The sequence below is a fragment of the Hemicordylus capensis genome, chromosome 2 (assembly GCF_027244095.1).
Source record: "Hemicordylus capensis ecotype Gifberg chromosome 2, rHemCap1.1.pri, whole genome shotgun sequence".
Lineage (NCBI taxonomy): Eukaryota > Metazoa > Chordata > Lepidosauria > Squamata > Cordylidae > Hemicordylus > Hemicordylus capensis.
Window position 1 is genome coordinate 313927473 of NC_069658.1, and position 288358 is coordinate 314215830.

Below are 288358 nucleotides of genomic sequence, written 5' to 3' on the forward strand. Positions count from 1 at the left end.
TAACAGAGAGAAGGCAGGGTCTATTTTCAGGGGCGTAGCAAGGTTGGAGTGGGCCCAGAGACAAGATTTTAAAATGGGGCCCCCCTCACTGAAGCTCAGCTCATGAAGTAAAGAAATCTTAAAGGAGGCTGAATAGTGGTAACAAAAAGCATAGTAAAATTTATTTATATATAAAAAACCTATGTGCCACAATAGAACATCATCCCAAATTATTTTTTTTAAGGTTTTGTAAATTGTGGATGATGCAAGTCATTTAATGGCACTAGAGAAAGACATGCTGTTCTGGTAGCTCCAGGTCTTAACACTCACATCAATTTCGGAGGATAAATACAACTGAAGGAAGCCCGGGGGTGTGTGCGGCTGGGGGAGTCAGTCATGTGACTTGCCTCTGGGGGACCACCAAGGCAGTGGGCCCCCAGACATCTGTCCCCCCTTGCCCGATTATAGTTACGCCCCTGTCTATTTTTCATCTGTTGTCTTCACAATGAGAATATGCAACAGATGCAATAACGAAGAAAGGAGGGAATTGTGCCCCAGTTAAGGTAAATAGATGGTAAGGAAACACCTAGTTACTTTAAATGAATTTAATTCCCTGGTCCAGATTAAATTCCTAGTTACTTTAAACAAATTTAAATTCCCTGGTCCAGATTAAATTCCCTGGATTCTGAAGGAAATTGAAAATACGAACTTGGAGCCACAGTCTTTAATGTTTGAAAAGGTGAGGTTTCAGAACACTGGAGTCAAGGAAATGTTGTCCTCTTTTATTTATTTATTCATTCATTCATTCATTCATTCGACTTATATACCACCCTATCAAGATTACAACAGAATAAAAACACTCAAAACCAGTTAACAATTAAAATCAAAACTATAAAAACAGAACAAAACTAATTAAACATTCAAACAGCTAAAAACCCTGGAAAACCAGGGCAAATATTTAAAACAATTTAAAACAGTTTACAGCAGTTTAAAAATCCTGGAAGGCCAGGCCAAACAGATAGGTTTTAAGGGTTCTCCTGACAGACAATAATGAACTCAAATTACGGATTTCTGCCAGGAGTGCATTCCATGGCCCAGGAGCAGCTACAGAGAAGGCCCGCCTCTGAGTCACGACCAGACGAACCAGTGGTAACTGGAGACGGACCTCCTCAGATGACCTTAATGTGCAATGGGGATCATGCAGGAGAAGGCGCTTTCTAAGATAATTCGGACCTAAGCTGTTCAGGGCTTTAAAGGTAATAACCAGCACTTTGTATTTTGCCCGGAAACATATTGGCAGCCAGTGTAACTGTTTCAAAACAGGCATAATATGGACTCTTCGGGTTGTCCCAGAGACCAATCTGGCTGCCGCATTTTGAACTAACTGAAGTTTCCGAACTATGCACAAAGGCAGCCCCACGTAGAGCGCATTGCAATGGTCAAGCCTTGAGGTTACCAGCTGATGCACCACTGTTTTGAGGTCGTCCTCTTCAAGGAATAGACACAGCTGTCGAATCAGCCAAAGCTGATAGAAAGCACTCCTGGCCATGGCCTCCCCCTGAGATACCAGGGTGAAGCCTGGGACCAGGAGTACTCCCAAGTGGCACACCTGCTCCTTCTGGGGGAGTATAACCCCATCCAGCACAGGAAGATCTAACTCACCCCTCAGATTCTGAGCCCCTACAATGAGCACCTTCATCTTGCTTGGATTCAGTTTCAATTTGTTATCCATCATCCAGCCCGTTACTGCCTGCAGGCAGGCATTTAGAGAATGAGTGCCATTATCTGATGATGAAGATGAAAAGGAGAAGTAGATTTGGGTGCCAGCATACTGATAACACCCAGCACCAAACCTCCTGATGACCTCACCCAGCAGTTTCATGTAGATATTAAAAAGCAAGAGCTGTTGAACAGTTTGCCTCAGCAGTGGTGGACTTTCCGACTCTGGAGGTTTTCAAACAGAGGCCAGACAGCAATCTTTCATGGATGGTGTAGCAGGGGGTTGGAGGAGGAAACCTCCAAGGTCCTTTCCTTTCTGAAATCCTATTATTCTAGGTATTGGGTGAAAATTGGAGTCACAGCATGCCAGAAACAAGATCAGAGGGCCATGGAGTGGTTGGCCTGTGGGTAAACAGGTAAGCCTAGGCAGAGGCGTATCTAGGGAAAATAGCGCCTAGGGCAAACACTGAACTTGTGCCCCCTGTCCAAGCATCTGACATCCATCTTTCAGATAACTTTACCATAATATCAGCTCAAAAATGCAAGTCAAGCTCGTTAATCTTTTAATATTTCAAAAACTATTTAGCAGTGGACTTAGACCAAAAAATGCTGGAAAACTACAAATTTCAGTATGCTGGGGCTCATGAAATACCCAAATACTATGTGGAGATGTACTTGGAAAACTAAACAGAAGTGCCTGTCTAACTCTCTACTATGCATTGTAGCATCACCATTACATAAGTTTTAAAAATCAATGGAGAATTTGACTTTTCCCAGATACTCTATAAATAATTAAAGGCTATGCAGAGTAAACTGTGTCACTGCTTGGAATATATTCTAGTCTTTCAGAAAGATAGTTAAAATGAGGGAAAGAGAGCAAGAAACTCCCAGTGGGCCTTAATATTAAGGATTTCACACTGATTCATAGACACACTCACCATTAATAGCCATATTAGCAAGACATCACATTTAACTCACTTATCACAAGAAGCAAAGTAAGAGCAAATGAATACAATCCTAGCTCTTAAGCCTCAGCTCAGTATTCAAAAGCCCTGATTCTCTGTACATAGTGTCAATCTGAATATGTGTACAGTGTTGTATATTATATTTATTATTATTATTATTATTATTATTATTATTATTATTATTATTATTACCCATAGCCCCTTTGGGGGGGCTTCCTAAAGGCTGGGGTTTTTTTTGCAAAGATTACCCCTCACCCTGCTGGCCTCTAGGGCCTCGCAGGGACCATTTGAGCATGTGCAGTGGCCGTTTTTAAAAATAATCTTTTTTTTTTTTTAAAGGCCACTGAAAACAAAATGGCCACCGTGCATGGTCAAATGGCCTCTGCAAAGCCTGGCATGACCTAGAGCCTCACAGAGGCCATTTGAGCATGCACGGTGGCCATTTTGTTTTTGGCAGCCATTTTTTAAAAAGTAATTTTACAAAATGGCGCCCCCTTCAAGTGGCACCCGTGCCATGTGCCCTGCCTGCCCTACCCCTAGATACGCCCCTGATCCTAGGTGGAGGCAGTAACCAATAGGCAGAAAATGCAGAAGCAAGAAAGTGGTGGTGAAGATTAGGGCTAGAAAAGCTCGTGTAGGGAACAGGTGAGTGGCATGGAAGAAAGCCTAGATATCCAAGTTAAAACTGGAAGTAGGGCAGGAGATGGGTTGATGATGCAGGAATAGAAGCTCACAGAAGCAGCTCTACTACTTATAGAGAAATAAGATCCTTATGGACATAGTCCTAATTATACAAGGAAGGAGCAATGGATGGTTCTTGGTTGCAAGCCATTTCTGTGCTGGAGACAGATGCAGAGTCTGAGGCAGCCAGGCTGTTTCATCTGAAGTTGACCATTAGGTAAGGCATTGAATTAAACAAACAAACTTAGGTGTCAGTCCCTTTGGTGTCAGTCCAGCAAACTTAGGTGTCAGTCCCTTTGGCCCCAGTACTATGCTGAGTTAGGTAACTACAAGCCCAATGGCAATGGCATCATGATGGGAAATCAATCCACCACAGATCCCAGGATGTATAATCTTTTGTTTTTCAGTTTAGTCTACTTTGTTTACACACATTATGACTACTGGTGTTTAAAATAGGCTCTCACCCATGCACAATGACTTTCCCACAACTAATACATATTCTGGGTCATGGTTAATATGCAGCTGTTTTATATTACATAAATGTATGAATGGTCACAAAGAGTATTAATGCTGTGGGTATGTTGCCTAATTCTTGTGCACTGGAGAACAGCATACTTGGTTTGTGGAATATTGTTCTATCAGTTACACTACTCAGTGTTTAAGCAAGTCATTTTTGGGCTATGCTAGTTTGCTTTCTCCTTTCTCTGAGAATTGTAAACTTTTGGTCAGCCTTTTTTTTTTTTAAAGAGTATTGGAGACATATGGTTTCTTTGCAATCATGTGCTTATAGACAAATACACAAGTTGAAAATGTATTGTCAGGATGCAACCTGACAATATGTGCAATCAAACATGCAAACACTGCTAGATTCACGGCAACATTAGATTCAAAATCCCAACCAGTTCTGAGCAAAATCTGCCCCATTTCTTCCCAAAATCTTCTAAGAATGCTTTATATAAGGCATTTGCCCAACCTGAGTATATTCAGATGGAAGACTGAATATACTCATGTATACTAAGACTGAATAGCCCACATGTGCACCATCTTGCCAGAAGATTGCATGCCTATGTCTATTGTACACATGTACATGCATTGGCAACTTGCTGCCTATTGTAGCTTTCCAATGCAGGTACACATTATTAATTATTATTATTATTATTGTTTACACACTCAGACAGGTGTTACTGACTGGTTTGTTTTATCCAGACATCGAGCCCTTCCCAAGGACCTGGGATGGCTGAATTTTATTGTCAGTTGTTATAGATATCGTCGCAGAATATAGGCTGTTCCCAGTAAAGCTGCTTTTTGTAATTGGCTGGTGGTGATTTCTGTGGCCCCTATTGTGTTGAGGTGCTCTTCAAGGTCTTTTGGAACTGCACCCAGGGTGCCAATTACCACTGGGATTATTTTGGTCTTTTTCTGCCACAGCCTTTCCATTTCAATTTGTAGATCTTTGTATTTGGTGATTTTTTTCTATTTCTTTTTCTTCTATTCTGCTATCCCCTGGTATTGCTATGTCAATTATTTTGACTTGTTTTTCTTTCTTCTCGACTACAGTTATATCTGGTGTATTATGTGGCAGATGTTTGTCTGTTTGTAGTCGGAAGTCCCATAATATTTTTACATCTTCATTTTCTACCACTTTTTCAATTTTATGGTCCCACCAACTTTTGGCTACAGGTAGCTTGTATTTTTTGCAGATGTTCCAGTGTATCATCCCTGCTACCTTGTCATTCCTTTGTTTGTAGTCAGTCTGTGTGATCTTTTTACAACAGCTGATTAGGTGGTCCACGGTTTCATCTGCTTCTTTACAAAGGCGGCACTTGCTGTTTGTTGTTGACTTTTCTACTTTTGCTCTTATTGCATTTGTTCTTAGTGCCTGTTCTTGAGCAGCCAGTTTTAAACCCTCTGTTTCTTTCTTCAAGTTGCCATTCTTAAGCCATTGCCAGGTCTTGGTGATGTCTGATTTTCCACTTATATTGTGCAAATATTGACCATGCAGGGGCTTATTTCTCCATTTTTCTGCTCGGTTCTTGACTTGTTCTTTCTTGTAGGCCTGCTTTCTTTCATTGGTGTTGAATAGTTTCGCGTTATTGACCATTTGAAGTGCATCTTCTTCACTGTCCTTGATATATTCTTCAAGGCCTCTTTTCTCCTCCTCTACTGTTTGATGGACTTGCAGCATTCCTCTTCCACCTGATCTGCGAGGGAGGTATAGCCTATCTACATCACTGCGGGGGTGCAGAGCATGATTGATGGTTATGATTTTCCTGGTCTTACGATACAGCGTCTCTAGCTCTGCCTGGCTCCAGTCTATTATTCCTGCAGTGTATCTGATAACAGGTATAGCCCAGGTGTTTATGGCTTGTATGGTGTTCCCGCCATTGAGTTTGGACTTGAGGATTTTTCTAACTCTCCTGATGTATTCACTTCCAATTTTTCTTTTAACTTCAGTGTGTGCGATGTTAACAGCCTGGAGAATGCCCAAGTATTTGTAAGGTTCTTTCTCTTCCAGGTTCTTGATCTTGCTTCCATTGGGCAGTTCTATTCCTTCTGTTTTTCTTATTTTCTCTCTGTTCATTATTAATGCAGCACACTTGTCTAGTCCAAACTCCATTGCTATATCACTACTGAATATACGGACAGTGTTTAGCAGTGATTCGATTTCTGACTGGGACTTTCCATACAACTTCAGATCGTCCATGTACAGCAGATGGTTGATTTGACTTGATGTTTTAGATGTTTGGTATCCAAGGCCTCTTTTGTTTAGTACTTGTTAAAGTGGGGTCATGGCGATTACAAACAACAGAGGGGATAGTGAGTCCCCTTGGAAAATGCCTCTTCTAATGCTAACCTGTCCAAGTGTCTCACCATTGATTGTTAATTGTGTACTCCACATGCTGATTGCTTTTTTAATAAATATCTGAATATACGGACAGTGTTTAGCAGTGATTCGATTTCTGACTGGGACTTTCCATACAACTTCAGATCGTCCATGTACAGCAGATGGTTGATTTGACTTGATGTTTTAGATGTTTGGTATCCAAGGCCTCTTTTGTTTAGTACTTGTTAAAGTGGGGTCATGGCGATTACAAACAACAGAGGGGATAGTGAGTCCCCTTGGAAAATGCCTCTTCTAATGCTAACCTGTCCAAGTGTCTCACCATTGATTGTTAATTGTGTACTCCACATGCTGATTGCTTTTTTAATAAATATCTGAATATACGGACAGTGTTTAGCAGTGATTCGATTTCTGACTGGGACTTTCCATACAACTTCAGATCGTCCATGTACAGCAGATGGTTGATTTGACTTGATGTTTTAGATGTTTGGTATCCAAGGCCTCTTTTGTTTAGTACTTGTTAAAGTGGGGTCATGGCGATTACAAACAACAGAGGGGATAGTGAGTCCCCTTGGAAAATGCCTCTTCTAATGCTAACCTGTCCAAGTGTCTCACCATTGATTGTTAATTGTGTACTCCACATGCTGATAGCTTTTTTAATAAATATCTGAATGTTTTTGCTGACACCAGTTGTTTCTAAACATTTTAGTATGCATGTGTGAGGCAATGAATTGAAGGCTTTCTTGTAGTCAATCCATGCAACACTTAGATTGGTTTTTCTTCTCTTGCAATTTTCTAAAATCATTTTGTCAATCAGCAGCTGGTCTTTTGTGCCTCTGGTGTTCGGGCAATTTCCTTTCTGTTCAACTGGAAGCTGTTTGTTAGTTAATAAGTGTTGCATCACTTCATCTGCTGTTATTCCAGTTAATAATTTGAACATGGTTGGCAGGCAGGTTATCGGTCTATAATTACTTGGAACTGCACCTTTTGTTGGGTCTTTCATTATGAGATGAGTTTTCCCAGTTGTTAGCCATTGTTCAATATCACCTCCTTGCAAAATGTGATTGAACTGTTATGATAGTTGTTTATGAAGGGTTGTTAGGTGTATAAGCCAAAAGCCATGCAGTTCATCGTCGCCTGGAGCAGTCCAATTTTTAATTTTCTTTGCTCTTTCACTTATTAATTCTGGTGTTATTATTAGATCTTGCATTTGTTGGTTACATTTTTGACCTCTTTCATCCAGCCTGCTTTTTTATTATAATCTATTGGATTGTCCCATAATTTTCCCCAGAGTTGCACTGTTTCTTGCAGTTTCTCCTTCTATGCTTTGGTAGAAACGTCTCTGATTCGACTGGAATTGGAGATTCTGCCTGTGTTGTGTAATTCTGGCTTCATACCTGCTAATCTTCTTTGACACTGCTGTTATTTGCTGCTTTATTATTTCCAGGACTTCTCTAATTTTCCTTGAATCTAGGTGGTATTTTTGGATCAGATACTGTTTGGTGTTTTCATTCTTCAGCTTCTTGTCTTTCATATCTTTCAATTTACTAGCATCTGATCTAAGCCTGGAGATTTTATTTTCTAATCTAATCTAATCTAATCTAATCTAATCTAATCTAATCTAATCTAATCTTCTATTTAAGTGAAGTACTGCTTTCTTTTTTTACAGGTCCACTGATCTTATATCCGAGCTCTTGTGTTGTTATTGTTGCTGCACTGAACATTAGTTGGTTTGTTTCTTGCAAATTCTTGGTTGTTATCTTTGCAAGCGCAGCATTGACATCTTTTAATGCCTGAGCGAGTTGTTTTTTGGCAACTGTTTTTAGAGCTGGAAGTCGAACCCTGGTGGTTGTTTGGTTCGTGTGCTCAGTTATTTTTTGCTTTAGTTCTTGTTGCTTTTCTGTTAAACGGCATTTGGGTTTTTGAGGTGAAGGCAAAGGGGCGGTTGCCTGGTTTTGATTTTGAAACAGTTCAGTAACAGTGGCACCCTCGATTTCCAACACCTCCTCCACCTGCGCCTGAGCAACTTCTTTAATTGGTGGTAATTCTTCTTCCATATCTTGAGCCTGTGTTGCTCTTTGCAGTTCTTCCAGCTCAACTCCTGTGAATACTTTATTTCTTATTATGTGTCTTCTCTGGTCTGCTAACCTTTGTTCTGTTATTTCTGTATCTGGATGCTTCTCTTTCCAAATTTGGTACATTCTTTTAAAATAACCTCTTCTAGTTGGACTAGACTTGTAATGGCAGATCATTATTTCCTTGTCGGCATTTTTCGTATATTTTTTTCGGTTAAGCAACGTTTCTTCCAGTAACTTTGCTGTCTTCAGCCCTGGTTGCTCAACTGAAGATCCTGAGTCCTGTAGCCCACTTGCCACCAGATGTCCAGGGACTCCAGCACCTGGCGTGGTCCTTGTTGACCCGGGTGATGACCGATCCGGTATAGATTTATTAGTTACGTCTAACCATATTGTTGATGGGAGAGGCACTCTTTGTCTGGCTCCTCTGGTGAGACCTGTCCAGTATGGTTGGACGTCTGGCATAGCTCTCACCTTCCTCAGAGCACATAAACCCCACAACCACGCCAAGGTAGTGCCTCACTGGGGGTTGTTGTTGTTATTATTATTACATTTATATCCCGCTCTTCCTCCAAGGAGCCCATAGCGGTGTACTACATACTTATGTTTCTCTTTCACAACAACCCTGTGAAGTAGGCTAGGCTGAGAGAGAAGTGACTGGCCCGGAGTCACCCAGCTAGTATTATGGCTGAATGAATGAGGATTTGAACTCGGGTCTCCCCGGTCCTAGTCCAGCACTCTAACCACTACACCACGCTGGCTCTCATGGTAATACACACTTGGCATTGTCTACAGGCTTTTCTTACAATCATGAGATAATGTTGCAGGGTAAATGCTGTGTGTGAAGCCATACTTGAGGTATGGTGTGTGTGTGCGTGCACACACACACACACACACACACACACACACACACACACACACACTTTTAGGCCCCATGCTTTGCAGTTGGACATGGATTCAAAGTGCATTCCAGGTAAAGCTGGGAGAAGGTTTAGATTTGAAATGTAATTACCCTGAATTGCTGCAGTTCACTGGAGAATGCTGTCTCAACTTGACGTCTAGGAGAAAGCTCCGGAGCTATGAGCAGAAGTTGCTGCTACTAAATCTTTCAAGCACTGTCACAGAAGAAAACTGTATAAACATCTCCAAGTATGGCTAAGATAAATGCCTGTTAAGTTGGATAATGCACCCAATTATTCTCTTGGGCTCAGAGGCAGATACATCAAAAGCAAAAGGAATAAAGTACCACAATGGGCTATACAATGTGTATGTGTAGCACACAGCCTGCTGACTGGGTCTAAGTGGAAGGGAAGAGGTCAGCTAGTGTTGTGCATTGTGCTCCAAGATATGCAGAAGACCTTGAACTGGAAAAGCATTGGGAAAAGCATTGAGAGGAATTGGGATTTCCCAGATAAGATGTGTGTGTGTCCTCAGTGAGACTTACCATACCTTGTACTTTGAGAACTATGGGTTTAAGAAATAGTATATTTCACTGAGGTAGCCATAGAGTATCATCATCATTTTATATCCCGCTCTTCCTCCAAGGAGCCCAAAGTGCTGTACGACATATTTAAGTTTCTCCTCATAACAACCCTGTGAAGTAGGTTAGGCTGAGAGAGAAGTGACTGGCCCAGAGTCACCCAGCAAGTATCATGGCTGAATGGGGATTTGAACCCGGGTCTCCCCGGTCCTAGTCCAGCACTCTAACCACTATACCATGCTGAGTAGATGGGGTCATAACTTTATTGGATCAGCTAGAGTGTAAAAATATGGGATACAAGCTTTAAAAGTACGTACTCTTTGTCATGAGGAAAAATGTTTTTAAAAACCCCTAAACATCAAATGTATTAAACAATACAATATCAACTCAAAGGTGACCCACCCGTTTCACGTGTTCTTTAGAAAAAATAAAACCACAATATAGATGCAGAGGGCATCAATTAATTTGATTACAAACAGTCTGGACTTGCTGGAGGAATCTGGTTTCACAAACATTCCTGAAAAAATGTGGTGGAAAACTTGAGCAAGAATAATATTTCTAAAGTAGACCATAAAGCATTCCTCCCCATCTCCAGTATCATTTCAGTTCAATGGCCATGTTACGTACAAAACGGATAATGCAAAAGAAACGAGTTGTTATGGTATGAGCAAAGCTTGTCCTAGATAGATTCTCAGGGAGCAAAGGAAAAGGCATGAACTACACTCTGTGGAGCGATGAACTTCATATTGAAATAGAAAAGTCAATACTGTGGACTGAAGATCTGTGAGAGTTGCAAACGAAGCACTAGGATGGCTGTGAGCCAGATGGAGAGAGGAGCTGATGTGGCAGGCTGGAGCTGCATTGAACAGTTTGGCACATGTCCATGGGAACTGTTGCACAACCTACGAGGCCTTCATCAGGCAAGGGCTGAAATAACAGTTTGACAGTGATAAACACTTGCAAGGAATTCATATTTTCTTTAATAGGCATTGTTTGCCACAACTGCTTCTGATTTGTTGCAATATTGGATGCCTAAACTTAAATCAGATCAGTTCTTGAGCTGGTGTTCTGATGTCTCTAGGACTATGCAGGTGTGCATTATGGTGAATATTGCAAAGGCAATTAAATTTTGCAATCTAAATGCTGTTTATGCTGATATCCCAGGGTAAAGTAAAGTAGTGCCATTGAGTCGGTCCAGTGTAAATCTGGTTTATTATCATGTCATGTTACACAAGCACCATATGTCAGTGCAAATAACATACTTTAATGGACATGTCACTCAGGAATAAGTCCCATTGGATTTAATGGATTAAATCCATTTAATTGTAGCTTAAGTGTCTGCTTTGAATTCCTTAGAGATTATGAAGTAAATATCTAACAATGCAGTTAAATATATATGATTATTTGTTGATGATAATCGTAGGAAGGTTGGAGTACCCCCCGACCACTTTTGCAGCCCTGCTGCCACCGCCACCACTGCCTACCTGTCCTGGCAGAGTGCCATGCTCAGCCCCTACTGCATGCCAGCCATGCCCCTTCCAGTGGCATCAGAAGCATGTCAATGTAGGGGGTGTGGCTGACATGCTGCCTGCTGCCCTCTTTCCAGCCAGTGAGCATGTTGTTCACTAGTTGGGGTGCTTACTTTCTCTCCCTCAGAGGAGATGCCTCCTCTGGGTGGCCCCCAGATACTGGCAGCTGGGGGGACATTTGTCCCCGCCCCCAGTACAATGATGACTACATCACTGATTATAATAGCAATTTATATAACAATATTACAATGTGGTTTGGAAGACTTGTTTCAGTCATCCTTAGAATAGCCCTATATTATAATCTCATCACTGTTATGCTTTCATCTCTTCAGCCAGCTACTTTATTTGTATCCCATCATTTTTCCAAGGATTGTCATAAATGAGGTTTTCCCATTTTACATTTATGAGTCAGGTTTCTATCCTAGTTTTAAATACTATCGAGAGACCATCCTGTTCAGGGCCATTGTCACAGGTCAGCATCCTGAGCAGCTGCTAAGGGTCCATGGCTGATCTCTGAGACCATCTCAGGGCTCATAGCCTTCCTGTGGTATGACGGATTGACTTTTATTAGAGAATGATTCGCATATGGTTTACAAAAGCAACAGTGAATAGAATTTCCCGATAAAACACAGCCGCGTACTAAAGAATGTGTGGTTGCAATGGTAGAGAGAATATAGCACTGTACGCGAGTTCCTACGGGTTTGAGTAGAGTCTGGTTAAAAGAGTTCAGTGAGAGGAAAGTACAAAAGGTCCAATGAAGGGTCAGATCCCAACCTCACCTTGTGTTTGGCCGGAAAGGCCATGCCAATCTTCTTCTGCCAATTGCAACCTCTGGGCGTGTGTCCTTGACGGCGGAGGGTCTTCTCCAGGTCCAGGGGGTCCTCCAGGGGTGTTGTCATCAGGAGTTCCTGGTGTGGTCAGCCACTGTGCTGGCATGGTTCATTTATATACTGCTATTCAACAAAGGTTCCCAAGGCATTTTAAACAGATATAAATAAATAAAATGGCTCCCTGTCCCCAAAGGGCTCACAATCTTAAAAAGAGAGGCACTAGCAACAGCCACTGATGTTGTGCTGGGGATGGATGGATGGATAGGGCCAGTTGCTCTCCCCCTGCTAAATAAAGAGAATCACCATTTTAAAAAGGTGCCTCTTTACTCAGTTAGCAGGGGACTAATGGCGATGGCGATGATGATGATGATGATGATGATGATCTTGGAATTGTCCAGACACTCCCTGATCTTTTGTTATGGCAATTACTTGCTAAGTGCCATGGATGACTGGCTGATATTTTGTCAATAGGAGCCAATGGTTAGGGGATGTTTTGCATGAAAGAACAATTTACCTGAACAGATGGAAGTTCTACAGGGATGTGTGGTGTGGGAAAAACAAGTGTTTACAGCTTTGAATTGCAGAGTCAGACAGAAAGCTGAGTATTTTTAGTTAAAAAACAATAGGCAGACAATGCCCAGAGAGCTGTAGAAGTTTCTTTCCTCTGTTGCTTTGGGGAGTCTGGTGCAGGATTAGACATTTGGCTGCATGCTATATGAGACTTTTTGTTTCCAGTATGCTCTGTATGTACATTTGTAAATATAACAGATGTTACTGTAAGTCTCTAGGGCTTTCTCATTCAGAGGAAAGGAAACCATGTGGCACTGCCCCTGGCCTTCTCAATATCCAGAGAAGTGGGAAGTGTCTGTCAATATCAAAGTAATTAGTTGGAAGCATAGTTATAGCTTGGAAGGAGTTCACAGGTGCACATGGGGGACAAACCTGTATCTCTTTGCTACGGTAAAATCCTGATTTCTACAAGCATAAAAGAATACCTTGGTTAAATGATAGCCACTCACTGTATATCCCATGTCAATACAATTTAGTCCAGCTGTTGGCTGGTATTTTCTACTAGATCGTACATTTTATTGCTGTAAAGAGTTGTTTTTTATTTAAATCCTAAAAGACAGAAGCTATCCACCAATTCAATGTCTTCATTAACCTAGCTGGCTGTGAAAGCTGTCGGGTTAGGATTGGGCTTTGCCTGGGAAATACTGTCGTTTGGCCTTCCTTGCTATTCCTTGTTTGTACTGGATTCTGTTCAGGCCCCATCCCCAATGATCCTGCCCTGCACAACCTGCAGCAGTTTTAGGATGCCTACAGGTCAACATAACACACAGGTATAACCACTGGGACACTATGAGGATCTGGTTGTCACTGCTCTCCTTCAACATGTGGTTGTCAGAGTACCAGAACCTGTTCCATGTAATTGTCTGGTGACTCTACCAGGGTGTTTATACTTGTGCATTTTCATCTCTTAAGCAATGTTGCCAATTTAAGCCCTCAAATGAAGAGCTGCTTGGTTGCTTCTCCACAATTTTGCCTGGGATTCATCCCCAGCATACCTAGTTAAGGAAAGAAAGTACTATGCAGCTCAGAGTTCCATACTGTGACATTCCAGCAAGCCATGATTAAAGATTAGATCTAAGCCAAGGCACACAAATGGTGTATACTTTAAGTGTCTAATGTTGTTATATAAGCCGAGATTGTGGTTGAAAAGTTCTGGTTTTACAGTTTGGAAACTGAAGCAGGCTACCTGTGAATGACAACCTTTACTTGTAAATAATGGAAATAAGGTAGAAACTCATTGAAAAATAAAATATATTTGAGAAGCTGGTGTTTCTTGCAATGTTCCAGAAATAATGAAATCTGATCAAATCAAAATTTTTTCCACATTTCCTGCTGGTTTTTAAACATTTAAACATTTAATAAATCTATAAATTATCAATATTAATTCACTGTTTTTCTGACTTTCACAAGTATATATTTGGGAAAGTTAGAAACACTGTGAATCAGTAAGGGTATTGACACACTCAGCCTGACCCAGGCTAGGGCAGCCCAGCCTGGGCCAGGCTGTGCATGTGAAGCACTGGGAGTGAACCCAATCCCGGTGCTGCCCCAGGGCCAAGCCCAAATTTCTAATCCGGCATTTTGCTGAGGTTAAATGAACCAATGGTTCACTTAACTCTGGCTGGTGATCATCTGGGCGGCCACCACTGAGTTAAGCGGCTCCCCCCACCCCCGGTCTGCCATTTCCAGCAGCAAGCCGAGGTGAAGAAGCAGATGCATGGAGCGTTGTCAGAACCTAAGGGGCATACTCATGGGTCAAATGGGCCTTCTGTAAAGGGACCCGCTGGGATTTGAGCAGTTTAACTCACTTACCCCTACTCTCCAGTGCAGTGTCCGGTAATGCTGCCCACTCTCTGCTTCCAGAAAGAAGTCAAGTTTGGGTCTGAACCAACCTTTGGAGGACCCCCTACCCGTGTCTGCAGAGCAGTAGCTGGGCTTAGTTCACCCCTTCAGTTAAGTTTCCCTTTAAGTAGCTCATCCAAGCAGTGAGCTCGTGAGGAGCCACAATTCCAGAGTATCTGAGCAACATATACAAGAGGCAAGGTTGTTCTAAAATATTACTTTATTAATCTATAGGAACCAAGGTGGGTAGGGGAGCAGGTAGGCATTGGGGAAATAAAGCAAAAATCATTTCTAGCTCCTAATACAATCTAAAGTCTAAAGCAAAGCACTTGTATATCTTGATGGAGAATGGTTCAGCCAGTAGATGGGAAAGTAGCTGATGGACCCCTAACAAAGGCAAAACACAACTTTTTAAAGAGCTTCTTAGGCAAAACACCTGGAAGGGTGGTGAGCCAGGAAATCAGAGGTATGCCATGAGGGCCCAGGTTGACAGTTCCTCGGCCAATGAGGAGGTGAGATGCCCTACACCTGTCTGTAGTTCAAAGAGTTTTCAGTTACTGTCTTTACAAGGTGAGTGAAGTGTGAAGTGTTGATTTCTCCAGAGTTGGACAGGAAGGATGAGGTAAGTGGTGACTGGCAGATCCTGTGGATGCTGTGGACATGAAGCTCTTGCTTTAAGATGATGGAGGTTAACTCCCATGTGCACATGGTTCCTTGACAGTAACCAATTTGTGTCAAGTTATTCTAAGAAGGCACTCTGTATTCATTTGGGAGTGAAGGAAACTTGGCTCTGGAAAGTTCAAGCCCTATTTCTGCTACAGGCTTATTGTAAATATGTCAGCTGGGGCAGGTGGGTCTCAATCTTTTCCTAATGGGGATAAGAGATCTTCACAGGCTTCATTTGTGGCCCAAAACAAGGGTAAGACTCTCTGCCACCTAAAAATGCCTATGTGTGTGCCAAGAAGTCCCACCAACTTAAAACACTCGCATTTTAGTTATAATGACCCTCAGATTTGGAAACTCGCGAATAGACATGGGATAATGCCCATAAGTATCAGTCCATGTATCGGAGCAGAGGCCAAGGCATGTTAAGAACATAGAAAGCTGCCATATACTGAGTCAGACCCTTGGTCCATCTAGCACGGTATTGTCTACACAGACGGGCAGCGGCTTCTCCAAGATTGCAGGCAGGAATCTCTCTCAGCCAGAATTAAATGCTGACAAAAGCATATTTGTTAAAATGGACCCCGGACACCAGCAACTCTTGTGCCTACCCATCTCTGAATGTAAAAGCGAAGGGGCCCCAGAGTCCAAACTGAAGTGGGTAGATACAGTAAACATTTTGGGGACTGAATATGGGATTAAGGAAAAAGCCTGGGGGGGAAATTGGACAGATTGGGAAGAAAAAGTAATGCTTAAAATCACCATGTGGAAAAAATGTAGCCTTGCCATGTACCAGAAAGCGGTTTACATCCGGACTTACCTGATACCCCTGGTGCATAACCTGGCGGTAGTCTATCCTCCCCCACTCGATCTCCTTCGGAGAGTTGAAAGCCAAATCTTCTGTCTAGTATGGCACACAGCGTCCTTCCCTTTGGCCCGTGCGGTAGCATTTAAGGAGGTTGAGCGGGGAGGCCTAGCCCTACCTGCCCTACAACTCTATTTTGTAACTGAATTCATGTCCTACAATTTTGGAAACTGGATTTTCATGAATGTCCATGATATGTCCAACCTCCTGCAAAAAACCTGGGTCTCGCTTTTCGCTCTGCGTTGGCGCAAGTCAGCATGGGGCATAGCATGGTGGGGGAAAGGATCTTTCAATGGCAATATCACACAAGTATTAAAAAGAGAACACCCAGACTACTTGAGAGATTTGTTATTCACACTTAAAAAAATGGAAGGTTGAACCGGATCTATTTAAAGGATCCTCCTCAATTAAGCAGCTAAGGAAAACAATTTATGGAGAGATTCTAGAAGTGGGTTTCTTAAAACCTGATTTAGAACGTAAACGCTACAAACACCGCACTTCACAGTACTTGTTGCAACCCGATCACCCTATCGCTCTCTTTAAGGAGAAAAAAGTCCCTTTCCATTTATGGGAAACAAGGTGGCGCTTATACCACCAAGTACTACCACTTAATGCGGCTAAGCCATGGCTCCCAGAGGACCAGCAAGAGTGTCCTAAAATCACCTGCAAACAGAAAGCTAGTGAGCTAGGCAAAACATTCAGGGAAACCCACTCACATTTCTTAAAAGAGTGTGTGGTAGCCAAAAGAGTGTGGCAGGGAGTAAGCAAGCTGTTAGAGTGGCCTGATTTGGAAAAACAGAACTTGGGAAGAACTAACCTTGGGTTTGAGCGATAGAACCTCCTTTCGAGGTCCCAGAAAGAAACCTTCAAGGAAACGGGACGGAACGGGTGCCCCCATACTAGGGAATTGGAACGTTCCCCTTCTCGTAATCAGGTTAGTAAACTTGTATGTCATTTATGCAATGCTCGTGCATAGGAATAGGGAGGGAAGACGCGACCAAGAGGTTCACGCAGATGAGACAGTAAATCTCTTCTGGAAAAGTTTGTATGGTTATGTGCAAAAAGACAAGAGTATCTCTTCTAAACAGCAATGGGACAAATTGTGGAAATGGATGTCGGACGTAACCCCCCCCCATTACCTGATGTGCCTTGTAATCCCCCACCCCCGAGTTACAGTACTACCTGCATATACTTCATAACTTGTGTGTTTCCAAATTCTTGTGTGTAAATCTTTGTAGATATATCATGTACAAACAACCACTTTGTATATAATTGTGCTTTGGCAACGTACTGTATGCTTTGGTAGTTTGTTGGTTCAATAAAAAAATCTTGTCCTATCAAAAAACAAACAAACTTGTCCTATCTTGGAGAAGTCAGGGAGGGAACTTGGAACCTTTTGCTCTTCCCAGAGTGTCTCCATCCCCTGAGGGGAATATCTCACAGTGCTCACATTTCTAGTCTCCCATTCATATGCAGCCAGGGTGGACCCTGCTTAGCTAAGGGCACAAGGCTTGCTTGCTTGCTTGCTTGCTACCACAAGACCAGCTTTCCTCTCACGTCCCCTCGCTCTATCAGCCAGAAATACAAGACTTTTTGAAAGCTTGAAGCTCCCCCGCTGCAGGGTGTGATGCTCTGACGATAAGGAAGCATCCTTGAAAACAGGGGACATCTGGCAACCTTAATCCTGCCAGTCTAGACAAGGCTTGGGAGGCCCCTCCACGGCTTACACGGTGGAAGCTGGAGGCAGGCAGACAAGGCAGTGCTTCTCTCCCGCGCCTTCTCAAGGGCTAGGGTGACTTGCTTGCCCCACAAGGGCAGCTGGGACTCTCCGTAACCTCCAAGACCCCACTTAGGTTCTCGAATCCCCCCGCCCCGCGCGCCAGCTGGCAAGGGTTTCCCAGCCATCTGGTTTCGAAGGGCTGCCTGCTGAGACGAGGGAGGGAGGAACGAACGAACGAGGAGCGCCTCCGAGGAGTCGAAAGGGCGGAGCAAAGGACGACTGGAGCCGCCGGAGTCTTGGCGCTTCAGGCGTGACGAATCGAGCGTCGATGTCTCCGCGTTAGAGCCGCCATTTTAGATGGCGAGCGGAGCAGGCGCCTCGGAGTAAGGGGCGCAGCGGCGGCAGCCGAGAGTTGGACAGGTACTGGGCGGCTTTGCGTGCGGGGCTGCTGAAGGGGGCGGCGGCGGCGGTGGTGTGTTGTCGCAATCGGGGTCTTGGAAACGGCATTGAGGAGACGGAGAAGGTGCCTCCGCGGTGTGGAGTTGTGTGGAGTTTGCATTGCAGTGGTGGGACCGGGACCGGAGGCGCTGCGCGTACGGGGGCTGCGCCAGGCGCCTCTCCCCTTGCATGGTCTGCCCCAGGGAGCCCCCCCCCCGCCGCGGTTGAGGGGGCTGTTGCGCCGTGGCCCGGGTTCAGTCCGGGGCTGCTCCCCATTCCAGGCGGCCTCCGCTGTCCTCCCCTCGTTTGAGCGAGAGTCCCCACTTTGCAGCCCCTTAGCTGCTGTTTGCAAGGAGGAGACGCCAACGCTGTGCTGCTCTCGGCCCTTCCTGCTGCTTCCTCCTCCCCCCCCCTTCCCTTTCTCTGGTTCCTTCCTCATTTGCTTTTCTTTTTCGGATGGGGGAGAAAGGGCACCCTCCTGCCCTTTAAGGAGTGAGGGTGAGAAGGGCTGCCGGTGTCTTGACTGGCGTCTTAACAATGCGATGCCGCCGCCGCGGGTCTTCCTGCTTTTATTGACAAGGGTGGGAATGGATGCTGCTGCGTCGCCGCTGACATCGGCGGCGAGTTGAGTTGGCGCTTTCTTCAGTGGAGTTGATGCTGGCAGACCGATGCCTGCCTCTTGTTGTGGCAAAACCCCCGCGGATCCAGAAGCGGCTCGCCATACGACAGTCGGTCTGATCTTTTCTTTTTGGCCACGAGTTGGCAAAGTATGTGATTATTATTTGGGTCTCTGGGTTTATTTGTGGCGGTGGTGGTGTGTGTGGAGCTCTTCTGCTCCTCCGAAGTGCCCGTGAGGATTCAAAAGCGCTACTACTGAGATGACAGCCGCGGCGCCGGCAGCAGCATCCTCTGGATGGATGAATCTTTTTGCCTTCTCGATAAGCCTGTGAAATGCACTTGTAATAATTTTAACCGGTGGCTATAAGCATTCATAAATGAGGTCATTGGTGTAGAGGGGAGAGTGAGGAGAAACGACAGGCACAGGGATTCCCATTCCCTGTGCGATCTAGTCGTATCAGAAGCAGGTTTGGGTTGCTTTTAAGGTAGGTAGGAGGGAATTATGTAGTTATTCCACAGTTTTCTTGCATAAGACTGTACCGAAGTAAAGGTGAATTCCTGCTATTTGTGATAGAAAATAAGCAGGGAGTTTTAACAACCATCTTCTGAGGAAGAGGAGCCTTATTTGAGTCTGCACAACTATTTTTAACTGGTCTTTATTTATTTAACTTATTTGTGTAAAATCAAACACGATTTAGATAATGCAAACCAAGCCAGTGATGATAATGCAAACAGACTTACCTTGAACTCTTTTTTGGATATATTTTGTTTGGGGAAATAAAGTTTATGTAAACTATTTTTTCTTTGTGTGATAGTGTAACATTAATGAGGCTTAACTCAGTTCTATCTGTGTTTACTTGGAAGTAAGTCTTGATTTAAATGGGACTTAAATACTTGTTTTAAATAAGATAAGCAGATGTTCTTGAATGTTTTGATCTACCTATTTTGGGAGAGACCATAGACCCAAAGTCCAATTTTTGGCATAAGTAAGGCCCAGGTCCAATTCCTGGCATCTCCAGTTAATGAAGATTGTGTAGTAGGGCTTAGCCTCCATCAGAGACCATGGCAGAAACACTGCCGGTCACATTATTTTATTTATTTATTAAATTTATACCCCACCCAAACTTATGTCTCTGGGTGACTAACAATTAAAACACGTATAAAAGATAAAACAATTCAACATATATCAACACATAAAAGTTAAGACAATATAATAATTAAAAACCATAAAAATTAAACAGCATTTTTAAATTAAAAACCTGAGAAAGCTTGGGTAAAAAAATGGGTTTTCAAATGTTTTTTTAAAATAGCCAGAGATGGGGAGGATCATAACTCAGCAGGGAGGGCATTCCACCATCTCGGGGCAGCAGCCGAGAAGGCCAGTCTCTGTGTGACCACCAAACAAGTTGGAGGTAACTAGAGACGGACCTTCTCTCGTAGCGAAGAAGACGCTCTCTTAAATACCCAGGGCCTAAGCCGTTTAGGGCTTTATAAGTTATAACTAGCACTATGTATTTTGCCCGGAAACCTATTGGCAGCCAGTGTAACTCCATCAGTAAAGGAGTAACGTGGTCTCTCCGAGATGACCCAGAGACCAACCTGGCTGCCGCATTCTGAACCAACTGAAGTTTCCGGACTACGTACAAAGGCAGCCCCACGTAGAGTGCATTACAGAAGTCCAGTCTGGAGGTTATCAACAAATGTACCACTGTTTTGAGGTCATTGATCACGAGAAACGGGCGCAGCTGGCATATCAGCTGAAGCTGATAGAAAGTACCCCTGGCCACTGCCTCAACCTGAGAAACCAAGGAGAGGTGTGGATCCAGGAGTACTCCCAGACTGCGGACCTGTTCCTTTTGGGGAAGTATGACCCTATCCAGAACAGGTAGATCAAAATTGTCTCTAGAGTTCTGACCCCGCACAATAAGTACCTCTGTCTTATCTGGATTCAGCTTCAGTTTATTCTCCCTCATCCAGCCCATTACTGCTTCCAGGCAGGCATTTAGGGAGGATATGCCAGCTCCTGAAAAAGCTGGCGCAAAGTAGATCTGGGTGTCATCAGCATACTGATAACACCCAGCTCCAAATCCCCTGATGATCTCTCCCAGCGGTTTCATGTAGATGTTGAAAAACATTGGAGAAAGTATGGAGCCTTGAGGAATACCACACTTAAGCTCAGATTTTGAAGAGCAACAGTCTCCAATCAACACCATCTGGAACCTGTCCGCGAGGTAGGAGCGGAACCACCGTAAAACAGTGCCTCCCACCCCAGTAGTTAGACAGTACTGGTCTATAAAGCCACTTTATTTGTTCATATTTAGCAATTCTGGCTTAAGCATAACTTTCAGGTGATCAGTTGAATGTACTGTATAACATACATTTAAAAAAGTAGACTCTGGGTGAGAACCTGGTAAGTTCAGTTGCTGCTCAAATATAATAATGGGCAGAGATCAGTTAGGCAAGTGCTGGCTCCTGCCTCATTTGTTATATGTGTTGTTATTGGCTTAGCTGCACTGGAGACTACTTAAAGCTAATACTTGCAGCATTGCTGATTATATGGCAGAACCTAATGTGTTTTAAATGGTCTGTTTTTTTCAGAATTTTCTGTGTAAATAGCAATTTTGTTTGAGAAGTTATTGCATGTGGTATTACAAAGTACTAGTGTATTATGCTGAATGTATTTTAGTGAGAAATATGTACAAACATTTCACATTAGTCTCATCTCTCCTTATGCATTAAAATGATAAGCTGTAGGAGGTAATGAATGATATATCAGTGAATAAGTCTTTCAGAATTTAAGAACTAGTTGTTTTGGTTTTCTGTGACAGTGGGTACACGTATTCATTGGAAAATATAGCTATTGTCAAGATAGTTTAGGAGATTATTGCTTAAAGATAGACCAAAGACCAGCCTTGGATTATAATAGAAATGCTTCTAAATATTTTTGTACCTTTTGACCAGTACAACAATTTAGGTTCCTATGTTCATTTGTAGTTGTAAAATGGAGCTGTGTTGTGCTGCTGTCATTTTGGAGAGCTAATTCAGAAGAAATCTACTTGCACAAAGGATATGCATATGATAAAATGATCAATTTTAACTTGTCAAAAGTTGTGGCTAGTTGGCTTTTTAGTTTAAAATTGTGTTTTATGTTAGTGTGCAGAATTATTTTGTTGGGTGATGCTGTGTTTGCATTTGTGGCATTTCAGTGCTGCCTAGATTCCCTTCTTCAAGTATATGACAAGAGCTCTTATTTACTTTCTGACTTGATGTTCCAGTACAGCTGAGGTGTAACCAAAATTGCTGGCATTCTGGCAAATCTTAATAAAGCTATCAATTAGCAATGCACTCAATTCACTGCACATAGTATAACTGAAGAACATTTGGGACATCTTGTATATTTTTACATTGTGAACTGAGGGAGGCTGGTTCACTGATTTGGTAGATGGGTGTGGCGTTAACAGTAATTAAATCTGTTTTGGGATTTTAGACCCAAGGGGCCTCGGTGTTGCATTTAATTTGTAATTTTTAGAGGTAGAGTGAGGCAAAATTCTGAAATCTAATTTATAAGGAACTTGGAGGAGAGAAAAATCTAAGCTATTAGTTGAGTAATATGTAAATACTAAGGATGGGGGTGAAAGGGAGCCAAACAGGAGACAGAGAGAATGTTTGTTGACTTGGGAAAGCAAGTTCTCTGTCTGTGCTGTTTAGAGTCGCGTTCATTCCTTAACTAGGTGTAGAGATGGTATCATAGTCCATGATAACATTATCATAGACTTAAGGTTTACATTCTGCTGTTGGCTTAACCACAGCATCGTGTAAACCATGGGACTTCTTGCTTAAATAGGGAGATATTTGTTTTTCACTGGCATGGTATGCATCTCCTAGTGAGTGGACTTAAGCAATTCCTGAATACTGCAGTTGTTATAGATGTACGGTGGTAAATCAAACTTGTCTGATTCTAACGTTTTGTTTAGCTTAGCTTGCACAATTCCTGGGTGTAAGTGAGTGAGTACTAAGTGTTTGTGGGTTTGGACTTCTGAAATAAAAAGGTTGAACCAGATCCTCTGTTGTTCAAACTACCCATATTTCCTCTCCCCCATCCTTGCTAACTATCTACCCCACCTGCCTTAACTGATTTTTCATCAGCTACCAAAAATATTTTAAGTCCCATAAGTGATTTGGTATGAACCAACTACCATTTATATTTCTCTTGGGTTTAAGGTGTGCATTTGGGAGATACTGAGATTCTGAAGAACGTCATATTCATATGAAATGCTCTTGGGAAATTTTTTGTGGGTGAGAAAGAAGATGATGTTGGACACACAGTTGGAGACTGTATGCTTCACTTGGTTTCTGTTTTTTTAATTGGTGTTTTGCAGAAGGAATAAATATTTGCTTCCCTCTGTCTATTTCAGATATCTGCAACTTGTAACCCACCAGAATAAATGCAGCCTACTAGTCATGTGTTATGGCCTGCCAGGAGATTGACAACTCCCCTGTTGTTGCAGTCCCAGTCATGCAGCAAACACAGAAGGTTCATTGTGTGGCTGTTGGGCTGCATTTGCTTTTGAGGGTAATAGTAAATTGTGCAGGACTGAACTATATTTTGGGAGGACTTGCTGTTTCTTTAGCTGAAGTGGATTTTACTGTGGTATACTTAAATCAAACAAGCGGGAGAGGACAAGGTCTCCCCTCCCCCTTTTTATTTTTTTATTTTTGGTTGCTTGAAGAACCAACCCATGACTCTAAAATGGGCTACAATCTAAGAAAACATAAAGGGCAAAGATGAATGCAAATGAGAGATTGAGTCTTCTTTCTCAACCTTTTAAATTCAACCAGTTCGCTGTAGTTCATACATATACTATGTAGCCAAGGGGTTATAAAAAGAAAACCAGCTGATGTTGCAGTCTAAGCAGTGGCCAGATAGTGGAAAGAGTCTCCTTTGGCATCTTGTAGTGCTATTTTTACCTATTCCATTAGATCTGTCCTTGTGATTTTAAGTTAAAGGACAGTAACTGAATTTTAGTTCTAGTGTAAAAAAAAAAAAGTTAATGAGTGAAAATTGCAAGTAATGACAGGTAATACACCTACATGTCTCTGAATAGGAAAGAGTAAAATGATATATGGATTTTAAAAAATTCTGTATTTGAGTTCACATGTTCGATCTTGTAATCTTCAGTCCTAAGGAAAATTAGGAACATAGGAATTTGCCATATACTGAGTCAGACCATAGGTCCATCTTGCTCAGCATTGCCTACACAGACTGGCAGCAGGTTCCCCAAGGTTGCAGGCAGGACTCTCTCTCAGCCCTATCTTGGAGATGTCAGGGAGGGAACTGGGAACCTTCTGCTCTTCCCAGTGGCCTCATCTCCTAAAAGGAATATCTTACAGTGCTCACACATCGTCCCTTTCATATGCAACCAGGGTGGACCCTGCTTAGCTAAGGGGATGTCATGCTTGCTACCACAAGACCAGCTCTCTTCCTCTTGAAATCTGCTCTCTTGCTTTCTTGAAATCCGTTTTACATTTGTCTGAATGTTTTAGAGATGTTTTAGATTAAAACACTTTCAGAACTTTGCCCTAATTACAAATGTGTCCACTGATATAGCACTTTCAAGTGAATGAAATTCTTCAATCACATTAGTTCAGCACCCCTGTAAGGTAGGTGAGTATTATTATCCTAATCACTTTGTAGATGAGGGTGGGTGGACAGGCTGAAAGATAGTGGTTTATATAAGGCAACAACTGAATTGGGTTTCCTGCGACATATTTTTTAGCTAGTGTACCAACTCTGTATATTGTGGCAATAGAGTAATTTAGATAGACCTTCAGGGAGGTGTATGTCGGCTTCTCTGTTGGATGAAAAGACTGGATTAATTAGAGACTTTGGAAGCAATATTTCATCTGGGAATATGTTTGCATGTGCATTTATTTCTGGACTGACTTGTCTTTAATCTAGTCTCTTTCTGTTTTAGCACTAGCTAGTTCCTTTCTGTGCCAGCTAGTTCCTTGTAGAAATTATTGGTCTTCCCTATTTGTTTTTACATAGTTCAGTGTGGTTACAAAAGTCATCCCTTATCCCCGTGCAAGTAGTTTTCCTGTATACTAGCTAGAAGACATTGTTGATAATATCACAGGAGATGCCTCTTGAGTGCCTTGGAGTACATCTCCACTAGGGATATGCACAAACCGGTCCGGAGGCAATTCTAGAGGCCTTTGAACCAGTTTGAATGCAGCGCCAGCTCAAAGGTTTGATGCCGGGTGGGGGGGGGGTGGTTCTTTAATGGCGGGGGGGCGCATATTCCTCCTGTCTCCTTTCCCCCGCCAGCGCTCAATTTTTAGGGTAGTCCGTGGGGCGGTAGCGTACCTCCCTGCCGCCCCTTCTCCTGTTCTTGACCGGAAGTGGCTAGAAGTAGTGTGTGCGCCCATTGCACGTGTATGCGAGGTGCGCGGTCGGTGCACACGCTACTTCTGGCCAAGAACGGGGGAAGGGACGGCAGGGAGGTATGCTGCCGCCCCATGGATTACCCTAAAAATGGAGTGCTGGATGGGGGACAGCAGCAGGAGGACTAAGTGCACTCTCCCCCGCCCTTAAAGAACACCCCCCCGGCCAGCGTTGAACCGCACATCCACGGTTCCGTGCACACCACTAATCTCCACAACTAGTATTGGATGTTCTAGAACTAGCATAGAATGTGTTCAGTGCAGATTAAGGTTAATTTGCAGACCTTTTCCCCCTGTGATGGTTCCATTTCTCCCATTGATTCACATGGAGAAATGTACCAGGTGATCATAGTTGTGACTGGCAGCGATTCCTGTGATTACAGCTGTTTAGAAGAAGGACTTTCACAATTATGGGAATTTCAGAAGTCTGATTTCCTGGTTCACAGATTCCTGTGAATTCCTGTGGGGAGCGAGAGGTATTGTATGAATTTGCCTTTATCAAGAGCCAGGTATATATAAAGCTTTTAGAAGTAGGAACATCTTTGGCCTATCATAGTAGAGTCAGAGGCTAATTTAGAACCTGTTTTGTGGTAGTATGAATCATTCACTTATTGTGGAAAGGCTTCCTATTTAGCTTTTGGCAAGTTCTGTAGGATTATTTTGATTTCATAGTACCTTTAAGGTTGCTGGCTTTATTGAGCAGGTTTCTACGGGAGTGTGGTATCTTTGACATTGGAACAGAACAGCTGTACGAAATTTGTGTAAGATTTACTTTGAATGCACATTTACATACATGTATGCTGTATTTAGTGCCATAATTCTGAGTGCACAGCATGCTGCTTCAGCAGTGATGGGCTTAGTTCAGTGAAGCACTACAGAGTGTTTAATAAAACACTTCTCATTTTAAAAACTTGGTATGACTCAAGTGCTTTGAGGTTCCATTCAGCAAATCCTATACTTTGCCTGGTTTCAATTTGACATTAAAATCAGGTGCCAAAATCGGATATACCAGGAAACTGGAGGTCTGTTTCCCTCTGGTTTCCCAAGCCACACATCCGAATGGATGAAACTGGAATTAAGGTTGAGAAGGGATTTGCGGTTTCCCTTCCCAAACTCCACTCTGAATGTTCAGTCAGAGTGGACTTTTGCTGCCCTTACCTCCAGTTCTGTGGTGCCAGTGTTACACCCAAATGCTGGCACTGCAGTTTCAGCTCCATGGAACTGGAGTTGCAGGAAGAAGCTCCTCCTTCAGTCCAGCCTGATTGGCTGTGCGGTGTGACCTTCTGTCAAGAAGGAAGCCCACACAGCCAGCTCCCCCACCTCTCTGTGGTCTCACTGACTGCAGAGAGGCAGCTCTCCTAAACATCCAAAAGCAGACAGGAGAATGGGGACAGGTCCATTGGACCCCAGTTCCGCGTTATGTCTAAAGGTGGCCAGAGTGAAAGTTCTTGGTTATTGCCCTTATGGTCTTCTGTTCTTTTTTGTTTTCTTATACAAGCACAGTGGTGCCCATATAGTTAAGGTGAGGAGCAAAAACTGAACCCTGCCATTATAAGCCCTGAACATACTAGCAACCATCTATTTAATCCACCGAATCTGCTGTGGAACAATTAGGTGACAACTATCACCACCTTTTTGAATTTGATGCAAGTTTGTTGAGAAAAGACTGAGATACATCAGTCTGAAAATTGACCTCTAAAAAGCTGGTTTCATTTATTGAGGTGCTTCGCACGGCATGTGTGAAGTGCCTGATGGGGTTCTAAGGGGAGAGTGGACTTAGCCCTCTCTCCCCACATATGAGCAGCTGCTCGTAGCTGGGCAGCTGGATCGGCTGCCCACATGGCTGCTGGCTCCGTCACAGAGCCGGAGGGGTTTGGGGGCTGCGTGGCCCCCAGAAGATCTAGGATGCTCGACGCGAGTGCTGGCTGCAGCTGATTCAAAGACAAACTCACCATTAATAGCCATATTACTAAGACATCGCATTTAACTCACTTATCACAAGAAGCAAAGTAAGAGCAAATGAATACAATCCTAGCTCATAAGCTTCAGCTCAGTATTCACCAGCCCTGATTCTCTGTATATAGTGCCAAACTGAATATATGAACAGTGACCTATACTATATTAATCTTTTTAATTTTTTAAAATCTGTAGCCCCTTCAGGGGGCTTCCTAAAGGCTGTGGGGGGCGGTCTGCAAAGGTTCCCTTCCCCGATGGCCTCTAGGGCCTCGCAGGGACCACTTGAGCATGTGTGGTGGCCATTTAATTTTTTTTTTTTAATGGCCACTGAAAAACAAAATGGCCACTGCACATGCTCAGATGGCCTCTGCAAGGCCTGGCCTGGCCTAGAGCCTCACAGAGGCCATTTGAGCATGCACGGTGGCCATTTTGTTTTCGGTGGCCATTTAAAATTTTTAAAAAAAAAATTTTTAAAATGGCATCCTCTTTCAAGTGGCACCCGGGGCACGTGCCCTGCCTGCCCTCCCTAGATATGCCCCTGTCTGATTGCCTCTTCCCATAGCAATCTTTTCCTTCAATAAAGATGGTTGCCACCTGCCCTTTTCCTTAGCTGTAACTACCAACTGAGCTACCACAGCAAGTTGACCGGTGTGCAACTTGATGTTCATTTAGAGCATAGATGGCTGGTTTAATTAGGCTTTTTTTGTCTGCAGCATCTGCCTAACAGTGCTGTTCTTTTCATGTTTACTCCAGATCTTTTACTGTGTTTAATCTAGTATGAGCTATGCATTTCCTTGAATCAATCACACCTGTTTTTCAGTCTCTTGTGGAAGCTCTGAGACTGAAACAACTTCTAATATAATCTTTCTTGGCTTCAAAGGCAATTGAACAGTTCACTCACTCCACTGTTTCCCATATTATTATTATTATTATTATTATTATTATTATTATTATTATTATTTTCGATTTCTATACCGCCCTTCCAAAAATGGCTCAGGGCGGTTTACACAGAGAAATAATATATAAATAAGATGGATTCCTGTCCCCAAAGGAATCTAAAAAGAAACATAAGATAGACACCAGCAACAGTCACTGGAGGTACTGTGCTGGGGTGGATAGGGCCAGTCACTCTATCCCTGCTAAATAAAGAGAATCACCACATTAAAAGGTGCCTCTTTGCCAAGTTAGCTTGAGGATATGTCCATATAGGCTGTCTCCATATGACTAAGATATTCAGTAGTCTACAAAGTAAATGTATTTTGAATGCTTTTGGTCACTATTTTGTTAGATTGTATGCCCTTTGGGGACAGGGATCCATCTTATTTATTAATTATTTCTCTGTATAAACCACCCTGAACCATTTTTGTAAGGGCGGTATAGAAATCAAATCAAATCAATAAATATGTTCTTCTCGAAGTGAAGATTATGGGAGCTTTTCCATCTTTTGCTAGAGACAATCTTGTCTGGGTAGCAACAATTGATTAATAACTACTTACCTAAAGTCTTTTTTCCTACTTGGAGGACTTTGCTGCACATCTTTATGTGTTTTAAAGTTGTAATAAATGGCCATTGAACAGTATGCTCCTCATTAGTAATAAGAAGAAATAAATTGTTGCAGGAATGAGTTGGCCAGGGGACTTCATATTTGAAGCTGGACTGTATTGGCCTAGATATTGCTTTGCCTGTCCTATTGACGTTGATTTTTGAATGTTGGTGTTTCTTAGTAGCTCCACCTACGTTCCACAGGATTCTCCACTCTGCTGTGCAACAAAATGTCATAGCACTGTAGAAGGAGCTAGGCTTATGCTTGTGTAGTGTTATAAGGGTATGGGGATATAGCTTAGTGGTAGAGCACCTGATTTGCATGCAGAAGGTTTCAGGTCTAATCCCTGGGCATCTCCAGGTAGGACTGGGAAAGACTCCAACCTGGAACCTTGGAGAGCTGCTTCTAGTCAGTGTAGACAATACTGAGCTAGATGGACCAAGGCTCTGACTCGGTATAAGATGGCTGCCTGTTCTTATTAAATAATAAATTATCTGGCAACTACCACGTTATTTTGTCATTATAAATGAATAATTTGCCATGTTTACTACTATTCTGATGGTGTTTGTGTACAATGCAGCCTAGATTAACTTTTAATCCTACCTGTTTACCTTGGTGTTTGCCTGCCCAGGGAAGATTGAAGCTGCAAGCTGGAAGTTCTCAGCAGAATTGGTCTTCTCTGGCTGCATGCGTTTCAGATGAATGGGAATTCATTATAGAATTCTCTTAGTGTTTGTAGATAGGGAAGTGCATAAAAACAGTTTGCCCGATTCGGTTCGAATTCGAACCGGGTTTGAACCAGGAGGGGGTGGTTTGGTTTTGGTTTTGCTCGAACCCCCCTCTGGTTCGGTTCAAATTTGAACTGGTTTGCACCTCCAAAAGTGGGTGGGGTGGTAGCTGGCACCCATGGGTACCTGCCACCCAAACCCCAAAGCAATCAGACACTCGCACGATTTTTTAAAATGAATTTTTGAAATTTATTTTTATTTTTTTCTCATAGGGTATAATGGGACTCCAACCAGCCCATATCCCCTATTGTGGAGCACCTAGGGGCACAAAAGTGGGGTGGGTGGTAGGCACCCAGGGGTGCCTACCACCCACAAAACCCCAAGGCAGTCTGACACTCCCCTGATTATTGGTGAATTTTAAAATTATTTTTGAATTCCTCATAGGGAATAATGAGGATTGCGCAAATGTATAGCTTCATGTCGGGGACAAAGGGGTGGCCTAGAGCAGAGTGTGGTGGGTGGTAGTGCCCAAGGAGGGCAAGGAAGCTATCAGAATTATTTGAAAGGAATTGGGCAAAAGGCTGATTTTTAAGTGATTTTTGAAGTTTGTGTGTCACACCAGTGAACTGGTAGAAGTCACCAGTCATTCAGATTCGGCGTCCACTGAAGTGGTAATCCAGCTTCTAACAGCACTAGCTCTTCTGCAGGTATAAAGAAAGTGCTTTCTTCTTTTGGACTAATTCTAAATTGAGAAGTAATTTAGGAACTGAAAAAGCAGGGAAAGCTTGTCCCTTTTCCGGACTATGAGTAAACAGGAAGACAAAGGTGAAGGAGGAGCTAGAGTTGGCTGTACCACCCAATATTTTAACTTATTTGTATTGACTTGGCTGAAATTGCCTATTTTAGTTCTATTTTTAAAAAAACTTTACGTTTATAACTAAAATGGTTAACAATTTAAAAAATACATGTGCTTGTATTATTATTATTTCTTGTTTACACAGTCAGACAGGTGTTATTGACTGGTCTGTTTTATCCAGACATTGAGTCCTACCCAAGGACCTGTGATGGCTGAATTTTATTATCAATATTGTTGTTATAGATATCGTCACAAAATTTATTATTATTATTATTATTATTATTATTATTATTATTCTGTTGGTTCATGGGGGGCAGGAACTAAGCAGAATAAACAAACTTATTAATATATTTTTTAAAAGCCTGTTTGGTGGTGGTACTCCATCATGACAAGAATATTCTCCAAACATCCATGATTAGTTTAACTCGAGCTGGTTCACTTCCTAATGTCTTCAAAAGTCTGTATCAGCTTTGTTACTAAATAAAAAGCTGAAATCTTCATCCCATTTCTTGATGAACATCAGCCTGAAAATTCAGAACAAATAATTGATTCCTAATATATTATGTGAATGTACCTTCTAAAAATGAAACCTACAACTATCTTTTTGTAGGGATTTGTGAACCAGATCGAGGTCGCCCTTTAGCTGAGCAAGGCCGCAGCTGGTTTGGGGTTGTAAAAGAATTATTTAAAATTCTTACCAACGCATTTGGCGGCCTCCGAGGGGTGCTGCTATAGCTGTGAGGTGTTCTCCTGCAGTTCCCTTTCTGGCCTCCCCTGGGTCTTCTATGGGCCAATTCGGCCCTTTCTTCAGTGGCAGTGGTAATTTGGGAGGCCGCCCTTCATGCACCCTGGCCATTTGCATGGCCTGGCTCATGACCTGGCCACACAAATTGGCAGGGTGCATGCATGGTGGCCTCCAAAATGGCTGCCACCACCCCAAAAAGGGCCGAACTGGCCCATAGAAGACGGGGGGAGGGGGGACCTCTAGAGAACCCTACCATGGCAGCACTCCCGGAGGCCACGGAACTTGGTGGCAAGTATGTTTGTTTGTTTGTTTATTTATTTTTGGCTTTTAGAACCCCGAGCCGAGCTGGGGTTCTAGATCAGGGGCACAAAACCAAACATGCCAAGTCCAGCTTGGATTCGAACCAAACTGGGCAAACTGGTTTTGTGAACACCACTATCTCTGAGTAGTGGTGAATGTGTATTATATCAGACAGCAAGATTGCACTTTTATTAGAATATGTTGATTAAATAGAACCATCCTGACTTGTGATTTAAATCATTAAATTGAGTCTTCCTGAAAAGTGATTTAAATAAATTTTATCAAATCTGCCCTGATTAAGTCTTGAACAGCAAGCGCTTTGCTGGAAAGATGAAGTATCTTAATAGTCTGAATTAAGAATTTTATGACTTAAGTCAGTATCTAATGTTGTATGAAGAAAGTACAAATGCTGTCTTTCTCCCCTTTACCCTCATGGCTTTGGACTGCTAGAATTGTACAGGAATGCAGAATGTTTCAAATAATAAAATGCTTTTTAGTAGAATTAGAGGGAACACTATAGCCACCAGCCCTCTCTCTTTCCTCAGATTATTTTCTGGGCAAACAAGCAGAGATCTTAGGAGAGAAACTCATCTTCTGTCATCTGCACTAGAATATGGAGGTGGTGAGAAACAATTGGAGCCCTCTGACTGCTCAGAAAGGATTCCTGCTGTTTCAGATATTTCAAAAAATGGAAATGAGATCTTTGGGAAGATCTGTGTGATTCTGGGTGTCCAGCTTGCCAGAGGGTTGGGGGTGCTCGCCATTGGTGAGCTGGCAAGTAGATTTGTAGATTTCTGTTTACAGCATTTCTCTATGACAAATGCTGCTGTAACCGTGAGCAGTGAGGTCAAGTGTGGTGAGTGACTGCCTGGATCAGGACTTCCGATCCACTTTGGTGCTCGTAACTGTGTAAAGGATTATTTCTTCCTCATATCTGAATAAAGCTTTTCTCTCTAGAGGAATTGCATCTTGCTTGGTCTTCAGAGAAATGTAGGTTCATTTCCAATCAGCAAAGGGAAAAAAGATCATTCCATGTAGTATTTACAATGCTATTGTGTCACATGTCTTATTTCTACTACTAATGATGGTTCTGAATGCTCCATATAAACAAATCTTGTGTGTGTTTATAAATTGCTAGAATATTACTGGTAGTTTACCACAACTGATATAAAAATAGTTTATATAGAGTTGGCATTTTCTTCTTATTCCACGTAGCTGAAAATGTCCTGGATTTTGCATTCTGATTCAGAAAGGTCTGAACAGCTAAAGTATTGCAGCCAATTAAGTGGTATCTAAAATCTATCAGCCCACACAATAAAGGCTGCAACCCCTACCTGGGAGTAAGTCATATTGGGTACGGTGGAACCTTTAGAGTCTTACTACATAGGTACTGGTAATATGAACTGTAAGTCTGTTTATTGCAGAAATAGAAAATTTTGGGTAGTTCAGCCCAACTTTTAAATTAGATTACAGTAATGTGTTGTAGGCAGAATAACTGTTCAGGATAGTATTAGATGGTAAAATAGCAGTTGATGTGTTTAAAAGTCTCTGTAGTTCAACTGAGTCCCTGCTAATTGAACAAAGAGGCAACTTTTAAAAGTGGTGATTATCTTTATTGAGCAGGGGGAGAGCAACTGGCCCAATCCAACCCCAGCACAGCATCCTTCCATTGGCTGTTGCTGGTGTCTTTCTTTCTTTTTTTAAAATGTGAGCCCTTTGGGGACAGGGAGCCATCTTTATTTATTCTTATTTCTCTATGTAAACTACTTTGAGAACTTTTGTTGAAAAGCAGTATAGACATATCCGTAGTAGTAACAGAGCATGCCCCTGAGTTACATTTAAGTATATCAAAGACAAAAATTGTGTAGGGGGGAATGCATTATTAAATACAGGGCTTCTCTTCTGAGTAGTTGGTATGATTTTAAAATGAAATTTCTACCTCCAGATTTTTCCTTTTGGTGGACAAAGCTTATCAGCTTAGTATGGGTTTATCACATGGCTCAAGACAGGATAGGGTTAAATTTTGTATGCAGGCTAGCTTCCTGTTAGACAGTAGGTGGTGCCAGAAACCTAGTTGCTGCCCTGTCTGGCTCGAAAGACAGTGATTTTGAAGAGCTCCTTAATCAACTTCTTTAAAAATCCGGCTAGTTTGTTCCTCCCCGCCCCCTTTACCTGCTTTATTTCTTCTCCTGTGGCGGGGTGGGAAAGGAGACACTTCATTTTGTTCTAATTTGGTCTGTTTGTTAAAACTGCTCAGTTACTTTGGGTTTTGCCTTGGTTAACTTTTTTTATGCCTTTTACTCCTGGGTTAGCTTTTTCGTACTCCCTTCCCGCCCATTTCAAGCTTATGGAGGCAGCTCAGTTGGGAGAGATGTTAGTGGACTCCCTCTCGGAAGGTCCCCCCTCAGACCCAAAGGAGGAAAAAGCTCTTGAAAACCAAAAAACCAAAAATCCTTTCAGAAGCTAAATGATTCCTCGCTCGTTCCCCCAAGCTGATTGAACCCCTGCTGAGCCCTAAGCAACATAGAAGGGCTGCAAAGAAAAGCAAACACTTAAGCAAGGAATGCTCTGTTTAAAACAAACACACACACAGCCGTTCAAAAAACAGCCCCTCTCCGCAGTTCTGTGCCTTAGTGAGTGTATCCTGCTACAAGAGCTCTGCCAGCAGAAGCAGCCCAGACGCCTACCTCTCATATTGCCCCAAGACAACACGGGCAAAGGTGCATAGCACAAGGATGCTATTTCAGTCTAAGATATTTCTGCTGTACCTGTGGAAGTGGGGCAGTGGGTGCAGCTGTGCTGTTTTCGCTCCCCATATCGCAGAATGCCAGGCTTCCTTCTGCATTGCATTGAGTCTCTAGCTTGCTAGCCCTTGACACTGCACAACCCTGTATCCCAAAATGCCAGGCTTTCTCTGCTAGATCTGTGCCCTAGCTTGCTGGTCCCTGACACTGCACACCCTTGTATTCCAAAATGCCAGGCTTCCTTCTGCACTAGATCAGGGCTCTAGCTTGCTGGTCCCTGACACAGCACAGTCCCAGATAACACAGCCCGTGCAAGCTGCATCTGCTCCTATACTAACTTCACAGAGCTCCACTCTGATGAACAAGACCTTCCCGGGGTGGGGGTGGGGGCAGTAAAAATAAATAAATAAAAATCCGTTCCCAGAAGATGTGTCCCAATGTCTAAAGGAATTTATTTCAACAGAATGCAGCACTCTGGTTTTCTGTGCCACTTAAGTGCTCTTTACCCCAACCAGTTCCAGCTCCTAGGGCTAGACCCACGGGGTGACGGAACCTGAGAGACTCCTCCTACTTTCCAGATTCCAGTCAAGGAAGGTTGGCCATTCCCCCCGACCCACAGAGAGAGGGTGCTTCAGGCCTCAGGCAAGGGCACCATGGGGCAAAAGAAAAGTCTATTTGGACCACCACCCCCAATCGAAAGATGAGAAACTGTCTGAGAAGAGCTCCACACCACAAGTACTGAGCTGCTCACACTTCTTCGCACCAGCTGACTTGAAGTCTTACTGGTGAAGCTAAGAGAGTCATCAGTGTCGTCTCCACTCCAGATGCTCAGCCTCCTCCTGGCCTAGACCTACAAGTCTTCCCATCAGAACTGGTCCCGTCAACCATGGTACCATTCCCACCACTGCTCAGAAACATTATGGTGGTGGAATGGAATGCCCCTGTCTCTTCCAGACCTTCCACATCATGCTCTTAAAAATTATTTAACCTCTCCCCGATATAATGGACTTGCTTTCGGTCCTCAAGGTGATGCACCAATGGCCTAGTTAGTCTCAGGGGCAATCATGCACAAAGAAGGGGTGTAACAGTTAAACTCCAGAGGACAAAAAGTGTGTTTCTCTCCCAAGAAAGGCTCATGAGGCATCAGCTACAGTAATTAGAGCATTTGCTACCACTTCAATCTTTGCACGTGCCTCCATTCCATGGGGGATGGGGGGATTAGTACAATACACTCCTTCAGAAAATAGGTTACACTAGGGCATTAATAAACTAGCCAAGGTCATGGCACTCATGGCTGACTCCAGCTGAGATTCAACATGCATCCAACATGCATCCAGGTCTATGGCTTTGGGATGGCAGTGTGTCAGAGCCTTTGGCTAAAATATTGGAATGCAGATGCTAAATACAAACTCCCTAGCAGTCCCCCCTTCATAGGGACTAAGCTGTTTGGTGACTCTCTAGAGCCCATTGTAGTCAAGAGTAGGGATAAGAAAAAAAGCTATTCTCCTAGGGTGCTGAGATTCATGGAAGCCCTTTCGTTTCAATAATAGCTCCTTTCATCCCAACAAAACATTTCCTAGAAATACAGGATCCTCCTTCAGAAATCAGAGACCCACAACCAACTAACCTGGTTGGCGTCCCCAGTGGCAGCAATGCGCAAGGGGATCTTCTGCACCACAACAGTCCAGATGATGCCCCTCTGCCCTCAATTACCAAATGCATAAACAATGACTCTGTTCCGGTCGGGAGCAAACTCGCCCTACACTTGCGAGCCTGATGGGCCTCCACTACCGAGCAGTGAGTGTTGGACACAATCCGAAATGGCTACGCATTAGAGTTTGAGACACCTCCCCCGACCACTTTCTTAACCACACTCGTTCCCCCAAACCAATCCAAATAACTACAGATGTATCTGGCTGTTCTTCATCTTCTGGAGATCAAGGCAATAGAATCAGTAGCATCAACAGAATTATGGCAAGTCATAGTTTCCATGTTGTTTTTGGTACCCAAGAAAGACGGGTCCTGGAGGGCGGTCCTAGACCTCAAGCGCCTGAACTGGTTCATAAAAAAGAAGCCATTCCACATAGAATCTCTGCGATCCGTCAAGGAAGCTGTGCGATCCCAGGAATTCCTCATCTCCATAGACCTCTCAGAGGCCTACCTACATGTCCAGATAAACACTCACTACCACAGATTTTCTTACAACAACCCCCAGTTTCAATAAAGAGCAATGCCCTTCGGCCTCTCATTGGCCCTGTGGGTGTTTTTTAAAGCTGATGGCAGCCCTCGTGGCACACTATTGTCTGCAAGCCATTCATATCCACCCTTACTGGGTTGTTATGCTCATCAGATCCCAGACCCATCAACAGGCCTACAAGGACATTCAACAGACCACACAAACACTCCTGAACCACGTATTCATCACCAGTGATCAGAAAAGTCATCTGTCGCCCTCCTAGTCCCTGCAATACTTAGGAGGCCTCATCAGCACTCAAAATGCAACGGTGTCCCTACCTTATGAATGTAAAGACAAGTCGAGATCACTGATTCATCCTCTCCTGTGAACAGTTGGCAAACCTGATGCTCCTGGCGAAAATCCTAGGCTTAATGATTTCTTGCATGGAATGTATCACTTGGACAAGATGGCATTTATGAACACTCCTGTGGCACATCCTACCACATCAGGAGGCCATCATAGAACGCAGGCAGGTGCAGCTCCCTGTGATGAACAAACTTCTCAGATCACTCAAATGGTGGCTGAATCCAGCACTCAACAAGGAGCTTTCACTCACAATCTCCTCACAGACAGCCATCACCACAGATGCAAGCCTCTCGGGCTGGGGAACTCATTGCCAGAGCCATTATGCACAGGGCAGATGGTCGTTAGACCATTAGGCCCTACCTTCCTCTCAAAGGTTAATTGTACCCTCCATCAGACACAGGAGGTCGTCTTCCTGCGCTTCTCTGATGCACTCTAGATGTGTATAGGGCATTCAGAATTTACCTAAGACGTACTGCCATGTTACGGCAAACAAACTCCCTTTTCATCTCATTTCTTCCTACATCCCTGGGTAACAGGGTATCCAAAGTCAACGTATCCCAATGGGTACAGGCAACTATCATGTTAGCATACGAATCTCTGGAGCTTGCCCGCTCCAACGGGCATTACAGCTCATTCCACGCATAGTGCTTCTACTTCAGCCACCTTTTCCACAAATGTTCCTCTCACTGAGACTTGTAGAGCAGCCACCTAGATTTCTGTTTCTCCAGTCATTAAACGCTATAAGATATTTTCATTCCATGCAGCCAAGGTGGTGTTAGGCTGCACGGTACTGCAAAATGTGGTTGGCTTGGATATGTCCCATACGAAGCTGATGACCTTTGTCCACTGTAAGGAAAAAGAAATGCTGGTCTTACCGTGAAGGATTATTTTTCCTAGGTGGACGTAGGCTATCGGATCCACTTGCGGATATAAACTTGATGGTTGTGGTGCCAGTTTTGGGTGTAGGGTAGCAACCCTCAGGGACAATTGAGTTGTCTATCCATTATTCTGTCTTCATAGTATTTTCTTTCTCATCTTGTATGGATAATTGCTTTGCCTCTGTTTCTTCTGTCTTACACCTTTCTATGCTACAGGCCCGGAACTGGGTTTCTGGCACCATCTACTAACTAACAGGAATCTAGCCTGCATAAAAAATTTAACCCTATCCTGTCTCGAGCCATGCGATGATTGATAAACCCATACTAAGCTGATGACCTTCATCCACCTAAGGGGGAAAAAAACCCTTCGCGGTAAGACCAATGTCTCTTTCTTCTGAACTAGCATCTTTCAAAGTTTGGATTGAAAGTTTACAAACACTGTCATACTTAAGTAAAGCATCTGTTGTCATTTTGGCAATGAGAATGTTTTTTAAGGCTGAATGCCCAAGTTTGAGTGGTTAAATAATAATGGTGACCTTTATTCATTAGGCTAGTGCTTGCTGTTCAGTGGATATTGGCAAGTTACAATTATGGCTAGAGTTGTAAAGAAGCAATATTCTGAATCACAAGGCTGCCTTTTGCCACTGGCTTATTTAGCACTGGATAGAAAATTCATCCACTCTTAGCTACTCTCAGAGAGTGTGTGGTGTTCCATCTACCAGTTCCCTGAAAAAGTTCAAGGCACTTTGTATTGTTATCTTTATCTTTGTTCAAGGCTCTCATGAAATCATACACAGCTATCTCACTTCTCTCTCTATAATTAGTGAGGTAGATTAGCAATGGAATGTGTCCCAAGGTTACCTACTGAGTTTCATGGCTGAGTAGGGGTTTGAACCAAGGCCTTGCTAGTTCAAGTCCTACACTAGCTACTACATCAAACTAACTGTGAATTTTCCAAAGAGTGTCTGCTCAGAATGGAGACAACAAATGCTAATTTCACTAGTTTTCAGCTTCAGGTAAGTTCCTTCTGCAGCTGTGGGGATATGTACTACTTGCAGCCAGAGAACTGAATAGCTTTATCTCAAGTGTCCTAAAATTTTTAAACAGGAGTAGTCAAATCACTTGTCAAATATGCCTCGACAAGGGTTTATTTCTCCTCTTGTGGCAAATTTCCACACATCCCCTGAGGTGTGCACTTCCTCCTTTCCCAACACTACCCAGTGTTGAGCATGGGAGCCTCTTCCTTTGCCCTTGGCTCAGTGGTCACCATTGACCTCTCTTAATGCATCTCTGTACTTTTTAGCCCAGTTTGATGAAAGGGAAGGAGTGTTTTGTATATTCCATGATGGACAGTCGTAACCATTCATGCACTAAGTATGTCCTAGAGCTGAGAGCTGCATACTAGAGAGGGGCTTACTTCTCACATTTAAGCAGAGAGAAGAAAAAGGTGATTGCAGTGGCAACCACGGCAATGGGTAGACAGCAGGAAAGACAAAGAAGCAGCATGGCCCGCTTCATGCCCAGAAGGAGGTAGGGATGTCCATGAAACGGATTTTGTGTTCTGTTTCAAGCTTGAAACAAAACGCAAATGGCCAAAACATTTAGTCAAAACAGCAGTCAATCCTGCTGTTTTGTCGAAACATACTCAAAACGTTTTAAGTGTTTCATCTATAGGGAACAATGGGGGAACTCAGAATACCCATTGTTCCCGATGAGTAGCTCCTGGAGACACCAAAGTGAGTTGGGTGGTGGGCATGATGGGTGCTACCTACCACCAGTGTTCTCCCTAATTTTTTCATCGGTGTGCAGAATGAGTCTTGTCCTGGGCGGCAGTATCAAGGCAGTGTGTGCACATGTATATTCAGAGTAGGACCTTCCTGATTCAATGTGAGTGGGATCTAAAATTAAGTGAGCGGGTATAAAAAACCCAAAACTTGTGTGCGTGTGCACGCCTTAGAGGGAACACTGCTTACCATCCAGCCAACCCCAAAAATAAACGGGCAATGGGTGATTTTTAACCTTTCCACCCATAGGATCCATAGCAAAGGTTAAAAATTGCTCATTTCTTTGTGAGTTGGGTAGTAGACAGTACCCATCATGCCCACCACACAACCCACTTTGGGGTCCCTAGGAACTGCTCATGGGGAACAATGGGTATTTCTAGTTTCCCCATTGTTCCCTATGGCTGGAACAAGCTGCACTCACAAAGTGCATGCACACAAGTTTTGCATTGCAGTTTGGAATGCATTTTGCAATCCTGCCTTGAAAAACACTGCAGAAGCACAGTAAAAGAAAATCTGTCCCTCCCAATCCGTGTTCCCTGTTACAGAGATTCCAAGATGATGTTGATTACAATTCCCAGCATCCCTAGCTGCAGTGGCCTTTGACTGGGAATTATGGGTGTTGTAGACAACATTTGGGAGTCCCTGTTACAGGGAACACTGCTCCCAATGCAGGACACACTTTTCTAAAAACAGTCCAAAAATGTCCAAAAAAAGAATCAATGACCCAGAATCCACTGCCAGCCACAGTGCCTGTGCTGCAGTAACATCATTGGCACAAGTTGCTCTCTCATACACAATTATGACGCCTTACTTCCTAGCATTGCAATAGCTGAGCTGCTACAGTACCACCCTTACTTAAACAGCAAGCATAGCCATAAGCTCAACTAGAGCAACTTCAGCCACATTTGACTGAGTACACTTTGCAATGCAGATTGCAGAGCAGACCAGAGCACTAAGTGAAGCACAAGCTAGTCTCAAGGCCAGTCATGGAGCTAATCACAACAATCACCAAGAATCTCTCTCTCACATGCACACGCACACGCACACACACACATCTGCCACTGTCCATTTCTCACCACAACACTATCTCACAAACCACAGCTCAAAGCAGGCAGGCGGGCACCCAAGTTCTGCCTCTGTCAATCTGAGATCCAGCAAAAGCAGATAGTTATAGCAGCAATAGCACCACATATTATACTCAGTGCTGAGAAAAAACCCCACCACAAAATCAAACCTTTGAGGGAGAAACTATGCTGCCTAGAATCGTGAACATCTTGCATAAATGTGTGTCTTCCTCATAGTGTTCTTTATGAAGCTTCAGGTACTAAATATATAGCAAAATAAATTTGAATTTCATGAGGTGCTGATTAGTCACACACTTGGTGCTTTAGCAGTACATGAGCCCACAGATAGAAACGTAAGTGACTCTGTATGTACCAAGAGCAATGGAAGTTTATAAGCTAAAGAGCATAGGTAACTTTGAATATTTTATGCGGATTATATTTGGGTATATTATATTAATATGCCTGGAGCCTAGTAACAGCTGATGGACATATTGCATTTGGCATTCTTAGGGCCAGAACATATCATAATGACCATGGTAGAGATGCTGCCAAAAACAGGAGCATGGGAGTTTATAACATGATGGTGGAGCTCCACTCAGTAAGTACTTCTACATATTATGACCAGTATCATGGTTTCAGCAGCATACCTGATATGAGAAAGTAATGTCTAGTTGTGTGAGTGCGCGCACGCTGTGCTCCGTTTTCCCTGTATAACAAGCCTGCTCAATTTAGGCCCGCCTGCTGTTTTTGGACTACAACTCCCATAATCTTCAGCCACAATGGCCAGTAACCAGGGATTATGGGAGTTGTAGGCCAACATCTGCAGGAGTGCCGAACAGCCCTGCTGTATAGCCATCCTCCATCCATCCATCCATCCATCCATCCATCCATTTATTTATTTATTTATTTATTTATTTAAACACATTTGTATACCGCTCAAAACACAAGTCTCTGGGCAGTTTACAACAAAACAATAAAAACAGATAAAAAGATTAAAGATTAATTTTAAATTTAAAACATTAAAACTATTAAAAACACAAGTAAAACAATATCTAGTTTAAATGCCTGTGTGTTAATCTTTCACAGAGAGACATTTAAAAATCTTTATTTTTTAACTGAATTTTCTTTTTTAGAATAGAAGTATCTTCCAGCAGTGGGGTAATCTAGTGGAGAAGCAGCGGTGGGAAGGGAAGTGTAGCAATTCTCAGCTCCAGGTCTTCCCTCCAATAGTTTTTCTCACCATGGTCTTTCCAGAATGTTACAACAGAACACAAGAACAGCCCTGCTGAATCATGCCCAAGGCCTGTCTAGTCCAGCATTCTGTTTCATACAGTGGCCCACCAGATGCCTCTGAGAAGCTGTAGTGATAGTCAGAAGGGTGGGCTTCTCCAAACTAGAGAGTTCAGGAGAAGCAAATCCCTGTGGCCCAATCCAGGGTGAGGGGCAGGGTTTACTGGACAAAAGCCTGTAGAGGAGGGATTTTCTAGGGTTCAGTTCTTCCCTGGAAGCCTCTGAAGGAGGTCTGATCAGCAACTCCTGTAGGACAAAGGGAGTCTAACAGCCTTGGGCTGGGAATCAACTGGGAGTTTCTTACCTGGAAGAGAGTAGGAAGGATAGGGACCAGTTTATTTTATTTTATTTATATACCACCTGACTCCAAGGCTCTAGATGTTTCACAAAAAGAAACACAAAAACAAAATAAAACTGTTAAAATAATTTAAAACACTTAAAGACTACTAAAAGCATGGCTAAAAAAATGTGTCTTCCGGGGTCTTTTAAAGGTGGGTAAATATGTTAAACTACAAATGTCTATAGGGAGAAGATTCCACAGCCCAGGAGCAAATACAGAGAAGGCCCATCCCTGAGTCATCGCCAGACAAGCTATGGAGATGGACCTCTCTTCATGACCTTAATGTGTGGTGGGGATCATGACACTAGGCGCATCATCAGGGAATTTATTTTTGTTTAAGTGCTTGGATCTGTCTGATGGTTCTTGTGCTTCCTGTGGAAGGATTTTACTTGAATGGAAGCAGCTATTGTAGATGCCTCTAGTTTTCCTTATCCAATTATTAATACATTGGTGGTGTTGGAGTGTCATTCCTTATTGGATCTTGCCCTAGTCCTGAAGGCCTAAGACTGCCTAAAGGCCTTTTCTGAAGGAAAGGTTTTCCCACTTTATTATCCCAGAATATTCCTTTGGAAGTATGAATGTGTTCATATTAAAAAGTGGGTGATGGCAGCCTACCCAGGACTTACACAGGAAGAGGAGGGATACCCACTTTGCGTCCCCCACTCCTTTTGACAGAAGCCCACAGGCAAGAAGTGAAGGCCACTGTTATCTCTAAGGGGTAGAGTTGTGTGTGTGTGTGTGCTCATGTACATGCACACAACCGCCCCCCCCCGGGCAGTTTCTGGTAGGCACACAGTCTCTGCTGCTCCCTCCACTGCTGTTCAACTGCTTGGCACCCCATTTCCCCTCTCCATGGCCAGGAAGCATTTCCCCATTCCCCCTTCTCTCCGGCCTGGCCGCTGCCACCCCCGCCCCTCCCTGGGCTGGGCACAGTGGGCTTTGCCTCCTTTTTTTAACCTCTGAAAGTCCTCTGTGAGGTGCGGTGGGATTGTGGGGGCAGCGAGCTCCTTCCACCTCCCCTCCTCTCAAGTGACTGCATGGGTTCTGTTGTCCACAGCCCGTTTCTGCACCGCACAGCGCACTGCAATCCCGCCGCACTGCACAGCGAGCTTTCAGTGGTTAGAAAAAAGGGCAAAGCCCGCTCTGCTTGGCCAGGAGGTAGGGAGGGAGGGAGGAGGAGGCCTCGCTGGGGAGAGTGGGAAACAGGGTGCCGGCAGAATGTCGAGGTGGGGGCCTGGGGGCGGGGGAAGATTAAAACAAATTGTGTGTTAATTATTTCCGTGTGTGTGTGTGTGTAGGAGAGAGAGAGAGTTATGTTCGTATACTGCATTGATACTGCCATCCAGAACAAAACTCTTTCCTCTCACTGATGATAAAAATTAAACACTGGTAAGGGCATGTCCTCTCTCTTGCTGTTGCTCCCCTGCAACTGGATTTAGAGGCACCTTGCCTCTGAAGTTGCAGAAGAGGGCAACCAAAATTATCAGGGGCCTGGAGCGCCTTCGTTGCCCTCTTCTGCATCTTTTCCAGTTCTACAATGTTCTCCTTAAGATACGGTGACCAGAACTGTACTCAATACTCCAAATGTGGCCACACCATAGATTTGACATTTTCATTTTCATTCCCCTTCTTAATTTCTAGCATGGAATTTGCTGTTTTCACAGCTGCCTCACATTGAGTTGACGCCACGACCCCAAGATTTCTCTCATGGTTAGTCACTGACAGCTCAGACCGCATCGGTATATATGTGAAGTTGATGTGTTTTGCCCCAATATGCATCACTTTACACTTGCTTACACTGAACCACATTTGCCATTTTGTTGCTCACTAGGGACAATGAGGGCTTTTCTTTTGCTAAGAGTATATCAGACTACCATTATACACATTTGTTTGTAACTTGTTATGCCAAGCCTAGGCTTTTTAAAATGTTAGTCCTTTGTTTACAGGGTTTTATGTGTTTGAATCTTGCGTTCAGCAGGATAAGCCCCATTCCTGTCACCAAAACTAATGAGTACGCTTCAGGTATGTCACCCATTGCTTTATGTGGGCTTGTTTCAGGACTGGGCTAGTGTTTGAAAGCTTTCTCCCTAGTATGAGAGAGACAGAGCTGAAAATCGATTTAAAAATTCCACAATGCCAGCATCACATTGTTGGCAACACCTGTGTGAGCCTGTTGCTTCAGTTTTTCCTGCCTGGTCAGAGATATTTGTCCTTCATTTATTCATTGCCCTTGGAAACGGTCAAACTTTTTTGGTGCATTTTTATTAATTTATTTTTCACTTTTAAAACCTACTATAAATTATATACAGAAAAAATTCAAAAGTTGAGTTTCACTTAGTTTAAATTGACAAAATTCAAATGTTAGCCTCGGGAAAATGCTACAAAACATATCACTCTCATTTTATGCGCAGAAGGGAGAGACGTCTGGCAGATTTGTTGAATTAATGCTTGTTTGTTTCATATTTTTATACTGCCTGATATGTACATCTCTGTTCTGTGAAACAGAAATTAATGATCCTAAAACAGATACTTTCTCTCTCAGTCCAGTTTTTTTCACCCTATATCTCCTCTCTAGCTACTGTTATGGAACAGTGCTTAAAGTTTTCATCTTATCCTATTCGTGTTTGCTTGGAAGTACAACTTAATCTGTGAAATTTCAAAGCAAGTATTTCCTTTCTACTGCATACTGTCATAGAGGAGTAACAGTCAGAGGAAAAATATGGTCTTCAGAAACTGATACAATAAAACTGTGGCAAAACATGAAAGATCTATAAAAGTGTATTATATAAAAAAATAATTTCAATCAAATTAGTAAGGTATTGAAGTCCTAAACTTTGACAGTGGCTGAGGTTTTAATGTGTTAGATTGTGCTTTTGTGTTTGGAACAAATGCAAGTTTGATACGGCTTGAAACCTGTAGTTGTGGATTTCAAGCATCTGTTTTAACCTCTGTTTCTGAAATGAGAAGATTAGATTTTGTCTCTTTTCTTGGCCAGATAAACTGCTTATGTCTTTGTTGCTGATAAGTTGGAACTGGCTTGTCTTTCTCAAGGAGAAAAGGCCTAAGTAACACTTGTCCTGGAAATTGTAACAGTTACCAAGGAATGATTAATTTAGTTTGTTCATGCATTAGAGTAGTTAAATAATCTGGAATGAAAGTTTTATCTTTACTACAGCTATGGAGAAATTGAAGTTTCTTATCTGACACATAAAGAATATAATAATCATAATGCATTTGAAATAGATTATGGTGCAGAACACATTAACTTCTGTTGGTGGTTGTGTCTGCTGGTTAATGCTTACACTGCTTTGTGTAAGGTGTCCATTTCTGGAATAATAAGAGTTGGGCCTCCTAAAAAAGCAAAAAGTCATATTTTCCCTCTAGACCCCTTATTATGTAAACAGAGGGATTTGCAAAACTTTCTGAAAATCATTTGTTTCTTATATTTTTTTCTTATGTGAAAATTTTGTTTTTCAAAGCCTGTATGACAGCTTTTATAGACTATACCATGGCTCCACTGTGCTCAGTTAGTTAGCTCATATTTATTTGTAAGGCTCAAATTCATCTTCTCCATCTCTTTAAAATGCAGCATTTACAACAATTATTGTTACATGTGATACATGTCTTTGTATGCATAGTTGGAAGTTTTTTGCCAAGAACAATTTGTATTGTCCCTAATACTGGCTGAACTCTGGTTTTCGAGTATATATTGGCAGTAGCCTGTTTGGGCTGACAGAAACAGGCCCTGGAATAATAAGTTAGAACCCTTGCTCTGTAAGTAGTTAGCCACTTGGAGAAGGGGATAAGGATGAAGGTCCACATTTCATACCCTTCCTCTCACAGTAGCTGCTGCTGTTGCTCCTCCTTCTTGGCATATATTTAAACTCCCCTTTTTCTTCTGTATTGCTTCTTTTGAGGGGAATTGAGGGCTGGGGTGGGGTGGGAAAAGATTTTGGGCACATGGAGTCATTACTTAGCAATAGCCCTAATAGACTGTATTAGTATCCACCCTCTATTTGGCAGAAGGTTGAAGAAAAGAGGGTGTGTGAATGAGAGATTTTGAAGTGATTCCAGGCAGGGTGGATTTGATTTAAATCACGATTTAAATCACTGGCAGGGTGGATAGAAATCAATGATTTTTTTAAAAAAATTAAAAAATTGGATTTTTTTGATTTAAATCGGATTTTTTTGATTTTTTTAAAAAAATCATTGATTTTTATCCACCCTGCTAGTGATTTAAATCAAATCCACCCTGACCATGGCTTTATAGCTGTTATAGTCCAGTCCCTGGTCATAGAACCTGTAGGAATTTCAGAGTGGACAAGGTTTCTCACTGGATCCTGTAAGGAGATGCTTAAATGAAGGAAAAAGTTTGGGTAGACATCTGGCAATTGGTGCTAAAGTTTGCTATGATGCCATATTGGTTTTGACCAACGCATATTGAACCGTACTACAGTTTTAATTTTTTATATTTTTCCTATTATTGCAATACTAAATATAATGTATTCATTGAATTCCTCATAAAATCTTCTATCAATAGGAACTAGTTTCATTCTTTTATATGAATCTTTGGCCAAGTAATGCGATTTTCTTTTGTAAAACTGAGAGTTTTGAGTAATAAAGTATGTACTGTGTATGATACAAGCTGTACGTGGTTTGAGTGAACAAAATTCTTTAAATTCTGACCCAAATTCTGGTCAGCAACACATGCCATTGTCTCGAAAGCTGATGTTCCTCTCCAACAGGTTGGTTTTCTTCCAGTATTGCCATATCCAGTTACCTCCTATGATAGTGTCTACTTAGCTGTGGAAAAACTTCCAAAGCCTGCTAAGCAGTCATCGGCAACCAGCACTACCTGTTACCTGTGATACAGTGTACCACATTGCAGTAGAAATACAGATATCCACTGGTGAATTTACCAACTTCATGTACTTAATGGGTTCCTTCCACCTAACAAAGATACTTCTAGCATACACAGGGAAGTATATTGAAGGTGGCAGACTAAAAAGCATTTTTATTGATAATTCTATGTTTGGACCAAAAGTGGTTGAAAGTGTCCTAAGAGGAAGTAATTACGCACCATCAGTTAAGGGCATGTTTATGCTGGCTGAGGTTATAGAAAGGCTCATGTGGAAGGCATTCATTACTGAAGTTGAAAATATCTCTAGTGTGACTGATCAAGTACATCATTTGGTTGGTAATATGCACTGCAGACAGAGAGCAGGCTCACAGTTACAGTTTGAAGAACTCTCCAAAAAATCCAAAAACATGATTGAAGAACTTGACAAATTCACCAAAAAAAATATGTTGAGCGGTAAGAGTAGTGAAGATATCTGAAGGGTTTCCTTTATCTAGTTTATTTCCTGAAGTGTCTTATCAGAGCTGACAGAGAGGGAAACTGGGTCCTTGAGCTAAACACTGTGCAGCACCTCCTACCACTTTTTCAGGTGTTGGACAGGGTTAACCAATTGAGGTGCTGCTCTTTGTATCTTGAACAAAATGCAGCGTCTAGAAAGGCTGTTAGGCAGTGCTGGGGAGGAGACAGCTGTTGTGCATGTCGGCACCACCGATATGGGGAAGCGTGAGATGAGAGCCAGCGTGGTGTATGAGAGCCAGCGTGGTGTAGTGATTAGACTGCTGGACTAGGACCGGGGAGACCCGAGTTCAAATCCAAGTTCAAACTAGCTGGGTGACTGTGGGCCAGTCACTTCTCTCTCAGCCTAACCTACTTCACAGGGTTGTTAAAGAGAAACTCAAGTATGTAGTACACCGCTCTGGGCTCCTTGGAGGAAGAGTGGGATAGAAATGTAATAACAACAACAACTTGAATAAATCTATACCGGATCGGTCGTCGCCCGGGTCAACAAGGACTGCACCAGGTGCTGGAGTCCCTGGACATCTGGTGGCAAGTGGGCTACAGGACTCAGGATCTTCAGTTGAGCAACCAGGGCTGGGGACTGCAAAGTTACTGGAAGAAACGTCGCTTAACCGGAAAAAATATACGGAAAACGCCAACAAGGAAATAATGATCTGCTATTACAAGTCTAGTCCAACTAGAAGAAGTTATTTAAAAAGAATGTACCAAATTTGGAAAGAGAAGCATCCAAATACAGAAATAACAGAACAAAGGCTAGCAGACCAGAGAAGATTCATAATAAGAAATAAAGTATTCACAGGAGTTGAGCTGGAGTTGAACTGCAGAAGTTGAACTGCAAAGAGCAACACAGGCTCAAGATATTGAAGAAGAATTACCACCAACTGAAGAAGTTGCTTAGGTGGAGGAGGTGTTGGAAATCGAGGATGCCACTGTTGCTGAACTGTTTCAAAATCAAAACCAGGCAACCTCCTCTTTGCCTTCAGCTCAAAAACCCGAATGCCGCTTCCGCCGCCGGGCCGAGTCCCCCCCCCTCCGCCGCCGCCGCCGCCGGGCCGAGTCCCCCCCCCCTCCGCCGCCGCCGCCGCCGGGCCGAGTCCCCCCCCCCTCCGCCGCCGCCGCCGCCGGGCCGAGTCCCCCCCCCTCCGCCGCCGCCGCCGCCGGGCCGAGTCCCCCCCCCCTCCGCCGCCGCCGCCGCCGGGCCGAGTCCCCCCCCCTCCGCCGCCGCCGCCGCCGGGCCGAGTCCCCCCCCCTCCGCCGCCGCCGCCGCCGGGCCGAGTCCCCCCCCCTCCGCCGCCGCCGCCGCCGGGCCGAGTCCCCCCCCCTCCGCCGCCGCCGCCGCCGGGCCGAGTCCCCCCCCCTCCGCCGCCGCCGCCGCCGGGCCGAGTCCCCCCCCCTCCGCCGCCGCCGCCGCCGGGCCGAGTCCCCCCCCCTCCGCCGCCGCCGCCGCCGGGCCGAGTCCCCCCCCCTCCGCCGCCGCCGCCGCCGGGCCGAGTCCCCCCCCCTCCGCCGCCGCCGCCGCCGGGCCGAGTCCCCCCCCCTCCGCCGCCGCCGCCGCCGGGCCGAGTCCCCCCCCCGCCGCCGCCGCCGCCGCCGGGCCGAGTCCCCCCCCCGCCGCCGCCGCCGCCGCCGGGCCGAGTCCCCCCCCCGCCGCCGCCGCCGCCGCCGGGCCGAGTCCCCCCCCCCGCCGCCGCCGCCGCCGGGCCGAGTCCCCCCCCCCCCGCCGCCGCCGCCGCCGCCGGGCCGAGTCCCCCCCTCCGCCGCCGCCGCCGCCGCCGGGCCGAGTCCCCCCCTCCGCCGCCGCCGCCGCCCCCCCCCCCCGCTCTGTACTGGAGGACTAGAAAGTAGAAAATTTAACACCGATTTTCAAGAAAGTATCCAAGTATGATCCAGGAAATTACAGGACAGTTAGCTTAACATCTTTCTCGGGCAAATTGATGCAAAGCTTTAAGAGGGGTTTGGATAACTTCATGGAGGAGAGGTCTATTAATGGCTATTAGTTGGAGGGCGATAGGCCATCTAAGAGCCTCATAGGCGAGATGCCTCTGAATTCTGTTTTCAGGGGAGTAACAGCAGGAGAGAGGGCATGCCTTCAACTCCTGCCTGTAGGCTTCTAGTGGCATCTGGTGGGCTGCTGTATGAAACAGGATGCTGGATTAGATGGGTCTTGGGCCTTATACAGCAGGGCTGTTTTTGTGTTCTCATATGAGAGGTCTGGAGACAAGGCAACCTCAAATTTACAAAAAAATTATTGCTGGCCATTTTGTGGTTCGGATAACATTAGTAAAGTTTAACCGAGAAGGAGTAAACTTGGCTCTACTAATAGTCATTGATAGACCTCTCCTCCATGAAGTTATCCAAACCCCTCTTAAAGCCATCCAAACTAGTAGCCAACAACACATATTGTGGCAGATAATTCCACAAGTTGATTATGTGTTGTGTGAAAAAGTACTTCTTACAATAAATAGATCTAAGAAGGCACCTGGTGGCACTATAGGCCAAACAAACAGGAAAGAGTTCATTGCTGAGTGGGAACTGGTATATCATGAAGTTCTTGCCATTCGTAATGTTTTCCAAACTTTGCTGAACATCACACAAGTAGATTATGATCTTAGAATTCACCATGAGCTGAATGGATCATTCAGAAATGAAATGGAGATGAATTTCAAACAGATGTTTGAGTATGTACAAGCCAGAGAGAACCCTTATTCCAGTGGAGGTGAAGTAAGGCTTCACAACCTATTTACTAATGAATCTGTTCCACTGTCTGTTTCCCAAAGACTCCTTGGATTTTGTATAGAAGGGGAAGAAGAGTACAGAAAATTTAGAGAGGAAAAGTATCTGATGTGATCAAAACCACTATCAGCTCCAATTAAGAAGCAGAAGCTCCCCAATTTCAAAACTTTTGGATCTTTCAACAAACATCCATATGAATCATCCCATGCTGGCTTATCAAATCAGATCAAAGAACTAGCCCACGCTCAAAGGATCCTCAACATAGCTAGAGAAAGAGAAGTGATGATGTCAGAAATATTATGCTATGATCTAACTTTACTGCCTTTCCTTGCTGGACCATTGTGCTACTATCAAACCTGTCAAGTAAGAACTTAGTTTAGAATTAAAGCTTGAAAGCACTGACTTCAACTTTGATAAAGACAGTTTCACATTTAGAGTTTTTTTCACGCAATACTTATTCATGCAAACAGTGTCTGCACATTCAGCCATGTTGACTTCGTGTTTGATAGTTACCTGACCATATCAGTAAAAAATGCAGAGTGAGAGAGAAGAACCACAGTGAAACCTCTGCCAGTGACATCAGTAACTCCAAGCACAAAACTTCCTGTACAGATGGATCAGTTTGGGGCATCCGTTGAGAATAAAAGATTGCTTCAGGATGCTCTAAAACACTTTGTCCAGGAGCAGTCTGTAAACACGGCCAGTGAAACGCATTGAGTGGCCTTCTCCACGAAAATGGACCTTCTCCAGCTCTGAAATTCTGTGGTGGACAGGCAAGCAATGTTGAAAATGACTTACAAGTGCCTGTTGAAGAGGCAGACCTATGCTTGCTTCCACACATCCTTCACTCACTGAAGCATGGAATAAGGCATGTACAGGTGAAACTCGGAAAATTAGAATATCGTGCAAAAGTCCATTAATTTCAGTAATGCAAATTAAAAGGTGAAACTGATATATGAGACAGACGCATTACATGCAAAGCGAGATAAGCCTTAATTTGTTATAATTGTGATGATCATGGCGTACAGCTCATGAAAACCCCAAATCCACAATCTCAGAAAATTAGAATATTACATGGAACCAAGAAGACAAGGATTGAAGAATAGAACAATATCTGACCTCTGAAAAATAGACAGTGTACTGTGCTTGATTGGCCAGCAAACTCGCCTGACCTGACCCCATAGAGAATCTATGGGGCATTGCCAAGAGAAGGATGAGAGACATGAGACCAAACAATGCAGAATTGCTGAAGGCCGCTAATGAAGCATCCTGGTCTTCCACAATACCTCATCAGTGCCACAGGCTGATAGCATCCATGCCACGCCGCATTGAGGCAGTAATTGCTGCAAAAGGGGCCCAAACCAAGTACTGAATACATATGCATGCTTATACTTTTCAGAGGTCCGATATTGTTCTATTCTTCAATCCTTGTCTTCTTGGTAATTTTCTGAGATTGTGGATTTGGGGTTTTCATGAGGTGTACGCCATGATCATCACAATTATAACAAATTAAGGCTTGACTTATCTCGCTTTGCATGTAATGCGTCTTTCTCATATATCAGTTTCACCTTTTAATTTGCATTACTGAAATTAATGGACTTTTGCATGATATTCTAATTTTCCGAGTTTCACCTGTAGTTGTCCTATCTAATGTCATTAATGTTCTAATACTGTTGATGCACTTCTTCAAATTCTTTCATGAAAATGGACTTGTTGAGCTGTGGTTAAGAAAGTCCGCTTCAGTTGTTATCCCTATTCATACACTATCAAGACACATTAACTGATTATGTTCACACATGTAATAATACCAACGTCAGCATTTGTTTTCAGATAATGTTCTACCTCTCTAGCTTTCTCTGGTAAGTAAAGTGGTGAGAACTGACAGTTCAAAGTATTGTGTTTGTCACCCCTGTTGACTTGTAGAATTATTGATACTGGCAAGGGCTACAAGCACACAGGTGACATTTTCTAATCTAGTTAGCACACTTCACAAACTAATGTAGGATACACATGACTTTGGTAAGTCAAAATGCTTTTGAGAACTACTTTGTCCCGTTACAAATTTTCAGAGTTTCTTAATGAAAGGCAGGGTATAAATTTAACAACAATAATAATAAAAAATTTAAGATGGTATGATTTTCTTCTTGTATAAAGATAATGAAGGGAAATTTTTGATAACTTATTCAGTCTTGAATATATTCTTATAGTGTACTTGCTTCATTTTAATCTGCAAAATTATACTCTTAAAGAACTGTGCCAATAGACTACTCAATGCACGTAAAAAGATGAACATATGAGTCTTGTTCTCAATGCGGCGAACCTTTTGTCTGTACTATATTTATTATTATGAATATTTATATACTACTTTTCAGCAATTTTCTCAAAGTGGTTTACTTAGAAAAAAGAAAAAAAGTTCATAGTCTTCAAAGGGCTCTGAATCTGAAAAGAAACACAAGATAGACATCAGCAATGACCACTGGAGGGGTGCTGTGTTTGGATAGGGACTATTGCCCTTTCCCCTGCTACATATGAGAGTAACCACTTAAAAGGTGACTCTGCTCAGTATATCACTTCATGCTGCAGGTAAAGGCTCATATTACTGAATTTACCTCCAAACAAAAACAAAACCTTGCCTATAGAAAAGTGGGATGTTGAAGAAAAGCTAGATTAGAACCTTTCTTCCTGTCTTTTCCCTCCAATTTTTCCTCTATTCTTTATTTTTATTTTTCTGTGTTCAGGGTGTTCTTGATTTGTTTGGAGAGAAGAGCTGGTCTTGTGGTAGCAAGCATGACTTGTCCCCTTAGCTAAACAGGGTCTGCCCTGGCTGCATATGAATCGGAGACTTGATGTGTGAGCACTGTGAGATATTCCCCTCAGGTGATAGAGCCGCTCTGGGGACAGCAGGAGGTTTCAAGTTCCCTCCCTGGCATCTCCAAGATAGAGCTGAGAGAGATTTCTGCCTGCAACCTTGGAGAAGCTGCTGCCAGTCTTGGTAGACAATACTGAGCTAGATAGATTAATGGTCTGACTCAGTATATGGCGGCTTCCTATGTTTTGGACCAACATTCAAATATGAGTCCCCACCAGAGGAGGTACAATATGAATGAACTTACTGCTGTGTGAGAATTAGGCTTCAGTGGTATGCCTTCACAGTGCTGGTGTAGCTTTAGGGAAATCACTAGCCTAACTATATCCCCCTTTTCTCATCTGTTTTCTAATGGAGTTAGGCCTGGATGTTATGGATTACAGAGAATATAATGAAGCACTTTGAGCATTTGAAATGTGACCTGTACATCCTAAATCGAGTTTTCCAACAGCCCTGCCCTGTACTTCGGACCACATTTGCAGGCTGCTTTTTCCTCCACCTTCCTCCGTTACTGTCTCAGAGCTCTGTAGTGGTCCCTTTCCCGTTTATTCTAACTTTAGCTCACCTTTCCAGTCCTTATTGTGTTTTTCCTAAAAGTCTTAAAAATGTGGAGATCCATAAGGTGATCTTTTTAATAATCTAAAATGTTTGCCCAGTCTGCTTCTTTGGTAGGCTAGAGAAAATATATTGGGTTTGGGCTTGGCATGTCATTTGCTATTAAGAGTGAATGCTTCTGCTTTGACTGTTCTATGCATTGTGGTGTTATTTCCAAAATATACACTTCTCCTTACCGTACTGCATGGCTGCACCATGCAGAAATGTAGGTACCTCTGTGTATATGAAGATCCACAAAAACAAAATAAGCACACAGCTGTTTCAGTGTTCTTGTCTTCTGTAAGAAGAATTAAAATTCATTGGCACATTTCTTGGTGTTACAAATGTTGCCTTTATATTAAAATAATCAAAAACTGTTTGGATTCTGCCCTTAAGAGACTTGTCCTCAGAATGTTTTGTATATTTTTGTTTTTAAGGGCTTATTGCTTAAACCGCTTCAATGGAGCAAATTCAGGGTGCTTGGAAGGCTTTTAGTGATGGAATTGGATTAAAGGATTCTGTCTTCAATGGATCCAGCTGTATTTCACCTACTATTGTCCAGCAGTTTGGCTATCAACGTAGAGCATCTGATGATGGGAAACTTTCGGATTCCTCCAAAACAAGCAATACCATTCGTGTTTTCTTGCCTAACAAGCAACGCACAGTGGTGAGTCTCTTCCTTGTTTTGTGCAAGATGAAAGATTGGCTGTGGTTCTCCCCCCTCCCAGCGCATAAACGTCCCAGTGCTCCGGTAAACTAAAAAGGTTTCAGTGTAGAGGCTTCAAGATGGATAAGTGATGTTTTATTCAACATGTTGACCCAATACATACATAATTTGCAAAGAGCAGTAAGACTAGTGTCACTTCACTGAATGTGTGATCCTGTGTCTGATGAATGGGCCTCTGCTGGTGAATGCTTTTTGAATGATAAGTTAGAATAAGCCAGAAAATACATTTTTTTAAATTTTGACTTGCTAGTGACAGTATACATGGTTGATGTATGCTTTTAAAGGTTTGCAAAGTTGTATTGGCATAATGAAATTAAGATAACCTGGTTAGACTTAGTAGCACACATATTGGCTCATGGATTCTGTTTTGACAAGCATTTGACAAGCCAGTTTTACAACCTTCTGTCTTCATTAGCAGATACCACTTACACATAAGTTTAGTTGGACCTGCTGCATATGCACAAGGCAGATATAACAGTGCTTTCACTTAATAATGATAAAGAGATTAGAAGCGGACTCATTTACCAATCTGCTTCTCTCTCCCACTCAAATTCCTTCATCAGGTTCCTTGTTTGCCTTAACAATGGTTTGCCTTAACCATGGTTGGTAGCTGTGTAGATGTAAAACTAAAAAACCTAACTAAGGCGAACAAGGGTAGTGAGGGGAGGAATTTGCATAGAAAATAGTCCAGTCTTGTTCTTTCCATCATGGTTAAGAGACTTGCAGCACTTATGTGCAGCAGTCCATAATGGAAATGGAAATTTTATAATGGAAATTTTTATGATGGAAATTTTAAGTTGTCAGCCTAAATACTGAGCCCTTTCTCATGATCAGAGAAAGGGCTAAAAGGGGTGAGGGGAGGAAGCCTTCAAAAGCTTACCTCACCCACAGGTGATACTCTTGAAAAGTCTGGATGTGGGGATTGCATGCCCAGACATGGAGCTGCCTCCTCAGGCAGCATGGAGGGTCGGGGGGCTGGGAGCATCTCCCTGCCCACCAGAACTGCCATAATGCCCAGTGCTAGTGCATGGAGCATTATGGGCACCCCCTGATGTTGGCCGGAAGCCCCACAGTCTCCCAAGCAGCTGAGGCTGGCAAATGATTTTTAAAAAGGGGTTAAAAGAGCACTTGCTCTCTTAACCTCATTTAAGAGGCTGGCCTCTGTGGGGTTGTTGCTGGGAGCCGTGCGGCTCCTGGCAGTTCTTACGATCAGTAAAGACCAGGCTTGGCTTGCCTAGCCTGGTTTCGGCTGATGGTAAGAACAGCCTCTTTGTGTAGATCTTGCAGTCATCTGAAAAACATGCTTGTGTGGATCCACCTGAGTCTGATTTACAGAAACTATAATTGTATAGCTGAACGATGTTTCAAAACTACTTTTCTCATGTCTTTTAACTATAATAATTATTTTTAATTAACAGGTGAATGTGCGTGATGGAATGAGTCTTAATGATTGTCTCATGAAAGCCCTCAAAGTCCGAGGTCTGCAGCCAGAGTGCTGTGCTGTTTTTAGATTGCTTAATGAAAACAAAGGGTAAGACTTGGAATATCAAGTTGAACAAAACCATTCATACAACTCCTTCCCATTTTCTGCTTTCTTTCAAACATTCAGTGCCAAATTAGAAACATTACACATTTGTTGTAATGTTATTAAAGAGTGTAAAATCATAAAGGGCATAATACAGAAAAATTAGACACTTCAGGATCCCATACATTCTAGTGGAAGAAAGTTCAGCATATGCTAATTGTCCTATAGGAAGCTGCCTGGTGGAGAGTCAGACCTTTGGTTTATATTGTCTGGCACTGGCTCTCCAAGGTTTCAGATGGGTTTTTTTCTCAGCCCATCTGGAGATGGCAGGGAACGAACCTGGGACCTTCTGGATGCAAAACATGTTCTCTGTCACTGACCTATAGTTGTGGGAATGCAAAGTGGTTAACTTGGTTGCATGCCACAGGTGAATTGTGTTGCTGATTCTAATATTTGTAATGTGAAGGAAATGAACCTAAACATTTGTCATTTCAGAAATATCAGCCTTGTACTTTGAGAGCCAGCGTGGTGTATTGGTTAGAGTGCTGGACTAGGACCGGGGAGACCCGAGTTCAAATCCCCATTCAGCCTTGAAACTAGCTGGGTGACTCTGGGCCAGTCACTTCTCTCTCAGCCTAACCTACTTCACAGGGTTGTTGTGAAAGAGAAACTCAAGTATGTAGTACACCGCTCTGGGCTCCTTGAAGGAAGAGCAGGATATAAATGTAAAATAATAATAATATGTGGAAGCTGTGGACTCTTCTGTGTTCAGGTTGCATGTGTGAAACCTTTTGACAGTTAGGCCATGACCCTCACTTTGGTTATGCCTTTGCTTTTTAAATAGGACCAGGTATGCCATTTTTTAAATACCAAATGATTCTTTAACAAACTGAGGGAGTGAAGGTAACTTATTGACTTCACACTTCTGAAGGCTTGTGCTGAATGCTGCTGCGTTAAGACACTATCATGGAACAATCATTTGTGGATTTTCACACTTGGATCTGTGTTAATGCCAAATAACTTCAGGACTCAAATCCATTATACAGCTCCCATATCATGAAGCATTCCACTAGTATTTTGGTTTCTACAGAGCTTGGCGCTTTTTGAATGCTCTGATTTATTTTTTAAAATGTATGTGATTATACACCTTATAATAGTTTTGCCACTCAAGATTCTAAATGAGAACGAAAATATTACTGATTCTTAAGAGAACTTCTTTGGAGAGTGAACACATACAGCATAGTAAGAGTTTTTGTGTGTTTTCTCCTTTTGCAGTAAAAAAGCACGATTGGATTGGGGTACAGATGCTGCATCCTTGATTGGAGAGGAACTTCAAGTGGACTTCCTTGATCATGTTCCACTCACAACACACAACTTTGTATGTTTATCTTCTGAATTGGACTTTTGCTTTTGTAGAAGACTGTGAAATGCCACTTGGGGTCCCTGCAGACAGACTTCTTATTAGGAATGATAGTGCACCTTGGGCGTCCCTGATGCTCTTTCCTCCAAAAAAAGCATGTAAAACAGATCATTGTAGTATTTCTTTTCTTAGCTTTCTAATCTGGTCAAGAAATCAACAGCTTGGTTGCGAGCACATCATATTTTTAGGGACTGTTAAAATGTTAACTTTTTTGGTGAGCCCCTTTGTCAATAGGCGTTTGGGTGTTACTCATGGGATTGAATATAAAAAATTTTTTAGGTTGATGTCATGTGTCTACTTTTTAAATTTTTCAAATGAGCTATGATTATAATCCCACCTTCAATTATATTTTTGTACATCAAATATAATTATGTAATCTGAACCTGTTCTAACCTATTGCATTCCTCTCTTGACTAGGACTAGTTCATAAATGAGTTTACATTACTTGATTACTTTTTGAATACAAAATATTTTTGTTTTGTTGATATTTAACATTACTCCAGAAATCTTACTCAATAATCCCTTTTACAGTTAACCCCTCACCCCTACCTCTCTACATCACTTGATGTCTTACAGTTTTGAACAGTCTTCATTCATTCATTCATTCATTCATTCAATTTCTATATTTAACAAGAATGTGAATAAGATGTGAAAGCTGTTTCTGTGGAAGTCGACTGTGATGCATTCATGCAGTCACCATACACCTTGCTGGAGTCATCAAGTGATTAGGATGCATATTTGACCTAGCCCTTTGTCTGCTTTTGGCATCACATCTTTAAAATGTTATCTTTGCTTAAATATGCATAGTCTGTATAAGTCAAAGGAGGCAAACATGGTTTTGAAGATTATAATAAAAAAGCAGTTTAGGGCATAATCCATCCTAGCTGGATGCAGCATTTACTTATGACAGTGGAGCTTGGTAGAGTCTTGTTGACTTCCATTCCGCTCCCCCTCCACCGCACACACATGCACAATCACCAGGCCATTGCAGTGACTGGGAACTCTGCGGGCACTTGCCATATATTCTCATCCAGTCCGCCTTCTCTGTCCTGGTGCAATATAGTCAAGCTCTCTATTGGCATCAGGCACACTAAAGCCCATTTCAAAAATCACATTTGTGATGCAACAAACCATGGAATAGGAACGATACTCTCTGCTTCATAGAAGACTTCTTGGTTTGTCAAACCAGTCTGTCATGATGCCCAAACTAGGACTGCAAACCACACACATGGAATCTTGCTTTAGAGATCACCTTGGTTACTTACCCTGTATGAAGCAGTTATTGCAAGCATGCATGGGAAGGATTAAGTTGCTTAATATGATGCCATCACTATACATGTTGCCTTTTTGTTTAACAAGCCAAAGAAAAAAACCTGTCCCAAATCTAAATTTCAACTGTGTGGAACATAAAAAGACAGAGAAGGGAGAAGCAAGGATAACAAAGTGATCAAATGTACTTAATTTCAGGGGTGGGTTAAGGTTTACAGGTGAAAATGAGTTTGGAGAAGGAATTTGAAATCACTCTCTTATCCCAGTGAACTGAGGTCTAAATGTAGTTATCTGATTGGCTTAAGCAGGGGTTTCCAACCACGGGTACTTGGAAGCCTGATTGATTGATTGATTGATTGAGTGCTGTCAAGTCGGTGTCGACTCTTAGCAACCACATAGATAGATTCTCTCCAGGATGATCTGTCTTCAACTTGGCCTTTAAGATCTCTCAGTGGTGCAGTCATTGCTGTTGTAATCAAGTCCATCCACCTTGCTGCTGGTCGTCCTCTTCTTTACTTGTCCTGTGTCACAATTTTTGGCTGCTCATATGGGATACTTGAGCTGAAGCTTTGAGATAGAAGGGGTATACTTGGTGGTTTGTTTGGGGTTTTTTTTTTTTTGTTTTTTTTTAAAGGTTGATGACCCCTGGGCTAGAGGACTATTTGATCTAGAGTATGTCTCTGAACTGCACTTGCTGCTTCCAAAACTGCTCGTTTACCTCACCCAAAATGTCAGGGCTTGCTGTGTCAATGTCAATGCAACTGAAAATAAAAACTCTGTTGTAGGTAGCGTTCTGATGTTGTTCCATTAGGAAAAAATCAAACAAACTCAAAGTATGTGGCATCTTTATTGGGACCAAGTAAAATGCCATAAAGTAGTGAGCAACCTTTCTAGTTCTCCAGAAGTCTCTTAAGGTCAGATGTTAAACAAAAGACAGGTGGGGGGTGGGTGGCAAAGAGACAAAGTGAGGCACTAAAGAAATGCCCAAAAGGCTGCAGTTAGTAACAGACTTGAGATCAAGGGCAGGTGATTGTATGCAGATGTAATTAGAATAGCCTCCATTAGGTGCAGGAATTAAATCTTTAATGTTTGCTGTTTGTAAGATTGGATGTTCTGACAAACACGTGGTTTTGTTTGTTTGTTTGTTTGTTTATTTATTTGATTTATATACTGCCCTTCCGAAATGGCTCAGGGCGGTTTACAATTAAAACAGAAAACATTAAAAACAATTAAAACAGAGATACAAATATAAATACCAATTTAAAACAACTTAAAAAACAATTAAACTATCAAAACAATTAAAACCTTGAAAACCAGGTATTAAAACAATTAAAACTGATTAAAAACCCTGAAAGGCCAGACCAAACAGATAGGTTTTAAGGGCTCTCTTGAAGGACAGTAAAGAATCAAGATTATGAATTTCCGCTGGGAGTGCATTCCACAGTCCAGGAGCAGCTACAGAGAAGGCCCGCCTCTGAGTCGTCACCAAACGAACCGGTGACAACTGGAGACGGACCTCCCCAGATGACCTTAACGTGTGGTGGGGATCATGTAAAAGAAGGCGCTCTCTAAGATATCTTGGACCCAAGCCGTTCAGGGCTTTAAAGGTAATAACCAGCACTTTGTATTTTGCCCGGAAACATATTGGCAGCCAGTGTAACTGTTTTAAAACAGGCATCATATGGTCTCTCCGGGTTGCCCCAGAGACCAATCTGGCTGCCGCATTCTGAACTAACTGAAGTTTCCAGACTACGTACAAAGGCAGCCCCACGTAGAGCGCATTGCAATAGTCAAGCCAGGAGGTTACCAGCTGATGCACCACTGTTTTGAGGTCATCCTCTTTGAGGAATGGGCGCAGCTGTCGAATCAGCCGGAGCTGATAGAAAGCACTCCTGGCCATGGCCTCCACCTGAGATACCAGGGTGAGGCCTGGGTCCAGGAGTACTCCCAAGCTACGCACCTGCTCCTTCTGGGGGAGTGTAACCCCATCCAGCACAGGGAGATCTAACTCACTCCTCAGATTCTGAGCCCTCACAATGAGCACCTCCGTCTTGCTTGGATTCAGCTTCAATTTTTTCTCCCTCATCCAGCCCATTACTGCTTGTAGGCAGGCATTTAGAGAATGAATGCCATTTCCTGGAGATGAAAAGGAGAAGTAGATTTGGGTGCCATCAGCATACTGATAACACCCAGCACCAAACCTCCTGATGACCTCACCCAGCGGTTTCATGTAGATGTTAAAAAGCATTGGTGACAGAATGGAGCCCTGAGGGACTCCATATAACAGCTCCCGTTTTGAGGAGCAACTGTCACCAAGCTCCACCATCTAGAATCTGCCCAAGAGATAGGAACGGAACCACTGCAAAGCAGTGCCCCCTATCCCCAACTCCCCCAGACGATCCAGAAGGATACCATGGTCGATGGTATCGAACGCCGCCGAGAGATCCAGAAGAACCAGCACAGTCACACTCCCTCTGTCGATTCCCCGGTAAAGGTCATCCATCAGGCCGACCAAGGCTGTCTCAACTCCATAGCCCGTTCTAAAGCCAGTTTGAAATGGGTCTAGATAATCAGTTTCTTCCAGGGCTGCCTGGAGCTGGTCAGCCACCACCCTCTCAATCACCTTGCCCAACCAAGGGAGAGTGGAGATTGACCTGTAGCTGTCCATCGCTAAGGGGTCCAGGGAAGGCATTGCAGCATTGTAAACCTCCTTATTTGTAATAAGAGGCATAAGCAGCAGATCATGAAGCTCTAGCCCTTGTTGGCTGGGGTGCACACGTACGCAGCTAAGAAGATAGAGAAACAGTAAGCTTCTATAAGTATTATAGTCTTCAAGGTGTCTCAAGACTTTTTTGCTGCAAAATATTGATATGATTACCACCCCCACCCCGAAGTTGCAAGAGGTAGGTATTTAAAATGCTTAAAATGTGAATGTTTTGTGTTAATGTGAAATATATTTTTTAAATTATTTTGATTTTGCCTCATGCAAATTTACATAAAAAATCAGGGGCACCTCTGCACAATTAGCAACATACATGGTAATAAAACTATGCAATTGTTGTTTTCTAGGCACGGAAGACATTTCTAAAACTTGCATACTGTGACATCTGCCAGAAGTTCTTACTAAATGGATTCCGGTGTCAAACCTGTGGTTATAAATTCCATGAACACTGCAGCACTAAAGTTCCAACCATGTGTGTGGACTGGAGCAATATCCGGCAACTCTTGTAAGGACTTCTTAACCAAAGGAAGTAACTAATTACCTGGGATACATGCAATTCTTTCAGTGTAAAGTGAGGCTGATCCTGTAACATGCAAATGCTTAAATTTTAATAATTTTCTTTAAAGAAGAAGAAGAAGAGCCAGTTGGAACAGCTTTTGTTCCTATCCAATTTACATAGCAATACTGTTGTTTCGAGGTGTTTGTCAGGCTTATAATAAGCAATAGGGATGACTGTCCAGCCGATAACTGATTTCCTCAGAAGTTCTTTGTGAATAGTGCAGAATCCTCCTTGGAGGTTCAAGGCATTTTCCTTAACTAAGCTTACAACTTGATTCTCTCTCTTTTTTAGTTAAGATGGCCACTGTTGCACCTTTTCTTGCTCTGGTACAAGTCTGATATCTGTGTCTAAGGGAACATTAAATATAGGAACTATGATATATCTACTACTGAGTTGGTGGCAGTTGTGCAATGCCTTCATTGTACCTATAGCTGCGTCTGCTTCCTGTTTGTTTCTCATGCACCTGGAGGGTGCTTCTAAAGGGAATGTATTGTGAAGGAGTGAATGTGTGTGTGTGTGTGTGTGTGTTTTGTTTTTAACCTGCACAGATATCCTATCATGCTTAGTGGTTCCTTGCCATGTGTCTTGTGACAGTGATAATTTCCTGAAATTACTTGCTGAGTGGGGACTAGGGGATGAATCCCTCCCCTGCTCCCCCCAGATATGTATGGAATATTTTGCCCTTGTACCCATTGTTGCGGTCGCAAAATTGAAATTTCTGGTATGTTTCTGCCTAGAAGCATGAGGTGGTCCTATAGGAAATCGCAGTCATTGGCACCTGCGGTTGCCCTGTGTGTGTTCACTGAAGTAGTGTTTAAGTTAATGTCCTTGTTAAAGCATAACCTTGTGTGGGGCACATAAGGCAATCTAACTGGTATTGTATGAAGGATAACTAGCATACTCCCAAGTACAATCCCATTTCCCTTTTGCATTCCTGGAAAAAGATCAGGATTTGGTAACACACAACACAATATTTGTTGTGTTGTGTGACCACTCATTTTTATTTCTATTTTTTAAAAGATTTAACCATTGCGATATTTAAATAAATACAGTAGTTCAAACATTACCTTGAACTTAGTAGGGATATGCAGGACGTTCTGAACTCGGAACAGAATGCCCTTCCAATAAAGGGCCTGTTTCGAGCTCAGAACAGAACAACCCCGTTCCAAGTTGGAGCGTTCTGAGTGCCATTTTGGCGGGCTGTTTTCCCTATTCTGACTGGTTTGGGCACTGGCTTCCAATTTGGCTTGCAATCTCCTTGCTTCTTGTCAAGTTGATTTGTATGATAATAAGCCAACCAAGAAGGAAGGAGATTGCAAGCCAATTGCAGGCCAGTGCCAAAACCAGTCAGAACGGGAAAAACAGCCTGCCAAAATGGCACTTGGAACACTCAAAACTTTGGAACAACTGGCTCGCCCAGTTGTTCTGATGGAATGTGCCAGGCATTTACATTCTGTTCCAAGCTCAGAATGGAATACAAATACTGTTCTGTGCACATCCCTAGAACTTAGTAAAAACTTTGCTCAGATGCATGCTTTTGATTCCAGATTGTTCCCACATTCAAATGTTGGCGATAGTGGTGTCCCTGCACTACCTCCCTTGACAACCCGAAGAAATCGAGAGTCTGTGTCTCGGATACCTGTTAAGTAAGTTGTACTTCAAACTTTTTGTAAGTAATCCTACAACAGTGGCCTAGATTAGAGAAGTAAAAGCTACACAGTGTTAATTCTGGGCAAAACTCTCACCTTTTTGCACAAATGATATGGTAGGAAACAGTTCCCTGGGCAAGCACAAATGAAATCATTACTTTCCTGAGCCAGAAAGTAAGGGAAGGGATTGGATTACACGAGGTGAGGAAGGAGCATTTAAGTCCAAAGCTTGGACCTGACTTCTAGACTGTGATATAGCTGTTGTATTCAAACCACCACACATTTTGAGAGTATTTGGCCAGCGAATTCATTAAATGGCCACTTGCCTTTATAGTATAGCAGTGTGAATGATTATAGGGAAGATTTAGATGTCTGCTTTTGAGCTAGATATAGTTATGCAGAAAATTTGAAAAGTGTGTGCTATACTCATGTCAGGCTCAACTAATGTAGGATAGATTTGCAAATGCCTACAGCTGAATTCTTATAAGTCGTAAGAGCACGTTATGAGTCAAAATTGAAAAGGAGTTCTCTCTCGAGGTCAGTATAGAACAAACAAAATCCTTTCCCAGATTCCTCAGTAGTGATGCATGGCAACTTTTTCATATTCTTTGAAGAGATTTCGTTGCAGATTTCCTGTTCTTGTAATATTCCAGTTTTCCTACTAGCAGTGAATAGGAGGAGACTAGACTGTTTACTGTATGATAATTAACTCTAAATGGATTAATTCCCAGATAACAATATCACAGTAATAAAAATAGGCTAGCATTGGATTAATAGAAGTAAATGTCGAGATACTGCTGGTCCTTCAGGCTGTGTGCTCTGAGTATTACCCAAGTACTTCTACATGTGCCACCTTGAGCACAAGAAAGGTAGTTTATTGGTTAGTTTAATAAATAAATCTTAACTTAAAGTACTGAGGCTTTTAGCAGTAGACAAGTTATTAGATGTTCAGATCTGCACCTGACATGATAATTCTACTGTGACTTAAGGATGTGGCTTTATTTCTTACAGTAGTTTCAGATGTCACTCGACCAACATAATCATTTAATATTGGAGAAGAGTTACCTTTATTTAAAAATGGATATCTTTTATAATTAAAGAAAAAGACTTTGTGTTGCCAGGTCATTGCTGTTAGCTGTTCTCTGTGTAGCACAATGAGATTTTCACATTCTTCTCCTTAGCAAATGCTCACAGTAAGCAACTTAGCCTCAAGTTTTAAAATTAATTTTAAATGTAACCTACTTGAATGAAGTCATTCCCTAGTTGGGATATTGATGTATTAAGAAAAGATTACAATAATGCTGAAAACAATGTAAACTGTTTATGTAGCAGTCGTGTTTGAGTTTGTTAATGTAAGGAGTGTAAAATGAAACATTAAAGTAGCTTAATTATTAACCTAATACTGGCTTATCTACTAGAGACTGAAATAATGTTTCAAAAGTGTAACAATAATTGGCAATTTCCTGATAAAGAAGCAGAAATGAACAGGAATCTTTGTCTTTGCACCCTCTAGCTCTCAGCACAGATACTCTACACCTCATGCCTTCACATTCAGCACATCAGCTCCTTCTCCTGAGGGCTCCCTTTCTCAAAGACAGAGATCAACGTCAACCCCAAATGTCCATATTGTCAGCACTACCATGCCTGTGGACACCCGGATAATTGAGGTAATAATCTTTATATCTGGGCATATGCCTAGGATTTTTGTCTTCTAGCTGCATATCTGGTCTAATAACTCTTCTCTTACAAGTGTAATGTGTGCCCAACCTAATGGCATCTCATGTTGTCCATTGTTGTCATCTCTGCTAACCTTAGTAGGGTTTTGGCAGAAATGGATCTGTGCAGAGTTGAATGAATTATGTGTTTGTTTGCTTTTTGAATGAGACCACTTCTGTGCTACAGTTGTTAATAACTCTTTGAACAGGACCAGAGAGCCATCCTCATGTTTACCTGTAAGGGACTAATATCTAATGCAACATTCCTTTGTATAGAGTGTACAATTGTGCGTAGTTGCTTTTTTTAGCTGACGTTGCTGCTTTCCTGCCATTGCAGAGACTGCATTGCACTATATTTAGGTGAACAATGTTAACCTTTGAAGCTGCTATTGATATTGGGAGCTTTGCTTAGGTTCTGGTTAAAGTCAGACTTTAATTATTAGGATGTTAAGGGTTGCAAGGAGTTGTTAAGTCTTGCATAATTTCATCAGAGATAATTAGGCTTGCAGATAGATAGATGGATTTATTAAAGGTAAGGTGGTTATTTTTCCAGGAATTTTTAGAGAGTAGCTCTACTTTCCCAGGAGTTCTTCATCTATCTAACTGACCTTCTTCTGGGTGCCAAAAAGCCCGTTGCAGCTGAACCTTTACAGTCAGATGGACACTTACGACATCAGGGCACTGTAACCCATGACTTCACAGTTGCACTATGATAGTGCAGAAATTGGTTTGGGACATAGAATTCAGCATGTTTCTCCTTTTTTAAGGGTTGCATATATGGGCTTGAAAGTCAGAACAACATGGTGGACTGAGGACGATCGCTAGTACACATGGAAAAGACTTCAGTGCTCTCTTAGCTCTTCCTGTTGACAAAAAAAGAAATTGTGCAAAATTAGCCAAAATGCTAAACAACCTTATTTCTATAGTTAATGTTTTCTTGGCAGAAGTTAACCTTGTTGCAATATTCTGATTTTGATGTGTATTAAGCACGAAATTAGACTGTCTCGTCCATAAAGTCAAGACTGATAAGAATCATGATCCCTGTAGAATAGTCAATAGCATCTGGCTATATATCCTGTTCCCTCAAGTTTTGGTTTCCTGGATCTTCTGATACGATGCATATTTTGGCCTCTCAAGCACCCTATGGACATGGCTGTCTTTGGGGTTCATTCAGGGCATTGTATTCTGTGACCTTTTCTCTAACCAGGCTGGAAAATCTTCCCTGGAATTATAAACCTGAATTTGGGGAAAGAGGAATAGAAAGAATTGTTTTCATTGATGCTCAGGCTTGTGAGTGCTTTTAGAGTTCTGGTCAGCTTTCACCCCAGAATAGTGAGCCAACATTGCTTACTGTCTTTGGTTCTGCATCGGGTATCACCAGATGTTTTGCCTTTCTGGATCCCTCAAAGATCTTGAAGGATTCTTTTCTTATGAGTCTGTATTAGATGAAAGCAAGATTTGAAAGAATTTGAATTATCTCCAGACTCATAGGGGAGAGAAGAAATCATTTAGAAAATTTTTCTTGGAGGGTGTTTCTTGGCTGGTGGTTTTTGTTCAGTAGAAACGTCTGCCTGCCTAACCTTAAGTGCGGTTACTGAACATTCTTGCATCACTTCTTAAACTCCAGTTCTAGATAAAATAACATGCACATAGCTAATGTGTTAACTCATTTTTCTTTCAAGTTGTCTTCTGTATGTCTTTCATTTTAGCAGCTGGAAACTCTTTTTTTATTACTCCCTCTGTTCTTTTCTTATTTCTCATTGCTTTGAACTAGAATAACAGCCTGAATGCTTCTCCCAGGTCCTGGTGCAGACGATTCTGTTTAAGGGGAAGAGTAGGTATTGTCTGGATGCCTTTGCTTTCTTGCAGTTAACAGGATTGCAAAAACAGTTAGTCGAACAGCGTGAGTTAACACAACTGTAGCTTTAACAGTTGCATTTAGAAATATCAGTGTGGCATGTTTGTTTGGTTCCAATACTAAAACTAGAGTTGATGAATTGATATTATCAGAGCAGCAGCTATATATTTAATTATTCAAAAGTATAGGCAGAAATGTTGCTACATAGACTGTGTCCTCTGTTATTGGTGAATTATAGTGTGTGATTGCCAGGAAACCATAGAGAAACCCAGAATCACAGTTGAGTTTTGAATAAAGTAAGACTTGAGTCAACAACAGCTTGTAATTACAGAAGAGAGCTCAAAAGCAATGCTGCAAAACCTTTGTCCAGTGGAACTTAGTACTTTTTGTTTAAGTTGGTAAATTCTGAAATCAGTAATTTTTTTAAAATGTGGAGTTTGGATTATGTATCGATATAATATTAATTTGGCTTACTGTTAAGCAATGGTAGGCAATCTGTATTTTATTGGCTACATGTAGGCCATAGCACATGTAGAAATTGCTCCAAAGTCCAGATTTATCTTTGTTGGCAGGGTTCAAAAGGTGTCGAACACCCCACATGCAGCACTTTCCTAGCCCTCTCCCTTTATTCTTGAAGGTTAGAGGACCTTCTGGAGCAGGGTTTTGTGGTGCATTGAGAAGCAAAATTGCCACAACATCAGTACAAAGATTCAGCCTGGAAGTATTGAAGCGGAATGATTTGCACCTTCCCTCTGGCCCTGTGTAGAGACAGGAACTCCTAACATGTATCTCTGTGCACAGCGGTCCTCTGTATAGTGCCAGGGAGGGCCATCAAGTGATCTGCAGATGCAGAAAGTCCCAGTGATGGCACACACATCACTCTGGCTTTCCTTTTGAGTGCTTTCTGCATAGAGCTGTAGAGAGGACAGCTGTGTGGGGCAGGAAGCACTGGCCTCCATGTGGGCCAGGAACAAGGTGCAAATGGTTGTGTTGTGAGGCCAAGTCCTTCCACAGGCCTAATGGCATGCATCCCACCCCCACTCATGCAGAAGCAGCTGCTTGTATTCAGAGTATTTTGGATCTCTGAAACGGTTTCCAATTGTCCTCTTCTAAATAAATCCCTTCTGAACGATAGATGATGGAATGTATAATTTTCACATTGCTATACTTTTAGGGTTTTGTCCTGTGTTGGATCCTGCCATATGTGTTTCCTAGCTTTGATTTGAACCCACATTAATTTTGTCTTATTGATCACACTTATACCCCACTTCTTCCTCAGAGCAGCTTACATGTAGTTTCAAACAGTTTTCAGGGCTATTTAGTTTCATCGGAAGTGCTGCATTGTGTGCCGTTAGGCCATTCTCTGGGCCTCGTTTGACCTTGGTTTTTGCTTTGTGAAGTAACTGGGCACGTGGCTTTCTGTCAGTTGTCTAAATTGTTCTTTGGATCATATTTAACAGCTGTGGAACGGAACAAAAATGTCTTTGGTCAGAACTGTGCATGTTTGTACAGGAGAGCATGTGTGGCATGAAGTGAGAGGAGAAACCAGCTCAGTTGCAGCAGTGGTATAGTGGGTACTAGGCAAGTTTCCACTGATCTAAAATATTTACAGATCCAATTCCTTGTTAAGTTTAAACAGAGTAATCTATGTAAATCAAAATATGCTTGCTACATAAGATGTGTGTTCCTCACAGATGGATTTCAAACTTTAATACTCTCACAAGTGCAGAAGCTAATGGTGCCCTTGTATGGTAATGTAACAATACTCTTATTAGAAACTGCAAGAATTAATTTGGACAAGCTCATGTAGAAAACTTTTTAAATGATACATACAGTATTTCCTGCCAATAAACATTACTTCTTGTCAAACAATATTTAAAATGGCCAATATTTTCCTATCAAAAATGCTGTCTAGAATCAAAGCTACTGAGTCAGTTTCTCATTACTGGGATTTTTTCAGGGCCCATTCTGTTTGCCACAGAAATTATGCTGAAATATTGATTGTTCGTCTTTTTCTGTTTCAGGATGCCATTCGCTGTCATAGTGAATCTGGTGAGTGTTTCATTAGTTAATAACTGGGATACTCTGAGGGCCACTTGACACATCACAAAAATGTCTGTGCAGAAGGAATTAGTCAGCAACCTGAGTGTAAATAATCATGCATTTGCAGCAAAACAAACACAGTTCAGTCCTCGCATAACCATGAAGATTTCATGCCAGTTCCTATAATGAATTGCTTCTTGAGAAGATGTTTTATAATACTACTAAACTTCTTTCCTTTTTAAAAATATGTGAAGCATCACCCTCAGCTATATCCGGAAGTCCCAACAATACAAGTCCAACAGGATGGTCTCAGCCTAAAACACCAGTTCCAGCCCAAAGAGAGAGAGCTGCAGGGTCTAATGCACAAGAAAAAAAAATTGTAGGTATCGATATGTATTGTCCAGTTATATTTGGGGTGGCGGAGGGTGGGTGGGCTTCAAATATCAATTTTAAAAGTTTCTAACTAGATATGTGACTGTTCATTACTCTGAGGAGATTTCTGTGCTCTTCCATCCATTGGATAGCATCTCTGCTCGCAGATGGACTTCTTATGGCAATTTCCCCCCATAAAATTGCACTACTGCTAGCAGAAGAGAAATTGGCTAAATGCATGTTGTGCAAGGAATTGCCTGTTTGCATGTATACAGGTGGCCTTTATTTGTGGTCCCAGGACCCACGATTTCATGTATCTGCAGTTGGGTCATAGGGAATCGGTTTCTTCTGTGGTTTTAAAAATAGTCAAAATTCACCTATCCACGGTTTCTGGGTGGCTGGAAATGACTTCTGATGTCATTTCTGGCCACCATTTTGTGGCTCCCTCCCCCCACCAAAATTTTCCCAAGAATTTTTGAAAACATTCACAAAAATTTGGATTATTTGTGGGTGGGGGGGGCGGCTTTCTGGAGGCCTGGAGATCAAGGTACTATGCATTATTCCCTTTATTTCTGATTTTTGTGGGCCTTTTTAAAGCTCAAGGAACCTAAATCCCCAATTGCCATTGACTCAAGGTTTCATTATTCACATTTTCCATATCCGTGCCTATAGGTGAGAATGGAACCCCCGCAAATAATGAGGGCTACCTGTTCAGTTTTGTGCAAGAGGTTATACAACAATTGCACCATGAGCCAGTGCAAGAACTAGTCTGAAGCAACACTTGTGTAAGAGCAATCCGAATGCTGCCCTTGTCTTGTACTGTTGCCCTAGCTAAACTGTGTTAATTGCAACCTGGCACCCCAGTCCTTACATGAGACTCTTCAGTCAATAGAAAGTCTTTTCCCCGCCTCCTGATGACATGCTGATATAACACCCTATGCTAAGCATTTGTCTGTTGCAGCGGGCTGTTAAGATGGAGATGATAAAGAATATCTTGAGAATGTTCTCTGAAAGGGAAATCTGACCACCATTAAGGATGCATACGTTCTTTTGGATGCACCATTAAGGATGCAAAAGAACTACAGCCTGGATTATTTTCTAGCTCTGTGACAGACTTCTGAACATGAACAATTATACACATGATAGCTTAATCGTTGTTTTTCATATTCATTTTTCCTATTAACATGTTAAGTCTATATGTATTGCACAGTCAGATCCAGATTGTGTATTTCTAAATAACATGAATCATGTGTGATGCAAGCTTTAATCTGAACCCTTAAAACTTGGTTTCCAGACCATTTCATCTGTACTTGCTTTTCAGAGACCTCGTGGACAGAGAGATTCAAGTTATTATTGGGAAATAGAAGCAAGTGAAGTCATGCTATCTACCAGAGTTGGGTCAGGCTCTTTTGGGACTGTTTACAAGGGCAAGTGGCATGGTAAGTTTTGAGCATTTCTAGTTCTACATAAATGCTCCAAAAATCAATATTATAATTGTTTCATCTAGTGAAAAATAAGTTTTGACTCTTGTCTGCATATGTCGTATTTCTGATTCACAAATATGTGCAAAAAGTTGACTTTTTGATGAATGATACAGTATAGGATTTAAGGTTGCCTGACAGGAATAAAAGTATCAGAAACAAGACCATCAGAGTTCAATAAAGTGGGCTACATTTTGAATTAATTGTAAATTTGGTAGATGTTGGTCTCCTAAGATGCAGCAATAGCTTCGTGCCCAACAGCTACTCTATATGGTACTTCCCCCTACTAATTTCTAAAGATGAGAGATAGGAGGAGAGAGGGCTAGATGTATAGACAAATATTTATATACCGCTTTTCAACAAAAAGTCCCCAAAGTAGGGATGTGCACAGAACCGCGGAGATGTGGTCTGGTGCCGGCGAGGGTCTGCCTTGAAGTGGGGGGTGGGAATTGCACTTACCCCTCCCGCCGCTGTTCCCCCGCTGGCACTCCGTTTTTGTGAACAGTTTTTCGGGTGGCAGCGTTCCTCCCTGCCGCCCCTGCCCCTGTTATTGTCCAGAAATACTGGAAGTAACGATTGCATGTGTGCCTGCTGCACACATCACATGCTGCGTGTGCATGTAGCGTGCAACGTGTGTGGTGAGTGCACAGCGGCAAGTGCAACGTGTGTGGTGAGTGCGCAGCGGCAAGTGCAACGTGTGTGGTGAGTGCGCAGCGGCAAACACACACACAATCGTTACTTCTGGTGGTGTCAGACTTACCACTGGTCCCCTGTGAGCCAAGACATTGTAGCTCTCTTCTTACTCCCAGCCCTCCTGCTGAAGATTTCTCATTCATTGTGTAATATCTATTTTATTTTCACCCATTTACGTGCAGTTATGAGATTAAGTTATCCATTAATCTTCATTCCTTTGTTTGCTGGATTATAAATTTGTCATAATCTATCACCGATATGTATTGTACTTAGGGATGTGTAAAATATTTCAGCATCAAAATGTTACGACTCAAAACAAAACACCCTCTAAATAAAGGGCCTGTTTTGAGCTCGTGGCCAATAATGCCTCGTTTTGAAAGAAATGTTTCAACATTTGTTGAAATGTTTCAACATTTCAAGCGCCATTTTGGCGGCCTGTTTTTCCCTTGCTGATTTGTTTTGTGGAACTGGATTATGATTGGCTTGTGATCTCCTTGCTGTTTGGTTATGCACTCAAAGAGCTAGGACCATAGGCATTCACTATGTTGGGTGAGATGCCAGCCTGGGATAAAGGATACCTTCTTAGCAGACACACACCTCTCTCCCTCAGGGATGTCATAGGGATGACAGCTTATTACCATACAAATCCAGAGTTATCCTCGGCCCTTTGGCTGGGGGAAGTGAGGGGGGAACAGAGAGGCATGCCCTCTCTCTTGCTGTTACTCCCCTGCAACTGGTACTCGGAGGCATCCTGCCTTGAGGCTGAAGGTGGCCTATAGTCCTCCAACTAGTAGCCCTTGATAGACCTCTCCTCCAGGAAGTTATCTAAACCCCTCTTAAAGCCATCCAGGTTGTTGGCTGTCTCCACATCTTGTGGCAGGGAATTCCACAAGTTGATTATGCATGGTGTGAAAAAGTACTTCTGTTTGTTTGTCCTAGAATTCCTGGCAATCAATTTGATGGGATGACCCCTGTTTCCAGTGTTATGTGAGAGGGAGAAGATTTTCTCTCTATCCACTTTCTCCACACCATGCCTGATTTTATAGACTTCTATCAAATCTCCCCGCAGTTGTCTTTTTTCTAAACTAAAAAGCACCAGGTGTTGTAGCCTTGCCTCATAAGGAAGGTGTTCTATGCCCCTGATCATCTTGGTTGCCCTCTTCTGCACCTTTTCCAGTTCTACAATGTCCTTTTTTAGATGTGGTGACCAGAATTGTACTCAGTACGCCAGCTGTGGCTGCACTTGGGTGCAGAACTTGGGTACCTGCCTTCCTTGGGTTGTGGTTTGTTTTGTTTGTGAGATAGTGTTGTGGCGAGAAGTGGACAGTGGCAGCTGTGTCACAAATATGTGATATTTTTTGGTGATTGCTCTGATGAGCTCCATGTCTGGCTTTGAGACTAGCTCTGCAATTGGCATTGCAAGGTGTACTCAGTCAAAATCTGATAGCATATGGCTGTGCTTGCTGCTGTCCTGCTGTGGCAGCTGTTGCAATACTAGGAATGTAACTAGTCATAATTACTTGTGAGAGAGCAACTTGTGCCAATGACATTACTGCAATGCAGGCACTGTGGCTGGCAGTGGATTCTTGGTCAGTGATTCTTTTTTGGCCATTTTTGGACTATGTTTAAAACGTGTGTTCTGCATACTGCGTGGCAGGAGGCAATGGTAACCCCCTCCTGTATTCTACCAAAAACAACCACAAGGCTCTGTAGTTGCCAGGAGTCGACACAGACTCGATTACCTTTTCGGCATTGTTCTGCTAGCTAAAATCCCTGCTTCTGCAAGGCCAGATGCTTCTGAATGATTTACTTGATCTAAACACTAGGTCTGACATTGTGGAAGGGGTTGGTTTCATCTACCCTGACTCAAGAGCACAAAATTATGCAGTACCTTGGGCTATTTTTCAGTCATGATCATCTTTCAAGGTCAATTGAGCTTGCAAGGAAAAGCAAAACTGAGGTTTCCAAATGGAAATGGTGTGTTCTCTCCTATCCCAACTGACTTAACATGTGGATGGGATAGAAACCATCCCACCATAAGGACACTATTCATTTTGGGGTGGTTTTCTACCTTATGTCATATTTTTATTAATAACATAAAATATCATAACTGGTGAGGGGCCATACTTGTGGATATATTGTGTACCAAAGTGCAGGTAAGAGTATGACCTCAAGGGCATAGCTGGGAGTGCAGTGATTTGCTTGTTTATGCACATTTTTGCAGCCGGGGGTAGGCCTATCCCACAATTCTGGATGAGGGTTAAACAGGCCCTTATGCTATATTGCAAATTGTCTTGTAACATTCCTTCTGTTTCTGTATTACATGGTGAAAGCTGCACTTTTTTCAAGGTCTTCTTGGCTAGTTGGATTAGTTGAGCAGATCTTTGAATGCTGGCCTGTGTTGAGAACAGTGTCAGTCCATTAAATGTTTCTAAAACCAATGTTGTATAAACAGTGTACACACCTTCATTTCTTGCTTAGTCTTATGGTTCATTGACTCAAGAACTGTAAACCATTAGTCAGCAAAAAAGTAGTGCTTTCCTTTTCCTAATTTTATGAGGAATATGTGTTTTTCAAACCAGAAGTTGTATGGGCCTGTAGTGATGTACAAAACATCTTTGATTTTTATTAAAATATTTTGAGGTCACTTTTCTACATGCATATTCAAAGGGGCATGCAAATTAAAAACAATTTATAGAAATACAGTAAAACAGATTAAATCTATCATAAATAACATCACAAAAAGAATTGACCGGCAGCAAAATCCTTGTTTCAAAAGGAAAAGTTTTTCACTGGATGGCGAATGACCACCACAGTAGAGCCTGTTGAACCTCTGGGGCAGGGAATTCCACAATCTGGGTGCTACCACTGAGTTTTTGTCCTAGTCACTGCAAAACATGTGTCTAACGCAGGAAGGACCCAGAGCAAAGGCACCTACAAGATCTTGGTGTTTGGGCAGATTCATATGAAGCTGCTCTGTACTGAGTCAGGCCATTGTCCACTAGTTTAGTATCACTTTGCTTTGACCGATAGTGGCTTTCCAAGCCTCTGGCTTAGGTCCTGCTATTTAAGATCTTCTTTGAATGAAGATGCCAGGGATCAGTGGCAGAGCGAGAATGCCGGTGGCCCCTGTTTTTGAAAGGCTTCAGCCAGCACAGGGTTCCCAGCCTGGCCAGGAACACACCTCTCTGTTTTTTGCAAGCAGGGAGAGGTGCTCCCAGCTGTGCTGCAAACGCAACGCCAGCCAGAGTTTACTTGCAAATGCGGCACGCAGCCCCATTTGCTATGTGGCCACACCCCCTGCATCTGAAGTCAGGTGCAGGGGGCGTGGCTGGGGCACAAGGCACAGCCCCTGAGCGTGGTAGCCAGGGTTCTTTAAACCTCCACCCCGCACAGTGGTGGCTCCACCCCTGCCAGAGATTGAGCATTGTGTAGCTTCTGCATGCCAAATATTTGGCCCTTAGGAACATAAGAAGCTGCCTTCTAATAAGTCAACTCAGTATTGTGTATCCAGACTGGCAGCAGCTCCTCTGAGATTACAGGTAGGAGTCTCTTTTGGCCTTATCTTGGAGGTGCCTGGGAGGGAACTTGAAACCTTCTGCATGCAAGTATGCTGATACTCTTCCCAGAGTGACCCCATCACCTAAGGGGAATATCTTATAGTGCTCACACATGTAGGCTCTCATTCAAATACAATCCAGGGTGGACCCTGCTTAGCAAAGAGGACAATGCATGCTTGCTACCGCAAGAACAGCTCTCCTCCCCAGCATATAATTTGGAAACAGATTTCAGTGCTGTGTATGAGTGTATTGAAGGTGTGTTTCATTGTTTGATAATGCTTGCATTATTGATTTTTTGCAGGAGATGTAGCAGTAAAGATATTAAAGGTTGTAGATCCAACTCCTGAACAATTTCAGGCCTTCAGAAATGAAGTGGCTGTGCTAAGGTAAGCCAACACTGTGGCTTTAAATACTCGCCGAGTCATTTATTAAAATGGCTAAACTTAAATTTTTAATAAAATGACTGCAGTGACTGCACAGGCTGATTGTATTGGGGAGAACTCTCTTTATGTGATGTCATAAAGACAGTTAGTAAACCCAAACAGAATTGGAAGAATGAGGCTGTCTTGCCATATTTGGTATGTCAGGTCTGTGGTGCTTAGCTTATGTTCTTTCCTGTAATTAAAGAAATACATTTCAGTGTCACTACTCTTAGCCTATCTTAATTTTTTCCTAATCATTATTAGAGTATTAGAAAGGAGTATTTCTAAAGATATGCAACACAAAATATCAACTATTATTATATAAATGACTTTATTTTGGGTCTTGGCATTCTTGACAATCTCCTAGTAGAGACTGTATAATATTTTACTTTGTAATAGTAAATAGTAAAGTAGTAATATTTTACTACTTTGTTGTACTAGGAAAACGCGGCATGTTAATATTTTGCTGTTCATGGGCTACATGACTAAAGATAATTTGGCTATTGTCACACAATGGTGTGAAGGAAGCAGTCTGTATAAACACCTTCATGTCCAGGAAACCAAGTTTCAGATGTTGCAGCGTATTGATATTGCAAGACAGACGGCACAAGGAATGGAGTAAGTATGTTCAATAGCTGTCATGGCAGAATTTGCTGTGTAAAGAACAGGTGGGATTGTGACAGTTTTGGAAGTGGTGTTGACTGTCTTAGATATTGTTTAAATTCATCAGAACTAGTGCAAAGAACTTCATTGTTCTTTATAAACAGTTATCCATGATGATGGAATATTTTCTAAAAGGGCAGCTTCATTTCAGATACAATCAAGCCCATTTCTTAAATCTCTGCAATCTTCTGTGCTTCCTGTTAAAACAGCACAATATAGCAGTTTCCAAAATGATCTTGTAGATATACAAAATTGGCAGTCTCTAGTTCTGGACAAAAACAAGCACTCTAGGTTTAATAGATGTTAATAATCAAAAATTAAATTTAAGTTCTGAATAACTGAGGAAATAGTGATTAGTTTGCTTTTGGCTAAGGATGCAGATTGTTGCTTTGTAACTTCTTTTGACTTGTAAATGTGTCCATACCTCTATTTATCAAATTCTCTTTACAGCTACTTGCATGCAAAGAATATTATACACAGAGACATGAAATCAAATAGTATCCTTTCTGTACTTGGCAGAATTCTGTTGGTCTATTTTCATTTGATCAATATAGTAAGTAAGCAAGCCAGCCTGGTATCCCTAGTCTGTGGTAATTGAATGAAGATGACTTTCCAGTAATACGTAAAAGTGATAGATAGCTCTATGTCTGTTTTGCTGTCATTCATATATAAGTATGGGTTTGGAATTACTGCTTTCACAAACTCTAACATTTGACTCCTTGAAATAGGTCTCATTCACAAGACAACCAGTATCTGTAATGTTGGTGGTATGATTATAATGGATGAACGACATGCCCATTTCTGTGCTGAAGAATCCCCTTTCTGCCTGACAGACAGATCAGTGGTGATTGTGCTGTTAATCTGTGGGAAGTGACAGAGTGGCACTTGAACCTTATTGGGCTTCTTCATACCGATAACACCTTCAAAACGTATGCATTTTTGTACACAATAAGATGTGTCTACATAGTCTTTGGACACGTTGATATGCAAGGAGGACAGTGATTTGTATACCAAATGTCTTGTCTCCATGCGCTCCTTAACAGTCATGTAGATATATTTCTTCATGAAGACCGCACAGTAAAGATCGGAGACTTTGGGCTGGCAACAGTCAAATCCAGATGGAGTGGTTCTCAGCAGGTAGAACAACCTACTGGGTCTGTTCTCTGGATGGTAAGTGTGTTATATATAAAACTAGTTGGTGCCTTAGCTGACAAAGGTTATATGTCCTGTGATCTAACCTTAATGATGATCTTTAATTTGTGCAGTATAAGCCACCGTGTTTTTCTTTCTTATTCTGAAGTGATCTCTGGCCCATCAAAGCTTATGTATAATAATTAGTTAGTCTTTAAGGTGCCACAAGGCACTCTTGTTCCATTACAAGGGAAGGATGGTTCATGTGCTATGGAAGACGTAGCTACATATATGTGTGTTTTAACTGCAGCAAGAGGGCAACTGTGTGAGTAGCTCCAAGTCTACTTATTAGTACATGCCTCAGGCATTCAGGGCCAGTTGCAGTTCCCTAGGGTTGGGTTCATATGGTTAAGGTTTTGCCTTGTCCTTTGAGTATACAATATACAGATACGTACTTTCTAACTCCCATAATGTGTGAAGCAGTTCTAAGAATGATTTAGCAAGATCACACAATGAGTTTGGTTAAGCAGAGCCTTTCTGTATTGGAATTTATAGGCGGCACTGGCCATGGTTAGTCATTTGATGCTGTGAAGTAAAGCATTTGCCGTGAGGGGTAGCAGGATGCCCCCTGTCTCCTTCTGCCACCCACCACCATTGGAGCAGCTCTTTGCTGAGTAGTGGCACATATGTAAGGGAGACTAGAAGTGTGAGGACTGTAAGATATTCCCCTTAGGGGATGGAGCCACTCTGGGAAGAGCATCTAGGCTCCAAGTTCCTTCCCTGGCAGCATCTCCAAGGTAGGCCTGAGAGAAATTCCTGCCTGCAACCTTGGAGAAGCCACTGCCAGTCTGTGTAGACAATACTGAGTGAGAGGGACCTATGTTCTGAATCAGTGTATGGCAGCTTCCTATGTAACGAGCCATTCCCCAACAGTCTTCCACCATCTCATTTTTTACAGCATGGTGCCTGATAACTCTCTTAAAATTTCCTCTTTCACTTCCTCAGAAGGGAGGTGGGTTCATGCTGAGCATGGTGGCAGATATCGTTACTTTGGAAGAGACAGAGATGAGTGTACGGAAGCTTCCAAGGATCAAATGGGGAGCTCCCAAATCCAGCCCTTGCAAGGTGCAGGAGAGGGAAGGCAGCCTTCTCTCTTCTCCCAGCATTCCTTTCAAAGCTTAAAAGGGTCAGATCGGAGCTAGGGGTGTGTCCGAACCGGTCTGGAAGCCATTGTAAAGGCCTCCGGACTTTCCAGACCGGTTCGGATCTGGCTGGTCCGGGTCCGGGTGGGGGGGTTCCTTTAAGGGCGGGGAGGATTTACTTACCCCCCCGCCACTTGCCCCCGTCCAGCGCGCGTATTTAATGTAATAATTGGGGCAGCAGGATACTTCCCTGCTGCCCCTTGTCCCTCTGCAATGCCGCCAGCTTTGACTCACAGTTTTGAAAATAAATTACTGCTGCCCAGTGCCAATAATGAAGTTGAAGAAGAAGCCGGCCTCCACTTCGGCGCCTCTCCGCCCGGCGGCTCCCCCAGGAGCCGCCGCCGCCTCCCAGCAGCCACTGAGAGCGGCTCTGCCATGGAGGACGTGCCGCGGCAACCCTCACTTCCGGCTACCATGCGACTTTCCCCCACATACAGAGTGGCTGCATTCTGCCACTCTGTATGCGGGGGAAGTCGCATGGAAGCCGGAAGTGATGCAACCCTCACTTCCGGCTTCCATGCGACTTCCCCCGCATACAGAGTGGCAGAATGCAGCCACTCTGTATGTGGGGGAAAGTCGCATGGTAGCCGGAAGTGAGGGTTGCCGCGGCGCCGCGGCACGTCCTCCATGGCAGAGCCGCTCTCAGTGGCTGCTGGGAGGCGGCGGCGGCTCCTGGGGGAGCCGCCGGGTGGAGAGGCGCCGAAGTGCACCAGCCACCAACGCCACTTTCAAAGCTTGCAAGGGTTGGCTTCAACCCTTGCTAGCTTTGGAATGGGATTAGCCCCACCAGAGGCCTGGGACAAGGTGGCATTTGGTAGCTCTTCTCAGGCACCGCAATATCCTGACACTGACTTCCAAAACAAATAAGTTTTGTTTCCATCTAAGTGCTTACTACTACATTCCTATGCCACCTTAAGCGGTGCAGCAGGGGAAATGCTTGACTAACAAGCAGAAGGTTGCCGGTTTGAATCCTTGCTACCTATAATGGGCAGCAGTGATAAAGGAACATGCCAAAAGGCATAATCTCATACTGCACAGGAGGAGGCAATGGTAAACCCCTCCTGTATTCTACCAAAGAAAAACCACAGGGCTCTGTGGGTGCCAGGAGTCGACACTGACTTGACAGCACACTTTACCTTTACTACATTTCTATTTTGTTTTTTTTCTACCAAGTTTAGTATTTTCATAATGCACTCCTTTTGTGTGTTGTCTATGTATTGTTTTCAGAAGTGCTTTTGCTGCTCTTCTAATGCTTTAGCAGTTTCTGCTCCTGTAAGATCTTGTAGTTAAATGAATTATGAGATCCTTCTGCATACAAAAGTATGTGCTGGTATTGATAATTAAGAACTTGACTACTAGTAAATAATAATTTCATCCTCTTGAAACAAACAGCATTACCAGTTTCAGCCCATCCTGAATAGTTTAGGGAGCTATTCTCAGATCAATGTGTTTGTCTTGAAATGTGGCCATTATTTTGATAATGTGGTGGTTTACCACCCTCCTCCATGAAGTACAAATTTGTAATCTGCTTTTTGTTTTTATTAAAGGCACCAGAAGTGATACGGATGCAGGATAGCAACCCATTCAGCTTCCAATCTGATGTCTATTCTTATGGAATAGTACTGTATGAATTAATGACAGGAGAGCTACCATATTCCCATATTAACAATAGAGATCAGGTGAGAAAAGGACACTTTTGATGTGTGTTGTATTTCTAGAAGAAACATATCAAAGTATCTGGATTTTCCCTAGAATGAAACGGAACAAAACAATCGTGATGTTTACTGTTAAGACAGCAAATGTAATAGCACAGCATCATAGTTTGTGGAAACCTTAGACAACACAACAGACATAAAAGCTCTTGCTCGGGGGCCATTGAAATGTCAGTACATCAGCATGTTTTTAGTATACTGTGTCCTTGTATTACATTGACTCTTTTATTTGCTAGCATAGTAAGTCTTAGCATCAAGCTGCTAGGAATGGTGAGTCAGAGTTGTACAATGGTGAATTAACTTTATAGTTCACATTGAACATGGGTCTCTACACATTAAAAAGGCCCCACCCTGGAAATCCAGGCAGAGTGGCTGGGGTGTTCCAAGAGTTCTGTTGGTCCACAAGAACCTGTGTCTTCTGCAGAGAGGGTGTTATTTGATGCCACCCCCTGCTCCTAGGTTAGCAAGGAGCTTGGGAACTTAGTCATTCTGCCCTTATTCAGTCCTAAACCCAGCTACGTGAGTGGGGAAGAGAATGGTATATGCTAGATAGAAGCTCTAAACTGCTTCAAACAGGACATACTAGAAGCACACGGTCTGTAACTAGCCTGATGGCAGAAGGAATTCTTTGGTGCCATTGAATAGGATATGTGACCTTTTTCACTAGGAGGATGTCTGCCTTGCTTAGAAAATACCTATGAGATCTGAACTGGTTGTGAGCTCTCCTAGGAGGAATGCTGATATTGTGGTAGAAAACATACTGGCTTGTACTCAGATACTGCCACCTGTTTGCACAAGGTGTTTGTGTGTGAGCAGACATTTCCACTGATTCCTCCATACCTCTGCAGCCCCCTGCTCAGGAACCAATTTGGGCGAGTTCAGAGGTATGGTGGGAGCTATTTTTTAAAAAGCCACCACCACCTTCCTGTTCACATGAGTGGAAGGCATGCAAAGCAGGATTTGGATACAACCCACTGCGGTTCTGGTTAGCACTATGGGTTACCTACATGAATGTGTAACAAAAGCTCAAGGGGGCGGGGGGAACACTTCAGAAGAAGAATAAACTTGAGCGAAGCAACTTCATGGGGAGAGAGGTACTTAATTTCCCTCCTCCAGATTGAACTCGCCCCCACTCCCCATCTCCCTATGATGTTTGAAATGGGTTTTTCTCTTTTGTATGCACCCCAAATTGTTCCAAAAACCCCTTGTGTTTCCACTGGAAAAGCTGTCGGCAAGCTTTTGTTACATGTATATCTACAGAATACATAGTTAGGCAATTAGTGTTGAGAATTATTAGGAAATACATTTAAAACACAATTGGTATCATACCACCATTAGACCCAGTGGCCCGTGCTTCACCATGTAGAATCCAGATCACATGTTCATGACAATATTCCCAATCTGGCAATGTGCTGCTTCCATGTGTATATCTCTCTTCCTGCATCTGAATGAATCAATTGTGCTACTTGGCAGTGATTTCTGATCCTGTCTCTCTTGGATCTTAAAAAAATAAATAAAGCTGTTCTTGAACATCACCTCTCCATATTCCCATGAGAATGGTTATATTGAAACCATTTATACAGTTGACACTTCATCTGTTCATTTTTATTTATTTATTTATTTGATTTATATACCGCCCTTCCAAAATGGCTCAGGGCGGTTTACAATTAAAACAAACCACTAAATCAATAAAAAGCTAAAACAAATTAAAAACAATATAACAATTAACAATTTAAAAACATTTTAAAACAACAATTAAACAATTTACAGTAATTAAAAGCCCCAAAATCGGGTTAGAATTTAAAAACCCTGGAAAGCCAGGCCAAACAAATACGTTTTAAGGGCTCTCCTGAAGGCTAATAGAGAATTCAAATTACAGATTTCCGCAGGGAGCGCATTCTGCAGCCCCAGAGCAGCAATAGAGAAGGCCCGCCTCTGAGTCGCCACCAGACGAGCTGGTGGTAACTGGAGACGAACCTCCTCAGATGACCTTAATGTGCGGTGGGGATCACGCAGAAGAAGGCGCTCTTTAAGGTAACTCAGGCCTAAGCTGTTCAGGGATTTAAAGGTAATCACCAGCACTTTGTATTTTGCCCGGAAACATATCGGCAGCCAGTGCAATTGTTTCAAAATAGGCGTAATATGGTCTCTGCGGGTTACCCCAGAGACCAATCTGGCTGCCACATTCTGAACTAATTGAAGTTTCCGAACTACATACAAAGGCAGCCCAACATAGAGTGCATTGCAATATTCAAGCTGGGAAGGTACCAGCTGGTGCACCACTGTTTTGAGGTCATCCTCCTCAAGGAATGGACGCAGCTGTCGAATCAGCCAAAGCTGATAGAAAGCACTCCTGGCCATGACCTCCACCTGAGAAACCAGGGTGAGGCCTGGGTCCAGGAGTACTCCCAAGCTGCGCACCTGCTCCTTCTGGGGGAGTGTAACCCCATCCAGCACAGGGAGATCTAACTCACTCCTCCGATTCTGAGCCCGCACAATGAGCACCTCCGTCTTGCTTGGATTCAGCTTCAATTTGTTCTCCCTCATCATTACTGCCTGTAGGCAGGCATTTAAAGAGTGAGTGCCATTTCCTGAAGATGAAAAGGAGAAGTAGATTTGGGTGCCATCAGCATACTGATAACACCCAGCACCAAATCTCCTGATGACCTCACCCAGCGGTTTCATGTAGATATTGAAAAGCATTGGTGACAGAATGGAGCCCTGAGGGACTCCATATAATAGCTCCTGCTTTGAGGAGCGACTGTCACCAAGCTCCACCATCTGGGATCTACCTGAGATATAGGAACGGAACCACTGCAAAGCAGTGCCCCCAATTCCCAACTCCTCCAGGCGACCCAGAAGGATACCATGGTCGGTGGTATCTAACGCCACCGAGAGATCCAAGAGGACCAACAGAGTCACACTCCCTCTGTCGATTCCCCGGTAAAGTTCATCCATCAGGCTGACCAAGGCTGTCTCAACCCCATAGCCCGCTCTAAAGCCAGTTTGAAAAGGGTCTAGATAATCAGTTTCCTCCAAAACCGCCTGGAGCTGGTTAGCCACCACCCTCTCGATTACCTTGCCCAGCCAGGGAAGATTGGAGATTGGCCTATAACTATCCATTGCTGAGGGATCCAGGGTAAGCTTCTTAAGAAGAGGTCTAACAATTGCCTCCTTCAAACAAGGAGGCACCCTACCTTCTGCCAGCGATGCATTTATGATATTAACCAGGCCATCTCCAATAATCTCTTCGCTAGATCGAAGCAGCCAGGTCGGGTAAGGATCCAGAGAACAAGTGGTAGGCTGTACCGCTCCAAGCAGCTTGTCCACATCATCAGGAGTCACAGATTGAAACTGATCCAACCTAACACTGCAAGAGGGATTGCTGGATACCTCCCTCACAGACCCTGCAGAAATAGTGGAGTCCAAGTCGGCCTGAATACAGGAGATTTTATTCACAAAGAACCCACTGAAGGCGTCACAGCAGAGTATCTCTGGGGGCTGATTTGAGGCAGAAGGAGCAGAGATTATACTCCTCACCACCCGGGATAACTCTGCCGTACGTGAACCTGCAGACACAATGCGCGCCGACCAAAAACGCTTTTTTGCTGCGCGCACTGCCATTGCATAGGTCTTCAAATGGGTTCTATGCTGCATTCTGTCGGATTCGAGCCGAGTTCTCCTCCACTTGCATTCCAGTCACCTACCAAGCCGCTTCATCCCCCGCAACTCCTCCGTGTACCAGGGGGCCATCTTAGAAGCAGGCCTGGAGGGACGCTTAGGAGCAATAATATCTACTGCCCTGGTGAGTTCTCTATTCCATGTTCCCACCAGGGCATCGACAGAATCACCGGCCGCACCAACATCGAAACCCTCCAAGACCTTTTGGAAACCTGCTGGGTCCAGCAGCCTTTTTGGGCGGACCATCCTAATAGGTCCATCACCCCTGCAGGGGTGGATTGTGACCGTGATACCAACCTTAACCAGGTAGTGATCTGTCCATGACAATGGGGTAACCACCGGATTCCCCACCCACGGAACACCCCCCTGATCCGAACAGAAGACCAAATCCAGTGTGTAGCCGGCAACATGAGTTGGTTCAAAAATTAATTGGGATAGGCCCATAGTTGTCATGGCCGCTATGAACTCCTGAGCCACACCAGACAAGCCAGTCCCAAAGTGGATATTGAAGTCCCCCAGCACCAAGAGCCTGGGGGACTCCAACACCAACTCTGTGACCAGCTCCATCAGCTCAGTTAGGGAGTCAGTTGGGCAGCGGGGTGAGCAGTACACCAACAGAATCCCCAATCTATCCCTAGTTCCCAGCCTCAAAAATACACACCCAATATAGGTCAACTGTCTCACAGGGGCCCTGGTAAGGGAGATCGTATTTTTATGGACCGCAGCCACTCCATCCCCCCACCCACTACCCCATACCTGCTTCAAAACAGAGTAACCTGGAGGGAGAAGCTGAGCCCACACTGGGCCACTCGCCTCCACAAACCAGGTCTCAGTTACACATGCCAGGTCAGCTCCCTCATCCATGATCAGATCATGGACAATTTCGGTCTTATTTTGAACCGACCTGGCATTACAAAGGAGCAAGGTCAGGCTCTGTGTGTAGTTGGTGCTGCTCCCCAAGGCCTGAGAGTTGTCAGAACAGTTGGAAGTAGAAATAGTTACTAAATTACTAATTTCTCTTCCCCTGTAACAGCCAGCTGTTCTGCCAGCGCCAATTCTTCTATTCCCCACCACTACAGCAATAGCTGGCCCAAGGCTGCCAGGCGCACCCCCTGCATCATCCCCTTCAGGAGAGCCCAAACACATCTCATCAGCTTAGGCCTGGCACAACTCAGGGCAATAAAAACAGTACTTGACCCAAAAAAATCCACCCACCCACAAAACAACCATCCCCCAGCCCTCAGTCCCACCCCTGAAGGCCCGGCCCCAAAGGCCGGCCGCCTACAGGCAGGCCGCCGGCCACGCTGCCAGCGTGTCTTCAGCAGTATTTATGAGTCTCTAAAGCTTCCCAGCAGCCCCTTCTGCCACAAAGGACTGCTGGCCGACACAGGTGTTAGTTGTCAGGCTTTCTGAAGGCAGCAGGCTGGCAGGCAGCTCCTTGTCAGGGCAAGATGGAAAAGCAAACCCAGAGGGGCCAGATGTAAAGTCCAAGTGGGGGTGGGGGGAGGGAGGGAGGAAACAACAGCCAGACCCTCAAACCTTCTCCTCCTCCTCTGTCATTTTACCAATGTTTGCCCCTTTTTTGTAGATCATTTTTATGGTTGGTCGAGGTTATGCATCGCCAGATCTCAGTAAACTATATAAAAACTGTCCCAAAGCTATGAAGAGACTTGTAGCAGACTGTGTGAAGAAAGTTAGGGAAGAAAGACCTCTCTTTCCACAGGTAAGTGTTTTGTTTTGTTTTATAGCTTTTATAAAATTGATATTCTCTTGCATACATTTGAACACAACAAGATAGATCTTTTTATCTGTTCCCCGAAAGAACTGAAATTCTGAACTTATGTTCCTTTCTGAATCGTGTACACTGCCTAGAGATGTACATATCAGGTGGTATAGAAATGTGATAAATAAATAAATGAATACAAACTACATTGAGAACCACTTTTGACTTGACTTAATGTCTGGTAGTGAAATAATCATGCTTGTTTCCAAGGGATGTTGCTTTCTTCAGGCTACAGAGTCATGTTTCATTGTAAGGGAACAATGACAAAGTTGACTAGTGATGCAGTTAACTGTCTGATTTTTTCTAAGCTTTGATGAATGCTTCAGCAATGCAGCTGATTAAACAAATGTTAAATTACATGGCTGACATGAGGAAAATTACTCAAAAAAAAAAGTTCCAATGAAATTAAAAGGACATGATAGGCAGTGCCTTGCCCTTTTGATTTGCATTGAACTATTTGAATAACCTTCATTTTTTCAGCTGATATTACTGTTGGAGGAACCCACATCCTAATGTTGTAACTTCCAGCCTAGTACTAGGAACTGGTGGGTATCTGTACATTCATGGGTAATTTCTGCTTTCATTTTGTGCAATATGAGCTGTGGACACAAATTGCAAGGCAGGAAACCAATTCTATTCAGTTACCGACTACTTCTGCTTAAAGAATTGATGTTTTACAAGCAGGAAATGGTCATAGGGAAAGTGGGTGGAGCTATTTGCAGCAGTAGCCTTGCCCAGGCTTGCACTCAAAGTGGATGAGGCCATGGGGAGACCTCAGCTAAACCTCGCAGTAGCATCAGTCCCACATTCCTTACTTGTTTGTGGCTTTTGGAAATATTATGGAGGAGCAAATTTTATTTTTTAAATACCAGATAATATCGGAAGGCATAGTGGGTAAACGAACTCAACATATTCTTCCTGCAACGTGCTCTTTCACAATTCCAATTGGGTTTAATGAATTTTTGTGATATTCTGGATTTGTATTGATCTGTACCACTACTACTCCTTTTTAAATGTTTAATAGAAGAACATTACCAGTTATCAAGCATATTCTTTATCAGCAACTGAAACAAATCCTGCATTTGCTAACATTCATCCCTTGTTACCATTACTTTCTCCTTTTCCTTTTCTTTTATTGAAGTTTTCCTTGCAGGGACCTTGATTATTTTGCTCATGTTCTGTAAAGTGCTCCAAATTTTAATGCTGCGATAGAAATAAGATTATGAGCATATGAAGTTGCCTTACACGGCATCAGACTGTTGCTTCATCTCGCTTCGTATTGTCTAGGCTGACTGGAAGCAGCACCCCAACACTTCAGATCAGGGCCTTCAGTCCAACCTGGAGATGCCAGGGATTCCGCATACAAAATATGTGCTCTACCACTGAGTTGTGGTCCCTTTCATGAAAACTACATGAAAGTTAGAACTATAGTCCATCTTTATCTGGAGTTACTCGAGAAGTCAATTTATAACTATCTCTTCTTTCTCCTAACCCCTCCCTTAGATATTGTCTTCCATTGAACTGCTGCAACATTCTTTACCCAAAATCAACCGAAGTGCTTCAGAACCTTCTCTACATCGTGCAACCCATACACAGGACATAAATTCATGCACATTGACGTCAACAAAGCTACCTGTATTTTAGGAGATCTGTGTGCACTGCCCACTGCTCTCTCCAGTAAGAGTTATAGCAGTTGTGCTTTTAATGCCTCAGTCTACAGGATTGCAGTGCCAGCATGGGATTCATCTGGATGCCAGTTTTAAGAATGAGCTGCTATGAATTTTTACCATTCTGATCCTACAGGGACAAAACTTGGTTGCCTTTTTCTACAGTTTATCATATTGAGATAGTTAACAGACTGTATAAAAGACATTCTATTACTATTTTTTATAGATGCACTTGAGCCTTATTTTTTCCCATGTGCAAAAAAACAAAAGAAATCCACCACAAAACCTACTTTGGCAAGTTTTGACTTTCATTTTGCTGAATAAACTGGTATTTTTCTAAAGATACAATAATGGTTTAGCATTTGAGAAAAGTCAATGCAGATGGTGCTGTTCTTCTAATATCCTAAGTCCTTATGCCATTCAAGCTGGAGGGATTTTAACTCAAATGGCCATCCACCAAGAAGACGCAAGGGAAGAGGAAAATGCAAGAAGATTTAAGGGAAAAGGGAAATGTTTCTCCTACTAAGTATTTCCCAAGATAATTAAATTTTAAACACCATTATTAAGTCAACACAAAATTTGCACATAGGAGAAAACACTCTTATAAAGGCGAGACTATTATTCTAATTAGTTCTGCTCAGAGAAAGAAGCTAGCACAATCCTGCTACAATCATCTTACAGCAACATAAGACGCTTATTGGGTACTTCGGACTTGTTTCTTGCAACGCCTTGAGGTGTCCAGTGAGAAATGATAGTTGGGGTGGGGCGGGGGGAGAAGAGGCAAATAAGTAATACTGTCAGTATATTTCTGCAAAAATGTTTGTTTTTTTAAAGCCTTTTGCCTGTTTTTGAAACTGTTTTCCAAGATGCACTATAAAACTTGATGTATACAGGTTTTTCCCATGCTGATTTGGGTTTTAATTTTTTGTTTTTATTGCTCCTGAGAGATAAGCATTTATTGTAAGCGCAGGTTCTTCTGACTTATTTTAATAAAATAAATTAAATTTAGGTTTGTCATTCAATTGGCTATTTTCTGATGGATCAAAGTGAACATTTGTGCTTGACATTGTAAGAGGTGTGTGTGTGTGTGTGTGTGTGTAATATAACTAGTCTAAAATTTACTGATACACTACCGAAGGAAAAGAGCATGAACAAGTTACTTAAGGTATACTGTGTGTGCACGTGTGTGCGCACACACACACTCTCTCTCTCTCTGAAACGAATGCAATTCACAGACCTTACATGATGCAGTTCTCAAAAGTTGATATGTAAATGTCAGACAGCAAAGTGCACTTTAATTTCAGAGTTTAGGTGTGCAGACAGCACTACTGCTTTTTTTGATCAATAGAAAATCGACAGTCAATAAATCTGAGTGGTGCTTGGGCTGTTCTGCATGTAGAAGCCATTTCCTCTCTTTCTCCTTGATGCAGCTTCCAGAGTCACCGGAAAAATCATTCCTGAGTATCAAGGGGCCTTGACAGTAACGAGAGATGTAGCAGGATGAGGGGGCAATTCAAAGGAAATGGGTGGAGACAGAAAAGAGCTTTGCAGAATGCTAGCCTGCATACTGCCCATTGTTCCAGATCTGGGATCGGGCCTTATCAGTTATCGCCCCTGGTTTATGGAACACACTCGCTGTGGATATAAGAGGATTATCTTCCTTGGAAGCCCTCAGGAGAGCCTTAAAGACCCATCTTTTAATTATATCTAATTTTAGGAACATAGGAAACTGCCTTCTACAGAGATCATTGGTCCATCTAGATCAGAATTGTCTACACAGACTGGCAGTGGCTTCTCCAAGAGTGCAAACAGGAGTCTCTCCCAGCTCTGTCTGGAGATGCCAGGGAGGAAATGTGGAACCTTTACATGCAAGCCTGTAAATGCTCTTTCCAGAGTAGTCCCATCCTCTAAAGGATGCTCATCTTACATGCTCACACATGTAGTCCTACTTGGAGAAGTCGGACCTGGCCTCAGTCACTCTTGCGTGGGAACATCCAGATTGGACTACTGCAATGCGCTCTACGTGGGGCTGCCCTTGAAGACTATTCAGAAGCTTCAGCTGGTCCAAAAAGCTGCGGCAAGGATGCTCGTGGGTGCAAGTCACTTCATGAGTGTAGTGACCAGCCTCCCCTCCCCCAAAAGAGTTGAAACTTGTCTTAACTGACATGCTGGTGAACGCCAGGGCAGCCAATGAGTACACCAGGTGGGTGGGACCTAGAGAGTGGTTGCTGGGAATTCTGGGAACAAGGACAATCTTTGTTAGAGGGAAGGCATGCGGAAAGGCTTACTGTGGGGCAATGGAATTCTGTTCCCTCATGGTTGAAGCCAGCATGGAGGTTTCTCTCATGGGATAACTGTAGATCCTTGAAAGAAAGGATTGCAGGAAGCTTGGTTCTCATCAGGAATTGGGTGACTTCAAGGAAAAGGGAATTCAGCATAGGGAAGTTTTTTTAGACTGTGCATTAGGAATTTATATTTCTTTGTATGTGTGTGCTTTTGCATATTCCTGATACTGTTCTATTATTGTTTATCTGCAACATAATTAAAAGAAACAACACTAGCCTACGCTCATCCTACCTAGGGCGTTGCAAAATATTCTATAAACACTCATTAACACAACCTATTTTTGTAACCCTACTAAGTATTCTTAACTATATCAAAAAGCTGAAAAAGCCTCAAATGGAAGCAGTATGCAGTAATTGAAGAAAACTTGTTTTTTAAAAGTATTTTCTTTTTACAAGCCACTCCAAGTTGATTTTTAACTCAGGAAGTGGGGCGGGGGCATGAAGGCAGATTTATCTGGTGCAAACACATCCTCAAACGTTCATCAGCTATCAGTTTTCTCACCACGTGTAGGCTTGCACGTGGAAGATTTTTGTACTTGTCCAAGAGCCAAATTGAGAGTTTTTTGGGGGGTCATCCCACCCCAACCCCAAAAGGGGGGGAAGCGGCAGCATTTTGAACCTGAATCAGCAGGCATGATTCAGTATTTCCTTCCCTCACGTGAGCTTGCTCTGAGACAAAGGCTCTAATCTTCAACAATGAGTATCACACCCATCCTGCAGCAGCTTCATTGGTTACTGGTCAGCTTCTGAGCTAGATTCAAGTTGCTGGTCTTGACCTTTTAAAGCTCTACACAGCTTGGGGCCGGGGTACCTGTTCACCCACATGAACCTGCCAGGGCCCTCCACTCATCATCTCAGGCCCTGCTCATGGCTCTGCCACTAACGGAGATCCGGTTGGTGGGGATTAGGGACAGAACCTTTTTGGTTGTGGCCCCGGCTTTGGAACGCCCTTTCTGAAGAGCTTGCCATGCTCCCTCCGTGTTTTAAAAAAACAACTAAAAACACATCCTTTTAAAAAGGCTTGTTAATGCTCCATCTTTGGTTATATCTGGTAGGGTCTTTAGTTTTTAATGTTTAGAATTCTCAATTTTTAGCTTTTAAAATAACTTTTAATTTGAAAATTAATACTGATTGTGGTTTTTAACTTGACTTTTAACTTGTTTACTTAATTTGGTTAATGTTATTACTTTTATTGTATCTATTTTATTGTTGTGAACCGCTCCAAGCAATAGTGTACTGGAGGCGCAAATAAACAAACAAACAGTCCCATCCAAATGCAAACCAGGGTAGACCCTGCTTAGCAAAGGGGACAATTCATGCTTGCTACTACAAGATTAGCTCTCCTCCCTTATAAGCCATTTTAATCTGGTTTAATTTTTTAAAATTTTAATTTATTGTGTGTGTGTGTGTGTGTGTGTGTTGTGTTGATGTAGCCCCAAGCCACTGTAGGAAGGCTTATGTAAATTACATAAATAATAAATGCAGTCAGCAAATCAGTATCATGTACTGGCCCAACATCTAATGTAAGGGTATACAGGTTATATAATGTTTTATTAGTCACTGAAGTTACATACCATAGATCACTGCAAACTATTACTGTGGCAATTTGACATGTTTCCACAAATATTTTTAACTTATGGTTCTCTCAGTAAAAGCGGCCCTGTGAAATCAAGGTGATACGAATTTTTCATGACTTTGCACACACCCAAGGTGGCTTTTTCATTGGCCCAGGATGTGTCAATTATGGGTTTACCACTTTATCTTGTAAGGGTTACTCGCTTAATAGAAAATTCCCAATGTTCCAAAGACCTTTTGGTCCCTGCAGTTTTGAATACTTCAACATTTGTGAAGTTCAAATCTGTATCATCCTGTTTCTCACTATTTTGGTAAATTAACATTTTTCCCCTCTTTGGTGTAACTTGCCTTTCCCCCTTCCTTAAATGGATAATATGAATGCTGCCTATTCAAATGGTAGTGTCTGAACTGAAATTGTTAGATTTTGCTGACCATAATCCAGCAAAAATTAGTTACACATATCCCGTTAATGTAAAATACTAATTTTGGATGGATTGTGGCCAATATTTGTTTACATTATGGATGTCAGTAGTAATTGCAAAGTGTAAGAGTCTTTTCAAAATGTCCAAGTCCATATTAATGTTATAGGATATTGTATAGCTTAATACGGAATCCTAAGAATCATGATGTGACTCTGATTTATAGTCACATTAGATTAAGGAGTGCCTCCATTTTGTTTTGCACGTGAAAGACCTCATTTGGAATCTGTTTATCCAAATCTCTGTCCCTCTCATCTGTTCACAAACATAAATTGCATAAAGTTAATTGGGATGGGTGGGCTTCCCTAATTACTGTATAGAAGTGCATTAAAAATTATGCAGCCAGTCTTATCAAATGGATTTTGCTGCAAAGGTTTGAGAATTGTTAAATTGAAATATTCAGTAAATCTTGGATGGCCTTAATGTTAATGAGGAAGCAGCAGAGCACAACACACAATTAAACTTAAAGCAGTTGAAATATGAACTGTTCCACTTATGACTTTTGTCCTTGCTAGGATACTATGGGAAGTTATGGCAGAAGACTAATTTCCATTTTGTAGTTCTCCTTCGGCCTGTTTTCTTTTACCTCCCATACACCCTGCATTTGCCTTATATGCTCTGTAACAAAAATCTGCCATTTGCATTGCAGTGAGCTGCTCAGGTCTACAAATCCGCTGCTGCTAAAAGGTCTGCCTGCACTTGTCAAACTTCCATCTGTTCTGTTACTCATACACTTTTCTTGTGCATGTTCATGCTGGCTTTGACAATCTTACCAAAGCCCTCTGTTGCCCAGGGTCTTTGGGTAGATTTTCGTCCTGGCACAAGAGGACAGAGGCCAGTGCTTGGCACTACTGCCTCACTATCATGCTTGGAGGACCAGGCTGTGTGTCTAAATGTTGACCAAGCTGTATTGGCTAATTAATCCTGTATGCTAGTCATGCTTAGTACCACTAGTTTCAGAAATAAGAAAGCAGCAGTAGATAGGCTAGGTATGGGCCTTGAGGCCCAGCCTTGTTGATTTCCTCTACCTAACTCTAGAATTGAGCTGTTGGTTTCTGCTGCTTTTGGTTTAGGGACAAATTTGTTTTTGTGCAGAACAATTATACAGCTGCGCAAGCTGTGGTAGTAAGGTGTCGGACTTGTCTCTTATTTTTATCCTGCCTCCTTTGGTATTCTATTATAAAAGCAAGGTTATTTGTCTTACGGTCTGAAAGCTGGCATGGAGAAGCTACCTACCTGATTAGTATAATCTGACCAAATGCAATGTACAGCTAAATTACAGTGCGATGGAGGACAAGCTTTTTCTGTGTCTGTGTTCTCCTCTCCGCCCAACCAGCATACCTTCACCTTTTTTTTTTGGCATACACTAGCAAAATGTAATCCTTTATTTCAGGATTGTCATAAATCCCTCTCTCAGCTTTAGTCCCCTCCTCCCTGGTTTGGAGGAAATTAATGAAGTACTTTTGAACCACTTGACAAACTATAATAAAAAACAGCTAACTTACAAAGATGAGACAGAGTACGTGAAGTTCTTTCAGCACTTGTGAAATACTATAGGGTTGCTATAAAGCTAAGCTTTGCACCAGCCAGCCCTAAGCAAGCTCATCTAACGTTTAAAATACATTCTTTTGAAGAATGTCTTTCAAAAGACATTCTAGGGTTTTTAAAAAAGCTCTTTGGTTTAAGCCAAGAATTAGCTTAAAATGTACTGTATGTACCAAAAGTTGTAGACTGACAGAGTAGTCAAGTCTGAATAGTTGCCCTGCGCCAGATGCAGCGTCACCATCTCAATTTGACTGCTCTGGATATTGGCCATAAGCATTCTCAGACTTGCTCTGCTTGTAAATGCTAAACAGTACATTTTTAAGGGGGCCAACCTGTTGGAAAGGCCAGTTCTTTGCATGTCAACTCAAATGCATGCCTTGCTGTCTTGAATAATAGCCACATGATGATAGACACTTGCCAAAATGCCTATATTATTGTCTTTTATCTATATGGTCCATTTATCAACTTTGTTCCATATACTCCTGTCTCTCATTAGTACTGCCTGCCATGCCTTGTAACTCAATGAAGATACTGGAGTTGCATACTGGAAAAAGTGAGGATCAGTGTACAGTAAGCTGGTCCCTGCATTTGTAGTTGCCTGAGCTTCAGCTTTCCAGTCAACCTGCTGAAGAAGTGAGTTGAAAGACCAAGGGAACGTGTGGGTGTATGGAGGCTACACTTGTAAGCAAACACAATGTAGGAGACTGTAAAACAGGTTTCCTGATTACATGACACAGAAGTTGGCAAGTGCCTTCATTTGAATTTGCCATGCATTCTGGTACATGAGTGAGCTTGTAAGCATCTTAAATTGAAGTGTCCAGTTTAATTCTAGAAAAATTTAGAAATCACCTTTAGTATTTAGCAACTTTCTCTGAGTGGGGGAAGTAATAGGTAGCAGATCATGATCAGCTGTAAAATACTGACTTAGTTTCATTTTAAATCTAACAGAAGCCAAGAATGAAATTATTTCCAGCAGCAGGAAGAGTGGGTGCATGGGTCTGTAGTTGCAGCAGCATTTCTTCAGATTGTGGAAACTAGAGGGTAATTTAAGAAGTTAAGTTAGCAGCAGCAGACTGGGACACGCCTGCTTCATTTCCCCTGAAACTCTGGCTCCTGCCCAGGCTAAAATTACTGTCTGCTTAAGCTCCCTAGTACAAGTCATAGGCACATCAGTCAAAAAGGATAAAGTAATGTGGCCTGCCTCCAAGGTTAGAAATATAATCTGAAATGTAAACCACCCATGCTCTGCTGAAATTGAAGTGGAGGGCAGTTAGTCTGCAAATGCACTGAACCTTAAGATCTTGCAAGGCACCCCTGCTTCAGTAGCAAGGGAGGCTATTTAGAGAAGGGATGGGATTCACCGTGCCTCCTGCTGGTAAAGTAAAATGCTCATGAAGGTGTCTTACATTTTTTCCCCTGTTCTACTTGGCAACCAATGCCAAGCGTTACCACCCTCTATATTTTCCATAACAAGTAAGCCTGTTCCTACTGACCAAGTGTTTGGGAGTCCCTGCTTTGTAGCTCTTGTGTGGCTTTTATTTGACCAAACCTCCCGCACCTTACAAGAATAAATTGAGAATATGATAGCCTCTTAATGCAGAAATTATAGTTCAGCTGGTATTTGGAAGGTTTAAATCAAGATGTTTATCCTTTTAGCATAGCAGTACTTAACAATGAGCTGTGTGACAAATCGAAAATACTGCAGACACTATCTGACCCCCAGAGGTGGAAGGGGGGAGACTCACACTGACAGATCCTTAAGCAGTTCTGCTGATACAGGCAAGTCATTGCACGTGGATATCTTCAGAAACTATATTTTCTTACCTCCCCCCCAAAACAGATTTCATTAAATGCCAGCTATATATAAAATTCCATTAGTTCCTTAAGCCAGTATTTAATCCAATCTCAGTGCAAGATAAATGCATTTACTTGAAGTGGGGCACAAAGAGAACTGAGTGCAGAAAAGAAAACTCCTTACTTCTGTATCAAGCAATGCAAGCTGTCTGGCTTTGTTCAGACTGACTACTTATGTTTGGACTCCTAGTCTTTAATCTATATTTTAAAAGTGTACATATTTACCAGTGAAGGACTGTGATTATTTTAGCTGGTGGTGAAGTATTCATATTTAGTAATCTAAATACAACCAATAAACATTTAAAGAAATACAAGCTACAATATCTTTAAAAATTGGTCATGTACACTGCAACCAAGTTTAACTACAAATAGGTAATTCATTCTTCATTTTGCAGTTTACTGAAGGAAGGCAGGACAAATATCTGCAAAAACTTGTTTGATGCCATTAGTTTTTTCTGGTATTGCCAAAACTAATTCTAAAATGGGTCATTTAGTTGCCTCTTCCTGGAGTCTGAAAGCAGCAAGGTTTGTTTTTTAAAAACCTGAAGAACAGCTCTCCCTTTCAGACTGGGAAGTATCTCCTACCCTGAGATTGAAAAACCAAGGGAAGTTCCTCTGTTGACCACTTTTATTTAGAGTCCTATTCTACTTCAATGGTTTTGCTCGACAGTGATGGTCTCTTACTGAATTTTCACCAGGACCTCAGTTGCCATGGCACAGTAATTCTATTATGGTAAACAGTACCAAGAGATTTAGGGAACAGGAGGATTGAGATACGGAGATTTTGTATTAATGAGTAGCAGATTCTGCATCAGCTCCTGAGAGGTGCATGAAAAGTTCTCCAAGCTCAGTCACTTCTTCTTCTTCATGGGCAACTGGTGGTGTCCTACTTTCTCGGTCCTCAATAAAATCCCAGAGTCGAACAGAATTTAGAAACTAGAAAAGAAATACAATGGTGAGGGACACTGAAGTCTAAACTGCTGTAAGTTCTGCATATGCTTAAACAACAGATCAGCCTAGTTGTGGGAAGGGAAGTAGTTGTGGCAAAGAACTCTTAATTTCCTATATGTGGGAAGCATGGCATGCTCTGATTTGCTTGTTACAGAGAGAAACCGTCTTCTAAACAGTCCACTGCCAACTGTGCTTGGATAATTGTTAGCTCAGGCTTCTGCAAAGAGCTGTGGTTGCATTCATACTTGTATCCCTGCAGCCAGCAGTCCATTAGGTGGACTGTGGGTCTTTGTATTCACATTTTACCCATGCCAACATCTGGTCGGGAGGCAGATCATGTGAAACTCCAAGCCAGTGGTTATAACAGCCAATATAAATACATGCCTACACCTACCAATAGTGTAAAGAGCAAATAGTTGGGATAAGGTACAGAGACTTCCAAGGGCAGTCACGAGGGCTGCTGCCACTGCCTCAAGAACAGCACTATGTCACAGTACTGCCCCTAACCCAGAGAGTGAGTGGAAGGGCAATGACTGCCTGCAAAAATGCTAAGTGCAATCTTCCCCCTTCCACAAACGAGGCTGCAATCAAAGCTCAAGGAGATAAGCACTAAGGCTGAGAACACCCAGGCAGATCGCAGGAGGCCTGCCTGCTTGTGCTACCTAACAAGGGCTGCAGCAGCACCCGAGAGCAGGTACTTGTAAGACCAAACTACCTAGAGCGACACCTATCAGGCAAGATATCAATATAAATAAATAATAAGCCAGGTACTGGGAGTTACGCAACTGTTGGCTTGCAACTATCCAAATACAAGTGTCCTCCCTGGAAGGGAATATTCTGCTATGCTTGTGTGTTCCAAAGCCAAATATGCAGTTTTCAGAACTATTTAACACTACAGTTACTAGGCAAGACTGAGTTTGGAACGTGCAGCTGAAGAATGACGGTTCCCAGAGAAATACTGCCATTTAGTGGAGAGACGGCTCCTGGCCGAGAAGCATACATCCTCGTTTCCATTAAGGCACAATGCACTCTTACCCGGACTGTCCCCTCGGAGCTAAGCTGTTTCCGTGGTTTCTCTGGTTCAGCTCTTCTCCCATCTGGGTAGGCATGGAGGTACAGACACTTTCCCCCAAATGGACATGTCCCCTTACCCTGCTCAAAATACTTGCAGGGCTTTCTCCTGAAACGAGAGAGAGAGAGAAAGATCTTGTTAGTACAGCTTACCTTAGAGGCAAAAGGAAAGCAACTGAGTAGAGCAAATTTGGTTAAGTTCCCACATCTCTCTCATACAGAATTTGCAGCAGCCTCAATGTCCAAACATTAGATTCATAATTTCATTAACTGAAGAATTATTAAACTCGACTACCTCTGCCCAAAGAGAGATGTACAGTTTCCGTGCTACATGTGCCGCTCACATACAACACCTTTGCAACTACAGTTTCTCTGCACGATCCTTCCAGATGAAGGAACCGGGACACTACAGCTGAGTAGTTGTGCACATGTAATTTCCCCAGTATTAATTCCAGGGAGCTAGCCCTGGGTATTCATGCTACAGACAGGATGCTTCAGGGTAGTGCTTACGAGTTAGCAATTCTTATTTTTCTCCCCAGTCAGTGACAATTGACATTTGTCAAAACAAAACCAGGCAAGAAATTCCACTACCCTTGCTATGATGAGCTGAAGTCAGGTTTACACCTCCAAAGTTATTAGCATTTTTTTTAAAAGTTACCCAGCTACAACGCTCCATTAGGCTCAAGGGATACATCTTTGCAGATATGAAACAGAGTAGTTTATGTAATGTTTATATTTTTAATATATGTATTTAAAAGTCCAATGACCCAATACAAGCTGACCTCATCATTTGTGGACTCAACTTTGTATCTGCGGTCAGGTAGTTGACATCTGACCTCGGCATACAGAGGCTAAAGTGTGCCATCAAGTCGATTTCGACTCTTGGCACCCATAGAGCCCTGTGGGTTTGTTTGGTTTTTGGTGGAATAGAGGAGGGGTTTACTATTGTCTCCTCCTGCCCAGTATGAGATGATGCCTTTCAGCATCTTCCTATATTGCTGCTGCCCAATATAGTACCAGCAGGGATTTGAACCAGTAACCTTCTGCTTGTTAGTCAAACATTTCCATGTATCCATGGTATCGCGGTTCTGGAAAAAGGAGCCATTTTGTGGCTCATTTCTTTGCCACTTTACTGAACTTATTTCTGACATTTTTGTCAGAGGGTTGCGTTTTGGGCGGTATAAAATGTGTTAAATAAATAAAATAAATTATTGGCAGGCTTTTGTCTTTTTTTGCCCTGCTGGAACCTAATCACCCAATCACCATAGACTCAATGCCCCATTATCCGCGGTTTCATTTTCTGTGGAAATCTGCAGGAACAGAACCCCCATGGATAACAGGGTCCACCTGTATTACAATATGAAGTTATATTTAATTCTTATCCTGCTTGTCTTCCAAGGAATACAAAGTAGTGTATATGCCCCCGCCCCCCGTAAAGAGGCTGGGTTGAGAACAACTGGCCAAAGGCCCTGCAGCAAGTTTCATGGCAGCAGGGATTGGAACTCGAGTTCCTGAAGTTCTGAACAGACACATTAGTTGCATTATTGCAATGCACCAGGACTTGTCTTATGTTAAACACTACTGGAACTTTTTTTTTTTTTTTGTACTAGTGATTAAGTTCAACCTGTAAATATGAAGCAAGGCCAATGGAAAAGAACAAGAAACAGTACAGAATTTTCATATACAGTGAAATCTTATGATCTGACCAAACAAACATTCATAGTCATTTAGCTGTGACACCTCTCCAAGACCATGATGCAACACGAGACTCTTGTTTGTACTTCCCATTATCAGGCACTGAAGCAGCACATTATTCTGAGAAATGAAGGCCGCAACTTTAATCAAAGCAGAGCTAGGAAAAATCTCTCAAGAACGCTAAGAAGTTCAAAGACGTTTCGAGTAAACACCAGGTTTTCACAAACACGCTAGGAAAGCTGAAGTTATAAACCCACTTACTATCATGATGCAAGTTAACCTTTTCCAGCAACTTTGCTAAGAAGGAAATTCAAAGTGAATTTGAGGAGATTTGTCCGCACCCCACCCCACCCCCAGTGAAAATATCCTGCTGATGAACAGTTATAGGTCAAGAGGATTACTGACAATGTCTATTTTTGGAGTCCTCCCCCTTTGATTCTCCACAGAAATATGATTTATTGCCTTTAGACAAGCTGCACACAAAGTGCAGTCCCAGGTTGCTTGTTCTAATCAGAGCTGCAGATTTCAGCCCTAGATATATTATTGGCACAGCCCTTGATGCGACTAATACACATAAACACAGAGCAACACAATGTAAACAACAAAAGCTTAGCCTCCTCAGAAACAAACAGCACATTTTAGAGACCAACAGTGAAGGTCACAGAATTTACACAGCTGACATTTTGCTAGATTTAACCAAGTGCAAGATAAACCTGCAAAAAACTGGGGTGGGTGAGGAGTGGGACTTTGGTTAGTTTGGTTTCTAAACCTCCTACTCATACGTTTTCTATACATAAGGACAGACATAAAACTTGCAAACTTCTAGTCTGACACTTTGGTCAAGATACCTTTCCAAGGCCATGGAAACATTTCCCATTCTAGTCCGACTCCCGTGTTAATTCGAACACTGAATAAACTTTATCCTGGCAAAGGTAACCATTTTTAAGAGGTCAAGTCAAGGACACATTGCAGTTCTAGAGAAAGTTATTCTTGGCATGATTTATGAGCTGATTTTGTATTGACCATTTTGTAAGGGGTCAAAACCCAAATATTTCCAGATGTTGCACCTCATTCGTCTCAGGATTAAGGTTGTAAGCTTCTACACTATATACGAGCAGTTATCCAAAAAGCACATTGCATTCTTGGGGGGTGGGGGGCAGACACAGTAGTGGAGGCATTGCCAGGCTCTTTGCTGCTTCCAAACCCATAGAGACTGTATGCCTTGACTATGTTCTTAAACTGTTCCGTAGCCCCCTAACTCCAAGACATCTCAGCCTTCTTCAATGCAATACCATATTTGGGGGTGTGGGGAGAGACTGACTTTTCCTGCTACTAACATTCGTTTTTATCTTGAGCCTGAATATGAGCACAACACTTTAGCCCAATAAAGGTATGCTAAAGAGATAAAAGCATGAGAAGGTTGAAGATCCCCAGCAATCACCAGATCGTAGGATGGAACACCCAGCTTTGTGAAGCAACATGTTTGAACACAAGGTCCTTCGTTTGGAGGACTGAGAACCTATCACAGTGTCTTATGCTGCTGTGTCTCCTCACATCCTTCCAAAGACAATTTGCCATTGCATCTGAGCTGAGCTAAATGCGATCTGTACAAATACAGTGTGCCTGCAGAGCAAAACTGAGGAAAGAGAGGCGGGGAGGGAGTGAATGATCCCAAGGCTTTCTCGTGGAATGCCAGGTCACAATTTAGTGCTTCTCCTAATTTAGAAACCACTGCATATGTAATGCCCCTAAGCAACTCCTCCTATATGAAGGTAGTCTTTCATTCTAATGACTGCCACCTCTCACAAAATTAGATAGACTACTGGTAGATTTACTCACAAATCTACTTGACTATAAATACATTCTGCACAAGGCACTGCATAATGACCTAAATCAGTGGTTCCCAACCTGGAGTCCTCCAGATGTTGCTGAACTACAACTCGCAGCATCCCCGGCCACAACTGAAGCTAGGGATGTTGGGAGTTGTAGGTCAGCAACATCTAGAGGACTCCAGGTTGGGAAACCCTAATCTAGGTTAAGCCCATGACAGAATCAGCTTCAAAACGACCTCTTAAATGTGCAAAAACAGGATGTTAAAATAAACTTGCAGACATGTAATGAGAAATATACTGGTCAATGAAAGAGTTAAATGGTTTGCCCATTTTCTTCTCTCCCGTCTCATTTATTCCTTCTTTTGGTTTGGCTATTGTATTGTATTTAAGGTTTAAAGTGCTACCTGCTTGTATGCCAAAAAGAGCACTGAAGGTGGTATTTTACACTGAAACGTTTGCTTTGCTTACATGTCTGCAAGTTTAAGTTTATTTTAACATCCTGTTTTAGTGCAGGGATTCTCAACGTTTGATCCTCAGATGTTATTGGACTTCAACTCCCATAATTCCCAACCAAAGCCCACTGGGGCTGAGGATTGTGGGAGTTGAAGTCCTATAATACCTGGAGACCCAACATTGAGAACCCCTGTTTTAGTGCATTAAAGAGGTCATTTTGAAGCTTTTGTGAAGTGTCATGAAGCACATTTCACTGCCGTTATGTTGTTTTATCCATAACAGAATAATCCAAATGCCTGCCAAGCTGTCAAACATTTCTGGTCTCAAGTTATTATATACTTACTTACCCCACTCCCTCCTTAAATGCTTCGATCAGTTCATTCTTTTTGGTCTGGTCTTCTACCCAATACACACTTGGAATTACGAACTCTGATATCACACGACACTCTGGACAGGACCTTAGTGGATAAAGAAAAATAAATTGTACATATATCTGGTCAAGATGCTACATCACCCAAGTCTGCACCAGGCAAGAGCAACTATGAAATGCCAACTCCTCAAAAGCCTCGAACTGAAGTTCCTGTTTTATTTTACATTATTTTTACATTTATATCCCACTCTTCCTCCAAAGAGTATTCATAATTATGTTTATCCTCACAACAGTTCTGTGAGGCAAGTTACTTGTCAAGATCCAAACATCCAGTTAAGAATATCCTGCAGATAAGCTACTCTGTACCAACAAATAAGTGGTCTTTTCCCAACTATGTAACCTGAATTTACCTTTTCTGGATCTTAACCTCCTTGGAAGGAATAACCATCTTTTCTCTCATTTTGTTGCTCTCTTAGAGCAACTAATTAGCTGAAGACAAGTTACCAGACACTTAGTACCTTAAATATCTTATCCTTCTTGTTTTTCTTCTCTGAAGACTTGAAAAATCCTAATTCCAAAGCATTTTATGTAGTATAAATGATTCTATCCCAAAGCATTTTAAGGAAGTTAACATGTTTCAGACTATCCTACTATTGAATTGGATGATTACAGTAAGGGAAATGTGCACACTTAAAAGAATGGTGACCAAAAGTGAACTTGGCCTTTCAGGCCAGGCAAAATACAATGTTGAGTAACAACAGCTTATATGCCTTTCCATTTCCACACACATTAAGGATCAAGCATTTTGCCTGCTTCACCAAAGCAATCTGAAACTCCTCAACAGCAAAGACTTAGCACTTCAGGACAAGGAACGAAATAGCCAACAGTCTCCATTTAGCACTACCTAATACAGGTAGGTTCCTAATACCTAATTATAGCACTGGGCGAGAACAGGAATATAATTCTTAAGAACTGATACCTGAATTGACTTGGTAATATTATTTCTTCAGTGCCTAAGAATCCAGGCACTGTAGGTACATCAAAATGGCAAGTTTCTCCCACAAGCTTAAAATCCAAACAGGCACATAAGGAAGAGGGCAGGGACGAGTCAGGGAAAAGGTTCTGAGCTGAAATTACAGCAAATTAGGGAAGGCCTGGAAGAGAGGGGAAAGGTGTCTTGAGGAGCTGCTTAGAGAGTGGGAGGGACTGAATCACACTAAAGGCTGGAGACCATGAGTTCCAAAGAGAAGGTACTGCCCAAGACAGCGAAAGAAGGCAAGAGACAGGAAATGTAATCAATCCTTGGTCGAGCGTTGTCTGAAGAACACAGAACTGGAAGGGTTGAAAAGAAAAACTAGCACTAGAATACAAGTAATTTCAAGATTTGGAACAGTAAGAGGAAGGGATCTACTGCAAAGAAAGGACAAAGGCCTTGAATCTACAGCTTCACTACAGTTAAGCCATCACAAAGCAAGAGAGAGAAATGCAGGTGGTGGTGGTCACATCCATCACCCTGTCCCCACTCTCTCCATAAGTGATGTGCATATTTAGGTGAACTTCTTTTCTACTATCTTATTCTCCCTCTCATTTGTTAGTTATTCAATGTTGCCATTTATTTTTATTTATTTATTTTATTGTTGCATTTCTATACCGCCTTTCGTTAAAAGACAACCCCAAGGCGGTTTACAAAAGTTAAAAACATACAATAAAAAGACAATAAAAACATCAAGCTAAAAAATATAAAAACATATTAAAAACAGGCATAAAAACAATACAAGTAAAAACACACAGAAGCCCAAACACCAATGAAATCCTGTTGAAAAAATTGTAACTGCACAGTTGTGCTGCACGTTATGAATATATAAAGGGCTAATCTAGAATTATGAAAGAAACAAGAATCTGTCTGTGTTTTCTAAGAGAATCCAGTTATGATGACGACATAGTGCAATGGCTGTAGGACCAATGAGAGAGGAAAAGATGCACTCTGGATTACATGAGGAGGGGCAGGGAAGGAAACCACTTAAAAAGAGTATGCATTATAAGCAACATTTCATAGGATTTTTAGGCCTTAGCCACAAGAGGTTGTTTCTGTAGTTAAACATGTACTACTCTAGTTGAGAGTGCGTTATTTAAAGGTTTTAAAAGCAGCACACTGGATGAAGAAAAGTATCACACACTGGGTGTATTGTAGAAGAGTAGGTTCTCAGAACTTACTTTATGATAGGATTCTCAAACTGCTTTACACCCCTCCACTGGCGGATACAAGACAAACAGTATGTGTGATTGCAGTTGGAAAGGATTCCGAATCTTCTCTCAGATGCCGACGGTTTATCATAGACCACCTCCATGCAGATACTGCATATCTTGTCCTGACTTGCCTGAAAGGCAAATGCCTTCTCCATCTCATGTTCAAATGTAGCCATGCACATCTATGTTTGCAAAGAACACACAAATCAAACCAATTAATCAAAGGGAGAAAGGAGAAGGAACTGTTACTGTAGGTTTGTGCCACTGCAATGCTGCTAAATTGTACCATAAAAATGATTGAAAAGAAGGCAAATCCTTGCATGCTGTTTAGATTTTCAGGAAAATTTATCACCCATTATTAGGGATGTGCACGAACCTGTTTGGAGGCCTTTTTATGGGCCTCCGAACCAGTTGAACACTGTGGAGGTTCGAAGGGGTGTGTGTCTCACTTTAAGGGTGGGAAAGGGCCCACCTACCCCTTCCTCTGCTTTCCCCCTGCCAGCGCCCAGTATTTTGCAGGTCCTACAGGGCGGCAGCGTACTTCCCTGTCATCCATTTGCTCTTTGGCTGGAAGTAGCTGCCGCACGTCTGCCTGCCGGGCGCGTGCACATTGCACTCGAGCCATGCAGGTGCACGCACGCCAGCTACTTCCGGCCAAAGAGCAAACGGGGCAGCAGGAAAGTACACTGCCACCCCGTAGGACCTGTAAAATACCGGGCGCCAGCAGGGGGAAAGCAGAGGGAGGGGTAAGTGCTCCCTCCCCCGTCCTTAAAGTGAGACACCAAACACCATCGAGCCACCCACGCCTGGTTCCCTGCACATCCCTACCCATTATATACAAACTGTGTTATATTTCACAATTAAATCCCACACTAAACTTGGAGAATTTCTGTGAAATATAGCTTTTGCACAGGCACTAAAATGTGTGCCGCATAGTATTTACCAGTGTGAGAACAAAGGGATCTATTCCAGTGGCATAATGAGGTGTGGCACAGAAGCCATACGGCGAGTAGATCAGTGAGCGAGGGAGGGGGCCGATTCTCTGTGGGGGACGGTTGAGATTCAGCCAGCTAGTTAGCCCTGAGAGGAAGTGTGGAGTCAGGCAGGCCGGAAAAAGCACCAAAACTATATCCTGGAGTGCTCAAAAAATGAACTCCCCCCCCCGCCCCCCATTTGTTTTTGCAGTGCTGTTAGGCACAGCAAACGTTTTGTTTTGGGATGGTGGCAGCGGCCACCAACACAGAGGCACCCCCCCCCACTCCCAGCAGCGCCCAACACCTCCTCTTCTGTGCCCTTGCTACCTGCTTCCCATCTGGCTCGCAGGGCCAGAGCCTTCCAATCCTGCAAGCTGCCCACTTCGCCCATCAGCTCTTGCACAGGCTGCTTGGGTTTGCATTTGGAGGAGAGACGACATGTGAGCGCTGCAAGCTATCCTCCTTAGGGGAGGGGGCCATAGCTCCGGAGAAGACCAGCAGCATCCTGACACGGAGAAGATCCCAGATTCAGTCCGGGCATCTCCAGACAGAGCTGGGAAAGGCTCCTGCTTGAAACCTTGGAGAGCTGCTACCAGTCAAGTAGACAATTCTGCACTAGATGGACCAATGTTCTGACTTGGGACAGAGCAGCTTCCTCTGGGGGTGGAACCATAGCTCAGTGGTACAGCATCTGTTTGAAACTTTCTCCAAGTAGAGCTGGGAAAGACCCTTGCCTGAAACCTTGGAGAGCTGCTGCTGTTCATAAAAACTAATGGGCTACTTTTGGGTGGGGTGTGTGGCAACCCGAAAGAGAAATGTTGATCAGTGGCTAAGGACTCAGCAACACAAGAACTAGAGTGGCTGCTAGCCAGAATTTTGAAGTTAATCCAACTGGCGGCAGGGAGGGGAGATAGACTATAACAATTAAAACGTGTCATTAGGGTGTCCCCCTTTTGTTCTCTCCCTCTTCAGTCAGGGTTGTTTCGGAAAAGAATTTTCTAACAACCACCAAACTTTCTTTCACATTGTTCATGAGAACTTTGTATTGCAGGAGAGAGATTCAGAAAAAGAGGAGCCAGAGAGAAGTTGAGTTGAGAAGAACAAGAAGTTGAGAAGAACAGGAAGTCAGAGCAGCAAAGAGATCATCATCTGTCCATCTAAAGAGGCAGAGCTATGCCTCCTTATCTACTTGGGTTTTGTTAAAAACCATGTGTTAGAGATTTCCTCTCTTCCTGTCCCATCCCCCTCCTCCCCCGCCCTGTGCAGCTTGCTCAATTGTCCTTAACTTGTGGGGCGGGAAGGATGATGGCTTGGAATATGTTGGCATCAGGCATGGCCCTCCCCATCCTCTTCACTTCTTCCCCTCAGTGCAATCCTAGCAGGCATGTTTACTTGGAAGAACGCTCTATAGCCATTCATTTCGATCCCGCTCTTCCTCCAAGGAGCCCAAAGCAGATACATGGTTATCTTTATTCTCACAACAACCCTGTGAGGTGGGTAACACTGAGAGATGTGGCTGGCCCAGAGTCACCCAGTGAGTTTCATATCTGAGTGAGGACTTGAACTTGGGTCTCTCCAGCCCTACTCCAGTACTCTAACCACTACACCACACTGGCTCTCAACGTTACAAATTTAATACTGCCCACACTCTTTGACATCTTCAGTTCCAGAGCTTTTTGTAATGTTCTGCCTATTTATTTCATTCCAGGGGAAATCACCAAACTTAAGGGGAAAATGTTAAAAGGTAGCATGGCATTACTGTTCCTACCTACTAGGGGATGTGCAAAAACTGGTTCGTGCACTCCCGGGAGGCAGGGGAGGTCCTTTAAGGGGCAGGGAGGGTGCCCTTACCTGCCCCACCATTTTCCTCCCTCTGGAGCTCTCCCAAAAAGCGTTGGTGCTGGGCTGTAGCATACCTCCCTTCAGCCCCAGTCAGCGCCGTACCAGAAATGGCCATGCGCACGCACCTCAGCCATTTCCGGTCGATGATCCATGTTGATCTGGGGTCGCTTTCCTCATGCCACACTTCGCCACTAAATCAGGAACAGCCCATCTGCTAGCAGAAAGGCACATTTGCATCCAAGCCACTTATATCTCTAACACATTTTTTAAGACCATACAGAATAATGTTCAAACTGCATATTTTCTAGTCACATTCACCTTTTCATGAGCCTTCCTCTGCTCTGGGTCAAAAGGATGAAGTACTTGCAACCCACAGATTTCACACATTTGTCCATGGAGATAGAGGCATCGGTCACCAAACTGGCATGCGCCAGCAGCCGCATAGGGACACAGCTGTTCGCCATCAGTGTATGAACTGCCAGGTTCAGCATCTTCTTCTTCAAGCCCACTGCAGATTGCTTCCAAGTATGAATGAGGCTTTGTTTCTGGAGTATAACTTGGGATACTGCAACATGCTGAATCACTCACAGTGTTGGATCTCGTCCTTTCCTCATTTGATCCACATAGATCTTGGAAAAGAGGAAATAATGATTCAGTCACATACAAAAGGATAAGAATAGCTTCTGTTAGCTAGCTGAGGTAGTAAGCAAGCAGCTAGCATTTCTAACGCAGAATTACAATACAATTGTCCCTCGCCAACCGTGGGTTTGAGTCTCCGCGACTGGCAAACTGTCACCCCCCTTGCCATTTCAGTATTCGCAGTTGGCACCATTAAAAAAAAAAAAAAATTCCAGCTGTTTTTCTTGCCGATTTCCAGGGTCAATCCGAGGGTCATGGCGGATTTTTATTTTTTTAAAAAAAACTTTTTGTGGATTGTAGGCACTTCGGCACTCACAATTCCCCTAACCCCGTTTATAATGTAACTCTATACCTCACCAACTGCAAATTCGCCAACCGCAAGGGCTTCCAGGAACAGAACACTGGCAGTTGGCGAGGGACAACTGTATAGCCCATCTGGCTTCTATTAACACACAGAAAGCCTACCTTTATCTTCAAGTTACAGAAAGCTTTGTCACCACCAAATATGCAATAAATCCAATTAGGTAAAGGTCATGTAAAACTCACCCACCAGCAAGGAGTGCATCTTCACTTAAAAGGTTGTGGTGGGGGAAGAATTCAAACTAGCAAAATGCCAGTCATGATGACAGCCGGAGAGTACATGAAGGGAGGATTTTTAATTTCCAGAGACCCTAGAGGTGAGGTCCAAGGCATGTTGACTTTCCCCCACAGAAGTAAGTGGCAACAATGCACTTCAGAAAAGAATGCAAAGGGAGATATCAGGAAGAACTGGGGTCTGGGACTAAATCTTCTTTGGTGATCCCCAGTCATTAAGAATCAAACCAGCTCTTACTTGAACAACCCAATGTCATTTTAGAGACAAACAAACAATGCTGGGGATGGAGTGCTGGAAATTGCCATATACAGGACTTCCTTGGACAGCCCACCAGAGAGCTGGGGGGAAAATAGTTCAAGTATCTAGGTTAGCATCACACTATTAGATACTTAGGCAAAAAGAGCACCCATGACATATAGATCTTTGGCATAGATGACTACAAGGGATGTGCACAAATCGTGATTCAATCAGAAATTCACAGCACAGCCTGGGCACCTTTAAAAGGGAGGCCAGCAGGTCCATACATGCTCCTCTGCAGCAGCTTCCTGTTTTGGAGTCACTCCCCACAGCTGCCCTCGTGCGCCAATGACACACATGACAGCCATGCATGCGTGGAGGCTATGTGCATGCAGCCATCATGTGAGGGCAACTGGGGAGAGTGCTGCCCAAATCGGAAGCAGCGGTAGAGCAGGTATGGATGTGATCTCCTCCCTTTTAAAAAGGTGCCTGGACTGCGCTGCATCACGATTCGTGCACATCCCTAATAACTACATTTCCTTTCTACAGGTGATAAACTAGCAGATCAAGTAGGCAGCAAAAGCGATTATTGCTCTTCAACTGAAGAAATTACTTGCATTTGGAAAACATAATAGGAAAATAAGTAGTAAATGGGTAAAGCACTAAACTCCATTAGAAAATGAAAAGCTATCCATTTCTACCCACCTCTGTCCTTGAGCACTAATGTTTTCTTTTCCCGTTTTCCAGGCTCGTGTACTTTACTTTTGATTACAGGTGCGCTTTGCTCTGGTTGAGAGTTAAGGCTGTGGAACGGTGGTGCAGGAGAGTAAAGTGTCTTTGTGCCCACCACACTACCCGATGGAGAAGGTCTGATGTGGTCGTATCTTAAAGTAAATTTTTTTAAAGATATGAGAGGCATTTATTTCAGTGTTAGCACCAATAAACAGAGGAGAAGTACACATTTCTACTGTGCAATCCCCAATTTCTTTCAACACACCAAAATTTGCACAACATTCTTGCACACAGAAAGGATATCACCAGGCAGACTTTTAAAAAGCAGCATAGACCTGTTTTCTTACTGAGGATTTCATTCAAACCTTGACTCTAGCAAGAATAAAGGTTATCAAGCGTTAAACATACTTAACTATCTTTTTCTCTGTATTTATCTCATAACTGAAATCCACATCAAGTCCTGATCCTGCAAACGCCAGAGTTTACTCAAACTTAACCATAAGGCTAACCTCTCTCTCATGTACGCACATGCACACACAGACACAGATTTCTAAAACCAACTTACTTCTGTGTAAGCATGCTTAGGATGTCAGCTAGCAAGTCATCCTATACATATTTGTTTGGAAGCAAGTCCCACTGAGTTCAGTGGAACATACTGTACTCCCAAGTCAGCAGCATGTATTGAGTTGTAGCCTTGATTTAACAGGGGAGCACAGGATGGTGGGAAGGGGGAGGGGTCAGTAAATTGAGCTCTACACAGTGTATACTGTTAAGTACTTGTCATCTTGTGAACTCCTAGAAATAAGTAGCCCCACTGATGCCAAGACCTATCCATGGACTATATCTGTCGAGATACAGTCAGGATAAGACTGCTGGAACATTAAGCTCTTTCTAGAGTTAAGAAAGAAAGCTATCTAGATGTAACAAATAAGTCCACTGCAACAAGTTACTCTGCAGGATGACAGACAGCTTTTTAAGTTACTATGACCAAAAAGCAAGACAAAGAACATCTGACACTTTTGTTATGAAAACTAGCAGTTCATACCTGCAGCGAGAGCCATAGGCACACTGTCCTTTCTGATAGAATTTGCAGATAGTCGATGGTTTGCTTGTAGACAAATCATGTGAGAATAGGCACCTACTTCCTTCACGGCATATTCCTTGCATAAAATACCTACAAAGATATGTTTTTATTCACAAATACCAATAGAACACATCATTTTACTTGTCCTGATCAAGCATAACAGACAAATGTGCCAAGGTTCCCTCATCATGTTTACATAAGCCAGCATGTGAAACTAGCTGAGGACAGGTACCTTGTTATGCTCCTTTCAGAACCTAGTTATTGGAAAGAGGTTCCAGGGCTTAGCCTGGCTCTTCTGTATGTGGTGTTATTTTGCTAGTGGGTTTAAGAAAAGTAGGAAAACAGCCTTTAAGGCAAAGGGTTGTGAAAATATACTTGAAGAGATTTGCTTATCTGCCTTGGATGCTTCCATCTGGAACTGGAAGGGTGGAATAAAATAAACTGAGCACACAGTTTTGCATTTGGTCAGTCCAGAATCTGACAAGACCTACTGGCTACACACCAAGTGATGCTCGATCAACTATCTTCAGTTTCTGTCCTGCTCTCTTGCGGTATGGAGCTTTTGTTGCTTAGGGGAACAAGAAAGCTCCGGTTAGCGGAGCTGCGGAGGCGAGCTGGTGGTTGAGAGTAATGGGCTGGGGTTGGGAGGGCTGCACAAAGTCACATCGCCAAGTGACCACAAGTGAGAAACCCCAACCACTCCTTGCAGCAGCGCTCTAACCATTAGGCAAGGGGAGGCGGCTGCCTGGGGGCCCCCACGCCTCGAGGGGCCCCCCAGAGGCAAGTCACATGTGAAGTGAGTGTGTGTGTATCAGCGAGGGGCCCATTTTAAAATTTTGTCTCTGGGCCCACTCCAGCCTCGTTACGCCCCTGGCTCTAACCCTTGAGAGTCCAAGGACAGGTATCAAAACCACCATTACCCTCACCCCGGATGGTCAGGTCCCAAGCCCTAATCCCCCGATCTGGAAACCGCCCAGAGACGTGGGTTTGGGGCAGTATACAAGTGTGAATGAATGAATGAATGGCATCCCCTTTTTACAGTGGTTTTTTTTTTAATTTCAGGTTTGTAAGGAGTCCACGCAGGGCTTGGTAAATAAGAAGAGCCGGCCAAGCTCTTCAGCAGGTGTTGCCAGGGCAATGGAGAAAAAGTCTCTCCTACCACCCCCAAGTCCTGCTATGCTGCCTCATCATGGCGGCGGGGGGTGGTATTCCTGGGAGGGATGAGCAAAGTACGCCGGGAGGTATACTCCCAGTTGGGTCACCCAAAGCGCGAAGTTCATCCCAGATGCCCAGCTAAAGCAAGCAGGCACCTATATTGGGCAGCAGCAATATGGGAAAGTGCTGGAGGCAGACGATCACTTCAGTGACAACGACAAAGGCATCATTTCATACTGTGCGGGAGAAGGCAGCGCTAAACCACTCCTGTATTTTACCAAGAAAACCACATGGATAGATAAAATTGAATGATTGTGGATGTAGTGCTGGATGATGGGCTCCTCAGGTCGGATGGTACTCAACATGCTACTAAGGAAGAGCTGAGGATCTCTCAGAGTGTTTATGACCTGGTTAGACTAAAGCCTTTTGGACGTCTAGTGGCTGATGTTGCTGTGCGAGAAAAGAAAATCTGAAGCTGCAAAGACAGAATTACAATGGGAATGTGGAACGTAAGAAGCATGAGTATGGGAAAGCTCGACACAGTGAAAGATTAAATGAATCAACTACAGATTGACATCTTGGGCATCAGTGAATTAAAATGGACTGGAATGGGACACTTTCAGTCAGAAAATCATACCATTTACTACTCAGGACACGAAAATCAAAGGAGGAATGGTGTTGCTTCCACAGTCAGGAAGGATATAGCAATGACAGTACTCGGGAACAATGTGATCAGTGACTGAATAATATCAATTAGATATCGTGGACAACCCTTTAACATGACAGTTCTTCAAGTCAATGCCCCAACGACTGATACAGAAGAAGAGGAAGTTTATGAGTTCTATGCTCAAGTTCAGTCTGAAATTGAAAGAAGATGCAAGCAAGATGTGATGCTGGTGGTTGGAGACTGGAATGCCAAAGTTGGAAAAGGTAAAGAAGAAAACACAGTCAGCCTATATGGCCTAGGAAACAGAATCGAAGAACGACTTATTAGTTTCTGCTAAGCCAATGATCTCTTCATTGCTAACACATTCTTCAAACAACCAAAGCGGCGCCTATACACTTGGACATCACCAGATGGAGTACACAGAAATCAAATTGATTACATTACTGGTGCAACAAGGTAGAGGAGCTCAGTTATAACAGCAAAGACATGGCCGGGGGTCAACTGTGGAACCGATCATGAACTTCTCATGTGCAAGTTCCAAGTCAAGCTAAAGCAGAAAAACAAAGCTATCCAGCTTCCATGATATGATCTTGAGAATATTCCCACCATTTTCAAGGCGAACATCCCGAACTGCTTTGAAGTTCTGAACCTCATTAATAGGGAACCAGAGGAACTGTGGAATGAAATCAAAGAAGAAATCAAATCAAAGAAAGAAATCAAATCATGGGAAAAGATACTGCCAAAGACCAAGAAACAGAAGAAAGCAAAATGGATGTCAGAACAGACGGTGCGAATTGCCCAGAAGAGGAGAGAAGCCAAAGTCAAGAAAGATAAAGACCTCAGGAAGGCACGTAATAGGGAATTTCAGAAAGCAGTTAGAAGAGACAAGGAGCAATACTACAATGACATCTTTAAAGACCTTGAGGATAGAAATAGACACGGAAAAACAAGGCAACTTTTCCAAAAGATCTCTGAACTCAGAGGGAGGTTCCAACCTCGAACTGGTATGTTATGGGACGCTAAAGGACAGATAGGAACTGATTCAGAGAAGATCAAACAGAGATGGAACTGAAAATCTGTACAGCAGGGACGTCAACATCTAAAATACTCTAGAAGATATTCCCTACTTGCAAGAACCTCTAGTACAGGAAGATGAAGTTAGATCAGCACTCCAGTCATTACCAAGTCGGAAGGCTACAGGAATTGATGGAATAGTTACAGAAATGGCAGGCAACAGAAGAAGAATCAGTCAAGGCTCTAACCAAACTATGCCAGCATATTTGGAGAACGACACAGTGGCCAACAGATTGGAAGAGGTCAGTCTACATACCCATATCAAAGAAAGGAAACTCAACAGATTATGCAAAACATCGCACAATATCCTTAAAATGCTCAGGATCATCCAACACAGATTAGAGCCCTAGGTGGAAAGGGAAATGCCGGATGTTCAAGTTGCTTTCAGAAAAGGAAGAAGAACAAGAGACATCATTGCTGATGCACGCTGGATAATCGAGAAAGCCAAAGTACACCAGAAAGAAGTCAATATGTGCTTTATTGACTACAGAAAAGTCTTTGATTGCATCGACCATATCAAGTTGTGGAATATCATTAAGAAAATGGTCGTCTCAGAACATCTCATTGTTCTCACGAGAAACCTATACACAGGACAGGAATCCACAATCCAGACAGAACATGGTGAAACAGACTGGTTCCAGATCGGCAAAGGAGTAATACAAGGCTGTATACTTTCTCCTTCTTTATTCAATTTATATGCTGAACATCTACTGAGAGAAGCTGGAGTGGAAGAAGATGAGTGTGGTTTTAAAGTTGGAGGAAGAAACATCAATAATCTGCGCTATGCTGATGACACAACTCTGATAGCTGAGAATGCAGATGATCTGCAAGCTCTAGTAATGAAAGTCAACGAGCAGAGTGAAAAAATGGGACTACAACTAAATGTCAAGAAGACTAAACTCATGACAACGGGTACAGAAATCAGTCTCAGAATTGACAATGAAGACACTGAAGTGGTGGATAGCTTCTGCCTTTTAGGATTGTCTGTAAACAATAAAGGATCCAGCAGTCAAGAAATAGGCCACAAACTAACACTTGGTAGGGTTGCCATGAAAGCCTTGGAAAGGATATTTAGATGCCGTGACGTGTTTATAGCTACGAAGATTAGAATCGTTCGGACAATGGTTTTCCCCATGACACTCTATGGATGCGAAAGCTGGACTTTGAAGAAGCAAGATAGAAAAAGTATTGACGCTTTTGAACTTTGGTGCTAGAGAAGACTTTTGAGGATACCTTGGACAGCCAGGAAAACAAACAAATGGATCACAGAACAAATCAATCCAGAATTTTCACTTGAGGCACAAATGACCAGGCTGAAACTAGCATACTTTGGACACATTATGGGCTGCTCAACTCCAGCCCTCCTGCAGATGTTGGCCTACAACTCCCATAATCCCTGGTTATTGGCCACTGTGGCTGGGGATTATGGGAGTTGCAGTCCAAAAACAGCTGGGGGGGGCTAAATTGAGCAGACCTGCAACCCAGCTCCCTTGAAACGTTTATAATGCTGGGGAAAGTTGAAGGAAAGAGGAGGATTACCAGCAGCAAGGTGTATGGACTTGATTAAGACAGCAATGAATGCACCACTGAGAGACTTTAAAGGCCAAGTTGAAGACAGTCTATCCTGGAGAGAATCTATCTATGTGGTCGCTAAACACCGACTTGGCGGCACTTAATCAATCAATCACCTTTGCTTTCCATCCTATGGGTTGGGTTGGGAAAGGAAAGCGGGCGGGGGTAGCGGGGAACGCGCGCGCTAGCGGCTTTCGGCCGCTCCCGCGCGGGGGGCGGAGCGTGCCTGTCCGGCGCCCGTCTGCGCCGCAGGGGGTGCGGATGGGGGTAATCGCGGGGCTCTCAGGCCGGGCGAAGGGTGCTTTGCTCTCACCTGCAGGTCACGTCCTTGGTGGTGCTCATGTCTCCGGCTCCTTTCCTGCTTCGGCGTTCCCTCCCCGCGTGGCCCCTCGCATTTTGGTTCCGCCGAGCGCCGTGGAGCTTAAGGCGGGGGGAGGAAGGGAGGAGTCGCTTGGTAGCCCTGCCAGGACTACCCGGTCCCTTCCTACTGGTTCTGGTTTCCGGTCGGAAACTATTAGGCAACGTACTCAACGCAAAGATCATAGAGAGACACAGAGACTTCTGAGGCAGGCCATAGAGACCGGGGACTAGAAGAAGTGTGACTGCGATCGCAGATGGTCACTTGAAGCGAAAACAGAGTGCATCCGAGTGTATCCTTAGCCCAGTTCTGTGTCACATTTGTGCATGGTCGTGTGGGGATGTCTCCTAAAAAACAACAAAACATTTTTTCAGTTCTCACCAGAAAGTGGTTACTAGTCGCTGTATTCTCCAGCGCCCCCGTGGAAGTTCCTATTCGGTCGGCCACACACACACACACACACACACCCAACAGGCAACAAACGTGTTTTTGGCTGTGCTATGATATCACCCCTGCTGTCTTTTTGCTTTTTGTGACCTTAGTAAGAATGAAGTTTGCTGTAATAATTCAACTGGTGAAGTTCCAATCTCCAAATGCTGGGGAAATGGCACCTACTGAGTTTATGCCTGTCATTCATTCAGCTGTTAGACACAGAATAATAGGCAGAAACTCAATAGGTCGTATTTGTTTCCCCAGAATTTGGAGATTGGAAGGTTACCAGTTGAAGTTCTGGGTGTTGTGCGACTGAAGTACAGGAAGAATATCAATAGGGAATGCTTCCATCTTTCCAAGCTAGGTGAAGATGCGTCTGCCTGCTGCCTGTAACACATCTGTTAAAATTCCTGGGCCCTCTGACCCTTAAACTTAGCAGCGTCTCCTCCTTATGAGACACAAGGTTGGGGGGGGGGGTAAAAGCTGGCTGCAAGCACTGAGGCCTAGCAGTTCTAAGGTAAAATGAAGAAAAAATCAGGAGGAGCTACTGAAGCAGCCGCACTGCAAGGCCTATGTGATAGGGAACAGGTTCAATCTACCTTAGAGACACCAGTTAAACCAATCAAGTGTAATAGTTGCTCTTTATTTTCAAGTCGCTTCTCCTTCCCTGCATGGGAGTGGGGCAGAGGTGGAGATTTAATCAGCCCAGAAACAAGCCCTTCTTAGGTGTTTCCAGTGCTATAGACAAAAAGAGCAGGGGACACTGACCAGCCAATATTTGCTCCCCCTTCCTTCTTACAGTCTCTCCCTTGGGGAAAAAAAGGGGGGGCAAAGATCAAATGAAAGTATCCCCCACATATGGGCATGCTATATAAGAGGGGGGATTTTTGAGTTATAATACTAACTCTAATACTTGTGGTCTTCACTCCCCTCATCTCTTCTCCTATGTAATCTTAATTGCCAGCAAACAAACATGCTACCATGCAGGAATCTACACATGGCAGATTTCCTGAATTTCCTTTCACAAACCCCTTTTCCATTATTTTAAGGAATTAGTGCAAAACAAGTCACAGACAGGATTGACTGAAGCTTCTGGCCTGGCCTGAACAAGAGGGTTGCGCAGTACTGATGTCATAACAACTTCAACCAATGGGAGAGCTTTCTTGCCCAGCCAAGGAAATGTGAATTTTTAAACAGGTTTTTAGAACACTACTTCACATCGGATGGGGGGGGGGGGCGAAATGCAATGCTAATGGTGAGCTGCTTGATGCAGTAATACTACTAAAAAAATTATATGATATTTAGGAGACATCCCCATTACTCAGGCTGCTCAGATCATCCCAGTTATCTGTCTGGCAGGAATTGCTGCAAGGGCATGATGATCCATCCAGGAGACACCCAACTTTTCCCTTCTCTCCTTTCCTCTAATTACTTCATGCCTTTTGAAGCATACACACTGTGTGCAAACCTAAGCATGTTTATTCAAATTTCAAATGGAAGCCAATCTAAGTTGAATGAGATTTGCTGCCTAATAAGTATGTTTAGGATTGCAGCCTTACTTAAGTTCTGTTCCAGTCATTAGGGTAGTTCAGATGTCACACAGAACCTCGGTTACAGCCAGATACCGTGCAACGTCTGTGATAATGTGTGTTCCCCCCCTCATCTCCACATGAGCATCTACTTCCTATCTAAATTAAAATAAGCCAAAATTGGGCATGTTATCTGAACCTACCTAATTCAGCTTATTCTAACATACTTGCTTCAGATAACCTGAGCTCTGTATCCAAGGTCTGAAGTGAGTTACAGATTTTGGGTTATTTGAAGCAAGTTGGTTAAAATAAGCCAAGATTGGTGGGTTCATATGATGTAACCAGTCTTATTTTAATCTAGATAGGAAGTAGACATTCCCATGGTGTGGGGAGTGCATGTTCCCAAGGCTCAGGGACCTCAGGCAGAGCCCAGCTCCAACCAAGGTTCTGCATGAAGTCTGAAGCAGTCCAGTGGGTCTTATTTCCAATTATATGTATAGCAAACCCTACTTAAAGTAGCTTACAATATGAATCCAAAACATTTAAATTGTCATTTAAAATATCAATAGTTACAATACATTCCAAAATTGAGCAGGATACCAAGAATGACAGCAATTAAAAACAGGAAAGCACCATTCCACAGAATATATGCCAAACATATTTTCTGTGGAATCTGGCAAATAATGTTTTAATTTGCCATCAAAAGCTATTAAGAGTGGGTACCTGGCAGGTCTTCTTAAATAGGAAGGGCCAACACTGGGGTGTCAGCACCCTGAGGCCCTGCTCCTCACACTTGAGGAACTGGCTTCCCATATGGGCCTCATTCACCAATCTTAGTGTGTGGGAGGCATACATACTCATTTGGGGCCAGGGAGATTTGATTGTAAGCATTCTAGGAAGGGATGATATCAGTTCTATAGTATGTACAGTACTGCTACCGTTACTAAACATATACACTGTACATGTTAAGTAACAGTTGTAATTTGAATTTCTTATGTCCATAGCTCAGCCATTTCTGCTTGGAGAGACAGTGGAGATTCTGCAGAAATAGAACCTGTTACCTATGCCATAAATAAAGAGTTTCCATTCCCCCCCCCCCCGCCACAGTGATGACCTCTCTCAGAAACATTTAATTTAAATTAAATCTATGCAAATATAAGATTGCCTACAGTCAAAGTGAAAAGTAGTGGTGATGGGGCAGCACACAGAAGCAACTGCAGTGGTAACCCTCTTGTCACTGCCACCAGACATAGTGCAGCTCCTCCTGTTTTCTAAGGCACTCTTCTGCTTAGGATTCAAAATGATGGGCCAGCCATGTGTGGCCTAAGTTGCACTGGATACAACACTACGTTGGTGCTGTTTCAACAAGAATGCAGCCTTTGGAACCAAAAGACTGCCTCCCAGAGGAAATATAATATATCTCCCTTCCCAGATGTTATGGACTATCTGGCTGTCTTTAAACGAACTGCTTTTTAATTATTCATCTGATTAGAAATAGGCAGAATGGAGACAGTCACCGTCAAAATACTCATGACAGAGAGAGCAATAGATACATGAGCCAACAAAGTGAAATTATGTAACAAGTTAGTGAGGTTGAGAGGATATGGACTTCTCCTCCCATAGAACCTTCAACTATGAAATAACAGCATAACCAATCTGTCTTTGTCACTAACTTCTGTCCTCATGCCACCTGATAGGAGAGTTCAGACCATGTTTTGGAGTGAAGGATGGTGCAGATAAACTTTGGGTGCTCTTCAGTCTTAAAAGATAAAGTTGTGCCATCAAGTCGTCAACTCCTGGCGACCACAGGGCTCTGTGGTTTTCTTTGGTAGAATACAGGAGGGATTTACCATTGCCTCCTCCAGCACAGTGTGAGATGATGCCTTCCTATATTGCTGCTGCCCAATATAGGTGTTTCCCATATTCTGGGAAACATACCAGTGGGGATTTGAACCAGCAACCTCTTGGCAAGTCATTTCCCCGCTGCACTATTAGGTGGCTTTCTTTAGTCTTACTCTTATTAATTTTGCAGTTTCAGAGTTAAAAAAAATTATTTGCATTAATTCTAATGGTTCACAAGTTAACAATAACAGTACAGAAGAAACATGTTAGTGTTAATACTGAAGGATAATCTTTTTTTCAAAGGAAAGGGCAGCAGCAACAGCAGGTAATACCGCACCCACAATTGAAATTCCTGTTACTTTGACTGCTGCATCACATGCAGAATAGCCCCAGCTTTTCTTGGCATGGAATTATGGGAAAGTTTTAAATACTACATGTTTGCCTGTGATGCAGATATTCAAGTCACAGGGACCCTGACAGGAACAATAGGGTGGTAACCCCAAATGTGCTTCTGAATGTTTCCCATCTCATTCAAAGCAGGTAATACAGAAGCAGTTTAACATCACTTCCGGGTGTGTTTCCCCCCTGCTGGTATGCAGAGAGTCAAAGCAACAAGCTATTAGGAATTGAACCAATGCACACACATTGTATTTGTCATGAGTATAGATGCACATCAACATAATATCAATGCAAGTGAGATTAATATATGAAGAGAACACTAGCTCTTTAAGAGGGTGCCAGGTGGAAATCACCCACCCCCTCTTGCTTTCACTTGTCTGTCAGCCTTTTTCAGTTTCACTAATGATTGGCTGTGTGAGCTGTCATTCTCAACTTAACTGCTAATAAATTCCCTTTCCTTTTTCTGTGTGCATTCTAGTGGCTAGCCTTGGCTTTAGGAGGTTGTGACAGGGAAAAACCAAGCGGTATTTACACAAGGAGGTGCCTGAAGTCATGCAGCCCTTGGATTCGGAGAGAGGCTTAATCAAAATCAGCCACTGTAAGAAAGACATATTTTGTTCCTTTGTGCCCAAGCACTGTCCTTTGTGTGGGCAGAATCTGATCTTCAGGAGACTGGAAGAAGCCCCTGTCAGTATTCCCACCCCTTTTATCAATGGGCACCGAGAAAAGTGTTCTTTTTTACTGAAACCTACTACAGGGACTTTTCTAAGGTATGGCTGTGCTTGGTTTTCTTTTTGACAATGCTCAATCAGGTGTGTTACAATGCTTCCTTAGTGAGGGGTTGGAATATAAAGATAATATGAAGCTGCTTTATAGTGAATTGGGCCCATGGTCTTTCTGGTCCAGTAATGCAGCGGGGAAGTAAGTTCCCTAAGGAGCAAGTGGTTGCTGGTTTGAATCTCTGCTTGTATGTTTCCCAGACCATCGGAAACACCTATATCAGGCAGCAGCAATATAGGAAAGATGCTGAAAGGCATCATCTTGTACTGTGCAGGAGATGGCAATGGTAACCCCCTCCTACCAAAGACAACCACATGGGGCTCTGTGGTTGGCAGGAGTCAACACCAATTCAATGGCACTTTACTTTACTGTCTATTATAACTAGCTGTAGTCCCTCAAGGTTTCAGGCAGAAGTAAATGAGCCTAGTCCTGCTACTTGAGATTTGGTAGCAGGACTGGAGATGCTAAGAGTTCAAGCTGGCACCTTCTGCATGCAAAACAAGAGCTTTAATATTGGGTTCTGGGCATTACTCAGTACAGTCATGGGGAGAATATTTACAACTCATGCTCTAGTACAGGGTTTCTTAACCTTGGGCCCCAGATGTTGAAGGACTACAACTCCCATCATCCCCAGCCACAATGAACATGGCTGGGGTGATGGGAGTTGTAGTCCATCAACATCTGGGGGCCCAAGGTTAAGAAACCCTGCTCTAGTACATCTGAATTCTGTGCAATTTATTAATAACAAGTTATGAGTCAAAAGTTGTTTCAAAGCCAAACTGACTGCTCAGAAGTCAATTGGAATAATGTTATAGTCACACATTCCCCAAATCCACTTTGTGGGTATTATAGGGGAATGGTTTCATTTATTTTATCTGAAAGATTCTTATACCACTATTCATAAGATGTTATAGCAGCTTATAAACTAAAACAAAAACAGAACCCAATAAAACAGTCAATACAAACCAATGAATGAATGTATCTTAGAGTGAGTTCCAGAGCACTGGGGCTGCTGCAAAGAAGGCCCTATTCTTATTGTAATATAGAGCTTTATAAAATATAACACATCTTAACAGTGATTGACTGAATCCTAGTCTCTTTTAGGAAAGGACACTTCTATAGACCTGTGTCTAACCTGCCCTTTTTGGGCAAGGTGATGGAGCGTGTGGTGGCGTCCCAGCTGCAGAGGGTCTTGGATGATACGGATTATCTGGACCCTTTTCAATCTGGCTTCCGCCCCGGGTATGGGACTGAGACTGCCTTGGTCGCTCTAGTGGATGACCTACGCCGGGAACTAGACAGGGGGAGTGCGTCCCTGTTGGTTCTGCTGGACCTCTCGGCGGCGTTCGATACCATCGACCATGGTATCCTTCTGGGCCGCCTCTCGAGTATGGGAATCGGAGGCACTGCGTTGCAGTGGTTCCGGTCCTTTCTTGAGGGGAGGGTCCAGAAGGTGGTGCTGGGGGACTACTGCTCGGCCCCGTGGCCGTTGGCCTGTGGGGTCCCGCAGGGTTCGGTCTTGTCCCCCATGCTGTTTAACATCTACATGAAGCCGCTGGGAGAGGTCATCCGGGGATTTGGACTGAGTTGTCAGCAATATGCGGATGACACTCAGCTCTATCTCTCCTTGTCATCTGATCCTAGGGAGGCGGTGGATGTCCTGAACCGGGGACTGGAGGCCGTGATGGGTTGGATGTGGGCTAACAAACTGAAATTGAATCCGGATAAGACGGAGGTGCTGTTGGTCAGTAGGAGAGCCAATCGGGATGTGGAGATTTTACCAGTTCTGGATGGGGTTGCACTCCCCTTGAAGGAACAAGTACGCAGCTTGGGGGTACTACTGGACCCGGCTCTGCTTTTGGAAGCTCAGGTGGAGGCCAGGGGTGCCTTTGCACGGCTTCGGCTGGTGCGCCAGCTGCGTCCCTTTCTCGAGAAGGCAGATCTGGCCACAGTTACCCACGCCTTAGTCACGTCGCGGCTGGATTACTGTAACGCGCTCTACGTGGGGCTGCCCTTGAAGAATATCCGGAAACTGCAGCTAGTGCAAAACGCGGCAGCGAGGGTGTTATCCAGAGCTGCCCGTTGGGAACATATCACCCCCATTTTGAAAGAACTGCACTGGCTACCGGTTCGTTTCCGGGTCCAATTCAAGGTGCTGGTTTTGACCTTTAAAGCCCTAAACGGTTTGGGCCCAGGGTATTTGAGGGACCGCCTGCTCCCAAGGGTTGCTGCCCGCTTGACGAGGACATCTGAGGGGGCCCTGCTCCGGGTGCCGACAATGAGAGAGGCCCGGCTGTCGTGCACTCGGGACAGGGCCTTCTCTGTTGCTGCCCCCAGACTCTGGAATGCTCTCCCAGTGGTCATTCGCTCCTCGGACTCCATCATGGCTTTTAGAAAGCTTGTAAAGACTTGGCTTTTTACCCAGGCTTTTACATAATCGTTTTTACTGCTGCTTCTGGGTGTTTTTATTTCTTGTATTGTTTTATGCCTGTTTTTATATGTTTTTATACTCTTAGCATGTTGTTTTTATTGTGTTTTTATTGTATGTTTTTAACTTTTGTAAACCGCCTTGGGGCTATATTTTAACGAAAGGCGGTATAAAAATGCAAAAATAAATAAATAAATAAATAAATAAATAAACAATGCAAGTATAATCCCCCCCAACCAATATTAACATGAACATTTAATGTTTCAGAGGCTATGATGGAAGATCTGATCTTCATGTTGGAATAACCAATTCTAATGGTAAGACAAGTTTGTAATTAGCTTTCTAAACATTGTCTCTGAGCAGTGTGTATATATATATATATATATATATATATATATATATATATATATATATATATATTTGACATTTAACTTTGTGGTTACTGTCCTGTTTAGTTGATTGGTCACAAAGAATGCTGATTAGTGTACATTCAAGGTTGGCCATGAATACAGGTCTCATCTATTTGACACCAATGTTTTCCCAGTTGGGTGGGTGGGAAGAGACAGAAGAAGGGGGCGGCGGGCCCAGTTCCAGCATTTATGGATACTTGCCCCAACAACTTTCCTCCTAATAGTTGTTGAACTTTCCATGACATCCCAGTAGTTCAGCCTTGAGTTGGGTGGCAGAATGTGAGGTGGGCTTGCAGGAACAGTCAGCTTTTAGTCTAAGTCAGGCTTCCCCAAACTGTGGCCCTCCAGATGTTGCTGAACTACAACTCCCAGCATCCCTAGACACAATTTTATGTGGCTGGGTATGCTGGGAGTTGTAGTTCAGCAACATCTGGAGGACCGCAGTTTGAGGAAGCCTGGTCTAAGTAAACACTTGGGCTGCAAATCTGAAAGATCTTTGTAAAGATCTGTTTTATGAATTTTAACTGTTTTATATTGTGTTATGTTTTAATTTGTATACCGCCTGAAGATTCTATCAGGTGATACAGAAATAAAATAAATATTACTACTACTACTACTACAAGTACTTTCATTCAAAATGGGAAGATCAACTGATTCAGAAAGAAAGTTAAACTTTGGAAAGTTATTTCCTAAACCTGAAATGTTGCCTACTTTTTTTTAGTGTGATACTTCACATGCTTTGGTTTTGGTTTGAGCTTGTAGATTCCATTATCAGGGAATGCTGGAAACATTATCTTGGTATCTTCAGGTGCTAGAAGAATGTCATTGGATGCTTGGCTAGCTGTAAACATTTCATTTCAATACATCCACATATTAGGGATTCAGAACTATTGTTATTGTTCAGATAACAGATGTATATCAGAATTAGGTTGAAGATAGTAGTAAATGAAGGTGATGTACTGGTAACGCTAACATTATTCAATTTATCTTCATTAACAAGCTATCATAAAATAAATTGCTTTTCACACTGTGCTCTCCTGATTCAGCCTTGTTTTGTGTTTTAGGTTTGGTGTTTAATTACAATGAAACAGGAGTTAACATAGCTGAACATGGATGGGAACAATGTGTAAGTGTCCCTCTAATACAGCCCGACATGTATAGTCTGCTTAAACAATGGGATATATACCTTGAGCAATTCTCAGCAAGAGAGATCTGGCTTCCACACAGGTATTATTATTATTATTATTATTAATTCGATTTCTATACCGCCCTTCCAAAAATGGCTCAGGGCGGTTTACACAGAGAAATAATAAATAAATAAGATGGATCCCTGTCCCCAAAGGGCTCACATCTATATATATATAATTCTCCTGGGTGTGCCCAGGAGAAATGCGTCCCGGCAGCCCAGCTGATTGGCTGGGCTGCAGGGGGCGCCCGATTGGTTGGCAGCACACCCAGGAGAATTTGCTTGCTGGGCGGCCGCGGAGGCAAGGCGGCGGGCCCAGGGCCGCGGCGGCGGAGCCCAGCAAGGTGGCGGCGGCGGCCCCGGCCGTGAGGCGGGGCGAGGCGGCGGGCCCAGAGCGATGGCGGCGGGCCAGGCTGTGGCGGCGGGGCCCAGCGAGGCGGGGCAAGGCGGCGGGGCCCAGCGAGGCGGCGGGACTGGCCGGGCCGTGGAGGCGAGGCGGCGGGACTGGCCGGGCCGGGCCCGGCCGCGGAGGCAAGGCGGCGGGCCTGATGGCAGCACTCTGGGGCCGGCCGCGGCATCAGCGGCGGCACTCTGGGGCCGGCCAGGCCCGCTGGCAGCGGCGGCTGCACTCTGCCCCGCCGGAGACGGGGGGCGGGAGGAGAGAGAGAGGTAGCCTGGCCTGGCCGGGCCCGGCCGTGGAAGCGAGGCGGCAGGACTGGCCGGGCCACGGAGGCGAGACTGGCCGGGCCCGGCCGCGGAGGCGAGGTGGCGGCGGCCGCACGGGTCAGCTAGTTCTAAAAAAAACCACAAGATAGACACCAGCAACAGTCACTGGAGGTACTGTGCTGGGGGTGGATAGGGCCAGTTACTCTCCCCCTGCTAAATATTATTATTATTTTAATTCAATTTCTATACTGCCCTTCCAAAAATGGCTCAGGGCGGTTTACACAGAGAAATAATAAATAAATAAGATGGATCCCTGTCCCCAAAGGGCTCACATTCTTAAAAAAACCCCACAAGATAGACACCAGCAACAGTCACTAGAGGTACTGTGCTGGGGGTGGATAGGGCCAGTTACTCTCCCCCTGCTAAATAAAAGAGAATCACCACGGTAAAAGGTGCCTCTTTGCCCAGTTAGCAAGGGATAGCAGAGGTATGAAGTTCAACAGCCATATATTTCTAAAGGCAGAAGAACTGGCATGTTAAATTTTGCACTCTGATTTGCTTGTGACAAACAAATGGACCTTGTATTCTTGATACATGGTTTTACCATTTCAAAGTCCATGTTCTTATTAGCCTACTTCAAAAACATTTCTTCCAGTTAACAGAAGGGGGCACAAAACAAGGGCTCGACTAAACTACAACTTTACTGCTTAAGATCTGGTTCTTCGGTACATATAGCTTGCACATTGATGATAAATATCTGGTCATTAAGTCAAATTAATAATTTCACAATGGAAAATGTTGCTGGATTCAGCCCCTTCCATACAACTTTTGTTTATTTATTGATCATATTTCTATACTGCCTGATATAGAAATCTCCAGGTGGTGTACAAGTTAAGACATAATATAAAAATATAAGACCGTTAAATTCATAAAACAGATACAAGCTGTCTCAGTAAGTTAAAAACATATTAAAATTAAATTTTCAGTTAAAAGCCTTGGAAAACAGGTCTTGGGATTCTTCCTAAAAGCAAACGGAGAAGGAGATGCTCTTATTTCAGCAGGGAGCATATTCCAGAACCCCGAGGCAGCCACAGAGAAGGCCCGGTCCCCAGTCACCAACAAACAAGCTGGCAGCAACTATAACTGGACTTCTCCAGATGATCTTAATAGGAGACAGGGTTAATGACAGAGAAAGCGCTCTCTTAAGTACCCTGGACCCAAGCTGTTAAGGGCTTTATAGGAAATAACCGGCACTTTATATTTCATTTGGAAACCTATCAACAGCCAGTGCAATTCTTTCAAAATTGATGTTATATGGTCCCTTCAAGCTGATCCAGAGACCAATCTGGTTGCCACATTCTATACCAATTGTAATTTCCAGACTACATACAAAGGCAGTCCCATGTAGAGTACATTGCAGTAGTCAAGCCTAGAGGTTACTAGCATATTCACCACTGTTTTAAGGTCATTTACCTCCAGAAATTTATACTAGATCCTCCATCCTGTGCAATTTATACAACAGTAGCTTATCTACCTTCCCACCTTAAGGCATTTGTTCAAGATCATGTGACGTCTCATAGACATTGCCAAGGCCTACAAGGGTTGCAAACAGACACTACTTCCGGTATACAAAAAACCCACTAATTTTTCTAAACTAATTGGGGAGTAGGTCAGTCTGGATTAGGCAGTTGTCCGGGAAACTGAGGCAAAAAGCACATTGTCACAAAAATTGCTAAAATAAGCAATCACAAAACAAGCTTTTGGGACATGGAAGGTGATGGACAACAAAAGTTTGTACATTATCACACAAAACACTCTTTGGGACACAAAGTGATCTTTTTGCATAAGGTTGCACATATTATGCTTGGAACAGCAGTTGAAAGCAGAGTGAAGAGGTAAAATAGCTGAACTTCTAGTTCTGTGAATGCTGTCCAGAAAAATCTGAAATAGCAGGTTCTGGAAAATTCAATGCAGATTATTAGAACTTCCACCATGGGACACTTGTGAATGTATTGCAGTTCAGCAAGGAAACAAATTTATAAATCTTGAGGACACTTCTAAAAACAGTCATTTTCTTCTGAATCCTTAAAAGAAGCCATAAGAGCTTGTGGTTGGTTTGCTCATCTGTTTTGTTTTAAGAAAAGGCCACCCAGTAGTTTATAGCCTGAGAGCATAAGAGCAAGCTGCAAAAGCATTCACACCCACTTTGCACTTTAAAAACAGCTGAATCCATACAAGTAAACTAAATTTACACTTTGCTTGCTCTTTGTTTAGTGATAAAGAATCTTTAAAAAGTTACACAAGGTAACATTCCCTTGCTATTCCATTTTTGGGGCTATTTTTGTTTAATCACTGAGCTTCAGTGAACTGAAAATACATCTCTTCAGACAAGCTTTTTAGCTATTTAGTGGTTTTTAGCTATTTTAAATTTGAATGGAGTTTTAAATTGTTTTAATGTTATAAACCGCCTAGAGACTTCAGTAGTGGGAGGTATAAAAGTTTGCTTTAATAAAGAGTTGCAAAGTAATAAGATTTCCCATCTACACCACAGATAGTGTAACCTAGTCATATCCTTCCATATGCTCTTTTTTTTTTTTTGCTAGCTAGAGGTTCATAAAATAAGCAGAATACTGCTGCATACACTTTTGTGCCAATCTCTACATAAGAGATTAAATGTCATTGCTAAACTAAATTTAGCAACATGTGAAAATGCATGTGTTTCAGTGAACAGATATCTAACTGTCCTTCCTCTTCAGTTCTTGATGGATGGGGTATGTTTCTGCAAAGTGCTCTTTTGGTGAAATGGTCCCTAGCAGAAATGACTACTTGTGCTTCTGGATGCTTGCAGTACTATAGGCAAGGGGACAGAGTATATAGCCCAAGCTGTGTTCCTTTGCTGTTCATATGTTTCTGGTATTGGGCTAGTTGGGTAGTCAGAATTCAACATGTCTAGGCTTGAAGAGGGTTGTGGTTTATTGCAGCCTTGTTCAAGCCCATAAACTCCCCCTGCCCCCAAACACAAATATTTGTTTGCTGTCAAGCTAGCTTCTCTCTCTGTCTTCTTAAACCTTTCTCACTGTGACTCCGAGCAGTAGCTGCTTCAGCAACATTTGAATCAGGAATAGTGACCCTGGCAGCTGTTATCTCTTGTTCACTCTGCAACAAAGAAGAAAAGTGTAGTTTCCTGCCTCATTCTGAATGAAAAGAAGAAGATGGTAACGAACAGCTGCTGGGAACACTCTTCCCACTTCAGACACTGTTGAATCAGTCACTGCCTACAGAGGAATGGCAAGGAGAGGTTTTTAAAATAGGGAGAGAGAAACCCTACCACGATGTAAATACCAGATTGCCAATGGTGACTGGGCAGGGTCTTTAACTCTCCATTAATGCCAACATGTGTGATTCCCTTACAACAGCTATTTCTTGTGTGTAACCTTGTGCTGGCAGAGCAAACAAGAATACCAATTAATCTGATATCTCCTCCTCTACTACATTTCCATATTTACCCAATTGTTTTACCCTTACACCCACAATGTTCTATTAATTATTCCACCAGCCAAGGGGTTGCTTCAATGTAAAGGCTTTGCTATTCCATAGCACTGCAATGTGAGTTAACAAAAATGTTTAGTTATACAGAATATTGATTTCTTAAGCTAACTTCCGGTTACCTATTTCACAGGTATGAAGAACATTTCCACAACTGCTATACATATGCATTGACATTTATTAACTGTGTGTTAAGTGCCCAAGGGAAGCAGCAAATAAATAAAAGTGAGTTTACTGAAAGATTTGTGATTCCACGGACAAGGAAAGCTTCCAAATATATTACAATCTACAAGGAAATATGCAGCAATGGCTTGTATGTTGTTGACCACCTTGATCAGAAAGAGGGCACTTCCACCAGAGGCCAGTTGTTAAAGAAAGTGAAATCCGCAGATTGAGAAACTTATACTCTTACTTTCTTCCAAAGAAAACTGGAACTTTAACATTTGTAACACTATCTGATACATGATTTTTAAAGTCCTATGAAGTTCAGAAAAGTTTGCACTAGGAGTGCAAAAGACTTATAACCTGTAACTTTATAAATTGAATATGAGCTTTTTTCCTACCTTTCCAAGCTACAGTACATTTAGTAATAGTTTGGATAAATGTTATTTAGAAAATACATTGTTTGCATCATTTTTGCACAGGATGCAAGTGTTAAGTTTCTGCATTATTAACCATATGGTAAAGCTTATTCACATTCATGTATAATCTACTGCAGTAAAATGCTGATTGACAGAAGCCGATAGTTGGAAGATTGCATATTTTTGATTCTGGAACATTATCTTTGCATTTTCCCAAGCATTTTTCCTTCCAAAGCAGAAAGAACCAGTTTCATCCTCTGTAGTTCGTGAAGACACTTCCAGTGTACAGTAAAGCAACCACAAGAATGTTCTATAGTTAGTTAGCAAGTTGCTCCAGAACCATGCTCAAACGTAACATTCTAGATTTGAGAAGACAAATGTAATAGTTTCTCACATGGATAGAACTATTAGACAAATGACTACATCAGTATTCATCTTCAAAACAACATCTCTTGTTCAGTCTTATTTGTGTATAATACAAAGTATTTATTTTTGTACATACAATTTTCTTTAAAAGGCACCATGCAATGATAGTTATCAGTTTTAGCTAGTTTACTGATTATTCCCATAATACTAGACTTTCTGATCCATTTTATAATTCCTCTTGTTCACTGCGCTCACGAGATGAGACCCAACGATTTAGAATTAATTCCTTTAAAAAAGAAATTCATTGATTATTATAGAACAAGAATGTATAAATAAAAATATGTTCACTGATCTTATCCCTACTTAACATGATATGGTTTTCCTGTAATGAAAGTATGCTTTTTGGCTCATCTCTGGGATAGGGCAGCAATTCAGCACTGCAGCTGCCTGCAAACAGGAGTGTTCCTAATAGCCCCTGACTGAGCTCCCAACTCTTTAATTCCTCCCTGCTTTGACACACACAATCCCATCTCACATTAGAGTACAAGGTTAGTGTGGGATTTATTTATCTGGTGTATCCGATTCCTTTCAACGAATGGCTTGAATCAATGAGGAACCTTAAGAACTATTTTTCAACGTCAACCAGTGAGAACTGATGTTCATAAACTGCTTTTGAAAGGTCCTCAAAGTTTCACAACAGGTTTGCGGTGTAGTATGTTGTTCCAGATGTAAAAGCCCAAAGCCCCCCATGAAAGCAGCTGCACAGTTCTTTGGACCGCAGCCATTATCATTGCTTTATCAGTACCATTTCAACTACTACTAGAGTGATGTAGGAGTCACTTTAATGCACTGAATACCACACCATTCCTGTTCTGGAACTGCAGAGGAACTATTTGGGTCAAGAAAATTGTGCATGGTTGTATCCCTTTTTGTTCTGAGAAACAGATGTAATAAGTATGTCAGTACATTTATATCCTGCCTTTCTTCCATGGTGGAACTCAAAGCACTGTGCATGGGCTTCCCAGGCAGCCTTCCACCCAGGCACTGACAAGAACCAGCCCTGGACCATAGGAACAGATCCTTAGCAAACTGGTTGCTCAGATAATGATTCGGATTCAGTAAAACAAATAAGGGTACCATGCTAAATCCCCACCACAACCACCCAAACATTGTGCACATGTTCGCAATCCAGATAGCTATCCAGTACCTAAAACTACTTAGTTAGGGAGATCCAAGTGTTAAATATGGTATTATCTGTAACTACCCAATAAGCCGAATGTCTCTAGGCAGTCACTAGTTTCAGAAAACAAGTTGAATCAGAGAATAATTTCCATACCTGAACTTTAATTCTTTTTAGACATTCTGGTGATGACATTTCTTTTGTAGTCATATTAGACGGTTTAATTAAATAGCAGAACATAAGCTCCTGTTGGCAAATCAGTTATACACAAAACAGAACAATTAAAACCATTTAACTATACCAAAGCATATTCCTGAAACCTGCATTTGGTTGAAAGTAAAAGTTTGGATAAAATAGTAATACCACCAAATTAAGGGGTATACATTTACTCTTCACCTGAATAATGGTAATGAGGCAGAGAGGGCTGGTGTGGGTCAATGAATATGCTGTAGTGTTCAGCTTGGATTAAGCAGACTCAAGTCCAAATCTCTATCCAACCACAGACCCACTGGATGCCGTCACTCTCTCTCACACAGCTTGATCCTAACTAATGCCAGGATTCTTATCGGTTGGATTCAAAGGTGTGTTGCACAAACAGAAAGGTATTTCCATTTGTATAAGGTGGCTCCCATAATTTCCTCATCCTACACCCCATCCCATGCTATCTGAAGTTTCTCAAGGAGCATGGTTTTGGAACAGGGGGTTGCAATGGAGAGGAGGAACCCCCCACTGTACAAATAAAGCTCTGCTTACACTTCTCTGTATTTGGCCCAACAGTCTTGTGCACACTGAAATTGTTCCTCTTTGTAACTCCAGAGGGTCTTCTCCAAGACCACAAGAAACAAGTGAGAAGTTAGGTAGGTGTGTGTATTTATGAGTATAAAATTAGCGGTCCTGGTCTACAGCAGCACCTTCACCGGCAATTCTTAAGATACAGCCACATGTTGTAGACAAACATCCTTCTAGTGTGTAAAATGGAAATTATAAGTGTCTATCTCAAAAAAAGGATGCTGTTTTATTACCAACAGGAAAAACAAAATGTTTGAAAAGTGCTATATAAATTATTTTTCTTCCTCATTTTACAGCAAATAAAAACATTTACTGTCTTTCTTCACCAGCTAGAACATGACAATCAATACATGTGGATGTCATTATCTCAATTATTAGAAAAGTGTGAAAATGCTTAAATACATGTCCCTTAAATGTTTCAAGTACTTCCATAGGAGTTAGAAAGCTGAAATTTGCTACACATGTGGTCTAATACATTTTGATTACTTGAAGCATGGAATTGGACCTTTTCTCCTTTGTCCTTGAAACATGAAGTTTGACTCACTGGCCACGGCACAGCAAACCAAGGCACAGATGGTCCGGACTATAGGAGAGTTCCCTCTTCAGATACTTGAAGCAGCCCTAGCTTGGGGAAGAAGAGCTTCAGTGCACCCAGAAGCATCCATCTGAAAATGGGACAAGCTACTGATGTGTGGGACTCCTCCAATCCAAGTGTTACACTAAGCTTAAGAGACGTCTTGCTGTTTCCTATTTGCTATGGACTCTGTCTATCATTCTTCTCAACCAATGGAAACGATAGTTGTTCCACACCACCGTGAGAAAAATTTTAACTACCAGTGATTAGATACAGAACCCACGCTACAGAATTGTTTACATTTGAGAAAAGCACAGGCTTTTACTTTCTGTTTTGAGATCAAGGACAAACTTTGCTCTGCAAGTACTTTTCTTCTCTTAACCCCTCCATATCACTATGAGAGGCAAAGATCATCAAAGTCAGACATATACAGTTCTACTTCCTGCCTTTGCTCCAGAAGGCTCGCATTACAGCTCGCTGGCTCTGGCCTTGTTTACTAGGCCCCTTCTTCTCTTCTGCTTATATTCCTATTATTTTTGACTATTTCCAATCTCTTCTTCACCTGGTATTCTACTACTATTAGTTTTCTCTAGTTACTAAAGGAAAAAGAAAAGAAAAAGAAAAAAAAATAAATTAGTTATTTCATATCTGTTCATCCTACTGTCCATTCTGTTATTCGTTACCTCTCCGACATTTGGTCGGAAGGTCCTGCAACGGGTCCTTCCGGGTCAGTAGCTCCAGCTTGGGTATTTTCCCTCCCATGGTTGTTGCTGTGGTATGTTCCAAGCTTGGGTGACCTCCTACACCAGCCAAGAAAGGTACACTGGTACTCACCGTGAAGATATTTTCTGGCTGGTGTAGAAGAGGTCACCCAAGGCCCGCCCGGGTTGTGTTAGGCTGGAGCTGATGATCTGGTTGTAGGGGGACAGTTTTTGTCTTTCTCTGCATTATTGTTGGTATATTGTTGTATTTTCTCTGTTATGTTCTGTGGTTTTCATTCTGTAACTTGAGCTGTTTTATGCACTGAGGAGATCTGCCCACATGTACTGGGTTAAGGATCTTCAAGTATGACTACTTCCTGCCTTTTGAAGCATGTGGGGGGATGTAATCTCAAGTTGGCTGACCTCTTCTACACCAGCCAGAAGACACCTTCACGGTGAGTACCAATGTACCTTTCTCTTATTTGTTACCTTGGAAACATTTGCTGTAGTTCTGTTCAAGCCAGACAACGTCTTCCAGCTGAAAGGTCTGCGGGATGACCCTTCAAAATTATCATCATCAACTAATTCAACAATGACCGAATAACTGGAAAACATAACCAGAGTGAAACTTGTCAGTGTTGAGGACAGAAATATGTATTTTCTAGGGGTGTGTGTGTGTGTGTTTAAGCTAGTTTAAGGATTATGTTCTGGTCTATATTCTGGTCACATCTCAAAAGGGACATTGTAGAACTGAAAAAGGTACAGAAGACAACCAAGATGATCAGGGGCCTGGAGCACTTTCCTTATGAGGCAAGGCAACAGCATCTGGCCCTTTTTAGAAAAAACATGACTAAGGGGTGACATGATAGAGGTCTATAAAATTATGCATGGTGTAGAAAAAGGGGATAGAAATTTTTCTCCGTCTCTCACAACACTAGAACCAGGGGTCATCCCATGAAACTGATGGCCAGGAAATTTAGGACTGAAAAGGAAGCACTTTTTTCACACAGTGCATAATCTGTGAAATTCTCTGCCACTGGAAGTGGTGATGGCCACTAGCTTGGATGGCTTTAAAAGAGGCTTAGACAAATTCATGGAGGACAGGTCTACCAATGGCTACTAGTCTTGATGGCTATAGGCTGCCTCCTGGCTCAGAAGCAGGATGCCTCTAAATACCAGTTGCAGGAGAACAAGAGCAGGAGAAAGGGCACACCTTCATCTCTTGTCTCTGGGCTTCCCAGAGGCATCTGGTGGGCCACTATGTGAAACAGGATGCTGACCTGGATAGACCTTGGGCCTGATTCAGCAGGGTTGTTCTTACATTCTTATGACCAAGTCAAAAAAAATGTAAAGACAGAAGACCTTTTGTAACTGATGTGTCATACTACTGAATGGTTCAACAGTGATTGACACTTTTATTCTCTTTAAAGGTGAGCATTCCATACAAAAGATGGCAGCAGATATGTTCTGCAACATAATGTGGGCAGTTTTGAACCACCCACGTTGCTGCAGGCTCCTAAGGAATTGCTGGCCATTTGGGGCAAGAGCACAAATACTTAGAGTAGCACACCCACACTTGCATTCAGGAGGGCTGCTTAAATTATTTCTAATCTAAGGAGCATCCTGAAGTGCAGGCATGCTTCTGTATTTCTGCTCTTGTGCAAAACCACTGGTGGTTCCTCCTCCTCCTTCTTACTTATTATTAATTAATTCGATTTCTATACCGCCCTTCCAAAAATGGCTCAGGGCAGTTTACACAGAGAAATATAAATAAATAAGATGGCGCCTGCAGCAGTGTGGGCGACTCAGAACTGCCCATGTTATGCTGTGGAACATGTCAGCAACTATAATTTACCCAAAATATAAATCAAGTTTATATAATAGCTAATCTGCAGTCCAAGACAACATATAAAGACTGCTTATCAAAGCAGTTATGAGCATTGGACTGATTTCATGATGTTTGCAGGAATTGCTCAATGAAATGCATATTGATAATGGCAACATAGTAAGGTCAATAAAAATAATGAATTATCTGTGTCTAAGTAGTTTCCTGTATATCTGAAATTCCAGTTATTTAAGTGTTTTGCTTGCCTTGAGCAAGCTGTACTACTACCATAATACTTCGCCCTTGCATAGTCTCTTTCAAGTGTTCAAAATGCTTCACATGTATTAGCTTATTCACAAGTCATGGTGTCTCTCTGTTAGGAAATGGCCCCAATGAGGTCCTTTGGAAAAAATATTCAGTCAAACTTGTTTTGCACCCCAGTGAGCTTATTAAAAACATCCACCTGCTGCATACTTTCCCAGTGTGATGTTACCTTTGCTTTCAAAGATTCAAATTTTTTTCTTTTTTAAATTAAGAGTACTATGTCAAAACAGAAGTAAAAACAAAATTTAACATTGCTTTTTTTGTTTAATAGTGGAAATTAAATATAAAAACAAAGAAGTTACTGTAGCCAAATCTAAACTATACCTGGCATGGTAAAAAGGAGGTCCCTTTCGATACAACACTGCAATGAAAACAGACACACACTTATTCCATGACTCAATCTTGAAAATGCAAACAATGATTCTAGCCACCATTGAAGTTTTGTTCACAATAAAACAATATTGTGGCTGACTTCTTAATGGTGTGCTTCCACTAAAAACCAAGTTGTGCGCATACAAGAAGGTTGTAAGTGGTGTGTAGATGTAGTGCTCTCCTCTGTAATGTTGCACAACCGTCTCTGGAAGCCCTTCTCTGGGACCTATACAAAGTTGCAAAGCAATCTTGAGGAACAGCCACTGTGCACCTTGTTAATATCTCCTGCTAGCACAGAGACTAGTCCCAAACAGAAGTTTCTTCCTTTGCACAATATCTTTGCACTGTGTCCTTAATCTGGCACAACAGCATTATGCTAGGACAACACTAATCTGGGACGCAAGCTCCCAACATAGCAGAACTTGGCTGTGCAACATCCTTGTGCAAGCATAACGTCCTTTCTCAAGCACACTGTTAAGTCAGGATGTTCGCCACTATCAGGAAGCTGGGAGGCAGTAAATATAGTTTAATATAGCTTTTTATAGCCATCTTCAGAAGAAAAACATGGAACTATTATATACCCCAAACCAGCTAGGCCCACATGACACACCAAGATCTGAAAATAGCACAGCTGTTCAAAAGAGGACAGACTGAATCCAGCCTCCTTGTCCCTTCCTTTCCAACAGCTGATCACTTCTCTTACCAACCATCTTGCTGAGATTGTGTGTGGGCACAGAGGCTCTGCTCATAAATAGGGATCTCTGCACAGGGAAACCACATGCAAAACCACTCATGCTCCCCGGAAGCCCACTGTACTAACTACTTAAGACTAATGCTACTGGAATAGCTAAAGCTATTAGAAACACAACTGCAAAAACAATTTCACTCTCAAATAATGATTGCAGTCAGGGAGGATTCCAGAACAGGATCCACCAATTCTCATATAGGAATGTGCACGGAACCACAGAAGCATGGTCCAGCACTGGGGGGGGGGAGTGTGTCTTGGGGGGGTAGTACTTATCCCTCCCCCCACGCTGCTCTTTCCCCTCCAGCGCTGGTGTTTCTAAAAACGTTCTTGGGGCAGCAGAGTTCCTCCCTGCCGCCCCTGCCCCCGTCGTTGTCTGAAAAGCGTCAAACTAGAAACAGCTGGTGGCGCGCACGCGCCTTGCCGCACGCGCCAGCAGCGGAGACAAGCGCGCGCCATGAAGGGTGCATGCGCGCTGCCAGCTCTTTCTAGTTTTACGCTTTTCAGACGACGACGGGGGCAGGGGCGGCAGGGAGGAACTCTGCCGCCCCAAGAACGTTTTTAGAAACACCAGCGCAGGAGGGGGAAGAGCGGCGGGGGGGAAGTACTACCACCCCCCCCTTAAAGACACACTCCCCCGCCCTGCCGAACCGCCGGAATTCTGGACCGGTCCGGAGGCCTTTTCTATGGCCCCGGACCGGTTCCGTGCACACCACTACTCTCATATGCTAGGATGTGTATAACAGCACACTACAATTGATGTTTATCCACCAAGTAACTGGATAGTGTCCCTAGCAAGTGAAATGGTCTCTTATTTGACCAACTTTAAATTCACAAGTTTAAATGTTGCCTGCTTTAAAATTCACATGCTCTTGATCAGTCTTTTGTGTTCAGTGGAAGAAAAAGGGATATACCTTGCTAACTTGGCAAAGAGGCACTTTTTAACATGATGATTCTTTTTATTTAGCAGGGGGAGAGTATCTAACCCTATCCACACCCAGAACAGTACCTCCAGTGACTGTTGCTGTTGTCTGTCTTATGTTTCTTTTGAGATTATGAGCCCTTTGGGGTTCTCTGTGTAAACCACCCTGAGCATTTTTGGAAGGGCGGTATAGAAATCGAATAAATAAAATAAAATAACTGATGATCTTGTTTCATGTTCAGGAGAACCACTACCTTGCTGGGTCTGCAACTTCTAAAAAGGATATGCTAAGAGTGAGCCATACTGATTAAATTACAATTAGGCCTTACTCCAAGAAATGGCTGGGGAACCACTCACCATGATCAAAGGCTTTATGGGAATTGGGAGAAATGAATAAGTCAAGGTTTATAAAGAGCTTTCTATAGCACCTGTGTCATGCATTATAAATAATAAACATCTTTCAGAAGAATTTGAGGGTCTTTTTGCCTGTGCTAAAAGTATCTCAGCATTGCTGATGACAGCAGGCCATTAATTAAACATTTTGCATTTACTGCAATATACACATCTATTATTTAAATAAGTCAACAAAGAATGAGGGGACTGAGAAAGGATCACAGTACTCAACACTCAAGAAAATTGCAGCCATCTGAATGTGCAACACATTTTAGGAACGGGTGGAAAAAACCCTACACTGCTTTATAAAGAGTATGGGCATAGATAATTTAAGTTGGGGACCAATCTGACAGAATAGGGGTTCAAATTATTTTTAACATCTCTTCTGTTCATTGTGAGAAGGTTAAGCTAAGCCAAACTGCACTCAAAATAGTGTCATCATTAAAATCTACATTTGTATCTCTCCGACTTTCTGCCATCTGCCCCAACCATATTTGATCCAGATGAATCTGCATCTTTTGTGTTGTGGAAGTTGTGTTGTGTTGTGGAAGTTTCCTTATCAAGTTTGCTGCAAACGAAAATCATCTGATGTAAACCATAAAAAGGAAAATACTCACAGAGATCAGTCCCATATTTCAATCCAACTTTAGGGACCCATCCTTTACAACGGAAGTAGTGATATGCCATGTATGTACTCCTAAAATTGGGTTGTGCTTCATTAAACACTTCCCATAGCTTCAGAATAGATAAAGGTGCCTAAAAAAACAACATTCATTCATGTAATTACAACGTAAGAATGACCAGCAAAGATAACATTCTCAGTCACTGCTCAAGCTCTGTTTTGCAGTAGTGACTCAATTTAAGTTGCAAGAAGAGGTAGAAGCCAAATGTGAAGTTTGTTATGCAAGACAGAACGCAAATACCAACTAGCTTTCAAATGGTATTTAACTATCACTTTCAACAATTTCAGAGTTAGAAAAGTTCTATGGGCTCTAGTTTAGGGAGATCATAAGTCAGTAACGAAGATTGTCCATTAAGACTTCTCTCTTAGCCTAACCTACTTCACAGGGTTGTTGTGAGGAGAAACTCAAGTATGTAGCACACTGCTCTGGGCTCCTTGGAGGAAGAGCGGGATATAAATGTATAAATAAATAAATAGATAAATAGATAAATAAGAACACAGGCAAAGCTACAGTGCGATATGCAGCTTTAAAATTCAAACTTAACAAAATTTATTTAAGCAATTAAGTATCCCTTTTTACATACCTACCTCACATGGTGGGACATACTCTGGATCCGGTTTTTGCCAACCAGGAACTGAATGATCTACGGGTGGGGGAGTTTGAGACAACTCTGTCATTGCCAGATCATCATCTATCTGGTGGGGTTTAGTTTGACTGCTTTGACCAAGCTCTGCAGAGTCCACCCCACAATGGCTTATGGATCCGCTCGGTTTCCAGACACCCCTTGGGGACCTTCCGGTGTGCAAAACTGGTGACTCTGTTGAGGCCCTGGGGACTCTCTGAAATGTGGAGACACCCCGGGCTACTGACATAGTCACTCCTAAATGCCCTCTCTGGCTGGGTGGAGCCCGTTCCACTCCTTGGAGCTTAGGGCAATGAAACAACTGAGACGGCTTAAGTGACACTGGAAGAAGACACGTAATGAATCTGACCCAACATGACCTAGAGCCCATTTTAGGGACTACTCTGTGGTGGTAGGGGCAGCAAAGAAATGTTTTTTCTCTGCCTCCATTGCTTCTGCCCAGTGGAGCCATTTCATGTGGCCAAGGCACTGCTCACGCAGGCCCGTGTGTGATGGGGGAAGAATCATCAGCAACCCATTGTGACCAGTTTGTGTATCACGTCTCAGATAAAGTTGCTCACATCTGTGCCGATTTGGACTCCAGGATTTTCACAGTTCCAAGAGAAGTGTCTTGGCAACCATCTGGTCCAATTGTGATGGATTATTTTCAGTTAGCACAGCCTGAGGAGGTGGACAAGATCCTAGGCAGTGTTCAGGGAACATCATGTGCTCTGTACTCTTGCCCTTTATGGCTAGTAAAGTTTGCCAGGGAAGGAACAGGTAGGTGATTGGAACCAATTATTAATTCTTTGCTAAGGGAAGGCAAAATTTATTTATTTAGCCTTTACTAACGACGACGGGGGCAGGGGCGGCAGCGAGGAACGCTGCCACCCCAAAAACTTCACTTTATGCTACAGCACCGGAGGGAGAAGAGCGGCGGGAGGGGTAAGTTCTACCCCCCCGCCCTTAAAGGGAGACCCCCCCTCGGTGCCGGACCGTCAGACCGGTCCGGCTCCAGACCGGTCCGGAGGCCTCTTACATGGCCTCCGGACCGGTTCGTGCACACCCCTACAAAGCAGTGTACTACATACTTAAGTTTCTCCTCACAACAACCCTGTGAAGTAGGTTAGGCTGAGAGAGAAGTGACTGGCCCAGAGTGACCTAGCAAGTATCATGGCTGAATGAGGATTTTAACTCGGGTCTCCCTAGTCCTAGTCCAGCACTCTAACCACTACACCATGCTGGCTCTCCAATGAGCCTCAAAAAGCCCTCCCTTGATTCCACCAATCTTAATAATTATCAGCCTGTTTCAAATCTTCCCTTTTTAAGCAAGGTGATAGCGCGTGTGGTGTCTGTGCAGCTGCAAAAGGTCTCAGATGATATGGATTATCTAGACTTTTTCAATCTGGCTTTCACCCTGGGTTTGGGACAGAAAATGCCTTGGTTGCCCTGGTGGATGACCTATGCCTGGAACTAGACAGGGGGAAGAGTGTCCCTGTTGATTCTGCTGGACCTCTTGGTGGCATTCAATACCATTGACCATGATATCCTTCTGGACTGCTTCTCAAGTATAGGGGTTGGGAGGTGGTGCATTGGAGTGGTTCTGACCCTTTCTTGGGGAGGTTCCAGAAGGTGGTGCCAGGGCATTTTTGTTCAACTCCTTAGCCTCTGGGGTCCCACAAGGCTCAGTATTGTCCCCCATGCTGTTGAACGTCTACATGAAACTGCTAGGAACTGTCATCAGGAGGTTTGGACTGAAACACAGATGACACTCAGCTCTACCTTGCTCTGACATCATATCCTAGGAAAGCAGTGGATGTACTGAACCAGGGGCTGGAGTCGATAATGAGCTGGATGTGGGCTAGCAAACTGTGGTTAAATCCAGACAAAATTGAGGTGCTGCTGGTGAGTAGAAAAGCCAATCAGGACAGGGTGATTCAACCTGGATTCTGGATGGTGTTGTACTCCCCTTGCAACTGCAAGTGTGCAGCTTGGGGGTGTTGCTGGACCTGGCTCTGCTTTTGGATGCTCAGATGGAGGTAGTGGTGCCAGGGGTGCCTTTGCAGAGGTTTGGCTGTTGCACCAGCTGCATCCCTTTCTTGAAAAGGCAGATCCAGCCACGGTTACCCATGCCTTAGTCACATCATGGCTGGATTACTGCAATGTGCTTAACAAGGGGCTGCCCTTAAAGAATATTTGGACACTTCAGCTGGTACAAAATGCAGCTGCCAGGGTTCTCTCTGGAACTTCTCGCATGGGACAAATTACACCTATTCTGACAGAGCTGCATTGGCTGCCAATTTGTTTTGGGAACCAATTCAAGGTGCTGGTTGTTACCTTTAAAACCTTTAACAGTTTGGGCCCTGGATACCTGAAGAGCCGCCTGCTCCCAAGGGATTCTGCCCACCCAAAAAAGTGGGAGCCTTTGCTTTGTGTGCCAACATTGAGAGAGGCTAAATTGTTGTGCACATGGGACAGGGCTTTCTGTGTTGTTGGCCCCAGGCTCTGGAATGCTCTCCCAGTGAATGTCCACTCTTTGACATCTTTGGCTGCTTTAAAAAACCAGCTAAGGACCTTTTTATTTGTTCAGGCTTTTACCCTTTAGTGGCTGCCAGGCCTCTCAGCTCGCTTGCTTCTGTTTGTCTTCTTAATGGATTGTTTTCTAGGGGTGGAGGGGTTATGCTTTTTACTGTTTAACTGATTTTAAGGTTTTAAATGTGATTTTTATGGAGTTTTATTGTATTTTAACTTTTGTAAATTGCCTTATGAAAGGCGGTAGAAAAATTGAACACTAAATAATAATAAACCTCACTCAAATGTTGCTACTGCTCACCCTCACAAAATATGATTAGAGATCAATTGTATTTTCATAATATTATATGGAAAAGACAGACAAGTCCATGCTGCAATTCTAAATACCCAAAGAGACTCAATTCTCAGCAAACATGCACAGGATTATGCTATAAATCTCACTGAGCTCAATGGGATTTGAATTACATATATCCAAGCCATACATAAATGAAACAGGACTGCAACCAAAGAGTATCCATTTGAGCAACAATGTAAGATTACCAGAGAAGAAAAAACTACACATCGTTTCAAAGTTGGCACAAGTTACTCTGGAAACTATTCACTGTTATATGCTGAGAAGAAATACTGAAAGTAACAGGTCACTCAAACCATTGACTAGAAGTATCCTCTTACCTCATTGTAACAAATACTTAAGCATCCCAGAGCATAGACCAAGAAAAAGGCCTATAAAAAAATTAATATAATTATTTTGTGTATATTATATGGATTATATAGTAGTGGCATAGACATGTACTCTACAATAAAGAAAAACATATGGGGACGAAGATGGACAAAATATTTGCTAAGATGACCATATTTAAAGACATAACTATACTTTTTATAGTATAACATTGGCAATTTGTTCAACAATAAACATGATTGCTCAATCTCAACACAACACTCACAGCCTTTAGATTTAATTCAAATCTCTAATACCTCTTAATACTTCTAAGGTGCAATCTAGATGAATTTCTACTAAGCATGTCACTGAAATGAAGGGAATTGCACAAGAGCAGTAAAATGATTTAAGAACCTTGGAGAGGAAGGTTTACATCCCAGAATGTTGCTTTTACTAGTTTGTGCTTTACTCATGCTAGCCAATGGCAGCAATATCTGTCTTGGGATGAGTTTTATGAAAGGTGGCATAGAAACAGAATAAATAAAGAAATAATCTCCATCCCGACAGAACAGAAGGAAGCACAGCATAGCTTTTGAGTGGGAGCAGTCTCTCTCTCTTTTTAAATACTGGCTTCTCTACACGTGTACTAGGGCAGTGGTGGACAGGCTTAAGGCTTCTGGGAGTTACTTTTTTTGGTCAGAGTCTTGGGAGCTGATGGAACAAAACAGCAGCTTGTGCAGTCAGTCACAAAAGGGCAGTTTGTACAAAAAAATTTACATCAACAGAATAAGGGATTTTAACATCATCCATCCCCTTGAGTTCCAGGAAAATATTGCTGCAGGACAGAAGGGAACAAGAAAGTGCTTTGTGGAGGAAGAAATCAAAAATAAACTGATGGGAGAGAAGACGAAAGCAACCCTGGTCACCTGAAGAGAGAGAGAGATTAAGATGACACGGACAGGCCACTCACCTAGCCAATCAGATTTGCAGTATTGCTGGAAGGGATGGGTACAAACCTTCTCAGATCTGGGCAGCAAATTGGAGAGATACTTTAGGTAAGCTCCTAAGCTGCCTAATGCCCTCTCTTGTACTTGTGTTAAGCAAAAGGAGTACTCAGCTGCAGAGGAGGGCAACTTTAAAAAAAATGCAACCAGAGTACAAAATCAGTGAGGTGGAAGGGACTTGTGCAATGGTGGCCTGGGCACTACCCAATAGGCACCTGCAATACAAATGGAGCCAACTTTTCCATTTCAAAAGGCTTTGAAGAGCCTTTTGAGATGGAAAAGTTGACTCCAAGCCACAGCTGTTGGTTTCATCATCAACGCCAGTGACTATGGATGGTATGGATGATGTTAAATAGCAGTTCTCCCACAACAGAAGGGTTTGCTGGGCTAACGTCACTGGTTTGCTCTAGTGTTACTACTCTGCCTGCAGTTCTCCCAAAACAAACACAACTGGCAAGCTGAACTCTGCAAGACTGTTATAAGGCTTTTTGCATAGTTCATACATACCACTTTTTTAAAAAAAGCACAGTACTAATTACTAAAACATTACACAGTACTAATTAAATAATTCATAATGTTTTATACTGGCAAATTACCAACCACTATAATATGCAAAACTTACCTCCTCTAGACTGAGCTGCAAATATTCAAAAATTGTGAATGGATTTCTTTTGCATACCAACTTTTCATCTTTGATCAACTACAACAAAGCAGCAAAACAAAGTTACAAATAAGCAACCAATACATTTGTGTCATTTACTTAGGACTAGTTTAGGGCCCGTCAACATGTGGGGCTGTATTTCCTTTCACCCATAGGATCTCTTTCTCCACTCTTTTCTCCTGGCATGCCTCTCGTGATGACAATGGCTAATCAGCTCTGATGTCGATGTTGAGAGGGACCTCTCTGGATCCCAGTGGCATAGTTGTGCCATCATCACAAAGTAACTTGGACACTATCTAGGGACAAGCAACTATGTATTCAGTAGATTTTGAGAATCCATAGAATTGAATTGCCAAGACATCTGAGCAACATCTTGTCATTAGTGCCTAAATACCATAGGTTTTTGAATGACACGTGGCTGGCAAGGGTCAGCTGAGTGGTTTCAGAGATTTTCAGTTTAAAATGAATTAAATAAATGGCTTATGTATCAAATTACAAAAAGGCAAATATGCCCATTTTAAATAATTAAGAAGTTGTTTAACAAAATACTCTCAAAAACTAGACTAACTTACAGCCTTACATGCAATTTCTCACTTGTTTCTTCTTCCAGACATACATTTGATTCTTCTTCCACCAACACATACTCATGACTATTTTCTTTATTCATTAAAATATGAGACTCTTGTTTCATACAGTCCTCTTGCTTGCAGCTGTAATGCAAACTGAACAGACATGGTTTTGTGGAGTGAGTTTTAGCTACAGCTTGAAAGCCTGTTGAATCCAGTTCACTAGAAGCACTCCTGGCTAATGGGTCATGAAGGGGATTGACATCTAGGCTGGCTGCTTTAGTCCCGTTTGTGTCAGCAGAAATAGTGAAAACCTTGGGTTCATCTTCAGCTGTCTCGATGGCTGGGGTTCTTTCATCCCAAGACTCACTATTTTGTTTGGCTGCTTCTTTCAGATTAAGTGGAGTTGTGTATTTCAGAATGGTTGCCTCAACTGTGCCGTCATCAAGTCCCTGGTCTTGCAGAAGGCTTTTAGCCCATTCTACATGACAATTGTACCTGGGATAAAGGACAGCAGAAAAAGGATTGCAGCATCCAGAACCATTTACCCAATGTATAACAATCCAACAACTTACACAACACAGATAGGTTCAGTTTCTGCAGGTTCTCTATGATATTTTCAAAATTATTTCTTTTATTTAAGAATTTATTATTATTTTAATAATTCATAAAATAATGAATTTATTATTTTATTAAGAATTTATGCTTTTTTGTAAGATGTCCTACCATGATTGCTCCTAAGGAAACTACAGGCACTCTGTGCTAGAATACTTCTATACAGCAGAGAACATACAGGTTACAATCAACATGATCCACTTGATCTAATGCAAGCTGCACTGAGGGTATATAGCTAAGCTATATCCCGACAACATTTGGGTTCCTCAACTGGGCCCCTAGCAGTTAGGAAGAGGACATGTCAAGAAGAGCCTGCTCATTAGGATGTCCTCTGAAGATGTCCTGGTGTCCTCCCAGCACCTCATTTTATAGTGTGTGTATGGACAGTTGTGTGTGTGTGTGTGTGTGTTCAGTATTTGGCATGCATGTAGCAGGGCAATTCGGATAAATAGCACCCTCCATACAAAAAAGTGTATGCCAGGAAGGCACTGGGACATCCATGGATGCCATGATGGGCATGTTCACAATGCATGCCCTTCCTAATTGTGTGGGCTGGTAAGGTATCATCCAAAGAAGCCCACAGTATAGCCATACTATTCCCAGAAAAACAACTGAAATAGTCAGGACTAGTTACTGCAGCTATCAGGACTTTCCCGACCACAGCTGCAACTCTCTGGCAGTGATTTGCAGGAACTATAGTGGATTGCAAAAGGGCTGCATAATCACAGAAATCACCACCAGGCACCTTCCACTTTCTCTGGGAATGTACCAGCATCATGTCACCATCTTCTAATCCCAGACACATATAGAGCTGGAGAAGATTCAGACCACATTCTGCAAGATTTTTAGCTTATGAACTGGCCATCTTTCTTAGTGTGTTTCTGACCTGTGGCAGATATGCTGCAGTAGATGGCTTTTGAATGTAAGGTTCAAGGTCAAATAAAGGTGTGGACTGTTTGCAGGTCTATGGCCTTGTCTGGGGCTTTTATGGGTTTCAGTTATGGCACTGAAAAGCCTCTACAGCTTGATTTTTTTAGTCTACTTTCCTTAAGGAAAGCAAGCTTATAAGATCACCCAGCAAAGAGAAAGAGAGAGTGTTTCACAATGCCTGGACCAATATGAACCAAACTGGGTACAGTTGTAGGGATACCTCAAGGGTATAGTTTGCAGTGATGTCACCCACTCAGTTAAAGATGGTGGATGCATAAACATTTCAGGCACGAGTGGGCTAACTTGTGATATGCCTAACCAATTAGGACCAAATTTAGTCCAGTTGTAGGGATCGTGAAAGGTAAGTAGGCAGATTAGTTCTTACCAGAACTTGTTATACTATCTTTTAGACTTTGCTTTAGGCTTGTATAGCTTTGCAATTGGTTTTTACCTGATATTTATATTTTAATTTTTTATTTTGATGTACTCTGCTGTGAGTGCTTCTTTGCAGAAAAACATATGTAATTTGTAGAATAGGTAAATTATCTATTCCAGAATTAGAACCTAGATTAAGTTGGGATTTAGAACCTAGATCTTACTGAGCCTTAGTATCTGAGAAATGCAACAGTATATTTTCTCTCTTGATATATTGACCAAACTGCTGGAAAGATAATTATGAAAGGAATTTCTCAGCCAGCCGTTGTGAAATCTAAAGATATTAGATAAATAACAGGAACTGTATATTGTGCTTGTTTATCTGAAGAATCCAACTACAAGAAAATGTTACACTTTAAGTGCAATCCTATGTGTGTTTAATCAGACATAAGTTGCATTGCAGTGAATAGGATTATGATTGAGAATAAGTGTCAATAGGATTGCAGTCTTTGCTTTTTTCTTAAGACAAGATACTGAAATATTGACTCACATTTCCTACTTTCAGAACATCAGTGCTGCAGAATTTGTAATTTCACTATTGATTAATAAACTAGTGGCATTCCAAGCCCTAGGCAAGGCAAAGCTGCACTTACTTTTTTGATGAAACAATAGGCATGTTTAATCGGACATCTACAATAAAAAGAAAGTAGTATTATTTTGCATTCTACATAGATATTCAAAACATCATAAGAAGGGACCATAGTGCACTCTTTAGGCCTTGAATTCAATGTTAATCTAGTTTACCTTGCCACTTAGCAACTAATACAGGATCTGAAATACTGTATTCTGGCTGACTTCTGGAAATAATTCCTTTCCCAAAAAATCCCTAGAAAAAGAAGAGATCAGTGTTACAACGAACCATTAGTTCAACCAGCAGCAGCCAGAGACTGAACCTTCCAATGGAGCTTATCTATCTATATAATTAATTCTCTTAGCCAGCATGCGTGTCCTGAATTTGGCGGCAGAACTCTCGCGACACATTGCAAGAGTTCCGCTGCCAAAGGGCGAGAGTTGCGGGCAAGAAAAAATGGCACCATGCGGTAGCAGCAGGCCGCAAAACGGCCTGAGGAAGCCGGCTCGGCTGGCCGCTGGGAGGTGGCGGGATGGTCTAGCAGCTAGCTAAGTCAGGCCGTCCCAGGTAAGGACAAGGAGGCGGTGGCCCAGCCTGGCCTGGCCGCCGGGAGTGGGAGCGGGAGCGGGAGGCGGCGGCAGCAGGACGGCCAGAGTAGGCGCCGGTGAGAGGGGTGAGTGGGAAACGGGAGGCGGCACGAAGCCCGCGACACGAACCCCATTGGAGGCCGGGGTGGGAGGGAACGGGTGGCAGGACTTCGCTGCCCAGGCGACTTCGCCGCCCCTGTTCGCCACCCACTGAAGTAAGAGGCACAGTGTGGGTGTGGGGGGAGGAGGAGAGGAACGGAAGGGGATGGAGGACAAGAGAGAGGGGAGCAGGAGGGAGGGGGCAGGGGGAGTGAGGGCAAAAGAGTGTGGGGTGGGGGGGAGGGGGCAAGAGAGAGGGGAGCAGGAGGGAGGGGAGGGGGCAGGAGGGAGGGCAAGAGAGTGTGGGGCAGGAGGGGAGGGGGCAAGAGAGAGTGGGGCAGGAGGGAAGGGGAGGGAGGGCAAGAGAGGGGGCAGGAGGGAGGGCAAGAGAGAGTGGGGCAGGAGGGAGGGGGAGCAAGAGAATGTGGGGCAGAGAGAGTGGGGCAGGAGGGAGGGGAAAGGAGGGCAAGAGAGAGTGGGGCAGGACGGAGCAGCCGGCCCCAAAGAGCACACAGATGCTCTGTGCGGGTAGGCTAGTAAGTAAAATTCTTCACATTAGCACCTTATCCTAAGGAAGCACTGGTGTAGCACCAGTGCTTCTGAAGAGTTCCAGACTAATGCTGCACTTGTGCTAGTGTATGGGAATTTCAATGAACTCCCTTCCCCTGAAAGCCCTCGGTGTCACTGAAAATATGCCCCCAAGGGCTGCGCAGCCCTCAGGGACACATTTTCAGGTGACACAGCACTTCCTGGGAAAGGGTGGAGTGTTGAAATCTGCACCCACTGCTGAGCCAGTAGTGGGGTTGAGTTAGCTGAACTTTCCAGAAGCACCAGAACTTCATTATTCAGGAGATCAGCAAGTGATTTTAACCATTTTGGGATATTTTGAAACTGCAAGCTTCCCAACATGCATGTAAACCAGCCTACAAACACAGGTTCTTTCAGCAAGGAGTTGTGCCTGTGTTAAACATGTTTACCTCCACAATATCTTCTCTAAGAAAGGATGTAGAAAATGACTGAAGGCATAGTCCTTAATTCCAGAACCTCATCTGCACCCAATTCGGACAGGCCTATATGAGCTGTCCAGTCAGTGTGCATAAGCATAAATCTTACAGCTCCTTATTGACCATTATAGATTAAATTGTTTTGTTTTTTATTGCTACAAAAATATCTCACCTCCCCAAATATTTTAACTAGGTTGAAATTAAATTGATTTCAGTTCTGTCAGAATTCAAAGCGGATATTTTCAATATTGAAGATTTCATGCATTAAGCAGACAAAGAAGTACCTTGCTATACAGTTGTTCTATATCATCAGGTTTATTAACAATTACATTGTTGTTAATAATTTCAGCCTCACATATTTTGTAACCTCTCCCATAACCGTCTTCCCCGAAAGAAGAAATAGGAAATGGGGAATCATATGATCTGTAGGCTTTTCTTTTCCTCTTTGGGGGATGGAAAACTGCTTCTGCCATTTTGTGTTATCCTTCTCCTTCAGCAACAGTTACCTAAGAACGAAAAGCAGAAAAGAAAAACATGAAATGTTTTGAAGGCAGGCACTAGTAAAGTGCACTATTCCAAAGCCAACTACGCCAAAACATTTTTCCTTGAATGGGTTGGATCCAATGGCTTCAGCTTATGTCATCTGTAGAAAGAAGACACACATGACCCGGTTTGCAAACACTATAAATGTAAGTTATGCCTACAGAGTGAACTGAGTATATAAATACTGACAGAATCTGGGATTTTAGGCCTGCAAACAATGGACATCTTTCCTGAGCTATGGACCTTTTCCAAAACATAAAAGGAGGACAAAAGACTCAAGAGATTCTTTACAGAAAACTCTTCCCTTCCAGGGCTTCTGTACATTGCCTGAAGAAGCACCTTCTCACATACAGTATTCCCAACTGCATGACTGAAGATCAAGTGGAGAAACATTGCTTTGGATGCCAAAACCATCAATGGTAAAGTTTTCCTCAATTGGAAAGACCTTTTCTGTGGTGACACCTGTATTATAAAACTCCTTCCAAGAGAGATCTATTGTTTGCACTCATTGCTATTTTTAGGTGGTTAGAGAAGACCAATCTGTTTTGCCAGGTCTTATATCTGCACATTCTGGATTTTTTTCTTGATTAGGCTGCTATTTTAATTTTAAAATTATGTATTAAAGTATTTTATAAGGTCCATCGGTAATTTTTATTATCTTGCTATAAGAAATTCCAATGACTTTTTTGGTAGGGATGTGCACAAATCAATTTTTTTGATTCGATTTGTGCCCAAAATAAATCACCCTTGATTTGTTTTCTATCCAAATCTACCCCCTCCAAATCACCCCAGATTCTATTTGTATTTGCTTTGATTCAATTCAGATTCAGACCACTTAACAAGGTCCTAGGGGCACCAAATTTGGGTGGTGGGTAGGTCTCCATGGGTGCCACCTACCTCCCAAATTTCATGGCAGTGGGGCACTTGGTTGATTTTTAATTCTTTTCTTAGTTTTTACTGATTTTGAACATTTCCGCCATAGGAAACAAAGGAGATTCGAAGTTGTCATATCCTAACCCTAAAATGGATCCCCAGCTTTCATTAATTAAAAAAAAAAAAGCCAAGCTCTAGCCCTTGTAGAAGTTGAATTATGGAGCAAAAAGTGCAACCATTATTTTTCAAGTGTTTAGATTCTTTGGTGTAGAATAACTTTTTTTCATAATGAATCCCTATGAGGTTTCATTGCACACCTTCATTTCTTCTGTTCATTTTGACTATCACTGGGGAGTGCCAGCTATCAACTGCCATGTGCCAGCTATACCCCCCGCCCCTGCAAGGCTGTGTATAATTTTAATTTTAATTTTTAGGAATATTGAAATGTTTAGCTTCTTTTGTGTCTAATAACTTTTACTCATAATGAATCCCTATGAGGATTCATTATAGACCTTTGTTTCTTCTGTTCATTTTGACTATCATGGGACAGTGCCAACTGTCAACTGCCCTGTGTCAACTACACCCGCCCACACACACACACTGGGGTACTCAAGTTTATTTATTTTAGGTATTTTTGAAGTGTTTAGATTCTTTGGTATCTTCATTACACAACACACCTTCATTTCTTCTGTTCATTTTGACCCCACTGCTTTGCAGGTGGGGGTGGGGAATTAGTGGCATCCCATGTTCCAGCTACCCCACAGCCCACAAGCCACTGGGTACTCAGTTTATATTTTAGGAATTTTTGAGGTGTGTAGACTCTTTGGTGTGTAATGAATCCTCATAGGGATTAATTATGAAGAAAGGTTATTAGACATCAAATAGTCCAAACACTTGAAAAAAAAACCCTAGAACATAAACTGAGTAGTACCCCACTGCCTTGTGGGTGGTAGTGTAGTTGGCACATGGCAGTTGACAGTTGGCACTGTCGAAAAGACAGTCAAAATGAATAGAAGAAATGAAGGTGTGTAATGCATCCTCATAGGGATTCATTGAGGGAAAGTTATTATACACCAAAGAATCCAAACACTTGAAAAATAGTGACCACACATTTTGCTCCATAACTCCACTTCTACAAGGATTAGTGCTTAGTTTTTTTTTTTTTTTAAATGAACGGTGGGAATTTGGGGGAATTAATAGGAGGGATCTGAATCTCAAATCGATTCGAATCAAATCAGTCACGGTTTGATTTGTACCCGAATCTAGCCAATGGACCACAGGGGTGATGTTTTGTCTCCAAGTCACCTGAATCAGCTAGATTTGGGTACAAATTGATTTGTACCCAAATCAGTTTGCACATCCCTACTTTTTGGTGGAAAAACAGCAAATACATTTAATTATATAACACAAAATCTCTCTCTCTCTCTCTCTGAGAATGTACCAAGCACTCCTGAGCTAGTTCACAATCTCTCTCTCTCTCTCTCTCTCTCAAGTTAAAAAATAAGAGCCCACAAACAGAAAATGCAGGATTTGGGATTGGATTTGGGGAAAAGAGGGCACAGACGGATACATGGATGATGGACATTGCACTTTCATTACCCCACTCCCAGCTCTCTCTTCCAAGGGGTGTGGGGAAGCAAAGAAATTCTTGTACACAATAACACGTTCCTCAACACACATGCAAAAGAACTTGGAGCAGGCTGAAAATATCTTTTTGCAGTCTTTCCCTCTGAGCATGTCCAGCATGTCTTCCTCAGGTAGAACAAAGAAAAGGCAAGCAGTACTGCCTGGTATCTTTGTTGCATTTTGGAGACACACAGAGAGAGAAATGGGAAGAAAAGTGGTTTCATCCCAAATGCTTAGGTTAGATTTTCCTTCCAAAGATCTTGACAACCTTCCTTCCAAAAAAACGAAATAGATGCACAAAGATGCACACACAAGCTACTCTCCACGCGACCAACAAGAAAGAGAGAAGGGGTTTTGCAGAGGGCTGGGCTCGCTCTCTTTCTCTTTTTAAAGACAAGCTCTCACCAAACACAGATGTTACTGACTTCTACTCCCCTGCAAAGAATGTAAACATAGCACCTTCTGGTTACTGACAAAACACTTAATCCAAGCAGCAGCAGTAGGCAGTTTTCTGCAAGTTTCTTCCTCTCACATGGTGGACAGGAAAAAGGGCAAGGGAAGCTGTTTTACGGCAACGGAAAAGGGAAGTACTGCTTGCTCTCAAAGAGATTTTTTTAAAAAACCCGTTCCACATTTACTTCCGGTTCCGATTAGCATTTCCATGTACGGGGCAGAGTAGCGGAAGTACATGGGAGTGTGTTTGTTTGGGCAGTATCTTAGGATAGGAAGAAGACCGAGAAGTTAAGAGTGGATGTTCAATTGCACGAGTTTGTAATTGAACATTACAAATTAGAGTATTATAAAAAATAAACGTTTTTTGGAAGCTCACTGTTTCTATCTCATTAATGCAATCTTGTGCGCCCTTGAGAGTAAATCTCATTGAACAAAGTGGGACTTGTTTCCATTGATGTCGATTTTTATTATTATATTAATAATTATATATTTATCCCCACCACACCCCACAAAAAGCGGTTTGCATAGCAAAAGGCATGAGATGCCCCCGTCAGCAGCGAAGCGAATGTTTTATGTGAGAGCACAAGACACAATAGAGGCTGGATGGCTGCCCCATACACCTCTCGCTCCATTTGCTTCTGTGGTCTTTTGGCTGGCTTTTGGAAACCAGAATCTCCATAAAGAACTATTCAGACACTGGCCCTTTGCACTCTTTCTGTGCTTTCTTAGGCTCCTGGAATTAAAAAATAATTGGCAGCCAGAGTTTAAATAACATGCATTAAAATGAAAAAAATGAGACCATGATATTTCCTCTGCCACAAACGTCACACACACACACACGGAAATCCTGTTCAAATACATAGCAGGATGTGCTCCAAAACAGCCTTTTCCACTAGGGCAAGAGAGACTTGAGTGTCCATTAGTTTCAATGGGGAAACCCATCCAAATGAGATCTTTGGGGTCAAAAATAAGCCCCCCACTTCACTCCACATTATGACAGATGACAGTTTGCTAAAACTGGGGCAGAATTTCAACCTTTGACAAGTCTCCGTGCGTGGACTGCTGCATTCTGCACACAAGCTTCCACCCCCCATCCCCATCTCCAATAGCTGTGGCAGCCTTCCCAAGATCTCTGTGCCTCAGACCGGGCGCCAAATACTGGCCCCTTCTCACGCACACCCACTTTCCAGCGCAGCAGTGGCGTGTGTGCGCGCGCACACACACACCTGCACTCAACGCCTCCTCCTCCTTTGTAGCAGTGATAGCTGCCCTGTGTGACACACTCACTCCTCCACCTCCCTCAACTCAGTGCGTAATCACCTAACAGCATGCAAGGAAGGAGATGGAAGAGGGTGTGCATGCCCGTGCCCAAGCAAGTGATTGTGAAAGTGGAGGGGAAGGTGAAAAATTGCTCCCATGAGCTGGAGCCAGGGTTTGGGGGGCGGGGAGCAGAGGAAGGCAGGAGAGGCAGCAGGGGACATCTTGCTGCTCCACTGGTGCCCAGTAATCCACGACCTGACTGAGGCAACTCCTCATCTTACCTCATGGAAGGCCTGGTTGCCCCCTCCACCCGCTGCCCAGTAGGTATGTGCTGCAAAGCAACTCCCAGTTACTACACTCAATAAAGAGTATTTAAACTGTCTGTGTCTCTATGCACATCCATTATCTCTGTGCAAAGGGCCTTTCCAATAAAAAGCTGGTTTGTTTTTTGTATTTATATATTTATTTATCTGACAGATTTGTATACGTTCCCCTCCTTCTCTGCCCTCCCATGTGATCGGATCCAGAGTAAAATCCAGGCAATCTGGGCAACGCATTTGAAATCCATGTAAATCCGCGTGAAATTTATCAGCCGGGTGGAGGAGCCAAAATCTGGGGGCTACCCTAAATTCTGGGGGACATAGCAAGGCCACACAGACTGAGTGGTATAGAGGGAAGAGTAAAGTAGATTCAGGGAGACTTGAGTTTAAATTGTCACTAAGCTAGTCACTATCTCTTAGCCTATGCTATCTCACAGGGTTGTTGTTGTGAGGATAATTTTTTTTGTGATCGAAACTGAGGGTTTTGTTCCATTAATCTTGCAGCTTTAATATAACACATATGCAAATAATGCTTCTTTTAACAATGCAGTCACTTTATGACACTTAATATTTGTGAACCACTGAGTGCCATCTGGGTGAGGCAGTATAAACATCTAAATAAATAATAATAAATGACAGACTGATGTTCATAAGGGTTTCAGTTTTTTGTTTATTCATTTAATACATTTTTATTCCACTTTTCTCCAAAGATCTCAGGATGGCATGCATGGCATATCAACATATTTTATCCTCACACCAACCCTAGACATTTTACTTAGTGAGTTCATTTTTAATTTTTTAAATTTATTTTGTGAATGTGTGTGTCATCAGATTTCTGGACATTGCAAATGAATATTGCAAATGTTTTTTAAAATTATTATTTTGATTTATTCTGTTTCATCTTCATCTTCAGAATATTCATTGTATGTGCATATTTATCATATATATATATATATATATATATATATATATATATATATATATATGTAGTCCACTGATGAAGAACCACAACTCGACATGCATTGGGATCCTTCAGTAAATATATTTCTGATTCCAGCAGTCACTCTTCTGCACTATTTTTTTTAGCCTACTCTCCTTAAGGAAACTAAGCTTATGAGATCGCCCAGCATTGTGTGTGTGTCTGTGTGTCCAGTTGTAGGGATTGTGAAAGGAAAGTAGTCAGATTAGTTCTTACCAGAACAACCTGTCTGAAGGGTGCTGTTTCCAGCTCTTAGCACACGAAACAAATACGACAAATATTTATATACTACTTTTCAACAAAGAGTTCCGAAAGTGGTGTGTGTGTGTGTGTGTGTGTGTGTGTGTGTGTGTTTGTATACTTTGAAAAGGTGGTGCTTTTTGCTCAGTTAGTTGGGAAACAGCCCATTTTGAGTAAAAACGTTTCACCAGTTCAACATTCTGCACACCCCTACTTTCTTTCTGGCTTTGTAACACACAGCCCTAAGACCAGCAAAGACCAGAAGAGCTGCCCTAAGCCATGCCCCACCCTGGTCTTGTTATTTGAGGGCCCCACAAAGAGGCTCTGTGATCTGTGCTATGACTTTATCGACTGGTGTACATATTTTAGCCTTGGAATGCTATCTTATCTTGGAATGTGCAACAGCTACTTGGCTACAGCCTTGTTCAGCCCTAGACTAGATATTGTGCTTCTTTCTCTGAGAAGAAGAGATAGATGTAGAAAACATTTGTGATTACCTACTAACCACAATGCACATTAGTCCTAGAGTTTCTATGCCTAAATAAAAGCACCTCTTCTTCCCACGCATCCACACAGCCCCCTGCTCCTGGCCTCCTTTCTCTGCAACTGGCAAGATAAACTGGGGATTTAGTACAGCAATAGGATAATATGAATGATGTAGCAGGGATCTGAGGGCTTTCTTTATACCTCACCAACACAGGCCTTGATCTGTTAACAAATTAGAACAATTGAACATCTTAAAAATGTTTTTTTTTAAAATAATAATTAAAAAACCCAAACCATTTCTACTGATTTCATGAAATCTGATATCAACTTTCCCCCAAAATTATATTTTGTTTTAAAAAACCATTATGGTTATATCCATTTTTAAACTTCAGGGTTTATTTAAAAAACTGTACTTTGATTAAAGGGGAACATATGATTGTGCCTTTATACTCCATCATAGCCCCTCTAATACCTTCAACACATACTCCTGATCGTCAATTCCCCCCCCATGAACAATTGCGAAGAAGATATGCAATGAATACAGTTGGGACTGGATATGACGCACCTAGTTTCAAATTTCTGTTCAGCAATATTCTTCTCAGACTATCCATTTTACCTCCGTATGTGCAGTTGTCACATACAGCCTATACATTTTTTAGGGTTGTGTTTCTTTGGTTAGATTTTCCCATTACAGTATATGCTATATTTTTATTTCTGAAAAATATGTACTTCTTTCCTCAAATAGGTCATCAATCGCTATTTCAGTTGTCATGTGGAATGCTGCTAAGTTGGATGCTTCTTGTGATGTCCATGGTGACACTCAAAACAATGTTCCCATCCTCATGCCTGCAGCAATGGAGTACCCAATCATTAAATGCTCTAGTGGCTGCGTTCAATGTACTGCTCCCATGTGGGAGCCAGAATGCTAGACACCTACTAGATTAGCTTTGGTGGCTGTGTGCTTCTATTTTGAAGAGCTGGGGTGGATTTCTTTTTTCTTAAAGGAGATTGAAAGGAAGTCAGGAGAAGGGCTAAACTTTTCCCCTGTCTCATGTATGTTGGATGGATATTGACTCTTTGTGTCTTGGAGTAAGCTACATGGAACACAGTGAGACTTCTGATTAAAGATGCATTGAGATAAATGTTGGCACCAGGTTGCAGGGGCACCAGGAAAAAGCTGATAGTCTGCTGAGCCCCTGATAATGTGCTGAGCCCCTGCTCTCCCAAAGCTGAGCTTCTGCTAGTGCCACACCACCCAAAGCCCCTCCCCCCATAAGGATTTGGTGGGAAAGGGTTAAATGGGTGGCACACCAGCATTGTTGTAGATATGTGTAGCTATAGGTGTACTGGTTGCCACCATTTTTTAAAACAACAATACAATATGTCCACCCCAATGAATATACTGTAATGCACCACTCAGAAGTTTGTGGAATATAGGCCTGGAATATAGGCCTGTGCCTGATTTCATTTTATATTAAGAAATGAAATCACACCTGAACTCTGGGTGAACTGCCTGCTCTGCGAAGGGAGAGGCACATTCCAGCATTGCATTGTGAACTGGATACTTAAGAAAACACAAAGGGCTGGGCCTGAGCTAATCAATATGCTAAAATGTAACTCACTATCAGATAATGTCTGTGGAAGAAATCTATGTTGATTGTTGTCAATGATTGGCCCTGCTATGCCCAAGGGGGAATTACTCAGTTGCTGTCTATAGAAATTCCACCCTAGGAGAACACCTGTAGATTTAGTCTTTCCACTAACACTTGCATCCCCCCCGCTTCCTGAGTGCACAGTTTGCAGAAGATGAGATTCAGATTTCTCTGAACTGGCCAATATCCTGAATAATTAAAAGACATTGTCCAGAAAGTAACAGCTTTGTCACCCCTTCTGGGGAACCCAGGAAAAGATGAGATTTGAATAGATCTCTGAACAGATCAAAGGAAAATACACTATAAGAATGAGGCGACTAGACAAGAGAGTGAGCAGTCTTGTGCCTACGGGCATACACGCTACATGTCTGTGACTTCTACTGCGCAGTGAGAAGTCAAGACTCCCCAGCCATGGTGCTCCGGCTCTCAGCCATGATCTGAAGCAACTGCAACAACTCCTGTCTCCAGCCAAGCGCCTCACTCCTTCAGCTGACGAGATTCACCATTCTCAAGTCTCTGGTCCTGGGTAAATATGCTGCCTTTGCAAGCCTGGAATCCCTTCATCCCTTCCCCTTCTTCTGCTCCCTTACCCTCGTCCCTATACTAATCCCTGCTCTCCCCCAAACCATGCCAGCCCTCAGCCTTCCCCCCCACTCTTTTCCGTCTGTATCTGAATTGTATTAGGCTTTAGGAAGATTTAATGCACACACATATGTTAGTTAGGCACATTACACTACACCTTGAATCGGAAACATGTTTTTAATGTGGATTATTTTATCCTAATGAGCAACTCTTTATAATAAAGCCCATTGAACTTTCTGAGTGTGTCTCTCTCTATCTCTGTTTGTGCGCCCAGATCCTACATGGTCATCATCTCCAAGAACCAACTCTGTTTGTGTAAGATGTGACTTTGCCTCTTTCCCTCTGAGCATGTACAGAGTGCGAAACCAGGTATAGTCCACAACAATACAGTATTGCAATGTTGTTAAAAGAAAGATTCAGTGAGCATGGGGATTTGCGCATGGCTCTTCAACATCCAATCCCAGCCACAACACCAGTACGGACACTGTAAAATAAGTATACAGGGTTCCCCCTCACATGTTGATAAGAATGTACTGTGGCCTATGATAGATTTCTTGATAAAGGGGCAGAAAATCTAAATAAATAGTGATTTTTTTGAAGGGAGAAAATGAAACCAATTTTGGTTCAGTAAAGACAATCTATTTCATTTCCAGTCCAATTCGATGATGTACATATTTCTAAGTTCCGCTGAAAAATATTCCCTATAGAACTACAGAAGAATTTCACCTCAGGTAATGTTAGTGCAGCCATTTCCAAGTTATTCCATCAGATCTGTCCTGGAAAAGGAAGTTCATATGTTATAAGCTCAGTCATTGAACTTTCTGCTGTGGAACTGTTAAAATATTCACCTTGAAGTTGGCTTTTATTAATGTGAAAGGAAGCAAGTTCATATCACAGAAGCTACTGAACTGCTGTCAACTAAACTCACTTTGTTGACACATGTCTATTTCCAGCAACAAGTGAGTATATTTTATGTATTTAAGGACAATGAAGGGCGATCTCCAATACTTACAAAATCAGTTTTAAACTGCTGAACACATTTGCAGTAACCAAAATATTTCCGGGACATAATTTTCTGGAGCCTTTCCAGTTAATGGAAAACCCCTAAATTTTATCAGCAGACAATATTTGTGATAGCTTCTTTAGCATGGTATTTATTATCCTGTGGTGGCTCGAAGGTACTCTTATTACAGGTGGACAATCTTCAGGCTAGGGAGAGGCTCCGGGAGTCTTGTTGCTATTTCTTTTCTCTCCCTTTCTGGGTAAACAAACAGGGTAAGACTCTTTCCTAGAAGACTTTGTTTTGTCAATTTCACTTAGATTCATGAAACTGCAAGATGAAAGGGATAGGTTTGCTGCCTTTAAGGGGTTTTCTGGTACCACTAGCACCATTTAAAAAAACATGTTTTTTACAACAGTAATGTGATGTGACCCCCAACAGACAAACAAGTTGTTCTGGTGAGAATTAATCTGCCTACTTTCCTTTCACTATCCCTACAGCTGGACTAAGTTTGGTCCAAATCAGTTAGGCAGGTCACAAGTTAGCCCATTTGCACCTCAAACATTCATGCGTCCACCATCTTGAATTGGGGTGGATGAAATCATCACAAACTATTGGGTCTAGGCATTGCAAAGTTGATGGGGACACACACACAATGACAGATGAACTCATAAGCTTACTTTTGTTAAGGAAAGTAGGCTAATAAAGGGCCTGTTTTGAGCTCAGAGCAGAACAACCCCCATTTCAATCAAAACATCCCAAACATGTTCTGATCTCCATTTTGGAGGCCTGTTTTTTCCTTGCTTCTTGGTTGGCTTGTTATACAAATCATGTGTGGTCATGGGCAACTGGACCCCCATTTGCTGGGAAAGGGGGGAGGGAAAAACACAAAATGAGGGAATTTCAAATTCAAAGGGACTGGGAGGCAGCAAGAGAGAGCCCTTATACTGTGCCTCTCATTAAGAAGAGGATACATCAGAGGAGGAAGAAAGGTTTGATTCTGTGGTTTTCTTTTCTCAGCATTGAGTATAATATGCTGTGCTATTGCTGCTATAACTGTCTGGTTTGCTGGATCTCATATTGACAAAGGCAAAACTTGGATGCCTTCCTTCCTTGAGGTGTGGTTTGTTTTGTCTGTGAGATAGTGTTGTGGTGAAAAATGGACAATGGCAGCTCTCTCTCTCTCTCTCTCTCTCTCTCTCTCTCTCTCTTAATATTTCTTGGGGATTGCTGTGATGAGCTCCATGTCTGGCCTTGAGACTAACTTGTGCTTCACTCACTGCTCTGGTTTGCTCTGCAATCTGCATTGCAAGGTGTACTCAGTCAAGATTTGGCTGAAATTGCTCTCTAGTTGAGTGTATAGCTATGCTTGCTGCTAAGTAAGGGTGATATTCTGGCAGCTATTGCAATGCTAGGAAGTAATGCAAAGAGTCATTATGAGAGAGAGAGAGCGCTGCCATTGTCCATTTTTCACTACAACACTATCTCACAGACAAAACAAACCACACCTCAAGGAAGGAAGGCATCAAGCACCTCAAGGAAGGAGAGAGAGAGAGAGAGAGCAACTTGTGCCAATGATGTTACTGCAGTGCAGGCACTGTGGCTGGCAGTAGATTCTGGGTCATTGATTCTCTTTTGGCCATTTTTGGACTGTGTTTGAAAATTGAAATGTGTGTTCTATGTTGGGAGGGATAGATTCCCTTTTACTGTGCTTCTGCAGTGTTTTTAAAGGCAGGGTTGCAAAATGAATAGCAAATTACAATGAAAAACTTGTGTGCATACACTCTGTGAGTACAGCTTGTTCTGGCCATAAGGAAAAACGGGGAAAATCAAAACACGCCATTGTTCCCCATGGGTAGCTCTTAGAGACACCAATGTGCTAGGGAATGATGGGTGCTATCTACCACCCAACCCACAAAAGAAATGGTCAAGTGGGCAAATTTAAATAATGTGCTGTGGGGCAACCTGGCTACCAAGTGAGTGGTTGTGATCTTGCTGTCCACCAGCCACTGAGACCGGTAAAGGGGCAGATGGTATATCCTTTCCCGGGGCTTGCAGGGCCATAGTATTCCGACAGGGTGTCTGCAACCCTCTGGTCCACATGTGTGCCTCAATGGCCTGTTACTCTCATGAGAAAGCACTCCTGGTCTGTAATGGCAGGTTGATATCCAGAAGGAACACAGAATTCTGATTGCTTCCCAGGATAGTTCTTCTCATGAGTAAGAGTTAGGGAGCAAAAATCCCCACCCCATCAGGAAAGGGCTGGGGCCGCCTTCCCCATCCTTTCTTTGTGAACAGTAGAACTTGGCTGCTCTAACTTCTCTGTTTGGGTCTGCCTTTGGGCTTCTCCTGCCAGGCACCATGAGGGGGTGCCCTGCTTGTGCTTCCACTTGGGGTGTTTGTGGGCACCCGTGCCTGTTGCCCCCTGGCCGGCTGAGCAGCTTGACAGGCTGGCCAATCTGGGATGGGGCATGCTGGTGTCCCTGTAGCCTAGCAACTCCATAGCTGCGTGGCTGACAGGAGGGGCGGGGTTTTCCGAGCAGCTGCCAGAGAGAAGTGCCGAAAGCCTGGAGCAGCTGTGTCCTCGGGCGGGTCTGCACTGCCATGTCTATGACTGGAGTTAGGAACTGGGTGCTTAACTGCAGTTGGAGACGGGTCTGGGTTCAGGCGTAACACTTCGCTGGCATAACCGCAGTTATTGATGGTGAACCATAGAAGAAATCTTGGGTGTAAAGTGGAGTTAGTCTGGGCAGATTGAAGTTAACGTTGGAGGCTTAACTGGGGTTTTCCTTGTTTGGGCTGTTACAAACACAGTTAGCTTTAAGGACAGTTAAACTGTAAGTGTGAACCGGCCCCCTGATTGGTGCTGAGGCACTAAATACGCAATTTGAGTAGTGACTAAGTATGGTACCGTATTTACTTCATTTGGAGGCAATGAAGCACCCTAAGAGCGAGGAAATGGCTTTACAAAGGAATTAAGAAAAAAAGAACAAGAGCTAGTGCCATCTACTGGCAAGCAGTGAAAATGCAAAAGCAGCATTCAAGCAAGAGAGACAGACAGACAGAGGGAAAGACAGAGAAGAAGAGATGGAGGCGATTCTCACGATTGCCAAAAAGCGGGCTAAGGGAGCCTAGTCCACTTTCTGGTGAGCATGAGAACCACCAGGTGAGCCCAGTGTCCTCAAAGCAGGTAACCCACTTATGGAGCCCTCCCCTTAGACAAGGTTAGCGGAGTGAGCGCTCCGCTAACCCCGTCTATGTGATCGTGTATTGCCGTGGTGCAGCTCCACACCGCAGCAACACATGAAGAGACCCCCACTGGTAGGCTGAAACTGGGAAGCTTCCTGGCCCGGGGGGTCTCTCCAGGATGCCCTGCGCACCCCTGATCCCCACAGCCGCCCAGGTCTTCCTGCCTGATCATCTGGAGGGAGAGCGAGCTAAACCCGCTCTGCCCGCTAACCTGTTCTCAGCAAGTCTCACTGATCCTGAGATTCGCCTCATGGTATGTTTGATGGTAGAATGTGGTGGGGGGTGGGGTGGGGGGATGGCAAGAATGTGAGACTGGCAAGGTGGGGCAGCACCCCCTCTGCCGAAATAAGGAGCCTCCTCTGACTACCAGAAAGACCAGAAACTACATAATTCCACCTGTGGCCTCTACACATAAGCTAACATTGAGTCCACTCTCACCTCACCTGTATAGTCTGTTACAGCAATCAATAGAACTAACTCATTGCACGTAGCAACAGCAGCAAGTTATGTTCAGCAAATGCTACATTTATTTCACTTAGTTCTGTTAGATCAGAGAGTTGCTTGTTCTTTAGTTCTGGGCAACTCTGAGGCAACATAAATTTTTATTAAAATGCTGGTTAACAAGAACAAGGTTTTGCACATTTAACAAAATGTCGCATGGGTAGCTTTTTATTTTTATTAGTACACAGGAATGCACTGTTTATTGGGGAAAATAATTAAATTGCGTTCTTTGCTTCAAATAGAGAGAGTATGCAGAGCTGATTATACTGTTAGGCTGTTAGGTGAGGCAGCCTATTTCATGCAGCAAATTTTGGTGTGCTCTTAAAGAACAGCTAAATATGAACACGAATATGAATTTGAATGAATGTCAGTTATTTAGTTCCTTATCATTTGTATTATTTTTATTATCATGGGGGGGTGGCTTGGATTTTTCTAGTTGTGACACCAACGTTTCTTATTTATGCATGTCTTTGGGGATTTCCTATCCTGCACAGAGCTCTCAGGGAAGCTTCCATCATAGCACAAGATGGCAATAATAGCCCAAATAAAACAAACTGTTTTTTAAAAGTGAAAACAAACACCCAATATATTAGAAACAGCATTTCCACAGTGGCCTCAAGAGTATTAAAATGCAATGTTGTGCTCCCAACATCTGTTGGACTTAAAAGTTCCCGTTTCCTAAAAACATGCAAAGAGCTGGTAAGTCAAGCATCTTTGGGAAGAGAGTTCAAAATAATAGCACAACTGCTGAAAAAACCCTGCACCTCATCCATCAATCTAAATTTGGATACAGGTGGCGTCCCAAGGTGACCTGCTGACAGCTTTAAAGGTAAAGACCAACATGTTGAATTGTGTATAGAACAAATTGAGAGCCAAAGTAGTTATTTTACCAGAGGAGTTATATCTTCCTATTGCCTTATTCCTGCTCAAGTAGTCTGCAAAGAAGTGTTCTTGGACCATCTATGAGAGAGTGTGCATAAATAAGATGTGTGCAGCATTGGTCTCATGGATACAGCTTCTAAAAGGCACAAAGGTTTCTGCTACTGAAAATATGCTCTGATGGTCACATCCTACTTATCCTTTAGGTCAGCAGGGAAACACTGTAAGAACAAACAATCAAATCCCATCTCCCATGAACTAAACCAATCAAATCCTTCGCTCGCCAATAGATTCCTGATGTTACCCTTTTTAAAAAAGCCAATGTGATAACAGGGAAAGCCACTAGGTGTCCACCTTTAGCAAGTTTCATCCATGGCTTCTCAATGAACACTGCAATTTCCTGCAGAGAAGTTCCAAGGGAGTGCTTGATGGCTTGTTGAAAATGTCAACACAAGGTGAGGCACGCCTTGTGTTATTTATTAATGAATGGCATTAAGTATCACACAGAAGTGTAGGAATAACTTCAATCTGATTATATTTGTAAAACTAGCAACATCAAAAGCATGTTTGACTCATGGGACAAACCCACACCAGACTTTTAGTGCAGGCTAGGTCAATTACAGCCATGTATATCTAACTTCCTGTATCTCTTCAGTGAAAGTTTTGGGCAAGTATATTGGACAAGAATTGGTTTAGGACATGTGTAGTCTATTATTCTGACACTGCAATTCAAAAGTGAAATGAAGCAGAAGAAATTATTAGTTCCATCCTCCCTTGCAAAAAGGTAGAAACAAAGTTTGTAAATGTGACAAGTAACATATTCCAACTCTGGTTCTTATCTTCTCTCCCTTTTCTTCAAAAGCAAAGGAAGTCAGAATTGATCTCAGATCTGAATTAATAGCCCTCAAACAACTATGTTGCATGCAGGTTAAAGTAATGACCAACTTCACCTGGAGACAGTGTTTGAAAACTTACAGACTCCATTAGCAGACTGTGAGAAAGCCATCACTCAGACCAACATTAGACTCGGAGAGAAATGTTTAAACATGTTACTATCTGCATTCCCACTGTGTGCATGGTATATTATTGTTATTTTTATTAATAATTAAATTTATTATAATAAATATTTATATACTACTTTTCAACAAAACAATTTCAACAGTTTCAAAGCAATTTTCAACAATTGCTTCTAAAAGCAATTTGCATAGCAAAATGAATGAGAAGATGGTTCCTTCCCTGCTCCCAAAGCAGTCACACTATAAAAAGCAAACAAGATTTCAGTGACAGTCACTAGGTGGGATACTATGCTGGCTTGAGAATTTCTTTGGTAAAGAGCAGTATATAAATATGCTTAATAATAATAATACTGGCAGGGAGTGATTTAGTACTATATGTGCCCAGGATTCAGATCCTAGTAGAGGAGAAAGGTTATTCCTAATGTTTGCTGCTGCTGCTGCTGCTGCTGCTGATTTTATTATTAATTATCCCACCCCTTCAGTGCACTATGGCTTGGGGAAGCTTACAATATTAATAACATAGAGACAATATAGGATAAAAAATTAATAAGGTTTAAAAAGTTAAAAGACCAGGCTAAAAACTTTATTTTATTTTATTTTATTTATATACCACCTCATACAAATATCTCATGGCGGTTTACAAATGAAATAAGTTTTAAAATTTAAAAATATCAATAAAGAGTTAAACTCTAAAACACCTACTAGATAAAAGCAAAGGATAAGATATTTTAAAAGCCTCTCTAAAAAAAGATGTGTCTTCAGTTGTTTCTTTAAAAGACTGGGGAGGGAGTATGGCGAAGCTCTTCCAGGAGGGTGTTCCAAAGTTGAGGTGCCACAACTGAAAAGGTCCTGTCTCTAGTCCCCGCCAGCCAGATCTCCATTAGTGGTGGGGGCTGAAATGATGAATTCTCAGCTTCATTAACAGACAGGTACAAAATGACCACTGGATTGGGTAATCCAGGTATAAATATCAGCAGTTTGGCCTTTTGTCATTGCCTTGCTAACAGCAGATTGTTCTGTTGCTCCAGCTTCAGAATTTACCTTCTCTGATCAGAGCCTTCGAACCTCCTCTGCGCCTGTTCTGTAATCCTTTGCTCTAAGATAGGGGTTGTCAACTTGGGCCCCTCCCCAGATGTTGTTGGACTGCAGCTCCAATCATCCCCAGACCTTTAAGGCTGGCTGGGGATGATGGAAGTTGCAACGCAACAACATCTGAGGACCCAAGGCTGAAAACCACTGCTCTAAGAAAACTTAACCCAAAAATGTCCCCATCCCTGGAGTGACTTCTCAGGTTAGACCAGTGTTCTTACTGCTTCCGATTTCTCCCTGTCTAAGTAAAGCAAGCCTAACTCTTCCTCTTCTCAGCGCTAACTTTGACCCTCTGCCCATCTTTCTTTTCCTTCCTTCCTTCCTTCCTTCCTTCCTTCCTTCCTTCCTTCCTTCCTTCCTTTCTTTCATTAATTAATTTATATACTGCCTAGTATAAAAATCTCTAGGCGGTGTACAGAATTAAAACACAAAATATACTAACGACTACCTTATGCATTGTGCCGCTGTCCCTGCAGCTGAGGGGACATAGTGACAACTGCCAACATAATCCTCTACTGTCAATTTTATAGGGACAGTAATTTTAATTTCATTTTACCCCTTTTAAAGAATTGTCCTGGGCACACCAATCATTTTTATTTAGAGTACCTGCTGTCCAATTTCAAACCTGTAATTTCTAGTAATGTGCCCAAGTTTTGCTTTATTGTTTGCAAATTTCATAACGTTTGTATTGCTAATTCGCAAAGCTTGTAAAATGTAAATGTGATATATAAATTGTAACTGGCTGCTCTATGACCGTAATAAACTTTATCTATCTATCTATAACACATTTAAAACTCATAAAAGATGAAATTCATAGATAAAAACACATTAAAACACATTAAGATTTAAAAATCCAATCTCAGTTGAAGGCCTGGGAATACAGGTACATCTTCAGGGTCCTCCTAAAAGCAAAAAGAGAAGAAGCTCTTATTTCAGCAGGGAGTGCGTTCCAAAGCCCTAGGGCAGCCACAGAAAAGGTCCAGTCCCAAGTTGCCACCAAACAAGTTGGTGGCAACCATAATCGGACCTCTCCAGATGATCTTAATAGACAACAAAGTTCACAACAGAAAAAGTGCTCTCTTAAGTACCCTGGAACCTAGCCATTAAAGGCCTTATAGGTAATAACTAGTGCTTTGTATTTCATTCGGAAACCTATCAGCAGCTAGTGCAGTTCTTTTAGAATCAGTGTTATATGGTCCCTTCGGGTAAACCCAGAGACCAGTCTGGCAGCCACATTCTGTACTAATTGTAGTTTCCGAACTACGTACAAAGGTAGCCCCACGTAGAGTGCATTACAGTAGTCAAGCCTAGAGGTTAGCAGCATATGGACCACCAGTCACTAGTCTCCAAGAATGGATGTATCTGGCGTATCAGCTGAAGTTGATAAAAAGCTCTTCTGGCCACAGCCTCAATCTGAGAAACCAGGGAGAGTTTGGGATCCAGGAGCACTCCCAGACTACAAACATCATGGTGTGGCTCAGGACTACTTTCTACAAGTGTAGCTCCCATGTAGATGTGCTCTGACCTCAAGGATTCTTTATGACAGAACACCTCTGTGATATATTGTGGGAAATGTTAAAGACCATGTTGCTTAAAGACAGAGGCTCAGTTCAGACATTACAGGAAACTGGAGGTCCCTTCACCTCCAGTTTCCTAACTTGAATGTCTGAATTCAGGGAAATGGAGTTTGCGGGGGAAAGCGACCCACAGTTTCCCTCTCCAAACTCCACTCTGAAACTTCGGTCAGACTGGAGTTTCGCCGCCACAAACTCCATTTCTGCAGTGGCAGTGCTATGTTGAAATTGTGACATCGCAGTTTGGGCCCCATGGAGCCAGAGTTGAGGGAGTAAGCTCCTCCCTCACTCTGGCCCAACTGGCTGTGTGAGCTGTCCTTCTGTCAAGAAGGAAGCTCGCACAGCCAGCTCCCCCGGCCCTCTGCAGTCTTGCTGATTGTAGAGAGGCAGCTCTTCCCAACGTCCAAATGCAGAAGGGGGAGCAGGGGGAGGGTGTGTGGAACCACAGGTCTATTGGACCCACGGCTCCATGTTATGTCAGAACCGGGCCAGGACCTCAGCCTGCTTAGTAGTTGTTACTGGAGGGTGGAGATAAGGTTTGTTGCCAGACAGCAGAGGGATCTGCTGCTAGATTAAGGCTGATGATTCTTCAAAGACCTGCCTCAGATAAGTGTAATTATTCTACATGCTTGTCCAAGGATTGTTATTAATAAATATTTGTTCACTAATCCTGCCATATCCTGCTATAGTGTGCTGGCAATACCATAACCTCATTTATTGTAGGCCTATAGAGAGTTTGAGTTTAGAATAACCCATCATGCAAATAGTGGAATTCTTCTTCAGCCCTAATCATTCACAAAAACAACAACTGAGAATTAAGAAAGAAGGTGCAATTCTATCAATGCTTAATAAAGGGAAGAGACAGCTCAGAATATGACAGAAACCAGATATTACAACCAAGGGGACAGTTCAGTTGCTTCAGAATAAGCTAGATGCACATAAACACACCATGGGGCATTGTTCTCATTAATTCTAACACTCTAGTTAGGGAGAAGATAAGACTCCTGATACTTTAGCACTGAACTGAGCATGGGGAATTATCTAAAACACTGCATTTCTGTTTTTAGTACGATGAGGCTTCTTTCCCTGTCTGGAAATAACATACTTATAAACATACTTATAGGGAAGAATGGATCAGAAAAATATAGTACACAACTGATTTTTAAAAACACAAGACTGAATTCCTGGCACCAGCTCTCCTATGGCAGAAAACATTTTCAAGATGCATTCCTTTTACATCGGAAAAAAATTGGCCCTTAGTCTTCTCTTTTCTGAAGCAGTTTTAAAAACAATGCATGGACCTGATTCAGCAAGGTACAGCAATCAAATACATGGTTTAATGGACCTCTCTATTAATAGGTCCATTGTTTACAGTGTTATGAATCTGGCACAGGCTTAAGAATCTTGTTGATCCAGTGCCTGTTAATTGTCTGAAATGTCTAGAAATTCAGAGTCCTCCTAAATAATTCCGATCATGAACCTTCACTGTCCAAAAGATGGGATACTACCCTAAATCATCACATTCTTAAATGGTACGAAACTAAAAAAACCCCTAATTTTCTGCCAAAAAAATGTCTGTTCTTAAAATAAAATTAAACTTAAAAACATCCTCTTGAGAAATGTCCCACTTTTTAATATTTTCTTTCCTTTTTTTTTCCATAACAGGAAAAGGTTTGCTGTTTCTTTGTTGAGTTTTGCATACCAGCAGCTTAATATCCCTCCTTTTATTATTTTAACCATAAAATGCTGCACGCCAAGGCCTATACTAGGAAGTGATCTGTTTATTTAAGATATATTTATGAGCAAGTAAATGCAAACAACTGCTTCTCATAAACCAACCAGCATGAACCACCCTTTCGATGGATGTTGAGCATTCTACTCCAACCCATTCTTATTGTTTCATATACTTCTCTGACTCAGCTAACATTTTCTCCACTACACCTCTTTCTTCTCTCTAGTGGATCTTCCCCACCTTAGTTTTCAAACACCACATGATAAGATCTACCTGGAGGACTCTGCTTAGTATGCCAACACCTGCTGAAGCTCATTTGTTGTGCACACAGGACAGGGCCTTCTCAGCAATTTCCCTTAGACTGTGTAACTCCCTCACTCCCAGACTTTTGAAGATGTCTGAAGACTGTCCTTTTTATCAGGCCTTTGGTCGGTAGAGTGTGTGGCGACTTGTTAACTGCCCTAAAGATTGCTTTTGATGGCTGCTATTATTTGATTTCATATTGTTTTTATTATGTTATATTGATATTGTGTTTGTTTTTCAATTTTTTGGTAGGCTGCTCATGATGAAAGGTGGAATAAAAATGTGAATACATTAAAACTAAAATCTCTCTCAATTTTTATTTTACTTATGGACTTTTTCTACAATTAAAGTGCTTTGAAGCCACCTATGGTGACCTGACTCCACCCTTCTGAATTGTCGTCAGCTCTTCAGACTTTGAGCTAATATTTTCCTTTTTAATTGTGTCAAAACAAAACTGTTGCTGAGACTAAGATGAGTGTGGTTTCTCTGAATGTCATCTTGTAGTGGCAGAAAAAATGTGTTGAATTTGCCTTCAGATTTGTTCAGCAGTAGGCCCATATCTGTTGAGATGCAGGGGATTAATAATGGAAGACCCCAACTTACAAACAGGTTGTGTTCCAAAGTTGAATGTTCATAATTTGGAATGCATATAGTTCCCAAGGGTGGTGACTTGTTTGTATATGCGGGTTGGTGTTTGTAAGTTGGGGACTTCCTTAATGGAATATGTTATGGAATTTTGTTTAAGTACAGGTGTTTGTAAGTCAGATGTTTGTAACTTGGGGAGTGCCAGTATATCTCACCCTTCTTCCATCATCGAACTTTAGTATGAACTCTTTACTGAAACATTAATGGCTTGAACTGAAACCAAACCAGAACAATTTTCAATACACCTGAACCCAAACTGGAATTAAAGCTAAAATACCTAGCAGTCTGAATCCTTGTTGCTAACCTTCATGATTTTATTGCTCATCACCTCTTGTAGATATTTCCTAAAACTGGGATGAGGGACCATCAAGCCTGCGTCTGGGTGCCGCCTAACATCTCTGTAGAACACACAATGGACCATTTGTTTCATAGGTGAACTTGTCCTAAAATTGTTTGTTTGTTTGTTTATCATATTATATGATATTATAGACATCTCTAGGTGGTGTACAAAGTTAAACAAACATAAAAACAATATAAAACAGTTGAAATTCATAAAACAGATAAAACAATCTCAGTGAATAAATACATTAAGAAATATTAAAATTTAAATTTCAGTCAAAAGCCTGAGAAAACAAGTACGGGTCTTCCTAAAAGCAAACAGAGAAGGAGATGCTCTTATTTCAACAGGGAGTGTATTCCAGAATGTATTTTTATTTCAACAGGGAGTGTATTCCAAAATTAGAGAGACAATCTCTTTTTAATGTCTTAAATTTTCACCCAGCACATTTTTTTTCAAGTGAGGAGATACTTTCCAGGGCCTTTGTGGGATTTCTGCAACAATATTCTGAGAAATGTTAGAAACACAGGAACTTTATGCCAGCATTCATCAGAAGGAAACTGATTTTGAAGAATGTACGTTCCAGGAAAGATTGGTAAAAAGTTTGCATAATTGCAATTGTGTACTGCTTGGCTTCAAAAAGAGCCAAGCCCGGAACGCCTCAAAATGAGGAAAGCCATATGAGAGAACTGGAGGAAACTTTGGCTGCATTTGCATGTAACACAAAACCAGAGGTGAAAGGACCTCCGGTTTCAATTTAGGTATGTCTGAATGTTGACAACCGCAGTTTCGCTGCAAAATGGACCCGTGGTTTCCCTCCTCATAATCTGATTTGTACCTTTAGTTAGGAGTAAGTTTTGTAGCCTGGAACTCTGATTCTGTGCTGTGGTGCCATTGTTACGTCCCAACACAGCACCACAGTCTTGCTTCCTGGCAACTGGAGTTAAGGGAGGAAGCTCCTCCCTCACTCTTGCTACTATTGGTTGACAGGGCTGTCTTTCAGTAAAGAAGGAAGCCCAGGCAGCCAGTTCCCCCTGCTCTCTGCAGGCAGTGGAACTGAAGAGAGGGAGCTTGCCTGAACGTCCAAATTCGGACAGGACTGCAGGAGGAGGGGAGGTCTGTGTTACAGGTCTGAAGGCAGCTGTAATATATACATACATACACACACTATGTATTTTATATATATATATATATATAAATATATAAATAAATCATTTGAGGAATCTTAGGGGGGGGGGAACCCTGTGATTGGCCTGGAATCTCCAGGAATCAACACATCAATTTCCAAGTGACTATTGGAACCAATCCTGGAGATTTTAATGACTTTATATAATGAAAAATATTGGGGGGGGGGGGAGATTGGAACCCCTTGCCCCCTGTTAATAGCTTCAGTCAGAACTGATAACCTTAGTATGGGAATCATCTATGTTACTAATTTGTCAGTGACTGTATGAGCAAACTTTAAAGTTGATATACAGATGGCCCTCGCTATTTGTGGAGGTTCCATTCTCTCCTATAGGCATGAATACAGAAACTGCAAATAAATAAATTGCCTAGGGGAATCTTGGGATTAAGTTCCTAACAACAAAACTAAAAAACCACAAAAGGGACAAAAATCCAAGGGGGGCAGAAATAAGAGTAGAAAAGCACAGTATCTTATTCTCCAGGCCTCCAGCTCTCCAGCAATGCCCCCCAAACCCTGAAAATGGTCAAATTTTGGTCGAATATTCACCATTTTTTAAGAGCCACAAAATGATTGCTCACTGTAAAATAGTGGCTGGAGATGTCATCGGAAGTCATTTCTAGGTTATTTCTGGCCACTCAAAACCTCAGATAGGTAAATTTCACCTATTTTTCTACCCACGGATATGTGAATCTGCAATCCACAAGTCCACATATATACCAAGGGCCTCCTGCATACCTATCAGCAAGAGAACTGCTCCTACCATAAGGCGATTTTAAAAAAACCTTCTTAAATACTATGGTGTCTGAAACATTCAGATACTTAAGATCATCACTTTGGGGTATCACTTTCTGCATTTAGTCCAATTATATGCAAATACAACCCATGCACAGTTTTGGATATGTGACCCCCCCCCACCTATAAATTACTTTCAGTGTTCCAAGTTTTGTACTTATTAGTTTTTCTTTGTATGTTTAAATTTAATCTGAATAAAAGCAACCATACAGACAACCTTGTGCAGTAACAAAATCAGTTTTGTAGTGTTGCTAGCTTGCTAAACATTAATAGAAACAAAACCAGGTAAATCTTGAAGCATTTACATCTATTTTTAATATTAATTCAACATTTGACATTAATATAATTAATAATGTTTGAAATACTGGCTGACATCCTGACTAAATTACTCAATAGTACTCCTCAGGAGTTACTCTAAAGGACTACTATATTTCGATGGGACTTCCTGTAATAATTTTAGTCAGGATGTCAGCCAGTGCGTTTGGAAAATTGGTGTTTTGCAATTCAGTTCACAGAGCTTGCATGATGGGTCACAAAATGTCAACAGTTCCTGAAATTGATGGTGAGATCTGATTATTTCTGAAGCACTTGCTGTTCTTCCAGTAGGGGGAAGGAAAATACCATCCTCCTTATTTTGTGCTTCTGAAGCAAGAAAAACTTCCATGACCGGCTTAGAATTGAAAACAACTTGGACAGTGTCAAGCAACTGGGCTAATCACCCATCATTCTGCGAAAATATTGCAATCTCTTGCAGCTCTCATAAGTTGTTACATTTTTCCTACTAGGGCTACTTAATATTTCTGCTAACCTTATGCAGAACGATTCACTCATTTGATTACATTCATGTCTTCCTACTAGACAATAACGGTTTTTACATATGCATAACATCCCATTAACATACACATATTCATACTCCCAGGAAAGTTGCTTCTTTCCCTTGACTCCAAGACAATGCTGGGCTGGGCAGCGACTTAGTTGCATCTGACTGCCAGTGAGGTAGGAAAGATCACATTGCGTGGTGTAGCATCAGGACATTCAGGCAAGATCCAGGCAATGCCATTGGATGGGAGTTATATAAGCTAGCCCTGTCCTCACACTGGCCCTCTTTTGATTTAGCATGACACCCACCTGTCCTCCCATTTGTCAGTGTGGGGAAAATGTTCACTGTCAGGGTAGAGTAGGAATGTTTGGTCTTGACTGATCTTGGCTGGGAATGTGTTTTTGTCTATACCACACTCAGGAGCGTAATGTCCATTGTGCAAATGGATTCAAAAAACCTGGGCCACTACGCCCCAGGGTCCGCCCTTGACGCCCCAGCCATGCCCCGGGGTCTGATGTCAGCCGCAGAGGGCATGGCCATGTTAGCAAATGGAGGCACGCCCCCTGTTTTGAAGTAAAGTTTGGCAGTGCCATGTTTGCAGCCTGGCTGGGATGGCTTCTCCCTGCTTGCAAAAGTAGGAGGAGGAGTTCCTGGCCAGGCTGGGAGCCCAGCGCTGGTTGAAGCTTCTCAAAAAATGGAGCAGCACAGTGGGGGGCATGGCTGGGGTGGCAGGGGCAGCCGGCAGCCAGCGACAGGCTGGGTGGAGGCTTCCAGCATTCTCACTATTCCACTGACAACGCTGATGTTTTTCATGGGCATTATGATCTTAGTTGTTGGTGCTTTAATTAGAGTAATGACTGATCACAGCAGCAGGTGGATGCAGGTTCAGGGAGATTCACCACAGCACCATTATTGTTGAGCAGCCGGAGACAATATTATAGTGAAAGAGGAGTCTTCATGGAAGAGCCTTTCATGGCTCTGTGGCCTGGAGGTTTCTGGGAATGGACCCCTTGAGGGGATTTGCTTGCCTCATGCTCTCAGAGTTATGAGGCTGGTGGGGTGATGATGCAGACAAGCCTCCTGTAACCAGACAACTATGTGGCTTGAGGACTGGGCAGAAGACAACTGCTGCTGTTTTTCGGCCCGGTTTGCTCAACCAAGGACTTGGGAGATGATGAGGCTATTCTCACAATCGGCCAAGAGCGGGCAAAGGGAGTCTAGCCTGCTTTTGGGCAATCGTGTGCTGCAACGGGAGCCGTGTGGCTCCTGGCAGCAAACCTCCCAAAGTACCCCTCCCCTTAGACGAGGTTAACGGAGCTAGCTCTCCGTTAACCTTATCTTTTTGATCGTATGTCACTGCATGCTGTGCATAGTAGACACGAGTAGTCTGCAAGCAGCCTCCCAGGCTCGGGGGGTCTCTCCAGGATGCTCCGCACATTCACGCAGGGCATCCTGGAAATTTCGGGGGCCATGTGGCCCCTGATCCCCACCTTCCCTGCTGGCTCTGTGATAGAGCTGGCAATCGTGTGGGCGGCCAATCCAGCTGTCCAGAGAGGAGGCAGTGATCATCTGCGGGGAGGTAAATGCTTTCAGGCTTCTTCCCTGCAGATGGTGGGAGCCTCCTGCAGCGATTGTGAGGATCGCTTCAATAACTGCAAGGCTGCTCCTGACTCAGCCCTATATTTGTATCCACACCCTGGGTTAATTGATATTGCAGAAATATGTTTAAAATTAATTAATAAAATTGTGGCCAGTATTTTGATCCATGTCTCATCTCTTATTTGGGGGTCTAGGTGCAACTGTTTGGATACGCAAAGGTATTATGATGCATAAATACTTACCAGCAGGCCTACTGTTGTTCAGTACAGAATACTGGCAATGGACTTGTGATTCGTGGTCATATATACAAGGCTGCCCACTTTTTGTTGAACTGTACATAGAACAAGCTCAAGCTAACTAAATAGCTGATTCCAATGCCAGTTCTGTTGCTGTGAAAAATGATTCCATTATCATGTATTTTGAAGAGGTCTTTAAAAATGTAACGAATTGTGATTTGGATTTTTTTTTGCATTGGTTACTCTTAACCCTCTTCTGGATTTTGGGGTGGATTTCCACTCACAGCTACATAAAGATGTGTAAACAAGCAAACACTGCACTCCCAGCTATGCTATTGTTGTCACACTGTTACCTGTGCTTTGGTACACAATATATCCACAAGGATGGTCCTTCATCATTTATTAGATTTATATTGTTAATAAAAATATGTCACAGGGTGGTGTTGTGGTTTGTGATTATTTAGCAATGCACCAAGCAATCTACCACTCCAGTTACAGAGTGAAGAGTTTAGTTGTTGCATTTATTTAAGTAACACACATGGAGATCATTGTAGGTTCCAAACCAAATAGATTTAGTAGTGAAATACATTTGAGATAGGAAAGACCTATCCTATCTATCAGCTACATAATGAAAAGGTAGGGAGAGATATATAAGTTTCCATCTTCTCTCTAGGAGGAAAGGAAGAGGACTGACTCAGTACAGGAAGTACCTGAGGAGTCAAGGCAGGGGTCATACAGCAGAGGCAATCAGGGACAGGTAACAAGACCCTCATTAACTACCTCTACTCCCAGTACCTCTACTCCCAGTGGTCATTAGGATAGTTGGTGCAAAAGCTTGATGCACTGGAACTCCATCTCCAACAGGTAGAAAACGAGCCCAAAATAAATGGGCTTTCTATGGTGCGGTGGTTTCTTTCCCATTCCCATGTTAAGTCAATTGGAAGAAAAACCACCCCAGAAATGAATGGGATCCCTATGGTGGGGGTAGCTATTCCATGCCCATCCCTTTGGGATGGGGGAGGACACTCCGCATTCTTGCCACAGAGCTGACATTCTCACATGTGCAGGGCAATGTTCATCTAAACGTGCCCCCAGAGAATTGTGGTGAGGGACAATGTTTTCCCCAGTGTATAGCTGGAAGAGGCTTTCCTGAGCAAAAGATTGGCCTGTATAGGCACTATGAGACACAACAAGCCAGACACACCGCACAGATATGCAACCACATTCACAAAGGGAAGGACAGCTGACAAACCCCCCCGCCCCCAGCAAAATACAGTATGTGTTGACTGTGGCTGGACGGCCTGTAGAACGCACTTGATCCAAGGGTGTAGCTAAAATTGAGCAAATGGGTTCAAAGAACCTGGACCCCCCAGCTCCACCCCTCCCTGTTTTCTTCATTATTTCCCTCATTCCGAGGGGCTGCCGCGGAGGGGGGCGAACACAAGCCCCCTTTCCCCTAGCTACTCCCCTAGCCCCTGACTTGATCAGCTCCCAAATTGCATTTAGGTCAGCCATAGTGTGTCCTTTCATCTGAAATGCTGAGAACTGAGAGACTGAAGCATGGATCCTCATTAATGTGGGATTTGAAATGTTCATTTTTCTTTGCTGACACTCTCAATGCATTTTTCATGCATGGAAAAATGTGCCATGCAGGGATCACCACTGCACTACCCTGGAGTGAAATGTTCAATTATTGTGGGTTATGTGGCCTGAAAAAATTGAGGAGCACCAAAGTAACCAATGAGACTACTCGGGAGTAGGAAGTCCTACTTGTGTGTAAAAAATCATGACTCCAGATGAGGGTTAAAAAACTTTAGGCATCTTTTATAGCAATAGCACTTACATTTATATACCGCTCTATAGCCGGAGCTCTCTAAGCGGTTTACAATGATTTAGCATATTGCCCCAACATTCTGGGTACTCATTTTACCGACCTCGGAAGGATGGAAGGCTGAGTCAACCTTGAGTCAACCTTTTATGGCAATGGAATCACTATTAATTATTTACGGTATACATACCCTCAATATTTTTTTAAAAAAACATTCTAATTAGACAAAAATAAAGCCTTTGGTGTCCTCTTTGGAATACATTGAACACATTTTGTGTGATATTTCTTTTCACTACCCTTATTTTAATAAGTTGTGTCTTTGTTGTCAGTGAACACTGTATTCTTGTTAAGAAATTTCAGAATTTCCAGACAAGACTGGCTGATAAAAATTTTGGAATATGCGGAGATGGCAAAACTTACAGCAAGAGATCAAAACTTGGAATGTTTTAAAGAAGATTGGAAACCATTTTTGTTGTATTTAAAAAATTACTTCCCTACTATGGACTTGACAGCAGGGTTTGAAATTTAGTATAAATCGCAGGTTGGTTAGTTTAATTATGTTCGTAAGGGCTTGAACTTATATTTTGAATTATTATTATAGCAAGGGTCAATCTTATAGTTGATGATTCACGAAGAAATGTGAGCGAGAAGTCCATCTTTTATGTGTGTATTTGTAATGAATGACAATATTGCTATTGTTAAAATTAATAAAAAATGAATTTGGAAAAAAAAAAAATTTCAGACTTTCTGGCTGATACTATGGCCGAAACATTGGTCGAACATGCATGAATTTTTGATATTCAGACATTTCTCTACAAAATGACATCACTTTGGTTCAGTTTATACCATTCTTTATTTTTCACTTCTATAGCCTTGTTTTTGTAGAATTGCCCTTGAATGAGAGATAAATACTTTTTCACTGATCCTCAAGCACTGCTTCTGTGGTCAAGGAGATCCCCTATGTGAGAATTCCTGTACCATTCAGATTTATTTTCTAGACCTAAAGAACCCCAAACCTTTCAGCTAGAGCATAATGTATGAACAAATGAAACACTGAAAAAATACTAACATGTTACATAAAACATTTTCCAACATTTTAAAAAGACAAAATTCAACTTTATAAAATGGTTTCGTTCCCTGCTGTTCTGTGGCAGCAAGATCAAGGCAAAGGAAAATGTAATAGCTTCCTTAATAACAAGCATGCAGCGGCTGTAGAAAAACTGACTTCTTGCATAATCTGCTGTGACTCAAATGCTAAATGTGTATATGCATTATGGAATAGCTCTGACACATAAAGTTTATCTTGCTTGGAAGAAATGGCTGGTTGCACATTAAAATGGTTTTTCAGAGGCATGATATGCAACATTTAACATCAATATGTCCTAACATCTATTTCTGTTTTAGGATTATTGTTCCTAAGAAGGATGCAGTTTACAATATTGGAGAATGCAAATTCTCAAGGCAAGTAAGCTCCTCAAGTTAGTCATCAAGACTAAAAATATCTGGAGATCTGCAGTTAATAGAACACCTATATCACTTTGCAATCCCCACCCCCATCCCCAGAGCCAACCATGACTCTCGTATTACAAAGTTATATACTGTGCACTGCAGGGACCAGGAAAAGCACCAGTGCAGAAGTACCAATTGATGTGTTTCAGCATGCTGCCACAAACCTTTCATTTTGGAGGACTCTGTGCTGTGTGATGGTAATTGCCTGACTACGCGATGAGTTGCCGCTGCCACTGATGGCTGTAACATCCAGCCAAGTGGCACCATGTAAAATGGCTTCCACCTGGCAGCTCAAACATGTAAAGTGGCCTTGAGTACTGGCCAAAGGGGATAACTGCAAGAAGTCGATTAGCACAGGCATGTATCTTCTGGACACCAACAGGCAAGAAATGGTCAAAGGAACATAGGAAGCTGCTTTCTACTGAGTCAGACCATCTAGCTCAGTATTGTCTACCCAGACTGGCAGCAGCCAGGGGCAGATTCACCTCTTTGCTGCCCATAGGCAAACAGGCTTTTGCAGCTGCAGGGAGGAGGGGTGCGAGGGGAAATCCCCCCCCTTGCCTCTAAATATCGCCGCTGCAGACACGGTGTTGGAGGTGCAACAAGGGGTGAGGCGCAAGAGGGGTGAGGAGGGAAGAATGCCTCCTTTTTGAACCCTTTAAAGTGCCAGGAGCGGCGGTGAAATGAGAGGGAGAGCTCACCTGGGCTCTCCAGAGCCCGGGCCACACCCCCTTTGTGTGTGACGCCCCCCTGCACGGGATGTTACTGGAGGGGGTGTTGGCGGGGCTGGAGGCAGGCCACCACTGCTCCTGGTGCCTTAAAAGGTTAAAAGGGGGGAGGGGACAGGGCAGGGAGGGAACTTGGAATCTCCTGCATGCAAGCATGCAGATGCTCTTCCCAGAATGGCCCCATTCCCTAAGCCGAATATCTTACAGTGCTCACATGTGGTCTCCCATTCAAATGCAAATAGGGTGGACCCTGCTTAGCAAAGGGGACAAGTCATGCTTGCTACCACAAGACCAGTCACGGGCTGTACCATCTTTAGTCTTGCTCAGCTTATGCTTTGATTATGTCCTTGGTTTTTTGTCACCCGACATAATGGCATAAGAAGAGTCTTCTGGATCAGGCCAAATCCTAGCTAGTCCAGTACTGTGTTTCCAACACTGGCTAACCAGATGCCTCCGGGAAACCTCAGGAGATAAAGGCATGCCCCATCTCCCACCATTACTCACCTGAGAGAAAGACTGCTCCTAAACCTGGTGCTTGATATTACAGTTCCATGAAAGCTGTAAGATATACTTTTAAGTGGATTTCTGAATATAGGTTGCATAACTTATCAGAAATGAGAACTAAAACAAACTGAAACACAGCACTCTTAGACTCTAGATGGAAAATATGTGTAATAACCATGACAGTATTAAGAGTTTACTCTTAATACTGTCATGATTATTACACATATTTTCCATCTATTTCGCTCTATTGACCTAAGTTTATTTCGGTCATTGACCTAAAGTATTAAGAGGTAATGGGAATCCCTCTCCTGTTTTACACATCTAGTGAATACATTTTAATATATCAAGTTTTTAAGTCGATTGGTTGAATTCCTTGTTCTCCCCCCCCATAGAAATTCCTCAGGCATCTGTTTTTTGTTTTGATTTTTACATTTTTGTTGGCCACTGTTTTTAGATTTTTTTTAATGGTTTTTATTGTCAAGTAGTACATTGGTGATCTTAGTACTATAAGCCACCACCCTGAAACTACATAAAGGTGCAGGGTATAATTTTTTCTAATTAATTAATCAATTAATTAATTAAACAAGCAAACACATAAATATTGCAGGGTTTCCTGCAATCATTTGACCAAGTTTTGCTCTGAGACCTGAAGTCTGAATAATCTGATATTCACCTCTTTAGCTATCAGCAACACAGGGGGAATGATCTGATATTGACCAAGTAGGAACAATTCTATTTTTCAGAAGACGACAAAGTTCCCTCTTGTTAATATTTGAATAGGTCGGACGACCTTAAATACTCTCTTACCTAATCATGAGACTGTAGGGTTTGTGAAATGCACTGTTGCAACACGTGTGAATGGCATGGCTATCACATGATAACCTGATGTCAACAACACATATTAGTGGGCAGAAAAGGGACTCCCAGCTAATAAAACCTCCCACTGCAAGTTTTCAGCCAGATTGAATCAGCTTTGCAATGAGCGCATGATTCGCTCGAGTCAACATTATGTAGTGAATCAATGACTGCACTAAGTGAGTTGTGGTTGGATATCTCTGACTAGCCAGAGTAAGCATTTGGGTGTTATGCAAGATCACTACCCTTTCTCTGATATGGTTTTATAAGGACATTATATGTCCAGCACCCACCTGGTGTGCTATTTATAGACAGCTGAGCAGAGCAGCAGACAGAGAACTGGGGTAAGATTAAAGACAGTTGCAGCACAGCCTATTAGCAAATTATTTCATCTCAACATGAATCTGCTGTTGATGAGCTGCCCTTCCTGTCAGTGGAGCTTGTGCAGAGGACGTTCCCAGTGGATTCTGCCCTTGGATACTTTGCTCTGCCACAGATTCACTTTCTGACCTTTGCCAAAGTCACTACTCTCAGGGCTGACCGTCACTTTGCATGCATATTTCTGTAACAAAACATAGGAGCATAGGAAACTGCCATATACTGAGTCAGACCATTGGTCTATCTAGCTCAGTATTGTCTTCACAGACTGGCAGCGGCTTCTCCAAGGTTGCAGGCAGAAATCTTTCTCAGCCCTATCTTGGAGAAGCCAGAGAGGGAACTGAAACATTCTGCTCTTCCCAGAGCGGCTTCATTCCCTGAGGGGAAGATCTTGCAGTGCTCACACTTCTAGTCTCCCATTCATTTGCAACCAGGGCAGACCCTGCTTAGCTATGGGGACAAGTCATGCTTGCTACCACAAGAGCAGCTCTCCTCTCCTGACCAAATAGCTCCCTCATCTATGGTAAAGCGGCTTTGATTTGGAGTGCACAAGCAGCAGGGGAGGCAAGGAAACACAGCTGCTACTTTCCAGTGCAACTTTCCCTTCCCTGCTTTGCCCTTGCAACACCCATTTGGAAGTAAGTGTGTGTGTATGTGTGTAAGAGAGAGAGGGAACAGCTTGGAGAGCAAGAATTGTGGAGAAGGGCCAAAGCTTAGTGGTAAAGGGTGAGTTTTACATGTTCCAGATCCCAAACACAATGGTTGGTGTCTTCAATTAAAAATGATCTTAGGTAGCACAATTGAGAAATATTTCTGTCTGAGATATAGAGCCACTGTCAGTCAAAGCAGGCAGTAGTAGATGGACCAATGAGTCCGATTCTGTAAAATACAGCTTCAAATGTTCAACAGCATGTTCCACAGCTTAAACTGTGGATTGCGGGAGGCATCCTTTTACTGCAACAGAGGCTAATGAAAAACTACTGCTTATTCAACCTGTTGCCACAAAGCATGATGGTGTTATGGCGTAGCAGCTGCTGAATTGACTGAGAAGCTGTGTGTCGTCAATCAGCTGCATCAGTCAATCAGTTGCACTTCCACCAGTCAGGATTTAGGTCTTCACTAGTCCACCAGTAAGTTGAAGCAAAGGTGATGTTGGCCGACATACCACTCAAGGGTACATCAGCCAGTAATGTTGCGTGCATGTAAGTTACACAACTACCAAAATTCCACAGATGGCATTACCCAAGAGTAAACCATTGAAAATAATGTGCTTACTCTTGTGTGATGTCATTTGCACGGTTTTTGCATTTGTACAATTTGCACAACATGTGTGCAAGCAGTGTTACTGGGCTGACTTACTGTGAAGTATGTCAGCCATTGCCTCTAGGGAGAACTAGGAGGCAAGAAGGAAAATCTTGGGATAGTTTGTAAGGAGCAGCAAGCAAGACAGAATGACCTCTCCCAGAGGATGTCTACTTGAGCTGGCACATGACATGCAGTTTTTAAAATGTGCACCAAAGGTGGTTTAAGTGTACACCTAAAAATGTAACGTGTGGATGGAAGAAACACATTTGCAAACAAATATGCACATTTTCTGCAGGTATGCTCATCAGGATCCATTACTGGCTGCCGTTTGCTTTGGAAAGTGCTCTCAGTACAAAGCCAGGTTTGTCTCTGCATAATGTGTGAAATGGCCCTGAGACTCCGGGGTTTTATTCTGATTCCAACAGAATTATGAGAATGTTTGAACAAACACCTTTCTGCAGAGAAAAGGTCTGAGGACACCTGAAGAGAAAGCAGTTAGGGTCACTTATTCATATTTCTTTATTATACATAATGTCCCCAGTGTTCTACCATCAGAACTTAGTTGTCCTTGTGTTATGGTCACCAGTTGGCACAGAGGGTTAATGACAAATACAAATAGGCTTATGACTTTTAAACCTCATTTTGCCCCAGGGCAATCTTTGCATTTCACTGGAATTTGGAAAAATTTCATAATCATGTGGTGTCTTGGAAAAATAACATGCCTGCATTTCTTGGTAAATGACGAGCATTATAGGAATGTTCTTGGAAGAACCCACCGCCTCGCTGTCTTTTTACTTTAAATACCCACTCACGAGGAAACAAAATGATCATTAGTCCAGACAGTGGAATGTAGAGGGTGCAACACATTGAGAACATGCCCTAGGGAGCTTGGGGAGTTTTTAGGATCTTAGGGAATTTAACAATTGAGCCATCTTTCTCAAATCCCCTACTAATGATCATTAGGAATACCTCACACATACGTCACTCTGCAACAGATGGTATCCTTTGATTTGTTAAATGGAAATAAGTGCATCTACTAATATCAGCCATAGATGGCAACTGACCTGTACTTGTTTACACATCTGACTAATCTTCATAGCAACCAAAGCATGACAGATGCCCATTTAAAAAGTTCCATACAAATACACTCTAATTGCCAGTGTGCTTGATCTTTTGAGGCAGGCTGGCATGGAAACATGTCAGAAACCATGAAAAAGGATTTGCTAAACCTATGGTGTTAATTGTCATGTAGACTTTTAAAATATAACTATCCCACATTGTTGAAGATGGCCCATCCAGTTCAGTAGGGCCCCCCCTTAACAAAGGCATGGCATGTTTTCCCATAAGTGCCTGGTGTTTTACAGAAAATAGCCCCTTTCAGGACTGTTTTTCTTGGTGGCTTTCTCTAGATGTAGGCAGATGTGCACATGTGTTGATGACAATCCAACACAGAAGTTTTAAAAAAACATGTTATTGTAATCTTTAATACAAAAGACAAATTTAGATTAAAAAATAGACAAAAAGAGCGATAAAACAATTTTATTTTCAAAGTATATGCCTCATTAAATCTTGTTCTAATATATAAGTGAAGACCCTGCAAAAGGAGAACAGAACATGGAATAATGTTCAATGTAGGCCACTGCCCTGAGCCATTTTTGGAATGGTGGTATATAAATCAAATCAATCAATCAATCAATAAGGAGAATTAGATAGCAAGATGTATCACTGCTTACGTATAGAAAGATACTCCTCAAAGACCCATGCAAAATTCTGCATAACCAACAATTATGTAAGACTATTTCAGGTTGCTAAGAGTTGACACCGACTTGACAGCACTCACTCACTCACTCAGTCAATTTCACAAAATAAATATTGCTTTGAGTCTTTCAGTTCATGGATAAGATAACTTTGTGGAACCAATATAGTTAAGAAACAGGAACCACCTTACCAAAAAGAAGTAAACAAAGTTGTTGATGAGACTAATCAGACTGAGAGCATTTTTGTGATTAGTATTATTGCCTGAATCTTGTCAAACAACTGAATGAATGAACTGCTCTTAAGCCCATTAAAATCAGTGGAGGAACATTTTCCTATGTCATGTGGATGAGGTTTCAGGGACAGAGGTGCACTGGTAATTTTGGAGCCTGGACCTAAAGGCCTTTGGAGGCTGCCCCCCACACCGTGCTGGAGGCCCCTGCTCACAATGCAAGTTAAGCATTATCCCCCTACACACACACAGATATTCAGTAGCAGAAACATTTCAACACATCCCCCCTCTGTCTCTAAAGCACCCGGCACAGGTCATAATCACATTCAGCCACCCAGCTCAGTGCAGGCCAACAGTGACCACACCAGCCAGGACAGTCTACAAAGGATTTGAGGGCTCCCAGAGTGTGTGGAGGCCCTGGCCTTTGGCCCCGAAGTCCAGGGGTAAGAGCACCACCATTCAGAGATTCAGACAACATTGGAGCAGAGTCCAGCAACAGTTTCTTCCACACTATAAGAAAACTCTACTGGAACCAATCTATTCTAAGATCTGTGGGTTTGGGGATGGGTACGACATGCTATGAAACAATTTATGACAAATGTCATAAATAGGCAGACAAACCTCAATGAACGGATGATCTCATGTTGGACTAAACCCTTCCCACAATTCATGTCCAGTGTTGATCTCCATTGTAAGTTTATTGTAAACACTGTGCAATCCAATTATTTGACTTCCTTCCATTGCCTGGAACTGCTTGCATTTGTTGAAAAAGTCATAAAGCGGAGGAAAGCATCCTGTGGATAGGTTGCCACATCATAACAAAAGACGTATCCTGTGAAAACAACAACATGGTCCTATTAATTCACCCTGGCAGTTAGGGATCTACCAGCCCAGGGAACAGGGGTATTTACCTCCCATGTTTGGTGACCTATTCTGTAATCAACCACTGTGGCTGTGGCTGAAGTGAAAGTAGAAATGACAACATGCTCAGTCTGAACAGGCTCATTTCAGTTTCACTGCTAGCTTCCCCTCATCTTTAACAGGATATCCTACATAACCCCTCAGTGCTGTACAAAGCATCATTAGGTTGTCAGTTTCACAAGCCTAAGAAAAATACCGCTGTTCATATTCTGCTAATATGACTTTTTAAAGGGGAGTGTCATGACCAGGGAGAATCCAGTGATGTTCAAAGTAATTTAGACTCCAGCCCCAAATATCCATGTAGCTAATCTCAAGATTGTTTATTCTGCTTAGCAGAAATTCAAGGAAAATCCAGATTGTTTAGTCTTTGCCACCTTATGTAAATATTAAATAATACAACAATAATAATCAAGGTTGGAAAATAACTAGAAAATTAAATATGTCAAATGTGTTTTGTAGAGAATTTTTAATTTAATATGACTATGATATTTAATATGTCTATGATGAAATATAGAACCTATGAAATAGTATTTGCAGGTGTGGGCAGATCAAGAGGAGGCAGCTGATCTGCCCAGAAGGCAGCGTGCTGTGCTGTGGCTTATAACTCATTGACAAAGCAAAGACGAGATGCTTATATTTGGCCAGCTGAGTTGCTTTCTGAGCCAGTTCAATTGATACTTTGCTTGGCTGGCGTGCCCCGCATGATGAAAACTTGAGTCTGCTGTGAGTTTTCATGTCTCTCCTGCAGCACATTTTCCCTTAACTGTGTGGGGTGTGGGATTCATCTAAATTGGTGTGCTGGAGGAAGATTTCTGTGCTCATGCCATGCTCACATCTTTATCGCATGGAGTAGGCCAGGCAGGCCAAGTATCATCTGAATCAGACCTCTAACTCATGATACTGAGAAAAATACCCTCCTATAACATAGTTTATTTTTATGCTTCTTTCTTATTTATTTATTTATTTATTTATTTATTTGAGATATTTCTATACCGCCCAAAACTTGCATCTTGCTTGTTTGTTTGTTTGTTTGTTTGCCTATTGTCGTTGGACAATTTCTATCCACACCCATATACAGCCTGGTAAAGTCAAGGTGATAGTCCAATCTGAATGACGATAATTCTGGAAGAAGCATTCAAGTGATCTATTGGCAGCAGTACATGCTAGAGGGTGCAATGGTTTAAAGCCAGTGCTGGTCGACGAAGGTTTCAAGCAATATAATGTGCTGAAGAAGTCCTGCAGTATTTCAAAGGCCTGCTGAATAGATGGCCTGTTTTATTGTATTCCAACAAAACAAATAGACAGCAAGAGTTGTAGTTTTTAATGATCATTCTAATAATTCACCTTGTATAAAAAGTACCGTCAGATAGAAAATAACATTTACAAAAGAAACAGGTTAAAAATTCACAATATGAATATATTATTAGCACTGAGATTTTAAAAAACAAACACCTTCTAGCTCATTTCAATTTTTCTAAGGAAATAATTAGAACTAAAATGGTAAGCGAGTATGTAAACAATATCATGGCCATGACTTTTTACTTGTAAAAAGGTTGTATCCAAAATTTATTCCAAGTGCCCTGTGACCAACAGTAATGCTCTGAAGTAAGTACAATGGGTAAACATTTAGGATTTCCTGCCCATGTCATCAAAGGTTGCTTATTCAGTACTTATGGAGACAATCTTGGCTAGAAGTAATAATTAAGATCCTTGTCGCATTTTTCCCAAGTAGTGAAAGTACTGCATCTAAATCACCACAGGAATTCTTAAGGTATCACTATCCCCTGTTAGAGATGCCTGTTTCACTACAGCTAAGATCTAGAGACAATGATTTACCGGAGTTGAGGTTTTATAGTGGGATTTCAATTTGCATCAGGAACTTCTAGCTTGTGGCTCATGCTTTCAACTCATTTACTGCCCACTTTGTGCATAATTAAATAACCCCTCATCTTGTAAACCAACCTTTGGTCCTCCAGATGTTGCTGAACTACAACTCCCATCACCCCCCAGCGACTTTTAATTTATTCTTTTATTATTTATTGTGACTAGAGATGATGGGAGTTTTCGTTCAGCAACATCTGGAGGACCACAGGTTGGAAACCACGTATGTAAATTATTCCATAGAATTATTCTTCAATCGAGAATAGTACTGTATTATATCAACTCCAAAAGAACACCACTTCCTACTACTAATCATTGTTTGAAAAAGGCTTCGTTTATCTCCTATCACATCATATGGGCTGTTTTGTAGAAGTATCCTTCATTCAGGTTGAAAGAACTCTTATTTTTAGTTTAGCATGCCACAGTCCAAAGAGTATTCTTCCTCTTCCAGTTCTGTTAAGCGACATAGAAGCTAAACAGGGCAGTGCTTTGTTGATTGTCCCCTCAGTCTTTACCATGGTAAGCACTTAAGAAGGGCATGTAGCTAGTATTCCTGTCACAAGCAGGAAGGCATGTTTCCTCCTTGTTTGTAACTGAGCAAAGAGGCACCTTTTAAAAGTAGTGATTATCTTTATTTAGTAGCGGGGAGAGCCACTGGCCATATGCATCCCCAGCACAGCATTCCTCCAGTGGCTGTTGCTGGTGTCTATCTTATGTTTCTTTTTTAGACTGTGAGCACTTTGAGGACAGGGAGCCATATAGAGAGAGAGAGTGAGAGGACAGGGAGCCATATATATATTGGGGACAGGGAGCCATTTTATTTTTATATGTCTCTCTGTCTATTTATCTGTTTCCAGCTGCGGTGGCACAGCGGGGAAGCAGCTTGCCTAGGGAGCAAGAGGCTGCTAGTTCGAATCCCTATCGGTGTGCTTCCCAGACTGTGCCTAGTAAATATATATTTGTGGTTGCCTATATTGGGCATCAGCGATATAGGAAGGTGCTGGAGGCGGGTGTTCACTTCAGTGGCACGGCAAAAGCATGATCTCATACTGTGTGGGAGGAAGGCAATGGTAAACCACTCCTACCTAAAGAGCCCCTGGTGGCGCAGTGGTAAAACTGCTGCCCTGTAACCAGAAGGTTACAAGTTTGATCCTGACCAGGGGCTCAAGGTTGACTCAGCCTTCCATCCTTCCGAGGTCGGTAAAATGAGTACCCAGAATGTTGGGGGCAATATGCTAAAATCATTGTAAACCGCTTAGAGAGCTCCGGCTATAGAGCGGTATATAAATGTAAGTGCTATTGCTATTGCTATTGCTACCAAGAAAACCATATGGCTCTGTGATCGCAGGAGTCGACACCGATTCGATAGCACAATCTTTCCTTTCATCTATCTATCTATCTATCTATCTATCTCCCTTTGGGAACTTTTGTTGAAAAGCAGTATATAAATATTAGTCATATTTGCATGCTTCATCATTATTTCTTTCAAATCTGTCTGGATTGGCACTGAAATGGTGAAGTATTTTTACAGCGCCTTTCACTTAAACAAACTCAGCCATGTAATACATTGTGAAGTGTGATATTGCTTCAACTTTAAGTTTCAAAACAGAGAAATATTGTCTTGGCAGCTGGAGAAATCACTGCTGTTGAACTGCTTAGTGTGTTTAAGGGGGCACGAGCACTGTTAGCAACAAAAGAGACTGAAACATCTGTCCCAGGAAAGCCATTCATTATCTGATTTGTCTTAATTGTCATATGGGATTGCTAGCTGCAGAGGGACAGAAATGTTGAGAAAAGTCAGGAGACTTATGACATGTATATATGGAATTAAATTCTGGGGCTTGTCCAGTTGACAAGCTGGAGGTTATCAGACCACAGTTAAGTAAGTTCAGATATCTCAAGGAATTTCTCTAGGGATATCATGGTCTGTAAAACATTAAGAGTGAGCACACAGAAGTGTTGCAGATTTCAGGCTTCCCTGTCAGATGTTGGCCTTTTCAGACTGCATTTTTCTTTCTCAGACATATGACAAATTATTGAGTATTTACTCACCAAAACAGTTCTGTTGTAATTTAAAAAACAAACAAATGAACAAACATGTGGCATTTAATTACTCTGCTTAACTTTAGTAAAAGTGTTCACTACTCGCCAATTTAAAGACATTTTGGAACAATTATTAATTCAGGATACAGGTCACAGACCAAACTAATTATATAAAATTGTATGGAAGCCACTCCTCACTTTATTAAGAACATGTTCAAATTATAGGCCTATCTCACTGCTAAGTGTAGTCAGCAAGCTGTATGCTAGGCACCTTTTAGCCAAACTTAATGCCTGGATGGAGGATGAGAGTGTTTTGAGGGATGAGCAGGCCGGGTTTAGAACTGGTCAATCTATTATTGATCAGGCGTTTATCCTCCGACATCTGATTGGAAAATATGGAGATAAGCCTGGGTCGGTTCTGTATGTGGCTTCCATCATTTTAAATTGGTGTTCGACTCTATATCTAGAGGACTGCTCTGGGAAAAGCTAGCTAAAACGAACATCGATAAGCGGCTTCTTTTCTTAATGCAACAGCTCCATGCAGGCACGAATATCAGGGTTAGATGTCATCCTAAAGGGGAGCTTTCACAACCTATATCTACGTATAAAGGAGTGAGGCAGGGATGTATCCTTGCCCCCTTGCTTTTAAATTTATATCTCAATGACTTGGCCCCTTGTCTAACTGACCCCAGCCTACATTCGCCATCTGCAGCAGGTGTGTGTATTCCTCTTCTTCATTGAGCAGATGCTGCTGCTATTTTAGTTAGGACTCCGGTGGGCCTGAGGCAAGCCTTGAAAAGATTGGCGCTCTACTATAGAGCAAATTATCTTTTGATCAATTACTCAAAATCTAAAGTAATGATTTTTGCAAGGAGACCTAGGCAGTTAAGCTGGTCAATTGAAGATCAACAGTTAGAACAGGTCTATACATATAGATATTTAGGTGTGACCCTGCAAGCAAGGGGTTCATGGAAGGCGCATATAGATCAAGTTATTCTTACGGCACGGATAAGTTCTCTGGCTATCCAGAGATTTTTCTGTTCTAAAGGAGGTGAGATCATTTTGGCTGCCTTGAAATTATTTGTAGCCAAAGTTAGGAGCCAGCTATTATATGGGGCGCAACTTGGTCCTTTTCCATCATACAAGTCTATGGATGTGGTTCAAAATGACTTCCTTAGGGCTCTACGTAAAGTACCTAGATGCGTCTCCAATGTATTGTTAAGGTTTGAGTTGGGTGTTCTGAAGATCGAGGTCTGGGCCTGGTTGTCTAATTTGACCTATTGGCTTAAAGTCAGATTTTTTTCCTCAAGGATGGATCTCTCTTATCTTGGTTGATGTATTCCAGCCCACTTGGGCCCGGGCTGTTCAGGACAAAATTGTGTCCTTAGGTCTGTCTATGGACTACCTGGTCTTGTAAAGTTATGACCAGGCTAGGCAGATCCTGAAGCAAAGACTCTTGGACTCTGAAATTCAACAAGAACTCTCCAGAATCCCTGATTGTACTAAAAGGAGGTTGGGTTTGAGCAGCTCTAGCTGAGGCCCTGCTGCCTATTTGAATGCTCTGAGCATGAGGTGCCACCAGAGGGCCTTTTTTAGGGCAAGACATGACATGCTACCTTCAGCGGTGCTCTCGGGGAGTTTTCTGGGGATCCCAAGGGAGGATAGATTATGGCCATGTGGTATGGGGGAAGTCGAATCCATCCAACATGTTCTGTTGCACTGTCCATTATATAGAGATTTAAGATGCTCCTTACTAACCCCTCTTCTGACACTCTTCTCAGGCTGTTCAGGAGACTTCTATGTTTCTTATCTTCTCGTGGATAGAATTTTAGATGTCACCTTTAAGGTGGCCAGATTTTGTTCTATTGCAGTATTGTTACAGCAGCGAGTTTTTCTCGATTAATTTTATAATTTTTATTTATTATTATCCGTGGATACTTATGCACATATTTACAATATTTCCTTCTTCCAATTGTATTTTCCTATGTTATGAGATGTTTTGTTTATGTCATGTTATGCTGACCTTGGGTCATAAATAAAGAATTCATTCAACATGTTCAGTAGGACATAATATATCACTTCTTTCCCTATATCACTTCTGGAACTCGCCATGTCTGTTCTAGACCATACCCCTCTCCTCTTTCTAGCTCACTGGTCTTTCAGCCAGTTTCCTAAGGTTCAGGAACCTGACAGCCTGGACCTGACTCTTGCTTAGGCCTAGTCAAATTTGGCTTTTAAAAAACCACACAAATATGAACAAAATCAGAGCCCATGTACATAAAAACATAAGAACAGCCTTGCTGGATCAGGCTGAAGGTCTTTCTAGTCCAGCATCCTGTTTCACACAGCAGACCAACAGATGCTTCCAAGAAGCCCACAAGTAAGGGGTGAAGGATTGCCCTCTCTCTTGCTGTTGCTCCCCTGCAACTGGTATTTAGAGGCATCGTGCCTCTGAGGATGGAGGTGGCCTATAGACACCATACTATTGATAGACCTGTCCTCCATGACTTTGTCTAAGCCCCTTTTAAAGCCATCCAAACTAGTGGCCATCACCACATCCCATGGCAAAGGATTCCATAGACTGATGATTGATTGATTGATTTTATTTGATTTCTATACCGCCCTTCCAAAAATGGCTCAGAGTGGTTTACACAGAGAAATAAATAAATAAGATGGATCCCTGTCCCCAAAGGTCTCACAGTTTAAAAAGAAACATAAGATAGACACCAGCAACAGTCACTGGAGGTACTATGTTGGGGGTGGATAGGGCTAGTTACGCTCCCGCTGCTAAATAAAGAGAATCACCACTTTACAAGGTGCCTCTTTGCCAAGTTAGCAGGGATGCACTGTGTGAAAAAGTACTTCCTTTTATTGGGCCTACATTTCCCGGCCTAAAGTTTCATGGGATGACCCCTGGTTCTAGTGTTGTGGGAGAGGGTGAAATTTCTGTCTCTCTCTGCTCTCTTTACCCCATGCATAATTTTATACACCTTTATCATGTCTCCCCATAGTCGCCTCTTTTCAAAACTAAAGAGACCCAAATGCTGTAGCCTTGCCTCATAAGAAAGGTGCTCTAGGCCACTGATCATCTAAGTTGCCCTCTTCTTCATCTTTTCCAGCTCTACAATATCCCTCTTAAGATACAGTGACCAGAACTGTACGCAGTACTCCAAATGCGGCCACACCATAGATTTGTACAGTATATGGGCACTATAATATTAGCATTTCTATTTTCAATCCCCTTCCTAATGATCCCTAGCATGACATTTGCCTTTTTGTTTTTTTAACCACTGCCACACACTGAATTGACGCTTTCAATTACTTGTCCACCATGACCCCAAGATCTCTCTCCTGGTCAGTCACTCACAGCACAGATCCCATCAGTGTATATGTGAAGTTGGGTGTTGCGTTTTTTTTGGGGGGGGGTGCACCAATATGCATCACTTCACACTTGTTGACATATACTTTGCCATTTTGTTGCCCACTCCCTCAGTTTGGAGAGATCTTTTTGGAGCTCCTCACAATCTGTTGTGGATTTCACTACCCTACATAGTTTAGTGTCATATGCAAATTTGGCCATTTGGCTGCTTATCCCAACTTCTAGATTATTTATGAACAAGTTAAAGAGCACTAGTCCCAGTACAGATCCTTGTGGTACCTCACTTCTTACTTCCCTCCATTGTGAAAACAGTCCATTTACAGGAGAACCTCATTATTCACGAAACCGCTATTTGCAGTTCTGCGTGTCCATGCGATGTCTCATTGACACCCTTTTTCAGTATCCATGGGTACAAAGGGGTTAAAATCTACACTTCCTAGAGATCCTTGGAGGTCATTTCCACCACCATTTTGTCTCTCAGAGCCCAGGAGGAGCCATTTTGTGGCTCAATAAAAGAAACACAGACTCCTCATCCCCTCATGATTTGCGGTGGGGATTTTGCCCTTTGGAAGGCATTCCTGTGCTCATTGGGGACCCGCAGGGCATGCCACAGTACGTCCTGGGCCATTTTTTAGTTGCTTTGGAGCCGTTTTGGCATTTAACATTTCCCCCCCTTCACCCTGAAACCTACCCCCCTTTCCCCATTGCCCTAATCCTTATTATCTGCAGTTCCATTACTTGCAGCAGTAGGCGAGGAAGGGAACCCCCGTGAGTAATGAGGCTCACCTGTATACCTGCCCTCTGTTTCTTGTCTTACAACTAGTTACCAATCCACATATGAACCTGTCTCCTCTCAAAGAACTCAAAATGTTTAGTGAGGCAAGACCTGCCCTTGCAGAAGCCATGCTGGTTCTTATTCAGCAAGGCCCATTTTTCGATGTGTTTAACAATTTTGTCCTTAAGAAGTATGTTTTCCATCAATTTTCCCAGCACAGAAGTTAAGCCAACTGGCCTGTTATCCGCTGGATCCCTTCTTGAAAATCGGAGTTACATTAGCTACTTTCCAGTCCTCTGATACAGAGCCTGGTCATGGGGACATATTTTTGCTAGGAGATCAGCAATTTCACATTTGAGTTCCTTCAGAACTCTTGGGTGGATGCCATCTGGCCCTGGTGATTTGTTACTTTTTAGTTTTTCAAGACAGTTTAGAACATCTTCCCTTGTCACCTCAGATTGGCCCAGTTCTTCAGCCCCCAAGCCTAAGAAGCTCAGTTCCATGGAGGGTATATGATCAGTATTCTCTGCCATGAAGACAGATGCAAAAACTCGTTCAGCTTCTCTGCAATCTCCAAATTTGTTTGTTTGTTTGTTTATATAAACACACACACACCTGCATCCAAATGGCTCCAGGCAGTACACAGCAGCAAAAATAAAACCCATGAATCAGTCATTTAAAAACAGTCAATACAAAACCATTTTAAAACAGTTTAAAACCATTAACAATTAAAACATTTAAAACAGTTTAAAAACCCTGGAAGGCTGGACTAAACAGGTAGGTTTTAAGGGCTTTCTTGATGGCCAACAATGAACTCAAACTACAGATTTCTGCTGGGAGTACATTCCACAGCCCAAAAGCAGCTACATAGAAGGCCTGCCTCTGAGTCGCCACCAAATGTACCAGTGATAACTGAAGATGGACCTCGTCAGATGACCTTATTGTGCGGTGGGGATCGTGCAGAAGAAGGCACTTTCTAAGGTAACCCGGTCCTAAGCCATTCAGGGCTTTAATAACCAGCCCTTTGTGTTTTGCCCGGAAACATATCAGCAGCCAGTGCAACTGTTTTAAAACAGGCATAATACATTCTCTCCAGGTTACCCCAGAGACTGGCCTGGCTGCTGCATTTTGAACTAACTGAAGTTTCTGAACTACATACAGAGGTAGCCCCACGTAGAGAGCATTGCAATAGCCTTATCTTCCTATAGTCTTATCTTCCTTAAAAATCCCTTTCACTCCCACATCATCTAAGGGACCAACCTGCCTCCCTGGCAGGTTTTCTGCTTCTGATATATTTAAAGAAGTTTTTGTTATTCCCTTTGACCCTTCTAGATGTATTCTAGCTATATATGTTGTAAACTGCCCAAAAGCGTGCTCTAGCTAAAACTATCTTTTTGCATCCCTTATTGTCTCCTTGCATTTCTTTTGCCAGAGTTTATATTCCTTTCTGTCCTCTTCATTTGGGCATGCCTTAAACTTTCTGAAGGAAGTCTTCCTCCCTTTTATCCTTTCCCTGACTCTGCTTGTTAGCCATGCTGGAATCCTCCTGAACTTGGTGGTAACTTTCCTCCTTTTTGGTATACATTCCAACTGAGCTTCTGTTATTATGGTTTTAAATAAGTTCCATGCTTTTTGGAGTGATTTGACCCTCCTGAATTTCTCATTCAGATTCCTTTTTACCAGTCCCCTCATTTTGGAGGTTTCCTCTTCTGAAGTTCAACATATCTGTGTTGGACTTCCTTGGCGATACTCTTCTTGCATATAAGCTGAATTGGGTCACATTATGGTCACTGTTCCCCAATGGTTCTACAACTTTGATATCTCACACCAGGTCTTGGGCACCACTCAGGATTAAGTCCAAGATTGCCTTCTCTTCTGGTTGGTGGTTTGACCAACTGTTCTAAGGCACAGTCATTTAGCATGTCTAGAAATTTGGCCTCTCTGTCATTATCTATATGTGAATTTGCCCAGTCTATGTGTCGGTGATTGAAGTCACCCATTATTACAGCTCTCTCTCTGATGCTTCTTCTCTTATTTGCTTCTCCAGCTCCAGGTCACTCTCAGCACTTTGATCTGAAGGGCGATAGCACATCTCTACTAACACATTTCCTTTCATTCCTGTCACCCATAATGATTCTATGGAGGACTGCAGTCCTCCTAGCTTTTCTAGCTTGTTGGATTCTATCCCTTCTGTAATTGACAGTGCTACTCCACCCCCAATACTCCCTTCCCTGTCCTTTCTGTAGTGTTTATATCCAGGAATAACAGTCCCCCAATGGTTCTCACTGTTCCACCAGGTTTTCATTACACCCACTATATCTGTTTTTATTAGCAACCAAGCACTCCTTGCCCATCTTGACTTGGAAGCTTCTGGCATTGGAATAAAACTGCCCTGACCAGTTTTGGAAGGGCGGTATACAAATCTAATTATTATTATTATTATTAATAATAATAATAATATAAACACCTATACACAAATCTCTTAGTGCCCCCCAGTGTGGCACTACCTTGGCATGATTGTGGGGCTTGTGTGCTCTGAGGAAGGTGAGAGCTATGCCAGAAGTCCAACCATACTGGACAGGTCTCACCAGAGGAGCCAGACAAAGAGTACCTCTCCCATCAACAATATGGTGAGATGTAACTTTAATAAATCTATACCGGATCAGTCGTCACCCGGGTCAACAAGGACCATACCAGGTGCTGGAGTCCCTGGACATCTGGTGGCAAGTGGGCAACAGGACTCAGGATCTTCAGTTGAGCAACCAGGGCTGGAGACTGCAGGGTTACTGGAAGAAAAGTCACTTAACCGAAAAAAATATACAAAAAATGCCAACAAGGAAATAATGATCTGCTATTACAAGTCTAGTCCAACTAGAAGAGGTTATTTTAAAAGAATGTACCAAATTTGGAAAGAGAAGCATCCAGATACAGAAATAAGAGAACAAAGGCTAGCAGACCAGAGAAGATTCATAATAAGAAATAAAGTATTTACAGAAGTTGAGCTGGAAGAACTGCAAAGAGCAACACAGGCTCAAGATATGGAAGAAGAATTACCACCAACTGAAGAAGTTGCTCAGGCGCAGGTGGAGGAGGTGTTGGAAATAGAGGATGCCACTGTTGCTGAACTGTTTCAAAATCAAAACCAGGCAACCTCCCCTTTGCCTTCACCTGAAAAACCTGAATGCCACTTAACAGAAAAGCAACAAGAACTAAAGCAAAAAATAACTGAGCACATGAACCAAACAACCACCAGGGTTCGACTTCCAGCTCTAAAAACAGTTGTCAAAAAACAACTTGCTCAGGCATTAAAAGATGTCAATGCTGTTCTTGCAGAAATAACAACCAATAATTTGCAAGAAACAAACCAACTAATGTACAGTGCAGCAACAATAACAACACAAGAGCTCGGATATAAGATCAGTGGACCTGTAAAAAAAGAAAGTAGTACATCACCTAAATGGAAGATTAGATTAGAAAATAAAATCACCAGGCTTAGATCAGATGCTAATAAATTGAAAGATATGAAAGACAAGAAGTTGAAGAATGAAAATACCAAACAGCATCTGATCCAAAAATACCACCTAGATTCAAGGAAAATTAGAGAAGTCCTGGAAATAATAAAGCAGCAAATAACAGCAGTGTTAAAGAAGATTAGCAGATACAAAGCCAGAATTACACAACACAAGCAGAATCTCCAATTCCAGTCGAATCAGAGACATTTCTACCAAAGCATAGAAGGAGAAACTGCAAGAAACCTAAAAAAACCAAATAAAGAAGAAACAGTGCAATTCTGGGGGAAACTATGGGACAATCCAATAGATTATAATAAAAAAGCAGGCTGGATGAAAGAGGTCAAAAAATGTAACCAACAAATGCAAGATCTAATAATAACACCAGAATTAATAAGTGAAAGAGCAAAGAAAATTAAAAATTGGACTGCACCAGGTGACGATGAACTGCATGGCTTTTGGCTTAAACACCTAACAAGACTCCATAAACAACTATCAAAACAGTTCAATCACATTTTGCAAGGAGGTGATATTGAACAATGGCTAACAACTGGGAAAACTCATCTCATCATGAAAGACCCAGCAAAAGGTGCAGTTCCAAGTAATTATAGACCGATAACCTGCCTGCCAACCATGTTCAAATTATTAACTGGAATAATAGCAGATGAAGTGATGCAACACTTATTAACTAACAAACAGCTTCCAGTTGAACAGAAAGGAAATTGCCCAAACACCAGAGGCACAAAAGAACAGCTGCTGATTGACAAAATGATTTTAGAAAATGGCAAGAGAAGAAAATAACCAATCTAAGTGTTGCATGGATTGACTACAAGAAAGCTTTCGATTCATTGCCTCACACATGGATACTAAAATGTTTAGAAACAACTGCTGTCAGCAAAATATTCAGATATTTATTAAAAAAGCAATGAGCATGTGGAGTACACAGTTAACACTCAATGGCGAGACACTTGGACAGGTTAGCATTAGAAGAGGCATTTTCCAAGGGGACTCACTATGTCCTCTGTTGTTTGTAATCGCCATGACTCCACTTTCACAAATACTAAACAAAACAGCCCTCAGATACCAAACATCTAAAACATCAAGTCAAATCAACCATCTGCTGAACATGGACGATCTGAAGTTGTATGGAAAGTCCCAGTCAGAAATTGAATCACTGCTAAACACTGTCCGTATATTAAGTAGTGATATAGCAATGGAGTTTGGACTAGACAAGTGTGCTGCATTAATAATGAACAGAGGAAAAATAAGAAAAACAGAAGGAATAGAACTGCCCAATGGAAGCAACATCAAGAACCTGGAAGAGAAAGAACATTACAAATACTTGGGCATTCTCCAGGCTGATAACATCGCACACACTGAAGTTAAAAGAAAAATTGGAAGTGAATACATAAGGAGAGTTAGAAAATTCCTAAAGTCCAAACTCAGTGGTGGGAACACCATACAAACCATAAACACCTGGGCTATACCTGTGGTCAGATACCCTGCAGGAATAATAGACTGGACCCAGGCAGAGCTAGAGACGCTAGATCGTAAGAGCAGGAAAATCATGACCATCAATCATGCTCTGCACCCCCGCAGTGATGTAGATAGGCTATACCTCCCTTGGTGCTCAGGTGGAAGAGGAATGCTGCAAGTCCATCAAACAGTAGAGGAGGAGAAAAGAGGCCTTGAAGAATATATCAAGGACAGTGAAGAAGATGCACTTAAAATCGTCAATATCGAGAAACTATTCAACACCAATGAAACAAAGCAGGCCTACAAGGACAATTCAAGAACCAAGCAGAAAAATGGAAAAAATAAGCCACTGCATGGTCAATATTTGCACAATGTAAGTGGAAAATCAAACATCACCAAGACCTGGCAATGGCTTAAGAATGGCAACTTGAAGAAAGAAACAGAGGGTTTAATATTGGCTGCACAAGAACAGGCACTTAGAACAAATGCAATAAGAGCAAAAGTAGAAAAATCAACAACAAACAGCAAGTGCCACCTTTGTAAAGAAGCAGATGAAACAGTGGACCAACTAATCAGCTGTTGTAAAAAGATCGCACAGACTGACTACAAACAAAGGCATGACAAGGTAGCAGGGATGATACACTGGAACATCTGCAAAAAATACAAGCTACCTGTAGCCAAAAATTGGTGGGACCATCAAATTGAAAAAGTTGAAGAAAATGAAGATGCAAAAATATTATGGGACTTCCGACTACAAACAGACAAACATCTGCCACACAGTACACCAGATATAACTGTAGTTGAGAAAAAAGAAAAACAAGTCAAAATAATCGACATAGCAATACCAGGGGATAGCAGAACAGAAGAAAAAGAAACAGAAAAAAATCACAAAATACAAAGATCTCCAAATTGAAATTAAAAGGCTGTGGCAGAAGAAGACCAAAATAATCCCAGTAGTAATTGGTGCCCTAGGTGCAATTCCAAAACACCTTGAAGAGCACCTCAACACCATAGGGGCCACAGAAATCACCATCAGCCAGTTACAAAAAGCAGCTTTACTGGGAACAGCCTATATTTTACAACAATATCTATAATAATAAAAACAATGATATTGATTGTAAAATCCAGCCATTCCAGGTCCTTGGGAAGGACTCGATGTCTGGATAAAACAAACCAGTCAATAACACCTGTCTGACTGTGTAAACAAGAAATAATAATAATGATACATGATGATGTAACAAACCATAATTTCTCGATTTTCTGCGACCATATACTTCCAACATTGAGTTTTTTCTTCCAGTAGCTCTACAGTCTCCAGCCCTGGTTGCTCAGCTGAAGATCTTGTAACCCATTTTTCTACAAGTGCTCAGGGACTCTAGCATTCGACATGGCCCTTGTTGACCTCGGCGATGACCAATCTGGTATAGAATTTGTTTTTCTTGTTCTCACCGTGGTGATGAGATCAGGCACTTTTAGTCTGGCTTCTCAGCATAGGCCTCTCTGGTTTGGGTGACCTTCCAGCCTAGCCCTCTGCATCCCTGAAGCTTGCAAGCCACTCTACATCAAGGTAGTGCCATCGGAGACACACCAAAGTTGCTGGAATGATCCACTGGAACTTTTGCAAGAACTACAAATTGCCAGAAAGCAAGAACTGGTGGAATCATCCTATTGAGAAGGTCACAGAAAAGGAAGAGACAAAAATCCTTCGGGATTTTCAAAAACATACTGATGGGCATTTAGCACACAATACGCCTGATCTGACAGTTATTGAGAAGAATTGGGTTCTGATCATTGATATTGCAATCCCAGGGGATAGACGAGTCAACAAAAAACATTTGGACAAAATAACTAAATACAAGGACCTTCAGATTTAAATTGAGCAGCTCTGGAAAAAGAAAACAATAGTGGTGTCAATAGTTGTTGGTGCCCTTGGTGCAGTACCAAAAGAACTTGAACACCATCTTGACACCTTGGGCAATGAAATTAAAATACATCAACTACAGAAGGCCACACTACTTGGGACAGCACAAATATGATGATTATATCTTTATTTTTTCTTTAGTTATCCTAGACCCTTGGAAAGGGCCCGATAATTAAAGTACTAAATCCAGTCAATAACATCTGGTAGACTGTGTGTAAATAGCATAATACTTAATAAATAAACAACTGTATTTATTATAACAAATTATCCCAAAACAAATTGTTTCTGGGTGGCTCACAACACAGCATTAAAATATCAAGTAAAAACACATAACACATGAAATCACCACACAATAAGGCTATTCTAAGAGAGCACAGCCTAGTTTCAGCCCCAGCGTGAGAACCACCGGGCTCGCAGGTGAGCATGATGGTTTGACGGTGGCTACCCACCAAAGTAGCCCTCCCTTAAAATGAAGTTAGCGGGGTGAGCATTCCACTAACCCCATTTTCTTGATCATGAGACACTGCGGCACGGCTCCATGGCATGGCAAATCACAAGAAGACCCTGATTGGGAGGTTACAACAAGCCTCTCAGCATCGGAGGTCTCCCCAGAATGCCCTGAACACTCACGTGGGGCATTCTGGGACTTCCGGTGGCCAGGCAGCCCCTGATCCCTGCCGCTCCTACTGGCTGTGTGAAAGAGCCAGTAATCATGTGGGCAGCCAATCCGGCTGTCTAGGGAGGGCAGAATGCTTGTGTGCAGGGAGAGCATGTCAAGCCTGCTCTCCCTGCACAAGTCCTGCAGGCTCTCCACACTGCTTCTCTCTCTCCCTCCCTCCCTCCCTCCCTCCCTCTCTCTCTCCCCATCTATCTACACACACACACACACGCATATTTTGCATACATACAAACTGCCACTGCATTGTCACATGAGAAGGGAAGCAGGAGAAGGAATCTTCCTTCTCTTCTGGAGCCCACTGTGGATCACTAAAATCTGTCCCTCAGAATCATGCAATAGTGCATCGCTAATCTGAACCTCAGCATTGCTGCACTCATGCAGTGGAAGTTCGAATGGCTGGCTTGGCTAGTTTTGGAACTTGTGATTATGCCGTGTCAGAAAGTTTTCTCTAGTTATACTTTCTGCTCGTAATATCTCATGACAGTCTCCAGTGGGGATGCTTATATTACATTTATTACATTAATTGTGATGTTATCAGTAACAAGTGAGCTTTGCAAATACATTGCTTGTTCTAGTTACATCATATGGGTGAGATGTGGAAAAAGACATCAATTGAGTACTCTGTTTTTGCATCCAATTGGAGCATCCTATTAACTTATGACAAATTTATTTATTTATTTATTTATTTATTTCATTTAATTCATTCATTTATTTAATTCATTTTCTATACTTCCCTTCCAAAGTGGCTCAGGGCAGTTTACAAATAAAACAAAAACTGTTAAAATCAATCAACAATTAAAACAGAGATTTTAAAATACTGTAAAAAAAACAACACACAGTTAAACCATTTAAAAAAGTTTTAAAATCCTGAAAAACCAGGTACATTAAATCCCTTTACAAATTTAACAACCTTGGAAGGCTAGGCCAAACAGATAAGTTTTAAGGACTCTCCTAAAAGCCAATAAATTAGTGAAATTATGGATTTCTGCAGGAAGTGTGTTCCACAGTCCAGGAGCGGCTACAGAGAAGGCCCGCCTCTGAGTCGCCACAAGACATACTGGTAGTAACTGGAGACGGACCGCCTCAGATGACCTTAATGTGCGGCAGGGATCATACAGAAGAAGGCGCTCTCTGAGGTAACCTGGACCTAAGCCGTTCAGAGCTTTAAAGGTAATAACCAGCACTTTGTATTTTGCCCGGAAACATATCGGCAGCCAGTGCAACTGTTTCAAAAAAGGCATAATATGGTCTCTTCGAGTTGCCCCAGAGACCAATCTGGCTGCCGCATTCTGAACTAACTGAAGTTTCTGGACTACGTACAAAGGCAGCCCCACGTAGAGCGCATTGCAGTAGTCAAGCCGGGAGGTTACCAGCGGATGCACCACTGTTTTGAGGCCATCTTCTTCAAGGAATGGGTGCAGCTGTCAAATCAGCTGAAGCTGCTAGAAAGCACTCCTGGCCATGGCCTCCACCTGAGATACCAGGTTGAGGCCTGGGTCCAGTAGTACTCCCAAGCTGCATACCTGCTCCTTCTGGGGGAGTGTAACCCCATCCAGAACAGGAAGATCTAACTCATCCCTCAAATTCTGAGCCCCCACAATGAGCACCTCCGTCTTGCTTGGATTCAGCTTCAATTTGTTATCCCTCAACCAGCCCATTACTGCCTATAGGCAGGTATTTATGGAATGAGTGCCATTTCCTGAAGATGAAAAGGTGAAGTAGATTTGGGTGTCATCAGCATACTGATAACACCCAGCACCAAATCTCCTAATAACCTCACCCAGCGGTTTCATGTAGATATTGAAAAGCGTTTTTGACAGAATGGAGCCCTGGGGGACTCCATATAACAGCTCCCATTTTGAGGAGCAACTGTCACCAAGCTCCACCATCTGGAATCTACCAAGAGATAGGAGCGGAACCACTGCAAAGCAATGCCTCCTATCCTCAACTCACCCAGGCGACCCAGATGGATACCATGGTCGATGGTATCAAACGCCGCCAAGAGATCCAAGAGAACCAACAGAGTCACACTCCTTCTGTCGATTCCCCAGTAAAGGTTCAAGGCTGTCTCTACCCCATAGCTCATTCTAAAGCCAGTTTGAAATAGGTCTAGATAATCAGTTTCCTCCAAAACCGCCTGCAGCTGGTTGGCCACCACCCTTTTGATCACCTTTTGATCACAATCAAGGGAGATTGGAGATTGGCCTGTAACTATCCATTGCTGAGGGATCCAGGGAAGACTTCTTAAGAAGAGGTCTAACTATTGCCTCCTTCAAACATGGAGGCACCCCACCCTCCCCCAGCGATGCATTTATGATATTAACTAGTCCACCTCCAACAGTCTCCCTGCTAGATCGAAGCAGCCAAGTCAGGCAAGGGTCCAGAGCAGAGGCGTATCTAGAGAAAATAGCACCTAGGGCAAGCACTGAAAATGCACCCCCTGTCCAAACATCTGACACCCATCTTTCAGATAACTTTACCATAATATCAGCTGAAAAATACAAGTCAAGCTCAATCTTTTAATATTTCAAAAACTATTTAGCAGCAAATTTCAGTATGCTGGGGCTCAAAAATATCCAAATACGATGTTGAGGTATACTTGGAAAACTAAACAGAAATGCCTGTCTAATTCTCTACTATGCATTGTAGCATCACTATTACATAAGTTTTAAAAATCAATGGAGAATTTGACTTTTCCCAGATACTCTGGAAAAAATTAAAGGATATGCAGAGTAAACTATTTCACTACTTGGAATATATTCTAGTATTTCAGAAAGACAGTTAAAATGAGAGAAAGAGAGCAAGAAACTCCCAGTGGGCCTTAATACTAAGGATTTCACACTGATTCAAAGACAAACTCACCATTAATAGCCATATTATTAAGACATCGCATTTAACTCACTTATCACAAGAAGCAAAGTAAGAGCAAATGAATACAATCCTAGCTCATAAGCTTCAGCTCAGTATTCACAAGCCCTGATTCTGTGTACTTAGTGCCAAACTAAATATGTGTACAGTGACTTATATAACATATATATATATATTTTTTAAAAATTACCTGTAGCCCCTTTGGGGGGGCTTCCTAAAGGCCATGTGTGGGGGGGTCTGCAAAGGTTTCCCCTCCTCCCGCTGGCCTCTAGGGCCTCGCAGGGACCATTTGAGCATGTGCAGTGGCCATTTTAAAAAAATATATATATTTTTTAAATGGCAGCTGAAAACAAAATGGCAACTGCACATGCTCAGATGGCCTCTGCAAGGCCTGGCATGGCCTATGGCCTCACAGAGGCCATTTGAGCATGCACGGTGGCCATTTTGGTTTTGGCAGCCATTTAATTTTTTAAAAAAGAATGGCGCCCCTGTGGCGCCCGGGGCACATGCCCTGCCTACCCCACCTTTGATACACCCCTGGTCCAGAGAAGAAGTAGTAGGCTGCACTGCCCCAAGCAGCTTGTTCACTTCCTCAGGATTCACAGATTGAAACTGATCCAACCTAACTCTGCAAGAGGGAATGCTGGACACCTCCTTCATAGACCCTGCAGAAATAGTGGAGTCCAAGTCAGCCCAAATACAGGAGATTTTGTCTGCAAAGAACCCACTAAAAGCGTCACAGCTGAGAGCCTCCAGGAACTGATTTGAAACAGAAGGAGCAGAAATTATTCTCCTCACAACCCGGGATAGCTCTGCCGGATGTGAACCTGCGGGCGCAATGCACTCTGACCAAATTCCCTTTTATGCCGCATGCACCGCCACTGCATAAGCCTTCAAATGCGTCCCATGCTGCATCCTGTCAGATTTGAGCCAAATTCTCTTCCACTTGCGTTCCAGTCGCCCACCCAGCCGCTTCAGCCCTCACAGCTCCTCGGTATACCAGGGGGCCATCTTTGAGGCAGGTCTGGAGGGATGCTTAGGAGTAATCATGTCTACTGCCCTGGTGAGTTCCTTATACCAGGTTCCCACCAGGGCATCAACAGAGTCACTGGCCGCACCAACTCCAAAACTTCCCCAAGGCCTTTTGGAAACCTACTGGATCCAGCAGCCTTTTTGGGCAAACTATCCTAATAAGTCCATCAACCCTGCAGGGGTGGGTTGTGGTCGTGATACCAACCTTAACCAGGTAGTGGTCAGTAGTGGTCCTACTTAGCCATGGGATGAAATATAGCTGGCACTGGGCATGCCATCTTCTTCTCTCACTTGGTTTGATATGAATACATCTTCTGCCATGTCATATCGCTAGATTTGGAATTATATGACTATATGTGGCTACAACATAGTTCCAAAAACAGTTGCATTCAATGGGCATTGTTTTCTCAAACAGTAAATTATTCATTTTCTCCTATTGTGAAAGGTTTTTTTTAAGATGGCAGAAAAAAAGACCTACTCAGTATAATGCTGCCATTAATCAAGCACAATGTGATGTCTAGCTATTGTTTCTACTTATATCTCCTTTGTATTACCACAAGGGAACTAATTTGGCCATGACATAAACTGGCACAGTTCCCATTGGCTTCAGTGTAATGTAGACTTTATCTCTTGAGCCAGTTTCAATTTTTCTTCTAAAATGGTTTCAGCTCTTACTGGGCCATGTGGTAAGGTGATTTTACGCACTGAGACTACACAAGATGTTGGATTCACAACACTGTAACATTCAGATACACATGGCTTCCTGACCCAGATATGAATGACACTTGCACTACCTATGTTTTTGTCCTGTACGGAGACTGTCACTGTACAGGAGAGATGTCATGTGGGAAGCAGGTCTCAGGAGCCCAGTCTGTACACTATCATTTTGAATACTGTCCTCATACCTTCGCTAATGCATTACTGAAATCTCCCATCCGGTGCCAAATGATCTACTAAGAGTTGACTGGACAGTTTACACATTTACTGAATTCTGTCTTTCTCTTCCCTTCCCCCAACTGGAGTAATAATCAAATGGGCATAACATTCTCTCACGGATACTTTTTGTCAATGCATTATTGTCTTGGCATTGTCATTATGGCAGGGACTAAAATATGGCTGTTCTGCTTTCTATTTGTCACTCTGGTATTTTGCCTAGATGACCAATCCTGCACAAGGAAGCCAAAGAATGTTTCTAACTCAGCTGCTGCTGTTAGGTTTTGCCATGTACTGGAAATGAGTTCCCACAGAATATTTGAGAACTGCTGGTAGTAAGTGGGGAATACATTGTAAACACATTTATGAGATTTATTTAAACAACTCATCCATCCACAATGGAATAAAGTCAATTAATGTATTTGTACTTTGGGTACAAAATCTATGGCAGAAAATTCAACTAAAATTTGCTTTTCTACTTGCGTGCATTTGTTATCTTCTGGGACAAATGCCACATCAACTGTCTATTCCAAATATGGAACGGATAGATGCTTTAGGGGAAGGCAAGGCAGAATAGCAAAATAATCAACAAATTCCAGTGGTCGAGCTGACCGAACAGTTACATAGCAAAGAGCACGTGAAAGAAGTGAATTCCGACAACTGGAGTCTTACAGAAAGACTACACATATTTAGAAATGCTCAGATTGTGTTTGGATTGTGAGTTCAATAAAGTAGTCAACTATAGGTATGCTTATTGATGCTTGCCCGTGGCTAATAGTCATGATGGCTACTATCTCCAGATTCAGAAGCAGTATGCCTTTGAATATTAGTTGCTGGAAAGCAACAGTGGCAGATACCTCCATCTTCCGTTTTGTGGCCTCCCAGAGGCATCTGGTTGTCCACTGTAGGAAACAGTATGCTGGCTTAGATGGACTTTTGCTCTGTTCCAGCAGGGCTCTTCTGACGTTTTTTTTTTTTAAAAGCTGAAATTCTTTGACTTCGTTCTGGACAATATATATTTTCCTGTAAGATTCCAGTAATCCCTGTCTTGTGCTTACATTAGAAATACTTATTATATTTATTATACAAAGAAGACAAGTAATACTAAAGACAAGACTCTTGTGATTTGATTGGGATTTTGGAAGAAGGATCAAAATATTGAGAAGAGCCATTTTCCGTTGTGGTATATCTTGCTTGGGAACTGCCCTGTTAAAGAAGGCATTTTAAAAATAATAATAATAATAATAATTTTTCAGTCCGGATGAACAATTTAACAATTTAAACAATTGTCTTAATGTATTGTTATACATTAAGACAAAGAAACAAAACTGATGGACAATATTCACCTTTCAGCATATACCTATGCTACTTTTCAAAATCTCCCCCCCCCCCAAATAAAAACAAAATCAATGCATTTGAAACATCAGTGCATTTGAAATATGTTTGAAGAGAAGATAGACCACTAGCTAATGTCCAGTGGGCTGCCAATCTAATGCCTATTGATTGTGGGAATTCTTGCAAAGGATTCTGGTCTGTAGGGTGGGCCTGATTCAGGAAGGCATGCCACTTATGCTTACAGTATGCTTAAGCAAGAATGCAGATTCCCTTCATACAGATTATATATGCATTCTGTTAAGAGATCCTGAGGACGCACTTTTGCTTAAGATGATAGATCAGCAGGTATTTTAGTGGGGTGGTTCTTTTTTAAAGAGACAACTCAAGGATGTCACTAAAAAGCCAGTGTGACTACAGTGTTGGACTGAGACCCGGAAGACTCAGTTCAAATCTCTACTCATCCATGAAACTCACTGGGTGACCTGGGCTGGTCAGTCTTTTCAGTTTAACCTACCTCACAGGGTTGTTGCAAGGATAAAATTGGCAGAGGAGAACTATTATGTTGGTCTGAGCTTCTTGGTAGGAAATGTAATAATTTTTTTAAAAGGTTAACGTCAACCCTCTTCTGCTCAGTATCCTCATTGCTGCCTTTCCTTAAAATGAAGCAACAAAGCTTAATTAATATAACCTAATTTGCATTGGCCCAAGTTCTTCTACGCTGCCTCATCGTGGTGGTGGTGTTCCTGAGAGGGATGAGCGAAGGACGCCAGGAGGTATACTCCCAGTAGTGTCACCCAAAGCATGAAGGTCATCCCAGCTGCCCAGCTAAAGCAAGCAGGCATCTATATTGAGCAGCAGCGATATAGGAAGGCAGAAAAGCCTTCGATTGCATTGACCATATCAAGTTGTGGAATATCCTTAGGTAAATGGGTGTCCCAGAACATTCCATTGTTCTCATGAGAAACCTATACACAGGACAGGAAGCCACAAGCCAGACGGTCCAGACAGTCCAGACGGAACAGGGTGAAACAGACTGGTTCCAGATTGGCAAAGGAGTAAGACAAGGCTGTATACTTTCTCCTTCTTTATTCAATTTATAAGCTGAACATATTCTGAGAGATGTGAGATTGGAAGAAGATGAGCGTGATTTTAAAGTTGGAGGAAGAAAGAACAATAACTTGCACTATGCTGATGACACCACTCTGATAGCTGAGAATGCGGATGATCCGCAAGCTCTAGTAATGAAAGTCAACGAGCACAGTGAAAAAATGGGACTACGACTAAATGTCAAAATGACTAAACTAATGAAAACGGGTACAGCAACCAGCCTCAGAATTGGCAATGAAGACATTGAAGTGGTGGATAGCTTTTGCCTTTTAGGATCGACCATCAACAGTAAAGGATCCAGCAGTCAAGAAATACACTGCAGACTAGCACTTGGTAGTTGCAATGAAGGCCTTGGAAAGGATATTTAGATACCCGACATGTCTACACGTACAAAGATTAGAATCGTTCGGACAATGGTTTTTCCCCGTAACAATCTATGGATGCGAAAGCTGGACTTTGAAGAAGCAAGATAGAAAAAGCATTGATGCTTTTGAACTTTGGTGTTGAGAAGACTTTTGAGTATGCCATTGACAGCCAGGAAAACAAACCAATGGATCATAGAACAAATCAATCCAGAATTTTCACTCGAGGCACAAATGATCAGGCTCAAACTATCATACTTTGGACACATTACGCTCCCTTGAGAAGTCCATAATGCTGGGGAAAGTTGAAGGAAAGAGGACGACCAGCAGCAAGGCGGATGGACTCGATTAGGACAGCAATGAATGCACCACTGAGTGACCTTAAAGGTCAAGTTGAAGACAGATCATACTGGAGAGAATCTATCTATGTGGTCGCTAAGAGTTGACACAGACTTGACGGCACTTAATCAATCAATCAATCAATCAATCAATTTGCATTGGATGGTATATGTTAGTTATGTTTACTCACATCGACATGGTGTGGTGGGGGACAATGTGAATAGTAATGTTCCAAATAATTCAGGTAGCCAATGCATTCCTTGTTGATAAAAGTGTAATTAAAAGCATGTGATTTTTATTTGAGAAGCCACACCAGAGAGAGAAAGCATGTTAACATGTTCTTTAAAACATACTGGAATGTTAATCTGTTTTGAGGTTTGCTTGTTGAATTACAGCATTCCAGCTGGTTATGCGTGGGAAAAAGAAGAGACTCCAATCATATTTCATCTGGCTGGGTGGATAAACAATATCTTTTCTTTTTGAAAACAGGTTCACACTCTTCACAGGAAAATTTACCAAAATAGGAATGCACATTTGTGAAGGGAAACTCTTTCTGAAGAAAGCTGCTGTCACTGTGAAGTTTTCTCCTCCTCCTTGGACATAGCAGTGGTTGTGATTTAAATTCTGATAGCTATTAGCTGTAGGTCCTAAATACTGTGCAATATTAGATTACCCTTGGCAGTGATGATTGCATCTGTGTAGCAACAAGTACTGACATTTTGACTGGTTTGTAATCTGGGACTCATTCTTTTTCTTACTGTTGGCATTATATTGAAAAGGGAAACATACGGGTGAGATGGTTTTCCAGAAAATGTGTAGGGTGATTTGGAATGTCACAGCCCCAGGTCTTCTGTGAACATACGTTTCACCCAGCACTGAAGTCATATCACACACACACACACACACACACACACACACACACACACACACACACACTTAAATGATAGGAAATTTTCAGGGCAATGTCAGTTTTGATACTGTGTAGCATTATCGCAAGTTGTGTCTTTATTCAACAGAATTTTCCTAATTCTCCCCTTAACTCTAAATGCTTAGTCACTAGATGTCTCGATCTAGGGAATGTGATCTGTGTGCATGAACATAGATCTGCTTCTGCTGCAGTTTTCTATGCCAGGCTGTTTTCAGTAGAGACGCAATAGGACGTTTGCAGTGGTAAGGAGGTCATGTTGCACGTAGAATCAACTTCAGATGATATTTTGCTAACATAGTTCAAAAGAGGAACACAGAGGAAATGGGTAAAGTAGAGGGACTTTCACAGTGGGGACTTTCCCATAGCGATGATCTAGAACTGGAGCCAGAGCATCTCTGATAACTGTATGCCTTTGGGAAGAGGGAATTATATTTGAAATATCACTTCCCAAAAGTCCTTCCCAAATCTGAGTCAGCTCCAAAACAGCAATGTGGATCTTTTCCAGTTCAGAGTTTGCGAACTAGATTCTATAAAATGATTCGATGCAGAACAGTTTGGTTGAGATCCGTGCCAAAATGCACGATTCTCCTGTACTTTGGGCTGGTTTTCACTTTGCAGAGTCCTGCTCCATCTAACACTACACAGATAGCCTGGCTTGTACCTTCACGTGGTGCCTGTTGGGCACAAAACATACAAGGGACTGGTATGAAGTTTTTTGTCCATTTTATTTTTGAGTTATTAATCTGTGGCATCTCTGCTAACTGAGTGAGCAACTCTTCTTACTGAGTAAAGAGGCACCTTTTAAAATGATGATTTTCTTATATCTATTAGGGGAGCAACTGGCCCAATTAAACTCCAGCACAGCATCCCACCAGTGGCTATTGCTGGTTTCTACCTTGTACTTCTTTTTAGATTGTGAGCCCTTTTGGGACACAAAAAACATCTGTCTATCTATCTATCTATCTATCTAAGCCACTTTGAGAATTTTTGTTGATAAATTCTATTTAAATATTCACAGTAGCAGTCTCTTGAGCACCTCAAATATTTCAGTTATATATAGCAGTTATAGCTTAACAGTTATAACTTAACTTAAGCAGTTATAACTTAACTTAAGCAGTTATACTTAACAAAGGTTCTCTGCCAGCGAGCATATTTATATTAAAAGCATTCATCTCATGATTCATAGTAAAATTATTCCTAGATACTACTTGTTGTGTACTGCCTCTTTAAGAGGCAAACACAGGACAGGAGGCCTCAGGATGAAAGAGTTAATGTGAGTGAACTGGAGGACTTTTCACTTTTGCAGCAAAAATCTGTGTGAGTGGTTCACCTGTATGAGGTTAATAGGCCCGAAAAGGTCTAGGCCTATCTGGATAGATTTGATATTGGACCAGAGACAGTCTTGATTAAGTTGTACTTTATATTTATTCAAGTTAAACTTTTAGGCCCATACTTTTCCCCAGTGAGATGTAAGCAATAAATAACTGAGGTATTAGAAGAGGTCTGGTATGTGTTGCTGTTCTCTATCCAGTATTATCGTCAAATAAATATATAATTCTAGCAAAATCTGCATTTGCCAATATATTGGTTAATAAAGTTCTCCATATTATTTTACAGTCATTAAAAGTAAGACGTAAGATAAAACACTCAGAAGTAAGATAAAATACTCATCATCTACTGCCCTACCTTGTAAAATGGCCTGAAATCCTCTGGAAGCCACCTTATCCAAGCCCAATAATCTAAGGTTCAATTCACCCATACAGTGTGTTAGGAAGTGGATGGAAGTGGTCTTGGTTGTGATTTTGCTCATGAGGATGCTGTAGCCATATGAGTGTTTCCTTATGAGAAGGAAAGAAGGAAAATCTCCCTGCCCTCACCAACTTTCTGAGAGCGAATGGAATGAACATGTGCTGGCCCATGAGCTGTGCGTCTGACATGCTAAACCTGGACCTCCTGCTTAGCTAAATTCCACTTGAGCCTCTTATGTACTTCCATTCCAGTGTAATTTTGGGAATAACAGCATTCCCTTTTGTCTCAGCCCCTGATTATCTGAGTTATGGGGGGCAGGCAGTTCTTCTACCCAAGGAACAGTTAGGGGTGGACTTGAGGCTCACATGTTCCCTTCTTTGTTCTTTCCCCTTCACCAGATGAGAGATGAACTGGAGAAATCCCATCTTTATTTAAACACAGATTCTCCTTGATCCTGCAAGATCCCTACTACCCACCTTATAGGCAAGGAGGGGCTGGGGCCTGCTTCCAATCTCTCCACCCCCAGGTATAAAATGCAGTCGCTAGACCAGGGGTATACACAACTCAAATGCCCCTGTGGGCCAGAACCAAGCATGTCTGAGTGTCAGGTGTTGGTGGTGAAGTTTCAGCACCTTAATTATTTATATTATTTAAAATATTAATGAAAGTGAGGGGGCAGAGGGTTGGAGGCAAGGGGAAGGCAAGGGAAAAAGGGATGTGTCAGTGGGCTCCAGCTCAGGGGCGGGGGACATCTGGTCTCTAGCAGCCAACTACATTGAGCTGCTGCTGTTCATCGGCAGGAGAGGCCAAGAGCTCTTTGTGGCTCCTGCTGTTGCTACTCATTATTCATCCTGAGGACAAGGAAAATGTTTCCTATGGGCCTGATCTGCCCCCTGGCCCTTATGTTGTGCAAGCCTGTGCTAGACTGACTAGGCTCCTTAGATTCATGAAGCTGCTTCATAATTTTTTTAATGCGTCCCACCATATCCTACACTGCTTCCCAAAGTGCATGGTGTTTTGGCATGTATACATGTACTTAAAAAAAAAATCCACAACAAAATGCAGCCCCATTTGTTATATTTAAAGCTGCATTTTTGTTGAGCCTGTTTGGCAGGCTTCCTTTGCTCTTTCTGGCAGGCAATGGCCAGTGGAGATTTAGCACTAACAAACCGCTGAGATGCTGACACAACAGAATGGCTTTAATAATCCCTGCTGCAAGCAGGACAAGATACTCAGGAGCACTGCCAGCTCTTCCCATTGCAGGAGCCAATGGGGCTGCTGCTTCCCCTTCCCTCCCCTGCCTCTGGAGAATTCCCTTTTTTTCCTTGAAGTTTCCACTGAGCTGGAAAGATCTCTTGGGTAACTGTGTTTAATGTAACAAGCTATAGATGTTCATCATGGCCAGGCCTGGGTATGAAAAGCTGCCCATTTCCATTAAAATATTAAGTGCCAGAAAGAACTCAAAAGGCCGTTCTATAAAACATAGCTCTATGGCAGCTAATTTAGCTGGACATGGCTATGCATGTGTTCTTTGCCATCAAGACTGAGTGTTCTTCTCTTTCTCCTGAGGAAGACTGCAAGAATTGCCAACATGTGGGGGATACTCCTCTGGGAACTGCACAACAGTCTATTGTAATCTAGTCCTTGCCAAAACCATGCCAGTTTATTTCAAAGCTTTTCCTAGAAGCAGGATTATCCAGGTGAATAAATATATGCAGATGTAATGTAAAGAAACTGGCATGGTTTTGGCAAGGACACGATGACAGTGAAGAATGAAGAACCACGGGGCTCGGAGGCTAGAATGGAATAGGAGTAGCAAGTGTGTGCTTGACTATTAGAAGCCCTGGCCAGCTGCCATCTGATTTGTCAGGCCCTACTGCTGGCCCCATCTGAAAAAGCCAATGCAACCTGTGATAGAAATTTCAGAGACTCTTATCTTTCTCTCCTCTTTAACTTCCCTGTGTTGCCTCTTTTCCTTCTTTTGCCTTGTTTACCTTTTTAAACTTATTGTTCATTTTGCTGGATAGGTTCACACTTCCTGTCTGTTTATTAGATTTATATATTTCCTTTCTTCCAAAAATGGGAACTCAAGGCAGCATACAGTAAAAACAGGTAACTGAAATTACAATTTACAGTAGAATACTTAAAGGATATACTGTTGTGTGCAGTTCCCAGAGGATTATACCCAACATGCTGGCAATTCTTACAGTGCTTAGAGGAAAAGGTCCACTTCTGAGAACTTGGAGGAATTTTCTTCCAATGAGGTAACTGTCAGCAATAGGCATGCTAACAAGTTTCAATTATTCTGTACATTTTCAGAAACCCCTCAGCTATGCCTATCAATTAAGATTTTCTTCAGAGGCCTTTGTCTGGGTGCCCACTTTCTGAAATAAAGCAAACGGCTGCTGGAGAGAGGGCCTTTTGTGAGGCAGCATCCAAATTATGACTGTCTCTCCAGGCATGTTTGCCTAGTGCTCAGGAGTGTAGCAAGGTTTGGGTGGGTCCTGGGACAAGAAGTGAAGATAGGCCTTTGGTACCCCGCCTTCTTCTCCACCTCCCCCAGGCCCCTTTATGGGCCTCCGAACTGGTTCAATCAGTGGGTGGTTCCGCTGGTTCAACGGCAGGGGGGCATCTTTTAGGGCGGGGGAGGGTGCACTTACCCCACCTGCCGCACTTCCCCCGCCTACACTCCATGTTGTTAAAGCCCCTCGGGGTGGCAGCATACCTCCCTGCCACCCAATTTCCGTGTCTCCTGGAAGTGACCGGAAGTAATAGACCCGCCTGCACGTGCCAGGATGACTATGGGGATGACATACAGATGACTACAGGGAGAAATGATAGAGGTGTATAAAATTATGCATGGGCGGAGAGAGAGAAAATTTTCACCCTCTCCTACAACACTAGAACCAGGGGTCATCCCATGAAACTGGAGGCCGTGAAATGTAGGCCCAATAAAAGGAAGTACTTTTTTACACAGCACATAATCAGTCTATGGAATTCTTTGCCATGAGATGTGGCAATGGCCACTAGTTTGGATGGCTTTAAAAGGGGCTTAGACAAAGTCATGGAGGACAGGTCTATCAATGGCTACTAGTATGGTGGCTATAGGCCACTTCAATCCTCAGAGGCACGATGCCTCTAAATACCAGTTGCAGGGGAGCAACAGCAAGAGAGAGGGCAATCCTTCACCCCTTGCCTGTGGGCTTCTTGGAAGCATCTGGTGGGCCACTGTGTGAAACAGGATGCTGGACTAGATAGGCTTTGTGCCTGATCCAGCAGGGTTGTTCTTATGTTCTTAACATTCTGAAAAGCTAAATATTCTTGGCACACCATTTCCATTGTTCCTTTGCAAATATCACATGCTCCCCATGTGTATAGATACTTTCATGCATGCACACACTCATGGACACACACATACACATTTATTCCCCACATTCTGAAATATTTTAAACATACATACCTACTACAATCACCTCATATGTTCATACAACATTGAGACAACACTCCGTATTTGTATGTTAACCCACGTTCTCTCTCTCTCTTACACACACACACAACACATCCACACAACCACACACACACCCCAGTCAAAGCTTTCCATGAGAAACTGAGTCCCAGATTTCACCCCAGGATATAGGGATAAATTATCCTGTCCTTTTTAATGAGGGTAGGCTTCAAAAAGGGTTGATCAACATTTGTAAATTGAAGATATTTTCTGTCCTCTCTCAGCTTTGGAAGGGGAGGGAAAGAGTGCCAGGCAGCATCTCTCTCTCCTCGTGCTTGTCTGGCTGAAGCTCAGTGACATTTCCCTTGCTATTGAGCCTGTGAGGCTGAGCGAGGAGTGGAGCACTAGCCAGCTAGCTAGTTGCAGGGGTGTGGGAAGATGCTGCCTGACAGGGGCGTAGCAAGGTTGGAGTGGGCCCAGAGACAAGATTTTAAAATGCCCCCCCGCCCCAAAGTCCAGGGCCTCCGCACACCCCAGGCCCCCAAAGATTTAAGTCTGATATTCCAAAATAAGTATGCTGCCTGCAAATACATTTCACTGAATACACACACACACATCACAATATATAGTGATATACATTGAGTACTATACATTTGTATTACTTTTAATGCCTAGAACACACTAGAAAGATGAATTATTAAAATGGGCCCCTCGCTGCAGATTAGCAAAGGAGACTTTCAACCATGCAGGGTGAACCTATGTTTGTTTTCTCAGAATTCTGAACAAATTCAGTCAAGTTTGATTGCAGGAGGTTTTTCACAGGAGGCTTTTAAAGCCCTTTAAGACACATCTCCTCTGGAATGGAGGTGCTGCATTCACATGTTGGCCAGATTTACCCTGAAGTCCCTGCAAGTTATTGGGGAGCAGTTCACACACAAGAAAAATAAAATAAAAGCACCACACATGCTTCACAGTTCTCACTCAGACCTTCTGGGTTGCAAAACAACTTGAACATAAGTGCATTTATAAATGAATGAATGAATAAATAAAATTAATAAAATACTGTTCCAGAAGTTTTTGCAGTTTTCTGCCATGAAACAAGCCACTTATAGGACTTTTTAGATAGTTTTTTTTAAGTCAGCAAATTTTCCAAGCTGTTTCAAAATAAATATTCAGAGACTTCTCGGTCCCTCCCCCCCCATATCCAAGCCCTATGGCAAGCAGATCCCTATATATGGCCGGAAAGGTAACCACAAAAAGGAGTTCACACTCTACCTGGCAAATGCTGGTCTGGGTTAAGCAGGGCAGCAAGGGGTCTTCTGCTGCAGAGAACACTCTGGCTGCCTCCTCCTTCCTGGCTGGCTTGGGCCCTACTGGAGTTCAGGCTTCACTGCGGCCTACACGGAGGCTTCTGTGGAAGCCCCGCCCACCCGCCGATCAGCTGAGAGGCGGGAGAAAAGGAGCTCTTTGCCGCTTGCCTGCTGCTTCGATTGCCGGCCAGCAGAACAAGCAGGAGAGACGGCGAAGAGGGCAAGTGGCTGAGAGGCTATGGGGCTGGGCAGGGGGCAATGGGGAGTCACATGAGGTGCCTCTGGGGTGCCCCTCCAGGCAGTGGGGCCCCCAGACAACTGTCTCCCCTTGCCCTATCATTGTTACGCGCCTGCTGCCTGACACTCCTCCCTCCTCTCCTCCTGGAGAAGACTCATCTTACTTGAAGCCGAGATGAGTCTTCCAGTCAGGAGCCAACAGTGTGCCAATGGGGATGTCTCCTACATCTCAAATAGCATTTTTAGTAGAATCAATCTATTAAGCAGCTCATCATTATGTAGCATTGCAATTTCTTTTATCTTACATAAAGTAATTTGTTTTAAAACGCTGTAATTTTTCACATTTCCCTAGCACAGCAAAAATACTCTCCCATTGTCTGTGGTGATTATGAAATCAGTACCGCTCAATCTCCCTGCAGCCTTCTGATATGTGTGGAAGGACTGCCTGAGTTTGTGTGGACTTAGTTTGCACTGATTACTGAAAGTGACTGAAAAAGAATTTGTAGAAGGAAATCCACCTCAATTGCAGATTCCTGCAATGAAGATTATATTGGAGTGGATTTGAGGGGAGTTATGATACAAGGTTAGTATTATAGCTGATTTTATAACTAAAACAAAAAAAACCCCTCCTCTCCCCAAAATATTGCCCTCTTACATTGTTGGAAGTGAAGGACTATGCGCTGTCTCTTGTCTCAATGACATAGGAGAACAGACTAGTGACAGAACCTGAGGGGTATACTCGTGGGTCAAATGGGCCATAACCCAGAATTTTGGCTTTTAAAAAGCCAATCTGGCAACTGAGGGCTAGAGGGTCAAGACACTGGTCATCCCTTCTCTACTGCTCTGACACTATCCCTTTGGAATGTAGATTGCTACTCTCAGGGACACTTCCTTCCTTCCTTCCTTCCTTCCTTCCTTCCTTCCTTCCTTCCTTCCTTCCTTCCTTCCTTCCTTCCTCTCTCCCTTGCAACATGCAAGCTCCCCTCCCCTGCACCATGTGTGCAGAGATGCAGAATCCATCTGCATCCAGCTAGATAGATAGATTAGAAATTTTCTTATCTCCTCACTTTCCTATCTAGAATGGAGTTCTCTAATAAATACCACTTATATTGATTTGAAACTATAAACTGAAACTATAAAGACTGCATCACCAATAGTCAAGGACTGGAATGCAATTAAGAGACTTGTTAAGTACCTAAAGCTCAAGCTATCAGCTAACAGTGAACCAAAACTAGAAGCATATGTAGCTGCAGATTGGGGTGGAGACCTAACAGAAAGGAAATCTACCAGCGGTTACATAATTTTCTATGGAGTTGGAGCCATAAGCTGGTCAAGCACCAAGTAAGACATAACCGCATCATCAGCCACTGAAGCAGAATATGTATAAGCTTAACAGGGCTGTCACAAGATACAACAGCTGTGTCAACTACTGAAAGATCTAGGTACAGATGTACCGACCATTGTATGAAGACAACCAAAGCTGCATTCAACTCTCCAAACAGGAAGATGTAAAGAGGCGTACCAAGCATATTGATGTGAAGTACCATGTAGTGAGAAATCTGCAAAAAGATGGACTAATCAAACTGATCTACTGCTCAACAAATGAAATGCTTGCAGATACACTCACTAAGCCACTACCAAGACCTTGCTTTGAAAAATTGAGAGAGAAATGAATCTTGTGAACTGAGTCATGAGACATCGAGAGGAGGTGTTGGAAGTGAAGGACTATATGCTGTCTCTTGTCTCAATGACATAGGAGGACAGACAAGTGAGTCAGAGGGCTAGAGCGTCAAGACACTGTCATCACTTCTTTACTGCTCTGACACTATCCCTTTGGAATGTAGATTGCTACTCTCAGGGACACTTACTTCCTTCCTCCCTTCCTTGTCACTTCCTCCTTCTCTCCCTTCTCTTCCCTTCCTTCAACCTTGCAATATGCAAGCTCCTCTCCCCTGCACCATGTGTGCAGAGATGCAGAATCCATCTGCATCCAGCTAGACAGATAGATTAGAGATTCTATCTCCTCACTTTCCTATCTAGAATGGCATTCTCTAATAAATACCACTTATATTGATTTGAAACTATGAACTGGCTCCAAGTTACTTTACTCTCAGCATATACGCATGCTTAACTAAATGCCACTGTGTTGTGCCTCTGTGCACTCTGCTATAATGAAAAAGGGTTTCTCTTACCAGAGAGAATTCCCAACAGGTTATGGGAGCCCAGTATAGGGGGGAAATATTTTTGATTTTTCTCCCCCTAAAAGTGGGGAGGGGAGTGACTGTGCAAAGAAAAGGTGGGGGCAGTTAACAGTGTCTGTTTCCTGCTCTTTTTGTAGCAGTGGAGAATAATTTCTGTCACTGCTGGTGAATTCTGGTACAATCTGCCCCCAGGAAAGGAAAAGTCTCTTGAAAATAAAGGACAACCATTAGTACACTTGAAGTTTTAACTCATGTCTCTCAGGCAGGCAGGGGCCGTGAATGTGCCTCTGGGGGGGGCAGTGGGTAGCTTCTTTAAGTGTAAACGGAGCCGGTGGTCCATGCCACCCAGCAGCCCCTGCAGTGTGGAATTGCCTCCGCCACTTAAGTGGCTCCCACGGAGGCAAGCTCCCACCTTTAAAAGGCAGGGAGAATCACTCTGGCCATGATGCCAACACAGTGTGGGCCAATTTTGGTCCCAAACGGGGCAGCATGGGGTAGTGTCCAGGGCCGTGCCCACGATTCTTTGAACCCTCTCACCCAATGGTGGCTCCGCCTCTGCTGCAGTATGTAGTATGCCTCTGAACACGAGTTTCTGGAGTTGGAGAGGGCTGTTTGCCTACCTCTTCCTCTTTGGGACTTCACAGTGACATCTGGTTGGCCACTGTGCTGGTGAGCTTAAGTGGACATGCTCAGAGCTAGCAGGGCTTGTTTTATGACCTTGTGTTCTTAAACTCTTGTATCCTGTGAGAATTCTTGCTCCAGACTGAGTTAAGAGAAAGCATCTGAGTAAAAACTGTTGCCACATGTTTTTCTTTCAGCATGTGAGGTACAAATAATTACAGTTAAAAAATTGAGACACAGGCAGGTAGCTATTTAGAAATGTAGCTGTTGTTGTAGCTTATCTAAGTAGTTATTAACATGCAAAATGGCAAGGATTTTGCAACTTGTTTTGGCTCTTTGGGAAATGTAGCACAGAACATTCAGCTGTATCCATACTTTTAATACCATATAATAGGATAAAATATTCTAGCCAATAGTACAGGTGAAACTTGGAAAATTAGAATATCGTGCAAAAGTCCATTAATTTCAGTAATGCAAATTAAAAGGTGAAACTGATATATGAGACAGACGCATTACATGCAAAGCGAGATAAGTCAAGCCTTAATTTGTTATAATTGTGATGATCATGGCGTACAGCTCATGAAAACCCCAAATCCACAATCCCAGAAAATTAGAATATTACATGGAACCAAGAAGACAAGGATTGAAGAACAGAACAATATCGGACCTCTGAAAAGTATACAGTGTACTGTGCTTGATTGGCCAGCAAACTCGTCTGACCTGACCCCATAGAGAATCTATGGGGCATTGCCAAGAGAAGGATGAGAGGCATGAGACCAAACAGTGCAGAATTGCTGAAGGCCGCTAATGAAGCATCCTGGTCTTCCATAATACCTCATCAGTGCCACAGGCTGATAGCATCCATGCCACGCCGCATTGAGGCAGTAATTGCTGCAAAAGGGGCCCAAACCAAGTACTGAATACATATGCATGCTTATACTTTTCAGAGGTCCGATATTGTTCTGTTCTTCAATCCTTGTCTTCTTGGGGACTAGATGGGGTGTGTGTGCAGGTCCTTGTTGGTTCCTCTGGACCTCTCAGCACCATTTGATACCATTGACCATGGTATCCCTCCACTATAGGGATTGGGTGTGGTGCATGGTATCACTTCTCAGGTATAGGGATTGAGGTGGTGCATTTGAATGGTTCTGGTCCTTTCTTGGGGGGAGGTTTCAGAAAATGTTGCTGGGGGACTTCTGCTCAACTCCTTGGCCTCTGGCTTATGGGGTATTGCAAGGCTCAGTATTGTCCCCCATGCTGTTTAACATCTAGTTGAAACCACTGGGAGAGGTTGTCAGGAAGCTTGGACTGAAGTGTTATCCATATGTGGATGACACTCAGCTCCACCTTTCTCAGAAATCAGATCCTAGCGAAGCAGTGGGTTCACTGAACTGGGGCTGGAGGCGGTGATGGGATGGATGCCGACTAGCTAACTGAGATTAAATCCGGACAAAATGGAGATGCTGCTGGTTAGTAGAAAAGCCAATTTGGATAGGGGTGATTCAATCAGGTCTGGATGGTGCTGCACTCCCCTTGAAAGAGCAAGTGCCCAGATTGGGGTGTTGCTGGACCTGGCTCTGTTTTTGGATGCTAAGATGCTAAGATGGAGGCAGTGGCCGGGGTTGCCTTTGCACAGCTTCAGCTAGTGTGCCAGCTGCATCTCTTTCTTGGGAAGAGAGATCTGGCCACGGTTACCCATGCCTTAGTCATTGTGGCTGGATTACTGCAATGTACTTTATGTGGGGCTGCCCTTGAAGAATATCCAGACACTCCAATTGGTGAAGTTCTCTCTGGAACTGCTCGCTTGAAGCAAATTACACCTATTTTGAAAGAGCTGCACTGGCTTCCAATTTGTTTCCGGATCCAATTTGAGATGCTGGTTATTACCTTTAAGCCCTTAATGGTCTCAGCCCTGGATACATGAGGGACTGCCTGCTCCCAAGGGTTTCTGCCATCCCAACTAGGTAGTCAGAAGGCCCTTTGCTCCATGTGTCTATATTGAGAGAGGCTAAATTGTTGTGCACACAGGGCAGGACCTTCTCTGTTGTTGCCCCCAGGCTCTGGAATGGCCACTCTTTGACATCTGTGGCTGCTTTTAAAAAACAACTAAAGACCCTTTAATTTGTTCAGACTTTGACCCCTAAGGGCCTTCTGGTCTCTCAGCTGTCCTGCTTCTGTTCACCTTTTTAATGGTGAGGTGGTGTGTGTGTGTGTGTGTGTTGTGGTTTTTATTGTTTTAACGGATTTTAAGGTTTTGAATGTGATTTTTATGGTGTTTTATTGTATTTTAACTTGATGAAAGGCAGTATAAAAATTGAACCAACGAATAAACAAACAAATTCCTGAGACATATTGTCACTATGTCTTTAACAATAATGCCTAGAAACTTGCTGTAAGAAAGCAAGTGCTAAGCATGGGTCACCAACCGCTAGCATAGGTATCAGAAATGGCAGAGGCAGTAGGGGTCTGTGATACCCCTGAGCAGGAGCTGGAGAGCCAGCGTGGCTGACTGTGGCACAGAGTCAGGTCTGTACTTTCTCCTGACCCCCAGCTCAGCAGATCAGAGGCAAAACCGTACCTAGGCAATGGGCCTGCTAATATCAACTCTTCTGGAAAAACAAGGCAAGAACTTGTCTTCAGACTTGTCTTATGCCATTTCCCAAAAAGGCTGGCTATTATGGGCATTCAAATCTTCAGTTTTTGTGAAAAAGCTAGAGAATGGGCACATCATCTTTGTGAAATTTTCATTCCTTTGCAAACACAAAGCAATACTTAATACAATGAGTAAATGTGAACAAAAGCATTTTATTTTATGGAATGTACAAGCCTTAATTTCCCTCAGTCATTCTGAATACTACCAGAATTTGGTAGGCACATGCTAAGGATCCTTGAAAAGAAAGAAAAAGTCAGTTGATTGCTTCTAATTGCAAGTTATAAAATGTTTTGGGTAGCTCTCATGATCAAAAAGCAACCATTGACCTCGAATATTTTCACCAAAGCCCTGGAGGTTCTGAAAATAACACAACCTACTTATAAACCTACATGAACAAATGAGGTTTTTTAAAAAATAAACAGAATATATTTAAACTCAAACCAAAATTATGATAATATTTCACATCAAAAAACTCTACAAGTTTTAGAAATTGTTTTTGGTTTCCCACTGTGGTCATATGTTCTAATGAAATATGCACAAAAGTATTTTGTAAACTTTTCTTTTGTTTTGTTTCAAATACAAATATCCAGGAGCACTCCCAAACTATATACCTGATCTTTCAAGGGGAGTGTAACACCATCCAGAAAAGACACATCAATCATAGACCAATTTATACGGAGTGCTACTTAGAAGCTTTTAAACACCATTTCTTGAGCATTTCTATTTGCAAGAAAGCTAAAAGCAAGTTTAACGTCCACCCTCAATAACAAGTGGGGGCAGGGGCGTAGCTATAATTGAGTGGATGGGTTCAAAGAACCCGGGGCCCCCAACTCCCAAGGGCCCCCCATTTCCACCCCTCCCTATTTTCTGTTGGAAGTGAAGGACTATATGCTGTCTCTTGTCTCAGTGACAGTGGAGGACAGACTAGTGAGTCAGAGGGCTAGAGGGTCAAGACATAGGTCGTCCCTTCTTTCCTGCTCTGACACTATCCCTTTGGAATGTAGATTGCTACTCTCAGGGACACTTCCTTCCTTCCAGCCACTTCCTTCCTTTTCCCTTCCTCTTCCCTTCCTTCTACTTTGCAACATGCAAGCTCCTCTTCCCTGCACCATGTGTGCAGAGATGCAGAATCCATCTGCATCCAGCTAGATAGATAGATTAGAGATACTAACTCCTCACTTTCCTATCTAGAATGGAGTTCTCTAATAAATACCATTTACATTGATTTGAAACTATGAACTGGCTCCAAGTTACTTTACTCTCAGCATACACACATGCCTAACTAAATTCCGCTGTGTTGTGCCTCTGGGCACTCTGCTATAATGAAAAAGGGTTTCTCTTACCGGAGTGAATTCCCAACATTTTCTTCATTATCTCCCTCACTTTGAGGGTCCACCAGGGAGAGGGGAGAACACAGGCCAACTCTCCACTTGCTACACCCCTGAGCAGGGGCAATTAATAGAGAAAAAATTCATGTCATAGATTACTAAAACATTACTCTCCAAAGCTCTGTAACATCTACATGAAACTGTTGGGCGAGCTTCAGGAGGTTTGGTGCAGGGTGTTATTAATATGCTCATGACACCCAGATCTGTTACTACATAATGACCTCATCAGGAAATGGCATAACTTCCCTAAATGCCTGCCTGGAGAAAGTAGTGTGCTAGATGAGGGATAACAAACTGAAGTTGAATCAAAATAAGACGGAAGTAGTGACCTTGGGGGATTGGGCCGAGAAATTGTTTGGATGTGTCTGTTCTGGATGGAGTTACATTCCCCCTGAAAGATCAGGTACATAGTTTGGGAGTGCTCCTAGATCCAAAGCTTTGGGTTTCTCAGGTTGGGGCAGTGACCATGAGAGCTTTTTATCAGCTTTGGCTGATACGCCAGCCATGCCCTTTTCTGAAAGTAAATGACCTTAAAACAGTGGTGAATATGCTGGTAACCTCCAAGTTGGACTACCGTAATGCACTCTATGTGGGGCTGCCTTTGTATGTAGTCTGGAAACTACAGTTGGTACAGAACATGGCAGCCAGACTGGCCTCCACAACAATCGGAAGGAACCATATAACACCAGTTTTAAAAGAACTGCACTGGCTGCCAATACGTTACCGAGTGAAATACAAAGTGCTGGTTATTACCTATAAAGCTCTCGGCAGCTTGGGTCCTGGGAACTTGAGAGAGCACCTTCTCTGTCATGAACCCTGTCACCTGTTAAGATCATCTGTAGAGGTCCAGTTACGGTTGCCGCCAGCTCATTTGCCTCATGACTTGGGACCAAGCCTTCTCTGTGTCTGCCCCAGTGCTTTGGAATATGCTCCCTGTTACAATAAGAGCACCTTCTTCTCTGTCTGCTTTTAGGAAGACCATCCAGACCAGTGTTCCCTCTAACAGGGATTTCCAGATGTTGTTGACAACACCTCCCAGAATCCCCAGCTGCAATGGCTTTTGCTAGAGATATCAGGCGGTATATAAATATGATAAATAAACAATAAATAAATAAAAGGTCAAATGTTCAACAGGTTTTTGCTTATGTACATCCCACTGCGGGTAATTGCGGGAGAGGGGAGCTCTGATTTCCAATGACCCCAAGAAAGTAGGGTCACTGTTTCAAGCACAAGCAAGGGTACAGATGTCCACATGGGCAGATAGGCTGGCAGGGGGCATGCTTTGACAGCTCTCTGGCAGCAGTCACCAATACAGGGAGAGCAGTTGCTGGGATACCCATCCCTGTGGCTCTCCTGCACAGAGCAACCTGATGCAACACAGAGCCCCCATGGTCTGATACTCTTGTGAGAGACCTATACGTGGGAGAAGGAGTTGGTATGCCATCATGCATTATTTGAGATTCTGCCTGACACCCTGGTCCTCACGGATGGTTCTTCTCAGGGTTGTTCCTGAGAAGGGGTTTCCCCATGTGACCTTATACTCTCATGATTGTAAGGCCTTACACTCTTGTCCCCACAGATGGTCCTTCTCAGGGATGTCTGAAAGGGTGTCCGCATGGACTTACACTTTCATGAGTGAGTGGTCCGCTCGGGATCAGCATCTATCATCATCGCATATGAGGAATCTCCCCTCTCTGTGTTGGCAATGCTGATTTTGCTGGCCAGCCTGTCTCATATATAAGCCTAGGGAGCACAAATGCCCCCAGAGAGGAAGAGACACGTCTCCCTTCCCCAACCTATTTGTGAAAAAATAGAAATTGTCTGTCCAAGAATCCCTGGTTGAGACTGCCTTTAAAACCTGAGCCCTGGAACGCACCCTCCACCTGCCAAATGTTCCTGTCCAGGCACTGTAATAGGCTCCTTATGTTGCCACCTGGAGTGTTTGTGCTTGTGAACATACATTGTTGCATTTTTCTTGGGGAGCGAAGCACTTATGGGGGCTATTCCCACGATCGGGGAAAATTGGGCTAGGAAAGCCTAACCCGATTTTCCCCAATCGTGGGAACCACTGGGCTTAGCTGTGAGCCCAGTGGTTCCTAGGCGGGTAACCCGCCTAAGTGCCCCTGCCCTTAGCCCAGGTTTGCAGAGCGAGTGCTCCGCAAAACCGGGTTCCCTGATCGTGAGTAGCCGTAGCGTGGCTCCGTGCCATGGCTACTCATGAGTAGACCCCAGACTGGGAGGCGAAAAGCTGCCTCCCGGCTCCGGGGGTCTCCCCAGTATGCCCTGCATGCTTGCGCAGGGCATACTGGGGTTTCCGGGGGCTGCGCAGCCCCCAAGCTCCCCAGCCCACGCCAGCTCCGTCTCGGAGCCGGCAATCGTGTGGGTGGCCGATCCGGCCGCCCAGGGCTCTCTTCCCGCTCACCAGCCCAAACCGGGTTTCACGGATCGTGAGACCCGGTCCACTGCCTCCCTGTCATCCTGTCTCCTTGTCAGGAGTGGGGAGCAAGGGACAGAATGGAGAGAGGGAATGCTCTTGTACTACTTTGCCGCTTGGCAGGCTGGCACATTTGGGCTGGGATGTGGTGGTGTTCCTGTTGCCTGGCAACTGCATAACTGCATTGGAGACAAGAGGGCCAGGGCTGGTGCTTGGAAAGGCAGTCAGTGGGAAGTGCCGCAGGCATGGAGTGGGTGCGATCCTGCTGGGTCTGCTTCGCAATCTCTATGATTGTGGTTTCAAAAACCTCATGAAACTGCAGTTATGGTGCTCGCCGCATTTGGATGTAACGCTTTGACAGCCAAGCCTCAGGTCTCGGCAGCGAACAATACTGCAAACTGAAGGGTCAAATTGGAGTCTGGCGAAGCAAAACACAATTTGTCTTTGGAGCTAAAAAGCAGTTGCACACATTCAGATGTCATGGAATTCCAACTTCTGCCCCCATTTAATGCCAGGTTCACATCACATCCAAATTCGGCTTAGTGCTAAACCCAACACATTGTTAATGCAACCAGTTTCAACCTAGCCAGATGCATATGACAGAAACGCATGCTTTAATGTAAAAGCATTGACACTTGGTGTGGTGTGGCATGGCATGTGCATTTATGTATAAATATCTCCCCTGCCAGAGTTAATGATTTTAAATAAAAGCATGTTTGCTGCTAGCATTGGCTCGATACTGGTCTTTGTCATGTGCATCTAATAATAATAATCCATTTGTGTGTAAACACACACACACACACACACACACATACACATATGAGGAAGCAGGACCACAGCGATACAGTGAGCTTCTTTGATTTGGGCAGCACAACTCAGATTTTGCAGAGTCCCATGGTTGCTTCAGATGTGCAGAAATGGCTGCTTGGGCCCAGCATATTGCACTGCGGCCCAGCATGCCTGCCTTCATTCAACATGGTTCTGAAATGCCCTCTTGGGTACTTTTGACCCACCATTTGAGAAAGGGCCGGAACTCAATGGCAGTGCACAAGCTTTCGATGCATATGGACCAGGCAGATGGTGGTGCGGGGGGAGGCTGGATGATTGCTGGACCTGCTGGGAGTACAAATTGTGCTCCCAGATGATCTACACGATGTGCCTGCAGCACGGAGCTCCAGAGGCCAGGAATTCCTGGGAGATCCAGCCTAGCCTCTGGAGATCCTACAATGCACTGCACAACACACCCAATGCATTGGGGGATCCCCCCAGGAGATGGGCACTCTAGGCACCCATCTGTGTGTCCACTGGGGCTAAACATAGCCCCAGAAAACACATGATTCTGGAGCTCAAGGGCTCACTCAAGCCCCTAACCCTGGCTAAGAGCCGGGCTTGAAAGCTGGGCTAGGCAGCACTGCCCCTGCCCCTGCCAGAATCAGGTCTAATCTCAGTGGTTCTCACACACCTTAACTCAGGCTGTGCTTCCCTAGCCTGGGTTAGTATGTGCTTGAGAATGGCCTCATTACATTTAATGGGGCGATTCTCACGATCAACAAAAATCTGTGTTTCTCTGTGTGAGGGTTTACTTTTGCCTGTTGCCATACCCCAGGCTTAACTGAGTTCCTCAGACTCCCTGGCCAGCACTCCCTTAGTCAAAACATTAGATACATCTTGCAGTTTTAGTCTGAAGGAAGGAAGATAGGAAGGCAGGTGAGAGGATGGTGGTGGTGGTGTGTTTCTCATTCAGAAGTTTGGATGGCAGTGGTGGTAGGGAGTATTGGTCTGTTACCACATGTTTTGCATGCAGAAGGTCCCAGGTTCAATCCGCCACATTGACAGGTGATGGAAAAGATCTTTGCCCAAGATTCTGGAGAGCTGCTGTCAACCCAAGTAGATAGGCTTGGCTATATGGAGCAATGGAACTTGGCACAAGGCAACTTCATGTGTTTGTATAAACTAGGTTGCAATACTTGCGATAGTATTTCAAATGCAGAGGTATTTTAAAACTGGGAACCCTTCCCTTTGGATTCTCTTACAGTCACACATTATTGTATGTTCTCTTGTCCCAACTTGCCACTCAGTACATATAATGTGCCTGACTTGACTAGTGTAGCAGGAAACATGCATAATCTGCTCTTGTAAAAATCCCTGCTGCCTTGAAATATTCAGCTTGCTTCAGGGAAGGTACACAGAATGATCCCACTGTGAGGTTTGCCAAGATCAAAAGCTGCACACACACTCCTGTAAGCCCACACAGTCTTTGCAGGGCTTTTAAATCTTAGTGGCAGCACAAGACTTTCGTCTTCTGAGTTTGTCTTGTACTTGTTCTACATAGTATTAAAGAAAATCAGAATACATTTGTAAGAAGCAGATCACGTAAAACTGATTAATAAAAATTAAATGTGAAAAAGAAACCAATTTGATTCTCTGGTGCTGAACTAACTCCCACTGGAGGCAGCATAGTATTGGAGTAGGCTCTTCATTTTGCCTGTGGAACGTGCAAGCTGGAACCATCAGCACGCTGCTTGATCAACAAAATACACCTCAGGATGCCAAAGCCCATGTACTGTGCCTTAAGCTCCTTGAGCTGCATATATAATTGTAGACAAATGTAAACAACAATAATAATTTTACTAGCAGTGGATCAGGAATATCCAAGAGGCAAACTAACTACAGATAATTAGTTCGGCTTTTTCAACCAGGGAATATCAAAAGGATGTTTGACAACCTCGAACTCCTTTTAGTTAAGATTTCTTGCACCACCTTTGAGTGAATTTTAAAACTGGTTAAAACAAACAAACCCCAGGTGTGATATACCACATTTGAGCCTTCAGGGGCAATGCAGTGAACCATACCTGTGTGCATATTACTACATAAAAGACCTAGAAAGCCTCCCCCGTCTAGTGGGGGGAGGGAGACATACTTTTTAATTGTAAAGCTGAAAATATAACTGCACAGCTAACCAACTCAATGATTTTTTTTTTAATCAACAGGTGTATGAAATACGTTTTAATCAATAAGTTTATGAAATAAGATAGTTTAAAAAATTTATCTGGAAAATACTGCCAGCAATTTGATGATATAGTCATTTTAATATTAAAAGTAAATTGTAAATGTGTCTTTATAAACAATATGCATAAAATAGATCTTTAACAGAAGAGCTCTGTCTCTCTTTTAAAATGTTTTTTTTCACAGTAATTTCTTAGGTAAGTAATATTTGTTTCCCTCACAGAAATAGTGCAATTTGAAGAACGTACATCATGTCAATGGGTAAGAAATTCTATGCCCCTTAATACAAGTCCTTGTAAATTTCTTGTAGGAGTGGATGAAGGCTCATATCTGTCTCCGTTTTCTTGATGATTTGCAACAGCTGCACATGTTCTGTTACAATTTGTCTGAGGTCTGTCATTTTCTGCAGCAATTTTGCAAACAGCTGTGATGACTCAGGATGATTCAGCTTTAACTGGAGTTCCAAAGCTTGCAGCAAATTGTCTTGAATGTCTTCAATAGGCTTCACATTCAGTAATCCAGGGCGATCTAAGAGTGAAGAAAACAAGACATTTTTATTTAGATATAAACCCCTATGTCATTCATAGTTGTAGAGGCTTCTGAAATACTTCCAGCACGATTCAAAGGACTTGGATTTAAACTAGGAATGAGCTATAGTTTTTGTAACTACTAACTGCTGTTTAACATAACTTCCAGCTTTATGCTGAACTTAAAATAATAAATGCTATGATTGTACAAGTGTATAAGCTGAAGACATAGCCAAATGCTGATGATAATCATGCAAAAACATTTGAAAACAATTTGCCAGTGAAGTATTGCTGCATCTTTTGTTAATGTATAACCCGACTGACTCACTTGGGTACAGGAAATGACACGTCGCTAACCATAAATCAGTGTGTGCACTCCACAAAGCAGAAGTTAGTAAGTAAAATGATGGCAAGGTCATCAAAGTTCACATTAGGGCTATTAAACCCATCCTGGTGGCTTTGGAAGATTATATTAGGCATACACAAATAAATGTGTAAACTTCTAGACGAGCTGTACTGGTGGGGATTAGTATATATTATTTTGTAATGTAAAGTGATTTGAGAATATTATTTTGTTGAGAAGAGGCATGTAAAATAACAATATATGTGGTTTATAGAGTCCCAGGATATGAATGCAAAGGTTTAGCCTTGGGAAAGCGAATAAAGTAGAAAAGCTGTTCTCACGAGCAGCCCAACCAAGGCAAGGGCAGCCTAGGCGTGTAATCCCATCCAGAACAGGCAGATCTAAACCATCTTTTGGAGCCCAACCCCCTACAGTCAGTACCTCCATCTTATTTTGATTCAACCTCAGTTTGTTATTGCTCATCCAGCCAATTACCTCTTCCAGGCAGGAATTTAGGAAAGTTCCTAAATTCCATATCCTGGTGAGGTTGATATGGAAAAATAGATCTGGGTGTCATTAGCATATTGATAACACCATGCACCAAACCTCCTGAAGATCTCTCCCAGCAGTTTCATGTAGATCTTAAAGAGCATTAGAAAGAGTATGGAGCCTTATGGAAATCCATACTTTAGTTCTTGCTTTGCAGAGCAGCAGTCTCCAAGCGACACAATCTGGAATCTACCAGGAAGGTAGGAACCAAACCAATGTAAAACAGTGCCACCCAATCCCACTTCCCTCGGGTAACCCAGAATAGTTGCAGCTAGGGATTCGTGCACCAATTGAGATTTGTGCACAGATTCAAAGCACAGATTCAGCACCTTTAAGACAAATATTTAAAAGTGAGGAGAACAGGTTGGTGCCTGCTCCTTCAACACTCCACGCAGCTTCCTGCTGTGGTGGCCACCCCTAGCATGCCCGCATGTGGCAGCAGTGCAGCGGCACACAACGTCTTCTCTGCATGTGCAGCAGCCATTTGTGTGGTCAGGTTGCTGACCATGCAAAAGGCTGCTGCGCATGCTGAATCTGTGCTTCAAATCTGTGCATGAATCTCTATTTGTGCACATCTCTAGTGGCAGCTGAATTGAGCTTTGGTTAGCAAATGTAACTGCTGTGAATAATCTGGATTAAATAATTTCATTAAAGTTTTCATAGTATGTGTTTTTGGTCACTAAAATAATATGAAGTGTGCTCAATAGCTGATATCATGTACTCGAGCTGGAAGGGGAGAACAGGAGAAAGCAAGCAATGGGATCACTATTATTTCACTTTATTTAGATAAGAAGTGGGCTGAACTAGAATCTGTGAAGATTCACCACCTTTACCTCTGAACCACAAAATGCCTGAGGCATAATGGGGCAACGAAGAGCAGCATTCTATACACTGGGAATGATACCTTTGATGACTCTCTTGTGCCTTGTTTTTTTACATTATAATCTTCTAGTGACTGATCGTCATAGTACACAAGACATTATAGCTTGGATGCAAAGTTGTTCAGAAAGGCTGTTTCCAGCTTAGCCAAACAGTGTTGCATGACAGAAGTGATTTCAGATCCAGAGCATTACTTGGCACAATCTCTTTCCAAAGCCTCTTTACAGTCCACTAGAATATATGTGCTACAGCCTGGATCTTCGTTGTTCAACATGTTTCTCATGCTGTATTGCAACTCCCAACACACTATGGGCCTACGCTACAAAACGTTTTCCACAGCGCAGCAAGTATACAAATTTATCCTCCTGCTCTCTGGCTGACAGATCTGACTTCTAAAGTACGCACACTAGGAGGCTCTGCAAGGATATGCAGGGAACTCTTGTGCAGCTCCCGCTGTCCTCCTACACATGTGCTAAGGTTAAGACTTCTCCCCACTGCTCATGCTCCAAAAGTGCTCTGAAAGATTAGAAAAACATTGCTGGTCAGTGCTTTGTTTCCAATTTTACAGAGCATTTGTGGAGTGCAAGAGCAGAGTTGTATTAGCCATCTGGCACAAGCACACATGTGCAAGAGGACTAGGGTTGCGCAAGGGCTCCTCATGTGTCCCTGCAGAGCTTTAATGCGCATGCTTTGCTAGTCAGCCACTATTCTTTGGATGCAAGCCTATGAAGCCAAAATAATGTTCTTTACATTAAAGAGAAATGCCGCTCTCTTTGATTTGAAAGGATTTCCCTCCTTTTCCAGAAAGTATTACTCCTAATGGTTTGCAAAAGATGGTTACCAATATGGCACAACTAGTTTAGCTACCAAATTGTTCTTTGTCAGAGCAGGTATACAATACTTTACTTTTAATATAAGAAAGCAAGAGAAAAATTTGGAGTATGAAAAAGTGCGAACAGAAAAGTAATCTGAAAGGGAATTTCACGCACAAAGCTGAATCCTTGAGGAGTACTAGAAATTTATTCAAAACTTTTCTAGAGCTACCTATTTGTACGAAAGATTGTACAGCATATATTTCAAAAACACTTTGACTTGGCAGTTTTTAATGTTTCAGATGTTGTCCATTTTGCTTTTGGGGGGGTGGGGGGCGGGGGGACAGTACAGCTTCCTTCCAATTTGCAGGGCTACACCAAAACATCTGGATATGACTCGCTGTGCTGCAGCAATATAAAACAAACAAGCATGAAGTACATTGCCTCTGTTTTCATTATGTTTGAAATGCTAGAAAATTCCTCATTTGTTTCACTCATTTAAGTGTGAATCTTTTAATTATGCCAGTGATTTCTAAAATGAATCCAAATGAAAGCAACCTTTATGATTTCCAAACAGTTCAATTGTTACGCTGGAACATTCCAATGGAGCTAAGGACAGATTTCTCAAAATCCTTGGGGACAAAGAATTAAATCAGAGAAAGGTGATAAGGGATTAAGTTCTCCTAGGGCTAATAACGGATAGACTGAGAATGAATACATCGCCAGGGCTTGACAGCGTGGACTAGAGGACTCTTAAGGAACACAAAAGAAAAACGGTTGATCTTTTTACAAAAATATGCAACTTATCACTAAATTGGTTTCCTTACCAGATGATTGAAAGGTAGTGAATGTTATATCAGTTTTTAAAGAAGGAGCCAGGAAACTATTGACTTTTCAAATAATAGAAGAAGAGCTGGGGTAGTGGAGGTGCTGCAGGTATGCAGAGCAGTGCAGCTCCACGTTTCACACCGGGGTGTGTGTGTGTGTGTGTGTGTGCATGGGGGAATTTTTGCCGATCTCGCCTTCCCATGGAAGGCCCGATTGGAGGGTCACTGCAGCCCTCAGGAACCTACTTCTGGGTCTCTGGGAGTGCTTCGGAGGGAGGGGACATTGGTAAAAATCACTCCCAACGCAAATATCAGAGCTGTGCTACGCGGCAGCACCAGCACTTCTCACAGAGTGCTAGTGCTTCATTAGCCTGCATGCCTGCCTCCTGGGTTCAGTTTTGGTCATCCTATCTCAAAAAAGAGAGCCCAGAGCTAGAAAAGGTGCAGAAATGGGCGACCCAAAGGCAAGGTACGCTTTCTCTAGAGGGACAGGCAAAAATGTCTGGGTCCTTTTAATTTATGAAGAAAAGACTAAGGCCATGATAAAGATGTACAAAATTCTGAGAAGTGTGGAGAGCATGGATGAAGAAAGCTTTTTCATTCTAAGAACCGTAGAAGTTGGGGTCACTCAATGAAACTGCTGGTCATTAGCTTCAGGGCAGACAAAAAAAAAAAAGTACTACTTCACATACCTTGATACTTTACATACTTGATAATTAAATTACCAAGCTCATTACCACAAATGTGCCAACAGCCACTGATTTAGGCCTTGAAAAGGGGATAAGGCAAATATGCACACACTGTAACAATAAAGCTCAAATGATGGGGCTAAGAGTACTTCATGCTGTTTAGTGGGATGCTTTTTCTCAACAGCAAAGCTTCTTTCGTTCTTTAGTATTATTCAGGCTAACTGTACTTTCTGTTAATCATTCACGTCTGAAACATTCATCAGAATGATTTTATGTTCAATGTACGTACACAAAATTACTGTGCATTTCTTATCTCTGCACGCAGTTGCTACTGAAAGTCATTTAGTGCAAGAACAGGCATTAGGCTGAGGACCCTTATCGTAGTATTTCTATGAATCAGATATGACTCAGCATTTGCGTGCTTAACTATTATGAGTACAGCACAAATCAGGTTTTGGGTCCAGTGAGATTATCCGCAGTGATCCATTAGATTAAAATGTATTAATTCAAAAATGATTCTAAAATAATGTCTTTTTAAAAGGCAGAATGTGTTTGAATGGGGAAGTTTAGCATTCTTTTTTTAAAAGAAAAGCAACCATATTGGTAAAGTGACACAGTTCAAGACTCAAGAACTATTGTAAATGCCAGTGTGGTGTAGTGGTTAGAGTGCTGGACTAGGACCGGGGAGACCCGAGTTCAAATCCCCATTCAGCCATGAAACTAGCTGGGTGACTCTGGGCCAGTCACTTCTCTCTCAGCCTAACCTACTTCACAGGGTTGTTGTGAAAGAGAAACTCAAGTATGTAGTACACCGCTCTGGGCTCCTTGGAGGAAGAGCGGGATATAAATGTAATAATAATAATAATAATAATAATATTAGAAGCAGGACCCAAGCAAAAATAATTATAGGCTGATTATAAACAACTAGCATTGTGTGCTTTCTCTTAACTATACACATGCAGCACTAACCCCCTCAGGGATGTGCTTCTGTCGAAACAGAGTGCTTCTGGAGCATGGGGAGAGCACCCCAAATAGTCCCGCTTTTGCCCAAGTGGGCCTGTGCTCTGGAGGCTCAGGAACTAGTTCTGTGTGCATGCTGTTGGAAGTTCACGTGCAGTATGAATCAGAATGTCAATCATGGTTCTGAAGAAAAACCGGATCTGAAAATGTCCTAAAACTCAATTCAAGCCAATTAGTCTCACAGGTTTTAAAGTAGCTGGAGTTTACATTTAAATTATTCAAGTGGTTACTGCAATTATCACTTGAACTTGAGTTTGTTCTCACAACCAAAAGACTAAGAACTAGGGGGAGGCAGGAGCCTACCTGTCTTTCCCCACATCATCTGCGGCTCCCTCGGGCTCTGCCATTCGTGCACCCAGGCGAGCGGAGTGGCAGCCGGTGATGCAGTGAGTGCGCGGTGTGGGCGGGGGAGGGGGGGGGAAGAAACCCGGCTGCCAGAAATCTCACAATGCACAGCACAAGCAGCAGAGTGCATTGTGAAAATTCCTGCTGCCAGGTTGTGCCTTCCCCCAGCCTCTATGATTTTAATGGCTGCTGGCAGCCCAAGTGCCCACATGACCAGGCAATGATGCATACACATCATCCTACCTCACTTTTAGCCCAAGTTTCAAACCCAGGCTACCTGGCGGAGGAGTGCCAGGATTGGGAGCAATCTTGGTGCTTTTCATGACCAGCCCTACCTGGGCTAGCACTGCCCTACACGGGTAGGGTTGGTCGTGAGAATGACCTCCATGTTTAACTTCAGTAGAATGTGACATTTCTCACAAATGTCGGACCACAGGAGATGGTCCAGAAACTACAGCTGGTATAGGATGCTCTCGTCCGTCTGTTGATGGGTGGGGTCTGCTGAAAGCATATTACTTTTGTTTTGAAACACAGATTGGTTACCAGTTCCTGGCCCAATTTAAGGTGCTTGGTTTGACATTTAAAGCCATGTGCAGTCTGGATCCCAGCTATATCAGGAGGGCATTCTGCCATATTATTTTCCTCAGAGAAGTGGAGAAAGGTCAGTCAGTTAGGCCCTGCTGTGGGTTCCATCCTCCTGGGAAGCAAAGTTAGCATCTATCAGGAGTAGGGCCTTAGCTAGGGTGACCCTGAAATTGTGGAATGCTCCCCCACTGAGAGTTTCACCTATCTTTTTCTTTGGCTTCCTTTTGAAAGCAGGTGTGTGTGTGTGTGTGTGTGTGTGTGTGTGTGTGTGTGTGTATATTTCCCTTTGGAAATCTTTTGCTTGAAGTTGCTTTCTTAGTTTTATTTAATTTTAGACTCTGGTTCTAAAGGCTTTTAAAAAATTCATTAATAACCTTCTTTGTGAACCTTCCTTGAATGTTAGTATATACATACGATAAGTGAATAAAAAGTATAATAATGTGATCGATCATTTAAGGCATTTGGGAAGCAATAAGACTTCTGCTCTTTGAGAATCACCATATGTTTAAGGAAGATGGGGCTGCCATGGAAAACAGTAGCCTTGTGTTGAGTTGCTCCAGCCTCTGGAATGTATAGTATTTCCCACATATCCTGATATCATTATGCCATGCACTTCCCTGCCCAACATAATTGGCTGCCACAGACAGTGCTAGCAAAATGCAGAGAGGTCATTCTCACGACCAGGAGGGTGGGGCGGCAGCAAGCAGGTAGCAGCGAAGGCTGCAGAAGCCCACCTTCCCTGCCTTCCCTTTGGCAGACGATCGCCAAAGACTGTCTGGGCAATCACAACAGTCCACCAGTGCCCCAGGGAGTGTGGAGGTGCGGAGGCCAGGATGCGGCATCCCGGCTCCCAGAGATCTCACAACACGACACAGAACCACCTGTGTGAGATCTTGCCAGGTAGGAGCAGCCACGCTGACACATGAGCAGTTAGCCTGATAAAGGGCATGCTTGCGCCCCTAACCTGGGCTAACTGGCAGGCTTCTTTGGCACGTTTGCTGTCGAGGCACTGCTGGGATCCATGCGGATCCTGGCAGTTCTTACATGCAGCCTAACCCGGGCTGGGCATTCCTAGCCTGGGTTAGGCTGCACTTGAGAACAGCCTCACAGTGTAAGAATGTTAGGACAGGGTCACGTTGTGCTAAATATCACAGAGAAGGAAAGAGTGAAAGCCTGACATCGTTCTTACAACGTGTAGTTTCACATTTAAATAGAACATGCGAGCAAATCCCAGCTGAAGGAGTTTTGGTTCTAGACTGAAACTACTGTTGGGTCTTTGTACAGTTTGTCAAACCAAACTCCTAAAATTAAAACCTTCGCAGTACTTTTAAGAGCAGAATACAGTTAGAATGGATGGTTGAAATTCAAAAAACAAGGCAGGATGGAAATAACTTTCCTTATGGTTTCTGCTGTAAAACTCCTCCAAGGTGACCATGGCCACACTTACATATATCCTGCTGCTATCTCTGTCTCTGTCTTTCTAAACCTCCATCTATATCAGCTCAGTCCTTTCCTGCATGAGAGCACCACTTCCCCCACTCCTTGAGCCCAGTACCCAGAGAAGCAGTGCACAAGGACATTATGGGAAACAGGAAAACTGTGTGTGCCCCCATGTCTCCCCTCTATGCTGTTAAAATTACTCAAAATCACTTCATGACCTATGTTTATTGCCAGATTCTACAATATATATATTTAAAACTATGGCTGAACTTAAATAAAATCCTAAGGCTAAGCCATTCTCCCTTTCTCCCTCCCTTAATTAGAACAAAAAGATAGATTCTTCTTTCAAATTCAGTTTAAAACAATACAGCACCAATACATTAAGAAGCTGAACCACAAGAACCATGGAAGAGAATTTTAAAGTGTGAACTGTGCTGTAAGGATCTAACAAATGCTCTTTGCAAAGCAGAGGTTCTGGAGTGAACACCTAAAATGTTCATCTGGCAGTCCAAACACACATATTTACATTTATTTTAACTTTCGGTTGACAGTTCCTATACTTCAGATTCTCTCAAGCTACAGTGCATTCTCCTTACACCAAAGTTCTGTAAAGGTCACACCAGCTCAACCTTAGTGCTAAGATTTCTGTTAGTCATGGCTGACATACACAGTGTCTCTCACTACAACGTTTAAAGTGTTTGAGAGCAACATTTCCATGTCATTTCCAGCCACTCAAAACTGAGGATAGGCAAATTTTGCCTATTTTTCCATCCGTGAATAATAAAACTGGGTCTCTAAGACGCAAATGTGGATACACAAAATGATGGATATGGAGTTGTATAATGAGGGCCACCTATATTCCTTAGTTCTTTCCAATGAGGTTGTTGATGTTCTGTTGGGTGGTTATCAGCCTATATGTCAGAGGGCTTTAATATCTCTCAACACTGGCACTGTGATGTGATTGGGATTATACCTAGAATCTTTAGTGATCCTGAAGAAGTAAATGCCTTCTATATTTAAATATACTTTTATAGGCAAGTGGAGGATTCTTATCAGATACCCCAAACCCCAAAAGCTGTAGTAGATCTTTATATACAGCAACTGGATTAATTTCAGAGGTGCTGATGACTAAGGTAGAGACTATTTAGTAATTTACTGCTAAACTTATGGTTATAATTAGCTTCCCAATCCTGCCAAATTAATATTGCTCTTACTTGATGAATCAGGCTCAGCAAAATTACTAAGACTTTTGAGAAATATTATACTGAATACTGAATGCTTTTTCTGGTAATAATAGGGGAGTGAACAGTCTGTTTTTCATCTGTAAGCTTTTTCTTGCTATGGGAAAACTCTCTCACAACTGGCTTGTATTCCAAAAGATTCTTTTGGGCTTGAAAGATTTCTGCACTGCTGTCCAATAAATATACAGTACTAGGTATATCTTTTGTTCACTTACAAAGCCCTCAGGAAACTATTTCCTCCAAAATTTCCATAAGTATTCGAATGTACTTGCTAAATGTGATTTTGGTTAGTCTAATACAAACATGTCACATGTAGCTTCACATGAATGTGTGAAACATTTCTTTAAACCTGACATATATCAAATCATGCAAAACACCAAATGTGACTTACATACACCAACAACTCATATGGTGATATGCTGCTTCAGCCTCTCTCAGTGGGACCACAGTGGGTATTCACAAAGTACATTCACTCGGAGAATTCTGGCATCTTCCAGATCAGGCATCCCCAAACTGCGGCCCTCCAGATGTTGCTGAACTACAACTTCCAGCATACCCAGCCACAAAAAATTGTGATTAGGGATGCTGGGAGTTGTAGTTCAGCAACATCTGGAGGGCCGCAGTTTGGGGATGCCTGTTCTAGATTTACAGAATTTGTTACATTTTGTGATGAAAGCTATATCAATTTTGGAGAATCCTTGTAACATGATGGGTTGGATGTGGGCTAATAAACTGAGATTGAATCTGGACAAGATGGAGGTAATGTTGGTCAGTAGAGAGAGCCAATGGGGTTGAGGAGATTCTACCGGTTCTGAATGGGGTTGCGCTTCCCTTGAAAGAGCAAGTATGCAGCTTGGGGGTATTGCTGGACCTGGCTCTTCTTTTGGTGGAAGTGATGGCAAGGGGTCCCTTTGCATGGCTGTGGCTAGTGCGTCAGCTGTGTCTTTTTCTCGAGAAGGCAGATCTGGCCACAATTACCCATGCCTTAATCATGTCACAGCTGGATTACTGTAACACGCTCTACATAGGGCTGCCCTTGAAGAATATTTGGAAACTGCAGCTAGTGCAAAATGTGGGAGCTAGGATTTTATCTGGAGCTGCCTGCTGGGATCACATCACATCCATTTTGAAAGAGCTGCACTGGCTGCCAATTTGTTTCCGAGTCCAATTCAAGGTGCTGGTTTTGACCTTTAAAGCCCTTAACAGTTTGGGCCCTGGATACCTGAGGGACTGCCTCCTCCCAAAGGTTGTTGCATGCTTGATGAGGTCATCTGGGGAGTGGGATCTGCTCTGGATGCTGACAATGAGGGAGGCTCAGCTGTTGTGCACGCGGGACCAGGTTTTCTCTGTTGCTGCCCCCAGACTTTGGAATGTCCTCCTGGAGACCATCCGCTCCTCAGTCTCCATCACAGTTTTTAGAAAGCTTGTGAAATCTTGGCTTTTTACCCAGGCTTTTATATTACTGTTCCTATTGCTGCTGCTTTGTATTGTGCTTGTTATTTAATCTTTTAATCAGATTCTGTATTTTACAGATAATCTGCATTTTTATATTCTAGCTGATATTTTGTGTAATTTTTGTAGTCTTGTTTTAACTTTTGTGTGAACCACTTTGAGATTGTTTTAATGAAAGGCGTTATAGAAATTTAACAATAAATAAATAAATAAACTTCTCAAAATAAACAAACTTCTCAAAAAACTCAATTTCACATTAAAATTTGAGGTTAAGCTTCATTTACTTTTCCATCCTTAAATATACAGTCCAGTGACCAAAGACTGTCCCAAGCATATCTATAATAACCGACTCGCCCTTCCTGCCCATCACCCACATCAAATGAAGATCAGGCCAGGTGTTGCATCATGTGTGCTGTAGGATTTAGAGGGCACGTAACTTCCAGTTGCTCTTCCTCCCACCCAACACTGAGAAACAACCCCTTTTTGAACTTTAGGGAATGTATAAAATGAACCAGGGCTTAGAAGATGGGATCCATCCAGCCACATATGGTGGCCCACCAGGGATTCAGTAACCTGGCTTGTCAGTTCCCATCTGAAACTGCAAAAACAGGGATGTTGTCAAGCACTTTGCAAGCCAAAATACATGGCTGGTGTGCCAGGTTTGCTTTGATGGGCCCCAAGTTGTGCATTTCTGTTTCAAGATTCATTCCATTCCATTAACTATAGATGTGTCACACTTACCTCCACTGAGAATAATGACTGCTATAAATATTGCCAGGTCACTGTCATCTAATTCCAGTGCATTGAATTTGACAGCAAATTCAAACTTGGGTTCCATAAAGTCACTAAAGGGTTTCCGGAGACTCTTCAGAAATTCTCGAGTCATGAATCCTTGTCCATTGGATATGAGAACACCGTCTTTATTCATCATGGATGCCAGGAGCGTGTAGATGATCTCATGTACACCATATTTCAGAAGAGTTACTTGGTCATTCAGGTCTAGATTCACAAAACCTGGAATGCTTTTGGCAAATTCTGTGATCTCCTGTACAGCCTCCACTGAACGAAACTGACAGCGCTGGAAGATGCGAATAGCTACCTCTTTGTTTTGCTCTTGCATGGGGGTCAGATGTTTGCACTTGATCTGGTCTTCTCCCATCATTAAGGAATTCATGTCATAAATGACAAATGGCTGAAAAAGAAAAATGCAGTTGACTTCCATGCTTCCTTCCTATAAAGATATGTTTGAGCTACTGAAACAAGATACAGTGAAATTGGGATGGATGAATCATGGCTGAAGAAGAGAACAATATTGACAAAGAATGCATTTATATTCTGCTAACATGCCTAGGAGAATCGAGAGCTTAAAAGTCTTGGAGCAAGGCAAGCAAAAGGCTCAGAGTGTCATCTGCAAGGCAAGTAAGTCAGACCATAATGTTCTCCCATACTTCAAGAAGATCCGACCTTTGGTGGAAAGCAGCTTTACAAGTTGCTACAAGCAAACAGGCGGATTTTTGTTCCAGTAAATACAGCCATAATTTTCCTAAACGTAAACATTATCAAAAATATAGCAAACATTTAAAAACTGCGAACATTTTCTCTATCATTTTGGAAAATTGTTATGTTGACACTCTGTTTCAGCTGTCTGTTTTGTCCTTCGACTGATGAAATTGTGTTTATACAAGAATTCAAAGTTCAAAATGTTTAAGAGACAATATTATTCTTTAAAGTCTGTGGTTTAATTCTATACGCAAGCAAATGTTTAATATGTATGATATGTTTTCTCTAGAAATAGCTTTACATTTTACACTGTATTTGGTTTTAGTTATATTTACATAAGCAACAAACAGCATTAGATAATATGCCTAAAATTACCAGGATGCAATCATTATAAACTTTTCTTTTTCTAAATTTTGCTTATGGATCTGAGAAACAATATGCCAGCTTTAACTCCTCTTACTGAACTACTGTAGAGCAATTTCTCCTATACAATTTCTCTTATTAGAAAGAACAACAGTTCTGCAAGCATAGCAATCTCCTGCATGTTCTAAATACCATCTTCAGTTCTCTAAAGTGCTCAATGAATGCTCTTTAATTATGGAAAAGCTTGCTATATGTATTTGCATTCAGTGGAGATAAAGTTATGTGGCAAGAAGTCCCACTTATTTCAATGGAACCTATTCCCAAATTAATGTTTAGGATTGCAGTCCAAAATTACAGGAAAGGCAGAACTTGGTTGCCTTCCTTCCTTCCTTGAGTTGTGGGGTTGTTGTTTTTTTAAAGATAGTGCTGTGGTGAGTAATGGACAGTGGCAGCTCACCCCCCCCCCCCCTCTCTCTCTCTCTCTCTCTCTCTCTCTCTCTCTCTCTCTCTCTCTCTCTCTAACTCTGTAATATATTCTTGGTGATTGCTGTGAAATGAGCTCTGTGTCTGGCCTTGAGACTAACTTGTGGTTCATTTACTGCTCTGGTCTGCTCTGCAATCTGCATTGCAAGGTGTACTCAGTTAAAATGTGGCTGAAGTTGAGCTAGTTGAGCTTATGACTATGCTTCCTGCTAAGGGTGCTGTTGTGGCAGCTGTTGCAATGCAATGGAGTTATAACTGTGTATGAGAGAGCAACTTGTGCCAATGATGTTACTGCAGCACAGGCACTGTGGCTGGCAGTGGATTCTGGGTCAGTTTATTCTTTATTGACTATTTTTGGACTGTGTTGAAATGTGTGTGGTGTGTTGGGAGGGACAGATTCCTTTTTACTGTGTGCTTCTAAATCCGCAGTGTTTTTCAAGGCAGGATTGCAAACTGCATTGCAAACTGCAATGCAGAACTTGTGTGCAGTGCACTCTGTGAGTACAGCTTGTTTCAGCCAAAGGGAACAATGGGGAAATACAAAACACCCCATTGTTCCCCATAGGTAGCTCCTAAGGACACCAAAGTGGGTTGTGTGCTAGAGCATGCTGTGTGCTACCTACCACCCAAGCCATAACAGAAATGGGCAAGTGGATGGCTTTAAACAAATTTCTAACCTTTTCCCCAAACCCCCATAGGATCCAATACTCCAAATACACTAAAATTGGACATCCAAGTAACTGTGTTTAATTTGCTTATGCACAGTTATGTCTTGTTTGTGACTCACAACTTGAGTTTTTTCTTGCAGCAATCCAAAGCAACGTATCATTAATAACTAGGGATGTGCACCAAACCGGTTCGCCCGGTTCGGTTCGAATTCGAACCGGGTTCGAACCAGGAGGGGGTGGTTCGGTTTTAGTTCTGTTCGAACCACCCCCTGGTTCGGTTCGAATTCGAACTGGTTTGAACTGATTAGAACCGATTCGAACTGGTTCAAACTGGTTCGGACACCCAAAAATTGAAAGGATGGTAGCTGGCACCCAGGGGTACCTGCCACCCAAACCCCAAAGCAATTGGACACTCGTACGATATTTTTAATGAATTTTTGAAAATTATTTTTATTTTTTTCTCATAGGGTATAATGGGACTCCAACCAGACCATTATTCCTTATTGTGGAGCACCCATGGGTGCCAACAACAATGTAAACCCTGAAGCAATCAGACACCCCTATGATTTTTTATGAATATTTGAAATATTTTTAATTATTTTTCTCATAGAGTATAATGGGACATGAACCAGTCCATATCCCCTATTGTGGAGCACCTAGGGGCACAAAAGCGGGGTGGGTGGTAGACAGACAGGGGTGCCTACCACCTGCAAAACCCCAAGGCAATTGGACACTCCTCTGATTATTGGTGGATTGTTAAACTATTTTTGAATTCCTGGTGTTTTGAATTCCTGGTTTTGGATTCATGGTGTCTCATTGAAAATTGCACACCCCTACAAACTATGAATCCACTCTCATTGCTAACCTTAAAGACACATAAACTTCAAAAATCACTTAAAAATCAGCGCTTTGCCCAATTCCTTTCAAATAATTCTGACAGCTTCCTGGCCCCCCTTGGGCACTACCACCCACCACACTACCACCCACCACACTCTGCTCTAGGCCACCCCTTTGCCCCCAACGTGAAGCTATACATTTGCTGACACCTCCATGCTTCTTTATGGAGAAAAACCTTAAAGACGCGTAAACTTCAAAAATCACTTAAAAATCAGCCCTTTGCCCAATTCCTTTGAAATAATTCTGATAGCTTCCTTGCCCACCCTAGGAACTACCACCCACCACACTCCACTCTATGACACCCCTTTCCCCCCGACGTGAAGCTATACATTTGCTGCAATCCTAATTATTCTCTATGAGGTAGTCAAAAATAGTTTAACAATCCACCAATAATCAGAGGAGTGTCCAATTGCCTTGGGGTTTTGTGGGTGGTAGGCACCCCTGTCTGTCTACCACCCACCCCGCTTTTGTGCCCCTAGGTGCTCCATAATAGGGGATATGGACTGGTTCATGTCCCATTATACTCTATGAGAAAAATAATTAAAAATATTTCAAATATTCGTAAAAAATCATAGGGGTGTCTGATTGCTTCGGGGTTTGCATGGTTGTTGGCACCCATGGGTGCTCCACAATAAGGAATAATGGTCTGGTTGGAGTCCCATTATGCCCTATGAGAAAAAAATTAAAATAATTTTCAAAATATCATAAAATATCGTATGAGTGTCTGATTGCTTTGGGGTTTGGGTGACAGGTACCCCTGGGTGCCAGCTACCATCCTACCAATTTCTGGATGTCTTAACCAGTTCAAACTGGTTTGAACCGGTTCGAATCAAACCACCCCCTGGTTAAGTTCGAATTCGAACCTGCAGCTCGAACATGATGGCTGGTTCGGTCCGAATTCGAACCTTCGAACCACCCTGGTTCGAATTTGAACCGGTTCGAATTCAAACCGGTTCGCACATCCCTATTAATAACATCTGTTCCTATGCTTTGCTCTGTTATATGATGAGGACATAGATATAGAATAATAGAGATCTTTTTAAATAAATGATGCTCAGTCCACATATACTGACTGATATTGTGGAGGGCGGGGGTTTTCATGAACAGCGTGAGAAAAGGACATTTCACAATAGTCAAGAACATTTGCAATTAATGCTTTGATTCCAAGACTTTCTGGGCCAACAAGCAAAAATGTGGGTGAGGGAAACGAATAGTGCAATGTTACAAGCCATATTTTATGCTGGTGTTACAACAAGATACAAACCAGTGCAAATTTAAGAAGCTGAAATGGACTCTGTAACTTGTAGTCTATTTTGCCATGGCCAGTGAGTGCTGTACATTCCAGAAAATGTTTAGTTACTTAGTAATTTTAGACTGCACAGACTACTTGTGCATTACCAATCATTTACATGTGACGCAGATACAACCACAATTAAAAGAAAGAACATAACTTTAAATTGTGTCCATAGTAAATGTTTTGACGTTTCAGAGCACAAAGTCCATTACAGAACAAATAATAATAAAAGTTTTACTCTTTATTTACTGAATGAGCACATTTACTCTGCTGGTAGTATTTAAATGTAAGCTTGAGAAAACGGGGTTATTTTACAGGGGTCTGTCTCATTGTTTATAGTTTTATTCTGGTAAAACTCCATTGTGGTGGCTATTTCTTGAATGTTCAGAGGCAAACATTCTCACACGAGTGCACTCTGTTTAAATTGCATAGGCAGGCAGTGCATTAGAATGATGTTCAAACATCACAAAGTCACCTACAAAGTCCAAATTGAATAGTTCAGAGTAGAACAAAACCCCTTTTGTGTTCATCATACACAAAATCATTGGAGCATAGCCTATTCAGGTACATACCTACCACAGACAGCCTGTGAGCACTTTACAAAAATAACAACAATTGTTGTAGATGTTCTTCCAAGTTATATGTGGTACTGGGTTGTAATTGTCCGACTATTCACTCCAGATCAGTACCTAAAGAACATTCACACTGGCAAATAATTTTTTAGGATGCATATCAACTACTGAACCAGCTGTACATCACAAACTGTGATGCTATCTCAGTGTAAGATTAAAGTTTATTTTCTTTTAATGCTGAATCAGTTGGCAGTAAGTAGGGATTTTTTTTAAATCATGGCAGATCAGAAAAACAATGAGGTCGTTCTCATGACCATTTGGGCTGGGGCTAGAGAGGGCAGGGAGAGAGGCAGGCTCCTCTTATACCCCCACTTCTTCCTTAGTGCTGCCACCTGCGTGCCCACATGATGAATGGCACACCCTGTAGAGGCTGTGGAAAAGAGCATCCTGGCCTCCAGGAAAACCATAATGCGCCGTGTGAGCAGCGTGGTGCATTGTGGCCATTCTAGAGGCCGAGGCAATCTTTCCCCCAGGCTCTATGGTATCACGGTCTGAATGGGGCTGCCAGCAGTCTGTGCTGCCACACGACTGGGCAGTGGGGTAGGAGGGGTAAATTTTTGACTGCGTAAAAAAACCAGGCTAACCTAGTCAAGGAGTTTCTTATGAGCAGCAATACCTGGGTAGGGCTGATCAAGCCCAGACAGAACTGGTCGTGAGAATGACCCCAGTGTATTGTAGCTGTTAGACTAGATCCAGGTTCACTAAGTGATCTTAGGCCAGTCATTGTGCCCATTCTCACAATCAGCCCTACATGGGCCAGCCCTGTCCTACCCAGGTAGGGCTGGTCATGTGAGGCCCTGCAATCACTCCCAATGTCACAGCTCCTCCCCTGGGTAGTCCTGGTTTAAATCACAGGCTTAAAGTGACGTAGGAGGACAAGCGTGCACCTGCCACCTCACTAGCTGGTCATATCGAGATAAGTGCTGCCGGTGGCTAGTCCTAGGCTGCTGGCAACCATCTTTACCAGAGAGCTGGAGAGAAGGAGCAGCCAGGCAGTGTGGAGCTTCCTCAATGCACTGCACTGCTCATGTGGTGCATTGTGAGATATCTGGCACGGCTTCCTTCCTCCACAATCGCTGCTTGTCTCACCACCATGCTACTCATGTGGGTGCATGGGTTGCAGAGTACTGATTGGGCTCTGGCCATCTGGGGGAAGGCAGGTAGGGTCCTGCCTTCCCCACAGTCCATCCCCTTGTGGTTGTGTGATGACCTTACTGTCTTTTAGCTTGACCTATTTCATAGAATTATTGTGATGATTAAATATGTGAGGAAGAACCATGTGCATCCTAAGCTCCTTGGGATACGGAAGGAATTAAAAAGAAGAAGACATGAATCTAAAGCTGAATATTCAATAACCCCAATAGTCAAAAACAGAATTGTGGAAATACAAAAACATAGGAAGCTGTCTTACCCTGAATCAGACCACTGGTTTATCTAGCTCAGTATCATCTATACTGACTGGAAGAGGCTTTCCAAGGTTTCTGACAAGTGTCTTTCCCAGCCTTACCTGGAGATGCCAGGGAAGACTCTTGGACCTTCTGTATGCAAAGCAGATACTCTATCACTGAGTTCTATCCTAACTAAATATGCTAATATATAAAATTTAATTATATGTTATATTTAATTAAAAAAATCTCTCTTTTTTAAAGGAACCTACACCCGACTTAAAGAACAGTTAATATCTGCCCTGAAACAGTTGGGTGTAGAGGCTAGAGTGCTGGATAAACGCTCATGAAACATAGGGTGGTCGCAGACAAATAAGTGTCTTTTAGGTTTGCCCACGTCACAGTGTGCCTCCAAGAACAAAACTGAATATAGTTATACATCACTAAGTCCCCTGGATTAATGACTTGAATGAAGCTAATAAAGGGTAATTTTAAAATATAATATTTTTAAATGACATTTTCCCTTGGCTTATTGCTTTTATTGGTGGTCTCCTTTTCAGAGTGCTCAGGATGATATGAATCAGAAATTTTAATAAATAACTCCACCACTAGAAGAAATGCAAGCAGTTCATTCAAGTTTAGGTATCAAATTCCAGAAAGGTACAAATAGAAGAGGAAAGTAGAATGGGACTAACAGAATATTGGTGGGGGAAAGGAAATGGATTGGGAATGGACATCAACTGGAGGGTGTGTCTGTGTAAGAGCTATGAAGAGTTGCAAAAGATGCTCATTCTGGCCATTGTGTGCTGCTTCCTCCCAGCCCCCTCCAGTCTCAGGGCCTTGGCTTCACTTTTTTAACCTAAGGCACTGACCATGTGGTTTAGAAGCTCATATTTTAAGAGAAGGGCAGAAGACTCAGAAAACTGATGAATGCACCCCATTCCACACCATAATAAGCCTGGAAAATATGGCAATTAATGATGTAGCTACAGCCACACAGAGTAGACTGGTATCCTTGCAAGTAAAACTAAGCTGTATTTTTTACAACGCTTTGAAAGTATTTCCACCACAGCTTTCAGACAGGACAGTAAAATCCATGTGGAATTGTAAAAAAAAAATAATAATTATATTGAGACCAGTTTCTGTTGGATCCAGATCCAGCAGGATATATATGGAAATATAGATATAGGTGTGTGTGTGTGTGTACACGCACCTACACACACACTTTTAAAGTCCTACTGAGTTTAACGAGAGATGTTTCAACTTGTGTTTAACTATTCCATTGATTTCAGTGGTTCTTGGAAAACATTTAACTTTGGCTGTATAGCATTCAAAATGAATAAGAGGTACCTGAATAATAATGAATAAGCATTAATACAGATAAGAGGTAGCTCTCTTATATAAGCAGCTTAATTTACAAGGCACTTCTGGCTGAATTTTTAGGATGCAGTTTAAACAGCATCTGTGCTGCTGAAAATATATAATGGCATTTTTAGGGCTAGTTCTGCACATAAACATGGCAGAAAATGAAGGGAGAGAATAAGGAAATAGGCACTATTCTATAAAGTGTTTAAAAAAGGTTTTATGAAGTTATAATTTGTATAACATTATGATGTTTTATGATGCTATAATGTTATACACAGCTATATATTCTATGGGCACAAATGTTTTATGTGCTGTAATTCTGATTTCCTTATTTGCTTTCTTTTTGAAGGCATAATTTAATATTTGACTTTATACTGGTATCTGTCTCTTGGATCTATAAGCCACATTCTGTACTTTTACACTAATATATGTAAGAGATATATGGTGTTTTTAGACTAAGAGTGTGATGAATTTTTTTGGGGGGGGTGAGATTTGGTGTGCTTGCGCAAGAACTGGTGGTTTGTTGTAATGCCCGAGTCTGCTCAGACATTACATTCATTTGGAGCTGACAAACTAGAACCTGAAACCACAGTATGAAGCTGGTTTTCAAACCACAGTTTGTGCTGTTATACCTGGCATGACATGTTCCACAATATAACATGCTCCTTGAAACATAACGGTAGCACAGTTGCACAAGAGAACTGTTGCACTAAGCTACTGTTTGTCTGCCACATGCTGAAGGTAATGAACCAGTTACACAAACCATGGTTTTATGTTATGTTTGAGGATAGTCATTGAGCCGGGTCTCATGATCAGTGAGACCTGATTTGTGAAGCTAAGCGGGGAGAGCAGGCTAAGCCCGCTCTCCCCGCAGATGATCAGGGCGGGAGCCCTGGGTGGCCAGATCAGCTGCCCACATGATTGCCGGCTCTGTGACAGAGCTGGCAGGGGCTGGGGAGTTTGGAGGCCGTGTAGCCCATGGAAGCACCAGTACGCCCTGCGTGAGCACGCAGGGCATACTGGAGAGACCCCCGGTGCTGGGAGGCAGCTTTTCAACTCCCCTCCGGGGGTCTACTCATGAGTAGCCACAACGTGGAGCAGCACTGCAGCTACTCATGATCAGGAAGCCCGGATTAGCGGAGCGCTTGCTCTGCTAACCCAGGCTTAGGGGAGGTCTACAAAAGCGGGTGACCCACTTTGACTCAACCGGGCTTGGCTGTGAGCCCGGTGAGTCTCACGATTGGTGGAAAGCGGGCTAAGCACCCGTAACCTGCTTTCCACTGATCGTCAGAATAGCTCCAACGTCTCAAGTATAAATGATCTCTGTGTGCAAAGGTAATGGTTTGTCTCATCAAAATATGTGCAAGTGGTGGCCCAGCTCTCTGATGGCCACCAGTTGTGAGCATGTTGAAAGAGAGAGTTGCAATGTATATATGCATTTGCCCATCAATCATGACATCATGTATTTATATTTTATATTCTGGTATCTGTACAAATACAAAACTGTTTTGTGAGAAGCAGCCCCCATTTTCTGTTTCAAAACAGCCGCACAAGTGTGTGATAGTTACAGTTCAATTATTCTGTGGATGTGCCGATTTTATGTTGAGCACTGGGCAGCATCCGTACTAGTACGTCATGACTAAGCACCATGGAAATCAAAGAGACAAGTTAATCACGTTTAACTTAAGCACTAGTCATTTTGATAGGGTCATGATTAACTTAGTCTAGATGCTGGCCACTTTATTTATTTATTATGAGAGGCAGAATAAAATGATGATAAGGCTGAGGACTTAGTGGCCAAAGTGATAGTCAAGCCCTCTGCTGCAGTGCAGAGACAGAAGCAGCAGTGAGGCTGGAGATACAGGGTGGTAGCACTAGAAGGGTTACAGCACCTTCTCCCAAAAATGGGAAGAAATATGGCAATGCTGATAGCGTGACCACACAATCTCCAGTCTACCCACTGCTTCTGTTGCTGCTGCTGTAGCAGCTCAGTGTCCCTGAGAACTATGCATCATGCCAGCCGGTATTCATAGTCATGCACAGTGAGAGGATGTTTTAGATAACTGGGAAAATCAGTTTTTCATTGTACCATTAGGCAACGATAGATTTTCACTAGCTGTTATTGATATTTCCACAAGATCATTGGTAAAGGATAATGTTGTTTCCTGTTTTTATGTAGAGTAACTCAAATACATCAGGATATCACATTAAATGGAATGCTTCACAAGTCTGAGACTCATTCATAAGTCCTAAATAACAGGCAAAAGTGATTGCCCCCAAAGGTCGATTTTCTAAAACCTATTGGAACTGCCACAGTGCTACAGGTATTTGTGAGCTGCTCCAAGATGTACACAGAGCATTTTTCTCTCATACATTTTAATGGAGGGTGAAGCTTCACATCAGCAAAAGGCTGCCTTCTCCTTTGAAACCAAGAGTGAAGCCCATGCATACAAAAGCTCCATGTACATATTGGAACATGCACAGAGTTCTAGATCACACATGAATTTACGACATGTTTCCAAACAGAATACAAATTTCTACTCATTTCAATTCCTACACTAAATTAGGAATTGATCAAAGGCTTATATATTGAAATGAAGAAATCATTATTCATTTTTAATATTAAGTATTGTACTTGCTAGAAGTTAGCAGCAATGCCACCCATAAGTCATTTGGCAATTTTAAGGAAAAGAAGCCAAAAAGTGCAACTGCCTCAGAATTGATCTCTAGGGTTTGAGTTAGTATATGCAGTATACTATTGTCAGGCCATTTGGCACAATGTATTCTAGAAGAGACAGCCCTGTTGGATAATGTGGGAGATAACCTATGGAAAAGAGGTGACAGAACAGGAAGAAGTGGGGCTTGACAAGTACAGAGAGGTTATGCTGACCTTCACATTCTTGTACGGGATTCAAATATTTTATTAGGTTATTTCAAATAATGTTTACTTATCCTATCTAAAAACATTTCCTGTGCTTTAGTCATGGCTTAAAATATGTAATTGCCAAATGCAAAAGGTTTTGTTTTTTTTTTAATTTTTAATCTGTCCGCATGGTAAATCATTTGCTCCAAGAAGAGAATAGAAGGCAGTTAGAACTCACGGATTTGTCTGTTGTCTTTCCTGTCAAGATGGCCCTTGCCTTGGCTTTGGTCAGAGGGAAGGACTTGATGTATGAGTCATACAAATGCTTGGCAAGAGCTCGCAGATCAGCAGATTCTGGGTTTAGCTGTTCGATGTCGCTTGAAATCTCTGCCAAGAGCTTCTCCTTCTCAGCCTGTGGCATTCGCCCAAACCTGATAGCTGAAGAGAACAAAAAGACACATGGTTACAACAGGAATAAAGTGCTTCTAACATATGCACATGAATTTGCAATGATCTTTTCACTGCTTTTTACAGCTGTGCAGATTGAAAATTCTGCAAGCTGCAAATCTCCTGCTAACTGAGCGTCCCTTGTTAACTGAGCAAAGAGGCACTGATTCTCTTTATTTAGCAGGGGGAGAGCAACCAGCCCTATCCATCCCCAGCACAGCTTTCCTCCAATGGCTGTTGCTGGGGCCTATCTTATGTTTCTTTTTTAGACCCTAAGTCCTTTGGGGACAAGGATCCTATCTATCTATCTATCTATCTATCTATCTATCTATCTATCTATCTATCTATTTATTTATTTATATCTATGTAAACCACTTTGGAAACTTCTGTTGAAAAGTGGTATATAGATATTCATTGTATTTGTTATTGTGAAATAAAATTGTAGAAGAATGGAAACAGATGATCAAACTACAAAGTGGGTAGGTAGTGATAGGCTATGTAGAATAGTTAATGACAACATCTGGGCTCTATGATGCTGGTTTGAATGTTTGAGACAAGATGGCTCTTTAGAAGTTTCAGCAGGGAAATCTAGAGATACTTTGCTCACTTAGCTAGAAGCCAAACCAGAGTCCTGAATCATCCTAAGGGCATGTCCCATGATACTCTCCACATTCTTGCTTAAGCATTTTATACTAAACCAAAAATTGTGGCAAGTGAGAGGAAGAAGCGATCTTGTGGAGGAAAGCGTGCCCATTTTCACTCCTGCTATGGTTCATGATGGCCCCTCATCTGCTATCTAGGACAGGGCTATTCACCGATGTTGTGGGTGCAAGGATCGCATGTATGCAGAGTGCATGGCTGTTCCATTTCAGAACTTCCATGTAGACATGGTATTGGGTCAGAATTGTCTCCCAGAAGATGTAAAGTTCTAATTCTGGCTCTCAGCTCCTGTTTGCAAGATAAAGCCACAATCCAATGTTTGAGCAGTGACCCAGCAACTTAACAGGAACTTGTCAGGTAATACAGAGCAATACATAATTACTCAAACAGGCACAAATATGTAAATAACTATTAGCACACATTCTTAAAATCACTTTGCATCATAAGAGGACACAAATTCAGTCTCTGAAAATAAAGACAAGTAAAGGAAGATGAATGGGAAAATAGCTCACATCTTGACTCACAGAACTACTTTCCACAAACACAAGGGGAGGAGGAGAGATTTTCAGTGAGTCTGTCCTTCCCTCTGCTGCCCTTGATTTCCACCTAGCTCCTTTGCTGTCCCTGATGCCCCACAAAAATATGCCCCTGGGGCTTGGGGGATCTTCTGAGACACGTCTTAGGGGGCATCACCCCTAAGATGTGTCTTGGAAGGTTCCTCAACCCCCAGGGGCATATTTTAGTGGGGCATCGGGGCAGCAGAAGGCAGGGGAGCTAGGTGAAAATCACTCATCATACAGGTGGAAAGTACTTCTGCAAATACAGTACAACCTTAGTCAGAATGTGTGCCAAGGAATTTCAGTTTCTGCAGTAGTATCTCATGTAAACTGAAGTACTTGATTCAAAAATCAAGTATCTCTATATATAATACACTAAGGTTGTACTGTATGTGGCAAGCCCATCCCACACATTGCTTTACTGATTGGAGGTAAAAGAACAGAAGCACCGTGGTGATTGGGCAAATGGGATTCCATGTGCAGATAGGGAAGAGGAGTGGGTATGGGGCAAATGAGCAGTGGTGGGGGGGTGAGCGAGCAGTGGGGGGGTGAGCAGGCGGCAGGGAGGGGGTGAGTGGGTGGCGAGGGGGTGAGTGGGTGGCGGGGAAGGGGCGAATGGGCAGTGGAGAGGGGGCAAGTGAGTGAGCAGGTGACAAGGAGGGGGCAGTTGGCAGAGAGGGGCAAGTGAGCAAGCCAGCAGCAGGAAGTGGGTGAGCGAGTGAGTGAGCAGCAGGGAGGGGGCGGCTGAGAGTGGGTGGCTGACACTGAGCAATAAATTAGGTGCTGTGGCGGGGCAAGGAGAGCAACAAAGTCCTACCGCACAGATGCTCTGTGCAAGTTCAGCTAGTCCAAAATAATCTCCATACGCAATGCATCGCCCCTAGGAATAGTATTTCTAAGTGGATAAAACACTGGAGGCATTTATTTTAGATTCTCTGTAGTTCTTTCCTGTTATGCAAGTACTTGGCACATTCTTGGTTACACTATGTTGCTTGGTCCGAAATAGCCTTTTCCTCACACCTGGAAATAGTTTGATGGGGCAAGAACAGAAGAAAGCTGTTGAACAACTAATTGCTCAATTGATTGACTTTGGCTTCATGGGTACAAGATGGACACTGATTTATTTCCATATGTCAATCACAGTTGTTCTTCAGTGAACCCTATTGCCAAAAAAATTAAAAACAAACACCTAGTAATCTCATTTCAGGGTCTCCTTTGGTTCTGTTTTTCACACCATTAGTAGAATTGAAAGGGACTTAGCAGTTCCATAGGGAGCAGGGGACCACTTAGTCAAGTCTAAATTTAGACCTCTTCCTGCAAATGCACCCTGCCTACAATGCCTTCCAATAGACCTTTGAATAATTGCCTACTGGTATTTGCTTTGGACCCTGGCCTGCAGGATCATTTTCTCCTTTCCCCACACAGACAGTGCATACATTTAGCCAGTTGTCAGCAACAGTTGCCAGTGAAAAATCATTGTCACGCTGCCATTTCCCCCGCCCTCTGGTCTTTGGGAGAATGATTTCCCATAAATCCTAAAACCTCATGTGTTACATAAGGAGCCTTAATGAGAGCACTGCTAGCATCCAAATAGGTTGACCTTGTTCTTTTGGGGTGAACTACTTCGTGTATCATGATCAGAATTTTAGATGGAACTTGATGAAAGAAAAAAAAAAAAACCAACCCTCTACCTATAGGCCACTAGTTCTTTCCTAGGCTGCAGGTACAAACCACTTACTTCAGTACAGGCTTGCGCAATTTAGCCCCCCGCCCAGCTGTTTTTGAACTACAACTCCCATAATTCGCAGCCATAGTGGCCAATATTTATTTATTTATTTGATTTATACACCACCCTTCCAAAAATGGCTCAGAGTGGTTTACAACAGAATAAATCAATTAAAACCAGTTAACAATTAAAATTGAAACTATGAAAACAGAAAACAGTTAAAAACACTAGAAAAGCAGGGCAAACATTTAAAACAATTTAACACAGTTTCCAACAATTTAAAAACCCTGGAAGGCCAGGCCAAATAGATGGGTTTTAAGGGCTCTCCTGACAGACAATAATGAACTCAAATTAAGGATTTGGGCCAGGAGTGCATTCCATTGCCCAGGAGTAGCTACAGAGAAGGCCTGTCTCTGAGTTGCCACCATACGAACTGGTGGCAACAAGATGGACCTCCTCAGATGACCTTAATGTGCGGTAGGGATCATGCAGAGGAAGGAACTCTTTAAGATAACTTGGACCTAAGCCGTTCAGGCTTTAAAGGTAATAACCAGCACTGCGTATTTTGCCCGGAAACATATTGGCAGCCAGTGTAACTGTTTCAAGACAGGCATAATACGTACGAAGGCAGCCCCACATAGAGAACATTGCAATAAGTCAAGCCTGGAGCTCAGCTGATGCACCACTGCTTTGAGGTCATCCTCTTCAAGGAATGGGTGCAGCTGTTGAATCAGACGAAGCTGATAGAAAGCACTACTTGCCATGGCCTCCACCTGAAATACCAGGGTGAGGCCTGGGTCTAGGAGTACTCCCAAGCTGTGCACCTGCTCCTTCTGGGGGAGAGTAACCCCATCCAGCACGGGAAGATCTAACTCACCCCTCAGATTCTCAGATTCTGAGCCCCCACAATGAACACCTCTATCTTGCTTGGATTCAGCTTTAATTTGTTATCCCTCATCCAGCCTATAACTGCCTGAGAATGAGTGCCATTTCCTGAAGATGAAAAGGAAAAGCAGATTTGGGTGTCATCAACATACTGATATAACACCCAGCACCAATTCTCCTAATAACCTCACGCAGCGGTTTCATGTAGATATTGAAAAGAATTGGTGACAGAATGGAGCCCCGAGGGACTCCATATAACACCCCATTTTGAGGAGCAACTGTCACCAAGCTCCACCATCTGGAATCTACCCGAGAGATAGGAGCAGAACCACTGCAAAGTAGTGCCCCCTATCTCCAACTCCCCCAGGCAATCCAGAAGGATACCATGGTCGATGGTATCGAATGCAGCCGAGAGATCCAGAAGAACCAGCAGAATCACACTCCCTCTGTCGTTTCCCTGGTAAATGCCATCCATCAAGGCTGTCTCAAACCCAGTTTTAAATGGGTCTAGATAATCAGTAGGGATGTGCACGAAAGGTTGTTCGGCACGGCGGGGGTAGGGCTTTAAGGGCGGGGGAGAGTGTACTCACCCCCCCCGCCGCATTTCCCCCGCCGGCGCTCTCGGAATTAGAAGCCCCTCGGGACGGCAGCGTTCCTCCCTGCCGTCCCGTTGCCCCCGTCGGCCGGAAGTGGCCGGAAGTCCCGTTTGCGCGTGCGCCCGTCATGCGTGCGCGCGTACGGCCGGGCGCGCGCACGACGGGCGCACGCGCGAACGGGACTTCCGGCCACTTCCGGCCGACGGGGGCAACGGGACGGCAGGGAGGAACGCTGCCGTCCCGAGGGGCTTCTAATTCCGAGAGCGCCGGCGGGGGAAATGCGGCGGGGGGGGGTGAGTACACTCTCCCCCGCCCTTAAAGCCCTACCCCCGCCGGCGCCGAAACGCCGAATCGCCCCCACCACCCGAAACGTTTCGGCGGCCTTTTCAATGGCCGCCGAAATGTTTCGGGCTCAAGCCTAATAATCAGTTTCCTCCCAAACTGCCTGGAGCTGGTTCGCCACCACCCTCTCAATTATTATTATTAATTATTACTAATTTGATTGCTATACTGCTCTTCCAAAAATGGCACAGAGAAATAATAAATAAATAAAATGGATCCCTGTCTCCAAAGGGCTCACAATCTAAAAAGAAACATCAGATAAACCCCAGCAACAGTCACTGGAGGTACTGTGCTGGGGGTGGATAGGGCCAGTTACTCTCCCTCTGCTAAATAAAGAGAATCACCATGTTAAAAGGTGCCTCTTTGCCAAGTTAGCATGGGATCAATCACCTTGCCCAACCAAGGGAGATTGGAGATTGGCCTGTAACTATCCATTGCTAAGGGGTCCAGGGAAGGCTTCTTAAGGAACGGTCTAACCATTGCCTTCTTCAGACAAGGAGGCACCCTACTCTCCCTCAGCGATGCATTTATGATATTAACTAGGCCACCTCCAACAATCTCTCTGCTGGACAGAAACAGCCAAATCGGGCAAGGATCCAGAGAACAAGCGGTAGGCCGCTCCGCCCCAAGCAGCTTGTCCACATCCTAGGAGTCAAAGATTGAAACTGATCCAACCTAATACTGCAAGGGGGATTGCTGGACACCTCCTCCATAGACCTTGCAGAAATACTGGAGTCCAAGTCGGCTCAAATACAGGAGAGCTTGTTAGCGAAGAACCCATTAAAAGTGTCACAGCAGAACGACCCCAGGGACTGATTTAAAACAGAAGGAGCAGAAACTAAACTCCTCAAACCTGGGATAGCTCTGCTGAGCATGAACCTGCAGCTGCAATGCGTGCATACCAAAATCTCTTTTTTGCTGTATGAACTGCCACAGCATGTCTTCAAATGGGTCACATGCCTCATCCTGTCAGATTCGAACCAAGTCCTCCTCCACTTGCGTTCTAGTTGCCTACCCAACCTACCAGGGATTATGGGAATAATCCAGGGATTATGGGAATAGCCAGGGATTATGGGAACAGCCAGGGATTATGGGAATTGTAGGCCACCATCTGCAGGAGATCCGAAGTTGAGCAGCCCTGCTTTAGTTCAATCCCATTCTATAATAGAGAGCTTTAAAACTCTAGTGTTTGCTATCAGTATCAAGCTACAGTATTGTTTGTTGCCAATACAATGTGAGTCATGTGTTCTCTGCATGGGGAGAGATCCCCTGCATATTTTTTCCATTAGTGACCATATGTCCCTGTAATCTGCAAAATTGTTCTGTGCCTGGGAAGGCTTTCTTTGGCTCCTACAACAGCCCAACAATCTTCTAAGTAAGAGACTGAATAGCAGAAGGAAAATGTAGTTGGGATATCAGTAATATTCTTTTATACAAAAAATCAAACAAAATAGTTGGGAAATTCAAATCATGCAGGAGTCCTCTAAAAACTTTGTGCACAGTTAAAATTTAGTGACATTTTATCATATATGAAAAAGATCCACAAACAGGATTCCGTTTCAGCAGGAAACTTTTAGTTAACTTAAACTGCTTTAAGGCGTTCAGAGTCACTACAGTACCATACTAGTAAATATGATGGTTTTGTTATATAAGATTATTCAGATGCCTGAAATAGTATCAAATGTTGAAAAACAATACAAAGGCTATATGTGATTATCCTCATTAAAGCTATTGGCTCAGTTTGCAACTGCATGACCAAATGAGTCCTATACTGTTAATCTTTCCCAGGGAACAAGCCAGTAATTTTAACTTCCTGTATTTCGCTACACCTCTTGAGGAAAGATTTGCAGATTTAGATAAGATCCATCAAGTTGAAAAAATATCATTTCCCAGTCCCTAACAGCTGAGCACCACCTAAAAGTCAACAGGGGTAAAGATTTGCCAGTCAGCGCCCCACCAGCATGTGGCCGAGGAGCTGGCAGGTGCCTTTCCCCTCCACCGCATGCTTCAAAGAATGTGTGAGTAGGGCCTCAAAACCAATGCCCAGTTTTGCAGAGATCCTGTTCGTGCAGTTTCTCCACGGTTTTTAAGGGAGAGAAACCAACATGGGCCCTTGATGTGGCCAGATCTCAATGCCAAGAGGCAGAGAAGAGGGGGGCTTCAGCCACTCCTCTAGCATGACAGAGCAAAAGACACTTTGCAGGATCAAGCCTCATTCAATGGGTCAGTTCCCACAATCATTTCAATGTACGACTTACCTGCAAGTCTGAGATTCCCAAGCTCTGTGGAGCATGCAGTGTGAGCTCAGGATTTATTTATCAATCTCAGATCTGTGCCACAACCAGCCGACATTTAACAGGATCATTAATATTTCTTTTAAAGAACTTAGCTGGTCGATCCTGGTTAAATGTCAGGTTCTTGCAGCAGGGATCTGGGATCAGTAAAAATGTCTGAGAGCACACGATACACTCTGTGGGAGTGTGCATGGCTCAGGGATCTCAGATTTGGCAGTAAGCTTACATTAAGATGATCGTGAGATCTAGCCCTATGTAGCTCTAAATTGCTGATTGATTTCTACTGGTAGCAGCAGCATTATTCACAATCTTCCTTCTACAGCACTTTTCTGTATACAGTGAGCTTTATAGTCCTCACCAGACAATTGACAATTCCCATATTACCAAACTGCACTGCTTTATTCACCTACAATAAACTTATAGGAAAGCGCATAATACTTTTAACAACCTGAGAATTTTCTAGATAAGTGCTATAAACCACAAATCCCAGAGGTCACCACAAGTCATATCTTGTCACATGGCCACTCTCCCCCAATCACAGGGAACATATGAAGATGGAGATTGAATTGCTTGTGATAGCTGCTGGAAATTTCAGACAATGAGGTAATTACACCAGACTTGCCGTTGTAACATGAAAAAACATGGTCAGGTTAAAAAAAACATCAAATCAAACTCCATGCCTAGAATGCTCATACTATCACAGGAATCAATTAAAACAGTGGCAAAACTGTCTCCTAGTCATGTTTCCAAGTGAGTGAAGTTGCCATATTATGTTTTAATTGATTCCTGTGATAGTATGGGCATTCTAGGCATGGAGTTTGATTTGATGTTTGGACCACAATCTGCAAAGCCTGTTGAGCATATTTCCTGCAAATTTTCATTTCTGTCAATAATAGTCTCCATGTCATACCATTACAGAAAAGCCAGTAGATCTACCATGCTACTGGAAGAAAGCTTGGCTTTGGGGCAGTTATTTCTTTTGCTAAATAAATATGTGCTATATTGCTGTCAGTTCTTGGCTGAAAGTCTAAAATAGCACTTGCTTATCGGTATTCTTGTAACTGAGCCTAGTAAAGACACAAGCAATGTATATGGTGTTTATTCTTCCTAGTGAAATATGTAATGATTTGGCACCACATGAGGATAAGTTCAAGGCTAAGTTCCTAACTGATTGGTAAATACAGAAATTGGGAGACACATTTTTCTGTTCTTGATAGTGGAACTTTACATCTTGAAAGATACAGGTCTGTAGCTGAAAATGACAGTCACATGCTAAGCTCTTTCCTTCCCTCCTTGCAACATGTAATGCAACTTGCCCATGTCCTGATATTATTACAGATGGCCCTTGTTATCCACGGGGGTTCCACTCTGACCAATTTCTGTGGATAAAGAAACTGCGGATAACGAGACTAAGGCAATGGGGATGGGGAAGGGGTGTTAGGTTCCTCAGGGTAAAAAAAGGGCAAAAGGAAAGAAAGAAAGAAAGAAAGAAAGAAAGAAAGAAAGAAAGAAAGAAAGAAAGAAAGAAAGAAAGAAAGAAAGAGGGGAGGCAAGGGGGGAAAGTGAAACATACCCTGCTCTCCAGGTCTCCAGCTGTCCAGGATTGCTCCCCCAAACCCCCAATTCAGCTGACTTTCTGCAAAAAATTGTGGGATTTTTAAAAAAAACAACCAAAAGAGACTCTGTTTAGTAAAATAGTAGCTGGAAATGACATTGGAGGTAATTTCTGGCCACTCACGAACCATGGATAGGTTAATTTTGCATATTTTTAAGCTGTGTATAAGGAGGTCGGGTCTATATAGCCTGATTGTGGATATGTGAAACCACAGTTGCCAGGACTATGGATAAGGAGGGCCATCTGTATGCTGTGTTATTCCTGCCTACCCCAGCAGCTGCCCAATGATGTAGTGCAGCAACCTAGAAACATAGCAAAATGATGCAGATACATGGGGCAATTTGTATGGAATATTATTTGCGGCCGGTGGGCGGGGGGAGGCTGATGCAGGACCTGCTGTTCTGGGCAGCAACTCAGTATTTTGGGTAACTTCTAATATTACCCGCTGAAATACATCTGATCCTAATATAATCCAGATAGTTACTATATTCATCAGGATGGACATGCACTGTCAGTGTTGATATACTGGTTTCCTTATTTGTGACTTCACAAACCACATGGTGCAATGTCATGTGGATGCTTGGTAAGCAGCATGACTTCACAAAGAAAAGCTGGACTTAAACTATACACACACACACACACACACACACACACACACACACACACACAAACACAATAGAAATGCCACATACCAAGGAAAGGAGAGCTGGTCTTGTGGTAGCAAGCATGACTTGTCCCCTTAGCTAAGCAGGGTCCACCCTAGTTGCATATGAATGGGAGACTAGAAGCGTGAGCACTGGAAGATATTCCCCTTAGGGGATGGAGCCACTCTCGGAAGAGCAGAAGATTCCAAGTTCCCTCTCTGACTTCTCCAGGATAGGACAGGATTTTTTTTTAATAGGACAAGATTTTTTTTATTGAACCAACAAACTACCAAAGCATACAGTACATTGCCAAAGCACAATTATATACAAAGTGGTTGTTTGTACATGATATATCTACAAAGATTTACACACAAGGATTTGGAAACCCACAAGGTTATGAAGTATATGCAGGTAGTACTGTAACTCAGGGGTGGGGGATTACAATGCACATCAGGTAATGGGGGGGGGGGTACGTCCAACGTCCATTTCCACAATTTGTCCCATTGCTGTATAACTCTTGTCTTTTTGCACATAACCATACAAACTTTTCCAGAAGAGATTTACTGTCTCATCTGTGTGAACCTCTTGGTCACGTCTTCCCTCCCTATTCCTATGCACGAGCATTGCATAAATGACATACAGGTTTACTAACCTGATTACGAGAAGGGGAACATTCCAATTGCCTAGTATGAGGGCACCCGTTCCGTCCCGTTTCCTTGAAGGTTTCTTTCTGGGACCTCGAAAAGAGGTTCTGTCGCTCAAACCAGAGGTTAGTTCTTCCCAAGTCTGTTTTTCCAAATCAGGCCATTCTAACAGCTTGCTTACTCCCTGCCACACTCTTTTGGCTACCACACACTCTTAAGAAATGTGAGTGGGTTTCCCTGAATGTTTTGCCTAGCTCACTAGCTTTCTGTTTGCAGGTGATTTTAGGACACTCTTGCTGGTCCTCTGGGAGCCATGGCTTAGCCACATTAAGTGGTAGTACTTGGTGGTATAAGCCCCACCTTGTTTACCATGAATGGAAAGGGACTTTTTTCTCCTTAAAGAGAGTGATAGGGTGATCGGGTTGCAACAAGTACTGTGAAGTGAGGTGTTTGTAGCATTTACGTTCTAAATCAGGTTTTTAAAAACCCACTTCTAGAATCTCTCCATAAATTGTTTTCCTTAGCTGCTTAACTGAGGAGGATCCTTTAAATAGATCCGGTTCAACCTTCCATTTTTTAAGTGTGAATAACAAATCTCTCAAGTAGTCCGGGTGTTCTCTTTTTAATACTTGTATGATATTACCATTGAAAGATCCTTTCCCCCACCATGCTATGCCCCATGCTGACTTGCGCCAACGCAGAGCGAAAAGCGAGACCCAGGTTTTTTGCAGGAGGTTGGACATATTATGGACATTCACAAAAATCCAGTTTCCAAAATTATAGGACATGAATTCAGTTACAAAATAGGGTTGCAGGGCAGGTAGGGCTAGGCCTCCCCGCTCAACCTCCTTAAATGCTACCGCACGGGCCAAAGGGAAGGACGCTGTGTGGCATACTAGATGGAAGATCTGGCTTTCAACTCTCCGAAGGAGATGGAGTGGGGGAGGATAGACTACCGCCAGGTTATGCACCAGGGGTATCAGGTAAGTCCGGATGTAAACCGCTTTCTGGTACATGGCAAGGCTCCATTTTTTCCACATGGTGATTTTAAGCATTACTTTTTCTTCCCAATCTGTCCAATTCCTCCCCCCCCAGACTTTTTCCTTAATCCCATATTCAATCCCCAAAATGTTTACTGTATCTACCCACTTCCGTTTGGACCCTGGGGCCCCTTTGCTTTTACATTCAGAGATGGGTAGGCACGAGAGTTGCTGGCGTCCGGGGTCCAATTTAACAAATACACTTTTGTCAGCATTTAATTCTGAGCCCGAGATCTTGCCATATTCCCAGAAGAGGTCTAGTATTAAAGAGATTTCATTTTCATTTGATAACAGTATGTAACATCATCGGCATGAGCTACAAATTTTACCTTAAACTCAGAATGCGGTTCTGAGTGGACAGTTGGTTCAGCTATCCCATCACTCTCCCTCCTCCTCCCTCCCGGGAAGATCTCGCAGGGCGGAGGGAGAGAGACCGAGAGTCCTTGCAGATGGGGTTCTCTCTGAATCCTGATCAGGATCGGATCCAGGGCAAAAACATAAAGTAATGGGCTCAGTGGGCATCCTTGGCGGACACCCGAATGCAAAATGATCGGGTCGCCCCGCCATCCATTAATCTGTGGTGTCACCTTTGCATTCGTATAGAGTAGCTGTATCCAAGTCACGAATAGGGGTGGTATACCTTTAGCTTTCAACAATGTCCACAGATAATTGTGGTTCACTTTGCCAAAGGCCTTAACTTGGGCTGAAAAAGATTCCTGCCTGCAACCTTGGAGAAGCAGCTGCCAGTCTGTGAAGACAATACTGAACTAGATAGACCAATAGTCTGGCTCAGAATATGGCAGCTTCCTATGTTCCTATGTACCACATCCAAGGGACATGGTAGAGAAACTTAGTTCCTCTTCAAAGACTCCTGAGGAGACTTAGCAGTCATGGGACAAGGGGACAAGTACATGTGTGGATTGCTAACTGGTTGAAAGACAGGATAAATTCAGAGTTTTCACAATGGAGGGAAGTAAGAAGTCGGGTCTCCCAGGGATATGTACTGGGACTGGTGATTTTTAATTTATTCATAAATGATCTAGAAGTAGGGGTAAGCAGTGAGGTAGCCAAATTTGCCGATGATACCAAACTCTTTCAGGTAGTGAAATTTAAAACGGATTGTGAGGAGCTCCAAAAGGATCTCTCCAAACTGGAGGAGTGGGTGACAAAATGGCAAATACAGTTCAGTGTATGCAAGTGTAAAGTGATGCACATTGGGATGAAAAACCCCAACTTCAAGTATACACTGATGGCATCTGAGCTGTCAGTGACTGACCAGGAGAGGGATCTTGGGGTCGTGGTGGACAGTGTGTGTGTGTGTGTGTGTGTGTGTGTGTGTGTGTATTGGTTTTTTAAAAATTATTAAATACATCCCGGAGTGTCTACAAGAAACTCTGCAGATTATTATTAAAATAAGATTTTTGTCTTTAATATTAGACAAGATTATAGTCAAGAAAATACTTCTCATAAGAATTTATGTACCGGATGTATTAGCATCCCAAGTTAAGATTTTCTTTTGGCGCCAGGAACCTCAATTTTATACTGAGAAAAACAAAAACCACAAAGAAGATATTTTCCCAGTCATGTTTGCAATTCTTTACGCTTTGAGTTACATAAGTCTCTATGTTATGACATCCTATTCCTGTTTTCACTTAGCTTTGCCAAGGAGAGACTACATAAACCTCATTAGATTTTGTTCTCTCTAGAATCCTGAAGTTGCATATTTTCACATGGGTTCATAAGATGACCTTAAAGTACAGAGGGGACTTATTTCAAATTGTCTAGTACAGTAGACTAGTCTCCTGTATAAGAGCTTGCAAGAGGTTGCACGCTGATGCACTTTTAAAAAAAACCTACTAAGTCTACTACTTCTAGGGAAATACTACTTTTGGGAGGCATATTTTCAACAGAGATCTAGGGCCTGTTCATTGCTGTCCCAGCAATCATAGTTAAAGGGTTAACTACAATCTCCAAGTCAGGTGCACTCCTGAGGAGTGTGATGTAAAAAATCCACACAGTACTGTGGGGGTTAACTAGCATTAAACAATGACTGGCAGCTACAATCTGACTTCTAGTACAGCGCAGGTTTTCAAGTCATGCTCCTTGGGAGCATGCTCCTGGCTTGATGACCATAGTCAACCCTTCAACTACAATTGGCAGGATCGTAAGAAGAGGCCCATCATGTGGTACTTAACTTTTATCCTGCAACTCTCCCAGGCCATTTCCCCCAAGCAGTTCCAGACTCATGTGTACGGTGATACGAGACAGACATCTGAAAAATGGTCCATGTGTCTGCATAGTATTATTATAATTTACAGTTTAAATACTTAGCAGTATTTTTATATTTGGGAGAAGAAATTAACTTACAAAGTTGCCATTAATTATATAAGAAATATAAGCAGAGAAATAGGAAAAGCTATGCTAAATTTTGTCCATAAAAATCTGCAGGATGTATCCCCCCATGTACCTTATTGGTTTTTGGTGGCCATTTGCAGCCACTACCTTTCCTGTCTCGGTTGCTTCTCTGGCACCATTTTCTTCTCCCTCCCAGCCAATCAGGGATCGTATAATGTGTGCAATTACACCTAGCAGCACCATGGAGAACAAATGAAGCAGATTTACTATTTCTTGAGGGAGGGAAGAGAAAACGCAACCAGATGATGCCGCCTTGGCAACTGAGCTTTTCATACTGGCAAGAGAGCAAAAAACAAACAAACACCAAAGCACAGTGCAAGAAGGGAGCACTTTCTGATTGCCTTGGCAACAAGTTCCATGTCCTCCCCCACCCCACATCCTCCCCCCACCCCACATCCATGCACAGTGGACAAACACCTTTGCTCCATTTGTGCCACCCCAAAAACATTGCTGAAAAGGAACTGCTTTTCACAGGAGACGAAAGGTTTCCTGGAAAATGCCCCCCCCGCCGCATTCCAACTCAGCTCTAGTAGTGGTGTCTCCTAAGGTGCAACATCTTGCCTCTAATTCTTTTCACAGAGTTTAATTCCATGCCAGACTTCAGACCCTCTCAAAAAATAGAAAGAGGAAGGTTTCAGGTTAGCCATTGAACTCTAATCCAGAGCCAGAAGGCAGTGGCGTATCGGGGGGAAACGGCGCCCAGGGCAAGCTCTGGCTGGCCCTGAAATGGCGCCCCCCATCCCCTGGCGGCCCCCACATACCTGTGAGGGCACGGTGGCGCCCCCCAGGCGGCAGATCGCGGTGGCGGCGATTCGGCGGCGGTGGGTCGCCTGCCGAGTGCTGCGGGCGTGCGGCGCGATGGCGGTGATGTGGCGGTGGTGTGGGCGGCGGCGTGCGTGTGGCATGGCGCGGCAATGTGGCAGTGGTGTGGGTGGCGGTGGCGGGTCGCCTGCCGAGTGCGGCGGCAGCGATGTGGTGGTGGTGTGGGCGGCGGCGGTGGGTCACCCACCAAGTGCGGCGGTGGCTGGCTGGCGGTGATGGGCTGTAGCGTAGCCCGAGCGGCGGTGGATCGCCCGTCGAGGAGTTCAAGCAGAGCGACGCCGAGTCTGCCTTCTGGCCCGGCGTCGCTTTCCAACTGCGCAGGCGGGCCAGAAGGCAGGCTCGGTGTCGCTCTGCCTGAACTCCTCGGCGGGCGATCCGCCACCACTCGGGCTGCGCTACAGGCAGCCCATCGCCGCCAGCCACCGCCGCACTCGGCAGGCGACCCGCTGCCGCTGCTCACCACCGCCACATCGCCACACACCCGCCGCACTCGGCGGGCGATCCGGGGGGGGGAAGCCACTTTTTGGTGCCCCCCACGTGACCCGCTGGGGTGGCACCCGGGGCACATGCCCCCCCCGCCCCCCTATCATTACGCCCCCGCCTGAAGGATCTGGAACTAACTCACAACACCATGGGGCTGCTTGTCAGTGAAGAATATTATAGGCAGTTCTAGCTATTGCGCTCACACAGTCGCAAGGATCCTGGTAAAAAGTTAATCAGGATTAGTGAGCCCAGTGGAACGATTGTGTGAATGTAGAATTTCAGGACAATGCTGGTCAAACTGCTCTGGTTAACCAGCATTTAGACAGGACACATGGCCAGAAATGAATATTTCTTCATATTCCAATACATATTCTATCTTGGGAGGTGTTTCATGCAACCCTGTTTCTTCAGGTAGGCAAAGAAAGCAAAGTATGAAACTGATTTCAGGAAGTGTTAGTATTGTTCCAGGAGAAAACTGACTTCTTAGCATAAGATGCAAAACAAATGAGTCAAGAACAAATAAGACGATAAGATGGGCGAGGAGGAAAGGCAACAATGATATAATCTTGATTACTGAAATAATATGCAGATTACTGAATGAAGCAAAACTAGTGTGTCATGATGGAAATACTGTAATGGCAGAGAAGATATGAGGATCAAGAGACTAAGGGAAACCTCAACAGAGTAAGTTTCAAAGAAATAAGTTCCTGAATGGCTGCTTACAAGTAAATAGCCCAAATCTTAGTATAATTGTGCCCATCTTCTTCCAAAGAGAAGGGCAGGGGAAATTTCTTTCATTTCCCAGAGAGAGAGAGAGAGAGAGAGAGAGAGAGAGAGAAATGAAATAATCAGGTCAAAAACAAACTTGGAAAACATCCTATTGCAATATTATTTTACATCCAAATGTGATACACAGTGGGACATTTATGGATTTGTTGGTAACACCTATTTCCACTATTGTATATTGGAAACAGAAGGATGCAACTCATTTATGCTTTAGATACTAAGATGAACAGTATGGTGTAGTTTGGAGTGAAAGAATACAGAAAAGCAGAAGAAAAACAGCAGTGATGGGAACATAAAGAATGATAAACATTGCTTGTGCATACAGGCAAACAAATACCACTTAACATATTGCTGATAATTACAGATCTCTTCCAGCTGTTTTGTTGGGTAAGCTTGTTTCTTGTACTTCTTTCTGGAACAAACTTTCTAAGTGTCCTGTTGGGTGGGTTCACATGACTGCCAGACAGACTGGAAGTGGGGAAAATGGCAGGGATATGTTGAGATGCAAGACTATGCGTTCTCATCTGAATCGACCCAAGTCTGATTCTTGTGTTTTAATCCGATATTCTCCCAAGATTCTCCACCTGACTTCCAGATCCTGGGGACAGAAGTCAGGAGAATATCAAGTGGAGATTCTTGGGAACCAGATGGGGTGTCTTGCTCACAGGGCTCTCGCTTTCTGACATAGCCCTGATATTTTCCCCACATTCAGACCAGACAGAAGTAGCATGAACTTGCTCACTGTGTGAACCAGCACTCCATGGAGATACAACTACTTCAGTTTTTGTGATTGAAGAGGGAGCAAAAATGCCACAAGAACGCAGAAGTGTACTCAAGGCGAACTAAGGGGTGTCACACCATACAATTTTCTTGCTCAACTTCTGAAGCTGGGAAGGTCAGGAGAATCACATGAAGCCTGTTCACCTCTGCAGACTGGCTCTTAGGGCTTCTTCATACCTTACATTTTAAGATGCACACCTAGTTTTTAAGCATACACTTAAAATGTATGTGAAAACATGTGATGAGTGAATGACACGAACATCCTCTATAATAATATGGTAGAGCGTGATCCCGTGCCTGTCTTCGGCCCGTGTCTTTCTCGGCCGTTCATGCTCAGAACGGTGCATGCTCAGAAAGACCGTGAAAGATACGGCCGTCCAGACACGGGCGGCCATGTTGTTCAGCGGCAGGGGGACCGGGAAAAACAGAAGCAGCAGCGGGGGAACTGGGAGGGCTGAGGCGGCAGCGGGGGAACCGGGAGGGCTGTGACAGCAGCGGAGGAACCGGGAGAGCAGCAGGGGCCAAAAAAAAAAAAAGCTGGGAGTGCTAACTGAAGCCGCGGGGAGATTAGAGGTGGCAGAAGTGACCGGCCTGAGCGCAAGGGGCGGCGACAGCGCACCTGGCTCGGCCGCAGGGAGGCAATGTCGACAAGCCCGACAGCCAGGAGAGGAGCAACGGCGGCAGCAGATCCGGCTCTGCCACAGCGGGAGTGCGAACAAGGCGGCGGTGGCCGCGGCAGCCCCGCTGGCCCCGCTGGCAGCAGTTGCCGCGGCGGGGCGACTTGCCCCGATGGTGGCAGCAGTGGCTGCAAGGAGACTGGGCCCGCTGGCGGCGTTGGCCGCGGTGGGAGGACTGGGCCTGCTGGCGGTGGTGGCCGCCGCGGGAAGCCTGGAGGCGGCGGCCGCAGAACCGGACTGGCCGTGGGAAGGGTAAGGGAGCCCTGAGGTGGCGGGGGGCCTGAGGTGGGAGGCCTGAGGTGGTGGGGGGCCTGGGCCGGCCGGGGAGGCCGGCGGCGGCCCCGGATGGCGCCGGCCATGGCCGAAGGAGGCGGTGGGCCCGGGTGGGAGGAGGCGGCGGTTGAGGGCACAGACTAGCGCCCGTTTAATTAATGGGCTGAAAAATACTTGTATATATATATTTATGAACTGGTATCATATAGCTATCAGAAAGCTAGGATTGAGTGTGGCTCCCTGTTAAGCGTTTCCCTGAGGAATGTGTGAAAAGGCTTGCTGTTGACTGTGAGTAGAGCCCACCAACAGAACTTACCAGTATGGTAGGGGAGGAAGATCATGGCTGATTGCCCTGCCAGTGGCAAGCACTTCTCATGCCTCTGAGCCTGCTGGTCACCCATGTTTGTGTATCTCATACTGCCTGTCCATTCCAATGGTCAGAATCTAGACTAAGTTAGTCATGACTAAGCAACACTGAAATAAATGACACACATTAGCCCTGACTAACTGAAGTCCCATTAATTTCAATGGAATTTGGTCATGACTAACTTCATCTGGATCCCGTAGGCTTAGATCTCAAAGTAGATTCCCAGATTTTTGGGGGAATATCCACTGTATAGTTGAGATGCTATATGAAAAGGACACCTGTGTATGGATGTCTGATGAAAGTTCCAAAAGTGGGATGAGCACTCATGCTGAATGGGGGAATGGATACGTTCTTTCTCTCCCACAGCACATACCAAGAAAATGCTTCAGAACTGGTCCAATGCTGACTGTGCTCATACATAAGCACACATAACCTGCCACTGATATTTAGCTGTTACACCAAGACGAATAATAATACCGAGCGATTATAAGTGCATCGTGCATGTGTGTGACAGCAAGAGACTCACCATTATGTGACATTCCAACTGCAAGACATTTCTGGAATCTGCAGTACTGACATTTATTTCTGCTTTTCTTATGAATGCGGCAATTGAGATCACACCTCTCATAGATTAATTTTAACCGGATTGTTCTTCGAAAGAAACCCTTCAATAGGAACAAAGGAATGGGGAAAATATAGTTAGAATTTTCTATTGCTTCCTGCCTCATCTGAAAGTAATCTCCATTATATAATCGATACTGAGCACTTTCTCATGGTCAGTGAGAAAGGGCTCCAGGGAGAGTGGGGAGGAAGGCTGCTAGCATTTCCCTCCCCACAGCTGATCCCTCTGTCTTTGCTGGGTGGGCAGATGGCCTGCCTAGACGATTGCCAGTTGCACCTGGCAGCGTGGAGGGTTGGGGGCTGGGAAGCATCGCCCCACCCCCCAGAAACCCCCATCATGCACTGCGTGAGTGCACGGTACATTGTGGGGATTCCCCAATGCCATCCAGGAGCCCCACAGTCTCCCAGCCCTGCCTGTAAGCAGCTGGGACTGGCAGATGAGCAGAGAAACAGGGCTAAGGGAGTGCTTGATCTCTTAACCTGGTTTTGGAGGCAGGCTCCAGATGCGGGTTTGCTGCTGTACTGTCCCGAGGACCTGAGTGGCTCCCAGCGGTTCTCATGCGCAGGCAAAACCAGGCTGGACCTCCTTAGCCCAGTTTTGCCTACCTGTGAGAACCTCACTTTCTTTCAGCTCAGGCTGTGCTGCAAGATGCAAGAGATTCTTCACATTTTGTAAAATCTGCTTGCTTATCAAAGTTCACACAGATCAATCTATTGTATGTTGTGAAGAATTGGTTGGTTGGTTCATTTGCTTGTGCAAAATAAAGTCATACGCCCCGATGACTTACAGATGACCTACAGATACAAAATTTTGCGTACACAATCCTAGCACTGAGATTAGCTGAATGCACTACTTTTTACACCAGAATATACTCAGTGAAAGTTTATATTATTATTATTTTATATTATTTAGAAAAAAATGCTGAATATCATACTTCCCAATCACCTACAGATACAAAATTTTATGTGAACAATCCTATCACTTAAATTCAAATGAAGTTGCACAAAGGACAGCCACTGGAAATAATGGCTGTCCATTGTGAAACTGCATTTGCATTACTGTGTGTGTTTATGCAAGAATGTTTCTGTGTAATTGTGTGCACGCTTTGATAAAATGCAGATGAATTTTGCGCAGCCATTAATTTGGAAAAATAAATTTTATTCAATTATTGAGGAAAGTTATGCATCAGTAGTGCTGGGGGGCAGAAACTGTAGTTTGAAAGAAAGACTACACATGATAAAATGTTATAGCTTGAACAGCTGTTGGGATCCCAGAAGAAAAATCCCTTTAAGAAATATTTCTGTTTATCTTACAGGCCTCTCTACATGTGAAACAAACAATATCACACTTTTGCTTACTTCTTATCTGAAATTATATATGTGTCTTTAATTTCCATTCACTCTTTCTTTTACTTCGAAGAATCAAGTAAATAAAAAAATGTTATGGGCACATATGGACTGAGTTGTATTCCCCAGGCACCTCTCAGATCTTGCCTTTGAAATGAAGCTCAATTAGTTTTGTGAATCAAACTTTGAGAAGTGCAAGCTCTCTACTGTCACTTGGCTGACAGAGAAATGAAATGAGAATTTCTAGATGAAACCAATTTAACACAGATTAAACATATCAAGGTTCCCTGTTCTATTGATATCAAATCATCAGAAGCCGAAGAATGTTAAAAGAATGAACGTTCTGTGCTTACTACCTACCTTGCAGCCTTCACATGCATGCACCCCATAATGAAATCCAGACGCTTTGTCCCCACACACCCTACATTCAATAGCCATGAGAGAATTAGAGGCTTCATCATGAGGTTTATTGTACAGCTGAACTTTTTCTGAAAAGTATGGTGGAGAAGGTGGCTCCATCTTGATTGCACCTAAAAAAGACAAAGTTTTCAAAAGAGGATTTCACTGTAACCTTGAAAAACTACATTAACACGGGCAAGACTGATGGCAGATGCCTCTACTTGCAATTGAGAGCCAGCACAGCATAGTGGTTAGAGTGTTGGACTAGGACCGGGAAGACCTGAGTTCGAATCCCCATTCAACCATGAAACTCACTGGGTGACTCTGGGCCAGTCATGTAACTCTCAGCCTAACCGACCTGACAGGGTTGTTGTGAGGATAAAAATAACCATGTACACCACTCTTGGGCTCCTCAGAGGAAGAGCAGGATATAAATGTAAAAATATAAAATAAATAAATGAATAATAAATACAGACTTCAGCATTAGATATGCATGTAAGAACTATACTTATTTCAGTGTCATGACTCTTGCCCTGAAGGATTGAACCTTGAGGAGGGAGGAGCAGTTGGGCTGGAAGAACCAGTCATGGACCCAGTCCCAGGCCCAGGTCCTGATACCAGGCTGAAGCTTGGGCTAGGGAGAGCCAGAGCCAGACGCCGCTTAACAGGAGACCTTGGAGCCAGCATTCACTGAACCCATACAAACTAGTCCCTTCCTCACAAAGTATCTCATGGTCCCCAAAGCCTACACATCATCAGCAGTGGTAATTATCTTATATTTAGCAGGGGGAGATCAACCGGCACTATCCAATCCCAGCACAGCATCCTTCTAGTGGCTGTTGCTGGTGTCTACCTTATGTTTCTTTTTAGATTGTGAGCCCTTTGGGGGCAGGCGATCATCTTATTTATGTATTATTTATTTTTCTATGTGAACTGCTTTGAGAATTGTGTTGAAGAGCCATATATAAATATTTGTTGTGGTATTAGTAGTAGCAGCAGTAGCAACAGAGCAGTGGAGACACAGTGGAGTGGAGGAGTGCAAGATTCCCAGAAGACACACGGTGAAGTGGAAGAATGCAAGCTTCCAGGTCCAAAAAGAGCTCCTTTAAACTACTCTGTTCTCTAGGCAGGGAAATGAGCCTGGGAAGGATAGGCTGCACCAAGAGGCATTTAAGGCCTCCCTCCAAGTCCTTTGGCCCACTGGAGCAAGTTGCTTACTTGGAGCTTTCCAGAGTCCTGCAACACTGACTTGCCCATTATTTGATCTTGTTTGTGGAACAGGGCAAGATAGGATACTAGCAAAGTGATCTTGGAAGTATTTGGGTATATAGTGTCATGGTTAAGAGTCTGACTATGAGTTCGAAATCTCTGGTTCAAGTTTCAGCTGAACCAATGATCTCATTAGAAAGCCTTTAGACTAGCCACTGGCCTGGTTCAAGCATCACAGCCCAACTGCAGTATGGCCATTTAAAATGGGATTTGAACTTGTACACTTCCTCTTCCACCTGCCTCATCCCCTCATACATCTGAATTCCTTCCCTCATCTCCTGGTTCATGGTAACTATAATTTGCTGTGATGTCCAAATCAGGCAAACTATGGTTTCTGTAAATCACAGCTGACCTCTAAGTCAGAACTGGTAACTCAGTTCAAATCATGGTGTAGAGTTCTTGCAGCAACCATAGATTGCATTTAGACATCACAAAAAAACCATGATTTGTTGTGACAAAAATGGATCAGCTTGATTTTCAAGTTTATGTATTTTCCTTCCCCTTCCTCCTTTATTTGTGCATACAGGAAAATGATTGAAATCTTCCTCTCACAGTGCTGAACAAACTGCAGTTTCCCATTATGTCCTAATATAGATAACTGTTATCAAACAGAGTTAATGAATCCAGTTTACAAACAGCATGAAACTGGTTTGATATTCTCAACAGTGAAAACAAGTTTGCAGTTTCCTGTACTGGGGAATTTCAAAAGACATTTGTGAGATGGCATAGTGGTGTGGGCTCCTATTCAGAAGTGAATGGAGATGCCCAAGCTCCTGAGTATGTTCAAATGAACATTCTGGATTGTGGCCTTAAAATCAGAGGTCAAAACAAACAATGGACAGCATCCAGCCTCATTAGTCATGACTAAATGCCACTGAAATCAATGAGACATGTTAGTCACAACTAACTTAAGACCCATTCATTTCAATGGGACTTAGTCATGAATATTTTAGTCTGGATACTGCCTAGTATGTTTAGAGCTACTCTGGAAGAGCCTTTGCCACATTCAGTTCAAATATTATTCTCCATGGTTATCCTCCGAAAACACCACATTCACTTCTGCAAGTTTGAAATAGAATCTAGCTTTACATGATACTGACTGGCTGCGCTATCCATGATCTCATTAAGAAAACCAAAATCAAAACAAAAACTCCCCGTAGTTCCAGGAACAGTTTTGCACTAAGAAGGTTTAGCATTTTTTTAATTAAAAAAATCATGGTTTTAATAGGTGACAAATGAACAGATAACAATATGAATCTTCATTCAGGGATTTAAAAAAATTAGAAGCCAGCAGCAGTGTTCTCTCTAATTTTGTTCATCTGTGTGCGGAATGAGTTATGTTCCGGGCAGCAGTATCAAGGCAGTGATTAAACCTGAGTGGGATCTAAAATTAATTGAGCAGATATCAAAAAAACCTGTGAGCGCACGCACATGTGCACGCCTTAGAGGGAACACTGGCCAGCAGGTGGTCAACCTGATCATGGCTTAGCGAGCATTTTGTCATCAATGGGAATATCTATCATTTCCGTTGCAAAACTAGGCTTTCACAGGAATTAAAGGATTTGCTGTTGTAATTTCCTCTCTCATATTTAATTTTTTGTTGTTGTATTTCATCTTTGTTATATTTGTATCTTGCTTTTCAGCAGCCTTGCCTCCAAAACGGCTTACAAATTTTAATGCAATTTTTAATACAATACAAAATGTTACTACATTTTTTAAAAATACAATTCAAAATTGTATATATAATTTTACATAAATAATTGTAGATAAATTTTATCTACAATAAATGTACAATAAATAAACTATGAAATAAGACGATATTCAAGAAAGAACCTACAAGGCAGCCTAGATGAAAGGCAAAAGAAATTCAAACCACATTAGGGGCACAGCAAAAGAGCCATGTCTTCAATCACAGCCAAAATACCAGGTGGGATGGGTCAGCTGGAATTCCTTATGGGAAGGTTCAGCATAGGAGCAGTCACAGAAAAGGCTGTTTGGCATGGCCGCCCGTCAAACCTCAGCCAATGCAGGCATGCAGAATACAGCCTTCTCAGACTGTAATAGGCAGGCAGAATTATATGGGTGTGGGTGGTGCGCAACACATGATGGGCTCAAAGTGTTTAGGGATTTAAAGGTTAAAACAACAACAAAAAACAGCACCTTGAATTAGATCAGGCAACAAAAGGGAAGCCAATGAAGAATGAACACAGGTATGATGTGCTTCCCATAAAAGGCTCCTGACATCAATCTGCCGGCCATATCATCAGATTTATAAGAATAAGAGCATCCAATGCATACCAGATTGTCTACAGAACTTTAAATGAGGTAGATAGTTTATGAAATTTAGGTTTCTGTGCTTTTTTTTTAAAGTTTTGTTTCAGATATATCCACAAACACAGAAGATCTAGAAACACTTCCCAAAATATTTAAAATCAAACAAAAGTTCAACATACTTTGGCACTCTTGAAACTTCACATCATATTTGTAATCAATGGCTGACTGGTCAGTTCTGGCAAGAGCAAGGTCCTCATAATGTGGCGAAGAAAGGCTGGAAAAGTCAACGGTAGTAAAGGGCTTTATGTCGTAGGAATGGGAGTGTTCATCCATTGCAGAAAGGTCCACCTGGCTAATTCCAAAGTTTATTGGCCAAAACGGCATTTCTGTATCAACCATTGTAAATTCTGGAACAAAAACGGGGAATGTTAGATGAGTATAGATCTTTAATTCAATTCAACATGGCAGAAATAAAATTAAACAAAATATTAGAAAAGGGGTAGTTTAAAAGAGTGGAAGGGAGAACTGATGCACTCTAACAAGGTTGTTGCAAGGTCCAAAGGGAGAGACATACAGGTCACTAGGGAAGCGTCTTGCATAAAACATGAATATCAGAACGAAATATAGCCATTTTCTTTTTTTAAAAAAATTGCAAAAAGTCCAGACCACTAAAAACAATATATTATTTATTTGTTTGTTTGTTAAAGCAGCAAATGCTATAATGGGGTTCACATTCTGAAACTGCAGCATTCACCTCTTATTCTGGCCCTAACTCATTCTGGTCCTTTACTCCTAACTGATTTCTGTGTGATTTATGCACACTACTGCTGTTTTATCTAGTATTAGCTTCAAGTGGGGGGGAAAGTTGGTTGCCCATATTCCCATGCAATATTTTTTCCCCTTTGGAAGAGAAAAAAAAAGATTATAGCAGCTAGAGATCCTTGTCCAAGCCTTGTTGCTAGAGCACCCCACTCCCCACCTTTGAATTCAGACTCCATTTTGGCATAGCACTGCTGCATGTATCAGAGCTTGTGCTTCCAGGGTTGGTCTCCTCTCCATTTCAGAAAAGGGGTCTGGGATGGTGACAAAGGCATTACTCTCATGATTTGAGCCTGGGGAGGGCAGGAACCACACCGCATTTTTGATGAGGATAAATCACTAGTCTGGCAAGGAAGGATTCTGAGACAACAGAGAACTTCCAAGTTTACTGCAACTGACCACAAACTCACGCACTCATCAGAACAACTCCCCTGCCATTGAGTTTGCATGTCTAAAGCCCTGCTGACTTCAGGTTCCTACCAGATCGTGTTGATTCACCTATTCAGCTCTCAGAAGCCTCAAAGACTGGTGTTCCTGCCCTCCTGTCTATCAAGCCCCTGGAAATTCCCCACACTTGCCTTTTCTTTTTCATCCCAGATACCTAGAACCGTGTATGTTTCAGATGTGGGCTTGCTCATGGAAACTCTGCAAAGACTGCTTGGGCTCTCCCAGCTGAAGGCCTGTCCTTGTGCTCATCATGTCTGGACCCCTGGATCAGGTGCCAATCCAGCTGCCCTGAGAACTTATTTTCTCCAGTGCAGAGACTTTACTGCACTGGAGTAAACTGGTATTGAATCATGGATCTCAAGATGACATTCACTCCTGTCTCTCATCAAGGGGTATAAATCTGGCCATTTTCTGTCTTCTCCCCTCCTCCATGTGACCTGTTTGCTTTCATTTTTTCCTGCAAGAAGCCTATGCCATCCCCAGCTTTCTCTTCCTATCTCTCAGAATAGCTTCAATTTCATTACGCCAACCAATACTCATTGCTGATTATGTTGCGCTCCTTCAATAAAATGTTATTTCCTTTGAAAAGTCCTTTTCTCCTGATTCTGTCTTCGGATTCTGAATGGTGAAACTTCATTGTCTAGACCTGATCCATAGTTATTCACATATCCTAGTCCATTTGGATGCATGCCACACATGGATAGCTGCTTGCTTCCCTGATTGGTTGCAGCAGGGAATTACTCATGCAATTTCCCCAGTTTGAAAATCCCTCAAAATTCAGTTAGTGTTCCAGACATGGGCACTTTCCAGATTAGCTGTTCAACAGGGGCAAAATGCTTCCATTCAGGCAACTCACATTCAAAACATAAATAGCAAAGTGCCCAGCAGGGGGAACAGTCTTGCAAAAAACTAACAACCTGAAAAAGCAGCAACTTCTTTATGCTGGATGTACCGCGTCATAGCACTATATCGCAGTGATTAAATCTGAAACAAAGCATTGGAAATATGATCGGCACCCTGCTGTGAGTGTAGGGACTGCAGTGTCAAAACACAGAAAGTGTGGAAGTACACTTCAGAGATACACTGTGACCCCGTTGCAGGGTCTAACCTGGAAAGTACCATGGACATGCAACCAAGATGCACCTGAGTAACCATGGTTTGCAGATTATTAACCTATAATAGTTTATAGGCTATATTCCCAAGGTGATTGAATGAAAACAGCGAAGGAGATCTAATGTCATGTAATGCGTTAATCAACCAAGAATTTAATGGAGAATTGCTACTGGTGAATGTTACTGGCAAAGGGAAACCTCCAGTGGTAAATCCCATATTACAGCCTAAAATAAACAGAATTACAGATAATTTTTAAATATATTAATATCCCCCTTCCACAGTTTCCTACATGAATGCAAAACTGTTGGTTTTAAGTACAATAGATTCTTTATAGCCGGTAAGTGATATGTTGCTCATGGGGGGGGGGGAATCCAAATGCATTTAAGGAGTGAATGCTAACCAAGCAAAATAACAGGGATAATATAATTGGAGGTTTACAACCATAGTCTTACACAGCTTCTGCTAATTTCCACGGGGATTGTGTAGGAGAAGGGGATTATGTCCAATATGGGTAATAGTTTCTTTGTTTAAAAGAGAGAGGGGTGCTGGGACTCATGTTTACTTTGCGTTCACAGTCACTGAGCTGAAGGTCTTATGGTTGGAGAGGGAAATACACTCTGTACATGCCAGAAGCCTCTCTATTTTGATTTAATGTAAGCCTTAAAGCTGTCCCAGTACAGGGGCGGAATTTTCACAGTTCTGCTCAGCTGAAAGGGGGACATACCCCAGTAGTAGAACACATACTTTTGATACAGAAGAAACCCGGTTCAATACTGGTCATCTCTAATTAAAATAATCTAAGGATAAGAGCTAGGAAGGACTCCAACCTGAGACTGATGAGTAGCTGCCAGTCAGAGAATAAAACTCTGGGCTAAATGGATGAATGGTCTGACTCCGTACAAGGAGTTCATATGACTCCTTCATATAAAGGCTTCATACGATTATCTACAGGCATGACAAATATCAGTGATCAACATCAGGACCAATGAAGCGCACAGACATGTGCTATAAGGAAAGGGTGGTTTTAATTGATCTCCCCTTCCCTCTGATTTGTGACTCCTGAAAGTCACAAATGACTTTCAAGCCCATATTTTTGTGAGTCAGCTACAGAGGGAAGGGCTGATCACTGAAGACAACCCGTCTCCTGTACTGCAAAGGCAGAGTTGCTACACATGCACTTCAGTAGTCTGGAGTTGGCCACTCTATTATTTCTATCCATCTAGAACCCGCTCCATTAACCTTGTTGAAGGAGAGGGTGTTTTAGGCGGGCTAGCTGTCTTGGGAGCACCAGGCTCTCCTGCAATCCTGGTGGCTCCCACGGCCACTGGAAAGCGGGCTAAGCTCCCTTAGCTTCTTTTCCAGTGATTGTGAGAATAGCTTCACTGCCTCCTAAACCATTTAAACTGAGGTTTAAATTCCCTCCCCAAAAGGTTGCTACATATTTGGGGCCAAAGAAAAATCTCCAAGATGAGAAGAAAAAGAAAAGCTTGGCTGCTTTGGGTATTTCATCTGAACTTGGAACCGATGGCATGTGTGGACTTTACACCTTTAGGTAATAAAAACCTGTTTGACTCTATTTACTTTGAACCAGGTAACACGACTCTGTCTTTCTGCCCAAAAAGCTGTTAAAAAAGCGGCAATGTTTTATCAGCTCTATAACACCATAAGAATAAGGTGGAGAGCGTTGTGTCAACTTTTAACTTCCTCTGTGACATATGCAAACATTTCACAGTAGCTGGTGTCACTGCTGAAGCTGCTATGTACTGTACTCTGTGACCTGGGTGAGTCTGGGCATGCCTTAACATTTGCAGTCCTAAACATATTGATTTGGAAATAAGCCCCATTGAAATCAATGGGGTTTTCCTCTGAGTGAACAGATCCAGGAGCGGGTTGGAAGAATCTTTCATGTTTTTGTTGTCATGCCCTTTCTTGTGAGGTAAAAGTGCTAAATACACTTTTACTCCTATTATGCTACATACTGTGCATAATACTTTTGACTGCTGGTACCTTTACTCAGCAAGAGCAGTTTACCCAGATCTAGAGAATTCTAAAGCAAATTGGAGCAAGATCTCAAAGAAGCAGGAAGAAGGGATTCACATGCGTGTGAAAAACCAGACTATGGGTTTTGCACATGCGTGTGAACCACCAGGATCGAGCTGATCCTGGTGGCTCCACAGCAGAAAATCCACCTATTGAGCCACCCAACTAAACGAGGTTAAGGGAGCAAGTGCGCCCTTAACCCCATTTGCTCTTGTGTCAGTTGCAGCTGCTTGAAGCCATGGCTGGCACACTTGGGGAGGAGGGATCATCAGAGCTCCAAGGGGTGGGGCATCGCTCAGTGGCATGTCCCGGCACTGGGAGCAGCCACTGTTTGTCTGGGTGGGCAATCTGCCTGCCCAGGGAAGGGAAGAAGTTCATCTGCGGCAGGGTGGATTTGATTTAAATCAAACTGATTTAAATCACGATTTAAATCACTAGCAGGGTGGATAAAAATAAAAAAAATCCTATTTAAATAAAAAAAATCCAATTTAAATAAAAAATCCAAATTTTTTGATTTAAATTGGAATTTTTTGATTTAAATCAGATTTTTTTGATTTTTATCCACCCTGCTAGTGATTTAAATCGTGATTTAAATCAGTTTGATTTAAATCAAATCCACCCTGATCTGCGGGGAAGGTAAGTGTAACCCACTCTCCCTGCAGACTGCACCAAAGCCCTTCTCATGGATCGTGAGAAGAGGCTCTTTTCCTTCCAAGTAACATGTCTACACTAAAAACTTAAACTGGTTTAACAAACATTCCATAACTCTGAAAACAACAGGAGTTCTGTTTTATGAAGGAGGTTGTGGGCCTTTTCAGCACCCTCACCGAGCTATAATGTCAGTTTACATTTGTAGCATAGATGCATCAAGGGAAAAGAGATGAGGATTTAGAGACATGGGCCTCTTTGCTACCTTCGCCCCTAGCATCCAAAATCTGCTTTCAGGCTCTCTGAATTATGGAGGTTATCCAAGTACCCCATATTTTATGCAGTGTAAGCCACCTGATGTTGCAGCGGGGAAATGACTTGACGAGCAAGTCAGAGGTTGCCGGTTCGAATCCCTGCTGGTATGTTTCCCGGACTATGGGAAAGACCTACATCGGGCAGCAGAGATATAGGAAGATGCTGAAAGGCATCATCTTATACTGTGCAGGATGATGCAATGGAAAACCACTCCTGGATTCTACCAAAGACAACCACAGGGCTCTGTGGGCGCCAGGAGTCAACATGGATTTGATGGCAGACTTTACTTTATTATATCAAGACCAATCTAACTTATTGTCCAGGGTATGGTCTGAAGGTATATATCAACTTTGTTGATCACATGTGGGTCTAGTCAGTTCCTGACATGATGGTGTCGGAAAATGCTTGTCTTTAGTGCAATAGAGTAGAGTAGAGTAGAGCAGAGTAGAACAGAACAGAACAGAACAGAAGGTTTTCTTTAACAACCACACAAAGCCATACTTTGCTCTCTAATTCTCCAACTTGCACTTAATTTACTGGCTGGTTGCACACATTAAAATAAATTATTAATAAAGTGCATGCACTGAAAGCCTAGATTTAGACTGTGCATGTGAAAACATCCCCACACACTCCTGAATTTCTGTCACTCTCTCAGTTTGATATGCATCTCTTGCTTTACAGGTATTTGGAATATACTTTCCAGGGTTGGAAACATTCTAGGCATCTCATTAACAAACATTATATGCAGGCACTAAGGAGTCTGACATAATTATTTTGTACCATGCAGAGCAGACTGCAACCTAGGAATATGATACTAGCTCCTCAACCTGCCATGAGGATTTCTATGGTTGAAATCCTATATACACATTTGGGAGTAAATCTCGTTGAACCTTTTTCTTACTGCCTAAGAGTCACAGCCAGGGTGGATTTGATTTAAATCAAACTGATTTAAATCACGATTTAAATCACTAGCAGGGTGGATAAAAATCAATGATTTTTTTAAAAAAAATCAAAAAAATCAGATTTTTAAAATTTAAATCGGATTTTTTTATTTAAATCAGATTTTTTGATTTAAATCTGATTTTTTTTTAATTTTTTTTAAAAAAACATTGATTTTTATCCACCCTGCTAGTGATTTAAATCGTGATTTAAATCGTGATTTAAATCAGTTTGATTTAAATCAAATCCACCCTGGTCACAGCCTTGCAAAATTGTCCACTCATATATCTCCTACAAACAATTTAAGTTGTGCACCCATTCTAGTGCTGTAATAATGAAGACAGAGATAGCAAAATGATTCCTGGTTTATAGGAATCAGAACTGCAACCCAGATGCAGAAGTCAAAGTTTTCCATAGAAACAAATAATATGCCCACAAAGAACCACATGAATACAACTGACATTGGCATGGATATCTTCTTTTGTTCCCAGTGCTATTTTTAATTTTATAGTTTCAATTAAATTGACTGCTAACTGAAGAACAGTCATTCAGACCTTGTAAAGCTACATCATTAAGCAAGAATTATGACTACAATTTCACCATGTTTCTTCTATATTAGGCCACCAATAAATAACACATAAGAGATCACCATGGTATGAAAAACATCCCAGATCACAAAATACCCCTTACTATAAACCATGCTTGCTCTCTGTTAACTCGAGTGGCTTGCTGTACTGCATTCTAGACATAATTTTTCTCCAGACAGACAAAACGGTCAAATTTTGTCCCTGGAGCTGTTGAAATGGAGCAGCCACAACATCCTGCTTTAATACCAGTTTTACAAAACCAGCAAAGGAAAAGTACCAAAAAAAAAAAAAAAAAAAAAAGGTCCTTGGTGATAACAAGACAAAAATAAAGAAAATAAAAATGAGTTGTACACGCAGATTTTACGTAAATGTAAATTATGGACTACAAAATATGTATGTAGCCATCAATCATATAACACCACTAAGAAGGCTGTGCTGGGAAAAGGAATGGCTCTGGAATGGTGGATTAGGTACAGTGTTGATGAAACCTCCTCCACCAGCTTTTGGCCTTGCAGTCCATAGGTGTGCTGGCACACTAGAGACTGCTTTAGCCCCTTCTGCCACTGTGCTAGCATGTGGCAGCCCATGCACACATGAATCCTACTGATGTGCCACACAGCAGGAAATAGGATTATACTTCAAGAATATTTAATATGCGGAGCAGAATTCATGTTGTTAGAGAGATGGCACCTCTCATCTCTACATGCATATTATGGTTTGGTGTGGCACTCCATATTAGGGTAAGTTGCATTACACACACACACACACACAGTCCAAGTTCGATTCTAGTGAACTGCAAGCCACACTAAAACAATATGCCTCAGAAAATACACAGCTCTGAAAAAACAAGCCTCAGAAATACACAGCTCTGAAAAATTGTACTCTTCACAATTCCTTAGCCTGATGAGATCACTGAGGCTGGTTGGGATGACAGCAGACAAAACAATGATTCTGTTTTTCATTGTTTCCTACAATTCCATCACACTTTAAAAAAACAATCCCCTGTCTACTTCCACAAAACACAAGTGCTGCACTATGCTGCCATGCTGCTGTAGAGTCAGTAGAGGGAGCACAACATAACGAATGAACTCAGAGCTCAGCTGACCCCGTGCAGTTATGCCCTCAAACAGGAAAAGAAGAATTTTGAAAAAGTTCATTAAGGTTCAAACTGCAGGTGAAAATTAAATGAACAGTGTAACGTTGACAAGGGACTCTTCCCTTTGATAATATTATTGAAGTAGATCCTTCATATGAAGTATAATAGACTGATAAGGCAAAACTCACACATGCATTTATAGTATTTGTAGCCCAACCCTACTGAAGTTTATTTGGAAGTCATTCCAATTGATGTTATTGATTTATGCTTAGGATTGGGGCCTTAATATGGGTAAGCAGAAAAGAGTCTTATTGGATACTGATAGAATTACACTGCATTTTGTAAATTCCAAACTATAATTTACATACCCTCCAACATTTCACCAATAAGAATAGGAATGTGTAGGGATGATAGCCAAGCAATCTCAAAGGATGGTGTACTACATTTTGACTACAACCATGCCACAAATGAAAAGCAGGTTAAAAAAATGCATGCAGAGCAAATTACTCCAGATTGTCAAAGCAGATGTATTCCTATGAGCAAAGCAGATCCAGCAGGTGCTGAGCTTTTGCTTACAGAAGAAATATAAGCAGTAAACCACATATATAATGACACCCCCATTTTTTTTCCTTTTTGCATCTAAGAGTACTAAGTATTTCCCCCCATAACAACTTCCAATAACCTTGGCCTGGAATGGAGAATTATTACTAGCTAGTAAATGAATGAGTGTGTACTTCCATATGTCTTGGAGTGAACAACTGTGCTATTTCTCTTGATTATACATGATCACAGGCCCACTGCAGACAGAGTAAGAGCACAATTATTCATTTATTCCAAGATAAGAATAAAACAAAAGTTTAATGGATACACAGTCTTCAAGGAGTAGCTCAGAGCCGGACTACATAAACAGCAGATTTCCATGGCATTGCCCTTGCTGGACAGTTATCACCCCAGACTGTAAATGGACAATTGCATTTTGAGTACTCTTTCATATAAGAACACCTCCCTAATCAAAGAAAACTGGTATGTCCAAGAGAAGGGTTGTAGCCCAGCCCTTTCCCTTACTCAGTGGTGCTGCGCCAGAGGGCAGTACCCACAGTGCATGTGACTTCCATTCTTCCCACTGAAAGCCCTGCACATCATGCAACTGCACAAGATTAGCACTCTGGATGTGCCCTTGTGCACACAGCAGCATGGCAGGCTGTTGTAAAGCCCTGCAGTGGTCTGGGTGGGACTGGCACCACGGGGCATGCAAGTAATTGTTCTTTGCAATAATATATTCCAGCATGCTGCCCCATGTCTCATGCCTTGTTTCTTAGTTGAATTCTTAAAGAGAGACATCAGGCAGCATGACCAAAAGCAGGCCTGCACAAGCCACCAAGCCAAATGAAGTCCACCCACCGGCTGCATATGGTCGCCCACCAAGGAGTCAGTGTCCCCCCTGGGTTTGCTGTTTGTCTGGGACTCCATAGAGAGGGAGGAATGTAAAGCATCTGGTCAGCTGTGCTCAGCTTGCTGCGTTAGAAATAAGCAAGCCCGATCCAAAGGATGAGCAAAGCTGTAATTTACTAAAAAAATAAGGATATTGCACATGTGAGTTTTATTAAGGGCAATGGATGGCTCTGCCCAATGTGCTGACTGCTAACTCAATGTGCCAATGAAGGGCCAGGGACACTAATCAGATCAATTACATTGATGAAAGTTGCAAGTAGAAGCCATGAGAAGTTCTTTTACCAGCCAAGTGGGCAACCCGATCAGAGACCATGGGAGCTCTCTTGAAGTATGGATTAGGGAAGGCCTAATCAGAGCAGAAAGAAAAAGCAACTATGGCAAGTCGGCAGCAATCTACCTCAAGCTAACTGCATACCACTCAAATGACAACTCCCAGCTTTTGAATCCTCTAGCAATCTCACAGTCACTTTCAGAAAGTGGAAAATTTGGCCAAAATTTACATACTACAAAGATAAGAGCAGCATTTGCCAGTTAGGTCATTCAAGTTCTAGCTGATACTTCCCAAAGCCAGCACATTCCTTTACTTTTGAAATCTATTGTGTTCTTACCATTATTTATGGTCAATCTGGAAATCTGTTTTCAAACAAGGCAAGTTATATAGTCAGAGTCAGCTTTTATTTCGATCAAGGACCAGAACAAAAAAAGAAGTTATATATGTAAATGCTTCAAAAAGGAAAAGTTTAAAAATGGTATTTTGAATCTCATAGCCAAATTATCATGCAAATACAATCTGCTGAATTCACATTCAGTACTGAATTAACAATAATGTTCCTTGGCAATTAATCTAGTTCCAGTTAGAACTGTGACCAAACTCCTCCCCCCCCCTCCCGCCGCCGCCTTTGTTAAGGGAAAACAACACATTTTATCTGGACAACTTCGTAATCTGCAACCAAGTTGATTTACCACTTTAAAATGACACCAACTCCAGATGTTATATGCAGAGGAACACCTTTTTTAAAAAAACAAACACACCACACAAATACTTTTACATTTGTATTTATTTTGTACCTTGTCTTTCCACCAATAAGCTCAGGATACCAATAAATTCAGGATAGCATACATGAGGCTACCTGCATTTTATCTATAGAGCTCTCTTTGCTGTAAATTAGGCTGACTTGCCCAAGATCACCTGCTGAACTTTGCTGGTAAAAAAAATTATGGTAACTGGGTGGATATTTTACAGTGACATGTTTATCCTAATATTGGAAGAATTCCCGTGAAACAGAAGCATTCTGCTATTTACAAGTTTACAAAGCTACCAAAAGATACAAATAATTCATAGTGGTCCAAGTCCTGTGTTTGGGAATGAAGGTTCATAAAAAGCACACAATCCAACACACAGGTAAATATACTTAAGTCTGCCTACAATCACTGGGATTTAAGCATGCTTGAGCATGCACTAGAAGGTGGTCAGGAGCGCAGAGTTTATCACTTGTCTAAGCTCAGTTTTTAACAGTGTTAATTTTTAAGAAATCAAAAGCTCCTATTTACAATTCAGCTGCTGGGAATGATAATCTTATCAGAAGAACAATCCTACTGCCAAAGGCTACTTGTGCCTGTATTCCATTCTTTAAAAAACTGCTGCTAATTAGTACATGTCAAAACTGACCCATTAAATGTAACAGAGTAAATTCAAAGTATGTGTAAAAAAGAAATATTTTCTACAATGCAGAGAGTGTTCTCTGTGGCTTCACAACCTTTTCCACCTTACTGTAAATGTTTTGTACTGTAAACAGATACCACTTAGTCACCTGCAGCAAGCAGCTTTGCATGCTCCTTTAGGCAAAGAGGCAGTTTTTGTATGCTGAAAGAGACAGAGGCTTTTTTATTGCCTTTTAGATTGCTGCTGGTGTGCCACAGATGACCAACCTAATTATGTGTTGGCGGGCAGGAAAATGAAATTCCTTTTCTCATTTATTTGAAAGGCTGCATTAAACTTCATCGACAGTCACTATATGGCCTGTGGACATGTCATTTTGGACTCCAAGTCTTTCGTATACAACACAAACATTAGACTATCTTCAGGTCAGAGTAATATTTTGATTAATTACTAGATTAATGCAAGGGGGAAAATTTGGCTTGTGGTGATTAGAAGGGTCAGAAGGTGCCAACCACATGTAATATGTCCACTTAACGTGTCCACATGGACATTCTCAACAGAAGTTTTTCTATTCACTCAGAAGCAACATTTTACAGATAAACAGAACAGAACAGAACAGAAAAGTAACACTTTTTCTTTTGAACAGAAGTAATACTTTACATAAAAATCATGGCTTTTTAATAGGAATTTAAACTTAACAATTGTTTGGAAGATTATTTCTATTTATTTCAGTTACATAATATAGAAGAAAGGCTGGGTTTTTTTCATCAAAATCAAATATCACATACTGTATTTTTAAAAAGGCAATGATGCAAACCACAATTGACTGGAAAACAATTCCTGCACTTTGGTAGGAGGTAGACCTGAAAAAAATACTACATATTTGCTGTCAGGTAGTCTCATATTTCAGCTTGTCCAAGTGACTGGATATGTGGAAAATTTTCTGGCCCCAAATCATGTGCTTTGTAATGTGCATTTATCACTGAATGTATACTCACCAAACAGACACAGCCAATCCCTGCTTTCTGAGTTCTCATGATATATATGCTTCTAAGCACCTGTTTGTAACATTCACAATTTATTTTTCAGGTATATACTTAAAGAATCATAGGTGCGTATGCCTACAAATGTAATGTGTGAAGATGCTTTCAGACAATTTTTTTTTAAAGCAAACACATACATTTTGGAGTATGTTTATCAGCTAAGCTTTAATTTAAGATTAAACTTAACATAATAACAATAATAATAATTTGATTTCTATACCGCCCTTCCAAAAATGGCTGTGCAGCCACGTTTGTTGTTCGCGCGTGTGCCCCCCATTCACATCTGAAGCAGATGGCATAGTTGTTTAATTTTAACATCAAAAAGACCAAAAGGTGAGGGGAGCTGAATTCTCCCCCTCCCCATGGTTCCTCACTTCAGGCACCCACTTTTTATGTGAATGAGGCAGCAGTATAAATAACAAACATGGCTGCCACAATTTATCAGCTTGGTTCTCAATCATTGTCACGGGAGATGAAATTTGTTGTGATGTTAATTCCAAAATGGGCAGCATCAAGTATTCTGAGAATTTAAACAGGCATTTTAAAAATTTCCTTTTAGGTTTAATTTGGAGTCCATGAGGACTGGAATCTGTTCGCTTACAAAATAATGTGCTGATAACTTTTGAGGCAAGCAATTCAAAGCAACAGTAATAAGGTCATTACAATGACAGGAAAAGACCTACAGTAGTTCCACATTTAGTAGCTTGGCACAATTAGTCCCCTGATCTTTGCCAACAGGAGCAAAGGTCTTCATTTATAGGTCGGCTTTTCTGATTACTAAACCGATGGCAATACATATGCCGCCTACTAGCACTTAATAAAATGATTCATAAAGAGCAGAACCTATGACTTTCATCATGAGATTTCAGCTGTCATTTCAAACTCATCTGATGCAATATGAAGGAAGTGTTGGATGCATAATAAAATTAACAAAACAAAACAAAACAAAATATTGTTCTTAGATTATGGTACATCTTATTTTATTTCCTCACTTTTTCATAAGGTCTCGTTTCTTTTCAGTTGAAAAACCAGAGCACATTTTTGAAAAACTTCTTTATCTATAGCTTAAAGGAATCCAAATCAAAACAGTTATTTCAAAGGGAAGAATGCTAAACAGAACACACATTTGGGTTTTAAATCTGTGTATTATAAACCAGAGCTGTCCAAACAGAAAATATTTTGATATTACTGAATGTTACTCTTGGAATCTTAAATTGTTTCAGTATTATCTCAAATAGTAAATTTATGGGGTAAATTCAGAATTAAATTTGCATATAATACTTTACTGCTGGCTTAACCTAATGCTATTTAAACTACTGCAACTGGGAATGTGGAAAAAAGGCCCTCCCAAGGGGAAAAAACAGAGGCTGTAATTTCAAACACATTTACTGGAAAATAAGTCCCAGAGGAATTAATGGAACTTACTTATGAGTAATCATGTTTAGGATTGCATACCAGAGATTATAACTGTTGAGCTAGGCTTCTGATATGCCCACTATGAAGCTGTTCTGTAGCTGATATTCCCATATTTTCTATAAGTTTTCCAAAATTAACCTAAAAAGATTTGTATCATTTAAATTTTAAGAATAAATCTATTGTGTGTAGTATTTCCTGAGTCACTGTCATCTTCAGGATCAATATAGTTAATTTTCATGTTTTTGTTTTTATGCTTTCCCCACTTTGTTTGTTTGTTTGTTTGTTTGTTTTATTTAACACACTTCTATACCACCAAATACTCATGTCTCTGGACAGTTTACAACAAGCAAACAAAAAGCTAAAACTTTAGTTAAAATAAATGACAAAAAAACCCCACCTTAAAACAGTAGTTAAAAATAAATAAATGACATAGTAAAAGTTAAAACATTACAATAATTTAAATTTAAAAAAAAACATTTTAAAACGATGATAAAACTGTTAAAACAATATTTAATTAATTAAAAGCCTGAGTGAATAGGCGCATCTTTAAAGACTGTTTAAAACTTTGAGGGCAGAGAAAGTTTAGGTCACCATCCCTAAGGTATGTCATCCCAAACTGGTGCCTCTCCAACACCTGTCAGCTTTCCTCAGGAGTCCTCAATGTAAATATACAGCTAAAGTTAATAATGGTTGTGTGCTTTCATGGAGAACAAAACTTCCCTTCAACATCTTTATTTTCTCACCTGCACAATCTCCAGACAAAAAAACCCTAACCAATTTGTTAATAGACCGAGCTCTTTTCATACAACTGCACTTTTGAACTAAGCAAATCCCTTTAAAGAAACACCAACTTGTATTAACATGTACATGTGTATAAAGCTCATTGGTAGTTATTGCTTCCAGAATCATAAGAGTGTGTGTGTGTGTTTGTGTGTGTGTGAAAGAGAGAGAGCGAGAGAGCACGCACATGTGCAACGCTCTTCACTGAGCTTTTTGCCCTATGGTGCTAAATCTAAACTGAAATTCAACCAAGTTGCTTTTGATAAACTTTTTAAAAAGAACCTCTGATCCTGTTGTAAATTTGATGCTTGTCTAATTAAGGATATTTCAGTTCCTCTTCTAAATGGATTGCCATGTTCTAAAGCATTATAGTATTTCTATTATTCAGAAAATGCAATATAGACTCCTTCTGGCATTCCAACAGATACATTTTAAAATTGCTGATTATATAATAGAATACATTTTATAGATATTAACAACTATAAAATAGTATGTATCATATTATGGTATATCTACATTATTAGAT

At 42.6% G+C, this 288358-nt stretch overlaps 5 protein-coding genes and 1 long non-coding RNA gene across 31 annotated transcripts in view; 2 read left to right on the forward strand and 4 right to left on the reverse strand.

The window, feature by feature from the left end:
- Positions 1–17700: 17700 nt before the first annotated feature.
- On the forward strand, positions 17701–88462 carry RAF1 (Raf-1 proto-oncogene, serine/threonine kinase). 11 transcript variants are annotated; one of them, XM_053300250.1, is made up of 20 exons: positions 17701–18180; positions 40911–40998; positions 54038–54267; positions 55746–55858; positions 57128–57230; positions 61611–61768; positions 63370–63468; positions 64985–65138; positions 66961–67020; positions 69069–69096; positions 69342–69466; positions 70781–70898; positions 75495–75579; positions 76057–76233; positions 76729–76775; positions 77330–77448; positions 80159–80290; positions 84158–84310; positions 85593–85727; positions 87291–88462. In XM_053300250.1, exons 3-20 carry the CDS (start codon positions 54061–54063, stop codon positions 87429–87431), a joined length of 2154 nt encoding a protein of 717 aa, XP_053156225.1. In that variant the 5' UTR covers positions 17701–18180; positions 40911–40998; positions 54038–54060; the 3' UTR covers positions 87432–88462. The 11 variants fall into 11 exon arrangements, with proteins under 11 accessions (XP_053156225.1, XP_053156224.1, XP_053156231.1 ...); XM_053300249.1 differs by lacking the exon at positions 40911–40998 and having other exon boundaries at positions 17702–18180; XM_053300255.1 differs by lacking the exons at positions 17701–18180; positions 40911–40998 and adding an exon at positions 18215–18283.
- Positions 88463–95276: 6814 nt separating this feature from the next.
- Positions 95277–114883, reverse strand: MKRN2 (makorin ring finger protein 2). The gene is made up of 8 exons (XM_053300266.1): positions 114756–114883; positions 109936–110064; positions 108864–109042; positions 107006–107316; positions 103839–104053; positions 101602–101712; positions 97239–97383; positions 95277–96188 (listed from the first exon to the last, which is right to left on the reverse strand). The coding sequence occupies exons 1-8, from the start codon at positions 114782–114784 to the stop codon at positions 96042–96044; spliced, it is 1266 nt and encodes a 421-aa protein (XP_053156241.1). The 5' UTR covers positions 114785–114883; the 3' UTR covers positions 95277–96041.
- Positions 114686–129321, forward strand: MKRN2OS (MKRN2 opposite strand). Of its 9 annotated transcripts, none has more exons than XM_053300273.1 (6): positions 114686–114709; positions 116282–116429; positions 119481–119772; positions 122478–122527; positions 123685–123847; positions 128152–129321. In XM_053300273.1, exons 3-6 carry the CDS (start codon positions 119555–119557, stop codon positions 128411–128413), a joined length of 693 nt encoding a protein of 230 aa, XP_053156248.1. In that variant the 5' UTR covers positions 114686–114709; positions 116282–116429; positions 119481–119554; the 3' UTR covers positions 128414–129321. The 9 variants fall into 9 exon arrangements, with proteins under 9 accessions (XP_053156248.1, XP_053156251.1, XP_053156242.1 ...); XM_053300267.1 differs by lacking the exon at positions 114686–114709 and adding an exon at positions 114951–115106; XM_053300270.1 differs by lacking the exon at positions 114686–114709 and adding an exon at positions 114951–115106 and having other exon boundaries at positions 116282–116413.
- On the reverse strand, positions 128179–152420 carry TSEN2 (tRNA splicing endonuclease subunit 2). Of its 5 annotated transcripts, none has more exons than XM_053300264.1 (12): positions 152288–152420; positions 148042–148263; positions 146241–146322; positions 146090–146126; positions 143531–144014; positions 142912–142989; positions 141300–141350; positions 137408–137546; positions 134683–134719; positions 132699–132813; positions 130302–130391; positions 128179–129251 (listed from the first exon to the last, which is right to left on the reverse strand). In XM_053300264.1, the coding sequence occupies exons 2-12, from the start codon at positions 148228–148230 to the stop codon at positions 129192–129194; spliced, it is 1362 nt and encodes a 453-aa protein (XP_053156239.1). In that variant the 5' UTR covers positions 148231–148263; positions 152288–152420; the 3' UTR covers positions 128179–129191. The 5 variants fall into 5 exon arrangements, 4 of the variants coding, with proteins under 4 accessions (XP_053156239.1, XP_053156238.1, XP_053156236.1 ...); XM_053300263.1 differs by lacking the exon at positions 152288–152420 and adding an exon at positions 151205–151434; XM_053300261.1 differs by lacking the exon at positions 152288–152420 and adding an exon at positions 151259–151425.
- An 11736-nt stretch (positions 152421–164156) lies between these two features.
- LOC128346254 (uncharacterized) lies at positions 164157–170003 on the reverse strand. Its single transcript, XR_008316862.1, has 3 exons — positions 169935–170003; positions 169037–169157; positions 164157–165407 (listed from the first exon to the last, which is right to left on the reverse strand). It is a non-coding gene; the product is annotated as an uncharacterized LOC128346254 (long non-coding RNA).
- Positions 170004–227418: 57415 nt separating this feature from the next.
- PPARG (peroxisome proliferator activated receptor gamma) overlaps positions 227419–288358 on the reverse strand; it is a 91727-nt gene continuing 30787 nt past the window's right edge. For 3 of the 4 annotated variants that reach the window (XM_053288124.1, XM_053288125.1, XM_053288126.1), the window contains exons 2-7: positions 273657–273884; positions 269896–270065; positions 268094–268232; positions 249753–249952; positions 238806–239256; positions 227419–227883 (exon numbers count right to left, since the gene is read on the reverse strand). In XM_053288124.1, the coding sequence (XP_053144099.1) occupies positions 227636–227883; positions 238806–239256; positions 249753–249952; positions 268094–268232; positions 269896–270065; positions 273657–273876 (1428 nt within the window). In that variant the 5' untranslated portion in view covers positions 273877–273884 and the 3' untranslated portion in view covers positions 227419–227635. Of the gene's footprint in view, positions 227884–238805; positions 239257–249752; positions 249953–268093; positions 268233–269895; positions 270066–273656; positions 273885–275660; positions 275728–288358 lie in introns of all 4 variants that reach the window. The other variant, XM_053288122.1, reaches the window with a different exon arrangement.

Bases quoted from the DNA above. Each gene is read 5' to 3' on its own strand.
- RAF1 (XM_053300250.1), top strand. From the start codon at position 54,061: ATGGAGCAAATTCAGGGTGCTTGGAAGGCTTTTAGTGATGGAATTGGA. The intron at 70,899-75,494 runs GTAAGTTTTGAG...GATTTTTTGCAG, and splicing joins TTACAAGGGCAAGTGGCATG to GAGATGTAGCAGTAAAGATA. The intron at 75,580-76,056 runs GTAAGCCAACAC...TTGTTGTACTAG, and splicing joins AATGAAGTGGCTGTGCTAAG to GAAAACGCGGCATGTTAATA.
- MKRN2 (XM_053300266.1), bottom strand. From the start codon at position 114,784: ATGAGCACCACCAAGGACGTGACCTGCAG. The intron at 107,317-108,863 runs GTGGGTAGAAAT...CTCTTTTCCAAG, and splicing joins ATTAGTGCTCAAGGACAGAG to ATCTATGTGGATCAAATGAG. The intron at 96,189-97,238 runs GTAAGAGTGCAT...TTTCTTTTCTAG, and splicing joins GCTCCGAGGGGACAGTCCGG to TTTCTAAATTCTGTTCGACT.
- MKRN2OS (XM_053300273.1), top strand. From the start codon at position 119,555: ATGCAGCCCTTGGATTCGGAGAGAGGCTTAATCAAAATCAGCCACTGT. The intron at 119,773-122,477 runs GTATGGCTGTGC...TTAATGTTTCAG, and splicing joins ACTACAGGGACTTTTCTAAG to AGGCTATGATGGAAGATCTG. The intron at 122,528-123,684 runs GTAAGACAAGTT...TTTGTGTTTTAG, and splicing joins TGGAATAACCAATTCTAATG to GTTTGGTGTTTAATTACAAT.
- TSEN2 (XM_053300264.1), bottom strand. From the start codon at position 148,230: ATGGCAGAAGCAGTTTTCCATCCCCCAAAGAGGAAAAGAAAAGCCTAC. The intron at 146,323-148,041 runs GTACTTCTTTGT...TTCTTTTTCTAG, and splicing joins TAGAACAACTGTATAGCAAG to GGATTTTTTGGGAAAGGAAT. The intron at 137,547-141,299 runs GTAAGAGGATAC...TTGTTTTTTTAG, and splicing joins TAAGTATTTGTTACAATGAG to GCACCTTTATCTATTCTGAA.